This window comes from Lagopus muta, chromosome 14 (assembly GCF_023343835.1).
Source record: "Lagopus muta isolate bLagMut1 chromosome 14, bLagMut1 primary, whole genome shotgun sequence".
Classification (NCBI taxonomy): domain Eukaryota; kingdom Metazoa; phylum Chordata; class Aves; order Galliformes; family Phasianidae; genus Lagopus; species Lagopus muta.
The window spans coordinates 919,032-1,205,364 of NC_064446.1; the positions used below are offsets into that span (position 1 = coordinate 919,032).

A 286,333-nucleotide genomic window follows, 5' to 3' on the forward strand; every position below is an offset into this window, starting at 1 on the left:
TCCCAGTTCTTTCAGAGATCCAGAGGCAAATCCTGCTTTCAGGGACCTGCCAGCCAGCCTGAGATGTGTGTCTCCAACAGTGGGAAAGCTGCCATGTGGTGCCGTTGGCTGCAAAGTGCTGTGGGCTGTGTTAGGCAGCGCAGAGTGCTTCTGGGCACCATCTCAAATGGGGCTTTTTTGTGCTCTCACTCTTGCTGAATAGACTCTTTGGATGGAAACATTGCTATATCTCTGTAATGACTTAAAAGCGTATAGCAGAGAGACAAATTGAATCCAGAGGCAGAGAAAAAAGAGGCCAGAAAGGGCCCAGAGGGGCTGGTGCTCAGCTCTACCGCAGTCTGTAGTAGCATCCAAAGAGCCCCAGGAATCCTCCATGGGTTGTGGGTAGAGACATGGGCACGTGTGTGTGCACTACTCATCGGAGGGAGAGGGGTCAGCGGGACCTCACAGCCCCAGGGAGCGGAGGGGCTGCGCGTTGGGTGAGTTGGGTGAGTGCTGGATCAAGCCCAAAGTTGTGGACTTGTGGTTAATCCCAATCTCCAGGGAGGCTGGGCCTTCATTTTGTTCTGTTTTCCATCCTGAAGGTGCCACTGGAATTATTGTGCCTCAGTTTAGGTGGGAATGGATCCGGACCCGTCCTGATTTGGTTTCAGATTGCCTCAGTGTCTCTACCACCTCTCCAGGCTCACCCTGCTGAACAGGGGGCTGCTCCTGCTGCATCCCCCTCCGGCCTCCTTTTGTTCGGCAGAAACAAACATCCTCCAGCTTTTGTCACAATAATTTCGCCTCTGCAACACTGAGAAACAGTCCACACGACTGTCGTGTGTTGATTTTCTCTGCTTCTTTGCACCTTTTTTTTTTTAAACTGCTCATCAATTCCTGCTTGCTCCACAGGGCTCGCAGGAAGGAGTCGGCCAGGCTTTGCCTCCCGCTCCTCCTGCAGTGTGCTCTCAATCTACGCGGTGGAAATGTCACTGGCTCCGTTTGCAGCCTTCACTCAAGCGGAGTTAATGTTTCTTGTTAGTGATAATATGACTTAATCAGCTTAATTATTGTGAGAACAAAGTAGACACCTTTGTGTATTGAATAACTGATGGCACACTGGACCAAAAAGCACAGAATGAGGCTTTGAAAATGAATTAAATATGACCTCTAGTACAATCTGCACTTTGGCTAATGATTCATCTCCCATGGAGCTCACTGATTTACAAATCTTACATTTGAATAAATGATACATTCTTTGAATGTTTTAAACAATAGCAGCAATTTTTTACTTCTGCATTTGGAATTCAAAGCGTTCCTCCGATGCCAGGAAGAAGGGCAAACACGTTCGTGTTAAACGGATTGAAAAATAAAACATTTGTGCAGCCGACCGTCAGAAATACATCCAGAGGATCCGGAGCCATTTGTGATGAGATATTTATTTTAATTCATTACCAGGGATATCTGCAACAACAGGTGAAAAAAAATGCAATGGGAGGAATGAAGAAAGAGGGAAGATTCGCAGAAGGGTCACTGAGGTCTTCACATTGAACCCATTCATTTCAATAATGCCTACAACAGAAAATGTCATTAAATAGCTCCAGAAATGTCTTATCAGACATTTTTGCCTGCACAGAAAATAAATCCCACTTGTACAGAGGGAAGAGAAGCAGGGAAAGCAACCATCAATCAAGAAAATCATTACGAGTATTAGCAGGGTTTCAGATAGGCCGAGATGGAAAGAGTGTGTGACAGCATGCTGCATGTGAAATAGGAAAATGGGGGTGAAATTGCTGTGTGAACCCAGAGAGAAGATGAGCTGTCTAAATTTGTTCTGCTGCAGTGAGTCATTGGATGTCTAGATCCAAATTTTCCCCTAAAAAGCGTTGGAGTTCACTGCGGTGCAAACAATAACACAGATACCCATTGGGGAATTTGTTTCAGCTCAAGTCTGTCTGAAATTAGAGATTCATTTGGACTCTCACATCACAGGGACACTGATATTCCTTCCTGCAAGTTGCAGGGTATGGGGGCTACCTGAGCTAACAGCCAGGCTAGGCTGTTAGCGTGGGAGCAAAGTCTCTGACCCCACTTTTGGGTGGATCCAAGAGTGGAGATGTCTTTCCTTTTCATTTCACTTTTTGACTTGTTTTTTCTCTGACCTCGCTTTTGGCACATAAGGGTGGTATCTACTCTGCCCTGGTAAGGCCTCATCTGGAGCACTGCGTCCAGTTCTGGGCTCCCCAGTACAAAAAAGACAGGGATCTCTTGGAAAGAGTCCAGCGGAGGGCCACAAAGATGGTGAAGGGCCTGGAGCATCTCCCCTATGAGGAAAGGCTGAGTGAACTGGGTCTGTTCAGCCTTGAGAAAAAAAGACTGAGAGGGGACCTGATCCAGGTCTATAAATATCTGAGGTGTGGGGGGCAGAATGGCGAGGCCGGACTGTTTTCAGTGGTGAATGGAGACAGAACGAGGGGAAACGGCCAGAAACTGCAGCATAGGAAGTTCCGCACAAACATGCGCAAGAACTTCTTTACAGTGAGGTGACGGAGCACTGGAACAGGCTGCCCAGGGAGGTGGTGGAGTCTCCTTCTCTGGAGATGTTCAAGACCTGCCTGGATGCCGACCTGTGCGACCTGCTGTAGGGAACCTGCTTTGGCAGGGGGGTTGGACTCGATGATCTCTGGAGGTCCCTTCCAACCCCTACAATTCTGTGATTCTGTGATTCTGTATCGTTACAAGCTTTGAATCTTGTTACAGACTTTGCAAAGCTGTTGTCCACTGTAATTCCAGTGAGTTTATACAAAGGTAATATTACTGTGAGTTTTGCCAAGCAGCAATCCACTGCAAGTTTTAGGCAAACTTCAAATCATAAAATCATAAAGGTTGGAAAGGGCCTCGAGGACTCCCCAGTCCAACATCAGCCCAGCCCCACTGTGCCCCCTGACCACATCTCAGTGTCTCTGGATCACCTCCAGGTACAGTGACCCCACCAGCTGCATGGGCAGCTTCTGCCAATGCATCACCATTGCTAAATCTATGGTTAGTTTGAACCTCTCGTGTAACAGCCCTTACTCCTGTGCTGACTGAACCTCTCCTGAGAGCAGATGGAACACGTCCACCCAGCTCACCCAAAGGCACATCCCTGCAGGCATCTGTACGTGAGGATTTGGATGTGGAGCTGAATCCCATCTGTAAGATCCTACTTCCGCAGTCTCTTCCTTGCTTTTCACTAGAAGTGGAGATAAAGCCATGTGTGCCAGCACCTGTCTGTCCCTGGCATTTGATCAGAGACCAGAGGAGCAGACTTGTTGCTTGCTTTGAGTCTCCCCTGCATCCAGGGGATTCCAGGCTTCAGGAATACGATCCCATGATCAATTTCTTAAGCTTTTTTTTTTTTTCTGGTGTCAGGAAATATTTATTTGCAGCAATATTATATTGTTTGCTCTCCTCAGTCTCCTTTTCTTCCCTTTAACTTCTGTCTGCAAAGTGGTCTGATCACCGTCCCAGCATCTACAGAGTGCTCAGTCAGGGCAGAGTCTGTCCCTGTGTTCTCCAAGATCCCCTGTCCTGGTGATGTCACTTGAGATGAGCTTCTGTCTCCCTCAGTGCCTGAGGGATACCTTCCAGCTTTGCTTATGGGGAGGATCCGTGATAACCAACTGCCAAACCGTGCTCGCTTCTGTTGGTGTGGAGAAGTTTCTTTGCAAAGGGACCCTACGCAGTTAGGAAATGGAAACAGGGTGGGAAATGAGCAGAGCAAAACATTGCAGGAGTTCTGTGATGCCTGCAGGTGGAATTTGAGTTAAAAGGATTAAAAAAGATAATAAAATCCTCCTTTCCAATTGGATTGCATTGCTGGAGAAGCTCTGAGCCTTGCAACGCACAGCAGTTGCCTGCTCTGAGGTTCCTTCCCTGGGGACCTTGCCTGGGATAGCTCCATCCATTTATCCCTGACTCTTGGCATCTACATAACACACTCACAGAGAGAGTTATTAGTTTAATTTTCTTGTGAATTACAACAGGGGCCCAGAGAATTAGAAGAGACTTTTTTTTTTCTTTTTTTTTTTTTTTTATTATCATTACTTTTTGTTTTCCAGTTGAGAGATTGTAAATGAGGCTATTCATTCTGCTAGCAGCAGTGGGGACCCAAACCCAGGCCTTTCTGGAGTAATTGGTTTCTGATGAGCAATCACATGTAAAACCAATAGCAAAAGCAAGAAGCAAAATATAAATTCTCCCTTTACATGCCGAGATTTTCATCAGGACTGTATGCCTGGCTTCATCCTGGGATCCAATGGAAAAGCCAAGTAGTGGGTAAACAAGGCTGTGAACTAAGCCTGAGAAGGATCTTGTATGAGCAAAAGAACTGAGAGAACAGCACTGTCCATTGCCTCTGGGGACAGATAGAGCAACCACAGAAGCCAACAACCTCCAGCTTCTCAATGAGCCCTTTGGCACTCCTGGGGCTTTGGGCAGGGTGTGGGGAGAGCGGCTCCCTGCAGCGTGTTTCTGTATGGGGTGGACCTGAGTGCACTGCTGCCCGAAAGAGAGCAAGAGATTGAGGAAGGCAAAAAGCTAGAGACCAGAGACCTGTGCCCATGCTGTATGTCAAACCAGGGAGCGCCAGCTGGTGGCAATCTGCCTGGTGCCCTGATTTGCAAAATGTGGCAGACCTTGATGTTTGTATTTGATACAAGGGCTGAGACTGTGAGTCAGGCCCTGGTTATCTTTATTTTTTCCCAGTGCCAAGGAAGGAGGCTGCAAATCTGCCCTGACTTTTGTGTTCCTGATGAGTGCTATGGTGCTTAAGGCTTCATTTGTTTATTTATTTCAGAGGCAAATCGCATATCAATCCAGAAGCAGCTTTCAGCCTTTCCCAGGCTGGGGCTGTGGGACTCGTTCATTGGATTAACTGGATTGTTTGCTGCTTTATTGTTTTCCAGTAAAATCTGTTGGCACGCATGCACCTGGTTGGTGCCTTAATGATGAGTAGAGAACTGCAGGGATGACAAATGCTGAGAGCATTCTTAAACTCAAGTACACAAAAGGACCTCCAAAATAAGAACGATGTAGGCATATCTCTAACAAAATAAACCAAACAAATACACTTTTTTGAGCTTCCAAATGCTGAAAGCTGATCTCAAGGCAACATCAAGAGTAAAGGCTCTTCCAGGACAGACCTGGAAACCTGCTTCAAGCAAAGGGGAGCCCAGACATCACAGAATCATAGAACTGTTTGTGTTGGAAGGGACCCCCAAAGGCCATCCAGTCCAACCCTCTGCAGAGCACAGGGACACCCACAGCTCCATCAGAGCTCACAGCCCATCCAGCCAGACCCTGGGTGTCTGCAGGGACGGGGCGCCGCCACCTCTCTGTGCACCCCGTGCCAGTGCCTCACTGCCCTTATGGTAAGAAATATCCACCCTTTCCAGGCTCTGTTCTGGGACAGAACCCATCACCTTTTTGCTACTCTTCACTCAAAAGAAATGGATGCGTTGCTGCAGTTGCAGCAAGAACTCAGACTATTCAGATGTTGCTATTTTCACATCACTTTTCCTTACAACACACAGCCCAGTGCAACACTGCCAGATGATCTAACCTTCACTTTTCCCATTTGCATCTAAGTGTTCTGGGAGCCCTGGGTGTACCTCATCCTAAGCATGCTTGCTGCTGCCGTGTGCTGATGGGCTCTGATGCCTGCCCTGTCTTTTTGGCCTTTTCCCTGCTGCACCTTCTTAGAGATCACTATCAGTGCTGAAGATTTTTTCCCTACTTCGAACAGCTGGCCCAAGAGCCCTGCTTCCCCTTCCCTTTCTCACTTCCTCAAACATTTCCACTCCTGTCAGAGCTGAAGTTCCCAAATGACTCTTCTGCATATATGTACAGGCTGATCTGCAGAGCACATTTCAGTTTGTTTCTTATCAGGATATGTCTGTCCTGAAGGCTGATCCTTTCTCTTCCAAGGTGATTATGAAGAAAAGAAAAAGAAAGAAAAGGAAAAGAAAAAGGAAAAAAAAAAAAAAAAAGAGGAAGAAGAGGGAAGGAAAGGGAAAGGGAGAGGAAAGGGAAAGGAGAGGGGGAAGAGAGAAGAAGGTAAAAGGAAAGGGAAAAGGAAAAGAAGCAGGAAGTGAACCCTTTCTTTGTTTATAACTAAATTCTACTTTTTAACTTTCATTATTTTGGCTATGTCCCTTACTTCCCTCTTTCTGAGCTCAGCAATGAGGAGGTCAGGACTGAAAAAAATCACAAAACAACAGCTCACATCATTATACATTCCTTTTAAATGTGTGTGCTATTTACAAGGATTTACTTGCTGTGGTGACAGTTTGTCAGAGACACAAAGTGATGCATGATAGAAGAACTTCTTTTATCAACACAGGCAGCATCTTCATCACTGTGTTTGCTCATTTTGTGCTTCTGTTGTGACCTGGCCCAGGAAACCTGCAGAGGATGTAGGTATGTGGGAGATCCGTGAAAGAAAAAAGGAGACGGTGCTCAGGGCTATGAGAAATTCTGCCCTGGGAAAGTATTTGCAGCTGTTACAGATAGGAGGTGGAAAGGTGGGAAAAACACGGGGGAAAAGGATAAAATAACAGCTGGGAACACTTTACCCATAGCAAAATCTTTGCTTCATTCTGGGTGGGAACATGGGAACATGTAGTGCTTGGGATACTACAGATAGGAAATGGGATTGCTGGGTGCAAGGTCTTCCACCTTAGGTCCCAAAGAGCCCTCCTGTAGAGCAAAGAGGAAAGAATTCTTTTCTTCCTGCAATTGCTTAATGCTCGCTGTATTTGCAGAGAAGATACGAAGAAATATGAAGAAAATTCATCCCTGCACAAAATATTTTGGGCACCAAGAGTGTGGTGAAGTCAAGGAAGTGGAATTCTACTGCAAATGTCAGGAGCTATGAAAAATGTAACAGACTTTAATATTCTTCTGCTGTTATTGCCAAGAGTGTCTCTCACCTGCATTCACAGTAAGTGAAGTGCCTTTTATTGAGCCCAGATGTCACTGAGCAGGAAAGATTTCTCTGCATCCCATTTTTATTTTAAAACTACACCATGACATTCTGATAATAAATGCTCTCACCTTCCAAACTCTCACTTCAACTTTTAAGACTAATTTAAGACTTTAGGATTGACCCCTATTTCATGCTCCACTGAACTTTGGCCCCTCATACCCTGCTACTTGCAGCTTACCTCTGAATTCTGCATTCCAGGCTGTAACTACCTGTGGTACCTAATGCTGAGCCAGCTACTTGGATGCTGCACTGAAGATGTAAAACATTAACCATGCATCTCTTGTAGCTCACTTCCCCATGGGGTTATGTTTCAAGGTAAGTGGTTTGCGTAAGATCCCTCCGAGACCTGCATTTAGTTTTTATTCAGTAGTATAAACAACCTGCTGCTTTTGTGCTTCTCCCTGCAGAGCAAAGAAAAACCCATTTTACACATTAAAATTGAAAGTAGCGTTGCTGAAAGGGCTGTGATGGCTTTTCATGGAGCTCAGAGCATCACGCCTTGCTCCAGGAGGGATCTCGCAGGATGCAAACAGCCCCTCACTACACAACCCTCCCCCCTCTCTCTCCAGACCCTCTGCCGGGGAGGAATGGGGTCAGCATCCCCCAGCTTTGCCTCACTGCCCAGATCTTGGGTATAAAAGCAGCACTGCTTTCCTTGATGCGCTGCTTTCATTTCATCTTGATAAAGGCACCCCCATGAATTGGAAAAGAGCTCTGGGAGGGGGAAACCCGGCTTCCAGCAACTCTATGAGCAAATCCAGAGCCCCAAACCACGCTGTTTAATGGGAGAGGCTCCTGCCGGGCACCGGTGCTGATGTGGCACAAAGAGCGGTGGCGGCAGATGAGTGAGCAGCTCCCCCGCGCCGGGATTTGAGCAATCAGGAAATATAATCCGAGCTGGAAAGTGCCCGAGCATCTGCTGGGTTATTAATAAATTGTATGCAATCTGTCCGGGATGAACCTCGGGACGGAGGGAGCCATCTGCTCCCGAGCCGGAGCACTAATGGTATCTGGGGAATGAACTTAGCAGGGTCGGCCGGCCGCGCTCCCGGGCTGCTCTGATGGCACCGGCGCAGGAGGAACCCCGGGGGTGGTGTGGGTTGAGCACGGCGGGGTGCCCGCTCCACACGCTGCTTTCCGTGGGGGGACAACACGGCGGCTCTGCTCTGGTGCCGCCTGCCTGCCCTCCCGGCCGCCGCTGAGTGCCGTCCCTGCATATTCTTCTCCACGGTTTATTCTCTGCCAGCTGCTGCCGTTCGGCCCAAGGCCGGCTCCCGGTGCCTGCTGCTGCCGGGGTGGATGGGGGCTGCCGTGCCGGTGCCGGCGATGTGGTGTGGGAACGCCTGGCTCCGCAGGCCGAGGAGCCCAGATCTTAATTGCTGAGTGGCGTCTGTTGTCACAGTGACGGAGTGGGCTAGATCGAGCACAGGAGGACCCACCTTCCCCTAGAGCAAAAGCCACGGACTGCGGCATCCCTAAAATAACACGTGGGAAAGCTCCAACCGCACCACCGTGAGGATCGCTATCCTAAACAAAGGCTATCCTAAACAAAGACAAAACCTCCAGCAATGGGAGAGGGGCAGAAAAGAGCGAGTGCTGCCGCTGTCAGGATCATGACCGTGGAGCCAAACCCCCCGGATCGCCGCTGGGGCCGAGGCCCGGCCGCTGCCGCTCGCTGCTCACGGTGCCGCTGTCGGCCGGCACGGCGCTATTTCCTGCCCGGAGCGCCGCGGCGCTGTCGGGATATTTCCTGTGCTGGAGAGGAAGAAGGCAGCGTATTTTGTCCTACGCTGCGGATCTGAACCCCGCTGGGGGGAGGGTTTGTCAGAGCAGGCTGCGAAAGGCTTTCGCCCTGCGACGTGTCCGTGGCACCCTCAGCGACGGGCCAGCAGCGCTCACCCGGCAGCCGGGCGCGAAGTGGTGGACGTCGGCCGGTTGCTTTCCGAAACGCGCCGGGGGAGGAACGCTCCAGCTCCGCCACAGCTCCGCCCTGAAGGCCGAGGCGCCGAGGCTGGCGCTTTCCCGTTCCCCGCTCCGGGATCCTGCCCGCACCGCGGCCGCTGGAAGCACGGCGGCACGGGCCCGACTCCGCAGCGCTGATTGCGACTCGTGACCGCGTCCCTCTCTGCCGGCGGTGCTCATCGCACGGTGCCCCCCCGAGGGGGTTAAGGGTGGGATGGGATCTCCCAGTCCCTTTCCCCGTGATTAGAGCTCTTCTGGATGGCGCGAGAGGCCACTTCAAGCGTTTTCGCTTTAGGGGAGGCTTTGAAACCCGATCTACGCTTATCCGAGCAGTGCTGTAACGTCTGAGCTGTGCCTTAGAGCCGTGAGCGACCCGCCCCGCAGGATGCTCAGCGGCTCTTCGTGTGGCGACCGAGGCCCTGTCGATGGTGACGGTGTCCCAGGGCCGGCCGGTCCGTTTCCATCTCGGTGGTGGACAACGTCCTGGGTCATGGCACCGACTGTGCCGGAGCTGCGGCTTTTCCCCCTCCTCCCGATTCTCCCATCTCTTGCTTCAGAGCTTCCAAATATCCCTGGAAAAGTGTCTCCGTCTCCACTGCCTAAAGAGGGATTGAAAGAGGGAACGTCCCAGCTGGGCAGAGCTACTCCACCTCCGTGCTGCACGCTGGGCTGTGCGTTGCTTTTTTGAGGACCTGACATTCATTATGATGATGGATAAACTTAATCTGTGATGTTGAGAGTCCTGGTTATTTTTCATCGGTTTAGTGATGCAGTCACCCCTTCTGTCTCTTGCAGTGCCCAGGCGTTCGATGAGCCATCAGAGCCCCGGGAGGGGCAACCCTCACAGCTGCTCAGTCTGAGGCACTTTGAGAAGCCCCAGAATCGGAGGAGGTGATCTAAGCCACGTGTCAATAGTGGCTCCACCATCTTGGCTGCTTTTTCCAAAACCTCCTCAACCTCTCCCTATGAAACTGGCAGCTTTTCAGAACGGGTACGTGTAGTGTAAAAGCCCATCTGTGTTGATGGTGCAGTACTATGATGCATGAGGATCTGCCTTAACCTCCCTAGAAGCTGGATTTCATCAGAAAGTGAGTGTCATGTGCGTTGTATTTCAGTAGCATGAAGCAACTTTTCAGTGGTGGAGGTTATCTTGTGTTGCTTCTTTGCATACAAGAACATTTTTATCACAAGCTAAACTCAGATGTATGGCATCATTTTTCTGAATTGCTGATCAATGGATAAAGCAACTAACACAGGAGAAGAGACATTGCATCCAGTACCCTTGGCAGCGATGTTTAATTTTTAGTAGATGTTTTATTGATAAAAACTTTTTTTTTTTTTCTGAGCAAGTTTAATTTAGACCTGAGTACAGCGCTAACACACCTGAAAATAAAGCAGTGCTCTTTTTGCTGACTGCAACATTATATTCTCATCCCCGTGAATGTGGCATGAAACTTTTCATCCAAAGTAAATCTACTTATCTGAGGTAAGTGGATGAACTTAGCAAATGGGTAAGTAAGAAAAAAATACATATGTGCTCCGTGCTTAAAAACCTTTCATCCTGGGCTCCTGTAGAGTGAACTTGGTGACTTTGTCCCAGCATCTTCTTCTATGCACTTGTCATGACATTGATCTCTCCCCAAAATCTTCCTTTCTTTTGCTACATGAGCCAGAAAACAAAACAACCAAAACACGAACAATCAAACAAAACAAACAAACCCTACATATAGACCTTATTTTTGGAGAATTCAGAAGTCAGGATCATGTCTCTGGATTAATTTTAGAAGATCTTGTCCAACCTTATTTGTTACTTTCCACTATTTGATAATGGAGGACCCAGCTACCTGCACCTGGAAAAGTCAACTAAGTGCTTTTACATTGGATGGGATAGATCTATGCCTCCATCTGTCTGTGGTAATAATTGTGTGAGATCATAGAATCATAGAATCATAGAATCACTAAGGTTGGAAAAGACCTAAAAGATCACCCAGTCCAACCGTTCACCTATTCCCAATTGCTCCTACTAAATCATGTCTAAAAATATACTCATACTAAATCATGTAAAATTTGAAGACAAAAGAATGAAAAAGAGCAGAGCGCGTTCCGTTGCATTCTGAATTTTAGTAGGAATGTGTTAATGGAAGCTCCAGTGCCTGGTTGCTATTTCCCCTGAGATGCTCTACTCAGGATCATTGCAAGAGAGAAAAATCATGCTTCATCTTCAGAGTCTGAACTTCCACTGTGCTCCGCATGGAAGGCTTTGGGATAAGAAACGTGGTCTATCCGAATGCTTCTTTGGGAAGGTGAGCCTGCCATTGGCTAAAATGAAGGAACGCAGGTAAGGTGCAAAGAAGGAGTAAGAAGAGTTTGTGTTTTGAGTTTATACAAAATAAACAAAGATGGCACAAACCCAAACGGCATCAAGACTGGACATGGATCTGGACTCAAGGAATCATTCATAGAATCATAGAATCATTAATGTTGGAGAAGATTTCTAAGATCATGAGGTCCAAGCATCAACCCATCACCAATATGCTAAATTAACAGTGCCACATTTACATGTTTCTTGAACACCTCCAAGGACAGTGACTCCACTACCTCACTGGGCAGCCTGTTCCAATGCGTGACCACTCATTCTGAGAAGAAATGTATCCTAATATCTAACATGAACCTCCCCTGGCACAACTTGAGGCCGTTCCCTCTCATTCTATTGCTGTTACCTGGGAGAAAAAGCTTATCTCCACCACAACATTCTTTCAGACCTGGTCTCCCCTAAGACTTCTCCAGACTGAACAATTGCAGTTTCTTCAGCCACACATTGTAGGAATCATGCTTCAGACCCTTCACCAGCTTTGTTGCTCTTCACTGGACGTGTTCCAGTGCCTCAATATCTTTCTCTTAGTGAGGGGCTCAGAACTAGATACAGTATGCAAGCTGTACTCACCAGTGCTGAGTACGGAGAGACAATCACTCCCTGCTGACTGCACTATTGCTGATACAAGCCAGAATACTGTTGGCTTTCTTGGCCACCTGGGCACAATGCTGGCTCATGTTCGCAGGGCTGTCAGCTATCACCCCCAAGTCTTTTTCCCCCAAGCTTGTAGTGATGCATGGGGTTGTTGTGAGCAAAGTGCAAGACCCAACACTTGGTCTTGTTAAAAATCATTCCATTGGCCTCAGCCCAGTGATCCCTGCCTGGATGACTCTGTAGAAACTTCCTACCCTCAGGCAGATCAACACTTTCTCCCAACTCAGCGTCATCTTCTAACTTACTGTTGTCATTAATTTCTGTTCCCGGAAGGACTGACAGTCTTCAGCAATGCATTTCCACATGAACCAGTGGCAAGTAGAAGGGGAAGAGCAAAAAGATCAGTAAACAGAAGTGTGTTCATTGCTCCTGAATTTGGGAGACCAGGAATGGAGTTTGCTTTCACTTTGCATTTCCTTCCCTTTGACTGCTACACAGCAAAGTCCCTGTGGACTTTATTGTGAGAGAACCCATCAATCACAGGTGAAAGAAGGGGATCTGTTTCCTACTTTCCATCTTGACCTCCATTGTTGTAGAACTCACACAAACACCCTGTGAATCTCAGATCTCTAGTGATTTGGCTGCAGTTTTATTTTGTTGTTCAAAAATGTACAGAAGGACATGTAAATGAAGCGTATTTTTTGGAAGATTCCAATTAAAGCACAACATTCCTAAAAGAGGAACGTTGATGACGATCATCACGGGATCCGTCCCACCAATGGAACAAAATGTTCAGATTGAGAAGGAGGCACTGCCGAAAAGCTGTTGCCATGGAAGGAAACAGTGGGGAGAAACATTGGCCATGAATGGAAGGAAGGGACCTCTTTCCTAAATTGCTCCCTGTGTTCTGTGCTTGTAAGATTGACATGAACAACCTGTGAAGACCCTCTTCCCAATGTTATGTCTGCATGTAACATGTAGATTTGCTATAAGAAAAGAATAGAAGGGTATGAGAATACAGCATGCTTTTGGAAATAATTCAGTTAAATCCTCAAGGTTTCTCACAGAGGAACACTGATCACTGTCATAGTGGGAGCTGTCTCACCAACCAGTGACTGCATTCAGTACATTTCATGGCACACCCATTTGACTTGGAGAACAAGCATGAAAGATTAGTTGGTGCCTCATTTTAAGTAAATATAAAGACTTCCAGTCAGCTATTACATTGAAATGTGCTGTGGGTAAGTACTGGGTTAAAACAAACAAAAAAAGAAAACAAAAGCAAAAGCAACTGAAAGGGAAGCGTAAGGAATGGAAAATGTCAAAGATGAAGCAAACTCAATGTGATACGGAGAGAAGCACGAGAGACAATTCCCGCAGTGAGCCACATGATGCCACTCTGAGCTGAGAAACGGGATACAACCGAAGAAGGGGAGGGGAACACCTTCCGATGCCCATAGAAGATTTTTTTTTGTTTCTGAACAAGCAGCCGCTGATACTACAGGTGAGTCATTCGTACCCAAAAGATACGTGGTTAAGATACAGATGTAAGGTTTTTCACCGTTAAATTGTATTCTCTTTATGTTGGAAGGAATTAATGTTTCCTGGAGACTGTTTGTAGGTTTGGAGCCTTCTGGTGATTGTGTGCATACCAATGGGGAAAGCTGCTTCTCTCATTGCTGACAATCCCTTCCCAGGATGTCAGCCTGGTGTTGGAAAAAGAGGAAATCTCTCAGGAGGCATTATTTGGTGGATGTAATCATTTTGTAGTTGACTGCTCCCCAGTTCGTGCACTTGCCCAGTTGGCTTCAGTCTAGGTGGTGTGCTCTCTTGCAGCACGGCTCAATCTAAAATGTGAATATATGCTGAAGTTATATATCATTCTCAGTGGAAGGACAGGCACTTTGTTGTTGTTGTTGTTACTGTTTTGTTTTTGAGGACTCGCCACCACTGGAGGAACTAAACTAACTCATTTAAAAATAAAAACTCCACCAATTAGACTGCTTTTTGCAGATTTGTCTCAGCTTCTTCATGTGGACTTGATGACTTTTGAGCATAGGTACAAAGTGTGTAAAAGAGAAATTGTGCATCTGACTGCAGAGTTATAATGCTTGAGGATTTTCTTTACCCTCTGTAGAAGAAGAGAATCCCACGTGGGCTGGATTTGAGTAAGCACAAAGCAGCTTTTCCAACATGTAGGTTATTCTGGATTGTTCCGTTGTTTCCTTATGCACACAGTCACCTTTATCCTAGCAAAACTCAGATCACTGGCACTGTGGGATCACTTACTTGAGCCATTGGTCAGTGGATGTAGAGGTGATGCAGACAAGTATTTGGAAAACATGAGAAGGGAAGCATGTTTGTACACTCTTGGAAATAATGGTTGCTTTGTCTTTAGCAGATGTTTTGCTGATTAAAACTTTCTGCTTTTTTTTTTGGAGCAAGCTTAATGTAGATGTTAGCACAGCTCTAAGATACTTGAAAATAAAACAGTGCTCTTTTTTATAACTATGGCATTATATTACCATCCCCATGAATATGGCACGAAGAAGTACTAGATCTAGTCATTCCAGGTAAGTGGGTGAACTTAGTAGACAAGTAAGTAGAAAAAGAATATATATATACACCTTCATTAAACACCTTGTCATGGACTCACATGGAGTGAGCTTGGTTGCTTCGTTGACAGAAGGTGTATATAAAGATCACTTTTTGAGCACTGGTCAGGACACTGATCTCAATCCAAACCCTTACTTCCTTTTGCCACATGAACCTGCAAGACAGAACAAAACAAATATCCACATGTAGACCTAATTGTTGTGAAATTCAGAGATCAGTAACATATCTCCAGATTAATTTTGCAACACTGTGCCTTGTACAATACTGCTCACAGCATTCCTTCATTTGGTAACAGAAGACCCATCTGCTTGCATCTAGAAAAGTCAACGCTTTTATACTGAGCAGGATGAATTTTTGTCTCTGTCTGGGGCAATAAATGTGTTTGGTCACAGAAGATCTGAAGACACAAGAATAGAAATGAAGAATGAATACATTTGAATAGAAGTGAACGTTTTCTCTTATATTCTGAATTTAGAAGAAACGTGTTAATGAAAGTCCCAGTGCTCCTGCTTGGAAGCATTGTAGAAGGGGAGGACCATGATTCGTCTTTAGAGGCAAAACTTCCACTTCGCTTTGCATGGAAGGATTTGGGAAAGGAAATGTGGTCTGTCTGAGTACGTCCTTGGGGCAATGAGCCTTCGATTGGTTATGATAAGGGATTGCAGGTAAGGTACAAAGATGCAGGAAGAGTTCATTTAAATGTTTCAGGGTTTACATTGGGTAAAATCTACAACCAGCTGGCATCAAGGACTATATATGGATCTGAACTCAATGCATCAATGTTGTTCCACTGACAGCTTCAGAGGTGGATTTCTGTATGGACTGGTAAAAAGTCGGAGCAGAAAAACAAAGAGAGCAGAAAGGCAGATGCATGTTTGGTGCCACAGAAGTGTGTTTGGTGCTCCAGAGCTGAGTTCTATGTGTGCGAGCTGCAGAGATGAGGAAGTAACTTGCTCTCTGCCAATAGTCAGCTAATCCCTATCCAGTGTGGAGGTGAAGGTGAATGCAAGGGGGAGCAGAGAAGAGCTGCGTGGGCAGGCACTGTTTTTTTACTTGGAGGTATACACACTCATCTGCCATTGAAATGGCCAGAGAATGGTCCAGTTAGTCACAGACATGACTGCAAGAGATGACAAAAACAAATTAAACACACAAATATCCATAAAAGCAGACGTCAGCCCCGTCACCTGTGCAGGAACCATCAAGATGCCGTTAAGGAATCAGGGGGAAAAAAAAACAGGAAAAAAAACCCCAAAAATAAAGGCTAAAAATTAAGGAACGAGAAATACAAAGTGGCAAAGACGAAGCGAACCCAGCGCGATACACAAAGAAGCAGAGGAGCAATTTCCTCCGTGAGCCACATGATGGCGCTGTGAGCTAAGGAACGCGCGATGCGATGCGATGCGATGCGACGCGAGGAAGGGAGGGGAACACCTTCCGGTGCCCATGGCAAAGAAGGCAGAGCGAGAGCGAGCGGCGGGGAGGAGGAGGCGCGTCCCGTGAGGAAGGATTGTGTCGGCGAGCGCGGGCGGAGGGTTTGGAGCAGGCGGGTCGGGAGGTGCGCGGCGCGGAGAAGGAGCGGAGCGGCGGCGTAGAGGGCGATGGTCGGCGGTGGAGCGGCGCGGCGGAGCTGGGGGGCCGCGGTGCTGGTGCTGCAGGCGGCCTGGGCGCTGGGCGGCGGTCCGGTGCGCTACTCGGTGCCGGAGGAAGCCGAGGCCGGCACGGTGGTGGGGCGCCTGGCGCAGGACGTGGGCCTGGAGGCGGGCGAGACGGAGGCGCGGCGTCTGCGGCTGGTGTCGCGGGGCCTGGGGGTGGCCGTGGAGGTGAGCGGGGCGAGCGGGGCGCTGGTGGTGAGCTCGCGTCTGGACCGGGAGGAGCTGTGCGGGAAGAGCGCGCCGTGCGCCCTGCGGCTGGAGGTGCTGCTGGAGCGGCCGCTGCGCGTCTTCCACGTGGAGGTGGAGGTCACCGACATCAACGACAATGCCCCGCGCTTCCCCGCCGCCTCTAAAAACATCAGCATCGCGGAATCTTCTCTGCCCGGGTCGCGTTTCCCGCTGGAGGGCGCGTCGGATGCGGATATCGGATTGAACGCGCAGCTCTCATATACACTGAGTCCCTCCGAGCACTTTAAGATAGAGGAAGAAAACAGTGATTCTCGTAGTAAATCTCTGTTCCTGGTGCTCGCAAAACCTCTGGACCGCGAGTCGCAGTCGGAGCACCGCTTGGTGCTGACGGCGAGTGACGGGGGCAGGCCGGCGCTGACGGGCACGGTGCAGCTGCTGATCTCGGTGCTGGATGCGAACGACAACGCGCCGCAGTTCAACCAGTCGGTGTATAAAGTGCAGCTGCCGGAGGACGCGGCGGAGGGGACGCTGGTGGCGCGGGTGGCGGCCACGGACCCGGACGAGGGAATTAACAGCGAAATGATTTATGAAATTGATACTTTCAATCCTCCGTCAGCCTCTGACATTTTCACAATTGATGCAAGTACCGGGCAGATCAGACTCACGGGTCCCTTGGATTATGAGACAGTTTCTTTGTATGACCTGCACGTAAAGGCAAAAGACAAGGGTTGGCCCCCTCTGTCGGGTCACTGCAAGGTGTTGGTGGAGGTGTTGGACGTGAACGACAACGCGCCCGAGGTGTGGGTGACGTCGCTGTCGGTGCCGGTGCCCGAGGACGCGGCGGTGGGGACGGTGGTGGCGCTGCTGAGCGTGTGGGACCGGGACTCGGGTCCGAACGGGCGGGTGCGGTGCGCGGTGGTGCCGGCGTCGCCGTTCGGGCTGGTGGCGACGTTCGCGGGCTCGTACTCGCTGGTGCTGCGGGAGGCGCTGGACCGGGAGCGGGTGTCGGAGTACGAGGTGGAGGTGCGGGCGGAGGACGGCGGGGCGCCGCCGCTGCGCGCCAGGCGCGGGCTGCGGGTGCCGGTGTCGGACGTGAACGACAACGCGCCGGCGTTCGCGCAGGCCGTGTACACGGTGCTGGCGCGGGAGAACAACGCGGCGGGCGCGGAGCTGGCGCGGCTGTGGGCGCGGGACCCGGACGAGGCGGGCAACGGGCGCGTGAGCTACTCGGTGTGGGAGGGCGGCGCGGGGATGGGCGCGGGCTCGGGCTCGGGCTCGGGCTCGGGCTCGGGGTGGCGTCCGGCGTCGAGCTACGTGTCGGTGGAGGCGGAGAGCGGGCGGCTGCGGGCGCTGCGTCCGCTGGACTACGAGGAGCTGCAGGTGCTGCAGTTCGAGGTGCGGGCGGTGGACGCGGGGGAGCCGCCGCTGTGCGGCAACGCCACGGTGCAGCTGTTCGTGGTGGACGAGAACGACAACGCGCCGGCGCTGCTGCCGCTGCCGCTGGCGGGCGGCGGGCCGGGGCCGTGGTCTGCGGGCGAGGCGGCGGAGCCGGCGTGGCGGGCGGCGGGCTCGGCGGGCTCGGCGGGTTCTCCGGGCTCGGCGTCGTCGTCGTGGTCGCTGTGGGCGCGGGCGGCGCTGGGTGCTCCGGCGGGGCAGGTGGTGGCGAAGATCCGCGCGGTGGACGCGGACTCGGGCTACAACGCGTGGCTGCGCTACGAGCTGCGGGAGCCGCGGGGCGAGGGCCCGTTCCGCGTGGGGCTGTACAGCGGCGAGGTGAGCACGGCGCGGGCGCTGGAGGAGGCGGACGGCCCGCGGCAGAGGCTGCTGATCGTGGTGCGGGACCACGGGGAGCCGCCGCGCTCGGCCACGGCCACGCTGAGCGTGTCGCTGGTGGAGGGCGCCGAGGCGGCGGGGGCGGGGGCGGTGTCGGCGGGGGCGGGGCCGCGGGCGGCGGCGGGCGCGGAGGGCGGCTCTGCGGCGGCGGCGGCGGCGGCGGCGACGAACGTGTGGCTGGTGGCGGCCATCTGCGCGGTGTCGAGCGTGTTGGTGCTGGCGGCGGTGCTGTACGGGGCCGGGCGCTGTGCGCCGCGGGCGGCCGTGCCGGCGGGGCCCGGGCCGGCGACGCTGGTGTGCGCCAGCGAGGTGGGCAGCTGGTCGTACTCGCAGCGCCAGAGCCGGAGCCTGTGCGTGGCCGCGGCCGCGGACGGCGCGGGCAAGAGCGACCTGATGGTGTTCAGCCCCAACTGCCCGCCGCCGCCCGGCGCCGCGCCGAAGGACACGCCGCACGAGCCGCCCTCTCTGCTCGACACGGTCAGTGCTGCTCATCCCTTTCTTTCTTCTTGCTATGTGTCTGTTATTACAGCATAAATACTTTCGTTTAACTGTGTGTACTTTAATAACAATTTTTGGATTCGTTATAAATCATCTGGCATCTGGCATCGAGTTTGCCAGGTTCTCTGCCTATTGCACTGCTGGTCAGGTTTTGTCACGTTTAGTTCTGTCATCAGTGAGAGGTTCTGTGGACGTCAAAATCAACCTTATGGTGGGAAATGCATTTTTAACATGTGGTGGATGTGAATGTGGTAGTAGCACACGGTAGAGCTGGAGCTTTTTCTCTGCTGATTTTTGACTGTGTGTAAATCCCTGTTCTTGAGAGAACACGTCATCGTTGAGAAGACTCCAGAGCTTGTTCAAAAATCTCAAATGAGAGGCTTTTACTGCCTTCTGTATCCTTGTTGGCAGTGGGGAGTAAAGGAGGCTTTAAGAAACAGGAGCCTTCCTGATCTTGAGATGGTATTGGAATGCTCTTACTGTCTTTGAAGGCCATAGGATTTTACTCTCGGTTGTTCTTAGGTTGATGTTTTCTGAAAGAAATGGTGCTGCTAGGTAGAAGAGGGAGGGAGTCACTGAACAAGAGCTGGAAAATGCTAGCTGAGGTTCTAGAGATCCTTTTTGACAAGGGATGGTTTATGGGTTGCCAGTAGAAAAGCTGGACTTTTCCAGACCGAACACATAGGGCTGCTTGGCCCGGATTCCCTCAGGAGCTCCAGAAAGTCAGATGTCCTAACATCTTAACATACTAACATGAGAGGATGTGTGCTGTTCATACTTCCACACCACTCCCTCACTGTATCTGTTGGAAGCATTTTTGGCTGTCTTCCCTGGGCACCCCCTTGCCTTAGGGAGAGGAGCATCTAGTAAGCTTTGAGCACCACAGCAGATGCTGTCTTTGTTGGGACACAGGAAGCCTGTGAACCCAGTGACTGTTGACAGCAGGTCCATCTGTGCAGTGCGATGGGCTTCTCTAGACCCTCTACAGTCAAATTCTGTGTTTCCTCACTCCTTGTTGCTCCTGTGGCATTTCTGCTTCTGAAGACATCTGCCATATACACCTTTATTCTCTTGTGTTGGAATATGGCATCTTTTTGCCCAAGGAAAGAGTTTTTTCCAGTATTGGTGTTTCTGGCTGAATTGTTTGAACTTGACTGCAGTTTTCTCTGTGGTTGTTTTGTTGCTCGGGATGGGAACAAATGCCCTCTGTATTCCATATTTTGACAAGCCTTGTGTTTCAATGATATGGAATGGGGTCTTCTTCTCTCCTGTTAGAAAAATGTCCTACTCAGTTGTGTTTCTTCTCCGTCATTAGAAATAGGTGGGTGACAGTGGATGAGATGTAGTGCACTGAGTTCTGGCTGCTGTCATTCTGCAGACCTTTGAGTGGTTGGCCTTGAGTTTGGTGCCTGACTTTCCCACTCTAGTGTGCTGAGATAGTCATTGAGAGAAAGTCATTAGCCATCTGGTCTCCCTCTGACTTCCTTTCTGACAGACGTCTGCCAGGGTGTACTACACCCTACCTAGTGTTCTTTCTGTGAGTTGTCAGCAACTGAGGATACAGGTAAGTCATTTACTTCCACAGAATATGTGTTGGGGAGACAGCTACACAGTTTTTCTTACTTGTGCTTCCTTCCTCTTCCTCTTCCTCTTCCTCTTCCTCTTCCTCTTCCTCTTCCTCTTCCTCTTCCTCTTCCTCTTCCTCTTCCTCTTCCTCTTCCTCTTCCTCTTCCTCTTCCTCTTCCTCTTCCTCTTCCTCTTCCTCTTCCTCTCCCTCTCCCTCTGCCTCTGCCTCTGCCTCTTCCTCTTCCTCTTTCAAATCTTGGCTGTGGTATACATGCTATGGAAATTGCCTGTAGGTTTGGAGCTTTTTGGTGATCGTGTGTGTAATAATGGAGAGAGCAGTTCTGCACTGGTAAAGATCTCTTCCATGCATGTCAGCCTAGTACTGGACTTACAGGTAATTTCTTAGGAGACCTTGTTTGGTGAGTGTAATCCTTGTGGACTTCTCCCAGATCTGTGCATTTTCATACTTGGCTTTGGTGAAGATGGCATGGACTGTTGTAGCATAATTTGTTCTAGAATTTGAACATATATGCAAATTCTGAAATAGCTCAGCATTCTTTTTCCATGTGAGAAATCCTTTAGAGGCACCTGCATGTGTTTTGGAGAACTCACTGCTGTTGGATGGACTCAACTAAGTGGTTTGACAATAAAAGCTCTGCCGACTCACATGCATTTTATAGTATACTCTCATCTTCTCCATGTAAACTTGGCATCTTCTCAGAGTGTGCAACAGAGAAGTCTTTTGTTCATCTGTGTTTACTGTGCTGTGTGTTAATGATGCTTGAGAATTTGCTTTAATGTCTGTAGAAGAAGAGAATTCCACGTGTGCTGGACATGAGAAAGCCCAAAACAACTCTTCCGAAGTGTCGGTTATCTTGGGTCATTCAGTTGTTTCTTTGCATACTGAAATGCCTTTATCAATAGCAAAGGCCAGATCTCATGCATTGTGGGACCATTTATTTGAGCCACAGCTCAGTGAATGTGGAGGTGATGTGCAGACAGCTACACAACTACAGGAGAAGGGACATTGCCCCCTGTATCCTTGGCTTGTTTTCTCTTTGGCTGATGTTTTTCCAATTAAAATATCCTTCTACTTTTTTTTTTGGAGCAAGTTAATTTAGGCCTTATCACATTTCTATAATACCTGAAAATAAAGCTGTGATCTTTTTGCTGTCTGGTTCATTCTGTTCTCATGCCTGTGAATAGAGCGTGAAGGCTGGGTAGATCTAGATATTCCAGGTAAGAGGATGAACTTACCGAGTGGGTAAGGAGAAGAAATACATGTATACCCTCTTTGGACACCTTTTCTTCCTGGGCTTGTGTGGAGTGAGTTTTGTGGCTTTGTTGATAGAAGGTCTGTCGAGGAATCTATGTGCTGATCAAGATGTTGATCTCTACCCAGACCCTTCCTTCCATTTGTTAAATGAACCTTCAAAATATTGTGCCTTGTACAGTCGTAGCATCCCTGCCTTTAATAACAGCAAACCCATCTGCCTGTACCTGGAAAAGTCAACAAAATGTCTGTTAACTGGGCACGACATGTTTTTTCTCTGTTTGTGTGTTTGGGTAATCATGGTGTAAGATGGCAGAAAATCCCTAGATGAATTACTATTACCTAGAATAGTAATGCAGAACAAAACCTGTTCTGCTACATTTTGAACGTGATTGGAACATGTCAATGAAAGTTGCGGCGCCCAACTGGTGCAGTATCTGCCCGAAATCACTGCTGCTGTTTTGCTTGAGCTTCTCTATTCAGGAGCATCACAGGAGAGGAGGGCCACACTTCATCTTCTGAGTCTGAACTTCCACTGTGCTCTGCATGGAAGGATTTGGGATAGGAAATGTGATGTGTCTGAATGCTTCCTCAGGGAGATGAGCGTGCCGTTTGTTGGGATAGAGGAATGTAGTTCAGGTACAAACATGAAGGAGGATGAAGTGTTCAACATTATGGTTGTTTTTTTCTTTACATTGGCTGAACTGAACTTCAGTAAGGCCTTTGACACAGTATCCCATAATATCCTTCTGTTCAAATTGGAAAGGTGTGGATCAGATGAGTGCACCATTTGATGGATGAGGAACCGGTTGCAAGGTGGAACCAGAGAGTCGTGTCCAATGGCTCCTTGTCTGGATGGAGATCAGTGATGAGTGGTGTCCCTCAGGGGTCATTGCTGGGACCAGTGCTGTTTAATCTCTTCACTAATTAAATTGGCAGTCAGATTGTTTACATCCTCAGTAGACTGCAGATGGGAAGTTGACACACCAGAGGGATGGGATACCACCCAGGGAAACCCAGACAGTCCGAGTGGGCCCAGGAGAACCTCATGAAGTTCAGCAATGCCAAGAGTAAGGACTTGCACCTGGGTTGTGGTAACTGCCACTAACAGTATGAGCTGGATGATGACAGGATGGAGCACAGCCCTGCCAAAAAGGACTGGTATTACTCATGGATAGCAGCTGGATGTGAGCCAGCACTGTGCCCTACCAGCCCAGAAAGCCAACTGTAGCCTGGACTGCATCAAAAGCAGTGCAGCCAGCAGGGTGATGAAAGGGATCTGCCCCTCTGCTCTGTGCTGTGAGACCTCACCTGGAGTGCTGCATCCAGCTGGGGAGTGCTCAGCACAGGAGAGGCACAGAGGTGTTGGAGTGTGCCCAGAGGATGCTCATAAAAATGATCCCAAGAATGGAGCACCTCCCTACAAGGACGGAGCTGGGTTTGTGCAGCGTGAAGAAGAGGAGGCTCTGGGAGACCTGACAGTGGCTGTTCCTTATGTAAAGGGGAGATGTCTTAGCAGGATCTGTTGTGATAGGATAGGGGGAAATGATTTCAAACTAGATGAGAGGAGATTTAGATTGGATGTAAGGAAGTAATTATTTGCAGTGGTGTTGGTGAGGCACTGGCTCAAGGTGCCCAGAGAGGTGTTGGATGCCCCGTGCCTGGAGACGTTCAAGGTCAGGCTGGATTGAACTCTGAGCACTCTGATCTTGCTGTAGGTGTCCTTGTTCACCTCAGGGGGGTTGAACTGAATGATCTTTGTGTGTCCCTTCCAACTTCTATGCTTCTTCCATGATTGTAACTGCGGTAACCAAAAAAGAAGCAAGTGGTGGGAGAAGCGTTTACCATGAGTGAAAGAAGGGGACGTGTTTCCCACTTTTCTCCTCTCGCTAATTCTTTTTACGACATAGAGCAGTCACCTGTGAATCTCTGCTTCACTGTAGTTAGGCTAAAAGTGGTGTTTATTTTCCTGTAAAAATATAAAGGCGGCCGTGTGAGTAGGGAGTGTCATTAGAAAGAATTCTATTAGATCAGAAGGTTTCTAATAGTGGAACATCAATTACTGTTGCTGAGATAGCAAACAACAAATACATCCAATACCTTTCATGGCACACCAGTTTCACATGACAAACAAGTGCGAAAGATCAGTTGGCACCTCACTGTAAATAAGAAGATACGCTCTAAACTAGAACAGTGAAAGTGCTGCAGGTAAGTACTCAGTCAAAAATTATGTGTGTATATTTTAAAAGAGCTGAAGAGCAGAGGAGTAGAGAATGGTAACAACGAAACGAGTCCCAGAGGCCTGAGGGAACTGTGTGATGTAGTTGCCAGTCCACTCTCAACGATACTTGAAAAGTCATGGCAATGGGGTGAAGTCCCTGGTGGCTGGGAAAAAAGGCAACATCACACCCCTTTGTAAACAGGGTAAAAAGAACAACCCTGGGAACTACCGACCTGTCAGTGTCACCTCTGTGCCAGAGAATATCATGGAACAGATCCTCCTGGAAGCTATGCTAAGGCACATGGAAGACAGGGAGGCGATCTCGGAGAATCAGCATGGCTTCGGCATGGGCAAATCCTGCTTCACCAACCAAGTGGTCTTCTGAGATGGTGTCACTGCATCGATGGACAAGGGAAGAGCCACTGATGTCCTCTCCCTTGACTTCCGTAAGGCCTTTGACATGGTCCCACAACATCCCTCTGTCCAAATTGGAAAGATATGCATTTGATGGCTGGACTGTTCAGTGGATGAAGAACTGGCTGCAGGATCGAGTCCAGAAAGTGGTGGTCAATGGATCCACGCCTGGATGAAGATTGGTGACAAATAGAGCATCCCCCAGGAGTCAGTGCTGGGACTGATACTCTTTCATATCTTGAGCAGTGACATGGACAGTGGGGTCAGGTGCATCCTCAGTATGTTTGCTGGTGACGTAAAGCTGTGGCATGTGGTGATCACATCAAGGGGATGGGATGCCATCCAGAAGGACCTAGACAGGCTTGAACCTGGTGCCCAGGTGAATCCTATGAGTTTCAACAAATTTAAAGAGAAGATCTTGCACCTGGGTTGAGGCAAATCCTGTTACCAATACAAGGTGGGGGATGAAAGGATTGAGCACAATCCTGCCAAAAAAAGACCTTGGGGGTGGCAAGCTGGACATGAGGCAGCATTCATAGAATCATAGAATCACCAAGGTTGGAAAAGACCTAAGAGATCATCCAGTCCAACCGTTCACCTATTCCCAATAGCTCCCACTAAACCATGTCCCTCAACACGACATCCAGTGTTGCATTGTGACTGCATCCCAGAAAGCAACTGTATCTTGGTCTGCATCAAAAGCAGTGTGACCAGCAGGGTGAGGGAGGTGGTCCTGGCCCTCTACTCTGCACTGGTGAGGCCACACGTGGAGCTCCAGCTGTGGGGTCCTCAGTATAGGAGACACATAGACCTGTTGAAGTGTGTCTAGAGGGGAGCCACAAAAATGATCACAGGGATGGAACATCTTCTACAGTGAGGGTGGTGAGGCATGGGAAAAGGATGCCCAGTGATGTGGTGGATGCCACGTATCTAGAGACATTCAAGGAGAGGCTGAATCAGGCCCTGGACAACATCATCTATCTGTGGGTCTTTATGTTCACCTCGGAGGAGTTGGACTACACGGCGTTCAGAGGCCCCCTCCAACGTAAAGAGTTCTATGATTCACTGATTGTATGAATCCAGCACGATACACAAAGAAGCAGAGGAGCAATTCCTGCAGCGAGCCACATGATGCCGCTCTCATTTTAAGTCAATAGATAAACAGTTTCACTGAACTCATAGCTTGAAAGGTGCAGCGGGTAAGTAATTTCTTCCACATTTATATGGAAGATATAGATCCATATGTATAAGGAAGAGAAGGTGTGTACAAGGAATGCGAAACGGCGAAGAAAAGCGAACCGGGAGCGATACGCAGAGAATGACAGAAGCAATGCCCGCAGCGAGCCACATGATGGCGCTGTGAGCTAAGGAACGCGCGATGCGATGCGATGCGATGCGAGGAAGGGAGGGGAACACCTTCCGGTGCCCATGGCAAAGAAGGCAGAGCGAGAGCGAGCGGCGGGGAGGAGGAGGCGCGTCCCGTGAGGAAGGATTGTGTCGGCGAGCGCGGGCGGAGGGTTTGGAGCAGGCGGGTCGGGAGGTGCGCGGCGCGGAGAAGGAGCGGAGCGGCGGCGTAGAGGGCGATGGTCGGCGGTGGAGCGGCGCGGCGGAGCTGGGGGGCCGCGGTGCTGGTGCTGCAGGCGGCCTGGGCGCTGGGCGGCGGTCCGGTGCGCTACTCGGTGCCGGAGGAAGCCGAGGCCGGCACGGTGGTGGGGCGCCTGGCGCAGGACGTGGGCCTGGAGGCGGGCGAGGCGGAGGCGCGGCATCTGCGGCTGGTGTCGCGGGGCCTGGGGGCGAGCGTGGAGGTGAGCGGGGCGAGCGGGGCGCTGGTGGTGAGTTCGCGGCTGGACCGGGAGGAGCTGTGCGGGAAGAGCGCGCCGTGCGCCCTGCGGCTGGAGGTGCTGCTGGAGCGGCCGCTGCGCGTCTTCCACGTGGAGGTGGAGGTCACCGACATCAACGACAATGCCCCGCGCTTCCCCGCCGCCTCCAAAAACATCAGCGTGTGGGAAAATTCCCCTCTGAATTCCCGGTTTCCTCTGGAGGGCGCGTCGGATGCGGATATCGGCTCGAACGCGCAGCTCTCCTACATACTAAGCCCCTCCGAGCACTTCGCTTTGGATGTAAAGACGTCAGATGAAGACAGGAAATCCCTTTTTCTTGTGCTGACGCATCCTCTGGACCGCGAGTCGCAGTCGGAGCACATCTTGGTGATGACGGCGAGTGACGGGGGCAGGCCGGCGCTGACGGGCACGGTGCAGCTGCTGATCTCGGTGCTGGATGCGAACGACAACGCGCCGCAGTTCAACCAGTCGGTGTATAAAGTGCAGCTGCCGGAGGACGCGGCGGAGGGGACGCTGGTGGCGCGGGTGGCGGCCACGGACCCGGACGAGGGAATTAATCAGGAGTTTTCCTTCAGCATCGTCGGATCTGTTCCTGCATCTCAGAAAGATGCATTCAGCATTGATCCGCGAACGGGGGAGATCCGGCTCCGAGTCCCCCTGGACTTCGAAGAAGTCCGTTTACACGAGTTGCAAATCGAGGCGAGAGATCAAGGTTTTCCTCCGTTGTCGGGCCACTGCAGCGTGGAGCTGGAGGTGCTGGACGTGAACGACAACGCGCCCGAGGTGTGGGTGACGTCGCTGTCGGTGCCGGTGCCCGAGGACGCGGCGCTGGGGACGGTGGTGGCGCTGCTGAGCGTGTCGGACCGGGACTCGGGTCCGAACGGGCGGGTGCGGTGCGCGGTGGTGCCGGCGTCGCCGTTCGGGCTGGTGGCGACGTTCGCGGGCTCGTACTCGCTGGTGCTGCGGGAGGCGCTGGACCGGGAGCGGGTGTCGGAGTACGAGGTGGAGGTGCGGGCGGAGGACGGCGGGGCGCCGCCGCTGCGCGCCAGGCGCGGGCTGCGGGTGCCGGTGTCGGACGTGAACGACAACGCGCCGGCGTTCGCGCAGGCCGTGTACACGGTGCTGGCGCGGGAGAACAACGCGGCGGGCGCGGAGCTGGCGCGGCTGTGGGCGCGGGACCCGGACGAGGCGGGCAACGGGCGCGTGAGCTACTCGGTGTGGGAGGGCGGCGCGGGGATGGGCGCGGGCTCGGGCTCGGGCTCGGGCTCGGGCTCGGGGTGGCGTCCGGCGTCGAGCTACGTGTCGGTGGAGGCGGAGAGCGGGCGGCTGCGGGCGCTGCGTCCGCTGGACTACGAGGAGCTGCAGGTGCTGCAGTTCGAGGTGCGGGCGGTGGACGCGGGGGAGCCGCCGCTGTGCGGCAACGCCACGGTGCAGCTGTTCGTGGTGGACGAGAACGACAACGCGCCGGCGCTGCTGCCGCTGCCGCTGGCGGGCGGCGGGCCGGGGCCGTGGTCTGCGGGCGAGGCGGCGGAGCCGGCGTGGCGGGCGGCGGGCTCGGCGGGCTCGGCGGGTTCTGCGGGCTCGGCGTCGTCGTCGTGGTCGCTGTGGGCGCGGGCGGCGCTGGGTGCTCCGGCGGGGCAGGTGGTGGCGAAGATCCGCGCGGTGGACGCGGACTCGGGCTACAACGCGTGGCTGCGCTACGAGCTGCGGGAGCCGCGGGGCGAGGGCCCGTTCCGCGTGGGGCTGTACAGCGGCGAGGTGAGCACGGCGCGGGCGCTGGAGGAGGCGGACGGCCCGCGGCAGAGGCTGCTGATCGTGGTGCGGGACCACGGGGAGCCGCCGCGCTCGGCCACGGCCACGCTGAGCGTGTCGCTGGTGGAGGGCGCCGAGGCGGCGCTGGCGGCGGCGGGGGCGGGGGCGGTGTCGGCGGGGGCGGGGCCGCGGGCGGCGGCGGGCGCGGAGGGCGGCTCTGCGGCGGCGGCGGCGGCGGCGGCGACGAACGTGTGGCTGGTGGCGGCCATCTGCGCGGTGTCGAGCGTGTTGGTGCTGGCGGCGGTGCTGTACGGGGCCGGGCGCTGTGCGCCGCGGGCGGCCGTGCCGGCGGGGCCCGGGCCGGCGACGCTGGTGTGCGCCAGCGAGGTGGGCAGCTGGTCGTACTCGCAGCGCCAGAGCCGGAGCCTGTGCGTGGCCGCGGCCGCGGACGGCGCGGGCAAGAGCGACCTGATGGTGTTCAGCCCCAACTGCCCGCCGCCGCCCGGCCCCGCGCCGAAGGAGACGCCGCACGAGCCGCCCTCTCTGCTCGACACGGTCAGTATCTCTCGCTGGCTGCTCACCCTTTGTTACTGTCTTACTTCCGTTTGTTCTTTTTTCGTTTCTTCTTTTTATTTGATTCTCTTTCCTTTGCTCTGCTTCCTTTCCTTCTGTCACATTCTCTGTGCCTGAGGTTCGTGTTCTGACAGCGGTGTTGCCCTGTTGCACTGGTATTGAACTCAGTTTCAGAGTACTTTCTGCCGGAGGCTTGGACTGTGGGTTTTGAGATAGGTGTTGTGTTTCATTTCCAATTTTCTCTCCTCATGCGATTCTAGAATATTTTTGTTGAATCTTATTCTGTTGATACGATAACGTTGGTTTCTTGCTCAATCTCACACGTCGATTTTACTGTAGCATAAGTAAGGCTAGCACCAATTGGCTCTATTGCACTTCAACTTACAGGTGTTATTTGCTCTTCCGTTTATGGGTCTATTTGGTGAAATTCTGTGTGCAGGTGTTTTTAACATTCGCATCTATGGTTCTGTTCATCCCTAGGTTCCTTAGTTTTTGGTTTGGAGTTTCTGGGTTTAGCTATCCTGTATAGAAATTTTACTTTGATGATATTTAGTCACCCGCATAGAGCTGTTGTGACATGGGTTCTACCAGTGCTCTTTCTCGTAGTGCACGATATTGAAGGTCTGCTAGACCTGTAGGACCATTCTGGTGGTGGTTGTCCACCTGGCACTTTCCTCTGTTTTTAATAACGTGGAGTGTGATTGTGCTGGTAACAGGTCTCGTTGTTTCTTTGATTCTTCTCTGTAAGAGGCACAGTGCAGTGCACTGATTGTTATTTCTGCATTCCCTCTGTCTTTAGTGTACGTCCCTTTACATAGATTTGTTGAAGTAATGATTAAAGTAGGAAAGTGATCATGGACATTTTCTGTATGCTTTCCAAACCTGCAGGCTCTCTGTACCAGTTCTTGGCAATACCTCTGTTGTTCCCACTGAGAGAGGGGTGCAGTCCCAGTGCTGAGTCTGTTGGTGACCTCAGAGTGCTGACACTGATGTCTGTTTGGTGTGTTTCTTGTGCAGCAGGTTAAATGATGTGAAGCTATGAATTTTTGTTCTGAAGGTTGAGAGGGGGGCTGGCTCAGGATACTTCTGTAACACTCTTTTCTTCAGTTAACACTCTGAACCTTTTCAATAACAATCGTTTTATTTTTGTTGTGTCTGTTAATTTATGCAGTTATTGATTGGTTGAGCACTGAACATGTTTTGGAGTGTAACCTGTCATATGTTGTTTACATTTGTGGTTCTCAATGGTGATTGTAGGTTCTAACGCTGCTGGTGTGCAGGGCTTTGTTTATCAGAGCTGTTGCCCTGCTGCTGGGCATGGGACATCACTGCTTACAATGTTCTGTCCCAGAGGAAATCAGTGCCTCTTTTGATTTGCCATCTCATGATCTTGACTACATATCCTGCTAGCTGATGGTGTGCAGCATTTGCAGGTGGAATTGTTGAAGGCCTTGAAGTCACGAAGAATCAGTGTTGTGGCATCAGTCCAGCACATGTTATTGACTGTTGCTATCCATGATTTCGTTGTCATCAGTCATGGTTTCTTGCCAAAAATTCGGATCTCTTCTTCTTTCATTGTCCATTGAAGGAGATGTAGTGCAAGGTGACAGTTGTGCCTGGAGAGTTTTCCAATTGTAGACTTTGGTTTGGGCAGGATGTACTTAATCTCTTTTGGTGTTATTTCAGTATTTTCATCAGCAGCTGTAGCTTCTCCCAAAGTTCCTATGCCTTTTTTAAACCCAAAAATGAAAGAAGGGAACTGCCTTGGAAACTTCCTATACTGTCCATCTGAAGCATAAAGATGCATTACTGATTAATATTAGAAATTCCCTTCCTTAACTGTGTCTAATAACTCCGTCTGAATGTGCAGAAGCAATGCAAAATATTGAGGACCATCTGCAGAAAGTTGGTCTGGCACTGCATGTATGGCACTGTTCCTTTGGGGAGGTTGGACTTCTTGCTTTGATTGATGAAATGGGTCAGTGAAGGGCAGAGTCAATGCTGGAGTGGGAATGGGAGTAGAGACTGGAATGGAGGCTGGCTTTTTTATCATGTGTACAACCTTGGGTGGAAATCTCGATCCTTGAGGAGAAAGGCAATCATTGGAAGCCCTCAAGGCTTCCCAAAAGATAGGAGTGAGTGATGTCTGCTCACCTTCTGTATCCATTGTGGCATTTGGAGTTTAGGATAAGGCTCTGGGACTTGGATACCTGCCATATCTTGTAATTGCACATGATGTTGGTGTGACCACCCTGCCTTTAGGTGTTCTGAATATGTCTCTCTCAGTAGTCATGAATTCCTTCCTCTCCTATTGGGCTTCTTGAACTGCGTGTAGACAATTCTGACATTCCTGAGTAATGGAGCGGGGAGATTGCAGTAGAGTTCCATGATGGCATGAGCGTTTTCGCTTTTGTGCTGTGCTAAATCTTACAGTGAGTTGAGGCTGCTGAGAGCCTGATTCTTTCAATGTCTGATTATTTCCACAGAGGGCAATTTAACACCTTCCCTGTCTTGCTGTTCTGTAACTTACCCGCTTCCACATTGATATTTTGGTTTCTTTGGTCAAACTCTTGGTTTTCCTTCCTAGAAGGAAAAACTGCACTGTAGTCCTGTTTTGGAAGTGATGTGCAGTCTGGCCTTTCAATCCTCTCTTTCTGAGTATGAGCACTTGCTGCTCAGGTAGAAGGAGTCACAAAGATGGAGCACTGTGAAATGAAGTCCATTTTTTTCTTCCATATTTTAAGATGCTGTTTTCTTGTTGGCGGCCACAGCCGTGAAGCTGTGTTCACTCCCCACATCTCTGCTTTGGGCAAATCATGCTGGTGTCTACCGAGTTTGTGTCATCAGAAACAGAGTCCTCCTTTTCACTGATCCTTCATAGAAATAGTCCTGGTATGTCGATATCATTGGCATGTGGTTGATTCTTTTCACACTCTTTTCACTTCAATACCACAAGGCCTTGCCAGAGAGGATGGTGCAGCACAAGCCTTGTTCAGGGTTCCATTTGCAGGTATGATATTATTTGAATATCATTTGAAACGATTTAAATGATATATTTGAAATCGTTGAATTGAAATATATTTGAAATATATCATTTAAATGATATATTTGAAACAGAGAGCTATGGAAGATTAACCAGAGGTTGAACAAACAAGGAATAATTTTTCCATATTAGGCAATAATTTTTTAACATGGATGACTTGTGGGGATGTTGAAGTGCTGTTTCAGTATATGCTGTGGTGCCTGGCTTTCTTATCTCCCATGAGGGCTGATAAGAACAATGTGATTCTTTCTGTGTGCCTGAAAAGTTTGTCTTAGCAATGGGGTGAGCAGTTCCTCCCATCAGATCCAGTCTCTCACTCTGGCACCCGCCCAACAGAGGAAATGCCTTGGTAATGGGATGTGGGATGAAGAGTGCTGTCAACTTTCTGACGAATGTTTCTCTCACATATTGTGAAAGCTGCTCACAGCTGTGCCTGTACCAACATCAGAATCAGTAGGAAATCAGATGTATTTCTTTTTATCATTTCCATATGAGATTACTTAGAAGGTGCAGAGTGTTCAGGGTGCAGTTTGTACCACTGGGAAAGGCATGGCAGACTGTGAGTTTCTGCAGCTGCCCCGCAATTCATGCTGTCAGTGCTGAGGGCAGGTGAGGATCTGCACAGCCGTGGGTCATGGACGGAGTGGGACTTAGAGCTGTACCCTGAGCAATCAGCTTCTGCACATCCTCACTTGCTGTTGTACTTGTGGCATTCCTGCTTGTGAATTCATCTTCCATATGTCCCTTTGTTCACTTGTGGTTGAATGTGAAATGTTGCTTCTCATACAGAAGTTTTTTCCCAATATTGATGATTTTGACTGAGTTCTGTGAACTTCCTTGTGATCTTCCCTCTGCTGATGTTCCTCATCAGGATGGGAAGAAGTGCTCTTCTCTATTAAAGGTATTGGCAAACCTTGTGTTTTATTGAGGCGCAATGGGATCTTTCAGCTTTCTCTCTATTCTCTATGTTATGAGAATGTCCCACTCTGTTGTTTTTCTTCTCTCACACTGGAAATATGTTGGTGAGAGTGGATGAGATGCAGTATGCTGGCTTCTGGCTGCTGTCAGATTGCACACATTTGAGCAGCTGGCTGTGAGTCTGGGGTCTGGATGTTCCACTTTAGATGGAGAGAATGTCTTTAGCATTCAAGTCTCCCTGTTGCTTCCGTTGTGAGAGATGTGTGTGAATGAGAACTGCATATTAATCAGTGTAGTGTTCTTTTTCTTAACTTAAAATTCAGCCATACTACAGGTAGGTTGTTCATACTAAAATAATATGTGATCAGTCGACTACTGTTAGTTTTGGCACTGTTTAGTTTTGGTATTTTTATGTTGGATGGAGTGTTAATTTTTTGGGTTTTGTCCTGTTGACTGTAGCCTTCTGGGAGTCACGTGCATACCAATGCAGGTAAGATACAAAGACACAGGAGAAAGAAGAGTTCATCCTTGCGTTTTGAATTTAGATTCATACGGTCTAAACCAAACCTGCTGGCATCAAGAAGTACATACGGATCTGAACTCCAGGCATCTTTGCTGTTCCCTGGAAGACTGACAGTCTTCAATACTTCAGTGGCAGATTTCCACATGAAACTGAGATAAGTTGGAGCATGAAAGCAAGGAGAACTGTAGGCAGAAGTGTGTTGCTTGACCCATAAGTGTGTTCTCTTTTTATGTGCTGATTGTTGAAGACGTGAGCTGCTTTCCACCTCGGCCTGACTGCTGCTGTTGTGCAGTGCAGGTGCTGGTGAATATAATGGATGGCACAGAAGAACTGTGTGGGCAGGTGGTGAATTTTTCCCTGAGGGTTAAAATGCACAGTCGGGAACAGGGCAGAGGAGAATGGTAGCATTTAGCAGCAGAGTCCATTAATTCCTGTCCATCAGCATGTCTACAACAAATGCTAAAGACAAACGGTTTTGAAAAGGGTACTCATAAAAATGGAAAATCCAAAGACTCCGAACCCAAAATCTCAACTTTGTCTTGTTGGAAGGAAGCATCTTGCCAATAACTTGTTTGCTCTTCTACCCACCATGCTCAGGGCATCTAGTCTCTCCTCTGCTTCCAATGGTTTCCAAGAAGACCAATGATATCCAGGCAAATAGGTTGCATTGAAAGGAGAATGGCCAACAGGTTGAGGGAGGTGATCCTTCCTCTCTACTCTGCCTCAGTGAAGACACATCTGTCAAGTTCTGGGCTCAAAAATGTTCAAAAATGACGGGATATCCTAGAAAGAGTCCAGCAGAAGGTGACCAACTGAGGGCCATGAGCATCTCCCATACAAAGAAAGGCTGAGAGAGCTGGGTCTGTTCAGCATGGAGAGAAGGCTGAGGGGGCATCTCATCGCTGTTTATAACTAGCTGTAGTGCAGCAGTCGTGTCAGTAGGGCTGGACTGTTTTCACAGTCTGATGGAACAACCGTGGAACAAGTGCAATGGCAAGGAAGTGAAACATGAGGAAGTTCAATTCAAACAGAAGAACAAAATTACTGTCAGCGTGTCCAATCTCTGGAACAACCTTCCCAGAGAGGTTGTGGAGTCGGCTTCTTTGGATTCAATACCTGTCTGCCTACCTGTGCAGTCGCTGTAGGGCACATGCTTTGCCACAGGGGACAGACTCAGTGATCACTACAGGTCGCTTCCAAGCCTTACAGTGGTGTGATACTGTAATTCTGTGACCACGAGTGGAAGAAGAGAATCTGTTCCCACTTTCTTCCTTGTGCTCCGTCCTTGTAAGTATTATACCAAGAGCCTGAGAATCTCCGCTTCCCAGTGTGTTTGACACAAGTGATGGTTCAGTTTATCTTGCTGCAAGAAACGTCTGGAAAGACACCTGAATGGAGTGTGCTTTCGGAGAAATTTCACATATACCACAAAATTTTTAATAGGACAGCATAGCTCGCAGTAATAGTAAGATCTGTCCCACTACCAAGGAATACAATCAATACATTCAACAGCACAGCCATTTAAACTGGAAAACAAGAGTGAAAGATTATTTGGTGTCTCGTTGCATTTCAGCAGATATGTACTTCCACAAACGAGAAAACTTACAAAGCCGGAGTATACGTCTTCGGAAATAAATAGATAAATAAAAAAATAGGTGCATAAGGAACAGAAAATGGAAAAAAAAGCCAAATAGTGTCCAGTGCGATACGCAAAGAAGCACAGAGTCAATTTCCGCAGCGAGCCACATGATGGCGCTGTGAGCTAAGGAACGCGCGATGCGATGCGATGCGATGCGATGCGATGCGATGCGATGCGATGCGATGCGAGGAAGGGAGGGGAACACCTTCCGGTGCCCATGGCAAAGAAGGCAGAGCGAGAGCGAGCGGCGGGGAGGAGGAGGCGCGTCCCGTGAGGAAGGATTGTGTCGGCGAGCGCGGGCGGAGGGTTTCGAGCAGGCGGGTCGGGAGGTGCGCGGCGCGGAGAAGGAGCGGTGCGGCGGCGTAGAGGGCGATGGTCGGCGGTGGAGCGGCGCGGCGGAGCTGGGGGGCCGCGGTGCTGGTGCTGCAGGCGGCCTGGGCGCTGGGCGGCGGTCCGGTGCGCTACTCGGTGCCGGAGGAAGCCGAGGCCGGCACGGTGGTGGGGCGCCTGGCGCAGGACGTGGGCCTGGAGGCGGGCGAGGCGGAGGTGCGGCGTCTGCGGCTGGTGTCGCGGGGCCTGGGGGCGAGCGTGGAGGTGAGCGAGGCGAGCGGGGCGCTGGTGGTGAGCTCGCGGCTGGACCGGGAGGAGCTGTGCGGGAAGAGCGCGCTGTGCGTCCTGCGGCTGGAGGTGCTGCTGGAGCGGCCGCTGCGCGTCTTCCACGTGGAGGTGGAGGTCACCGACATCAACGACAATGCCCCGCGCTTCCTCGCCGCCTCAAAAAACATCAGCATTGTAGAATTCAATACCTTGCCTGGGACCCGTTTTCCTCTGGAGGGCGCGTCGGATGCGGATATCGGTTCGAACGCTCAGCTCTCGTATACACTGAGCCCCTCCGAGCACTTCGCTCTGGATGTGCAGCGGGGAGAGGAGAATCTGGAATCCTTATTCTTGGTGCTGACGAACCCCCTGGACCGCGAGTCGCAGTCGGAGCACCGCTTGGTGCTGACGGCGAGTGACGGGGGCAGGCCGGCGCTGACGGGCACGGTGCAGCTGCTGATCACGGTGCTGGATGCGAACGACAACGCGCCGCAGTTCAACCAGTCGGTGTATAAAGTGCAGCTGCCGGAGGACGCGGCGGAGGGGACGCTGGTGGCGCGGGTGGCAGCCACGGACCCGGACGAGGGAATTAATCAGGAGTTTTCCTTCAGCATCGTCGGTTCTGTTCCTGTGTCTCAGAAAGATGCATTCAGCATTGATCCGCGGACGGGGGAGATTCGGCTCCAGGAACTCCTTGATTATGAGGTCGTCCGTTTGTGCGAGTTGCAAATCCAGGCGAGAGACAAGGGGACACCTCCGCTGTCGGGCCACTGCAAGATTGTGGTGGAGGTGCTGGACGTGAACGACAACGCGCCCGAGGTGTGGGTGACGTCGCTGTCGGTGCCGGTGCCCGAGGACGCGGCGCTGGGGACGGTGGTGGCGCTGCTGAGCGTGTCGGACCGGGACTCGGGTCCGAACGGGCGGGTGCGGTGCGCGGTGGTGCCGGCGTCGCCGTTCGGGCTGGTGGCGACGTTCGCGGGCTCGTACTCGCTGGTGCTGCGGGAGGCGCTGGACCGGGAGCGGGTGTCGGAGTACGAGGTGGAGGTGCGGGCGGAGGACGGCGGGGCGCCGCCGCTGCGCGCCAGGCGCGGGCTGCGGGTGCCGGTGTCGGACGTGAACGACAACGCGCCGGCGTTCGCGCAGGCCGTGTACACGGTGCTGGCGCGGGAGAACAACGCGGCGGGCGCGGAGCTGGCGCGGCTGTGGGCGCGGGACCCGGACGAGGCGGGCAACGGGCGCGTGAGCTACTCGGTGTGGGAGGGCGGCGCGGGGATGGGCGCGGGCTCGGGCTCGGGCTCGGGCTCGGGCTCGGGGTGGCGTCCGGCGTCGAGCTACGTGTCGGTGGAGGCGGAGAGCGGGCGGCTGCGGGCGCTGCGTCCGCTGGACTACGAGGAGCTGCAGGTGCTGCAGTTCGAGGTGCGGGCGGTGGACGCGGGGGAGCCGCCGCTGTGCGGCAACGCCACGGTGCAGCTGTTCGTGGTGGACGAGAACGACAACGCGCCGGCGCTGCTGCCGCTGCCGCTGGCGGGCGGCGGGCCGGGGCCGTGGTCTGCGGGCGAGGCGGCGGAGCCGGCGTGGCGGGCGGCGGGCTCGGCGGGCTCGGCGGGTTCTGCGGGCTCGGCGTCGTCGTCGTGGTCGCTGTGGGCGCGGGCGGCGCTGGGTGCTCCGGCGGGGCAGGTGGTGGCGAAGATCCGCGCGGTGGACGCGGACTCGGGCTACAACGCGTGGCTGCGCTACGAGCTGCGGGAGCCGCGGGGCGAGGGCCCGTTCCGCGTGGGGCTGTACAGCGGCGAGGTGAGCACGGCGCGGGCGCTGGAGGAGGCGGACGGCCCGCGGCAGAGGCTGCTGATCGTGGTGCGGGACCACGGGGAGCCGCCGCGCTCGGCCACGGCCACGCTGAGCGTGTCGCTGGTGGAGGGCGCCGAGGCGGCGCTGGCGGCGGCGGGGGCGGGGGCGGTGTCGGCGGGGGCGGGGCCGCGGGCGGTGGCGGGCGCGGAGGGCGGCTCTGCGGCGGCGGCGGCGGCGGCGGCGACGAACGTGTGGCTGGTGGCGGCCATCTGCGCGGTGTCGAGCGTGTTGGTGCTGGCGGCGGTGCTGTACGGGGCCGGGCGCTGTGCGCCGCGGGCGGCCGTGCCGGCGGGGCCCGGGCCGGCGACGCTGGTGTGCGCCAGCGAGGTGGGCAGCTGGTCGTACTCGCAGCGCCAGAGCCGGAGCCTGTGCGTGGCCGCGGCCGCGGACGGCGCGGGCAAGAGCGACCTGATGGTGTTCAGCCCCAACTGCCCGCCGCCGCCCGGCCCCGCGCCGAAGGAGACGCCGCACGAGCCGCCCTCTCTGCTCGACATGGTCAGTGCCCCTTGAGAGACTCTCGCCCCTTCCTTCCTCCCTCCCCTTCTTTCCTGCTTTCCTTCGTTGTTCTTTCTTTTTTCTCTTTGCTCTCCTTTGCTCTCCTCCCTGTCCTTGCTTGTCTTCCTCTGTGCTGGTACTTCCAATTCTGACACATCACTGTCCCATGGAAGTTCGTTGCATAGCCTTACCTGCCACGGGCTTTGATGCTCGTTTTTGTGATATATATTCTGATAGTGTTCTATTTGCTGTTTTCATCTGTCATGCTGGGTTGTAGTTGTTTGATCTCTTGATAGGAGAATGTTGGTATCTTTCTTGTTACTGCACATTGTGTTTGCTGTAGTGTAGGTAAGGCAAGCACTACTGGACTTTATTCCACTTCAATCTATTTCTATTTTTTCTGTTGCATTTATGGTCCTACTCTGTACAATTCTGTGAAAATGTTTATTTTCCATTTGCCTCTTCCATTTCCCAGAGCTTGGTAGTTGTTGATCTGGAAGTTCATTGTGAGGTTAGATGCTTAGTATTGGTGTTTTCTTCGGATGGATTGAAGTCACCTGCACAGAGTTGCTGTGACTTGATGTCTGTCAGGACTGATTCTAACAGTGCCCAACACTGAAGGATTGCTGGATGTGAAGGATGTTTCTGGTGGCCAGGCATTTTCCTATGCTTTTAATAACATGGAATATGGTTGTGCTGGTAACCTGTCTGGTTTCTTCTTTGATTCTTCTTTGCAAATGGCGCAATGTAGTACATTGAGTGGTATTTTAACATTCTCTGTGTATGGTATATCTCCATTCACACTGGTTCATCAGGCAAAGTCATGATGAAAGTAGGAAAGTGAACATGGACTGTTCCTGTACCCTTTTGAAGCCTGCAGACCGTCCTTACCTGTTTTTGCCAATGCCTCTGTTGTTGCCTCTGAGTGTAGTCCTGATGCTGAACATGACAAGTGTTTGTCTGTTGGTGACCTCAGAGTGCTGGCAGCAATGTCCATTTATGTGTTTCAAGTGCAAGAGGTCAACTGATGTAAAGCAATGAATTTTCGCTCTTAGAACTGAGAGAGGGGATGGCGCAGTGTACTTCTGTCACGCTCTTCTCTAGAGTCAGCAATGAAAACCTTTCCAATGAAAATGGTTTGCTTTCTGCTTTATTTATTTATTTATATTGTTATGTAGAGGTGAGAACATGTTTTGGGGTGTAACCTGTCATATCTCACTGCCACGAGTTTTTCTCAAGGGTCATTTTGGATTCTAGAGCTGCAGTCAAACCTAGCTGCACAGGGCTGGGTTTATCAGAGCTCTCCTCCTGCTGCTGGATATGGAACATTCATTTCCTGTGATGTTCTGTCCCAGAAGGAAATCAGGGCCTCTTTTGATTTGTGGTGTCATGACCTGAGCTCCACAAACCCTGTTGTTGTGTATAGCATTTCCAGGTGGGACTGCTGAAGGTCTGGAAGTCGCAAAGCATGGGTCTTGTGGCAGCAGTCCAGCATAGAGTGTTTGCTGTCATTGGCCCCGACTGCACTGTTATCAGTCATGATTTCTTGGTAAAAATTCTGTCCTCGACTTCTTTCATGGTCCGTTGAAGGAGGTGTGATGCAAGATGACAGTTGTGCCTGGAGAGTCTTCTGACTGTAGACTTGTGTTCTGTCAGGATACACTTAAGCTCTTTAGATGTTCTTTCAGTATTTGCATCAGTAGCTGTAGCTTCACAGCGCGCCTGTGCCATGTTTGAAATCGAAAGTCAAAAGAGCTGCCTTGGAAACCCACCTGTACAGTTCAGATGAGGCATAGGGATGCCTTACTCAGAAATATTTGAAATCCCTTTTGTTAGCTGTGTGTAATAACTCAGTCTGAGTTAGCAGAAATATTGGGAAACACTGAGGACCATCTGCAGAAGGTCAGCAAGGCACTATGTTTGGTGTGAATGGATTTCTTGCTCTCATGGAAGGAATGGGTCAGTGAAGGGCAAAGTCAGTGCTGGGGTGTGAAAGGGAAGTGCGGTTTGTGGTGAAAATGAACGTGGCATCAGTACAGGATGGAGGCTGGCTGTTTTCTCCTGTGTACAACCTTGGGTAATAATCCTGATCTTTGAGGGAAAAGGTAATCATTGGAAGCCCACAGGGCACGCCAAGGGATAAGAATGAGTGGTGTCTGCTTTGTTCTGTATCCATTGCTTAGAGTGGGGTTTGCAGTTTACCAAGAGGCTGTAAGCGAGGAGACCTGGAGCCCTTCCAGACCTTGTGATTGCATGCGATGTGGACATGACCACCCTGTCTTCAGATATTTGAATATGTCTCTCACTGGGCACGAATCCCTTCTACTCCTCTTTTGTTTCGTGAACTGCACGTAAACACGTCTGATGTTCCCAAGTCCCAAAGCAGGGAGATCCCAGGAGAGTTCCACGATGGTGTGAGTGATTGGGCATGATTTGCCCCTGTGTGCCATGCTAAGTCTGTGTGAGGTGAGGCTGCTGAGGGCCTCATCCTTTCAAGGTCTGATTATTTCCAAGGGGAGCAATTCAGTACCAGGTTCTGCATTGGTATTTCAGTTTCTGTACACTCTTGGTTCTCCTTCCTAGAATAATTCTGAATTGTAGTCTTGTTTTGCTGTCTGGCCTTTATATCCTCTCTTTCTGAGCATGACCACTTGCTGCTCGAGTAGAAGGTGTTGTAAAGATCGATCATAGTGTTGGTCTTTTCTGCATCTGATGAGTTTTCTCCCTTCCATTTTTACCTTTGGTACAGGAGAACTGAACAGACTTCATAGTTGGGGTGAACATTGCATGCAGATAACATGAAATGAAGTCCCTTGTTTTCTTCTATGTTTTAAGATGCTATTTTCTAGCTGGTGGCCACAGGTCCCATTTTGTCACTCACCGGGGAATCTGTGTTTGCTCACCACATCTCTGCTTTTGGCAAATCACGCTGGTGTCTCCCAACTTTGTGTCCTCGGAAAAACTGTCCACTTTTTTACTGATCCTTTGTAGAAATAGTCATAATATGTTGATATCACTGTGATGTGGGTGTTACTTTTTAAACTCTTCTATCTTTAATAGCACAAGTAGTTTCCAGAAAGGATGGTGCAGCACAAACAATTTTATTTTCTCCCTTTCTAAAGCTTCTGTTAGTGGTTTGAAATGGAGTTACGGAGGAACACTATGAGGTAGTGCTAATAAAGATGAGATAATTTTCGTGTATTAGGCAAACATTTTTTTAATTGGATGACTTTAGAGAATGTTGTGGTGCTGTTTCAATATGTGCTGTGGTGGCAGGCTTTCTTGCCTTCTGTGAGTGTGTGCCTTAAAAGCATGTAGTAGCAATGGGGTGAGCAATTCCTCCCCCCAGATGCAGTCTCGTGCTCTGACAGCTGCCCAATGCTGGAAGTGTGTTTGGTAACGAGACGTGAGATGCAGAGCACTGCATTCTTGTTGAACGTTTCCCTCAGGTGCTGGGAAAGTTGCTTACAGCTGTGCCAGTACTAATGTCAGAATCTATAACAAATCAGATGTAGTTCTTTTCATCATTTCCCTCCGTGATTGCTTAGAAGTTGCCAAACATCCCGAGTGCAGTTCCTCTCCTTCCCCCTCCCGTGGGAAAAGCCTGGCAGACTGTGTCTCTGCAGCTACCCAGCTGTTTCTGCTGTCGGAGATGAGGGAAGGTGAGGATCTGCACAGTCATGGGTTGTGGTCAGAGGGGGTCTTAAAGCTGTGCCCTGGCAGCGGGGTGGATCAGTGAGCAGGTGTTGTGGTAATAATCATGTGAGTGGCACGAAGTACGTCCTGGGTATTTGGTCTTGATTACCCTTTGCAGTGAAGAGTCTCATGTGGTGGAAATGGTGCAGCTTGGTGGAAGGTGTAGTGAATCAGTCGCCAAGAGCTGAAAACGGCCATCTGGAGATCCGATTTGGCAAGAGCCGGGATAGAGTTTGCAAGATTTTATTGTGGAGAAGCCAAATACATTGTTCTGCCTGGCCTGCGTCCTCTGAAAACCTCCAGAAGTTCAGCTGTAAGACCTTAGCATGAGAGATTACGTGTCATTTCTTGTGGCAGAGCTTCTTCGTAGCAGTACGAAGAGTTTCCCTGCTGTTTTCCCAGTGCATCCCCTTCTCGTTATGTAGAGAAAGAACCAGCAAGGAGAGCAGCACAGCAAATACTGTCTTCAGTGGGACATGGGGAGGCCTTGCACCAAGCAATTGCTGAGAGCAAGGCCATCTGTGAGGTGTGATGAGCCTCTCTGGTGCCCTGAGCAGTCAGATTGTGAGAGTCCTCACTTGCTGTTGTACTTGCAGCATTCCTGTTTGTGAAGTCATCTTCCTTATGTGCCTTTCTTCACTTGTATTTGAATGTGAAATGTAGATTATCAGACTGTCATATTTCCGAGTGTTGATGATTCTGGCTGAGTTCTCTGAACCCTGCGATCTTCGCTCTGCTGATATTCCTCCTCTGGTTGGAAAGAAGTGCTCCTCTATATTAAAGATGTTGGCAAACTGTATGTGTAATTGCAGTGCAATGGGATCTCTCTATTTTATTTTTTTTCTCTCCTGCTTGATGAATCTCACTCTTTTTCTTTTCTCGCACTGGAAATACAGTGGTGAGAGTGGATGAGATGCAGTGTGCTGGCTTCTGGCTGCTGTCAGATTGCGCACCTTTGAGCAGCTGACCAGGAGCCTGGGGTCTGAAATTTCTCCTTTATTGTATTGAAAACTCAGGTTGTGATGGAGTGAATGTCGTTAGCTTTCAGGTCTCCCTGTTGCTTTTATTGTGATAGACGTGTGCCAGGGAGCACTGTGCACTGATCAGCAATAGTGTGCTTTTTCTTAATAGCAGCAACTACTGCAGCCATACTAAAGGTAAGTTGTTCACATTAAAAGAACATGCAATCAGTAGATGCCTGTACATTTTGTCACTGTTCTGTTGGCATATTTTTATGTTGGAGTGCTTATTTTTGGGCTTATGTCATATTGGTTTCAGCCTTCCAGTAGTCATGTGTATACCAATTAAGGTAAGATACAAAGTCATAGGAAAAAGCAAAATACATCCTTACATTTTGACTTTGAACTCATATGGTATAAATCAAACCCCACTGGCATCAAGGAGTACATATGGATCTGGACTCCAAGCATCATTACTGTTCCATGGTAGCCTGACAGTCTTTGGTTCTAAAGTGGCAGATTTATGCATGGATCAGTAGTAAGTTGGAGCACGAAGGCAAAGAGAACTGTAGGTAGAAGTGTGCTGCTTGACCCTTGGGCCATCTTTGATGTTATGAGCTGTAAGACACGAGGATGTGAGTTGCTCACCGCCTTGGCCTGACTGCTGCTGTTGGGTAGTGCAGGTGGTGCTGTAGGCAAAGGGTGTCAGAAGAGAGCTGTGGAGGTAGGTGGTGTTTCTTTTTTTCCTGTAGTTTCAGTGACAAGGCAGAGAAGAATGGTAACATGTAGCTTCTGGGTCCTGCATGCTTGTCCACCAACATGTGTGCAGCAAATCTGAGGACTAATTGGAATCTTAAATGCGCATAAAAATGGATAATCCATAGATGCCATACCCAAAAATCAACCTTATCTTGTCTGAAGGAAACATCTTGAAAATAAGACGTGTTTGCGTTTCTGCCCACATGTGCGCAGTGCATTTCATGGTACCTCTGCATCTGACAGGTTTTGTCTGCAGGGAAGTGGTGACTTACTGACAGTACTCTCAGTTTGTTCTTGGTCTGCAATCTGTTATCTTTGAGCACGTCATAGCAATGTCCCTGGAGCCCAATGGTGTGCATCCACAAGTGATGAGAGATCTGGCAGAAGTGACTACCAAACCACTCTCTGTCATGTGTGAAAGGTTTCTAGCTGCTGGATCCAGTTTCACTCAGCATCTTCTTTAGTTATCTGGATGAAGGCATTGACTCTACTCTCAGAAAGTTTGCTGATGATACAAAGCTGCTAACAGAGTCTGACTCAGCGGAAGGCTGTGGTGCCATTGAAGGAGACCTGGACAGACTGTCAAGTTGGGCATAGGGGAACCTGAGGAGGTTCGACACGAGCAAGTCTAGAGTCTTGCACGTGGGAGGAATGCTTCAAAATGCATTTGGAGGTGATCTGCTGGAGAGGAGCTGTGCAAAGCTGAGCAACCTCTGTGCTGGTGGCCACCAGTTTGGTCATGAGCACTAGGTTGCATTAAAAGGAACGTGGCCAGCAGGTTGAGGGAAGTGATCCTTTCCCTCTGCTCTGCCCCTGGAGCACTGTGTCCAGTTCTGGGCTCAGCAGTTCAAAAAAGGCATGGACCTCCTAGAAAGAGTCCTGCAGAGGATGACAAAGATGATCATGGAGCATGGAGCATCTTCAGTACATAGAAAGCCTGGAAGACCTGGCTCTGTTCAGCATGGAGAAGAGAAGGCTGAAGGGGAATCTCTTCACTGTTTATAAATATCTAGAGTGTGTCACACACGTTGATGGGGTGGGCAGTTTTTGTTGGTGAGCAATAATAAACAAATGGCAATGGCTAGAAACTGGAACAGAAGAAAGTTCCATTCAAACACAAGATAAACTTCTTTGTTGTCACAGTGTTGACACACTCTGGCATAGGCTGCCCAAAGAGATTGTGGACTCTCCTTCTCCGGATATGTTCAAGACACATCTGGATGCTTACCTGTGCAATCTGCAGTAGGGAACCTGCCAAAGCAAGGGGGATGGACTCTGATCTGAAGAGGTCACTTCCAAGCCCAGCAATTCTGTTTCCCTTATTCTATGACTACGACTGAAAGAGAAGAATCTCATTGCATGTGATTCCCTGTGCTGCATCCTTGTAAGACATACACCAACAGGCTGCGTATCACTGTTTCACGGTGTGAAGTGACTTGGAATAAGTCACAGTTCAAGTAAGGAATGTCTTGAAAGGCACTTGAATAGAATATGGTTTTGTTGTACAACAAGAGAACAATGATTTCAATATTCATATGATCAGCACCACTAACCAACGAATTAATTCAGTACATTTCACGGCACTCCAATTTTAACAGGAAGACCACTGTGAATGAACACGTTGTCTTGCTGCATTCCAGCAGATATGCACTTGTCCTGAACGAGAATAATGAAAAATGCGGAGGATCCGCCTTCGGGGGAAAAAAAATAAAAAAAAAGAAACAAAAAAAGAGGAAAAAGAAAAGTAGTATATAGATGTGTAATAAATGGATAATGAAAAAAAAAATGTAAGATTGAATCGCGACGTATCAGAGAAGCAGAAAAGCGAAGGAGCAATTCGTAGAGTAAACCACATGATGGCGCTGTGAGCTAAGGAACGCGCGATGCGATGCGATGCGATGCGAGGAAGGGAGGGGAACACCTTCCGGTGCCCATGGCAAAGAAGGCAGAGCGAGAGCGAGCGGCGGGGAGGAGGAGGCGCGTCCCGTGAGGAAGGATTGTGTCGGCGAGCGCGGGCGGAGGGTTTGGAGCAGGCGGGTCGGGAGGTGCGCGGCGCGGAGAAGGAGCGGAGCGGCGGCGTAGAGGGCGATGGTCGGCGGTGGAGCGGCGCGGCGGAGCTGGGGGGCCGCGGTGCTGGTGCTGCAGGCGGCCTGGGCGCTGGGCGGCGGTCCGGTGCGCTACTCGGTGCCGGAGGAAGCCGAGGCCGGCACGGTGGTGGGGCGCCTGGCGCAGGACGTGGGCCTGGAGGCGGGCGAGGCGGAGGTGCGGCGTCTGCGGCTGGTGTCGCGGGGCGGGCGGGCGAGCGTGGAGATGAGCGGGGCGAGCGGGGCGCTGGTGGTGAGCTCGCGGCTGGACCGGGAGGAGCTGTGCGGGAAGAGCGCGCCGTGCGTCCTGCGGCTGGAGGTGCTGCTGGAGCGGCCGCTGCGCGTCTTCCACGTGGAGGTGGAGGTCACCGACATCAACGACAATGCCCCGCGCTTCCCCGCCGCCTCAAAAAACATCAGCGTATGGGAGAACTCCCCTCTGAATTCCCGTTTTCCTCTGGAGGGCGCGTCGGATGCGGATATCGGATCGAACGCGCAGCTCTCGTATACACTGAGCCCCTCCGAGCACTTCGCTCTGGATGTGCAGCGAAGTGATGATCATTTGGAATCGTTATTCTTGGTGCTGACGAACCCCCTGGACCGCGAGTCGCAGTCGGAGCACCGCTTGGTGCTGACGGCGAGTGACGGGGGCAGGCCGGCGCTGACGGGCACGGTGCAGCTGCTGATCTCGGTGCTGGATGCGAACGACAACGCGCCGCAGTTCAACCAGTCGGTGTATAAAGTGCAGCTGCCGGAGGACGCGGCGGAGGGGACGCTGGTGGCGCGGGTGGCGGCCACGGACCCGGACGAGGGAATTAATCAGGAGTTTTCCTTCAGCATCGTCGGTTCTGTTCCTGTGTCTCAGAAAGATGCATTAAGCATTGATTCACGGACGGGGGAGATTCGGCTCCAAAAACTGCTTGATTATGAGATCGTCCGTTTGTGCGAGTTGCAAATTGAAGCGAAGGACAAGGGATTTCAGCCTTTGTCGGGTCACTGCAAGGTGGTGGTGGAGGTGCTGGACGTGAACGACAACGCGCCCGAGGTGTGGGTGACGTCGCTGTCGGTGCCGGTGCCCGAGGACGCGGCGCTGGGGACGGTGGTGGCGCTGCTGAGCGTGTCGGACCGGGACTCGGGTCCGAACGGGCGGGTGCGGTGCGCGGTGGTGCCGGCGTCGCCGTTCGGGCTGGTGGCGACGTTCGCGGGCTCGTACTCGCTGGTGCTGCGGGAGGCGCTGGACCGGGAGCGGGTGTCGGAGTACGAGGTGGAGGTGCGGGCGGAGGACGGCGGGGCGCCGCCGCTGCGCGCCAGGCGCGGGCTGCGGGTGCCGGTGTCGGACGTGAACGACAACGCGCCGGCGTTCGCGCAGGCCGTGTACACGGTGCTGGCGCGGGAGAACAACGCGGCGGGCGCGGAGCTGGCGCGGCTGTGGGCGCGGGACCCGGACGAGGCGGGCAACGGGCGCGTGAGCTACTCGGTGTGGGAGGGCGGCGCGGGGATGGGCGCGGGCTCGGGCTCGGGCTCGGGCTCGGGCTCGGGGTGGCGTCCGGCGTCGAGCTACGTGTCGGTGGAGGCGGAGAGCGGGCGGCTGCGGGCGCTGCGTCCGCTGGACTACGAGGAGCTGCAGGTGCTGCAGTTCGAGGTGCGGGCGGTGGACGCGGGGGAGCCGCCGCTGTGCGGCAACGCCACGGTGCAGCTGTTCGTGGTGGACGAGAACGACAACGCGCCGGCGCTGCTGCCGCTGCCGCTGGCGGGCGGCGGGCCGGGGCCGTGGGCTGCGGGCGAGGCGGCGGAGCCGGCGTGGCGGGCGGCGGGCTCGGCGGGCTCGGCGGGTTCTCCGGGCTCGGCGTCGTCGTCGTGGTCGCTGTGGGCGCGGGCGGCGCTGGGTGCTCCGGCGGGGCAGGTGGTGGCGAAGATCCGCGCGGTGGACGCGGACTCGGGCTACAACGCGTGGCTGCGCTACGAGCTGCGGGAGCCGCGGGGCGAGGGCCCGTTCCGCGTGGGGCTGTACAGCGGCGAGGTGAGCACGGCGCGGGCGCTGGAGGAGGCGGACGGCCCGCGGCAGAGGCTGCTGATCGTGGTGCGGGACCACGGGGAGCCGCCGCGCTCGGCCACGGCCACGCTGAGCGTGTCGCTGGTGGAGGGCGCCGAGGCGGCGCTGGCGGCGGCGGGGGCGGGGGCGGTGTCGGCGGGGGCGGGGCCGCGGGCGGCGGCGGGCGCGGAGGGCGGCTCTGCGGCGGCGGCGGCGGCGACGAACGTGTGGCTGGTGGCGGCCATCTGCGCGGTGTCGAGCGTGTTGGTGCTGGCGGCGGTGCTGTACGGGGCCGGGCGCTGTGCGCCGCGGGCGGCCGTGCCGGCGGGGCCCGGGCCGGCGACGCTGGTGTGCGCCAGCGAGGTGGGCAGCTGGTCGTACTCGCAGCGCCAGAGCCGGAGCCTGTGCGTGGCCGCGGCGGCGGACGGCGCGGGCAAGAGCGACCTGATGGTGTTCAGCCCCAACTGCCCGCCGCCGCCCGGCGCCGCGCCGAAGGAGACGCCGCACGAGCCGCCCTCTCTGCTCGACACGGTCAGTATCTCTCGCTCTTTCCGTTAGTGTTCTTCTTCTTTCTTGCTCTCCTTCGTTTACTTCCTTCTCCCTGCCGTAGCTTCGAGTTCTGGCAACCATTTTCTGTTGGGCTTTGTGGAAGAGCAGAATTTGCTTTGGTCTCGGGTGCTTGTTGAGAAATGCATTTGACAGTGCTATGTGTTGAATGATATTCCCATGTGAGATGCTGGAATATTGTTGTGGATCTGATGCTGATTTTATTAGGATATTGGTCTTGGTAATTCTCACATATCTTTTTACAATTATGTAGGTAAGGAAGTGCTTTTGAACTCTGTTCCATGTCTACTTATAGCCATTCTTTGCTGTTCTGTATATGGGTCTATTTTATGCAGTTCTGTGAAAATGTTAATTCAGCATTTGCCTGTATGCTTTTTTCCATCCCAGAGCTCCTTAGTTGTTGATTTGGAAATTCTCTGAGTTTAGCTGTTCTGTTTGGGAGTTTTCCTTTGCTGGAATAAATTCAATTATAGTGAGTTGCTGTGATATGAGTTTTACCATTTCTGTCTGTCGTTTTATAAACACTGAAGGGCTGCTTGGCATTCTGGAGGTTGTGATCCACCAGGCTTTTCCCCTGGGGCTGTGTTAGTAAGAGCTTTGTTGGAGGTAGAGCTGTCAATTCTTCTCCATGTGTGGCTATGGAAAATTGTTGTAGCATCTCACGCTAATAAAACAATGATGTTGGTTTCGTACTGATTGTGACATATTGCTTCTTCTTGTATGGAGAAGAGCTTTTGATGTCAGTTCTTCTTGCTGTTCCTTCCATGCACTGCTGTTGCATTTTTGGACTTTTTTTTTTTTTCAAAATTATCATTTGTTGTTAGTTTAACATTTACATTCATACACGAGCTCCTCAGTTGTTGATTTGGAACTTCTTGTTGTCACTATTCACTCAGTATCTGATTTTTTCCCTAATGGAAGGAAATCAGTGTGATAGAGCCATCAGTTCTACAAGTGCTGCTGCCTAGTAGAGCCTTGCAGTGATGAGCTGCGAGTCATTCTTATGGTGGAATGTCCAACAGGCACTGCTTCCTGTCTTCAGTGATGCTCAGTGTAGGCTGTGCTCATATCAGGTCCAGGTTCTTGTTAGGGTCTCATCTGCTGAAGACATGATGTGTAACAGTGGTATTTCAGGATTCCCTCTGCCCATGGTGCACTTTTGTCAACGTTGGTTGATATGACAGAGTTTCTGATGGAAGTGGGAAAGTTGACATGAACTATTGCTGTATCTTTTTTATTCGTGTTGATACTTGTTCTGCTCCTTTGACTGTTCTTACTGTTTCTTGCCTACCACTCTGTTGTTCCCTGTGACAGAGGGATGTAGTCCTGGGGCTGAGCATGGTTTGTGGTTGTCTGTTGGTCACGTCTGAGTGCTGACAGTGATGTCCCTTGTGTGCGCTCCTTGAACAGCAGTTGTCCTGTTGGAGAGCAATTAATTTTTGTTCTTATGGTGGATGGAAGAATTTGCTCTGGATACTTCTATAAAACTCTTCTCTGCTGTTTATACTTGAAGGCATTCTAATCATCATGTTTTGGTTTGTATTATATATTAATGTATTTAACGATCAATTTGTGGGAAACTGTGGTGGGATTGAATGTATCTCATCTTGCCATGTGTACTTCCAGAAGGAGAGTGGTTCCAGACACTAGATGTGCTGGAGCCTGGATCTGGTTTGCTTGGAGCCCCACTCCTGGTGCTGGAGAGGCTGCTCAGGATGTTCTGTCCTGTAATGCAGTCGGTGCTGGTTTTGATTGGCACTGCCGTGACCTGGACTCTACAGATGCTCTTGGTTGATGGTGTGCAGCCTTTCCAGCTGAGACTGCTAAAGGAGTACAAGTCACAAAGGGTCGGTCCTGTGGTGACAGCACAGCAGGCGTTGTTCACTGCCAGTCCTGGTAATCACTCCTGGTTTCTTGTCAAAAATTCTGTTCTCCTCTTCTTTTGTCCCGTGAAGGAATTGTGTGCAAGGTGACACGTGTGACTGGACGGTTTTCTGACTGTAAATTTGTGTTCCTGATGGGGAATTGGCAGGATGGCCTCTATTGATGTTCTTTCTGTATCAGTAGCTATACCTTCACAAAGACCAATACCATTACCTACTTTCAACAACTAATAGAAAAGAACCCTTGAAACACAACTATTGTGAGCATTTGATACGTAACAGTGCCTTGCTCATTCACATTAGAATTATCTTGTCTCACATCTGTGTAATATTTCCTTATCAATTTGTGGAATTATTGCAGAACATGAATCATTGTCTTCAGAGAATGTGCAAGGCACTGTCTGTGTTGTTGTACTTCAGTGGATTTGTCAGGTTTGGTGCTGTCACTGATGGGGAAGGTCTGTGAAAGTCAAAGCGGAATTTGGGGTGGGAAAGGCAAGAGTGGCATTTGGTGGAGATGAGTACAGCAGAGACACTGGGTGCAGCCTGTCTGTTTGCTCCTATGACCTTGGGTGGAATTCCTTCTTCTTGAGAGAGAAGGAAGTCATTGAGAAGACCATGGGTCGTACCATAAGGCAAGAATGGAGATGTCTGCTTGTCTTCTGTATGCATGTTTGGAATGGGGAATGGATGTTACCAGGAGGCTGTAGGAAATGGAGCTGGAGGTGTTGAGATACTACCTGATCTTGAGATATTACGTGGTGTAGAGTTACCTAAAATGTCTTACAAGGTTATGAATTCATCTGTTATATTAGTCCTGAATCTCTTGCTCTCATTTGGGAATTATTGAAACTGTATCAATGCTTCCCTGCAAAATGGAGTGGGAATATGATTGGTGAGTTCAGTGTTGATGTGAGCATTTTACCTTTGAATGCAAGGTCATATTTGTAGTAGATAAGGGTGTCGATGGTCTCAATCTTTCAAGGTCTAATTATCTACAAGGGGGGCAGTTCAACACCTTCCCTGTGCTGCTGTTCCATAGCATACCATCTAGAGTGTTGGGTTTTGTTATGGTTACTTGTTACTTGTATGTTACTTGGTTATCCTTCCTATAAACATTTTGTGTTGTAGGTGTGTTTCTGAAGTAATATAGATTCTGGACTTTCATTCTTCTCTGAGTTTTAAAGTAGAAGCAGTAGCAAAGTTTGATCACCCCTTTGGCCTTCTGTGAAGGTGATGCTTTTCTCCTTTCCTGCTTTTCTTTGCTCACCACATCTCTGCTGTCTTCCAACCATGCTGGTGTCCATCAAGTTTATCTGCTCAGAAGGTGTTGTGCTGTTTTAACAGATCCTTCTCAGTAACAAATGAAAAATGTGTTGACCACTGGCACTTGTTTTTTAATAACCTTTGAACAAGTAGCAATCTTACAACCTTTGCTTATGGTAGCAGTGGTAAGGGGAGGACTGGCAGACTAGGTGATCTTGTAGGTCCTTTCTAACCTTGTGATTGTATGATTCTAAGTACAGATTTCTTCAAAATATTTTCTTTGGTAGCACCAAGTTGTTTCTACAGAAGATGCAGTACGTATCGCGTTATATTTTCCCTTTCCATGTATGCTAATGGCGTGTTTTGAAATAGAGTTGTAGAACAATATCACGAGGAAGATGAAGAATGAGAGAACTGCTTTTCCATATTAGGTTTGGCATTGTGTTTGAGGATGACATCAGAAGATATGGCAATGTCAGTTCCATGTATCTTAGCCAGGTTTTCTTGTCTCCTCTGCACACTGATTAAAATGGAATGATTCTATTCTAGTGTCTTATGATGGGCTTTGGTTCCACCTGATCTAGCGGTTTCTCCCATAGAAGTGTTCCCTTCCTCTGGTACCTGCCTGGTGCAAGACATGTGTTGGTAATGGAATGTGGTATGCAGAGTGCTCCTTATTTGATGATATTTCTTCCTCCCATATATGGAAATCTGTCGAAGGAGAGTAACACTCCAATTTTGCCTCCTTGTGTCATGGGGGGAATCTTTGGGAGCTGCAATAGTTGTGGATATTTCCATGATGGTGCTCCTGCTCAGACAGTATTTCTGAAGAGACAAGGGGAGGTGGATGTAATCCTTAAGGGCTCAAAGAACAACATGTGCTGTCTGGGATCAGATCTTGATAACATCTCCCATTTGAGATTGTTGAGATGGCTCAAAGCTTTCAGAGTTTCTGAGGCAGGTAAGATCCTGGCAGCCAGTGTGTGCCTCGGCATAAGCTCAGCTGTTAATGGTGTCATTGAGCAAAGTGGAGGATCTGCAGTACCCTGGGTCATGTTGAGTTTGGGACTTAGAACTGGATCCATTTGGTGGGATGGATCAGAGTTCAGACTTGTGTTTTTGTTGGCAGTGCCAAGAAGGGCCTGGGTTTCCTTAGCAGGGAAGAAAGCGTCTTGTCTGAGGGACACAGAGATGTTCCGAAGAAGATGGAGCGTATCTCTGGAGAACAGCTGGGAAATGCTAACTGAGCTGGAGCTGATATTTGCAAGGCACAGGATAGAGTTTGCCAGTAGAAAACCTTTAGAGAAGGCCGTCCACACAGAGCTTCTTGGCCTGGATCCTGCGATAACCTGTGAAAATTCAGCTGTAAGACATTGCCATGAGAAATGATGTGTTACTGATGTGGCCACACTCTTACCTTCTGTATGGGTTTGAAGTGTCTGTCTGCTCTTTTCCCTGATCATCCACTTGACTTCAGAAGAGGATGATCTGGTAGTCTGGGAGCACCGCAGTAGATACGATGGCACTTGGAAACATCCTCAGCTGAGCAATTGTTGACAGCAAGGCCATCTGCGAGGTGTGATGATGATCTGCAGTTCCCTGAGCAGTTAGTTTTTGTGTGCCTTTACTCCCTGTTGTATGTGTGTGATTCCTGCTTGTGAAGACATCTGCCATAATGACTTTCATTCACATGTGTTTGAATATGGCATGTTGTTGCTCAAACAAGGAGCTTTTCCCAATATTGATAATTCTAGCTGACTTCATTAAACCTCCCCATGATCTTCCCTCTGCTGCTATTCTTTCCTGGGAGGGGAAAAAGTACCCTCAGTATTTAAGACATTTGCTAAACATGTGCTTCAATGACATGGAATGAGATCTTATTTTTTTTTCTCCCCTGTTATGTGAATGTCCCACTCTGTTGTTTTTATTCTCTCATAATGGAAACAAGTTGGTGAGAATGAATGAGATCTAGTGTGGTGAGTTCTGGCTGCTGTCAGATTGTACAACTTCGAGCAGCTGGCCATGCGTCTGAGGTCTGGATTTGCTACTTCAGTGAGCTGAGGTTGTCATTGATTGAGAGAAAGTCCTTAGTTTTCAGGTCTCCCTCTTTCTTCCCTTCTGAGAGGTGTGTGCCAGGAAGCACTGCACACTATGATTGTGTTTCTCTTGGGAACATGCATCCACTGATACTGCAAGGCAACTCCATCATACTTAAAAAGCCCTTGTGATTGATTAGCAGAGATATGTTTTTCTATTGTTCAGCAGTTGTCTCTTTTCATAGAATGGAGTTCATTTGGCCTGGATATTGCCTCTAGGTTTGCAGGATTCTGGTGATCATGTCTGTACCAATGCAGGTAAGATACAAAGACACATTTAAAGTTTACAAGGGTAAAACTCAGAAGACACAAACCAAACCCAGTGGACAGCAAGGAATTAGATTTGAATATGGATTGAAGGCATCAGTACAGTTCTTCAGAAGCAGGCTTGTCTTCAGCAGTGTTATTTCTGCGTGAACTAGCAATAGGTTGGAACAGGAAGGCTGGCAATGCCCCAATGCTTAGACACTTCATCCTGCAGAAGAATCCAGGCATGCTGAGTGCACCTCCTCTCATGTCCTCCTCCAACAGCTCCTGCCATAGAGAAGTGGTGACTAAGCAGCGTTTGGAGAACTCACTCTCACTTCGTATCCCTTCCCTTTGAGCACCGGAGAGCAAGGTTGTCGCAGCCTTCCATTGCCAGCAGCGTGGATTGTCAGCAGGAAATCCCCCCCGCTGGAGGAATTGCAGAATGGTCCTTTTCCCCTGGAAGGGCTCACTGAGGAGTACACATGAGCCAGAAGTGGAAAAGGGAATCTGTTTCCCACTCTTCTCACTGTGCTTCATCCTTGTGAGACTTGCAATGGCCTTTAAAACCCTGCTTCCCCATGTGTCTGCTACAAGGAATGTGTCCATGTAATACAAGAGAGGTAGGAAACAGGTATGTGAACAGAGCATGCTGTCCAAAACACTCTATTAGAAAAGATTTCTTAACAGAAAAACACCGATTATGGCCATTCTAAGAACAACTTTTTAACGACAGAAGCATTCAATACATTTCAAGGCACGGCAATTTCACTTGGAACACAAGTGTGAACAATGATTGGAGCCTCCAGTCAATAAAACAGGTGGAAATTGCTGTGAGTAAGGAGTCAGAACAGAAAAACCCCAATGATGTCTGAAAGAAGTGAATTGCAAGGAATGAGGAAAGGAACAGGGAAAAAAATAAGGTGAGGAGAACTTGGCTCGATACAGAGAAGCGCAGATGTAATTCCAGCAAAAAGCCACATGATGGCGCTGTGAGCTAAGGAACGCGCGATGCGATGCGGTGCGATGCGATGCGATGCGAGGAAGGGAGGGGAACACCTTCCGGTGCCCATGGCAAAGAAGGCAGAGCGAGAGCGAGCGGCGGGGAGGAGGAGGCGCGTCCCGTGAGGAAGGATTGTGTCGGCGAGCGCGGGCGGAGGGTTTGGAGCAGGCGGGTCGGGAGGTGCGCGGCGCGGAGAAGGAGCGGAGCGGCGGCGTAGAGGGCGATGGTCGGCGGTGGAGCGGCGCGGCGGAGCTGGGGGGCCGCGGTGCTGGTGCTGCAGGCGGCCTGGGCGCTGGGCGGCGGTCCGGTGCGCTACTCGGTGCCGGAGGAAGCCGAGGCCGGCACGGTGGTGGGGCGCCTGGCGCAGGACGTGGGCCTGGAGGCGGGCGAGGCGGAGGTGCGGCGTCTGCGGCTGGTGTCGCGGGGCCTGGGGGCGAGCGTGGAGATGAGCGGGGCGAGCGGGGCGCTGGTGGTGAGCTCGCGGCTGGATCGGGAGGAGCTGTGCGGGAAGAGCGCGCCGTGCGTCCTGCGGCTGGAGGTGCTGCTGGAGCGGCCGCTGCGCGTCTTCCACGTGGAGGTGGAGGTCACCGACATCAACGACAATGCCCCGCGCTTCCCCGCCGCCTCAAAAAACATCAGCATCGCGGAATCTTCACTGCCCGGGTCACGTTTCCCGCTGGAGGGCGCGTCGGATGCGGATATCGGATTGAACGCGCAGCTCTCGTATACACTGAGCCCCTCCGAGCACTTTAAGATAGAGGAAGAAAACAGTGATTCTCGTAGTAAATCTCTGTTCTTGGTGCTCGCAAAACTTCTGGACCGGGAGTCGCAGTCGGAGCACCGCTTGGTGCTGACGGCGAGTGACGGGGGCAGGCCGGCGCTGACGGGCACGGTGCAGCTGCTGATCTCGGTGCTGGATGCGAACGACAACGCGCCGCAGTTCAACCAGTCGGTGTATAAAGTGGATCTGTCCGAAGACGCCTTGGAAGGGACAGCGGTGGTGAGAGTGAATGCCACAGATCCGGACGATGGAAGTAACAGCGAAATGATTTATGAAATTGATACTTTCAATCCTCCGTCAGCCTCTGACATTTTCACTATTGATGCAAATACCGGGCAGATCAGACTCACGGGTCCCTTGGATTATGAGACAGTTTCTTCGTATGACCTGCACGTAAAGGCAAAAGACAAGGGGACACCCCCACTGTCGGGCCACTGCAAGGTGGTGGTTGAGGTGCTGGACGTGAACGACAACGCGCCCGAGGTGTGGGTGACGTCGCTGTCGGTGCCGGTGCCCGAGGACGCGGCGCTGGGGACGGTGGTGGCGCTGCTGAGCGTGTCGGACCGGGACTCGGGTCCGAACGGGCGGGTGCGGTGCGCAGTGGTGCCGGCGTCGCCGTTCGGGCTGGTGGCGACGTTCGCGGGCTCGTACTCGCTGGTGCTGCGGGAGGCGCTGGACCGGGAGCGGGTGTCGGAGTACGAGGTGGAGGTGCGGGCGGAGGACGGCGGGGCGCCGCCGCTGCGCGCCAGGCGCGGGCTGCGGGTGCCGGTGTCGGACGTGAACGACAACGCGCCGGCGTTCGCGCAGGCCGTGTACACGGTGCTGGCGCGGGAGAACAACGCGGCGGGCGCGGAGCTGGCGCGGCTGTGGGCGCGGGACCCGGACGAGGCGGGCAACGGGCGCGTGAGCTACTCGGTGTGGGAGGGCGGCGCGGGGATGGGCGCGGGCTCGGGCTCGGGCTCGGGGTGGCGTCCGGCGTCGAGCTACGTGTCGGTGGAGGCGGAGAGCGGGCGGCTGCGGGCGCTGCGTCCGCTGGACTACGAGGAGCTGCAGGTGCTGCAGTTCGAGGTGCGGGCGGTGGACGCGGGGGAGCCGCCGCTGTGCGGCAACGCCACGGTGCAGCTGTTCGTGGTGGACGAGAACGACAACGCGCCGGTGCTGCTGCCGCTGCCGCTGGCGGGCGGCGGGCCGGGGCCGTGGGCTGCGGGCGAGGCGGCGGAGCCGGCGTGGCGGGCGGCGGGCTCGGCGGGTTCTCCGGGCTCGGCGTCGTCGTCGTGGTCGCTGTGGGCGCGGGCGGCGCTGGGTGCTCCGGCGGGGCAGGTGGTGGCGAAGATCCGCGCGGTGGACGCGGACTCGGGCTACAACGCGTGGCTGCGCTACGAGCTGCGGGAGCCGCGGGGCGAGGGCCCGTTCCGCGTGGGGCTGTACAGCGGCGAGGTGAGCACGGCGCGGGCGCTGGAGGAGGCGGACGGCCCGCGGCAGAGGCTGCTGATCGTGGTGCGGGACCACGGGGAGCCGCCGCGCTCGGCCACGGCCACGCTGAGCGTGTCGCTGGTGGAGGGCGCCGAGGCGGCGCTGGCGGCGGCGGGGGCGGTGTCGGCGGGGGCGGGGCCGCGGGCGGCGGCGGGCGCGGAAGGCGGCTCTGCGGCGGCGGCGGCGGCGGCGGCGACGAACGTGTGGCTGGTGGCGGCCATCTGCGCGGTGTCGAGCGTGTTGGTGCTGGCGGCGGTGCTGTACGGGGCCGGGCGCTGTGCGCCGCGGGCGGCCGTGCCGGCGGGGCCCGGGCCGGCGACGCTGGTGTGCGCCAGCGAGGTGGGCAGCTGGTCGTACTCGCAGCGCCAGAGCCGGAGCCTGTGCGTGGCCGCGGCGGCGGACGGCGCGGGCAAGAGCGACCTGATGGTGTTCAGCCCCAACTGCCCGCCGCCGCCCGGCCCCGCGCCGAAGGACACGCCGCACGAGCCGCCCTCTCTGCTCGACACGGTCAGTATCTCTCGCTCTATCCGTTAGTGTTCTTTTCTCTTGCTTTCCTTCGTGTACTTCCTTCACCCTGCTGAGCTGTGTGTTCTGGCAGCCATTTTCTGTTGGGCTTTGTTTAAGAGCAGAATTTGCTTTGGTCTCAGGTGCTTGTTGTTGAGAAATGCATTTGAGAGTGCTTTGTGTTGGATTATGTTCCCATGTGTGATGCTGGAATATTGTTGTGGATCTGATGATGAGATCTGTTTCTGAAAGCTTCTGAAGACTTATTTGGACTGTCGTACTGTGGTCTGTTACCCACCATTCTCAGTTCTCCCTTCCTCCCTTCCTCCCTTCCTCCCTTCCTCCCTTCCTCCCTTCCTCCCTTCCTTTTTTCATGAAATAGAATAAATTCAACAGCTGCTCTTCAAATGTTGCTTTGCTCACAAACTGAGCGATGCAGGAAATCTCGTTGATGAGATTGGTGATTGCTTCACTAAGCTCTATTGCCTGCTTTTATTCTTGCTGAATGTAGGTGTCAATATCACATCTGCTTTCTTCTTTCAGTCTCATCTGCAAGAGATGTGGTGCTGATACTGTTATTTTTGCGTTCTCTCTGCTCATGGTATCTGTGTCTCGATTTGAGTCACCTGACAGCCTTGTCACAAAAGTAGGAAAGTCAATATTGACTTTTCCTATATTTAAAAGATATTTTATTTTTTCTCCTCTTCCCAAAAGACCGTCCTTATGCATGCCTGTCCACCTCTGTTTTTCAGTGATTCTCAGTGTAGGCTGTGGCGATATCAGATCTGGTTTTTCTTAGGGTCTCATTTGCTGGAAGCATGATGCATAACGAGTGTTTCACAGGTGTTTCAGGATTCCCTCTGCCCATGGTGAACGTTTCTTAACAACAACTCACCTGACCGAATTTATGATAGAAGCAGGAAAGTCAGTTTGTCCTTTTCCTATATCCTTTCTATTCATGTTGTTGGTCACCTGCTCTCAAGAGTGTTCTTACTCATTCCGCCTACTGCTCTGTTGTTCCCTGTGATGGAGTAGTGCTGCCCTGGGACTGAGCATGGTTGGCATTTGCCTGTTGGTCACCTCTGGGTGCTGACCAGGATGTGCTGGTGCAGTAGGTGATCTGATGCAAAACCTTGAATTTTCATTGTTAAAGTAAAAGGATTCCTCGGGGTATTTCGGTAACTTCTGTAAATTCTTCTCTAGAATCAGCATTTGAAACCTTACCAATGAAAGGATTTTGGTTTAGTTTCAGTGATTATTCTGTGTAGTTATTTATTTATGGGGATGTTTTGTGGGTTGTAACCTGTCAAATCTGAATGCCACCTATGGTTCCTGGGCATGATTCTAGATACTAGAGCAGCTGGTGCCAAGGGCTGAGGTGTTTGGAGCTCCCAGTCCTGCTGTGGGGCATGGGGCATTTGTTGCTAAGGATGTTGTGTCCCACAGTGAAGTCAGTGCGTGTTTTGATTGGCGTCGTCGTGACACTGATTCTACAAATTCTGATGGTTGCTAATGTGCAGCATTTGCTGCTGTAACACAAAGGGTAAGTCTTGTTGTGAGAGCCCAGCAGGCTGAATTCACTACCTGGTTCAGACCGTGCTGTTATCAGTGCTTCTTTCTTGTCCTCTTGTTTGACGGTCCTGTGAAGGCGATGTGATGTAAAGTGACACTTATGCCTTGAGGATTTTCTGTTTGTAGACTTGTGTTCATGTGCAGGGAGTTGGCATAATGAGCAGTTTTGGCCTCTTTTGAAGTTCTTCTAAGTTTTGCATCAGCAGCCACGTTTTTACAAAGATCCTATGGTTCTTGTCTTAAAAACAAGAAGAAGAATGAAGAAAGCAACCTTGGAAACGTGTCTGGACAGCCCGTAGGAAGCATAACAGTGCTTTGCTTCTGAACTTCTCTCCTGGCCGAGGCAGGGGGGTTTGGACCGTGATGATTGTTGAGGTTCCTTGTGACTCATGCCATTCTATGATTCCGTGATTAACAGTATGAATGCCTTTGCTTATCAGTGTGTATTTCAGTAAGAATTTGTGGAAGCATTACAAATCACAAAGTATGATCTGCATAGATTTCCCAGGTTCTGTGTGTAGCACTGCTTGTCTGATTTTGTTACTTTTGATGCTGTCATTGGTGGAAGGGGTCTGTGAAAGTCAAAGTGTGCCAACTCTCTTATTGTCTTCTGCCTTCTTGACAGTGGGGAGCGGAGGTTAGCAGGAGACTGTGTGAAACGGGAGCCCTCCTGATGTTGAGCTAGTACATGGCACTGAAATGCTCACACTGTCTTCTGAGGTGATGAATATTTCTCTGCCTGGTCATGAATTCCTCCCACTGCTTTGAGAGTTCTTGAAGCCCACATAAGCATTTCATTCATGCCCAGGCAATGAACGTGACAGATCACTGTTGAGTTCCATGGTGGTGTGAGTGTTTCGCTTTCTGTGCCAGGCTAAAGTTGAGTTAGATGAGGCTACTGTGTTTGTCTTCCTTTCAATGTCTGAATATCCAAGGGAGAATAATACAATACCCTCCCTGTCCTACAGTTCCATGGTGTAACAGCTTCCACGTGGAGTTTTGGTTTTGTATGTCAGCCTGGTTGTCCTGTCCATTGCTCTGCATTGTAGTCCTGTTTTTAAAGTGATGTGTGGTTTGGCCATTCCGTGCTCTCTTTCTGAGGATGGACACTTGCTGCTCAAGGACGTGCTGCTGTAAAATTGGATCATCCTTCTGTCCTTCTCTGAAGTTGATGGTTTTTCTAATTGCAACCAGTCACATGGTGTGACATACTGATGGAGCCATGTTTATTCACCACGTCTCTGCTGTGTGCAGACCATGCTGATGTCCCCCATGTGTTTTTCCTCAGAAAGCATGTCACCCTTTTCTCTGACCCTTCTCAGAAAGAGATATCACATCTGGTGACCTCTGGTAGTCGGGGGTTGTTTCTACACTGTGTAAACAAATAAAAAATGATTCACTTTCTTTTGGACCACGGAGACGTTTCCATAGAAGATGCTTTGAGCCTGCTATTGTGTTAAATCGAGTTGTAGAACAGTACCATAATGTAGATGTGAGAAAGAGAGAATTATTTTTCTCTACCAGGCAATGCATTTTCTTAGCTGATGACTTCAGAGAATCTGTCAATGCCAGTTCTGTGTATCCTCTGATAGCTGGACTTCCTTGTGTCTTGTGAGTGCTGATCAAAATAGCGTGATTCTTTCCTTGTGCTTTATAAGCATGTATGTACCTGTGAGGTGAGCAGTTTCCCCCTTCTACTGGCACCTGCCTCATGCAGGACTGGTGTTGGGATGTGAGATGCAGAGTGCTGATTGATTTCTGATGGATGTTTTCCCTTTCATTTTGGGAAAGTCGGTATTGGAGAGTACGAATCCAATCTCTCCATGTTGTGTAATGGTGGGAATCTGCAGCAACTGTAACAGCTATTGATGTTACCATGGCGATGCTCCTCCTCAGACTGGATTTCAAAAGAGATTGTAGGTTTGGTCTCTTCTTACTGGTGACAGGTGACAGGACGAGGGGAAATGGCCTCAAGTTGCTCCAGGGTAAATTTCGGTGGGATATCAGGAAGCACTTTACAGAAAGGGTTGTTAAGCACTGGAATAGGCTCCCCAGGGAGGCGGTTGAATCACCATCCCTGAATGTGTTTACAAATCGTTTGGATGTGATGCTCAGGGACATGATTTAGGGAGGGCTGTTTGGGTAGTATGGTTAGGTCATGGTTGGACTTGATGATCTTTAAGGTCTTTTCCAACCTGAGTGATTCTATGATTCTATGAAGTGAAGTGGGTGCAATCTTTCTGTACTCAAAAATGAACTGTGTCCTCTCTGGGATCAGAGCTCTGCGAGTTCTAATGGGAGAATCTGTGGGGGTTCTGTTGTAAATTGCAGTATCATTTCCATCTAAGGTTGTTGAGATGGTGCTAAGCATGCTGATCTTTTGCAGCTGGGAAGAGCCTGGCAGCCACTGTGTGGCTCTGCAGCTGCTGCAGTATTCCTGGTGTCAGTGGAAAGGAAAGATGAGGATCTGCACAGCCCAGGGTCACGGTGAGAGTGGAGCTTAGAACGGAGTCTGCTGATGTGGGTGGGTCAGTGCTGAGGTGTGGCAGTGACCCTGCACAGAGTAGGCACTGTAGGGTGTTCAGTCTTAGTTGTCCTTACCAGGGAGGAGTCTTGTCTGAAAGAAATGGGGTGCTGGGTAGCAAAGGGAGAGTCACTGAACAAGAGTTGGAAAATGCTGTCTGAGCTGCAGATCCTATTTGTGAAGAGATGGGATAGAGGTTGCCAGTAGAAAAGCTGAAGAAATCTAACACACAGTGCTGCTTGGTGTGATCCTCTCAGAAGCTCCAGAGTGTCAGATGTCAGATCTGAACATGAGAGAGTGTATGTGATTCAAGTTGCCACACTACTGCCTCACTGCATGTGTTGGAAGTGTCTTTTGGCTCTCTTCTCTGGGCATCCCCTTGCCCTAGGAAGAGGAGTGCTGAGCAAGCTTTGAGCACCACAGCAGATACTGTCTTCAGTGGGAGATGAGGAGCCAATCAGTACAGTGACTGTAGGCAGCAGGTCCATCCGTGTGGTGTGATGGGCTTCTCTAGGCCCTCTACAGTCAAATTCTGCATGTCCTCACTCCTTGTTGCTGTTGTGTCATTCCTGCTCATGAAGACATCTGCCACATTTGCCTTTATTCACTTATGTTAGAATATGGAATGTTGTTGTTCAAACAAGGAGCTTTTCCCAGTATTGATATTACTGGCTGAATTTTGTGAACCTTCCTACTGCCTTCGCTGTGGTCGTCATGTTGGTTGCTCTGTCTCATCCACATGTTGGTAAGTCTTGTGTTTCAATGATTTGCAGTAGGATTGTTTTGTTTTCTTCTCTCTTGCTAAAAAAAATGTTCTGCTGTGTTCTCTTTCTTCTTTTTCATTGGAAATAAGTTGGAGACAGTGGATGAGATGAAGCGTACTGAGTTCTGACTGCTGTCACACAGGAGACCTTTGAGCAGTTTGTCATGAGTATGAGTCCTGGCTTTTCCACTCTAGTGAGCTGAGGTTGTCACTGAGAGGCAGGTGTCAGCCTTATGTTGAGCATGCAGCTAATTTCTCGGGAGACCATTTGGTGGGTGAAATCTTTGTGTACGTAACTTCTTCCTAACTTGTGTACTTGCCCAGTTGGTTTTGTTCAGTAATGGTTTGCACTCTTATAGCTTGACTCATTCTGAAATTTGAACATACCTACAAAACTCCAAATAGCAGCCTAGCTCTCTTTCTCTGTGGAATAAATTATTTATAGCCACTCGTGTGTTTGTTTTTATTTTTATTTTATTTTATTTTACTCTCTAGCATTAGAGGAACAAAATAAAACCACTCAATGCAAGAAACTGCACTAACCTGGATCCTTACCGCATCATCTTCCCCATCTTCTCCATGTGAACTTTGCATCTTTTCAGTACAGATATAGGATGTGTAAAAAAGAAGTTGTTTATGTATCTGTCTGGACTGTGCAATGCTACGACGCTTGAGCGTTTTGTTTACTTTGGTTTACAAGATGAGAATTCCATGTGGGCTGGACTCGAGTAAGCTGGAAAGAATTCTTCCGAGGTGTAGGTTATCATGGATCATTCATTTATTTCATTGCTTATGGAAACTCCCTTATCCCTAGCAATGCTCTGATTTGTGGTATTGTGGAAGCATTTATTTGCACTGCTCCTTGCTCAGTGTCTACAGAAATGATGTGCATTCAACTACACAAATACAGGGAAAGGGACACTGTGTCCTGTATCCTTGGCAACAATGCTCGTTTTCTCTTTAACAGCCATTCTGCTAACTAGAACATCCTGATATGTTTGTTTTTTTTTTGAAGCAAACTTAATTTAGATGTTAGCACAGCTCTAAGATACCTGAAAATAAAGCTGTGCTCTTTTAGCTGTCTACAACACTATATTTTCATCTCTTTGAATATGGCATGAAGGCTGAGTAGAACCTGTAGGTACTCCAGGTAAGTGGATGAACTTAGGAAACAGGTACATAGAAGAAAAAAGCATGTACCGTCTTTAAACGCCTTCCTTCCTGGACTTGCCTGGAGTGAGCTTGGTGGCTTTGTTGATGGAAGGTCTGCCTAAGGATCTCTTTCTGTGCACTGGTAAAGACATCGGTCTCTGTCCACATCCTTACTTCCTTCTTCAACGGGAACCTGCAAAAAATCACGCCTTCTGGAATCTTCCTCATGGCATTGCTGTCTTTAGTAACAGTGGACACTTCTGCCTGCACATGGAAAAGACAAGAAAATGCCAACACACTGGACAGGATACATTTTTGTCTGTCTGCCTGTTTGGAGTAATCACAGCATGAGATCACTGAAAATCCATAGATGCAAAGAATGGAAATGCAGAACCAAATGTGTTCTGTTACATTCTGAATGTGATAGGAATATGTTAATGAAAGTTGTGGTGCCCAGCTGGTGCAGTATCTGCCAGAGGTCGCTGTTTCTATTTTGCTTGAGTTGCAAAGGAGCATCACAGGATTGAAGGACCACACTTCATCTTCAGGTTCTGAACTTCCACTGTGCTCTGCATGGAAGGAGTTGGAATGGCGAATGTGATGTGATGTGTCTGAGTGCTTCCTCAGGGAGATGATCACGCCATTTGTTGGGAAAGGGGAATACAGGTAAGATACTAAGATGCAGGAGGAAAAAGATTTTATCTTTCTGGGTTTTTCTTTATACATAGTGTACTGAACATCTGCAAGGCCTTTGCCATGGTCCCACTTACTATTCCTCTCTCCAAACTGGGAAGGCATGGATCTGATGGGTGCATCGCTTGATGGATGAGGAACTGGTTGCAAGATGGTAACCACGGATTCGAATTCAATGGCTCAGTGTCTGGGTAGAGATTAGTGATGAGTGGTATTCCTCAGGAGTTGGTACTGGGCTCAGTGCTCTTCAACATCTTCATTGATGACATCAGCAGCAGGATTGAATGCACCTTCAACAACTTTGTGGCAGATGTCAAACTGCGTGGTGTGGTAAACACACCCAAGAGACAGGATACCGCATGGAGAGACCTAGACTGACTGAGCAGTGGGCCCAGAAGAACCTCATGAGAGTTCAACAAAGCCAAGTGCAAGGTCTAGGACTTGGGTTGTGGCAAATGCCACTATCAATAAAAGCTGGCAGTTGACAGGATAGATCAGAGCCTTCCCAAGACGGACATGGAAGTACTGGTGAATGTTAAAGTGGGCATAAGCCAGCTATGTGCCCTTGTAGTCTGGAAAGCCAACTGTATCCTGGGCTGCATCCAAAGCAGCATGGCAGAAGTGCAAGGGAGGGGATCTGCCCCTCTGCTCTGTGCTGTGAGACCTCCCATGGAGTGCTGCATCCAGATGGGGAGTCCTCAGGGCAGGAGAGACATGGACCAGTTGGAGTGCATCCAGAGGAAGGCTTCAAAAATGATCCAAGGGATAGAACACCTCCCTATGAGGACATGCTGAGAGAGCTGGGGCCAAGCAGCCTGAGAAGAGGAGTCTCAGGGTGAGCTGAGAGCGGCCTGTCTGTATCTAAAGGGAAGCTGTAAAAATGAAGGGGACGGGCACTTCAGCAAGGTCTTTCATAACAGGAGAAGGGGAAACACTTTCAAACTAGATGAGAAGAAATTTAGATTAGATATAAAGAAGAAGTTTTTTGCAGTATGGGTGGTGCACTGAAACAGAGTGCCCAGAGAGGTTGTGGATGCCCTGTCACTGGAGACAGCTGAGGTCAGGCTGGACAAGGCAGTGAGCCACTTGATCCAGCTGTGGGAGTCCTTGTTTGCTGAAGGGGAACTGGATTAGATGATCCTTGGGAGACCCACTGAACTTCTTTGATCCTTTCATGATTGCAACTCGGCATAAACAAAAAGGAAGCAAGCAGACGTGAGAAGCATTGACCAAGAATGAAACAAGGGAATCTATTTCAAACTTTCCTCCCAGCACCCAGTCTTTTTAAGACTTACAGCAACTGCTTGTGAATACATTCTTCTCTGCGTTTAGGCAAAATGGAAGATTTACTTTCCTCTAAAAAATGTAAAGAACATATGAATAGAGCATGCTATTGGAAAGAATTCTATTAAAACACAAGGTTTCAGAGAGAGGGACACGAATGGCCATTACTGAGACAGCTGTACACCAGATCAAAGAACTCATCCAGTGCCTTTCAGAGCATGCCCATTTCACGTAGAAAAACAACTGTGAAAGTTGGCGGCTAACTGCAAATAAAAAGATGAACCATAAGGAGGAACAGTGAAAAGTTAAGAGAATAATCGAGGAAAAAATATATGTTGACATAAATATGTTTAAAGCAGAAGGAACGGGAAAAGACAAAGACGAAATGAATGCAGTGCAAAAGAGAAAGCGAAGGAGCAATTCGTAGAGTAAACCACATGATGGCGCTGTGAGCTAAGGAACGCGCGATGCGATGCGATGCGATGCGAGGAAGGGAGGGGAACACCTTCCGGTGCCCATGGCAAAGAAGGCAGAGCGAGAGCGAGCGGCGGGGAGGAGGAGGCGCGTCCCGTGAGGAAGGATTGTGTCGGCGAGCGCGGGCGGAGGGTTTGGAGCAGGCGGGTCGGGAGGTGCGCGGCGCGGAGAAGGAGCGGAGCGGCGGCGTAGAGGGCGATGGTCGGCGGTGGAGCGGCGCGGCGGAGCTGGGGGGCCGCGGTGCTGGTGCTGCAGGCGGCCTGGGCGCTGGGCGGCGGTCCGGTGCGCTACTCGGTGCCGGAGGAAGCCGAGGCCGGCACAGTGGTGGGGCGCGTGGCGCAGGACGTGGGCCTGGAGGCGGGCGAGGCGGAGGCGCGGCGTCTGCGGCTGGTGTCGCGGGGCGGGCGGGCGAGCGTGGAGGTGAGCGGGGCAAGCGGGGCGCTGGTGGTGAGCTCGCGGCTGGACCGGGAGGAGCTGTGCGGGAAGAGCGCGCCGTGCGTCCTGCGGCTGGAGGTGCTGCTGGAGCGGCCGCTGCGCGTCTTCCACGTGGAGGTGGAGGTCACCGACATCAACGACAATGCCCCGCGCTTCCCCGCCGCCTCCAAAAACATCAGCATCGCTGAATTAACCACTGTGCCCGGGTCGCGTTTCCCTCTGGAGGGCGCATCGGATGCGGATATCGGATCGAACGCGCAGCTCTCATATGCACTGAGCCCGTCTGAGTACTTCGCTTTGGATGTGAAATCTAAAGACAAAAACAAAGTTTCCATTGCCCTGGTGTTAACGCATCCTCTAGACCGCGAGTCGCAGTCGGAGCACCGCTTGGTGCTGACGGCGAGTGACGGGGGCAGGCCGGCGCTGACGGGCACGGTGCAGCTGCTGATCTCGGTGCTGGATGCGAACGACAACGCGCCGCAGTTCAACCAGTCGGTGTATAAAGTGCAGCTGCCGGAAGATGCCATTCCTGGAACAGTTTTCCTGCAGCTAACAGCAACGGACAAAGACGAGGGGATTAACAGGGAAATCTACTATGCATTTAGCGAAACAACTTCTGAGAACGTGAAGGAATTATTTGTAATCGATAGATTGTCAGGGGAAATGAGAACTGCGGGACAATTGGACTTCGAGGAGGTTCAGTCGTATGACCTGGAGATCGAGGCGAGAGATTTGGGGACGCCTCCATTATCGGGCCACTGCAGCGTGGAGCTGGAGGTGCTGGACGTGAACGACAACGCGCCCGAGGTGTGGGTGACGTCGCTGTCGGTGCCGGTGCCCGAGGACGCGGCGCTGGGGACGGTGGTGGCGCTGCTGAGCGTGTCGGACCGGGACTCGGGTCCGAACGGGCGGGTGCGGTGCGCGGTGGTGCCGGCGTCGCCGTTCGGGCTGGTGGCGACGTTCGCGGGCTCGTACTCGCTGGTGCTGCGGGAGGCGCTGGACCGGGAGCGGGTGTCGGAGTACGAGGTGGAGGTGCGGGCGGAGGACGGCGGGGCGCCGCCGCTGCGCGCCAGGCGCGGGCTGCGGGTGCCGGTGTCGGACGTGAACGACAACGCGCCGGCGTTCGCGCAGGCCGTGTACACGGTGCTGGCGCGGGAGAACAACGCGGCGGGCGCGGAGCTGGCGCGGCTGTGGGCGTGGGACCCGGACGAGGCGGGCAACGGGCGCGTGAGCTACTCGGTGTGGGAGGGCGGCGCGGGGATGGGCGCGGGCTCGGGCTCGGGCTCGGGCTCGGGCTCGGGCTCGGGGTGGCGTCCGGCGTCGAGCTACGTGTCGGTGGAGGCGGAGAGCGGGCGGCTGCGGGCGCTGCGTCCGCTGGACTACGAGGAGCTGCAGGTGCTGCAGTTCGAGGTGCGGGCGGTGGACGCGGGGGAGCCGCCGCTGTGCGGCAACGCCACGGTGCAGCTGTTCGTGGTGGACGAGAACGACAACGCGCCGGCGCTGCTGCCGATGCCGCTGGCGGGCGGCGGGCCGGGGCCGTGGTCTGCGGGCGAGGCGGCGGAGCCGGCGTGGCGGGCGGCGGGCTCGGCGGGTTCTGCGGGCTCGGCGTCGTCGTCGTGGTCGCTGTGGGCGCGGGCGGCGCTGGGTGCTCCGGCGGGGCAGGTGGTGGCGAAGATCCGCGCGGTGGACGCGGACTCGGGCTACAACGCGTGGCTGCGCTACGAGCTGCGGGAGCCGCGGGGCGAGGGCCCGTTCCGCGTGGGGCTGTACAGCGGCGAGGTGAGCACGGCGCGGGCGCTGGAGGAGGCGGACGGCCCGCGGCAGAGGCTGCTGATCGTGGTGCGGGACCACGGGGAGCCGCCGCGCTCGGCCACGGCCACGCTGAGCGTGTCGCTGGTGGAGGGCGCCGAGGCGGCGCTGGCGGCGGCGGGGGCGGGGGCGGTGTCGGCGGGGGCGGGGCCGCGGGCGGCGGCGGGCGCGGAGGGCGGCTCTGCGGCGGCGGCGGCGGCGACGAACGTGTGGCTGGTGGCGGCCATCTGCGCGGTGTCGAGCGTGTTGGTGCTGGCGGCGGTGCTGTACGGGGCCGGGCGCTGTGCGCCGCGGGCGGCCGTGCCGGCGGGGCCCGGGCCGGCGACGTTGGTGTGCGCCAGCGAGGTGGGCAGCTGGTCGTACTCGCAGCGCCAGAGCCGGAGCCTGTGCGTGGCCGCGGCGGCGGACGGCGCGGGCAAGAGCGACCTGATGGTGTTCAGCCCCAACTGCCCGCCGCCGCCCGGCCCCGCGCCGAAGGAGACGCCGCACGAGCCGCCCTCTCTGCTCGACACGGTCAGTGCCCCTTAAAGGACTCTCGCCCCTTCCTTACTTCCCTTCTTTTTTTCTTTCTTCTGCTGTTTCCTTTCATCTCCTTCTTCTTGCTCATTTGCTATATTCCATGTCTTTGCTTCACGTCCTTTTCCGTGTCACTGCTTTCCCTTCTCTCTCCCGCTCTCCCTTTCTTTACCCTGTATAGTTAGGTCAGTCTCCGGCCCACCCTGGTCATTTCTGTTTTGGTTCTGGAGCTGCCCATGCTCTCAGCCCTGTGCCCTGGGACCATGTCCCTTAATAGGTCCTGCCCGGAGCTGTGAAAGCTGTGGAAAGACGGAGAAGTTTTGGGAGAGTGGGCTGTGAAATTTTTTCTCATTTTTCTGTTACGAAAAATTGTGATAGCATTTTCGGCTTTATGTGATCCATGTGATTTTTGTCTTCTTCCTTCTCCCATCAGCCTTCTTGTTGGTAGATAAAGTTAGTGGATTTCTCTTCCAGTTCTTCTTGTTGCAACCTTGGATTAGGTTTCCTTCTTTGCTTTTATTTTATGTATTTTTCTTTTATTATCTTTATTATGGAATATAACAGAGACTTTGTGTTATCAGTTCAGTAGACAAGTGTGTGTCACTGAAGGCCTGCTAGACTGGTTCTTTCTCTTGATGGTTTTTCACTGGCTATGGTGATGCTGAGTGTAGTCTCTTTGAATATCTCTGTCTGATATTCTCACATACAAAAGATGCAGTGGTAAAGGACACTGGTATTTCAGGTTTCTCCCCTCAAACAGTGTATTTTTCTGTGCTTTGAGTCAGCTGACAGCGTTATCAGGGAGGTCAATACGTTTTCCCGCATCCTTTCCAACCACAGCATTACTTCTCTGCTGCACAGACTCTCCTTGCCAATTCCTGCCGACCTCTCTGTTGTTGTGTGTGGCAGATGGGCTCAGCCCTTGGGCTGAGGTTGGTCAATTCCAGGTTCTAGTAGCCATGTGCCATGTCTGTACCTATTTCTGCAACAGGTGACCTGGTGCAGAGCCATTACGCTTGAAAGCTTACTGATAAAAATGTGAATTATTTGTTTCTTTATTTCACTTGGGTGAACTTGCGGTGGGGTATGTGATGTCCTATTTGCCTGCCAGGTTCAGTTTGAGAAGGTGATTCTAGATTCTAGAGCTTCTGCTGATTTCTTATGATTCAAGCTCTACAAATGCTGTTGCTGGTGTGCAGCATTTCTTCCTGAGTTTGCTGGAGGTTGGAAGTCACGAAGGATCTTGGTTGTGCCAGAATAGCAGGTAGGATTCAGTGTCATTGGTGACACCGAATGCTGTCACTGGATATGGTTTCTTTTCAGAAACTTTGTCTTCCTTTGAGTTAGGTCTCCTTAAAAAGAATCGTGATACAAGGCAGAAATTTAGAGTTGAGGGTTATGTTTGTGATGTAAACTTTCGTATTTCGATTCTCATGGCAGAGTTATAATGAAAATCAATATGGACTTTTCCTATTTTTATTGGTATTCTTTAATTTTTTTGATTTTGTTTTTTGTCTTCCTTTGTAGTGAAATGAAATGTATTTAGAGTGAATAGTGTGATCATATTCATGGAAGTGGGAATGCATACTTCTTTTTTATTTTTATTTTTATTTTTTTTTTAATAGGAATGCTTTTACCATACTGAGCAATATAAATTGTTGAGACCTCCAAGATTGCTTTTAAAGATGTCATTTTGCTCCTTCTTCTCTCCTCTGCCTCCTTTGGGTCTGTAATCCTTTTCTGTCCATTTTGCACTTGAAACTTTCATGACTAATGCTTTTGCTTGCAAGAGTAGCCCATGTATATATATATTTTAAGGGCAAATATCAAGAGGATGGGGCCAGGCAATTTTCAGTGATGCTCAGCAATAGAACAAGGGAACAAACTGAACCATAGGAAGTTCCATCTGAATGTGAGAAATGACTTCTTTACTTGGAGGGTGACAGAGCTCTGGAACAGGCTGCTGAGAGAAGCTGTGGTGTTTCCTTCTCTGATGATATTGAAAACCCAGCAGGATGCTTTCCTTTGCAACTTACTCCAGGGAACCTGCTTTAGCAGGGGGTGGAGTAACTTGATCTCCAGAGGTCTCTTCCAAACCCAACAATTCTGTGATTCTGTTTAATTGTGTGAAATTTTCTTAGCATGTGCAGTTGCAGAAAGTGCTGTTAGCTTCTGTGTCTGCTGGTGTTGAGATGTTGATGCCTTTTCATGGAGGAAAATAATGATTGCGCTCTCAAATCAGTGTAGTTGTGGACTTGTTTCCTCTATGCTGGAAGAAATGGTTTGAGGTCTGCAGTCCGGTTTTGGTGTTCTTTTAACACTGTTATCAGCATCAGCCGCAGACTTAGAAAATCCCAGGAACTCTTTCATCCAAGAAAACGTCAAATGCTTCCATAACATTTACTTTATCAATAACAGTGCTGTGCTTGACATTGCCTGTGCTATTCCCTCATAGAATGAAATCAGTTCTTATTGCCTTTCGAGGTGTCATGACATCAGTGTTAGAAATAATGTTGCTTACAGACCTGTAACATTTCCATCTGAGATGACTGAAGCACTGCAAAAGAGGAGTGGTCAGCGGCAGAGATTCTGCTGCATTCTGCATGTATACAACAGTCTCCTTTTATTTCTGTTAATGGTGCTGTCATTGATAGGAAAGTTGTCCAAAATGCAATCAACCTCTGGATGAGAATTGCAAGTGTGGTTGGTACCTTTGAGGAGTGAGCCTAGCAATGGCAGCGAGTAAGGTCTGCTCTTTGCTGATGTGATGGGTGATCCTAATCGGTGGGAAAACTTGTGTGAGGGGGAGGACATCATTTGGAAGAGGATGGGACATGTCATAAGAATGAGAGATCTCTTTTTGTCTTGAGACAAGTGTCCCAGAATGTGTAGTTAACAATACCAGAGGTGGAATGGGCCCAGAGCATTCTGGCCAGGATCATTTCCCAGAGATGGCAGCTAGTGGTTTTCCTGCTCTTGAGCTTGTATGTAGTACTGATCTTTCTGAGCGTGAGAGGCTGTATGTTATTCATGGCGCCATGTGATGGATTTGGTTTGTTTGCTTGGAGGCTCTCTTTGTTTTTTTTCCCTGGAGGAATCATTGATGCACGTAGAGGAAGACCTGGTATGCTCAGACAAGCCAAATAATTGCTTATTTATAGCTGAGACTTGGAGAGGTCTTCAAAGAAGCCATTGTTGACAGTACAGCCGTTATATGAGGTGTGATGAGCTTTCCCACATCCACATGTAGTCAAATTCTGTGTGCCTTCACTTCCTGTTGCTGTTGTGCCATTCCTGGTTGTGAAGACATCTGCCATCTGTGCATTTATTCACTTGTGTTCAACTGTGAAATGTTGTTGTCCAAACAGTGGCTTTTCACAATGTATTTCTGCTTGGCTGTAGTGGACCTCCCCATGATTTTCCCTCTCCTCACATTATTGCTTGGGAGGGGAAAAAGTGTGCTCTGTACTCCAGATGTTGGCAAGCCTTGTGTTTTAGTGATGTGCAATTGGATCTTCTTGTTTCTTTCTCTCTGTCAGAAAAGTGTCCCACTTTGTTGTTTTCCTTCTCTCACACTGGAAATACATTGGTAACTGTGGATTGGATGTAGGGTGCTGAGTTATGGTTTCTATGACATTGCAGATCTTAGGGCAGTTGGCCATGAGTGTGCGATGCAGCTTTTCCACTCTGGTGGGCTCTGGTACTCATGGAGAGAAAGTCATTAGCTTTCAGGTCTCGCTCTTGCTTTGCTTCTGGTATATGTGTGCCAGGGAGCTCTGCACCCCTAACCAAGAACAGTGTTCTTTTTGTGAACAAGCATTTTCTGCTACTGTGGGTAAGTCGTTCATATTAAAGAATATGTGATCAATAGACTGCTGTTGTGCTTCCTTTGTGTTGGAGTGTCGAATATTGCCTGAGGGCTGGAGCTTTCTGTTGATGAAGTGCATTTGAATGGGTAGAGCAGTTTCTTCCGCAGTCAAAGGTCCCTCCCTGGGTTGTGTGTCAGCCTAGAGTTGGAAATAGAGGTGATTATTTTTCAGGAGACAATATTTGGTGGGTATAATCGTTGTGTACTGAGTTTTCCTCACTTTGTGCGCTTGCCGAATTGGCTTTGGTCTGATGGTGTGCCATCTTGTGTCAGGGCTCATTCTAAAATATGGATGTATACACAAAATCCTGAATAGCAGCCCAGGTCACTTTCTCTGCAGAAAAAAAAGAAAAAAAGTTCCTTACAGCCACAGGTACGTGTTTGTATTTTTCATTTTTTATTTCTTGGAGGACTCTCCAGTGTTGGAGGCAGTAAACTGAGGTGTTCGGCAATAGATAATCCAACAACTTGGTGCTTTTCACAGGATTTTCTCAGCTTCTCCCTTTGAACTTGGTGATTTCTCAGTATAGCTGTAGGTAAAAGACAAGTTCTTTGTGCATTTGTGATGAGTGTGCAGTGCTACGATTCTTGAGGATTTGCTTTACCCTCAGTAGAAGAATAAAATCCCACATTGGCTTGATATGAGTTAGAAGAGAACAACTCTCCCAAGATGTGGGTTGTCTTGAATCACACAAATGTTTATGCAATCTTAATTTTGATCTCAGCCCAACTCGAAGTTACCTGAAAATAAAACAGTACTCATTTTGCTGCCTATAGCGTATGTGTGTTCTCATCCCTCTGGGTATGGCATGAATGAGAAGGTGATCTGCTTATACTTTGTGGATGGATGATCTTAGCAAGTGGGTAAGTAGAAGGAAAATACCTTTACACTCTTTGAACACCTTTCATTCTGGATTCACATGGAATAAGTTTGGTGTAAAGTCTATCCCAGAAATTTCTTTCTACACAGTGGTCAAGACATTGGTCTCTATCCAGGCTGTTCTGTCTGTTGTCTACGCGGAGCTGCAACAAAATGTGTCTTGCAGAACACTAATCTCGCATTCCTCTATTTGCTGACAGTCTGCCTGCATCTGGACAAATCAACAAAATGCTTTTACACAGGGCAGGATTCATTTTTGTCTCCATCTGTCAGGGTGGGGTAGTACTGATGTGAGATCACAGGAGATACATAGGCACAAAAAATGGGAATGTGGAACAAAACCAGTTCTGTTATATTCTGAACGTGTTGGGAACGTGTTGAGTCTCCATCTCTGGATGATGCAGTGTCTGCTGGAAGTTGCTGCTTACCTTTCTCATGAGCTTGTCTGCTCAGGAGCATCACAGAAGGAAAGGACCACACTTCATCTTCGGAGGCTGAACCTCTACTCTACCCTGCATGCAGGAATCTGGGATAGGAAACATGCTCTGTCTGAATGCTTCCTCGGAGCAATGAGCATGCCATTGGTTGAGGTAAAGAAATGCAGATAAGATACAAAGCTGCACGATTAAGGAGAGTATGTCTTTTGGTAAGAATTTGTACAGTGTGAACTCATCAGAACTTTAACACAAATAACCTGTGAGGAAAAGTCACTGGTCATGAGTGTAAGAAGGGGAACTGTTTCTTTTCTCCTTCCACTCAACCCACGTAAGACTTACCTGAACAGCCAGTGAACCTCAGCTTTCCAGTGTTAAGGTTAAAAATAAAATTCATGTTAGATATCTTTTGCTCTAAGAAATGTATAGAAGGCCACAGGAATGGAGCATGTTTTCAGAAACACTTCAGATAAAGCACGTGGGTTCCAACACAGGAGAACTGTTCACAGTCATGGTGGAAGCTATATCACTAAGCAGAATCTCCTGCATGCCCATTTCGTTTTGAAAGGAAGGATGAAACGTTACTCGAAGTCTCATTGTAGCTAAAAAGACAAGTGCTTTTGGAAACTGGTACAGAGCAGTAGGTAAAGATTCAGAAAAACAAAGAAGAAAAACAGCAACTGAAAGAGCAATGAAGTGAAAGAAATGAAGAATAGTAAAGATGAAGCGAACACGGTACGAGAGGCAATTCCGTTCGCGAGCCACATGATGGCGCTGTGAGCTAAGGAACGCGCGATGCGATGCGATGCGATGCGAGGAAGGGAGGGGAACACCTTCCGGTGCCCATGGCAAAGAAGGCAGAGCGAGAGCGAGCGGCGGGGAGGAGGAGGCGCGTCCCGTGAGGAAGGATTGTGTCGGCGAGCGCGGGCGGAGGGTTTGGAGCAGGCGGGTCGGGAGGTGCGCGGCGCGGAGAAGGAGCGGTGCGGCGGCGTAGAGGGCGATGGTCGGCGGTGGAGCGGCGCGGCGGAGCTGGGGGGCCGCGGTGCTGGTGCTGCAGGCGGCCTGGGCGCTGGGCGGCGGTCCGGTGCGCTACTCGGTGCCGGAGGAAGCCGAGGCCGGCACGGTGGTGGGGCGCCTGGCGCAGGACGTGGGCCTGGAGGCGGGCGAGGCGGAGGCGCGGCGTCTGCGGCTGGTGTCGCGGGGCCTGGGGGCGAGCGTGGAGGTGAGCGGGGCGAGCGGGGCGCTGGTGGTGAGCTCGCGGCTGGACCGGGAGGAGCTGTGCGGGAAGAGCGCGCCGTGCGTCCTGCGGCTGGAGGTGCTGCTGGAGCGGCCGCTGCGCGTCTTCCACGTGGAGGTGGAGGTCACCGACATCAACGACAATGCCCCGCGCTTCCCCGCCGCCACCAAAAACATCAGCGTGTGGGAAAATTCCCCACTGAATTCCCGGTTTCCTCTGGAGGGCGCGTCAGATGCGGATATCGGATCGAACGCGCAGCTCTCGTATACACTGAGCCCGTCCGAGCACTTCGCTCTGGAATTACAAAGAGCAAATGATCGGAATATTATACCGGATCTTGTATTGAAGAGACCTCTGGACCGCGAGTCGCAGTCGGAGCACCGCTTGGTGCTGACGGCGAGTGACGGGGGCAGGCCGGCGCTGACGGGTACGGTGCAGCTGCTGATCTCGGTGCTGGATGCGAACGACAACGCGCCGCAGTTCAACCAGTCGGTGTATAAAGTGCAGCTGCCGGAGGACGCGGCGGAGGGGACGCTGGTGGCGCGGGTGGCAGCCACGGACCCGGACGAGGGAATTAATAGCGAAATGACCTACAGTGCCACCAACTTTAATCCACTCAGTGGAAAAGATTTGATTTTTGTCCATCCAGAGACGGGGGAAATCAGACTCGCAGGTGCCTTAGATTTTGAAGAAGTCAGCGTGTTTGACTTTCGCATTGAGGCGAGAGATAAGGGGATGCCTCCATTGTCGGGACACTGCAGCGTGGAGCTGGAGGTGCTGGACGTGAACGACAACGCGCCCGAGGTGTGGGTGACGTCGCTGTCGGTGCCGGTGCCCGAGGACGCGGCGGTGGGGACGGTGGTGGCGCTGCTGAGCGTGTCGGACCGGGACTCGGGTCCGAACGGGCGGGTGCGGTGCGCGGTGGTGCCGGCGTCGCCGTTCGGGCTGGTGGCGACGTTCGCGGGCTCGTACTCGCTGGTGCTGCGGGAGGCGCTGGACCGGGAGCGGGTGTCGGAGTACGAGGTGGAGGTGCGGGCGGAGGACGGCGGGGCGCCGCCGCTGCGCGCCAGGCGCGGGCTGCGGGTGCCGGTGTCGGACGTGAACGACAACGCGCCGGCGTTCGCGCAGGCCGTGTACACGGTGCTGGCGCGGGAGAACAACGCGGCGGGCGCGGAGCTGGCGCGGCTGTGGGCGCGGGACCCGGACGAGGCGGGCAACGGGCGCGTGAGCTACTCGGTGTGGGAGGGCGGCGCGGGGATGGGCGCGGGCTCGGGCTCGGGCTCGGGCTCGGGCTCGGGGTGGCGTCCGGCGTCGAGCTACGTGTCGGTGGAGGCGGAGAGCGGGCGGCTGCGGGCGCTGCGTCCGCTGGACTACGAGGAGCTGCAGGTGCTGCAGTTCGAGGTGCGGGCGGTGGACGCGGGGGAGCCGCCGCTGTGCGGCAACGCCACGGTGCAGCTGTTCGTGGTGGACGAGAACGACAACGCGCCGGCGCTGCTGCCGCTGCCGCTGGCGGGCGGCGGGCCGGGGCCGTGGTCTGCGGGCGAGGCGGCGGAGCCGGCGTGGCGGGCGGCGGGCTCGGCGGGCTCGGCGGGTTCTCCGGGCTCGGCGTCGTCGTCGTGGTCGCTGTGGGCGCGGGCGGCGCTGGGTGCTCCGGCGGGGCAGGTGGTGGCGAAGATCCGCGCGGTGGACGCGGACTCGGGCTACAACGCGTGGCTGCGCTACGAGCTGCGGGAGCCGCGGGGCGAGGGCCCGTTCCGCGTGGGGCTGTACAGCGGCGAGGTGAGCACGGCGCGGGCGCTGGAGGAGGCGGACGGCCCGCGGCAGAGGCTGCTGATCGTGGTGCGGGACCACGGGGAGCCGCCGCGCTCGGCCACGGCCACGCTGAGCGTGTCGCTGGTGGAGGGCGCCGAGGCGGCGCTGGCGGCGGCGGGGGCGGGGGCGGTGTCGGCGGGGGCGGGGCCGCGGGCGGCGGCGGGCGCGGAGGGCGGCTCTGCGGCGGCGGCGGCGGCGGCGGCGACGAACGTGTGGCTGGTGGCGGCCATCTGCGCGGTGTCGAGCGTGTTGGTGCTGGCGGCGGTGCTGTACGGGGCCGGGCGCTGTGCGCCGCGGGCGGCCGTGCCGGCGGGGCCCGGGCCGGCGACGCTGGTGTGCGCCAGCGAGGTGGGCAGCTGGTCGTACTCGCAGCGCCAGAGCCGGAGCCTGTGCGTGGCCGCGGCCGCGGACGGCGCGGGCAAGAGCGACCTGATGGTGTTCAGCCCCAACTGCCCGCCGCCGCCCGGCCCCGCGCCGAAGGAGACACCGCACGAGCCGCCCTCTCTGCTCGACACGGTCAGTGGCAATCCGGGGCCTTTCGCCTAGTCCTTTGTGCTTTCTTTCTATTCTTTTTTGCTTTCTTCTTGTTGTCCCCTCTTTCCTTTTCTCTGCTTCCTTTGTTCACTTCCGTTTTCCACGCGGGACCTTGGAGTTCTCACAGCTCTGTTCTACTGCTGTGGAACTCTGGCAGTGCCTGCTGGTGGCTTGCGTTCTCTGTTTTGATTTACTTCCTGCAAGTGTGTTGTATCTAGAATTTTCTCTCCATACGTGATTTTGTTAGAGCTTATTGTTTTCTTTCTGTAACGGTGGTGTCTTGCTCATTCTCACCGATTGTTTTTACTCTAACCTAGGTTAGACAAGCACTAGTGGACACTATTCCACTTGAACTTGCATCCTTTATTTGCTGTGCAATTTATGGATGTACTCTGGCAATTGTGTGAAGGTGTTTGTTTTAGTTTTGCATCTGCCATTTTATCCATCCCAGATGTCCTTAGTTGTTGATCTGGAACTTCTTTCTGCGGCTTGCTCTTTTGTTCTGGAGTTTTCCTTTGACGGAAGAAAGTCATTTGCATAGAGCTCCTGTGTCACAAGGCTTCTGCCAAGACTGATCCTAATAATGAACAGCATTGAAGGATCATTCAACATGAAGGGTCATTGTGGTATTGTTGATCCATGGGGCACTTTCCTCTTGTAATAATGTGGAGTGTGACTGTGCTGGTAACAGGTCTGTTTGTTTCCTTCATTCTCCTTTGCAAGAGACACATTTCAGTGTATCGATGGTTTGTTGAGCATTGTGCCTGAGTGTGGTGAGCCTCCATCTGCATCAGATCGTCAGTCAGAGTTGTGATAGTAGGGAAGTCCAAAAGTGATTGTGGATTTTTCCTGTATCCTTTCCAAAGCTGTAGTCTGTCCTTATAAAGTCTTGCAAGTGCCTCTGTTGTTTCGTTTGGGAGAGGAGTGCAGGGCTGTTGCTGAGTGTGCTGGTGACCTCAGAGTGCTGACAGTGATGTCCCTTTGGTGTGTCTCTCATGCATCAAGTGAATGATGCAAAGCAGTGAATTTTTGTTTGGAATGTTGGGAGCGGGGATGGCTCAGGGTACTTCTGTAACACTTTTCTGTAGAGTGAGCACTCAAGATGTTTTCAATGAAAATGGATTGCTTTTTGCTTAGTTTATTATTTTTGTCATTATTTATTGGAGGGACATGTTTTGGGATGTAACCTGTTTTGACTTCTGATTGCCATTTGTGGTTCTCAGAGGTGATTGTAGGTCCTGGAGCTGTTAGTGCACGGGGCTGTGTTTATTGGAGTTCTCCTGCAGCTGGACACGAGGCTTTCATTGCTTGTGACGTTCTGTCCCAGACAGACATCAGTGCCTCTTTTGAGTTGCCATGTCGCATTATTGACTCTACAGATCCTGTTAGTTGATGGTGTGCTGCATTTCCAGGTGGGCTGCTGAATGTCAGGAATTCGCAAAGGCTTGGTCTTGAGGCAGCAGTCCAGCATGTAGTATTCACCATCATTGGTCGTGATTGCTATATTATCAACTATGGTTTCTTTTCAGAAATTCTTTCCTCTTCTTCTTTCTTTATTCTTTGATGGAGATGTGATGCAAGGTGACAGTTGTGGCTGGAGATATTTCTGATTGTAGACTTGTGTTTTGGCAAGATGTATTGAACTTCTATTGATGTTCTTTTAGTATTTGCATCAGTAGTTGTACCTTCACAAAGCGCCCGCGCCATTTTTAAAACCAAAAGTTTAAAGGGCATCCTTGGAAACCCACCTATACAGTTCAGATGACACATAAAGATGTCTTACTCGTTAATATTAGAAATTCCTTTGCTTTGCTGTGTGTGGTGACTCCATCAGAATTTGCAGGAGCATTGCAAAATATTGAGGGTTGTCCACAGAAGGTCCGCCAGGCTCTGTGTGTGTGTGACGCTGTTTGTTTGGTGTGGTTGGACTTCTTTCTCTGATTGGTGGGATGGTTCAGGGAAGGGCAGTGTCAACGCTGGATCGGGAAGGGGAGTAGAAGCTGGAACAGAGGCTGCTTGTCTTCTGTATCCATTGTTCAGAGTGGAGTTTGGAGGTTACCAGGGGCCGTGAGAGATGGGAGGCCTTCCAGATGTGGCGGCTGTTCATTGTGTTGACGTGACTGCACGGCACTGTCTTTGGATGTTCTGAATGTGTGTCTCTCTCTGTAGTCATGAATCCCTTCGGCTCCTCTTGGCTTTCCTTAACTGACTGTAGTTAATTGTGTCATGTCTGAGTAATGGATGAGTGAGATCCCAGGAGAGTTCTATGATGTCCTGTGTGTTTTGGCGCTTGTGCGTGAGGCTGAATGTGAGTGAGGTGAGACTGCTGATAGCCTCATCCTTTCAAGGTGTGATGATGTCCAAAGAAGAGAATTCAACACCTTCCCTGTCCTGCGGCTCTGTAGCTTCCACGTTAATATTTCAATTTCTGTATCCTCTTGGTTTTCCTTCCTGGACTCATTCTGCACTGTAGTCCTGTTTTGGAAGCAATGTGCAGTCTGGCCTTTCAATTTTCTCTTTCCAAGCATGAGCACTTGCTGCTCAGGTCGAAGGAGTCACCAAGATGGAGTATTGTGAAATGAAGTCCATTTTTTTCTTCCATATTTTAAGATGCTGTATTCTTGTTGGTGGCCACAGTCGTGAAGCTGTGTTCACTCCCCACATCTCTGCTTTGGGCAAACCATGCTGGTGTCTACCGAGTTCGTGTCATCAGAAACAGAGTTCTCCTTTTTGCTGATCCATCATACAAATAGTCCTGATATGTGGATTTCATTGGCACGTGTGGGTGTTTCTTTTTTCACTCTTATCACTTTAATACCACAAGGAGTTTTCGGAGAGGATGGCGTAGCACAACCATACTGTGTGTTCTATTTCCATGCATGATATTAGCAATTTGAAATGGAGACTTATGGAATAATAAACAAAGGTAGAACAAGTACTGAAAGAACAGTTTTTCCACGCTAGGCAAATGCTTGTTAAAGCGGGAAACTGTAGAGGATGTTGCAGCGTTGTTTCAATGTATGCTGTGGTGCCAGGCTTTCTTGTCTCCCATGAGTGCAGATAAAAAGAATGTGATTATTTCTGTGTGCCTTAAAAGATGTTGTTGCAAAGGGTTAAGCAATTCCTCCCACCAAATGCTGTCTTCCGCTTTGGCATCTGCCTGATGTAGGAAATGTGTTTGGAAATGGGATGTGAGATGCAGAATGCTGCCTACTTCTAGATGGAGGTTTCCTCCAAGTTTTGGGAATGTTACTCACAGCCGTGCCAGTACTAATGCTACAAGCTGTAAGAAGTCAGATGTAATTCTGCTTATAGTTTCCACATGAAGTTGCTTAGTAGGTGCAGAACATTCAGAGAGCAGTTGCTGTTGTTGTGAAGAGGCTGGCAGACTGTGTGTGCTTCTGCAGCTACCCAGCTGTTGGTGCTGTCAGTGATGAGGGAAGGTGAAGGTGTGTGCATCCATGGGTCGTGATGAGGGTGGGGCGTAGAGCCGTGTGCAGGCAGTGGGGTGGATCAGTGTGCATGTGTTGTGATAGCCATCATGTGAGCAGCACCAAGTGTGGCCTGGCTGTTTGATCCTGGGAGTTTTTAGCAGTGAAGAGTCTTGTGTGAGGGAAGTGATGATGCTTGGTAGATTAAATGGTGAATCGATCACCAAGAACTGGAAATGCTTGACTGGAGTTTGTATTTGCCCTGGCCTGAGATGGAGGTTGCAAGAATTAATTGTGGAGAAGAGGCGAAGTACACTGTATTGCCTGGCCTGCTTTCTCTGAATACCTCCAGAATTTCATCTGTTAGACAGTATCATGAAAGGTCTTGAGTCATTCCTTCTGTCATTGTTCCTTGCACTATGTGTTTGAATTGACTCTCTGCTGTTTTCCTTGGGCATCTGCTTTTCATTATATAGAGAAAAAAACAGAAAGGTGAGCAGCACAGTGATATTGTCTTCACCGGGTCATGGGGAGGCCTTCCACCAAGTGACAGTTGACTGCAAGGCCATCTGTGAGGTGTGATGAGCCTCACTGTTGTCTTAGCCGTTGGATTCTGTGTGTCATCACTCGCTGTAGTTGCAGCATTCCTGCTTGAGAAGTCATCTTCCTAACGTGCCTTTATTCACCTGTGTTTGAATGAGGAATGATGTTTTTCATACATGAATTTTTCCCAATGTTGATGATTCTAGCTGAGTTCTTTGTACCCTGTGATCTTCTGTCTGCTGATATTTCTCCTCTGGTTGGGAAGAAGCTCTCATGTATGTTAAAGAGGCAAACAGTGTGTTTAGCTGTAGTGCATTGGGACCTTTCTGTTTTCTTGTCCTACTTTATGAATCTCACTCAGCATTTTTTCTTCTCTCACACTGGAAATACATTGCTGAGAGAGGATGAGATGTAGTGTGCTGGCTTCTGGCTGCTGTCAGATGGCGCCCCTTTGAGCAGCTGACCACGAGTCTGGGGTTGGATTTTCTACATTTGTGATCTCAGGTTGTGATGGAGTGAATGTCGTTAGCTTTCAGGTCTCCCTGTTGCGTCCATTGTGATAGATGTGTGCCAGGGAGCACTGTGCACTGATCAGTGATAGTGTTCTTTTTCTTAATAGGGAGCAACTATGGCAGCCATACTAAAGGTAAGTTGTTCATGTTAAAGAACATGCGGTCAGCAGACGACTGTGCATTTTCTCACTGTGTTGTTGGGGTATTTTTATGTTGGAGAGTTTATTCTTGTCTTGTGCCATGTATTGGTTTTAGCCTTCTGGTAATCACATCTATACCAGTTCAGGTAAAATGGAAATTCATAGAAGAAAAGCGATACATCCCTATATTTTGACTTTGAACTCATGTGGTACAAATCAAACCCCACTGGCATCAAGGAGTACATATGGATCTGGACTCCAGGCATCATTACTGTTCCACGGTAGCCTGACAGTCTTTGGATCTAAAGTGGCAGATTTACGCATGGACCAGTGGTAAGTTGGAGATGAAACCAAAGAGAAGCATGTTGCTTGAGCCTTGGGCCATCTTTGATGTTATGAGCTGTAAAACATGAGGATGTGAGTTGCTCACTGCCTTGGCCTGACTGCTGCTGTTGTGCAGTGCTGTAAGCAAGGGTTGTCAGAAGAGAGCTGTGTAGGTAGGTGGTGTTTCTTTTTTTCCTGTAGTTTCAGTGACAGGGCAGAGAAGAATGGTAAAGTTTAGCTTCTGGGTCCAGCATGCTTGTCCACCAACATGTGTGCAGCAAATCTGAGGACAAATTGAAATCTTACATGCACATAAAAAAGGATAATCCACAGAGACCAAACCCAAAATATCAACCTGATCTTGTCTGAAGGAAACATCTTGAAAATCAGAGTGTGTTTGCATTTCTGCCCACCCATGCCCAGTGAGCACTTCACAACAATGTCCCTTTAACTCGATGCTGTTCATCCATATGTAGTGAGAGATCTGGCAGAAGTGACCACCAAACCACTCTCTGTCATGTGTGAAAGGTTTCTAGCTGCTGGATTCACTTTCACTCAGCATCTTCTTTACTTATCTGGATGAAGGCATTGACTCTACTCTCAGAAAGTTTGCTGATGATACAAAGCTGCTAACAGAGTCTGACTCAGCGGAAGGCTGTGCTGTCACTGAAGGAGACCTGGACAGACTGTCAAGTTGGGCATAGGGGAACGTGAAGAGGTTCAACATGAGCAAGTCTAGAGTCTTGCATGTGGGAGGAATGCTTCAAAATGCATTTGGAGGTGATCTGCTGGAGAGAAGCTGTGCAAAGCTGAGCAATCTCTGTGCAGGTGGCCACCAGTTTGGTCATGAGCACTAGGTTGCATTAAAAGGAACGTGGCCAGCAGGTTGAGGGAAGTGATCCTTTCCCTCTGCTCTGCCCCTGGAGCACTGTGTCCAGTTCTGGGCTCAGCAGTTCAAAAAAGGCAGGGACCTCCTAGAAAGAGTCCTGCAGAGGATGACTAAGATGATCATTGGCATGGAGCATCTCCAGTACACAGAAAGCCTGGAAGACCTGGCTCTGCTCAGCATGGAGAAGAGAAGGCTGAAGGGGAATCTCATCACTGTTTTTAAACATCTAAAGCGTGACAGACAGGTCAATGGGGTGGACAGTTTTTGTTGGTGAGCAATAATAAACAAATGGCAAAGCTGACAAACTGGAACATAAGGAAGTTCCATTCAAACATAAGGATGAACTTATTTATTGTCAGAGTGACAGAACTCTGGAACAGGCTCCCCAGGGAGGTTATGGAGTCTCCTTCTCTGGAGATACGAAAGACACGTCTGGATGCTTACCTGCACAATCTGCTGTGGGGAACCTTTCAAAGCATGGGGGTGGACTCAGTGATCTCAAGAGGTTGCTTAGAAACCCATCAATTCTGTGATTCCCTGATTCTATGCCCGTGAGTGGAAGAATCTCTTTCCACGTGCCTCTTTGTGCTGCATCCTTGCAAGACAGACAGCAACAGGCTGCGGATCACTGCTTCACAGTGGGTATGGAACAAGTGATTGTTGAGGGTATTTTGCAGTGAGAAATGTCTTGAAAGACACTTGAATAGAGCATGGTTCTACAACAACAGAACAATGATCTCAATATTCGTATGATGAGCCCCACAAACCAACGAATTCATTCAATACATTTCATGTCTCAGCCATTTCAATTGGAAAACGGGTGTGAATGAAGAATTGGTGACTCGTTGCATTCCAAGGATATGTACTTGTGCTGAATGAGAACACTGAAGGTTATGGAGGATTCGTCTTCGGGGGGACAAAAAAAAATAAAAACAAAAAAAAGGAAGAAAGAAAAAAAAGTTAAAAGAAGTAAACTGATGTGTGTAAGGAATGGAACATAACGAAGTCGTATGCAATCCAGCGTGAGACGCAGAGAAGCACAGAGGCAATTCCGTTCGCGAGCCACATGATGGCGCTGTGAGCTAAGGAACGCGCGATGCGATGCGATGCGATGCGTTGCGATGCGAGGAAGGGAGGGGAACACCTTCCGGTGCCCATGGCAAAGAAGGCAGAGCGAGAGCGAGCGGCGGGGAGGAGGAGGCGCGTCCCGTGAGGAAGGATTGTGTCGGCGAGCGCGGGCGGAGGGTTTGGAGCAGGCGGGTCGGGAGGTGCGCGGCGCGGAGAAGGAGCGGTGCGGCGGCGTAGAGGGCGATGGTCGGCGGTGGAGCGGCGCGGCGGAGCTGGGGGGCCGCGGTGCTGGTGCTGCAGGCGGCCTGGGCGCTGGGCGGCGGTCCGGTGCGCTACTCGGTGCCGGAGGAAGCCGAGGCCGGCACGGTGGTGGGGCGCCTGGCGCAGGACGTGGGCCTGGAGGCGGGCGAGGCGGAGGCGCGGCGTCTGCGGCTGGTGTCGCGGGGCGGGAGGGCGAGCGTGGAGGTGAGCGGGGCGAGCGGGGCGCTGGTGGTGAGCTCGCGGCTGGACCGGGAGGAGCTGTGCGGGAAGAGCGCGCCGTGCGTCCTGCGGCTGGAGGTGCTGCTGGAGCGGCCGCTGCGCGTCTTCCACGTGGAGGTGGAGGTCACCGACATCAACGACAATGCCCCGCGCTTCCCCGCCGCCTCCAAAAACATCAGCATCGCGGAACTGTCGGTGCCCGGGTCGCGTTTCCCGCTGGAGGGCGCATCGGATGCGGATATCGGATCGAACGCGCAGCTCTCGTATACACTGAGCCCCTCCGAGCACTTCGCTTTGGATGTGCAACGAAACGATGATTATTTGGAATCCTTATTCTTGGTGCTGACGAACCCGTTGGACCGGGAGTCGCAGTCGGAGCACCGCTTGGTGCTGACGGCGAGTGACGGGGGCAGGCCGGCGCTGACGGGCACGGTGCAGCTGCTGATCTCGGTGCTGGATGCGAACGACAACGCGCCGCAGTTCAACCAGTCGGTGTATAAAGTGCAGCTGCCGGAGGACGCGGCGGAGGGGACGCTGGTGGCGCGGGTGGCAGCCACGGACCCGGACGAGGGAATTAATCAGGAGTTTTCCTTCAGCATCGTCGGATCTGTTCCTGCATCTCAGAAAGATGCATTCAGCATTGATCCGCGGACGGGGGAGATCCGGCTCCGAGGACTGCTTGATTATGAGGCAGTGCATTTACACGAGTTGCAAATCGAGGCGAGAGATAAGGGGACGCCTCCGTTGTCGGGCCACTGTAAGGTGGTGGTAGAGGTGCTGGACGTGAACGACAACGTGCCCGAGGTGTGGGTGACGTCGCTGTCGGTGCCGGTGCCCGAGGACGCGGCGCTGGGGACGGTGGTGGCGCTGCTGAGCGTGTCGGACCGGGACTCGGGTCCGAACGGGCGGGTGCGGTGCGCGGTGGTGCCGGCGTCGCCGTTCGGGCTGGTGGCGACGTTCGCGGGCTCGTACTCGCTGGTGCTGCGGGAGGCGCTGGACCGGGAGCGGGTGTCGGAGTACGAGGTGGAGGTGCGGGCGGAGGACGGCGGGGCGCCGCCGCTGCGCGCCAGGCGCGGGCTGCGGGTGCCGGTGTCGGACGTGAACGACAACGCGCCGGCGTTCGCGCAGGCCGTGTACACGGTGCTGGCGCGGGAGAACAACGCGGCGGGCGCGGAGCTGGCGCGGCTGTGGGCGCGGGACCCGGACGAGGCGGGCAACGGGCGCGTGAGCTACTCGGTGTGGGAGGGCGGCGCGGGGATGGGCGCGGGCTCGGGCTCGGGCTCGGGCTCGGGGTGGCGTCCGGCGTCGAGCTACGTGTCGGTGGAGGCGGAGAGCGGGCGGCTGCGGGCGCTGCGTCCGCTGGACTACGAGGAGCTGCAGGTGCTGCAGTTCGAGGTGCGGGCGGTGGACGCGGGGGAGCCGCCGCTGTGCGGCAACGCCACGGTGCAGCTGTTCGTGGTGGACGAGAACGACAACGCGCCGGCGCTGCTGCCGCTGCCGCTGGCGGGCGGCGGGCCGGGGCCGTGGTCTGCGGGCGAGGCGGCGGAGCCGGCGTGGCGGGCGGCGGGCTCGGCGGGCTCGGCGGGTTCTCCGGGCTCGGCGTCGTCGTCGTGGTCGCTGTGGGCGCGGGCGGCGCTGGGTGCTCCGGCGGGGCAGGTGGTGGCGAAGATCCGCGCGGTGGACGCGGACTCGGGCTACAACGCGTGGCTGCGCTACGAGCTGCGGGAGCCGCGGGGCGAGGGCCCGTTCCGCGTGGGGCTGTACAGCGGCGAGGTGAGCACGGCGCGGGCGCTGGAGGAGGCGGACGGCCCGCGGCAGAGGCTGCTGATCGTGGTGCGGGACCACGGGGAGCCGCCGCGCTCGGCCACGGCCACGCTGAGCGTGTCGCTGGTGGAGGGCGCCGAGGCGGCGCTGGCGGCGGCGGGGGCGGGGGCGGTGTCGGCGGGGGCGGGGCCGCGGGCGGCGGCGGGCGCGGAGGGCGGCTCTGCGGCGGCGGCGGCGGCGGCGGCGACGAACGTGTGGCTGGTGGCGGCCATCTGCGCGGTGTCGAGCGTGTTGGTGCTGGCGGCGGTGCTGTACGGGGCCGGGCGCTGTGCGCCGCGGGCGGCCGTGCCGGCGGGGCCCGGGCCGGCGACGCTGGTGTGCGCCAGCGAGGTGGGCAGCTGGTCGTACTCGCAGCGCCAGAGCCGGAGCCTGTGCGTGGCCGCGGCCGCGGACGGCGCGGGCAAGAGCGACCTGATGGTGTTCAGCCCCAACTGCCCGCCGCCGCCCGGCCCCGCGCCGAAGGAGACACCGCACGAGCCGCCCTCTCTGCTCGACACGGTCAGTGGCAATCCGGGGCCTTTCGCCTAGTCCTTTGTGCTTTCTTTCTATTCTTCTTTTTTGCTTTCTTCTTCTTGTCACCTCTTTCCTTTTCTCTGCTTCCTTTGTTCACTTCAGTTTTCCAGGCGGGACCTTGGAGTTCTCACAGCTCTGTTCTACTGCTGTGGAACTCTGGCAGTGCCTGCTGGTGGCTTGCGTTCTCTGTTTTGATTTACTTCCTGCAAGTGTGTTGTATCTAGAATTTTCTCTCCATACGTGATTTTGTTAGAGCTTATTGTTTTCTTTCTGTAACGGTGGTGTCTTGCTCATTCTCACCGATTGTTTTTACTCTAACCTAGGTTAGACAAGCACTAGTGGACACTATTCCACTTGAACTTGCATCCTTTATTTGCTGTGCAATTTATGGATGTACTCTGGCAATTGTGTGAAGGTGTTTGTTTTAGTTTTGCATCTGCCATTTTATCCATCCCAGATGTCCTTAGTTGTTGATCTGGAACTTCTTTCTGCGGCTTGCTCTTTTGTTCTGGAGTTTTCCTTTGACGGAAGAAAGTCATTTGCATAGAGCTCCTGTGTCACAAGGCTTCTGCCAAGACTGATCCTAATAATGAACAGCATTGAAGGATCATTCAACATGAAGGGTCATTGTGGTATTGTTGATCCATGGGGCACTTTCCTCTTCTTGTAATAATGTGGAGTGTGACTGTGCTGGTAACAGGTCTGTTTGTTTCCTTCATTCTCCTTTGCAAGAGACACATTTCAGTGTATCGATGGTTTGTTGAGCATTGTGCCTGAGTGTGGTGAGCCTCCATCTGCATCAGATCGTCAGTCAGAGTTGTGATAGTAGGGAAGTCCAAAAGTGATTGTGGATTTTTCCTGTATCCTTTCCAAAGCTGTAGTCTGTCCTTATAAAGTCTTGCAAGTGCCTCTGTTGTTTCGTTTGGGAGAGGAGTGCAGGGCTGTTGCTGAGTGTGCTGGTGACCTCAGAGTGCTGACAGTGATGTCCCTTTGGTGTGTCTCTCATGCATCAAGTGAATGATGCAAAGCAGTGAATTTTTGTTTGGAATGTTGGGAGCGGGGATGGCTCAGGGTACTTCTGTAACACTTTTCTCTAGAGTGAGCACTCAAGATGTTTTCAATGAAAATGGTTTGCTTTTTGCTTAGTTTATTATTTTTGTCATTATTTATTGGAGGGACATGTTTTGGGATGTAACCTGTTTTGACTTCTGATTGCCATTTGTGGTTCTCAGAGGTGATTGTAGGTCCTGGAGCTGTTAGTGCACGGGGCTGTGTTTATTGGAGTTCTCCTGCAGCTGGACACGAGGCTTTCATTGCTTGTGACGTTCTGTCCCAGACAGACATCAGTGCCTCTTTTGAGTTGCCGCGTCGCATTATTGACTCTACAGATCCTGTTAGTTGATGGTGTGCTGCATTTCCAGGTGGGCTGCTGAATGTCTGGAATTCGCACAGGCTTGGTCTTGAGGCAGCAGTCCAGCATGTAGTATTCACCATCATTGGCCCTGATAGTGTAAATATCAGTTATATTTTCTGTTCAAAAATTCTGTCCTCTTCTTCTTTCTTTGTTCTTTGAAGGAGATGTGATGCAAGGTGACAGTTGTGGCTGGAGATTCTTCTGATTGTAGACTTTTGTTTTGGCAGGATGTATTGAACCTCTGTTGATGTTCTTTTAGTATTTCCATCCGTAGCTGTACCTTCACAAAGCGCCCGTGCCATTTTTAAAACCAAAAGTTTAAAGGGCATCCTTGGAAACCCACCTATACAGTTCAGATGACGCATAAAGATGTCTTACTCGTTAATATTAGAAATTCCTTTGCTTTGCTGTGTGTGGTGACTCCATCAGAATTTGCAGGAGCATTGCAAAACATTGAGGGTTGTCCACAGAAGGTCCGCCAGGCTCTGTGTGTGTGACGCTGTTTGTTTGGTGTGGTTGGACTTCTTTCTCTGATTGGTGGGATGGTTCAGGGAAGGGCAGTGTCAACGCTGGATCGGGAAGGGGAGTAGAAGCTGGAACAGAGGCTGCTTGTCTTCTGTATCCATTGTTCAGAGTGGAGTTTGGAGGTTACCAGGGGCCGTGAGAGATGGGAGGCCTTCCAGATGTGGCGGCCGTTCATTGTGTTGATGTGACTGCATGGCTCTGTCTTTGGATGTTCTGAATGTGTGTCTCTCTCTGTAGTCATGAATCCCTTCGGCTCCTCTTGGCTTTCCTTAACTGAATGTAGTTAATTGTGTCATGTCTGAGTAATGGATGAGTGAGATCCCAGGAGAGTTCTATGATGTCCTGTGTGTTTTGGTGCTTGTGCGTGAGGCTGAATGTGAGTGAGGTGAGACTGCTGATAGCCTCATCCTTTCAAGGTGTGATGATGTCCAAAGAAGAGAATTCAACACCTTCCCTGTCCTGCGGTTCCATAGCTTCCACGTTAATATTTCAATTTCTGTATCCTCTTGGTTTTCCTTCCTGGACTCATTCTGCACTGTAGTCCTGTTTTGGAAGCAATGTGCAGTCTGGCCTTTCAATTTTCTCTTTCCAAGCATGAGCACTTGCTGCTCAGGTCGAAGGAGTCACCAAGATGGAGTATTGTGAAATGAAGTCCATTTTTTTCTTCCATATTTTAAGATGCTGTATTCTTGTTGGTGGCCACAGTCGTGAAGCTGTGTTCACTCCCCACATCTCTGCTTTGGGCAAACCATGCTGGTGTCTACTGAGTTCGTGTCATCAGAAACAGAGTTCTCCTTTTTGCTGATCCATCATACAAATAGTCCTGATATGTGGATTTCATTGGCACGTGTGGGTGTTTCTTTTTTCACTCTTATCACTTTAATACCACAAGGAGTTTTCGGAGAGGATGGCGTAGCACAACCATACTGTGTGTTCTATTTCCATGCATGATATTAGCAATTTGAAATGGAGACTTATGGAATAATAAACAAAGGTAGAACAAGTACTGAAAGAACAGTTTTTCCACGCTAGGCAAATGCTTGTTAAAGCGGGAAACTGTAGAGGATGTTGCAGCGTTGTTTCAATGTATGCTGTGGTGCCAGGCTTTCTTGTCTCCCATGAGTGCAGATAAAAAGAATGTGATTATTTCTGCGTGCCTTAAAAGATGTTGTTGCAAAGGGTTGAGCAATTCCTCCCACCAAATGCTGTCTTCCGCTTTGGCATCTGCCTGATGTAGGAAATGTGTTTGGAAATGGGATGTGAGATGCAGAATGCTGCCTACTTCTAGATGGAGGTTTCCTCCAAGTTTTGGGAATGTTACTCACAGCCGTGCCAGTACTAATGCTACAAGCTGTAAGAAGTCAGATGTAATTCTGCTTATAGTTTCCACATGAAGTTGCTTAGTAGGTGCAGAACATTCAGAGAGCAGTTGCTGTTGTTGTGAAGAGGCTGGCAGACTGTGTGTGCTTCTGCAGCTACCCAGCTGTTGGTGCTGTCAGTGATGAGGGAAGGTGAAGGTGTGTCCATCCATGGGTCCGTGATGAGGGTGGGGCGTAGAGCCGTGTGCAGGCAGTGGGGTGGATCAGTGTGCATGTGTTGTGATAGCCATCATGTGAGCAGCACCAAGCGTGGCCTGGCTGTTTGATCCTGGGAGTTTTTAGCAGTGAAGAGTCTTGTGTGAGGGAAGTGATGATGCTTGGTAGATTAAATGGTGAATCGATCACCAAGAACTGGAAATGCTTGACTGGAGTTTGTATTTGCCCTGGCCTGAGATGGAGGTTGCAAGAATTAATTGTGGAGAAGAGGCGAAGTACACTGTATTGCCTGGCCTGCTTTCTCTGAATACCTCCAGAATTTCATCTGTTAGACAGTATCATGAAAGGTTTTGAGTCATTCCTTCTGTCATTGTTCCTTGCACTATGTGTTTAAATTGACTCTCTGCTGTTTTCCTTGGGCATCTGCTTTTCATTATGTAGAGAAAAAAACAGAAATGTGAGCAGCACAGTGATATTGTCTTCACCGGGTCATGGGGAGGCCTTCCACCAAGTGACAGTTGACTGCAAGGCCATCTGTGAGGTGTGATGAGCCTCACTGTTGTCTTAGCCATTGGATTGATACGCTGATATTTCTCCTCTGGTTGGGAAGAAGCTCTCATGTATGTTAAAGAGGCAAACAGTGTGTTTAGCTGTAGTGCATTGGGACCTTTCTGTTTTCTTGTCTTACTTTATGAATCTCACTCAGCATTTTTTCTTCTCTCACACTGGAAATACATTGCTGAGAGAGGATGAGATGTAGTGTGCTGGCTTCTGGCTGCTGTCAGATGGCGCCCCTTTGAGCAGCTGACCACGAGTCTGGGGTTGGATTTTCTACATTTGTGATCTCAGGTTGTGATGGAGTGAATGTCGTTAGCTTTCAGGTCTCCCTGTTGCGTCCATTGTGATAGATGTGTGCCAAGGAGCACTGTGCACTGATCAGTGATAGAGTTCTTTTTTTTCTTAATAAGGAGCAACTATGGCAGCCATACGAAAGGTAAGTTGTTCATGTTAAAGAACATGCGGTCAGCAGACGACTGTGCATTTTCTCACTGTGTTGTTGGGGTATTTTTATGTTGGAGAGTTTATTCTTGTCTTGTGCCATGTATTGGTTTTAGCCTTCTGGTAATCACATCTATACCAATTCAGGTAAAATGGAAATTCGTAGAAGAAAAGCGATACATCCCTATATTTTGACTTTGAACTCATGTGGTACAAATCAAACCCCACTGGCATCAAGGAGTACATATGGATCTGGACTCCAGGCATCATTACTGTTCCACGGTAGCCTGACAGTCTTTGGATCTAAAGTGGCAGATTTACGCATGGACCAGTGGTAAGTTGGAGATGAAACCAAAGAGAAGCATGTTGCTTGAGCCTTGGGCCATCTTTGATGTTACGAGCTGTAAAACATGAGGATGTGAGTTGCTCACCGCCTTGGCCTGACTGCTGCTGTTGTGCAGTGCTGTAAGCAAGGGTTGTCAGAAGAGAGCTGTGTAGGTAGGTGGTGTTTCTTTTTTTCCTGTAGTTTCAGTGACAGGGCAGAGAAGAATGGTAAAGTTTAGCTTCTGGGTCCAGCATGCTTGTCCACCAACATGTGTGCAGCAAATCTGAGGACAAATTGAAATCCTACATGCACATAAAAAAGGATAATCCACAGAGACCAAACCCAAAATATCAACCTGATCTTGTCTGAAGGAAACATCTTGAAAATCAGAGTGTGTTTGCATTTCTGCCCACCCATGCCCAGTGCATTTCATGGTACCTCTGCATCTGACAGGTTTTGTCTGCAGGGAAGTGGTGACTTACTGACAGTACTCTCAGTTTGTTCTTGCTCTGCAATCTGTTATCTTTGAGCACCTCATAGCAATGTCCCTGGAGCCCAATGGTGTACATCCACAACTGATGAGAGATCTGGCAGAAGTGAGCACCAAACCACTCTCTGTCATGTGTGAAAGGTTTCTAGCTGCTGGATCCAGTTTCACTCAGCATCTTCTTTAGTTATCTGGATGAAGGCATTGACTCTACTCTCAGAAAGTTTGCTGATGATACAAAGCTGCTAACAGAGTCTGACTCAGCGGAAGGCTGTGGTGCCATTGAAGGAGACCTGGACAGACTGTCAAGTTGGGCATAGGGGAACGTGAAGAGGTTCAACATGAGCAAGTCTAGAGTCTTGCACGTGGGAGGAATGCTTCAAAATGCATTTGGAGGTGATCTGCTGGAGAGAAGCTGTGCAAAGCTGAGCAATCTCTGTGCAGGTGGCCACCAGTTTGGTCATGAGCACTAGGTTGCATTAAAAGGAACGTGGCCAGCAGGTTGAGGGAAGTGATCCTTTCCCTCTGCTCTGCCCCTGGAGCACTGTGTCCAGTTCTGGGCTCAGCAGTTCAAAAAAGGCAGGGACCTCCTAGAAAGAGTCCTGCAGAGGATGACAAAGATGATCATTGGCATGGAGCATCTCCAGTACATAGAAAGCCTGGAAGACCTGGCTCTGTTCAGCATGGAGAAGAGAAGGCTGAAGGGGAATCTCTTCACTGTTTTTAAACATCTAAAGTGTGACAGACAGGTCGATGGGGTGGACAGTTTTTGTTGGTGAGCAATAATAAACAAATGGCAAAGCTGACAAACTGGAACATAAGGAAGTTCCATTCAAACATAAGGATGAACTTATTTATTGTCAGAGTGACAGAACTCTGGAACAGGCTCCCCAGGGAGGTTATGGAGTCTCCTTCTCTGGAGATACGAAAGACACGTCTGGATGCTTACCTGCACAATCTGCTGTGGGGAACCTTTCAAAGCATGGGGGTGGACTCAGTGATCTCAAGAGGTTGCTTAGAAACCCATCAATTCTGTGATTCCCTGATTCTATGCCCGTGAGTGGAAGAATCTCTTTCCACGTGCCTCTTTGTGCTGCATCACAGTGGGTATGGAACAAGTGATTGTTGAGGGTATTTTGCAGTGAGAAATGTCTTGAAAGACACTTGAATAGAGCGTGGTTCTACAACAACAGAATAATGATCTCAATATTCGTATGATCAGCCCCACAAACCAACGAATTCATTGAATACATTTCATGTCTCAGCGATTTCAATTGGAAAACGAGTGTGAAGGAACAATTGGAGACTCGTTGCATTCCAAGGATATGTACTTGTGCTGAATGAGAACACTGAAGGTTATGGAGGATCCGTCTTCGGGGGGACAAAAAAAAATAAAAACAAAAAAAAGGAAGAAAGAAAAAAAAGTTAAAAGAAGTAAACTGATGTGTGTAAGGAATGGAACATAACGAAGTCGTATGCAATCCAGCGTGAGACGCAGAGAAGCACAGAGGCAATTCCGTTCGCGAGCCACATGATGGCGCTGTGAGCTAAGGAACGCGCGATGCGATGCGATGCGATGCGTTGCGATGCGAGGAAGGGAGGGGAACACCTTCCGGTGCCCATGGCAAAGAAGGCAGAGCGAGAGCGAGCGGCGGGGAGGAGGAGACGCGTCCCGTGAGGAAGGATTGTGTCGGCGAGCGCGGGCGGAGGGTTTGGAGCAGGCGGGTCGGGAGGTGCGCGGCGCGGAGAAGGAGCGTTGCGGCGGCGTAGAGGGCGATGGTCGGCGGTGGAGCGGCGCGGCGGAGCTGGGGGGCCGCGGTGCTGGTGCTGCAGGCGGCCTGGGCGCTGGGCGGCGGTCCGGTGCGCTACTCGGTGCCGGAGGAAGCCGAGGCCGGCACGGTGGTGGGGCGCCTGGCGCAGGACGTGGGCCTGGAGGCGGGCGAGGCGGAGGCGCGGCGTCTGCGGCTGGTGTCGCGGGGTCTGGGGACGAGCGTGGAGGTGAGCGGGGCGAGCGGGGCGCTGGTGGTGAGCTCGCGGCTGGACCGGGAGGAGCTGTGCGGGAAGAGCGCGCCGTGCGTCCTGCGGCTGGAGGTGCTGCTGGAGCGGCCGCTGCGCGTCTTCCACGTGGAGGTGGAGGTCACCGACATCAACGACAATGCCCCGCGCTTCCCCGCCGCCTCCAAAAACATCAGCATCGCGGAATCTTCGCTGCCCGGGTCGCGTTTTCCTCTGGAGGGCGCGTCGGATGCGGATATCGGATCGAACGCGCAGCTCTCGTATACACTAAGCCCCTCCGAGCACTTTACTGTCGATATTCCCAAAGTAGAGGAGGATGGTGAGCCTCTGTTCTTGGTGCTCACAAAATCTCTGGACAGGGAGTCTCAGTCGGAGCACCGCCTGGTTCTGACGGCGAGTGACGGAGGCAGGCCGGCGCTGACGGGCACGGTGCAGCTGCTGATCTCGGTGCTGGATGCGAACGACAACGCGCCGCAGTTCAACCAGTCAGTGTATAAAGTGCAGACCCCAGAAAATACGGAACGTGGAACTTTCGTGGTAAAGGTAAACGCTACAGATTTGGATGAGGGAACAAATTGTAACATTTCATATTCTCTTACGAACTTCTTTCCTCCTAATGCGAAAAACATTTTCGAGATAGATAAAAACAGCGGCGAGATCCACCTAAAAGGTTCCTTAGATTTTGAAGATGCTTCTGCATATCGCATGCAAGTAGACGCGCAGGATAAGGGAAATCCACCTCTGAGCGGCCACAGCAAGGTGGTGGTGGAGGTGCTGGACGTGAACGACAACGCGCCCGAGGTGTGGGTGACGTCGCTGTCGGTGCCGGTGCCCGAGGACGCGGCGGTGGGGACGGTGGTGGCGCTGCTGAGCGTGTCGGACCGGGACTCGGGTCCGAACGGGCGGGTGCGGTGCGCGGTGGTGCCGGCGTCGCCGTTCGGGCTGGTGGCGACGTTCGCGGGCTCGTACTCGCTGGTGCTGCGGGAGGCGCTGGACCGGGAGCGGGTGTCGGAGTACGAGGTGGAGGTGCGGGCGGAGGACGGCGGGGCGCCGCCGCTGCGCGCCAGGCGCGGGCTGCGGGTGCCGGTGTCGGACGTGAACGACAACGCGCCGGCGTTCGCGCAGGCCGTGTACACGGTGCTGGCGCGGGAGAACAACGCGGCGGGCGCGGAGCTGGCGCGGCTGTGGGCGCGGGACCCGGACGAGGCGGGCAACGGGCGCGTGAGCTACTCGGTGTGGGAGGGCGGCGCGGGGATGGGCGCGGGCTCGGGCTCGGGCGCGGGCTCGGGGTGGCGTCCGGCGTCGAGCTACGTGTCGGTGGAGGCGGAGAGCGGGCGGCTGCGGGCGCTGCGTCCGCTGGACTACGAGGAGCTGCAGGTGCTGCAGTTCGAGGTGCGGGCGGTGGACGCGGGGGAGCCGCCGCTGTGCGGCAACGCCACGGTGCAGCTGTTCGTGGTGGACGAGAACGACAACGCGCCGGCGCTGCTGCCGCTGCCGCTGGCGGGCGGCGGGCCGGGGCCGTGGTCTGCGGGCGAGGCGGCGGAGCCGGCGTGGCGGGCGGCGGGCTCGGCGGGCTCGGCGGGTTCTGCGGGCTCGGCGTCGTCGTCGTGGTCGCTGTGGGCGCGGGCGGCGCTGGGTGCTCCGGCGGGGCAGGTGGTGGCGAAGATCCGCGCGGTGGACGCGGACTCGGGCTACAACGCGTGGCTGCGCTACGAGCTGCGGGAGCCGCGGGGCGAGGGCCCGTTCCGCGTGGGGCTGTACAGCGGCGAGGTGAGCACGGCGCGGGCGCTGGAGGAGGCGGACGGCCCGCGGCAGAGGCTGCTGATCGTGGTGCGGGACCACGGGGAGCCGCCGCGCTCGGCCACGGCCACGCTGAGCGTGTCGCTGGTGGAGGGCGCCGAGGCGGCGCTGGCGGCGGCGGGGGCGGGGGCGGTGTCGGCGGGGGCGGGGCCGCGGACGGCGGCGGGCGCGGAGGGCGGCTCTGCGGCGGCGGCGGCGGCGGCGGCGTCGACGAACGTGTGGCTGGTGGCGGCCATCTGCGCGGTGTCGAGCGTGTTGGTGCTGGCGGCGGTGCTGTACGGGGCCGGGCGCTGTGCGCCGCGGGCGGCCGTGCCGGCGGGGCCCGGGCCGGCGACGCTGGTGTGCGCCAGCGAGGTGGGCAGCTGGTCGTACTCGCAGCGCCAGAGCCGGAGCCTGTGCGTGGCCGCGGCGGCGGACGGCGCGGGCAAGAGCGACCTGATGGTGTTCAGCCCCAACTGCCCGCCGCCGCCCGGCCCCGCGCCGAAGGAGACACCGCACGAGCCGCCCTCTCTGCTCGACACGGTCAGTGGCAATCCCCCGCCGCTCGTCCCTTCTTTTCCTCCTTCCTTCCAGCTTTCCTTCTTTCCTGCTTTTGTCTATTTTCTCTTTGCTCTCCTTTGCTGTCATGCATTACTTGGCTGCTTTTGCTCCATGCCGGAGCTGCCAGTTGTCATTGTTGAGGACGCTGTGTCCTTCAGGCACGTTCCACCTGGCATGGCCTGGTGTCCACACTGTCCCCTACAGCTGCTGGGCCTGGTGCTGTGCTGCGAACTTCTTGCCCCCCTCCCAGCAATCTTGGAGTGTTGTTGTGCTGCTGTCAGTGTTGTGTTTTTTACTTCATTCAGGAAAGTGTTGAGGGAGGGTGAGCTCTTAATTTTTCTTTGTATGGTGTGTGATTTTTCTGTAATCTCTGACACTGGTAGTACAATGGTATTGATGTCTTGTTCCCATGCAAGCTGTGGAGCAGTTGGTGTTTGTTCCAGTTCTTGTTGGAGCCATGCTTTTACTTCTAATGTCTTGTGGTTAATCTGATTATTACGTTTATTTAACATGCATACTTTTAGTGTCATCTATGCAAGAGCTTTTCAGGTGTTGATTTTGGACTTCTTACAGAAGTTATGTATCCGTTATCAGAGCTTCTCTCTTCCAGAGTGAAATCACTGCCATAGGGCTACTACAACATCAATTTTATATGTGATTTGCCTCTGATTGGTCTGCAGAGGCATGCTGGTATGAAGGGTCATTTTGGTGGTGATGTCCACCAGGCTGTATTAGTTGCTTGTAATGATATTGATATTAGGTCTGGTTTCTTCTTTGTTTCTCATCTACAACAGATGTAAACAGCGATGAGAATTTGGCATTCTCTCCGCCCATTCTTTTTGTCTCGACATTGCTTCACCTGACAGAGTTATTATGTCAGCAGCAAAACCAGTATGTCCTTTTTCTATATGCATTTCATCCATGTCATTACTCTCCAGTTCCATGGATGCCCTCAATCATTTTTGCCGACCACTCTTGTGTTTGCTGTGACAGAGCGATGCAGCCCTGGGGCTGACCACAGTCCTTGCTTCCCTGCGGGTCACCTCTGAGTGTTGACTGTGATATTCCTTGTTTGTGCCTCCTTTTGTTGTTCTGATACAAAGCCATGAATTTTGATTCTTGCTGAGGAGAGTGGGAATTGTGTTGGGTACTTCTGCAACATTCTTCTCTACAGTTATCACTTTAAACCATTCTGATGATAGTGTTTTGTTTTGGTTTATTTATTAATGTATTTATTATGGTATTTGTTGTATGTTGCTGTGAAGTGTAGTGGTTCTAGTTTCCTTGCCAGGTGTAGTTCCAGAAGGCCATTCTGGATGCTAGATGTGCAGGAGTCTGTAGCTGGGGTACTTGGAGCCCCAGTCATTGGGGTGGGCACGGAGCATTTGTTGCTTGATATTTTCTATCCTGTAATTATATTAGTGCCTGTTTTGACTGCCACTGTCGTGACATGGACTCTGCAAATGCTGTTGGTTGACGCTGTTCCGCACTTCCAGCTGAGACTGCTAAAGGAGTGCAAGTCTGGTAAGGGTGGTCTTGTGGTGACAGCCCAGCAGGCATTGTTCTCTGGTGGTTCTGGCTATCAGTACTTGTTTCTTGTCAGAAACTCTCTCCTCCTCTTCTTCGGTTGTGCTGTAAAGGAGATGTGATGCAAGGTGTCACTTGTGACTTGAGAATTTTCTATCTGTAATCCTGTGTTCCTGGTTAGGAACTGGCAGGATCTACTCTGGCTTCTTTTGATGTTCCTTCAGTGTTAGCATCAGCAGTTGTGCCTTTACAAAGAGTGTTGGATGCTTCTCTTCAAAAACAGAAACAGAAGGAGAGAAAAGAACCCAGGAAATACTTGTGTTCAGTTTGAATCATAACAACACCTTTTTTATTAACTTTAGAAATACATTTCATTACATCCATGTAATATTTCCTTATAATTTTGTGGAATCATCATAAAGAATGAATCACTGTCATCAGAGCGTCTTCCAAACACTGTGTATGTTACACTGTTCTCCTGGTTTTGTCAGGTTTGGTGCTGTCACTGATGGGAAAGGTCTGCAAAAGCCAACACCAAATGAGGGGTGGGAAAGACAAGTGTTGGCATTTGGTGGAGGTGAAAGTGGAAGTGGTACTGAGTGGGGTCTGTCTGTTTCCTCCTGTGAAGGGTTGGGGGAAATCCTTCTTCTTGAGGAAAAGGAAGTAATTGGGGAGACCAAGGGACATGCCATAAGACAAGAATGAGAGATGTCTGCTTGTCTTCTGTATTTATGTTCGGGGTGGGGAATGGAAATTACCATGAGGCTGTAAGAAATGGGAGCTGGAGGCCTTGATATAGTGCATGATCTTGAGATAATATATGCTGTGGAAATGGCTAATATGTCTTTCGCTGTTCTGAATTTATCTCCTGTACTAATCATGAATCCTTCTCACTCCTCTGGGAATTATTGAACCTACCTCAACACTTCTGCTGTTCCTGCGAAATGAAGTGGGAATAGCAATAGTGAGTGGTGGCACGGGCATTTGCCCTTGAATGCGAAGTCAAATTTGGGATGGGTGAGGGTGTTGGTGGCCTCAGCCTTTCAAGGACTGATTATCTCCAAAGAGGGCAGTTCAATACCCTCCCTGTCCTGTTGTTCCATTGTGTGCCAGCTGCTGTGGGGAGTTTTGGTTTTCTATATGCACTTGGTTTTCCTTCCTGGAATTATTCTGCATTATAGGCCTGTTTTCAAAGTGATGTGTAATCTCAACTTCCACTGCTGCTTTTCTGAGCTGTTCAAGTAGAAGCTATAGTGAAGTTTGATCATCCCATTGGCCTTCTCTGAAGGTGCTGCTTTTCTTCCTTCTCTTGCTGTTCCCTGCTCCCCACATCCCTGCTGTCTGCTAACTGTGCTGGTGTCCACCAAGTGTTTCTGCTCAGAAGCTGTGGTGTTCTTTCCATTGATTCTTCTCAGAAAGGGACATAAAATGAATTGACCAATGGCAGCTGTTTGTTTGTATGTTTGTTTGTTTTTGCACAACCTTTGAGCAAATATAGATATTTTTTCCGTTTCTTTCGTACCACCAAGTTGTTTGTAGAGAAGACACAGCACGCATTATGCTGTATTTTCTTCTTTCATTTATGATAATAATGTGCTTTGAAATACAGAGTTGTTGAACACTACCATGTGGAAGATGCACAAATGAGAGAAGTGTTTTTCTGTATTGGACAAGGGATTGAGATGACAGCCGAGGATCTGGCCATGTCAGTTCCATGTATCCCATGGTAGCTAATCCTTCTTGTCTCCTGTGAGTGCTGATTAAAATGGTGCAGTTTTTCTCTATGCCTTATGATGAGCTTTTGGTACCACCTGGGCTGACGGTTTCTCCCATCAGAGGTGTTCCCTTCCTCTGGTAGCTGCGTGGTGCAAGAAGTGTGCTGGTAATGGGATGTGAGATGCAGAGTGCTGATTATTTTCTGATGATCATTTTTCCTCCCATACATGGAAAGCATATATGATGTGGGAGAGTAGCATCCCAATTTCCCCTCCTTGTGTCATGGTGGGAACCTTCAGGAGATGCAGCAGCAGTGGATATTTCTGTGATGGTGCTCCTGCTCAGGCACTATTTCTGAAGAGACAAGGAGAGGTGGATGTAATCCTTAAGGGCTCAGAGAACAACGTGTGCTGTCTACGACCAGAGTGGTCCCAGTTCAAAAGAGAGAATATCTAATGACTGTGGTGTAGAGACTGGTAGCATTTCCACCTGAGATTGTTGAGATGATTCAAAGAACTCAATGTTTCTGAGGAGCCTGGCTGACATTGTGTAGCTCTGCTTCAGCTCCACTGTTATTGGTGTTGTTGAGGGAAAGTGAAGATCTGCTCAGCCCTGGATCACGCTGAGTGTGGGACTTAGAGTGGGATCCAGTTGGTAGAGAGGATCAAATTTCACATTTGTGATCCTGTGAGCAGCTCTGAGTAGGGTCTGGGCATTCATTCTTGGTTTCCTTAGCAGGGAAGAGGGACTCAGAGAGATTTAGAAGAAGATGGATTATGTCACTGGACAATAGTTGGAAAATGCTGACCGAGCTGGAGAAGGTGTTTGCAAGGTTAGGGGTTATCAGTAGAAAACCTTTAGAGATGGCCAGCCACATAGAGCTGCTTGACCTGGATCCTGTGATAAACTCCAGGAATTCAGCTGTAGGATGTCAGCGTGAGAAGTGATGTGAAATTGATATGGCCACAAAAATGCTTTGCCATATGGGTCTGAAGTGTCCATCTGCTGTCTTTGCTTGGTATAGCCTTGCCCTGTGAATATCTAGTCATCTGGGAGCAGTACAGAGTATATACCATCTTTGATGGGGAATTGAGAAGTCTTCAACAGTGTGACCATTGACAGCAAGGTCATCTGTGACGTGTGATGATGTTCCACAGTTCCCTATGCAGTTAAGTTTTGTATACCTTCACTCCCTGTTGTATTTGTGTCATTCCTGCTAGTGAAGTCATTTGCCATATCCACTTTTATTCCCACGTGTGTGAATACGGAATGCTGTTGCTCAAGCAAGGAGCTTTTCCCCATACTGGTTGTTCTGGATGACTTCATCAAACCTGCCCATGATCTTCCCTCTGCTGCTATTCTTTCCTGGGCGTGGAAGAAGTGCTGTCTGTATTCAAGATATTGCAAATCTTGTTCTTCAATGATGTGCACTGGGATCTTGTATTATTCTTTTCTCCAGTTACGAAAGCATCCTAATGCATTGCTTTGGAAATATATTTGTTGGCGGTGGATGAGATGTAGTGTGTTGAGTTCTGGCTGCTGTCAGATTTCAGATCTTTAGGCAGTTGCCCATGAGTGCGGGGCCTGACTTTTCCATTCTAGTGAGCTCAGGTAATCACTGAGTGAACGTTATCAGTTCTCAGGTCTCCCTCTTACTTCCCTTCTGATGGATGTGTGCCAGAGAGCACTATATCCAGTGATAGTCTGTTATTTGTTCTAAAGAAGTATCTACAAAGACTACAGGTAAGTCATTTGTGTTAAAAGATTATGAATGATAGATAGCTGCATTTTTTTTTTCTTTTTTGCTGTTCAGGTGTGGTCTCTTTTTATTGGATGGACTAAATATTGCCAGGGCATTACCTGTAGGTTTGGAGTCTTCCTGTAATCTTGTGTATGCAAATGCAGGTAAGATACAAGGATGCAGGAGGAAGAAGAGTTCATCTTTGTATTATGACTTTACACCAGGTAAGCAGATGGCGGAAACCAAACTGATCAATGACTTCTTATGCATCTGGACTGAAGACATTGCTGTCCTCAGGAGGTCTTGTTTTCTTCAGCAATGGGTTTCCACATGGACCAGCAATCGATTAGAGCAGGAAGGAAAGAGATCAGAAGGCACAAGATTGTTCAGTGCTGAAGGACCATGGTGTACATCATAAGAAAGATGTGAGTTGCTCCCACCCTTATGCTGGCAGATGCCAGAGTATGGGGCAGATGGTGTTGAATACAAAGGGTTCAGAGAAGACCTGATATACAGGCAGGTGACAGATTTTGTCCTGCATGTTTAGCCACACAGCCAACTTTTTTGATTTGAGGAAGAGGAGAATGATTCCAGTATCCAGCCCTGACGATGTGTCTGCTGCAGGTATTGGTCACAGATGGTGAGCACAGATACCCATCAAAGAAGAAAATCTCCTATTGCCTTTCTCATCTGAATCATCTTGCTAATATGGAGACTCCTGTGCACATCCTCCCACAGCTCCCACCTGCTGAGAAGTGCAGGCTGACAGGAATACCAGCAGGTAGCTCTCACTTGCATCCCCGTTTCCTCTCAGAAACCTCTCTGCCTTCAATCATCGTACGACTGACACACACCAACTGGAGCCACCATTACGTGAGTGTTGGCTCGAAGCAACGTTTAGATTTACTTTGCTGTAAGAAATATACAGAAGGCAGGTGATCAGAGCATGTTTCTGGAAGCACTTGTGTTAAACGACAAGGTTTCCGACAGAGGTCATAGTAGAAACTGTCCCACTAGCCAACCTATGGGTACAGAACATTTCACAGCACGGTCATTTCAAGTGGAAGACAACAGGAAGAGATTAATGGGTGTCTCACTGCAACTAAATAGCTATGAACGACTACTAAATGAGTACAGTGAAAACTGCTGAGAGTAAAAACGTGTAAAAAACACTATATCTCAAAGAGAACTGAAGCATAAGAAATGGAGAATTGCAAAGACGAATCGAATCGGGCACGATCTGCAGAAACTCAAGAGCAGTTCCCTCCGTGAGCCACATGATGGCGCTGTGAGCTAAGGAACGCGCGATGCGGTGCGATGCGATGCGATGCGATGCGAGGAAGGGAGGGGAACACCTTCCGGTGCCCATGGCAAAGAAGGCAGAGCGAGAGCGAGCGGCGGGGAGGAGGAGGCGCGTCCCGTGAGGAAGGATTGTGTCGGCGTGCGCGGGCGGAGGGTTTGGAGCAGGCGGGTCGGGAGGTGCGCGGCGCGGAGAAGGAGCGGAGCGGCGGCGTAGAGGGCGATGGTCGGCGGTGGAGCGGCGCGGCGGAGCTGGGGGGCCGCGGTGCTGGTGCTGCAGGCGGCCTGGGCGCTGGGCGGCGGTCCGGTGCGCTACTCGGTGCCGGAGGAAGCCGAGGCCGGCACGGTGGTGGGGCGCCTGGCGCAGGACGTGGGCCTGGAGGCGGGCGAGGCGGAGGCGCGGCGTCTGCGGCTGGTGTCGCGGGGCCTGGGGGCGAGCGTGGAGGTGAGCGGGACGAGCGGGGCGCTGGTGGTGAGCTCGCGGCTGGACCGGGAGGAGCTGTGCGGGAAGAGCGCGCCGTGCGTCCTGCGGCTGGAGGTGCTGCTGGAGCGGCCGCTGCGCGTCTTCCACGTGGAGGTGGAGGTCACCGACATCAACGACAATGCCCCGCGCTTCCCCGCTGCCTCCAAAAACATCAGCGTGTGGGAAAATGCCCCACTGAATTCCCGGTTTCCTCTGGAGGGCGCGTCGGATGCGGATATCGGTTCGAACGCGCAGCTCTCGTATACACTGAGCTCCTCTGAACTCTTTGCTTTGGATGTGAAATCTATAGACAAAAACAAAGTTTCCATTGCCCTGGTGTTAACGCATCCTCTGGACCGCGAGTCGCAGTCGGAGCACCGCTTGGTGCTGACGGCGAGTGACGGGGGCAGGCCGGCGCTGACGGGCACGGTGCAGCTGCTGATCTCGGTGCTGGATGCGAACGACAACGCGCCGCAGTTCAACCAGTCAGTGTATAAAGTGCAGCTGCCGGAAGATGCCATTCCTGGAATTGTTTTCCTACAGCTTTCAGCGACAGACAAAGACGAGGGGATTAATGGGGAAATCTACTATGCATTTAGCGAGACAATTCCTGAGAAAATGAAAGAATTGTTTGTAATCGATAGAATTTCAGGGGAAATGAGAACAGCGGGAAAACTGGATTTTGAAGATGTTCAGTCGTATGACCTGGAGGTCCAGGCTGGCGATAAAGGGATGCCCCCGCTGTCGGGGCACTGCAGCGTATTGTTGGAAGTGCTGGACGTGAACGACAACGCGCCCGAGGTGTGGGTGACGTCGCTGTCGGTGCCGGTGCCCGAGGACGCGGCGCTGGGGACGGTGGTGGCGCTGCTGAGCGTGTCGGACCGGGACTCGGGTCCGAACGGGCGAGTGCGGTGCGCGGTGGTGCCGGCGTCGCCGTTCGGGCTGGTGGCGACGTTCGCGGGCTCGTACTCGCTGGTGCTGCGGGAGGCGCTGGACCGGGAGCGGGTGTCGGAGTACGAGGTGGAGGTGCGGGCGGAGGACGGCGGGGCGCCGCCGCTGCGCGCCAGGCGCGGGCTGCGGGTGCCGGTGTCGGACGTGAACGACAACGCGCCGGCGTTCGCGCAGGCCGTGTACACGGTGCTGGCGCGGGAGAACAACGCGGCGGGCGCGGAGTTGGCGCGGCTGTGGGCGCGGGACCCGGACGAGGCGGGCAACGGGCGCGTGAGCTACTCGGTGTGGGAGGGCGGCGCGGGGATGGGCGCGGGCTCGGGCTCGGGCTCGGGCTCGGGGTGGCGTCCGGCGTCGAGCTACGTGTCGGTGGAGGCGGAGAGCGGGCGGCTGCGGGCGCTGCGTCCGCTGGACTACGAGGAGCTGCAGGTGCTGCAGTTCGAGGTGCGGGCGGTGGACGCGGGGGAGCCGCCGCTGTGCGGCAACGCCACGGTGCAGCTGTTCGTGGTGGACGAGAACGACAACGCGCCGGCGCTGCTGCCGCTGCCGCTGGCGGGCGGCGGGCCGGGGCCGTGGTCTGCGGGCGAGGCGGCGGAGCCGGCGTGGCGGGCGGCGGGCTCGGCGGGCTCGGCGGGTTCTCCGGGCTCGGCGTCGTCGTCGTGGTCGCTGTGGGCGCGGGCGGCGCTGGGTGCTCCGGCGGGGCAGGTGGTGGCGAAGATCCGCGCGGTGGACGCGGACTCGGGCTACAACGCGTGGCTGCGCTACGAGCTGCGGGAGCCGCGGGGCGAGGGCCCGTTCCGCGTGGGGCTGTACAGCGGCGAGGTGAGCACGGCGCGGGCGCTGGAGGAGGCGGACGGCCCGCGGCAGAGGCTGCTGATCGTGGTGCGGGACCACGGGGAGCCGCCGCGCTCGGCCACGGCCACGCTGAGCGTGTCGCTGGTGGAGGGCGCCGAGGCGGCGCTGGCGGCGGCGGGGGCGGGGGCGGTGTCGGCGGGGGCGGGGCCGCGGACGGCGGCGGGCGCGGAGGGCGGCTCTGCGGCGGCGGCGGCGGCGGCGGCGTCGACGAACGTGTGGCTGGTGGCGGCCATCTGCGCGGTGTCGAGCGTGTTGGTGCTGGCGGCGGTGCTGTACGGGGCCGGGCGCTGTGCGCCGCGGGCGGCCGTGCCGGCGGGGCCCGGGCCGGCGACGCTGGTGTGCGCCAGCGAGGTGGGCAGCTGGTCGTACTCGCAGCGCCAGAGCCGGAGCCTGTGCGTGGCCGCGGCGGCGGACGGCGCGGGCAAGAGCGACCTGATGGTGTTCAGCCCCAACTGCCCGCCGCCGCCCGGCCCCGCGCCGAAGGAGACACCGCACGAGCCGCCCTCTCTGCTCGACACGGTCAGTGGCAATCCCCCGCCGCTCGTCCCTTCTTTTCCTCCTTCCTTCCAGCTTTCCTTCTTTCCTGCTTTTGTCTATTTTCTCTTTGCTCTCCTTTGCTGTCATGCATTACTTGGCTGCTTTTGCTCCATGCCGGAGCTGCCAGTTGTCATTGTTGAGGACGCTGTGTCCTTCAGGCACGTTCCACCTGGCATGGCCTGGTGTCCACACTGTCCCCTACAGCTGCTGGGCCTGGTGCTGTGCTGCGAACTTCTTGCCCCCCTCCCAGCAATCTTGGAGTGTTGTTGTGCTGCTGTCAGTGTTGTGTTTTTTACTTCATTCAGGAAAGTGTTGAGGGAGGGTGAGCTCTTAATTTTTCTTTGTATGGTGTGTGATTTTTCTGTAATCTCTGACACTGGTAGTACAATGGTATTGATGTCTTGTTCCCATGCAAGCTGTGGAGCAGTTGGTGTTTGTTCCAGTTCTTGTTGGAGCCATGCTTTTACTTCTAATGTCTTGTGGTTAATCTGATTATTACGTTTATTTAACATGCATACTTTTAGTGTCATCTATGCAAGAGCTTTTCAGGTGTTGATTTTGGACTTCTTACAGAAGTTATGTATCCGTTATCAGAGCTTCTCTCTTCCAGAGTGAAATCACTGCCATAGGGCTACTACAACATCAATTTTATATGTGATTTGCCTCTGATTGGTCTGCAGAGGCATGCTGGTATGAAGGGTCATTTTGGTGGTGATGTCCACCAGGCTGTATTAGTTGCTTGTAATGATATTGATATTAGGTCTGGTTTCTTCTTTGTTTCTCATCTACAACAGATGTAAACAGCGATGAGAATTTGGCATTCTCTCCGCCCATTCTTTTTGTCTCGACATTGCTTCACCTGACAGAGTTATTATGTCAGCAGCAAAACCAGTATGTCCTTTTTCTATATGCATTTCATCCATGTCATTACTCTCCAGTTCCATGGATGCCCTCAATCATTTTTGCCGACCACTCTTGTGTTTGCTGTGACAGAGCGATGCAGCCCTGGGGCTGACCACAGTCCTTGCTTCCCTGCGGGTCACCTCTGAGTGTTGACTGTGATATTCCTTGTTTGTGCCTCCTTTTGTTGTTCTGATACAAAGCCATGAATTTTGATTCTTGCTGAGGAGAGTGGGAATTGTGTTGGGTACTTCTGCAACATTCTTCTCTACAGTTATCACTTTAAACCATTCTGATGATAGTGTTTTGTTTTGGTTTATTTATTAATGTATTTATTATGGTATTTGTTGTATGTTGCTGTGAAGTGTAGTGGTTCTAGTTTCCTTGCCAGGTGTAGTTCCAGAAGGCCATTCTGGATGCTAGATGTGCAGGAGTCTGTAGCTGGGGTACTTGGAGCCCCAGTCATTGGGGTGGGCACGGAGCATTTGTTGCTTGATATTTTCTATCCTGTAATTATATTAGTGCCTGTTTTGACTGCCACTGTCGTGACATGGACTCTGCAAATGCTGTTGGTTGACGCTGTTCCGCACTTCCAGCTGAGACTGCTAAAGGAGTGCAAGTCTGGTAAGGGTGGTCTTGTGGTGACAGCCCAGCAGGCATTGTTCTCTGGTGGTTCTGGCTATCAGTACTTGTTTCTTGTCAGAAACTCTCTCCTCCTCTTCTTCGGTTGTGCTGTAAAGGAGATGTGATGCAAGGTGTCACTTGTGACTTGAGAATTTTCTATCTGTAATCCTGTGTTCCTGGTTAGGAACTGGCAGGATCTACTCTGGCTTCTTTTGATGTTCCTTCAGTGTTAGCATCAGCAGTTGTGCCTTTACAAAGAGTGTTGGATGCTTCTCTTCAAAAACAGAAACAGAAGGAGAGAAAAGAACCCAGGAAATACTTGTGTTCAGTTTGAATCATAACAACACCTTTTTTATTAACTTTAGAAATACATTTCATTACATCCATGTAATATTTCCTTATAATTTTGTGGAATCATCATAAAGAATGAATCACTGTCATCAGAGCGTCTTCCAAACACTGTGTATGTTACACTGTTCTCCTGGTTTTGTCAGGTTTGGTGCTGTCACTGATGGGAAAGGTCTGCAAAAGCCAACAGCAAATGAGGGGTGGGAAAGACAAGTGTTGGCATTTGGTGGAGGTGAAAGTGGAAGTGGTACTGAGTGGGGTCTGTCTGTTTCCTCCTGTGAAGGGTTGGGGGAAATCCTTCTTCTTGAGGAAAAGGAAGTAATTGGGGAGACCAAGGGACATGCCATAAGACAAGAATGAGAGATGTCTGCTCGTCTTCTGTATTTATGTTCGGGGTGGGGAATGGAAATTACCATGAGGCTGTAAGAAATGGGAGCTGGAGGCCTTGATATAGTGCATGATCTTGAGATAATATATGCTGTGGAAATGGCTAATATGTCTTTCGCTGTTCTGAATTTATCTCCTGTACTAATCATGAATCCTTCTCACTCCTCTGGGAATTATTGAACCTACCTCAACACTTCTGCTGTTCCTGCAAAATGAAGTGGGAATAGCACTAGTGAGTGGTGGCATGGGCATTTGCCCTTGAATGCGAAGTCAAATTTGGGATGGGTGAGGGTGTTGGTGGCCTCAGCCTTTCAAGGACTGATTATCTCCAAAGAGGGCAGTTCAATACCCTCCCTGTCCTGTTGTTCCATTGTATGCCAGCTGCTGTGGGGAGTTTTGGTTTTCTATATGCACTTGGTTTTCCTTCCTGGAATTATTCTGCATTATAGGCCTGTTTTCAAAGTGATGTGTAATCTCAACTTCCACTGCTGCTTTTCTGAGCTGTTCAAGTAGAAGCTATAGTGAAGTTTGATCATCCCATTGGCCTTCTCTGAAGGTGCTGCTTTTCTTCCTTCTCTTGCTGTTCCCTGCTCCCCACATCCCTGCTGTCTGCTAACTGTGCTGGTGTCCACCAAGTGTTTCTGCTCAGAAGCTGTGGTGTTCTTTCCATTGATTCTTCTCAGAAAGGGACATAAAATGAATTGACCAATGGCAGCTGTTTGTTTGTATGTTTGTTTGTTTTTGCACAACCTTTGAGCAAATATAGATATTTTTTCCGTTTCTTTCGTACCACCAAGTTGTTTGTAGAGAAGACACAGCACGCATTATGCTGTATTTTCTTCTTTCATTTATGATAATAATGTGCTTTGAAATACAGAGTTGTTGAACACTACCATGTGGAAGATGCACAAATGAGAGAAGTGTTTTTCTGTATTGGACAAGGGATTGAGATGACAGCCGAGGATCTGGCCATGTCAGTTCCATGTATCCCATGGTAGCTAATCCTTCTTGTCTCCTGTGAGTGCTGATTAAAATGGTGCAGTTTTTCTCTATGCCTTATGATGAGCTTTTGGTACCACCTGGGCTGACGGTTTCTCCCATCAGAGGTGTTCCCTTCCTCTGGTAGCTGCGTGGTGCAAGAAGTGTGCTGGTAATGGGATGTGAGATGCAGAGTGCTGATTATTTTCTGATGATCATTTTTCCTCCCATACATGGAAAGCATATATGATGTGGGAGAGTAGCATCCCAATTTCCCCTCCTTGTGTCATGGTGGGAACCTTCAGGAGATGCAGCAGCAGTGGATATTTCTGTGATGGTGCTCCTGCTCAGGCACTATTTCTGAAGAGACAAGGAGAGGTGGATGTAATCCTTAAGGGCTCAGAGAACAACGTGTGCTGTCTACGACCAGAGTGGTCCCAGTTCAAAAGAGAGAATATCTAATGACTGTGGTGTAGAGACTGGTAGCATTTCCACCTGAGATTGTTGAGATGATTCAAAGAACTCAATGTTTCTGAGGAGCCTGGCTGACATTGTGTAGCTCTGCTTCAGCTCCACTGTTATTGGTGTTGTTGAGGGAAAGTGAAGATCTGCTCAGCCCTGGATCACGCTGAGTGTGGGACTTAGAGTGGGATCCAGTTGGTAGAGAGGATCAAATTTCACATTTGTGATCCTGTGAGCAGCTCTGAGTAGGGTCTGGGCATTCATTCTTGGTTTCCTTAGCAGGGAAGAGGGACTCAGAGAGATTTAGAAGAAGATGGATTATGTCACTGGACAATAGTTGGAAAATGCTGACCGAGCTGGAGAAGGTGTTTGCAAGGTTAGGGGTTATCAGTAGAAAACCTTTAGAGATGGCCAGCCACATAGAGCTGCTTGACCTGGATCCTGTGATAAACTCCAGGAATTCAGCTGTAGGATGTCAGCGTGAGAAGTGATGTGAAATTGATATGGCCACAAAAATGCTTTGCCATATGGGTCTGAAGTGTCCATCTGCTGTCTTTGCTTGGTATAGCCTTGCCCTGTGAATATCTAGTCATCTGGGAGCAGTACAGAGTATATACCATCTTTGATGGGGAATTGAGAAGTCTTCAACAGTGTGACCATTGACAGCAAGGTCATCTGTGACGTGTGATGATGTTCCACAGTTCCCTATGCAGTTAAGTTTTGTATACCTTCACTCCCTGTTGTATTTGTGTCATTCCTGCTAGTGAAGTCATTTGCCATATCCACTTTTATTCCCACGTGTGTGAATACGGAATGCTGTTGCTCAAGCAAGGAGCTTTTCCCCATACTGGTTGTTCTGGATGACTTCATCAAACCTGCCCATGATCTTCCCTCTGCTGCTATTCTTTCCTGGGCGTGGAAGAAGTGCTGTCTGTATTCAAGATATTGCAAATCTTGTTCTTCAATGATGTGCACTGGGATCTTGTATTATTCTTCTCTCCAGTTATGAAAGCATCCTAATGCATTGCTTTGGAAATATATTTGTTGGCGGTGGATGAGATGTAGTGTGTTGAGTTCTGGCTGCTGTCAGATTTCAGATCTTTAGGCAGTTGCCCATGAGTGCGGGGCCTGACTTTTCCATTCTAGTGAGCTCAGGTAATCACTGAGTGAACGTTATCAGTTCTCAGGTCTCCCTCTTACTTCCCTTCTGATGGATGTGTGCCAGAGAGCACTATATCCAGTGATAGTCTGTTATTTGTTCTAAAGAAGTATCTACAAAGACTACAGGTAAGTCATTTGTGTTAAAAGATTATGAATGATAGATAGCTGCATTTTTTTTTTTCTTTTTTGCTGTTCAGGTGTGGTCTCTTTTTATTGGATGGACTAAATATTGCCAGGGCATTACCTGTAGGTTTGGAGTCTTCCTGTAATCTTGTGTATGCAAATGCAGGTAAGATACAAGGATGCAGGAGGAAGAAGAGTTCATCTTTGTATTATGACTTCACACCAGGTAAGCAGATGGCGGAAACCAAACTGATCAATGACTTCTTATGCATCTGGACTGAAGACATTGCTGTCCTCAGGAGGTCTTGTTTTCTTCAGCAATGGGTTTCCACATGGACCAGCAATCGATTAGAGCAGGAAGGAAAGAGATCAGAAGGCACAAGATTGTTCAGTGCTGAAGGACCATGGTGTACATCATGAGAAAGATGTGAGTTGCTCCCACCCTTATGCTGGCAGATGCCAGAGTATGGGGCAGATGGTGTTGAATACAAAGGGTTCAGAGAAGACCTGATATACAGGCAGGTGACAGATTTTGTCCTGCATGTTTAGCCACACAGCCAACTTTTTTGATTTGAGGAAGAGGAGAATGATTCCAGTATCCAGCCCTGACGATGTGTCTGCTGCAGGTATTGGTCACAGATGGTGAGCACAGATACCCATCAAAGAGGAAAATCTCCTATTTTCTTTCTCATCTGAATCATCTTGCTAATATGGAGACTCCTGTGCACATCCTCCCACAGCTCCCACCTGCTGAGAAGTGCAGGCTGACAGGAATACCAGCAGGTAGCTCTCACTTGCATCCCCGTTTCCTCTCAGAAACCTCTCTGCCTTCAATCATCGTACGACTGACACACACCAACTGGAGCCACCATTACGCGAGTGTTGGCTCGAAGCAACGTTTAAATTTACTTTGCTGTAAGAAATATACAGAAGGCAGGTGATCAGAGCATGTTTCTGGAAGCACTTGTGTTAAACGATAAGGTTTCCAACAGAGGTCATAGTAGAAACTGTCCCACTAGCCAACCTATGGGTACAGAACATTTCACAGCACGGTCATTTCAAGTGGAAGACAACAGGAAGAGATTAATGGGTGTCTCACTGCAACTAAATAGCTATGAACGACTACTTAACGAATACAGTGAAAACTGCTGAGAGTAAAAACGTGTAAAAAACGCTATATCTCAAAGAGAACTGAAGCATAAGAAATGGAGAATTGCAAAGACGAATCGAATCGGGCACGATCTGCAGAAACTCAAGAGCAGTTCCCTCCGTGAGCCACATGATGGCGCTGTGAGCTAAGGAACGCGCGATGCGGTGCGGTGGGATGCGATGCGATGCGAGGAAGGGAGGGGAACACCTTCCGGTGCCCATGGCAAAGAAGGCAGAGCGAGAGCGAGCGGCGGGGAGGAGGAGGCGCGTCCCGTGAGGAAGGATTGTGTCGGCGAGCGCGGGCGGAGGGTTTGGAGCAGGCGGGTCGGGAGGTGCGCGGCGCGGAGAAGGAGCGTTGCGGCGGCGTAGAGGGCGATGGTCGGCGGTGGAGCGGCGCGGCGGAGCTGGGGGGCCGCGGTGCTGGTGCTGCAGGCGGCCTGGGCGCTGGGCGGCGGTCCGGTGCGCTACTCGGTGCCGGAGGAAGCCGAGGCCGGCACGGTGGTGGGGCGCCTGGCGCAGGACGTGGGCCTGGAGGCGGGCGAGGCGGAGGCGCGGCGTCTGCGGCTGGTGTCGCGGGGCCTGGGGGCGAGCGTGGAGGTGAGCGGGACGAGCGGGGCGCTGGTGGTGAGCTCGCGGCTGGACCGGGAGGAGCTGTGCGGGAAGAGCGCGCCGTGCGTCCTGCGGCTGGAGGTGCTGCTGGAGCGGCCGCTGCGCGTCTTCCACGTGGAGGTGGAGGTCACCGACATCAACGACAATGCCCCGCGCTTCCCCGCCGCCTCCAAAAACATCAGCATCGCGGAATCTTCTCTGCCCGGGTCGCGTTTCCCTCTGGAGGGCGCGTCGGATGCGGATATCGGATCGAACGCACAAATATCCTACACACTGAGTCCCTCCGAGCACTTCGCTTTGGATGTGAAATCTAAAGACAAAAACAAAGTTTCCATTGCCCTGGTGTTAACGCATCCTCTGGACCGCGAGTCGCAGTCGGAGCACCGCTTGGTGCTGACGGCGAGTGACGGGGGCAGGCCGGCGCTGACGGGCACGGTGCAGCTGCTGATCTCGGTGCTGGATGCGAACGACAACGCGCCGCAGTTCAACCAGTCGGTGTATAAAGTGCAGCTGCCGGAAGATGCCATGCCGGGAACTGTTTTTCTGCAGCTAACAGCAACGGACAAAGACGAGGGGATTAATGGGGAAATCTACTATGCATTTAGCGAGACAATTCCTGAGAAAATGAAAGAATTGTTTGTAATCGATAGAATTTCAGGGGAAATGAGAACTGCGGGACAACTGGATTTTGAAGATGTTCAGTCGTATGACCTGGAGATCGAGGCGAGAGATAAGGGGATGCCTCCATTGTCGGGCCATTGCAGCGTGGAGCTGGAGGTGCTGGACGTGAACGACAACGCGCCCGAGGTGTGGGTGACGTCGCTGTCGGTGCCGGTGCCCGAGGACGCGGCGGTGGGGACGGTGGTGGCGCTGCTGAGCGTGTCGGACCGGGACTCGGGTCCGAACGGGCGGGTGCGGTGCGCGGTGGTGCCGGCGTCGCCGTTCGGGCTGGTGGCGACGTTCGCGGGCTCGTACTCGCTGGTGCTGCGGGAGGCGCTGGACCGGGAGCGGGTGTCGGAGTACGAGGTGGAGGTGCGGGCGGAGGACGGCGGGGCGCCGCCGCTGCGCGCCAGGCGCGGGCTGCGGGTGCCGGTGTCGGACGTGAACGACAACGCGCCGGCGTTCGCGCAGGCCGTGTACACGGTGCTGGCGCGGGAGAACAACGCGGCGGGCGCGGAGCTGGCGCGGCTGTGGGCGCGGGACCCGGACGAGGCGGGCAACGGGCGCGTGAGCTACTCGGTGTGGGAGGGCGGCGCGGGGATGGGCGCGGGCTCGGGCTCGGGCTCGGGCTCGGGGTGGCGTCCGGCGTCGAGCTACGTGTCGGTGGAGGCGGAGAGCGGGCGGCTGCGGGCGCTGCGTCCGCTGGACTACGAGGAGCTGCAGGTGCTGCAGTTCGAGGTGCGGGCGGTGGACGCGGGGGAGCCGCCGCTGTGCGGCAACGCCACGGTGCAGCTGTTCGTGGTGGACGAGAACGACAACGCGCCGGCGCTGCTGCCGCTGCCGCTGGCGGGCGGCGGGCCGGGGCCGTGGTCTGCGGGCGAGGCGGCGGAGCCGGCGTGGCGGGCGGCGGGCTCGGCGGGCTCGGCGGGTTCTCCGGGCTCGGCGTCGTCGTCGTGGTCGCTGTGGGCGCGGGCGGCGCTGGGTGCTCCGGCGGGGCAGGTGGTGGCGAAGATCCGCGCGGTGGACGCGGACTCGGGCTACAACGCGTGGCTGCGCTACGAGCTGCGGGAGCCGCGGGGCGAGGGCCCGTTCCGCGTGGGGCTGTACAGCGGCGAGGTGAGCACGGCGCGGGCGCTGGAGGAGGCGGACGGCCCGCGGCAGAGGCTGCTGATCGTGGTGCGGGACCACGGGGAGCCGCCGCGCTCGGCCACGGCCACGCTGAGCGTGTCGCTGGTGGAGGGCGCCGAGGCGGCGCTGGCGGCGGTGTCGGCGGGGGCGGGGCCGCGGAGGGCGGCGGGCGCGGAGGGCGGCTCTGCGGCGGCGGCGGCGGCGGCGGCGTCGACGAACGTGTGGCTGGTGGCGGCCATCTGCGCGGTGTCGAGCGTGTTGGTGCTGGCGGCGGTGCTGTACGGGGCCGGGCGCTGTGCGCCGCGGGCGGCCGTGCCGGCGGGGCCCGGGCCGACGACGCTGGTGTGCGCCAGCGAGGTGGGCAGCTGGTCGTACTCGCAGCGCCAGAGCCGGAGCCTGTGCGTGGCCGCGGCGGCGGACGGCGCGGGCAAGAGCGACCTGATGGTGTTCAGCCCCAACTGCCCGCCGCCGCCCGGCCCCGCGCCGGAGAGCGGTTCTTTGGAGAAGGGTCGGTCTCTGTCCCCGTATTCTTCCTCCACGGTAAGTTGTCTTGCGTCTTTTTACTGGTCAGTTCCTGTTTTCGCTTCTTGTGTTTTTTTTTTTTTTGTTTTGTTTTTTTGTTCGTTTTTTCATTAGTCGTTGAAGCGTTTTATTCTGGTAAGAGTTCTGCAGGTCGTTTCGTTGTAGTTTTGCGCGGTCGTCATTTTTACCTTTTGTGTTTGTGTTACATATGAATATGGTGTTCATATGTGCCGTTGCTGATTATTGAATTTGGATTGAATATGGATTGCAGTGAGCTGTGGATTCCTTTTACGGTTGAAAGGTGTACTACAGGAACTGACCCATAAGGGGTGTGATTTGAGAGAGAAAAGTTCGTGGATGTAATGTATGTTGTTCTTCCTCTGGATATTCGCTGAATATTATGGAAGAATGAGGCAATGATAAAGATTGGTAAAGATAGTGGTGGGAACTGCTTGAGGGTGCGTGTTTCCTGCTGTGCTTCGAGTTCTACGCCGGGCTGGGCTCCCATATCCCTGTAGCTTTCTGTTCCATCCACCTCAGAAATACATTATGTAAAGTAAGGTCAAAAAGTGTTCTGTTGCTGTATATTAAGAGGAAAGAAGAAAAAATCGTTTCTGTATTCGTTGTTGAAGTCTGATGATTTTGTAATGAAAACAACTTGTTTTTTCTCCTGTGTAGCTGAATAAAGCTGCAAATACAGATTCACCTGGAGAGTAGGTCTTAATGCTGGTTTCTGCATTGATGTCCTTATTTGGAGAGTGATTATTTACGGGTTGTTTTGAAATTGTTGCAAACTCAGGTCATCTTGGCTGTGCACTGATGGTATTTGTAGATTTTTTTTCATTCAGGCCAGCTGCAAAACACTCTTTGGGATAAAGTGTTAAGGTCATGTTTAAAGTTTTGTGATTGATGCTAGAATCTGGATGTGTCCTTTGTGGAGAAACATGAAGATCTCTTTATACTGCTTTAGTTCTCGTTTTAGTGTAAAAACAGAGTATGTTGGGCTGCCAGGGTAGTAAGAACAAAGAGTACTCCTCTCATTATGCATTCAATTCACTGAAGGTGCGTGTATGGCTCATTATCATGGTATGATTTTTACATCATATTTTCTGACGACTTCTGTAAGCGATTTACACGAAAGTTGAGGTCTGAAAAAAAGAAATATCTGCGATTGTTGGTGATATGACAAGAATGCTGCTTTTGGGGGTAGCGAAATCCAGTCAAGAGAGTTGAAAACGTAGTGGCCAGTGGTTTTTTGTTTGTTTGCTTTTAATACAATAAGATTGAGATTTCCCTCTGAACTATTTAAAAGAATATTTCTGAGCACGTTCCATGAATTTGTTTCTTTCGTGCATCTCTTTTAGATCTCTTAGAAAAAGCTTTTTGTTCTCTTTCTGGAAATAAGATGGGTATTGTGTTTGTATGCCTTTAATCTCAACCCACAGCTGATATGTATCAATAGAACGGCTGATCACCTCTTGATTATGCACGAACTGCCTTCATTTGTCTGTGATCAAGGCTTCTTCCAGAGCTGCAGATCTGTCATTTTTCTTCTCTTAATTCACAAGAATGTGATACGAAGCTGGAAACGCAAACCACCATCTCCTAGAGAAGAATCCTCTGGATTAAGTTTATAAGATTGAATCAGCGCTGTAGAAAGGAATGTATAACCACATCAAGTAGCTCATTTGTCTGTGCTGTACGATGAAGGGAGATGAGCCTTTTCTTGCTAAATCGTTTGGGACAGGGTGGGCTTTGCCTTCCCTGCGATTTCACAGAATCGCAAGGTTTAGAAGGGACATCCTGAGATCATCGAGTCCAACCCCCTGCCAAAGCAGGTTCCCTACACCAGGTCGCACAGGTAGGTGTCCAGGCAGGTGTTGAATATCTCCAGAGAAGGAGACTCCACAACCTCCCTGGGCAGCCTGTTCCAGTGCTCTGTCACCTCACTGTACAGAAGTTCTTGAGCACATTTGTGCAGAACTTCCTATGCTGCAGTTTCTGGCCATTTTCCCTTGTTCTGTCTCCACTCACCACTGAAAAGAGTCTGGCCTCGCCGTTCTGCCCCCCACACCTTAGATATTTATAGACCTGGATCAGGTTTCCTCTGAGTTTTCTTTTCTCAAGGCTAAACAAACCCAGTTCACTTAGCCTTTCTTCATAGGGGAGATGCTCCAGACCCTTCACCATCTTTGTGGCTCCCCTTTCTCTTCAGTCATGAATTGAATTCGATTCAGTCATGAATTGAAAATCAGAATGTGATTTTGCTGTAGTCGTATAGCGGCAGGAAAGAATGCAGTAGTTTGTTTAGAAATACACAGCTGTCAGCTGCCAGAAACGAACCACGTGGAAGCTTTTATTTCGTAGGATATCCTGGGAAAGAGTCCTCGGCAGAACATGCGAGAATACCCAGTCGGTGCCTGGAATAAACCCTGACAGCATGGCGCGGGGTTATCAGCCGCTGCAAGCTCAGGCTGCCGCAAAGGGGCGCTGACGAATTAGCGGTGCTTTCAGGCACAGGAGGCAGCTAAAGCTGTGCTCGGAGCCGGGAACTTGGCAACCCAGCACTGCTCTGTGGGAGCTCGGGAGCCGCCGGGCTCGGAGCTGCTCGGTCGCACGCGGGACCGAACCCCGCTGCCCCTGCGTCCTCCTCCGAGCGCGGTGGTCGCTGTCTGCGGTAACCGAAGCAGCCTCTGCCCTCTAGTTTCAAACGCGAGTTCTTTCTTGCGATGTAGCGTCATGTTTCCGTGTTTCTGTAGCTTGATGGGGACGATGAGGACGTGGGAAATCAGGATTTTCGTGGCGTTCGTTGAAATCTCTACGGTCCCCCCGTAGGAGATAGTTCTCCCCGGTTTATTTTAGGACTTTCCACTCCCGTTGTGCCCACGGAGCAGTTGCGAGCTCCCTTGGCTTGCCGAAGGGCATTCCGACCTCGCTGTCTGCTCATGTAGCGGTCAGATTTCTCTCCGTAGAGGTCTGCCAGCTCTGCGGCGACAAAAGCGGATCAGCCCGGGGCTACCGGGCGGGGGGAGGCGGCAGTTCGGGCTCAGTGCTTCTGGCTCCAGTCTTTCTCATCCCGCGGGCAGACCCCATTCTCTGTCGGGCAGAGTAGGAGCTGTGCTCACGCTCCAGCGGGACCCTCGGTTATGGAGGGCACCCCTGGCATCTCCCTACGTATCGGGCAGGACAGGACGTGTTTGTCCTCGGCAGAAATCTCCCGAAGGCGTCGCTCTGCATCTGCACGACCCCGGGTGCATTGCTTGCGGGGAACGGAGTAGTAAAAATCGTCGTTCACATAGGTGATGCTGTTCCAGCACGCGTGGAACAACAGTTTCACATGGTGCAGTTATCCCCGAGATAACCCAGTGTAAGTACTCACCTTTATGTTTTGCCTTTCCTCGCTTAACGGTTTCTTCTGGCCGCTACCATTGTCCGTCGCCCAGTGCGCACGTCTGGACTAATGACGTCTTCTGGCCGGAAAAAAGGGATGATTGGCTGAAAATACAAGACGGGGCGGGACGAAGAGAGCAGAAGGCGTTCTGGGGGCTGCGGGGCGTGGTAAATGCAGCGCTGCGGCCGCCAACCGGGAGAGGGAGCGCGAAGGGGGCGGGAGGTGATGGGGGGGGAGGAATGGCTTCGGGGAAGGAAGAGGAATGGCAGAAAGTGGCATTTGGGGGAAGATTTAGATCGCTCAGCAGTCGAGGTACATAACAGAGATCTGTTTCGAGGTCATAGAATGTGGTGGATTATTGGAAGGGACCCACAAGGATCGCCGAGTCCAGCTCCTGACTGCACACAGAACTGCCCCAAAATCAAACCCTGTGTCTGTTACAGCTGTCTGAATATTTCTTGACCTCTTGCAGTTTGCATACTGTTACCACTGCCCTGGGGAGCCTGTTCCAGTGAAATATGTCTTTAAATAAGCCTTTCAAATGCATCAGTGAAAGAACTTGTCCGCTAAAGGAAAACCTATGTCAAAAAGTTTACATTTAATCTATTGATGATGTTTTATTCAGTCTTGATTGAACTGTTTTCATAATATTCATTATCTATGTTCATCTTTTATAGTAAGTGATTATGATCAGCTAGATTTTGCTGTTGGAGATATTTAGGATCCTGTTTCAAAGTTTTAATCTGGGCAGCCATCTGCTGTTTGTTATTCATGGTGCTCCAGTCTTCAGTTAAGTAATTAGGTCCTCTCTTGAGTCTCTTAATATTGAAGGCTTTTGAAGGGGAAATACAATAAATATTTGTTTCACCATAAGCTACCCAAAGCTATAGGGCACGTGTCAGCAACTCTTTACAGGGTGAATGCCTTTACACCGCTGTGTGACATCCTCAGTCTGGGTTTTTCCCTTAGTTGGAGGCAAAGATGAGATCAGAGATGAGAGATTTAAAGTAATAGTTGTGATCAGCTGTGACACTAAGGGATGGTTCTACATTTTTAGTATTTACAAAGAATGATGCACAAATACCATAATTAGGAGAAGACCAGGGCTTGAAAGGAGACTCTTGAGATAAGAGATCATGAAAATCATGTTAGGAGGGCACCACAGCTGTGTGTTGAGATGTTTGTTGTTGAGCAAGTCTGCCTGACTGTTGGGGACATCAATGTCCACAGCATAGGAGAATAGCCCAGGTGCAAGAATATTAAACAGAGCTGAAAGGTCTAAAAAAACTAGTAAGAAAGAAGGCAAATTTGAGGCAGGTCTCCTAAAAACCTTAAGGTCAAGCATGAGGTAACTCTGCAAAGGACAAGAGATGCAGCAGAAAACTAAAGAAATTATCTTCAATGGTAAATGTGTAATAAAGGAATGAATTAAAGCCAAAATCAACATAGGTTGCCAAATGCTTCCAACAGGTGACTGCATCTTGGAAAGAGGCAAATGTATAATTACTTGGACTGGTTTTAGCCCTTGTTCGTTAATCATTTTTTTTCTAATACTCCTGGTATTTCAGGCAGCAGTGTGCATAACCACAGCTATTATTAAAATATTAGTGTTTGGGCTTTTTTTTCCCCATGTTTCTTTGAGTGGGTTTACTTGTTGAATGAAGGCCCTCGAACTCAAAATTCTTGGGTTTCTTCATCACCAACTCAGTCACAGATCAGTGAGCACAGCCCATGTTTTACCTGTGTGTGCCCAGGGGCACCAAAAGCTGGCTGCCCCAATCCGCCCAGATGGATCAGTTTACCTTTGTCATTGGTCAACGTTAAGGGAAGTTTGGGTATTTCCTTTGATTTTATGAAGTGGTAACGCATTGGGTCGGGGTGTTTTTAACAATTTTGTATTGCTACAGAACAGTAAGAACACTTTTTTTTTTTTTTTTTTTTTTTTTTTTTTTTTTTTTTTCAATGTACTGTAGAGGATATCATACCTTTGCAGACAAAAGTGTAGTGCACCTTTGGGCTGGGGAAGCCTCAGTGACATTTCTGGGGTGACCAGGTGGAAATTACATTATTTCTTCTGTTATCAGTCAAGCAAACAATAAGCTCCAACGTTGATTGAGTATCGTATATATTTATATTATATATTGCATGCAGTGGTCCCCTGGCCATATTTACATGGTGTGTGAACTAAGGTGGGTGCATACTAATGTTGCAGTACCTGCAGTCAGCCCCCTGCAGCTGTCACAGGTACATCAATGAAGTAAAAGGAAAATGCAACGTTCAGACACTCCCAGGTGCTCCTGGAGTTAGAAAATTGTAATAATAGCAAATACATGTGCTGGGGCCGACCATGGGTTGCCCTGGTGCATACAGGATAGAAACCTTTCTGGGAGGTTTTGCTGATCTGTGAGGTTACAAAGAAATCTATCGATTTTTATTTATTTATTTTTTTTCTTATATCCAACTTCTGGCTGTGCTCCCGTTTTTTTAAAGGCCCAGATACTTCATATAATAGAAATGCTTTTTACTTGGCTGGCATTTCTCAACTGCATAAAGAAACAGTGAACACTGCTAGGGTTAAGTTCTCTTCTTGCTGTGGGTTTATAGCCTCTCGGTTTTGATTGATCGGATCTCGTGATGACAGTAAGCTCTCAGAGAAGGAAGCTGGAATCCGAGGAGTCCAGAGGGGATTGTCAGGGTCGAAACCAGGGGGTAAATTGCTGCGAAGGTCACTTGAGGAAAGGTTTTCCAGGAGGTGTTTTGCAGCGCATTCTGCCCTTTCTCAGCTGCTTAGAGGGCTGGGGGGGCAGACAGCTTTGATTTTCATACATGAGCTGTTATCTCTGCGTGGTATCAATTTGTCTCTCCACACAGTTCCTAAGCCGTCCTAAATGCAAGAGCTTTCTGGCGCCGGTCTTTACTTCTGTGCGAGCAATTCTCCCGTTGCAGCCTCCCGGTCCTCCCACCCAGCCGAGCCGTCCCATCCTGCTCTGGAGGTCGGATAGGAGCTCGCCTGTGGCTGCGAGTGATCAGACTGGGACTGTTACGGGAGAAACCCGCTTTCCCTCCTGTAATCCGAATTCGTTTACTCTGTATAAAAGAGAAAGCAAGAAATAGGCTTTTTTTTTTTTTCTTTTTTTTTTTTTTCCCCTTTTATTTTCCCGTCTCCCTTTTTAGTTTAACAAGGGTAGAGTCTACTGCCTCCCTTAATCGTGCTCTTAAAACCCCTCTGGGAGATGTTGTTCTCAGCCGGAGCGTGCTGGGACTGTGCTAACCCATGTTTAGCCGATGCCTGTCACTTCTTATACACGTTTCCCTTCCAGCCCGTACTCTGACAGCGGCGGGCGCATCGTCTGTCTGGAGCAGAAAGGGGGAGGGAGCGGGGGCTTCGCTGCGTCTCTCTCTCACGGAAACTCAGCCATGTCTTTAAGTCGGGGACCGCGAGCCTCTTCGCAGCAACGGGTCTCCGTAGGGAAGGGAAAAAAAAAAAAGAGAGAGAGAGAGAGCAAAGGCAAAAAGAAAGATGTGTGGGGGGAAGTAGGAAAAAGAAGAAAAAGGAAAAAAAAAGAGGGAAAAAAAAGAGAAAGAGGTGAGGGAAAAGAAAAAGGGAGAAAAAAGAGGGGAAAAAAGGGGGATAGTAATAAAAAGACAGGAGTGGCGGAGGGGCAGCGGCGGGGCTCTCGCAGCCTCCACCCCCGGCACGCAGGTGACTCCGCGGCCTCTGGGTGGCGCCGCCGCCGCGGGCCGCCGCCGCTTGCCCGGTAAGAGACGAGCGGGGCCGCGGCGCCCGGCACAGAGAGCGGCGGCGGAGCGGGGGCAGCGCGGCGGAGCTCAGCGCAGCGGCCGCCTCTCTCCGCGCACGGCGGCGGCGGAGCTGCGCGGGACCGGGGCGCCTCCCGCACCCGGAGCGAACTTCTCGCCTTGCCGCCGGTGCGCCCCGGTGCCCGCTCGCTGGGAACTTGGGCTGCTCGCTGAAATATTGGATTATGTTCCTGCCGAGCCGGGCTGCGGGGAGCTGAGTAGGGGAGGAAGAATGCGGGTCTATTGGATGGTCTTCTGCCTTATTTGCTGCACCGCGAAGGGACAAGTGGTGTACTCCATCGCCGAGGGAACAGAGCGAGGAGCGTTTGTCGGAAACGTAGCGAAGGATTTAGGAATAAACGCGGTTGCACTTTCAGCCCGGAAATTTCGCATGATCACCGGTTCAAGTAAGCAATATTTTAATATAAACGCAACCACGGGGGTTTTATCAGTTAACGAGCCAATAGACAGAGAGCAGCTTTGTGAACTAAAATCTGCGTGTCTTCTGAATTATGAACTTGTGCTAGAAAACCCTCTAGAGCTTTATAGGATGGAATTTAAAGTCCTGGATGTAAATGACAACTCTCCCAGCTTTCCTTTAAGTGAATATCGTGTAAGTATGCCTGAGTTCCTGTCACCTGGGGCAAGGTTTGCGCTCCCTACTGCCCAAGATCTCGATGAAGGTACTAACGGTGTCCAGAATTATATTCTGAACCCTGATGACCATTTCCATTTGGAAATGCAGACACGCGGGGACGGAAGTGTGTATCCTGAATTGGTGCTGAAGAAAGCCTTAGACAGGGAACAGCAAGCCACTCACAGACTTGTTCTTACAGCCAAAGATGGTGGCGATCCTCCAAGGTCTGGAGATGTCCCTGTCGTTGTGACTGTTCTGGATACCAACGACAACGCACCAGAATTTGAGCAGTCAATCTACAGGGCGAGTGTCCTGGAAAACTCCCCCAGTGGCACATTGGTGGTGCGAGTGCATGCCACGGACTTGGATGAAGGTCCCAATGGAGAGGTCGCGTATTCGTTTAGCAATGCTACAGCTGCTGACCTACAGCAAATGTTCTTAATTCACCCGCACACCGGGGAGGTGACAGTCAGTGGCGATTTAGCAGTTCAAAGACCTCTCCTCGAGATGCTTATTGAAGCAAGGGATAAAGGCGCATTTGCCTTGTCAAGCACAGCTAAGCTGCTGGTGGAGATCACTGATGTGAACAATCATGGCCCAGAGATAACGATTGCATCCCTTTCCAATCCCATCCCTGAGGATGCTGTTCCTGGCACGGTGATAGCACTGCTGAGTATTGTGGATAAGGACCCTGGGGAGAATGGGAAAGTAACCTGCCAGATCCCTGATGACCTTCCCTTCCAGTTAAAACCTTCCCTGGAAAACTACTACAGCCTGGTCACCAGCGGGCTCCTGGACCGAGAGCTAATCAGTGGGTACAACATCACCATCACTGCCACAGACTTGGGATCTCCTCCCATCACCACTCAGCAGACACTTTGGGTGCAGATTTCTGATGTGAATGACAACCCCCCTGTCTTTGCTGCTGACACATTTGATGTGTTTGTGGAGGAGAACAATCCACTTGGTGCTTTTCTCTACCAGGTCTCAGCCTCTGACCTTGATATAGGGGAGAATGGGCAGATCTCTTACATACTCAGGAATTCAACAGTTGCAGGCAGTGCCCTGACCAGCTTTTTGTCTGTGAGCTTGGTCAATGGGAGCATCTATGCAAAACGTGCCTTTGACTTTGAGCAACTTAGAAGCTTCCATTTCCAAGTGGAAGCCAAGGATAGTGGGTCGCCAGCCCTGAGTGCTGCCATGACTGTGAATGTTTACATCTCAGATCAGAATGACAACGCCCCAGCCATCTTGTATCCCATCAGCCAGAATGGCTCAGTGGCAGTAGAAGTTGTGCCCCGCCTGGCTGACGAGGACTATCTAGTGACCAAAGTGGTGGCAGATGATGAGGACAACGCAGAGAATGCCTGGCTCTCCTATCACCTTGCCCACTCTACTGATTCCACGCTGTTTCACTTGGCACCGCACTCGGGTGAGCTACGCACCGCTCGCTCCTTGCGCTCCACCGACCTCCTTAAGCACAAGGTGGTAGTGGTGGTGCGGGACCATGGGGAGCCTCCGCTCTCCTCCACGGTGACTGTGGGCATCCTGCTGGCTGACACTCTGCCCCAGGCTCTGCCTGACTTCGATGACAATGGGGAGCCACGGCCGCTGCTCAACGCTACAAACATCTACTTGATTGTTTCTCTTGCTTGTGTCTCCTTCATCTTTACAGTGTTCCTCCTCTTTCTAGCCATTGCACGGCTGTGCCATTGCTGGGCTTGTCACCGCCAGGGCTGCTGCTGCAGCATTTGTTGCTGCTCAGCTGACGAGTATGAAAAATATCGGTACAGTGTGCACATGCTTCCCAGCTCTCACCTCCCACCGGACATGCTGGAGGTCACTGGTGTGGGTAAACTGACTCATACTTACTTGTACAGGGCATCTGTAGGCCTTGGGCTTGAGAACAGCGGCATCCCAAATGGGGATGCTGGGAATGTTCCCAACGGCTCAAGGTTACAAGTGCCAGGACCCTGCATCCAGGTGCAGCAGATCCAAAGCGACCGTTTGAGTGCTGTCCTCATGGTAAGTACTTCCTCCTTTCACTTGTTTTCTCCCAGTCATGTGGCCACTAAGAAGCTCATCCAGGAGAGTAGGTGTAATTTTATGGTGCCCATAGGAAACTTCATATCTTTTTATGTATTTCCTAAAGCTAGAATCTGACTGGAAAGCTCTTTTTGGATTAGAGTATGGTCATAGTGTGGCAAAATGTGCGACACGCATTTAGGGTACGTAGATGTAACTGAAGATAAATGCCTTGTAAGTTGAGCCATTCTATTCACATAGCTAAGTAGAGTCATGATAAGAGTTCACACAAGTTTCTAATCTATGAGAGGTTTTTCTACATTTATACAACCAGTGATTTCTAATTCTGGAGACTTTTTTCATTCATCAATTTAATGAGCCAGGATGCTGGCTTACAGTGTCCAAGTTAGGAATATGTTGAAATAGCAGGAATTCCATATTGAGAACCTCTTGAGAAGATGTCAAGTACCCGTCTCTCTTTTCAAACCCTAACATGTGATGGGTGAGTGTGGAAGAAAATATGTTATTGTCATTACAGTGAAGGATTACAATGTGGGGTATGTTTATAGATCATATTTGTTGGGTGTTACCAGGTCACTTGTCCAAGATTCAGTTTTCGTCTATGCAAAGTAACATTAGTTGTGATTGTAATAGGTGTTTTGCATTTTAAGTATATTTTTGTGAAGTTTTGAGATGTTTTGTCTACACACTACCAACTTTCCCTACTATGCGTAGCAGATTACTAATGTGTGGATCCAGCAGTTATGGGACCTAAAAGCATCATCGTTATTGTGAGCCAGATGAATTGCCTAGAAAGGCTCAGTCATTTCATTTGTTTTTTACTGTAGTATTTAGTACTGTAATTAAAGAGTGATTTTTCTTAGTTATGTCAACTTTGGATGCCTCAGTTTAAGTAACTCAGCGAATCCTGGCCTTCAGAGTACTTTCTGAAACTCAACACACACCAGAATGTCTCAAGTTCCAACTCTCCAGTTAGAGACAGTCACATGGTTGGACTAGATGATCTTAGTGGTCTTTTCTGATCTTAATGATTCTGTTATTCTGAATGAGTCTACATCAGTGCTTTTTAGGACTAAGAACAGTGGCCAGCTCTGTCCAGGCCAACATTCTGTGCTAAGAGCTGTTCCAGATGTTCCCAAGGCAAAGGTAGGAACCCTTGGTAGACAGGTACGATAATAATCTGTTTCCCACAGTTTTTGTCCTTATAAACAATTACTGGAGATTGTAGTAAGTTTGTAGTTGTGATGCTTATTTCACTATTACGCTTTTTAATGCTTGGAAATGGCCAGTCCCCTTTTGAACCCGGGTGTATGGGTAGCTTCAGTAACTTCTTTGGCTAACAAATATACATTCATCTAGACAGTGTCTGAAAAATACTTCCTTTTATAACTCTTAAACTTTTGTGTAGGTTCATTGTTCACTCTTAACTATGCTATGTTTGTTGTGTCTTTTCGCCTTTTAGTGAGGTGAAATAGTTTTGTAGGTTGGTTTTTTGCTCTCTTTTCTGAACACCTTTCACACAGAAATCCTATTCTCAAGGAAGGATCTTTTCTCAAATATATGCTACTTGATTGACTCCTGATGATCTACCTAGTATTTAACTGAAAACCTGGACAGTTTTAAGCCACTGTAGTGGAATAGAGAACTGTGCCTCTCAATAAGAAAATAGCAGTTGACAGTATCAAAAGAAGAGTTTGTTCCTATGCTTTGGTGTATTTTGGAAATATCATTGATTATTTGGAGGATTTCAATAAAAGCCTCCCACAGTAAAAGCTTTCTAGCAAGGAATTGAAAAATTTTTGGCTATCGCTTAATTCAGGGTTTGTTTTCAGAAACACTGATTGTGTCTTAAAAGTGTATCCTTGGCTGTAGAGTAAGTCATAATTGCAAAACTTTTATAACAAAGGTGATACGAAAGAACATTTTTACAGTTAATGTCTGTGTTCCTATTGAGCAAAATCTTGAAAATCAGGTTGCTAAAATATTAATGGACTGAGTAATAACAGGAATGCATTTGCATTTTTTATTCTTTGTGATAGGAGCAACCAAAATGTGCCCAATTACTTCTGTCTACATGTCAGCCATTCAGTAAACTTTTAGCCTTGAGATGTAATAGACATTTTTAAGAGCTTTCCATAGTGGGGAAAATAAATCCTGGATGTTTTCTTTGGCAAATTTCTTTCCTTTGCTCTTATATTCAGGAATGGGTGACCATAGATGTGACAGGTGTGAGAAGTCCAAAGGCTGTGCATTAGTTGTATTGAGCAGAAGAGTAAGGAAGAAGGCTCAGAACTACAAAAATTTATCTATTCTTAGGAACAAAATGATGACAGTTATTATTAATTTGATGCTGATGATCATAGTGATTTGCATGTAGAACAATTAACAACATGTGTATAATATAGAGTATTCAGCTCTGGGGATCTCAGCGTATCACAGAATCACAGAATGGCCAGGGTTGGAAAGGACCTTGAGCATCATGAAGCTCCAGCCCCCCTACCACATGCAGGGCCACCAACCTCCACGTTTCATAGCAGCCCAGGCTGCCCAGGGCCCCATCCAACCTGGCCTTGAGCACCTCCAGGGATGGACAGGGCATCCACAGCCTCTCTGGGCAGCTGTTCCAGCACCTCACCACTCTCTCGGTAAAGAACTTCCCCCTGACATCCAACCTAAATCTTCCCTCCCTCAACTTCAAACCATTTCCCCTTGCCCTGCTGTTATCTACCCTTTCAAAGAGTTGATTCCTCTCCTGTTTGTAGGCTCCCTTTAGGTATTGAAAGACTGCAGTGAGGTCACCCCGCAGCCTTCTCTTTTCCAGGCTGAACAAGCCCAGCTCCCTCAGCCTGTCTTCAAAGGGGAGGTACTCCAGCCCCCTGCTCATCTTTGTGGCTCTCCTCTGGACCCCCTCCAACAGCTCTCTGTCAAAGATAAACATGAACTATTAGAGCAGGTCCAGAAAAGGCTACAAGGATGATCACCTCCCTGTGGAGGCTGGCTGAGGGAGATTAACCTAGGGGAGAGAAGGCTCTGGAAAGACCTCCAGTCCCTAAAGGGGAGCTACTGGAAAACTGTGGAGGGACTTTTTATCAGACATTGCAGTGACAGGATGAGGGGTAATGGTTTCAAACTAAGAAATTATAAATTTACATTAGATATAAAGAAGAAACTCTTCTTGATAAGGGCGGCAAGGCCCTGGGCACTGCTGCCCAGAGAGCTGTGGGTGCCTCATTCCTGGTTGTGCCCAAGGCCAGGTTGGATGGGGCTCAGTCTTGGAGCAACCTGGTCAGGTGGATGACAACCAGCTCACAGCAGAGCTCTTGAACTGTTTGGGCTTCAAGGTCCCTTCCCAATCATTCCATTATTCTATGACTCTACTTATTTCTAGCAGAAATCCGAAGTTACGAAAATCAGGAGTGGATAGAAGATACAGTTGCTGTACTTGGATTCCTTTGCCTCCTTTGGGATTGCCAAGTTACAGAATAAAGTGAAATAGAACAATTTGGAAGAGATTCTTGGAAAATAGTTTCCAGTTATCTTGGGTAGAAAAGAGAACTGTCACTCGTTCTTGAAAACTGTTCCTTTTACCAAATCCCTTTCGTTGCTCTATTATTGAATGGTTTACTCCTTTTATATTAAAATGAGAGGACAAGCATTTTTTCAGCATTTACCAATGGATATTTTGGTAAAAAATAGCATGTGAGTTTGCTCGTTGATTTTTGTGTTCACGTGCTTTCAGACCAACTCATTTGGATTTACAGATATGAGCATTACTTGACCCTCTGAACTAAAATGTAATAAAAAGTAAGCATCAAATATTTAAAAGGAAAAGGGAGCAAATCCTTTGTTACAAAGCAAGGCACTGGGAATGACTCCAAAATTATAATGTAATCAGAAGATAAATCCCCAATTTAAAGAAGTATTCTTAGGATTATAATTTTTAGTACCTGGAAGACAGAGAAATGTCTACGTATAGTACAAGGTTAGTGGAAGTTCCAGAAATTAAATGTGTTTTCAAAATTTAGGTTTATTTATTTATAGTTGGTCCTCTTTTGATACTGAATTGAATGACAGGATTGAATGCTTTTTGCATATCCAGAAGTGTGAGACCATTTTGTGCTTTAACATCTTCTATTTAGGTTAGTGCTAAAAATAGGACTTTGGCCACAACTGCAGTAAACTGTAACTGTACATCTTTCAGCATCTTACCATCTCTTTGTGCAGTGTAGCATGTGTGACAGTCAAGTGAAAAGCATTTTACGTGGCAATGCTGCATTGCTGTATTAGAGACAAAGGCATTAGTGGCTTTACTGACTAAAGGAAGCATTAGTTCACTGGGGTCATTAGTTTTCGGGGTCATGATGTGGCCATGGATTGTTGCAGTGTTTTTGTTTGCTTGTTTTGTCCATTAGGTGCACAAAAGGCCTGTAAGATATTAGCGCATTCGGAGCATAGTGAGCTCTCTGTGATTTTGCACTCAGTATTTAGGTTACATCGACATAAACAGACACCAGTGTGGCAGTGGAGAATATTTCCTGGTAAACTGTAGTGGCAGTGGGATCATTTTATGCTAAGTGGCATGAATTTCAAGCAATGAAAGTAGATGCACTTCTTGACAGTGGCATGCAATCTGGGCTGAGATGCTGCAGGCTAAGCATCAGTGGCTTGTCACAGAAGTAAGGACCAGCCATGTAATTTCCCTATGCATCTCATTCTGATAGGCCTCATAACTTAACCAAATAGAAAGGTAAAGCGCCATGCCATTTCCTTCTGTCTGTACAGATAACAACCTGCCCAGATACAGCAGTCTTGTGCCCACTTTTTAAGACATCAGATGTGGAGGCAGATTTCTTGGCTACAGAAGTTACTCCTGGAATCAGGCCAAGAAAATCCTTGAAACAGCAACAACCAAAGGAATTTCAGCAGTGGGGAATTCAGTAGATTTCCCTCCTTCTGACCACTTATCTTTCCCAAAGAAGGATGCAGCTTCAAAGTTCAACAAGAAGGACACTATGTCCAGGAAAGCCTGCAGATGTTGCCTGGGCTGAAACTTTGCATGTCTGATGTCTGCCTTGGAGTACTATTTATAGAAGTAGTGGAGGGGAGGGAGAGTGACAGACGGAGAAGCTTGAGACAAAGGCCTTGAGGGGATGTGAAGAGTAATGTGACTGTATTTGGAGATGTTTAAAGGCAAAGGCAGTGATGGGGAAGCCTGAATGAGCTGGGCTGAGGGAGAGTGGATGTGAGTAGTAGTACTTGTATGAAAGCATAAGACAAGAAAACACCATTTGGATCAAGGCCAGTCCTTTCCTATATGAGCCAGCATTTGATCTTAAAACTTTGTATTTAAAGATTTAAATTTTAATTGTGAAAATGCTCCTTTTATTTGCAAAATTCATTAGGTTGTGCCCAGTGTTCCAATTGGAAAGTCATTCCTCCAAGGCTTTGAAACCAGCTTGTAACATCCTGCCAACAGTTATTTGCTATCAACTTGTAGACATCTGTTCTCATGCCAGCAGTGTCATTTTTAGTATGAATAGTTCTTTTCCCTTTTAAGGGCTGGCTTTCTTCATAGTTTAGAAAGCAACCATATTTTTTTTCTTAGGCTTTATTTGACTACGCTAAGCAGATCAACCTCTTTTAGTCTTTTTTTCTAGGGTCGTCTCTGCATTTGTCTGGTCATGCTAACATCCCTTCTCTGCATCTTCTCTTCCTTTGTGGAAGCATATTTCTTGCAAATTTGTTCTCCCTATGCGTATTTCCATAGGGCCTTCTATACGATAGAAATATTTCCCTATCCAGGGGATAGAAAATACATTGCCTGATATTTCTTGAGACAGAAGTTACCTCCTCCATAGATGGAATATGTTGATTGATCTATCAGGTAAGTATTATCATAATACTTCTTTGATGGTAAAGTAGATGGGTAAATCTTCCAAAATGATGTTTCTTGTGCCTAACTTCATCAACCCAAATGTTTGATGATTGAATATTTGGAAGGCAAAGCCACCTGCTGACAGCGACTCATCCTCTTTGTCTCAGTCATCTTATCTCTTTTCATTTAGTTTAAACATGATCTGTAGACAGTGATTGTGCATCAGTGTTGTGCATCAGACTTGCTGCACAGCTTTCTAAAGACAAGTTATGTGGATGAGGAGTGGCTTGTGGGAGTCTGCACTTTGGGTTCTTAGGTGTAATTCATTTCTGTGATGGGTGTCAAGTTGTTACTGCAGTTAATAATGTTGTATGGTTGTCTTCAGCAAATATTAGATTTGCACAACATCCTGTAACATTAAACTTTTCAGTGGGGCCCTGGAAGCCATCCCTGGGTGTCAGCTGGTACCACCAGCCCTTGAGGACTCCCTCTCCACTGTCCTCTTTGTAGGCTAATTCTGCTAGTCTCTAAAGAGTTATGCTGCTGGAGTTGGATCCAGTTCTACCGTTCGGCGTGTTGCAGTGTCTCTAGTTCTGCCCTTGCTACAATTCTGTTGAATCTAGTTAATCAGTCAAGACCATATGTGGGGTTTCTGATATTGATCAAGCTCCCCAGTCCCTCATAGAACTTACTACATGATGGTAGCAACATTTCATCTCGAAAGCAGAGTAAGAACCCAGTTGTCTCATACTTTGTGTCTATATAATGTCTCATTGGTGTTTACCAAACGATAATAAGCTGTTAACATCCATGACAATTATACATTACCCTATTAAAAACATTTAAAGCCACTGCCACATAGTTTTCTTTGAATAATTGTATAGTCAGTTCTCCAGTGTCTGGAAGGTGGGACTTCCCAAATAACCAAATAACCTAAGTATTGTGGAGTCTCTTAGACCATTGAGATGGTCATGACTGCATGAAGCCAGCTCACAGCTATGGCAGCCTGTTGGCTGGGCTGCTGCAGAGCTTAAGCAGAGCTAAGACAGCTCTGCTCGATGCAGACTGGTGCTCCAGTTCTCAAAAGCTGTGTTAGCTGAGAGCTACTTGCATGTAGCTGGATCCATAAATCCTGCAGGACCAAACTTTCGCAAATTAAAGTTAGTTTTCCATATCAGCTTACTTCTAGATTATAATGGTTCTGCATTACATCTAAGGCTGTGTTGAAGGACTTGCTCTGCCTCTTGGTTGCTCCTTGTTAATATACATGCTTGTGCAGCATCCTTGCTTGTTACTGGGAAAATCCCTTGCAGAAGGCAGTTCTGTAAACTATCAGTGCATACACTGGAAATGTGCCCATATAGAGAGATCTCTGCTTGCAGAGGCTGAGTATTTAGTTTTGATATATAAGGGAATAGCGTTTGAAAGAATTATTATGAACACAGTAGACTTGTAGTCCTGCTGTGTAAGAGTACAGGGAAACAGTATCAAAATGTGTTATGACTGAGGTAGTTGAGTAGACTTCTAGAAAACACACCTCTCAGTCAATTATCTTTGTAGCAGAGTCATGATTTTCACAGCGCAGAAATTATTTCGGATTCATTGGGATTCATTCTGATACTTTTTAGACCGAGATGATGAAAGGAATTTTGATTAAGTGTGGCTTGATGTAGATTGTCTGAAGAACTGTAAGAACTGTTAAAAGAGGCAATCAGGCTTTTGGGAATTAAGAGATTGGCAAGCCAAAAACTCAAAGACTTTTTGCAATCAGAGACATTTGGAGAATAAATACAAATTTGACAAATACAGCAAGCAGAAATTATATGTCAGAGAAAGAAGGTACATTAAAAAAAAAATAAGGGGTTTTTACTTTCCAGTCTTTGAACAGTGTCTCTAATGAGCATTGATTTATTTTTATTCTTTGGATTCTTTCTTTCTGTAGGAATGGTCTGTTTGTTCTAATTGGTTATTTCTGCTGTCCCTCCATGGGTTCATCTCAGCCTGATGGATGTTTTCCCCCTGACACCCTGTTCAATGAAAGCCATCTTTTCTTTCTTGTTCTGAAAGAGCCGCCTCCTCAAAGTAAAACACCTTTGTATGATTGGTCTGCAAAATCAAAGTTTTGATGTTCATTTAAGAAACATGAGGCTCTTGGTTTCAAGAATCACTGTGCTGTTCCTCATCCCTTGCCAATTCTTGTGCAGCAAGCAGAAGCTGAGCAAGGTAGTTTTACAGCTGAATGGGCTTAGCTGTTATGTGTATTGGGAATGTATTTTAAATAGCTGTTAGGCCCTGCTTTGTAGCCAGCAGTTGTGTAGGGATTGGTGCAATATCCATACGTTTCAAACATTTTTCATTGCATGATGTTACATTCACAGGGATGTGATTAGACCTATAGTATTAGGGTGTATAGCCTCATTTTCAGATTTCTCCTTTTGTAAGATCCCATGAATCTCTGTGGAAGAGAGATTGGAGTGACTGGAGAGAGTACAGAAAAGAGCCACTAAAGTTGGGACTGGAACATCTCTTCTATGAGGAAAGGTTGAGAGAGTGAGGACTCTTGTGGCCTGGAGAAGAGAAGGCTCAGCAGAGAGATCTCATTTATGGAAAATGTCAGGAGAGAGGGTGTAAGAAAGATGGAGCCAGACTCTTCTCAGTGCTGCCTTGTGCCAAGACAAGAGACAGTGGTCACAAAGTGAAACACAGGGGGTTCCCTTTGAACATCAGGAAGCACTTTTGTGCTGTGAAAATGGCAGCACTGGCATGGGTTGGCCAGAGAGGTTGAGATTCTCCTACTTGGACATGGTCAAAACCTGCCTGGCTGCAGTCCTAAGAAGGATGCTCTGGATGGCCCTGCTTGAGCAGGGCTTGGACCAGATGGGCCCAGAAGTTCCTTCTAACCTCAACCAATCTGATTCTATGATGTTCTTAATGGAAGACTGTTCTGGGTGTGCTCTACTCTACAGAGCTGTGTGATGATGAGGGACAAATGCTGCAGCTTCTGTGTTAGAGTTCATCCTCAAGCACATTTCCTAATGGAAAAAAATAGCCTTGGACAATGCCTTGGAGAGAGTATGGTGCTGTACTGCATTGACTATGAGAGACAGTTTTCTTTTTTCTGAATGGATAGAGATTAAAAAACACATATTCAATATATATATATATATATATATATATATATTAGAAAATAATAAGCATGGCAAATAATACACGTTCAGTTATATGTTTGATCAGGGATACCTTTTCTGTTTCTCATTGTCATTCAGCATATCAAAGATAGCAAGAACTGAAGACATCTGCCATGTTGTTAAGACCAAATGAACTATGGAATTTAAGGAGCTTTGTTCAGTAGGAAATAGAAAATCTGTGACTGCTGATAAACCATAGGAAAAGTGCTTTTTAGGGCAATTGATGAGTTGAGTATTCAGTGACCCAATTTTATGAAGGGACACTGATTTTACAAAGAGCACCAGAATGCTAAAGGTGCTGAAACGGAACTGATGTAACATTTTGTGTTGTAAACACAGATGACCTTTGCAGTGTTGCAGACTGAGGTGTTTATTCTTTTAAAGGATTTCAGATTTGCAGCCACAATCCCATTGTATTACTCATTTTTCCACTATTCCTCACACCTCCAGCCCCCTGACAAGGGAGGTCTAGCCAAATTTGTGCAAATTATCAAATTCTGCTCTGTGCATCAACCAGCTATTTATCTCCTGTAGGTTTAAATCATAAGAAAATTTATGATATTTCAGGGGTCATTAAAATGTGATGTTTTAAATATATCTTCTTCAGTTTTCTTCTTTGTAGTGTCATGTACAGTGTCATGCAGGATGGCCTTTATCGATTCTATATATTTCTTCAAGAGGACCCTTCATGCAATTTTTAAAATCTTTTTGGCTTTTGTTTTGGGCAGTCATGAAAAATGAAGATAATTCAACTCTAAAAATATTGCTTGGAAGGAAATCAAGTGTAAAAGAAAATAATTTCCCCCCTTCCAAACAAAAAGGAGATTATTGCCATCTTCAAGATCTGATGAAGTAAAATCATCCTTGTAAATGACTTGTCTAATCTGAGTTGTCAGTTGGAATGGTTTCAAAGGATTTGGGGATGTTGGCTTTGAACTGCTACTTGCACTTTCATCTTTGTTTGTTTCAATTGTATTATATATTTGTCAAAGGATTAGAATTAGCAGGTTCTTGTCTCCTCTTTTACAACATCCTGCTTCTCTACAAGGCATTCAATCTCTTTAATGCATCTCACCTTATTTGAAAAACTACAAGAAAAATTAACTTGAGCTAATGCAGAACGTGGAAAGATGCCAACTTGATCAGAGTCAGAGTGTGGGTGCAGAACAGAGATGTGCACTGAGGAATACTATATGAGTTCTTCATCTGGTGAAGCTTTTTACTATTGCAATTATATATGTCAGGAAAGAGCTTTTCTTCATTCAGTCTGTTCAAAGGGGAACCAGATTATTTAGAATAAAATTGGAACTGAACATTGGGGCCCTGGAGCTGCAAGCTCCCATTGTACCAATGGATAGTTCAAATCCAAGGGTCTCTTCTGTTTTGTTTTTGTTGTTATCTAGGAAATGAGACCAGTGTTTTTTAATGTGGGTAATATAGGTTCTTGTAAAACTTAGGAAACAGTTGGAGTTCAACTTAAATAAAGAAAATAAAAGCAAGAGGAAATCTAACATTGTTCCTCTACTGTGTCATTGCAGTGACAGAAAGACAGGGAGTGATGGTTACAAGTTTCAGGAAAGGAAATTCTCGGTGGCCATGAAGAAGAAATGGCTTCTTGTGTGAAGTGCAACCCAGGGACAGTCAGGCAACTGAACTCCACCATGTCTCTCAGTCTTCCTCGTTAAAGGAAGTGGGGAGAAACTATGATAGAAAAAGGCTCAAGAGCTGAGACAAGGCCAGAGTTGTCACTCACCAATTACTGTTATGGGGAAAACAGACTCAGTGTGTGGACATTACTATAATTTTATTGCCTATTACTAACAGACAGCAGCAAACTAAAACAGAAAGCAAACTAAAATCACCTTTCCCCCCCATCCACCCTCTTCAGCCTCTTCTTGACACAGAGGAACAGGGAATGGGAGCTGTGCTCAGTCCAGAACTGAGCATCTTCTACTCTTTCATGGCCACTCCTTGCTCCATGTGAATCCCTCCCATGGATGCCATCTTCCCAGACTGATCCCTCCCACTGGCTGCAGCTCCTCAGGCTCCTCCTCTCCATCCAGCAGAGGTGGACTGCTCAAGAGCAAGGCAACAAGAAGCCTAGATCTTGCCTTTAGCTATGTATAATTGTGATAAAGTGAAAAAAATTTAATTTTCTTCTCCCTCTGTATAACGCAAGGAGTTCCTACAATAAATCAGCAGCATGTGAAAGATGAGCCAGTTTACACAGTTGAAGCAGCTGGTGGTGTTGTGTTCTCAGGGTTCTAGGATGACTGCAAACAGAGAAGAGATGCTTCATGCTATGGTGTCATTATTCAGTGAGGAGGTGTGGAAATGGCCTTCCTGCAGATACTTGTTTGTGCTATCTGTAGAACTGTGGCTTATGTTCTGCCTTTTGCAAGGAAATCCTGCTCTCCCTTCTAAATATTCTTTCTGCTTCAGAATTCAGGGGTTCTGTTACTCTGTCTTGAGCCTGCTGGTAACTCTAGCACCCAAGCAAAGTTGATGGAAAGAGATTACAAGCAATCAAAACCTGCTTCACTGAAAAACATAATAATGAATTTCATCAGAAAGCTGATAAATGCAAATGCCAGTTTTCATCTGTGATACGTACTGAATAATTTGATCTTGTATCTATGATTTTAAGGAGTGTTACTGATACTCTTCTCACATTAAGGAAAGGTGCTGCTCAGTTGATTAGTGAGACAGCATTTACTTTAGAACTTGGAGGACTTGAGTCGTGGCTCCTATCTCATAAAAATCCAAAGAACTGAAAAAGGCAAAGACATTAAATTTCAAAAAATGTTTACGTGTCCTTATTCCCTCTTAAGTGATACTGTGGAACAAATGTCAGGACAGAGCATAAGTAGTGGAAAAAGTAAGTTAAAATAACTTTATATTTATATATACTTCTTTTTTTCCTCTGAAAACACTGCCGCACTTCATCTAATGTGTATTAAATAGATTGAATGTAAATAAATCACAGTCTGGGAGTAAGGGATTTTGGAGTGCATTCTGGAAAATTTCCATGTCTTATAGCTATTTAAAATGCATTAAAATACCAAACAAGTGTGTGTTACAGTATCTCATGATACATTTTGTCTCTCTATACCAAGGGCTTCCAGCCATCTTTATAGAGGCAGCAGAAGTATGCTATTTATCAGCTGTGATGCTGTACAATTAGTCTGTTCCAAATGTATGTTTGGCTGCTGCTAATGCACAAGTCTGGTTTGCTGGGATGATTTTATATGTAGAAGTGTTCTGTCTGAAAGATACACTTACTTTTATAAATAGTCTTCTGTCTCTTAATGTAAAGCATTCGTAATGTAATATTAATTCTTCTAAAAGGAATGTTTTCTGAAATACTTTAACAGAGAGAGACTGGACAGTAGTAATTGTCATATATAACAGCACCTTGTGTTCAAGCTGAATTTTCTTCTAGTCCCACACTTATATTGTTTATATGGAGAATATTTTGCTCTAGGCAAAGTATCACTTGTCATCTATGACTTCTGCAACAGATGGAAGGAGATTCAGAAATGTGAGAATGTGAGCAAACGATTACTTTTTATTAATATTCATTAAATGGTTAACTTGGATTTATGAACTTCTGTATTTACATCTCTCTCCATTAGTGAATGAATGAAAACCTTTCAGGCTTTCAGTCTGTGTTCGTAGCACTGCTTACTATGAAAGTGGTTTGATATTCATTATAAAACCCTCTGGCCTCTTTGAGTGGTGATATGCCCAAACCAATGGTTGCCTGTTAAAAGTTTAACTGAGCAGTTTGGTCATTCCTCAGACTGAGGGTGGTGAAGAATATTCATTTTTGCCTGCAATAAAAATGTGGCTAGCCTTAAAAGGCTTGGCAAGGCATATCTGGGGGAAAAAAGACTCGGTATTTGTTGTGAAGTAATCTCTGTCATATTAAATAGCTGTTGAGGTCTACTCAAGTTGGCTGAGTTATAAGCTTTTGAGTAATTCTTGTCCTCTGAACTTGGTAGACTCTTGAAAGAGCTGGAAAGCTCTTTCCTTCAAGTCCTGCCAACACAGAAGACTGTTTAAGCCAAGAGCTGGCAGGACCTTCCTGTAATAGCAGTTGTATGATGGTGGCCCAGATGAGAATGAAAACTGAGAACAGGAGCATTGAGAGCAGGGAAAGGGAGAATCCCGAATTTCAGTGTGCAGAAAGTGTAGAAATGCATTGCATGGAAGCAGACCAAGTGATCCCATGGCCATACCCTGATGTCTTTTGAGTATCTTGAGATATGGAGACACCAGAGCCTCTCTGGGCAACCTTTGCTACTGTTTAGTTCCCTACAATGTTAAAAATAAATAAATAAATAAAATTTTCCTTATTCATAGGCAGAATTTATCTTAGAAAGACATTACTTCAAAACTTCAGAGGCTTGTAAGTCCTATAGGTCAGTTACTGCATAGCGGACATTCATCAATAGAAAGTGTGATAGGCCACATGAAGTTTCCTGTGGGGGACTGACTTTACAGTATCACTAGAAGCACGTGGAAGGTGTAAAAGGAACTATTAATAGAGAAACAAACATGTCAGAAATGTCAAAGTTCAGAGTTAAGAGCTTAACTAAGTGATTTGATGATGTAACGCTGTAGTAATTAAACAAGTAGCACAGTGGAATAAAATAGGCAAACCATTTGGTAGCTCAGAAATCCAATACCTTCTTCCTTTTGATATTTTTACCTTGAGAGGAGGTACTTTGTTTCCATCAAGACGGAAAACTATAAAGGTTTTTGTATTGCAACAGTACAAAACCCAGAAAATAACCCACCAGTACTCGGCTGAGTCCTTAGTGTGGGTGGTTTTATGTTCTTGAATGAAGGACTGAAAAGGAGCTGAAAGTCTTCTAATGAGAATGCAATGTCAAGATGACTCTGTGTTTATTCAGCAGGAGGATAACTATGGTGTCAAGTTTTCAGGACTAAGTATCTCAAGAATGGGAACATTGACAGGGCTGAGTCTCCTTGTTTTTTCAAACCTTTCTTTGGCTCTTTCTACTTCTGACACCACAATGACATTGTCTGCTGTTGTAGGAACAAGTAGACGCAATATGAGGCTTCCATCAGTAATATATATATATATATATATATATTTCCATTATTTTGCATAATTATACAAAATGCATAAGGCAGATCTGCATTAATATTCCAGAACTAGATAGTTCTAGACACCAGATATAGCCTAGCTTTTAAAAGAATACTTTATTATGTAAACCACTTCCAACTATTCACTATAGACACTTGTGCTCAAGGAAGGAAATACTGAACGCTTCCTAAAGCTGAAACGTAAGTAGTTTAGTGTCACTGATGTTATAAGAATCCTGAAAAGAAGATGGAAAACAGATATGCTTTGCGTACTTAAACAGTTTTCTCCATTCAGCACCCATTACAAATAATAAATTATACATATGTATATGTAACTTGTTTCTTGAGAATATCCACGTGTCCTCTGCAGTACTGCTGTAAGCCATTCAGTAGCCACTTGAGCCCAGATACTGCTGCCATTTTAAGAACCAGTTAACACACTTAGAAATCATGAAGCCCTTGATGTAACACTGAATAGAACCCAGTCCTCATGAATTTATGGTTGTATGGCACAATCAGATATTTCTGTTACTGTCTTAGAATCAGAGAATAGAATCATAGAATATTTTTATTTGGAAGGGGACACATAAAGGTCGTCTCGTCCAGCTCCCCAGCAACTAACAGGGCCACACACAAATAGATGAGGCTGCTCAGAGCCCATCCAGCCTGACCTTGAGTGTCTCCAGGGACAGGGTACCACTTCTCCAGGCACCCTGTGTTTGTGCTTCACCACCCTTATAGTGAAAAACTTTTTCCTTATTTCCACTCTAAATCTTTCCTCTTTTAGTTTGAAACCATTTCCCCTCGTCCTGTCACAACAGAACCTGCTAGGGTCTGTCCCCATCTTTCTTACAGCCTCCCTTTTTACACTGAAAGGCTTCAATTGGGTCTCCCTGAAGCTTCTTCTTCTCCGGGCTGCACAGCCTGTCCTCACAGGGAGGTGTTCCATCCCTTGGATCTTTCTTGTGGCCCTCCTCTGGACTCACTCCAGCAGCTTCATGTCTTTCATGTGCTGAGCACTCCCCATCTGGATGTAGCACTCCAGGTGAGGTCTCAGTGCAGAGCAAAGGGGCAGACCTCCTCCCTTGCCCTGCTGGCCACGCTGCTTTGGATGCAGACCAGGGTACAGTTTGCTCTCTGAATTACAGGGGCACAGTGCTGGCTCGTGTCCAGCTGCCATCCAGCAATACCCCCAGTCCTTTTTGACAGGGCTGCACTCTATCCTGTCATCCTCCAACTTCTACTGACAGTGGCGGTTGCCATGACCCAGGTGCTAGACCTCGCACTTGGACGTACTGAACCTCGTGGTGTTCTCCTGAGCCCACTGCTCAGCCTGCAGGCCCCTCTGAATGGCATCCTATCCATTGGGTGTGTTGACCACACCACATAGCTTGCTTTTGTCTTGCCTTGTTTTCTAAACCCCCAACTCAGTTCCAGGGAATTTCATCCTCTTTGTATTGCATGAGTGATACTGCTTTTCATTCCTTCCTTTGAGCTTCTGATCATCATCTGCCCTCCACTTACCTGCATCTTCTCTTTCCTTTGCATCTCCTTCTAAAGTCTCAATCTCAGATGCTCTTATTTGCTGCATCAGAGGTGATCTTGTTGCAGCAGTGAATCTGAACAGCGCTGCCTCAGCATTTCTGAAGCTTGCTACAGGCCCTGATGTGGGCAGCTGTGGTCAGCAACTTTCTGACATCTTCTTAATAACATGATTGCTATTTCTCCTCGACCTGTCAGCCCATACAATATCATGCTGTCAAGTTCTTAGCTAATTTTGTCTGTGACATTACAGGTCTTGTATTTTCTATGGTCCATTCACCACTGCCTCTTTCTCTTCTTTTTTGGATCTTCTTGTCTCAGTATTTTGTCTCACCACCCTGGAGTGTCTTTGGTGAAATTTTTGAATTTCACATTTATCTTGTTTTTCTCATCAATGTATTTTAAGGCTCCAGTTCTCCTCTCCATTTTCTTGACACCTAGCCTCAGGTCATTTTGTTGCTCTTCATTCATTTGAATGAAATCTCACATAGGGTGCTCTGCAGCAAGTAATGCCCATTCTTCCTGTTAGTCCTTTTGTGTTTTTTTTTTGAGTGCTTTCACTTGTGCACACACTTGTATTTATACCTCAGTCATACTAATCTTAGTCATTTCTTTCAGTCAAATTTCTCTATCCAGCATAAAATATAATAAATGGGGACAGGTAAAATCAGAAGGATTACAGAAAGGAAAAACTCAGATTAGTTACAGGTAATGAACTCAAACTATCAAGACAGTCTTTGTAAGAAATGATAAAGCATAATTGTTGCTGGGCTTATGTACAAGATTATTGGCAGATGATCTTTGGCATGTTATCAGATACTGCTTGTAAGTGCCCAGTTAGAATCGAATTGATGTTCTGTTTGGATAACCTCACTAAGGGAAAATATGATGGAGGTTGTAAAGGTGGAGTAGAGGGTACAAAATGGTTGGAACATAGAATACAAGTGAAAAGGAAAAAAAGAACCGACTTCTGCATGGCTATTCAGGGAGAAGGAAGACATGAGATCTCAGAGAGCTTCAGGACACCAAAGAGAAACAAAAATGTAGAACAAAGTCATTGGCCAAGGGTGTAAGCCAGGGTCAGAAGCTGTTCCTTGTTCTGCTGAATAAGAAAATCAATGGGTCTTGTCCTGAGGTGAGATAATATCAGCAGAATCTGCAGTAAAAACATTGTGCTCATTGTGGATGTGGTTATACATTAAAAATAGCTCAAGTACAACAAAGTTTAGGCAAATGTGCTGGGGTTTTTTTGTTGCTGTTGTTTGTTTTTTTTCCCTAATAGGATTTGAAATAAAATCTTCTAAGCTCAGAAATGCCTTCTGAGAATTTAGCAAACAAAAATGAAATATTTTCCTGCCCTACTTTCCCTGCTCAGCCATTCCTGGGCAGACATGAAATACAGAAAGCTGTGGAACAGCAGCCGTTGGATTACTGATCTCATAAAACTCCTCACAGAGTCAGTATGTTTTATGGGGCTGGTGCTGTAATGTCCTCCTGCTTCTTTTATGGCTCTCAGCTGCTGTGTAAAATAGCTAAGGGCTTTATATTTTCTGTCAATGTACTGAAGACCATAGCGTGTCTATCAGAACTGCAAGCCAAGACCTGCAGCTCAGCCACAAGGCTGATGGGATGAAGGGTTATTGGTTACTTAACTGTGTTGGTGGGCAAAGTCTTCCCCATTGGTGCTAAAAGTTGTGTAGACTTCTGTGATGGAGGCTTTCCCCCATCATTTTATCACAGGGTGAAGTTACTTCCTTCTCACCATAGGGAGAATTACCCTAAAAATGGCTAACGCTGAGGAAGCTGTGAAAGGCTGGAACCAGACATGCAGAACTGAAACATCCACGCCACATGTGGCTCTTATGTCCTAGCAAATATGCTAAATACTGCTTGTATACAGGCCATGTTTGTTGTAGGGAGCTCTAGAAGCCCTGAGCAATGCCTTGGTTTTCTTTTGGTTGTTCACCCATTCTGCAGCAAAGAAGTGACTGATACCTAGCTGGTTCTACCTGCTGCTGCTTGGAGGCAATACTGCAGTGGTGGCTGAGGCTCTGGCTGCAGAAAGTGTGGGGACTGTGTTTGAGTGCTATATCCAGGGCTAGAGGTGTTGACTTGCCCCACTTTTATGCTTTAGAAGGCATAACACTAATGATTTATTTTCCTGGTTGATACAAGTTGCAGCTTGATAGGACCCTTAATGGATAACCTTGTTGTTTGTTTAGCTAATGGGAAGGATCTGCATCTCTGTTGTAGAATAGATAAGAGATGTTCTGTGAGACTTTGTATTGAATAGATAAGGGAGATTCCTGAGACTTTGTATAGATGAGGAAGGTTCCATGAGTCTCTGTGTGGAATATGTTTGTACCTCAGAGAAGGTCTCTGGGGTAGGCAATCCGCACAGCCAAAGCTGATACTGAAGAATGCCTACTTTGTAACATCCAGCTTGAGTCTTAGAGAGTTTCTTGATTGACAGCTTTATGGTAAAATGGTAGGTTTGATACTGGCCTGTTTTGACATCAAGAGAACAGCTATTACGTGGATAATCCTAAAATGCAGCCCTGAAAAAGAAGGTCATTCCGACTCTTTTAGATTCTGCTGAAGTATAATTTCTTCTATTCATTTTAATTTAATCTACTAATTAAATTGCTGACATTTGGGGCAGCTCTGTAGCGCTCAGCATGGTAGGATATGGAGTCTGATTTGAAATGGAGAGAATATGTCCTTCATTGTTTCCGTGCTGCTTTACATGCTTAGCTTCAGGAGGAAGTTGTAGCTTGCTGCTGTGTAAGAACCTCATAGAAGTTTGGAGCAGACGCTTAGAGCTTGGTGCTAAGCTCCATGCAGCTTTGGAGGTGTGCCAGAGAGGGAGAAAGGACAGGTGTGTCACTCTCAGCTGCTCCAAGAAATTTGAGCAATATGAAAAATGCTTAATTGTAACCATTGGATGATCCATTTTCACACTGCGCACGTTACTTCTCAAGTCTTGGTCTGTTTGGAGTGGCTGCAGATGGCATGTTGAATGCATATTGGAATGCATTCCTGTACAGGGAATGAGCACAAACCATTTAAGCCACGTTTAAGTTGTCAGGTTGGGACTGAAGTGGCGCTTAGGTCTGTTTAGCTAAGAAAATACATTTGGTATTTGCAGCCTAGTGGAACAAGTTAATGTGTGCTTCAACTAGTGTTTGTGTATATATGCATATATAATTTGTTTATTTCTGTTTTTCTTATTCAACCAGGAGAAGGTATGTTATACTTTAGGTAACCCAAAGAAATATTTATGATCATTTAAGGAGGCAAATAGAAGATGGTTGCAGTGAAATACCTTTCAATATCAAAAGCACGAGTCAACTGTCAGATGCAAGTAGTGATCTTGCTACTCAGTAGTTAGCAGAGTAGCTCTGCTAAGGGAGGGAGGTCTTCATTTTGGTGTTTGTGTGTGTGCTGCTTTGAATTCAGTATGATTACCCAGATACGAGGCTCAATAAATAGAACATCAGAAGCAAAGCTTAGGATACACTTTTATCTCTTGAATTTATCATTTCTAATTTGATATATTTTTGCAGAGTAATGGAATTTATGGAGATGCTATTAGGAAATGCAACAAATCTGGAAAAGTCATTAGTAGGCCAAGAACTGAAAGTGCAATTGAAGGAGATGGAATTGACATTTGAAAAAGCAAAATCTGATCTAGCACAAGATGTACAGTTTATAGTTAGGGCATTGGCAGTCAATACTTCTGACATGCTCAAAGACAAACTTAGGTCATCATTAAAACAGCGTGAAAACCAGCCTACCTGATTGCCAGCTCCTTTTCAGATCCAAATGAGGACATTTCAGATTTTAGATGATCAACTACTGAGAGACACTTAAGCAGGGAGCAGAAATTAATTTAATAGATATATCTCACTCTGTGTCTTTAAAGGAGTGAACACACAGCATTTAGCTACTCATATAGTCTTCTATAATGCAAACTTGAACTCTTTTGCTAATAAATGAGAAGCAATGGCAGGCTGTGAAGAAAGTGCTGTCAGTCTTTTTCAGCAGTGAATAAGGTGACGGACTGTTCCTCATATTACTCCTTCCCTGTATTTTTGATTCTCACTTTCTATTTTTACACCTAGTTCTCAATTTCCATTGGGTCAGTGCTGCTGTTTGGTGCTTGGCTTCTCACTTTATCTGAAGTGTGTAGACAAAAATGAAGGGGGAAAAGGAGACATCAGCATCCCTTATCAGTATTGTTTTGGAACACTGTCAGTTTCTCATATATCCAGAAGGACAAACTTAAAAGTCTTAGGAAGCTGAGGAAGAAAAAAGAAGGGAAATCAACATAAAGAGAGGAGAATATTTTCTGGAAAGCGACAAGATTACTACTGACACTAATAATATGAAAAAGAAAACAAAACGTGTGGAACAAATATTCAAGAAGGAGAATAGATTGATAGGAAAACACAGAAGAGAAGGATGGGTTTAAGTATTGGTCTGTAGACATGAAGACAAGACTGAGAGCTTTAGAACTGCCAGTCCATCTTGGATGAGTTAGCAGAGTGAAGGAGGCAACAGTAGAGACTTGAACTCAATGGTCATGTATAAAAAAAAAAGGATTTAAAACACTTGAGTCCCACTCTTTAAATATTTAGAAATGTTAATAATGATAATAATCTGGAAGAAATTTGTTTGTGGAGTAGAGGATGTCTTACAACCAGGTGGCTTGAGATGAAAAATCATAGTATGTATGGAAGACTGACAAAGATGGAGGCAGAGATTGGAAAGAAACATAATATAGGTAAAGGAAAGCACAAACCAACTTTACAGTGGTGGAAATTATTCTGCCCACATCCAAGTTGTTAATGTTCTTTCATTTAGAATGGCACAGTATGTGACAGTTATTGTCAATAAGTTATTGGAAGGATTTGTAGTTATGAGAAGAAATATTGCAGGTGACAAACTGGATGAGTCAGAGAAAGAGCCATCCTTACATTTTAGACTACAAGTCAGAAATAATTAACTGAAGACCTTGAGAAGCAGAGAAATGCATTTTGTTTGTATACTTGTTATATGTATTTTGTCTGTGGCTTGTCTAAATTCAGGTTTACAACATAAATCCTTCTTTTCTATACCCCAACTCACTGCCACTTTTCCTTTACATGCAGTTTTCTGGAATACTATCAAGTATGCTACTGGAAAGAAATTGTGACCTAATTACAAGCAGGATTTTTTTTTTTTTTGGCTGTTTAGCAGCCTTGGTTCCCATAACAGCAATGTTTTAAATAGGCTGGCTTCAGATGTCTGTGATACAAAAAAAAAATAAAAAAATCTCACCAGTTATTCATACCAATGGTAAAAAATGAATTTATGGGAGGATATGAAAGAGCAGAGTAAATTGAGCTGAGCAATTTGGCACAGTACCTATTCCAAACAAAGGGGAGGCAAGCTGCATGTAGAACAGTCACTTAGCAGTCAGCAAAGAATTCAAGTGCAGAATATGACTGGAACGAAGGAGCAAAGAAGTTGGATGTAGAAACAAGAAGTTTACATTGCCTCAGGGAGGCACTTTGCAGTGTATTTCAGAAGAGGGAGAATCCCATGTCCTCAGAAAATCCAACACTGAGAATGAAGACTGGATGTGGTTCAACTGCGGGGCTTTGTTTGAAGGGTTGATTGGTGGCTCTGTTCTAATTGCAGAACCCACTTGCTCATATTTTGGGATCTCTGAGCTCAAGCAGCTGAATGGAGAGTGATGGAAGCTCATCAAACCCTTTTCACTCCTGCTTTTACATTGCCTAATCATCCTATGTGCCATTTTCCTGACCAGATAGTACTTGAAACATAAGGATTCTCCAGAAACAACGTAAGGCCCTCTACACTGTCCTTTTCAGAGAGGATGTATGTGAGGGTGGGGGACACAACTGAAGTAAGTGGGATGCAGAAGAGTTCTAGAATCCCAAGGGAACAAATTGAAACAGGGGGTTGGACTGAAGTATTAGTGTGTATCCCTTCAGATTAACAAGATCTTTCCATAGGCGTTCAGAGTACTCGTGGGCTAGAAGAAAGCACCTTTCTGGAAAACACTGTCTGTAGGACTCATTCCCTTTCTGTTTGTGAGCATTGTTTTCCCCTGTGGTTGATGTCATTGGCCTTGTGACTGATGGCTGTGTCTGTCCTCTTGATTTAATTCTAAGCAAAGCAGACAAACCATAAGCACTGCATGCAAGTGGGCACATGAAGAGAAAATCTGGGGTTTTTACAGAATGACATAACTCACCTTTTTGTTAATGGCCGAACTGTGTGGATCATCTAGACTTGTCTCTATACGTTTTGCACACTGCCTTATCTGAAGGCAGGAGTTGTGTATGCCAAGAGCATTGTGTAGTTACTTAATTAATCTCTTGTTGCTAAAGAGTACGTGCTGAAAAAATGGAGTGCGAAAATCTAGAGCCTGGTCCTCAGATCTGCATCTTCCCACAAGTTCAGAAAGGAGCTGCGTCACAGCACTGAGTCATTGGATGTCATGTTTTAGGGATTTGCTTTACTGAAGGTGAAGTCATTTGCAAAGAAGCAAAATGTCTCTTCAGGTGTCAAAATTCCTTACAGTTCTTCAGTTAACATGGCGCATGGTCACATGTTCCTATTTCCTGACATCTCTTTCCTTTTGCTTTGTGAGAGACTCAGAAATAGCAGAGGAAGGAAGTGAATTTTAATTCAGTGAATTAAAGAGAACAGATGTGTTGCAGCTCGAGCAAATTTAGGTGATTTTAGTTATGTTGCTGTATGAAGTTGTTTCTGGTACAGGTGTGATATGAAACAGGTGAACTTTTAAGGCCCTCAGTAAGTGCAGAACTGTATTTGTTTTTAATTGTATCGCTCCCAGGAGAAATATCTGCAGAAATATTTCTGTGGCATTGTGTTATGCTGCTACTAATTCTGGCATACCTATATATAGTAAGATTTCAAGAGAGGCTTGCATAGGAATTGTGGTGACTTTCTACATCGAAACAGTTGTATTGCTACAGATGCATATCAGTGTATTACTGCTTTATGATATAACTTACAGTTACTATCATATAACTTAATTGATTTCTGAGCATCTTGGTAAAACCAGTGTGTATTTCTCTGCTTCCATATGTTTGTACTCGCATCAGAGAACTGATAGAATTTAATTTAACCAAGCAAAACGTAGTGGTGCAATTTTTGTGTCAGTGAAGCCCAACAGGCGTGAGTGTGCAGATACTGCATGCAGGTTGTATCCGTCACTTCAGGAGCTGTCAGGATTGTCAGCAAATGGGTATTTGGCCCAGAGTGTTCTATCAGCTGTTTTTTGCTGCAGGGACAGACTCTGATGCTCTCTCTTCCGTGAACTGTTCTGAAGTCCTGGGAACACTCTTATGTAGTGATTTTTAAGGTATTCCAGAATTTGGAGTTTTATGAAATTTCAAGAAGTTTCTGGAAAGCAAAACTGCAGGTTTCGAAGTCCGAGTCCAACTGAAACTGAAATTTTGTGTCTGAGTTTCCCTTATTGTCGTTTGCTGTACAAATCAATATTACTACAGAACAAACCCTGAGGTGTTTTCTCTATGGGAGTGTTTTCCTGAATTAAAACCCAACATCTGCAGGACCGACTCAGCATTCCCACCAAAGCCAGTGGGAATACCTAAAATTGTTGTGGCCATTGATGAATTTTATGTAGATTCAGAATAACTCAGGGCACACTGAATCAGAATAGAGGTTTCAGTGTATCATTTAAAAACTGTATGGTCAGCCTGAATGCTGTAAAGCAAATATTTTCAGAAAGACTGTTACATTTGTGCAGTGCTAGTGAGTATCAGCCAAGCTACAGTATTAATCTGTTCTGATTTTATTCATTCTTTAAGGCTTACAAAAATTCCAGAGGCCAGACAATCGCTGGAATTAAACATCTGAAATTAGCAGAAAAATCTTGTAGGAACTTGACGTTGAGATTTCAAAACACATTTGAAGGAAATTTCTAGTTTTGTTATGTATGTGTTATCTGTGTTCAGTTTTACGTTCTGCAGTACTTTATAAAACCTAAGGTGTGCACAGTGCTAGCTGCTCACAAAGGGGTGGGATCTCTGGAGGTGTTTAAGGAAAGGGTAGGGGTGGTACTGAAGGACATGGTTCAGTGGGTGCTGTTAGTGGTTGGCAGACAGTTGGACTGGATGATCTTAGAGGTCTTTTCCAACCTTAATCGTCCTGCGGTTCTATGAGATGAGCCCCGGTAGCACATGAGTAGGGATGGGTAATATTTAAGCATTCACCAGCTGTCACTTGGTGAGGTACCCAGCTGGAATGCACTAGAGGGGAACCTCAGTATGTATCAGAAGTAAATCACTGGGGCCTAGCAGCAAAGAGAAAGGAAAACTTGCCCCCAGAGGTGGGCTTTGTCTTCCCACTGCCGCTTACCATGGGCATTGCTCATTTTTGAGAAAATCCCTACCATTATATTCCTTAAATCAGTGCCTAAGATGTTGCCTTTTATCCTGTCTGTTGGTGTGATGCGTGTTTGTTAAAGGACTTTGTACCTGTATGCCTGGGAGATTTGGGGAAGAGGTGCTCTGACTGGATGAGCCAATATTGAGCTGTCTAGAAAACTGAGTGTGTGTCTGTTCTGTTTCATATGCTGACAGTGAGCTGTTTTGACACACAGCCACATAATCCACATGTACTGCAGATTCAGAAATTTCAAAATGGAAAACAAAGAAACAAACAAACAAAAAACAACACCAAAAAAGAAAATTTGGGCTTCTAATCATTTAGTTAGTTTGTTCTATCAGGGCATTTTGTTCTCAATCTTTGAACTTTGTGATGTTGAAGGTGGATAGCTAGACAAAAAAAAAAAAAAAAAAAAAAATTGGTAGCTTTTTTTTTCTTAGAAGTATTTGGCTCCTGTTTAGACCACTGGATGAAAGGGGCAGATCTCCTGATATTGTAGGTGCTTGGTTTCTCCATCTGCCCTTCTTGCTCTGCACAGACCCACATTTGTCCTGCTTAAAAAGATAGGTAGGGTGCTCCCACCACGATACCTGCAGACCCTAGAGTGCTGGGCATATTAAATATGAAGGCAAATATTTGGAGTAGAGAAATGGCCTTGAAAAGTAAATCAGCACATGAGTATTGAACATAAGTAGAGTGATTCTACTCTTGATATTGTCTCTTCTAATTCCTCTAGTTCCTCTCCGATAATAGTGGCTACAGTTAAAAGCTGATAGACTGGTAATCTCAGCAGTGCTGAGTCAGAGTTAGGGCAGTTGTTCTTCAGGATTTGTTCATCAGGTACATTGTAGTAAAAACCTTTGGGATTCACAATGTAAGCTGGTGCTCTCAAAAATCACCCTGCATTGGGGCGGGTGCCCAGACCCTCAAAAGGTCAATGAGAAAGACTTTAGCTGAAAATTGAGGTCTGCTGTTGCATTTCATAGAACAGCCCCATCCAGAAAAGATTTCAGCCGTCATTCCGAAAGACCTGGTGAGGAACAAGAGGAACTTTGCGCTGGGTAATAGGTACAGCATGCACCCCTGGAGGATTATGCTCAGTGGTTTGTCTCCATAAATACATCAGTAGTGACTTATGTGCTGTATGAATGGGTACTTAAGTTTATTGCTTAGACTGTGATTTGTGGCACTGGGGTAAAAACTTACTGCAGCTGCAGCACCTTTTTGTCACTCCACTTTTTGTCAGTCCTCTAACACGTGAGCAGAGGAAGATACAACAGTAACTGGAAAACAGCTCGTATTGCGCTTCTCCATCTTTTCTCCAGTCACATTCAATCACCTTGAGCCTCTCTTGTGTTAACGGGAAGCTGAAGCCCACCTTAAATGCTCTGAACTCGTGGGTGTGACCTGCAGAATTCCTCCAGCCGGACAGCTGGTGGGCATGCAGCAGGGGCGAAAGGAGGGCGAGGGGCCCCGCAGGGGCTGGGCAGATGGACGGTGCTGCAGCGAAGATGAATCTCCGAGGGAGCAGAGGGGCAGGTCTTCGAGAAAGAGGTCGTCAAACCCACTGCAGCAGCACACAGACGGCACCAGGCTTGGCTGGAGGCCCGGTTTTTTTCGGCGCCCTGCGCTGATTTAACTCTCCCAGGCGGATGCATTTTAGCACTGCAGCAGCAGGTCCAGAAGTGCAGGCGGCTCGAGGCCCGCCCCGCGCCCCCGAAGCTTCAGCAGCGAAACCGGGGCGGAGGCGAGGGGCGGCGCGGCTGGGCACGGCCGGACCGCTCCCCTCCCTCCTCGGCGGCGGCTACCGGCAGCGACGAGCCCGGCGCTCCGAGGGGCGGCAACACGTGGGTGAGGCCGGGGCCGCGGGGGGGAGCGGGACTCGTTCGCACGCCTTCCCCCCCGGGACCGGGGCCCGGGCCGGCGCGGCGCAGCGGAGCGGAGCGCGGCGCTGGGAAAGGCGTGCGGCGGAGGGGCCGCTGTCCGCGGGCGCGGTGCTGAAGCGGAACCCGCCCCTCCCGCCGTGGAACCGCTGTTCCCGGCCGCGGTGCTGAACCGGAGCCAGCCGCGGCTTAGCGTCCTCCCCCGCCTCCGCCCGCGCGGCAGCTGGAGCAGGAGAAAGCGGATCCGGCGAGTCCCGGTCCCTCCTCCTTCCTCCTCCTCCGCCTTCTCCTCCTCTTCTTCCTCCCCGGAGCAGCCGGAGGGAGAGAGGTCGGAGCCGCCGCTTCGGTCAGCCTCCGAACATGGGCCGGGCAGCCGGCGGCGGCCGGCGGCTGCTGCTCGCCGCTCGCGTGAGGCGGCCGGGCGGTGGGGTGTGAAGCCGGGCCAGGGCCGGGCGAGGCGGCTCCGGCGGCTTCCCACCCCCGGCTATGGCGGCGGCGGCGGCGTCTCGGCGGAGCCGCGGCGGGGCGGTGGCGCTGGGCCTGCCGCTGCTACTGCTGCTGGGGATGAGCAGCGGGAGGACGGCGGGCGGGCCGCTCCGCTACTCCGTGCGGGAGGAGCTGCCGCACGGCGCCTTCGTGGGCAACGTGGCGAGCGACCTGGGCGTGGATCCGCGGCGGCTGGCGGAACGGGGAGCGCGGCTCACGTCGGGCAGCGGTCGGCAGTACCTGGAGCTGGAGCTGGGCCGCGGGGCGCTGCTGGTGCGGGAGCGTATGGACCGAGAGGTGCTCTGTGAGTTGAGCCCCACCTGCTTCCTCAGCCTGGAGCTGGTCATCGAGCAGCCCATCGAGGTGCACAACGTGGAGGTGGAGGTGCTGGACATCAATGACAACGCGCCCCGCTTCCCCCGCCAGGATTACCGGCTGGAGATCAGTGAGTCTGCCGTGCCCGGAGCCCGCTTCCACATCGAGAGTGCTCAGGACCCTGATGTGGGCACCAACTCTGTGCAGAGCTATCAGCTGAGCCCCAGCCACCACTTTGCCTTGGACCTTAAAGGCTTCCAGAGTGGCAGTAAGCTCCTGGAGCTTGTGCTGCAGCAGCCGCTGGATCGAGAGCAGAGTGCCCTGCTGCAGCTAGTGCTCACTGCCGTGGATGGTGGGGATCCCCCCAGGTCCGGCACAGCTCAGATCTCTGTGCGAGTTGTGGATACCAACGACAACCCACCTGCCTTTGATCGCTCTACATATACCGTGAACCTGCTGGAGAACTCGCCCCCTGGCACACTAGTTGTCAAACTCAATGCTTCAGACCCCGACGAGGGCTCCAATGGGGATGTGATCTATTCTTTTGGCAGCTATACCCCACAGAAGGTGAGGCAGCTCTTCCGTGTGGATCCACATTCAGGGGAGGTACGGGTTAATGGCACCTTGGATTATGAAGAAGCATCCTCTTATGAGATCTATGTGCAAGCCACTGATCAGGGCCCTGTCTCTATGGCCGGGCACTGCAAAGTGCTGGTCAATATTGTGGATGCCAACGATAATGTTCCTGAGGTGGTCCTGACCTCTCTGTACAGCCCAGTGCCAGAGGATGCAAAGCCAGGAACTGTGGTGGCCTTAATGAGTGTCACAGACCAGGACTCTGGGCTGAACAAGCAGGTAAGCCTGCGTATTCCTCCCGGCCTCCCCTTTATGCTCAACTCTTTCAAGAATTCCTACACCTTGATCACCCAAGGCAACTTGGACCGTGAGAAAGCAGCAGCCTACAACATCACAGTTACGGCTACTGACTCTGGAAGCCCCCCTCTCTCCTCCCAGAAGGTGATCCATGTGGTCATCTCTGACATCAATGACAATCCTCCGCTCTTTGAGGAACCTGTGTACTCAGTTTACGTCCCTGAGAACAACCCCCTTGGAGTTTTGCTTTGCACTATCAAAGCCACTGACCCGGATGTTGCCGAAAATGCCTACATATCCTATTCTCTGTTGGATGGGGAGATTGAAGGGCTACCTGCCGCCTCCTTTGTCACCATTAAATCCGACAGCGGTGACATGTATGCTGTCAAATCCTTTGACTATGAGACACTAAGGGAATTCCATGTGGTTGTCCAGGCTCAGGATGCTGGGATCCCATCACTGAGCAGCACTGTCACTGTCTACATCTATGTGGTAGATGTGAATGACCATGCTCCAGAGATTCTGTATCCTACCTCAACCAACACTTCAGCAGCCCTGGAGATGATCCCACGCTCAGCTCATGCTGGATATTTGGTAACCAAAATTATAGCCATTGATGGGGACTCAGGACAAAATGCCTGGTTGTTCTACTACATAGTGCAAACCTCAGACCCAGATTTGTTCAGGATAGAGCTCCATACTGGGGAGATTAGGACTACTCGGAAATTGAGGGAGGAGAGCACACCTACTTTCAACCTGACGGTGGAGGTGAGAGACAACGGAGAGCCACCGATGTCTTCATCAGTAGCCATCACTGTTGCCGTGGTGGACAGAGTTTCCAAAATCATCCCTGATACAAGAAGGCACGTTAGAAGTCCGAGCAATTATTCAGAAATCACTCTTTATCTCATTATTGCTTTGTGCTCCATCTCCTTCGTTTTCCTTTTCACAATCATTGGGCTTACTGTTATCAAGTGCTACAGATACAGTCTGTACGGGGACTCCTGCTGTACAGGTTTCTGTGGGGTCAGAGAACGGTGCCCTGCTGACTTGTACAAGCAGGCCAACAACAACATCGATGCGAGGTTGCCTCATGGTTTAAAAGTGCAGCCCCATTTCATTGAAGTGCGGGGCAATGGGTCTCTCACTAAGACCTACTGCTATAAGGCTTGCTTAACTGCAGGATCGGGAAGTGACACTTTTATGTTTTACAATACTTGTGGGCCAACAGGAACGGTTCCCTCTGCAGTGGTGACTGAGAGGCATCTGACAGGACAGAGTGGGCAGAGTGCACAAAACCTGATCATACTTAAAAATGACTCCATTACTCCTAATGAGGTGAGGCTACGTTGATAAATGGTCAGCACAGTGCTCTGAGCAAATTTGTACTTAAGAAGAGGTTCAAACTGGAAAACTCTGATTAAGTGTATTTCCTTTGGGGCTCACTGGCACATATTGAGAAACATGGTTCTAAAGTATTCTAATGTGTGCAATGCATTTTGTTTCTAGGTAAATACTGGGAGTTTCAGGGTCCATTTGGTAAGTTCAGTATCTGTCTGTGTGAGATTCACTTCATTTTTGCAGCATTTGCTATGCAGAGTATTGTGTCCTTCCCTTTTCTCTTACACATCTAAAATTGCCTGCTGTCATAGAGTGCTAAGAAACGACAGACACAAGTCTTGAATCGTTAATGCTAAAACTAATACTGCAGGAAAAAAAATAAATAGATTAGCTTGGAAATGAATAGGTGATTTCATGGCAATTGTAGATGTTTGGTACTTCATGGTTTTGATACCTAAGCAAAGTTGTTGGATTTAGATAGCTACAAAAATATGCTTTGCTTACTGATTTGGGCATATTTTAGTTGTCTGAATGCTGCAAACCCTCATTTGGTAGCATCTGTTCTACCCAGTGCTGCATCACTGACAATCCAGTGACATCTTTATAGAGAATTACAGCAAATTACCATTGTGGTGTTGCATTGTGACAACTTCTGACCTGCTGGGCTGATATTGAAAATTGTTTAACACCTGTGGTTTTGCCAGCAATGTATGAACCTTTTCAATATCATCCCACAGTGCAGCATTAATGGCTGCTTCATGTTAGCATGCAGCTAGCCTGCAGTTAGCACGTAGTTTGCATGCTCTGCAGTTTATTTCGTTCAGAGATAGGAACTAAATCTGGAAATACCGGAGAAAATCCTGGTTCACGATGGGAAAAAGTTGCAAGTGCTGTGTGTTTGTACTCTAGGATTGTGTCAGCTGTAGGATCCGTTTGTGCATTAATGTGTAGTGTGCGTCTGGATATGGGGAAGCTGGGGGGAGGAGTTGGGGGGGGGTTGAAAGCAGCCTGACTTGTATGCTTTTGCTAGAGAAGTGTAACTCATTTAGTTCTTTGCACTTAAACACATATGAAGATATTAGCATCTTTTGCAACTGGTTTTGCAAGAGAATGAAGATGCATGAATCCTGAGGACCAGCAAATCTTATATAAAATTGCTTTTAGAGAGCAATGATCAACCATTTAAAGCAAAACAGTTTATAATGTATGCAGTGTTTTTCTGTAATTCACAGTGATGTGGTGTGGGGGGTGTATTTTTTCCTTCATTTTCTCTGCAATTTTTGTACCTTAAGTTCTTTCTGAGCATAATAAAATCCTATAATCTGGTATTGGAGGGAACGTGAGAGTGAAATATTTCACACAGAGTGAAATTCACACTTTCAGTCCGGCTTTCTGGGGAAAATGAAAGAGAGTAATAATTGAAAATTATTTCATTTTGGATGCAAGAGCAGCAGGAAATCAGTTTAATAGACAGATTCTCGTCCTGTTTTAGGGAATCACTCCACTGAATGCAGTGAATTTGCAAATTTTGAAAAGCAGGGCTGATCAGACAAGGGCTGGACTTGGAGTACAGAAGTATGGGCATACATAGAACAAATGAGCAAAGGGCTGCTGGTGTTCATGTGTGACCCAGAAGAGGAGTCAATTAGTCCAGTAGTTCTGTGTGATGTAAATGGAGGTGAAATTTGACTAAAGCTACTTGTCCTAAATTATTTTCTTTGGTCTTTGCTTCTTAAACTGCCCTGTGGTAATACATACCATGGAGATGTGTCAGTGCCACATATAATGAGAAAATGGGTGAATGTGTGGGCATTCACTGCTTACTGATTCCTAGCTAATTACATGCTATAAAATGAGAAGTGTTTTCCTTGTTTCGACTTCGGCACGTGCACCAAGAATTGCCTCTATTGCTTAGTAACACCAAATCCTACTTTTGATGAACAATGACATTTGTATGATAGATCTTTGGAGGACTGTGGTCTTTTGTTAAGCTGAACTTAGAATTCAACTGTAAAGGCCCATGCCTCCAAATTGAAGCACAGCGATGAGTGTCATTGCCCTTGTGACAGTTTACACAGTTAATCTCTGATATGTGTGTCACTTCTAGAAAATATCAACAGGTCTTTTTTTCTCTCTTTCCTTCTCCTCTTCCTTCCCCTCCCCTCTCCTTTTTGGAAATGGATATTCTGGTAACTGTTGAATGATGGGAATGGGACCAGCTGAACAGGCTTTGTATGCACGCGTGCCATGTAGAGGGTTTCACAGCATTGAATTTTACAATGTTGTTTGTAGTGAGATGAAAAATATTTCAGATATGTTCAGAGTTAACCTCAGTAACTTAGCCTCAATAATGCTTGATGCAATAAGATCTCAGTCCTCTGCGTACTTGCTGATAAGTTCATTTGAACTTAGCAATTGCTCTTTGCTAAGTTGTGACTGAATCCACTGAGTCATTCCATGGATGCAGTGGAGGGGAAAGTGCAGCTTATTAAGGAGAAGTGAGTTTTTTCTATCTGTTGATGCACTGGTGTCTGTGCAGCTGTTCTGACTTTTATTGCCCATGTCATGAGATTGTAATGGGAGCTCATTTCTGCAAGGTAACCTCTGCTTCTGCATCCCCCTTGCTTATCTGTGTGGTCTTTTTAGCTTTAGAAGAATATCTCAGACTGGGTGGATTTAGTAAGAAACATACTGATATAGCAGCACTGAAAACCTTACAAACAGGTATTGCTGGAAGATCTAGTGATAAGATTCAGAGTCTGGGGTTAATGAGCATTGCTTTCTCATCAGCTAGATCGTTACCACAGGGTGAGCAGGCAATGTGGGCACGAAGATTAAGCTGGCAAGGTATTGCAGCTTCACTGCTGGCAGTATGTGAGTTTATGAGCAGCCTGGATTCCTGCCTTTCGGGAAGGAGTGCGTGAAGGGGAGATTTTGCTGCTGTGCACTACTGCAGTGATGATCCATCATTTTCAGGGAAGGTTTCAGCATTTCAGTCTGGAGTCCCTTTCTTCAAAAGCCTGTGGAGATGCTGAGTGATGTCTGAGCAGTGTCTGGTCCTGGTTTTTCTTTTCATTTCTTCTGTCTTCTTGTCGTCTTGTGTCTCATGACAACCTTTCCCTTTCAATGCAGGGATGAACAATCAGACCGACACAGGTTTTGGCTGAAGTTTTCATTCCCTGAGGCACATTCTTAAAGATGAGTGGGCAGCTTGGATCTTTGACAAAGCTAGATAGGAGCACTTCTGAATGTAGATTTCCTTTTACCTTTGGGTGTGCCTGTGTGTGTGGCACATGATGGCAACAAAGTACAATGATAATCATGGTGTCCTTAGGTAACTTTGCATTGTGCTCTGTGCACTGTTTTCAGAAAGCACAAAGGCTGCAAATGAGTGACTGTAAGACCCAGTGGTTCATTGGGCTTCTGCATTTGTTTGATCACACTGCTCTACTTCTGGCTTCCCCTCTGTGTTTTGTACTCCAAGGAAAGCCTGCCAAGCACAGGGTCAAAAAGCAAGCAACACTTGAACACATCTTGATACTGCTTTTAAGTGCCAGCATGTTTCAAAGTGTCTAAATCTAATAAAGCCACAGCATTGTCTGGAGCTGTCTTACCAAGAGATTTCTCACAGAGGCTTTAAAGGTATTAATGGTGGAATATCTTACAGTCTCAGTTCAAGAACTTAATCCTCTAAGAAATTCTCCAGCCCCACTGACATTGTAAAGGTTAACTATAAATGTTGGTCCTCTTATTCAGGGTCCATATCCGGACCTGTTCTGCTAAGCAGGGGCAGTGCTGTGTGCTTCAGGGAAGTCGGACTCTTAGTTTGATGTGTACTGCTGTGCCAGCAGAAATTTGCATCTAATATTAAACAGAGGAGTTTTCCTTCTCTTGGAACTCATTAAATGCACTTTACAGAAGCGCTTGCTTGTTCCTTTCACCTTAGTTTTCTCAGAGTTAGAAATGCATGTGAGCACTGACAGAAAGCAAATCTTTGGAAATTTTAGGCTCTTCTAGGTTCCTTTCTGATTCCTTGTGTGACAAATGCATGTTCAGACTATAAATAGGCTGTTCTGTGCGTCAAATTAATCTGAAGCATTTACAGAAGGGAATCAGTAACACAAGTATCTGTTTTTTCGCATCTGTCAGCACCGTCTCACAGGAAAATAAGTAGAGCTGTGTGTGGTCAGAGGTTGTGAAAGGCCTTTTATTATTGCTTCGAAGCACATACATCTGATAAATATAGCTTATGTCATGCTGTTGTGTGTTTGTGTGGAAATGGGAACGGAGTGGGATGCTTTTAGCAGTCTCATCAGCTGGTAGCTGTTTGTAAATGTTTCATTCACACTTCTCTACCTCAAGCAGGCCCTGTTCTAACACTCGCTGAAATCATTGGGAGGTTGGATTTTCATGAATATGGGATCAGAACATCATTTTCCAGCAGTTTCTTCTATCTATAGATATCAACTTTACTGGGGTAAATCATCAGGTGAAAAATAAAAAAGGATCAAGCCAAATTTTTGTAGCAATGTATTCTCAGTTCTTCTCTAAGTAGCAGTGAAATGCTTTAATTAACCCATGCTATGCAACTTAAGAATGAGTGTGTGAAATTTTACTTGAGCTTTTATGCTGTTAAGGTGACTTCACTTATAATATAAATTCACCTATTGAACTTTCCAGTATGGTTGGTTGATTGATCACATTGATGCTTGTGGTTATGCAGAATGTAACCTTGGCTCTTGGAAGAAGCAGGAGGAACAAACTGTTGGCATGAGGTGCTCACCTGGTGTGATGGCAAACGCTGCTGTAGGCATCTGGATGGGTCTTTGTTCACCTTACAACAGATGTTGAGTGTTTTTACTAAATGAGAAAAAGCAGGTGATGGGAGGAGCAGGAAATGGTGCTCGGTTGTGTGGTTTCCCTCAGCTCAACTGATGTATGGTAAAAGTAGGACCACCAGCTTTCAAAAACCTCTGAGGGCAGGCTGAAGTGACCTTACAGGTAGAAAAATGAGCTTGTATGTGACAAACAGTGTCTTGTGACAAGTTGGGAGCTAGAGACGTGAAAGGAAGTGTATTAATCTTCATTTGCATTGTGTAACTGCCAGGGGATTTACAGATGGGGAGAATTGGGACTACTTTAGATTCTGTGTTCCTCTTTGTGCTTCCTCTCTGTGCTCATGCTTTCTGGCTGTAACCCTGTTCTGGCAGTGCTGACCTGTGATGCAGCAAAGCCTGTGACAGGGTTTTTTTAGAGGAGCCTGCAGACAGCATTCAGCTTTCATCAATGTAGCAATACAGTCTTCTGTTCCATGGGACTGTGCTGAAGACATTGCTCCACTCTGAAAATGGTCATATCGTGCCATGATGCAGTGACTGCTAGCACCATATTTCAGTGAATCAGGTTTCAACTTGTGGTTTGGTAAAGGTAGGCTGTTCCTAACCAGAGTCATGGGCCAAACCAAGTGTGCAGACTGGGAATGCCTGGTGGGTGTATAAGGAAAGTGCTTGAAAGTCAGATGTATCATGCTGGCTTTTGGTTGGAATAGAGTCTTCCGAGGATGGTGTCGTCTTTTGGACTTGTGATGAAAATAGTGGGGCTTTTTCACCTCAGTCATGCTTTTTTTTTTTTTTTTTCTTTCTTCCCCAATGTATCAATCTATTTTTTGTTCAGCCAGTGAGTTTTCCAACTTGCCCTTCCAATTCTGCTTTGCCATTCCACTGGAGAAGTTAGTAAGTGGCTGTGTGTGCACTTAAACCAGAGCATGAGCCGATTGCTTTTTCCATCTCCAGAGGTATGTGCCTGAGATAATTCCTCCTTCGGACTCTGAGTATCACTGCAGCCCTGCTTGAAGAGTAATAGCACATAGAGAACATAGCGAACATAGAGAACAACAGGAATTGGCTGTAAGAGGCCACAGCATCTAGATAATAACCTTTGAAAATACCACAGTCTTCTAATTGCTGATATTTCTCTTATTCTGACATTGTGACTCTCAATCCCATGGAATGAGAATTTCTAACAGATGAGTTTCTCCTGCTACCATCACCTATTTACCACTTTGTATCTGAAAGTTTACAATTGACCATCGATTTTGTGAGGTTTTTGTTCTGTTTGGTTTTCAGCTGAGAGCTTCCCAGCTCTTGGTGAGAAAAAAAAATCGGTGTGCATTGAGCAAATCATGCTTTCCCCTTTCCTTGCTCTTGCCTAACTCATGACAGACTTTTCCAGCTCTTCAATGCTGCTTCGTCTGTGTTTTGCTTGGAGCAGTGGTAGCATTTCTTCTCCTCACATTGCCTACAAGCTTGTGCAAATTTGTGACTTTCACATCTCCTGTTGTATGAAAGGACAGGGACTTCTCTGCTCTCCCACCCCTGTCCAACAGTTCCCATTCTGCAAGCAAATCTCCAGCAGAGGAAAAGCCAAATCTTCTGGTGTTAGCACCCTTCATACATTTAGAAAAACAAACTTGGGGAAGGGTCTGATTAGTGTATCTTCTGTCTTTTCTTTCATTGAGTATTTCTGTATGGTTGACTTTACAGTTACCTTGACATCCTTGGGACTGGGGCCAAAATGGAATGAATCAGAAAATACTGGCAACATGCATAATGGGCTCCTTGTCAAGTCATTTTCTGCTGAACTCAGCAGAACCTGAGCATGCCAGACAACTGGGGTCTAAATGGGAAGGAAATTGCTAGTACAGATGTTTAATGTGTGGTTGCAGATAGAAGCCTCCTCCCTTTTGTGTAATTCAGACCATAAAGGATACTGAGGATGCACATCATCCAAGAGCATCTCACTCTTGAGTGAAGCTGGACTCAGGAAGTACAGTGATAGAATGATGGGGGAGGTTCTAATTGCACCATTTTTATTTGAATAAAGCCTATTGATCCAGGGAAAAGCATGCCCAAAACCTCAAGAGGAAAAGCAGAGCTGGCTGTAAATAATTGAGAGCATTCAACACTTTATTTTTTCTCTTCAAGTAATGGGGCCAAATTCATTTCTGATCTGACTCCAATGGCTTGAACAGAATTAAACCATTACTGTCATTTATTATTTGTGTGTTTGGCACTGTATGAGACACACCACGAATGAGTGCAGTCCATTATATTTGTGGACATAAGTTCTCTCTTTGGATTCAAGTGCCTGACGTTAATCACTGGCTGCAGTATCAGGTACAGACTAATGCTTTGAGAATCCTGGGAAATAACCTTGTCATGTTCTTAGGGCTGCATAGAAGTGCAGAATTTCAAAAGACCTCAGTTTGCTGTTGTCTACCATAATTGAAAATTCTTTCAATGGTCCTCTGACTCTGCAAAGGCATTTTTGGAGCAAGTTTTTGTTCAACAGAGGATATCTTAGCTATCTGTTCATTTAGCAAGCCACTCTGCAGCAAGTCAGCATACAGTGTTGGCCAAAGGGCATTGGTGTCTGCTTTCCCCTTCCTTCCCTTATGCCCCCTAATGAATAAAGAGAATGTAGAAGTTCTTGATATTGTGAAAGAGCATGTCTGCCTTTGATAAAAGACTTGCTGCAGTCTGCAAATCTGATACCATCTAGTGCAGTCCTCTGCAGTACATTAAATGCCAGCAGAAACTTCACAGCAGAGGAGCCCACGTGTCCCCTTTGCAGGGGGCTCCATTTTATATGTCCTTAGGCAGATGCTATTTGGCTCAGCAGCTGAGCTTCCTTGGCTCATCAAGTAAAGCAGCAGAACGTATATTATGAATTTATGATTCCTTTCTTCCTATGCCCAGAATGTTTATGAATATGGAAAATAACTGTCCTCCAGTTTCCAGCATTATATGTCTTTCCACAGAGATCATCTCTAGCCAAAGGCCTTGGCATCCAAACAAGTTGCTTTGTGACAGAGATCATCTCTGTGCGACCATTTGAAAGTTCAGATTCATAGAAAGATTGCAGAATTCTGAACGTTCACAAAAACCGAGGGTCACCATGCAGACTGTTTGACACCAACCCCAAAAGGAGGCAGGTCTACATGCTTTTCCACACATTTAGTGTACGCTAACCATGTTTTTCTGGGCTTTTGTTTCTACAGCCAAAACACCCCAATCCTGACTGGCGCTACTCTGCGTCCCTAAGGGCAGGAATGCAAAGGTAGGTTGTGTGCTGCCCCAGGCACAGGGCATTCTGTCCTTGGCCTCTCTGACAAAGACCAACCTGTCCCCCTTCTCTGATGCCTCCAACTGATCGTATCTGTAAGCTGAGATGGGAAGAAGATTCTGCTACTGTCACTTTGAATCTCTAAGTTTGACAAATTTGGGCTGACTGCATCTTTTGCTATTACTGTACCACCATCGATCTCTGCTTTTGTCGTATTTGCTCTCTGCCTTTTTTATGTTGCTGTCAAGGTATCAGATGTTCCAATTATTGAGTTATTTAACTGCAATTATACACTTTTTGTTTTCCTTCAAGCTCCCTCATATCTTCAATGCTGATAGGTTTTAGTAGATCATATGGCATTGGTGCATTTTCCATCTACCTGCCTCTTGTTGCCATAAGTATGCTACTCCTGCAGCCAGTCTGAAAGCCATGCAGTACAAACAAGGTGCTGAACACAGTTTAAAGCATGTTCTAAAGATATATATGGTAGTTGTTGAGTCATGGCTGAACCACTGATTGAGCACCTGAGGAAAGGACCCAGTCAGCCCTAGGAGCACAGGTGAAGGCAATTCAGCTGTGTGACCAGAAGGGGTGGAGCCTGGCTGCACCTCTCTTAGACCTCATTGAAGGGCTGACTGCCCCTGGGGAAGGATCTCTTCTGGCGATCTCTTCTTAGTGAAGTTTTTCCCCTATGGACCTGGACTCTTTTGATATGGGTGAGCAATCTTCCATTCCTTTATAGCACTTCTATTTTGTGCCAGTCCTTTTGTTGTCCGGCCTTTGTTGTAACACCTTTTTTTATTGATGTGCTCAATTGCTATAAGGTATGAGGCTGTTTTCATATAAGGCAATGCAAGACTGCTTCCAAATCTCTTTCAACTGAAGATTCCCTGCATAAAACCATGAGCAGATTCTGCTATAATTTACTACTCAGTGCATCTGGAAAGGATTATAATAAAGCTTTTTTTATGGAGCCTAGGTGAAATGATATCTTTGCTTCCCTTTTCTGAGCAGAGTAGCAAACTGGTGCAACGTGATTAATGACACTACCATGCAGGTTTAGATGGAACTGTAATGTTGTGGTAATTTTTAAGGTAATACAAGTGCAGGAATTTATACTTTTTTTTTTCCAAAAGCTGCTCATGCAGTGTGGCCATGGCCATCATTTTTTATCTATTATCCATGGTGTTGCGGTCTTTTTAAGGTAAAAGTCAAAAATTCAAATTCAGAATGTCCATTTCTGGGACTTCCACGCTATCATGTTATTCAGGACACAGTTGAATCTGAATTCCTTTCTATTTGGAGTTGAAGATTTTGTCTGAAGTTACTTAAAGAACAAATGAGGAGTCAGAGCTCGTTTAAAGCAATTTGTCCCACACGCAGAAGAGTTAATGAAGCCTTTCTCGGAAATGGTGCATTCCTCTGTTCTCTCCCATCAGCAGCCTTAGTCCTTCCCTGAAATCTCTGGACAGGTTTATGTGACCTCTCCAGCAGAGGATTTTCATAAAATGCTGTTTTATTTATAAGACATGTAGAAATGTGATGTTTGTACGACCTTTGGCATTTGTTGCATTTAGTGGAAAATGCCCATTAAGTTGGTAGTGTGGAAAGGAGCTGAGGGCAGATGAGCAGAGACAGCGGCACGGTCACAGCATCCTGTTTTTCTAATGAATGGCACACAAATAAAGGAGCATAGATTTGCATTCAGTGCAGCAGATTTTTTTTTTCACTTTCTTCCATGTTGGTTGATATACAGCAGTGGTGCTTTCTCAGCCAAGTGCTCACCATGTAACATCATGTTTGATGTGATGCAGTTTCTGTGTTTTCAGGTGTATTTCTGAATTGTTCACTGGAGTAGCATATTTACAGAGGCTCAGTGGTAACTCAGCCAACCTTTCATTATTTGCTTTAATGTTAATACATCGTAACAGCAAGAATCTTTGCAAGCTTCCCTGTCAGCGGCTTCCAGTCGATGAAAGCAAAGTGTTCTGGAGTTATGTTTGTTTTATAAATTCTATCACAACTATGTTTTACTAAATAATCAAAGCTTGTTTGTAGCAAATGAGAATAGCTGATTCTACAGTGTTCCAGCAGGAATTTGTTAGCTTGAAACAGTACAACAGCAGTGTTTGCATGGTGACCAGTTCAGATCTTTGAAGAGTAGCAAGGGGAATATTATGAAGCCAGAGGATAACTGTATAATCTAATCATGCTGTGTGCTTGTTCAGTGCTGTGCATCTGGAGGAGGCAGGAATCTTACGTGGAGGACCAGGAGGGCCTGACCAGCAGTGGCCAACAGTCTCCAGTGCTACTCCAGGTAAGGGTGTGAAGTATATGTGAATTATATGTAAGGAACAGTTAGAATGTACCCTTCATCTCCTGCCTGTTTTCATTGACTAGTGAGTGGTGATGGAAACTAAATTATAATTTTATTGTCAAAATAAATGACCAAAAATGCTTATTAGGTTATAATTCCTTTTATTCAGCCATTGAGCGATGACTTCACAGCAGTCAATAAGAACTGGTAAAAAGTGTACAGTGAGTTAAGGAAAAAAAAAGTCCAAATCACTTGCAGGCAATGAACTATCCTTATTTTTTTGTGTTAGAACAGCAATAATGTAGAGATGTGCTTGACTAGAGCAGCCAGTCACTGGTGTGATCAGTGCATTCAGTCACATTCAAAATGAGCCTTTTAGGGGGTGCCCTGTGTAGGGTCATGAGCCTTTTAGGACAGCTCTGTGAATCCTCCAGGTGTTCCAGTGAGGAATGATGCTTTCCATCACGGAGCTAGATCAAGTGACCAGATGTGGGGTCTCCAGCAGAAAAGATATCAGAGATGTTTTTTCTTGCTAGTACTTTTCAATTCAAAACTTTCCATTAGCTTATATGTGAATTTTACCTGGCTGAAGGACCAAGGAGCAGCTTTGGGATTTGCATTCACAGCTAAAACATACCCATGGATTAATGTTGTGCAGCAAAACCTGTGTGGCTATTACAGAAGGCAATCTGCAAAAACAGATTTAGAAACAAGATACAATGGGCTCCTTGGCTGTAATTACCTGGTTGTCCTGTGCTCTTCCTTCTGTTGCAGGCTTTGCAGGAAGATGCAGTTTGTGCATGTTGTGCAGAGTGTGAAACTATCGTCAGTGTATTTGAAAATGCCACCACAAGTACACTGTAACCTTTGCAGAGGGTTTCCTAAGGCATTCAGCTGCGCTGCTCATCCTTCACTGTGCACTTAACATGTTACCTTATTCCAAGCTCAGTATGGATGCAAAAATCCACTCAGATGTTTGCTTGCTGGTAATGCAGATTTCTAACTCGGATTTTTCTGAACATAAATGCAGAATTAGGGTGATCCCCAGACATCTGGGGATGCCTGTTGGCATTTGGGTTGCAGAGTGCAGTTCCACTGACTGGACGCCCCGCTGGGGTCGTATAATTTTAGACTCATTTGGGGAATCTGAATGTCTCTTGGTCTCAGGAGCAGCACCAACCTTTGTCTCCTAGTGCTCTTTGCCTTCATCACCACGTGTCTGCTGCAAAAGCATCTGGTTACGTGTGGGTTGCTCACTGCTCTGTATGAGTTGGCAGCTGTGAAGAATGGACCAAGCTGTAAGACAAGGGGAGAAACTGGCAGGTGGCTCTGTGGGACTGGGTCACTGGAGAAATGCCAGTCCAGGAGCCAAGGCTGTTTGGCCTTTGGACTGGCATCATCCATCATTGTTTCTGTGTATTTTATTTCTAAGTAATATGTCCAAACAAGTTGTAAGGAATATCCTCTGCCTGGGAAAATACTGCTGCCATGCAGAGAAGACATGACTAATTAAAATGGTAGTATGGAATATCCATGCAAGTTACAGCTACTTTTAAATCCAGTTTTTGTGAATAAGGTTCCTTGTAAAATACTTTATTTTCCTGCACAACAAAGACTTCTTTTGTCTTTTCCCAAGGGTATGTTGACCCTGACATAACATTATTAGCCCTCTTATAGCAGATTTTGGGTAGTATTATTCTCCGCTCTTTGCATGCAAAACTACAGGTGACTGCAAACAGCTGATAGGAAAACCTCAGGATTAGTGAAAATTAAGTTATTCATACTCTGAGTACAATATCAAGCATCACATTTTTGGTAGGTTAAGTTTGAGACTTTCAGTATTTTTTAGCAAGTTAACATTCACAACTGATGCAGATAAGCAACTCATTATGGTACATTACAGTTGATTGAGCCAACAAGGGCATTTGCTCCTGAAACATCATCTGCATATGAATGGAGTGCACCTGTGTCTGGATAGGCTGCTAGATGAGCTGTTGGTTGTCTCCGTGATCATTGGCGTATTATGGCAGCTTCAAGTTTTTGACTTCTGATTTAATAAACCACTTCCTAGCCTGTTCTGTGCATACATGCTCCATGTAGCGTTTTTAGTCGATTAATCCCAATCAGTTTGTCACTAAACTGTTCATTCAATTAAACAATCCACAGTAGTAATGGATAAGATGCATTATGGAGACAGATTCAGAAAGGTAATCAATGAGAGCATTTGAAGGTGATGTCATAGCAATGCTTTAAGAAGAATGAACACGACAAGTGCTAAATCACTAAAGCTTTAATTCCTAATGCATTGCTGTGCTCAAACATCATGTGATCTTTAATCAAATCTCCATTGTCCAAGCAAGGCCTGGTCTTCATTTGACAGCACTTTTACTGGCTTTATGGCATATTTCACCCATATAAGGAAGATCAAATCCTGATTTGGTACATTTTAATTGCCTACATTTTCTTATGCACCAATCCAATAGTTTGTAGTCTTGTCAGGATCCTTCCAAATGAAGTAGGATGAGAAGGTTCCAATTCCCCCTGGGTAGAGGATAATGTTGGGCTTAGCTCCCTGCAGCATCTCATTTGTCCCCCATATGCCACACAGCAAGACTGGGAGCTACAGACAGGTTTCAGGTTCCTGCTCTGTGCTCCGAGTCCTTTGAATTAGCAGTTGGATCGCTCTTCCTTCAGGCAGTCACTGATGAGAGTTGATTTCATTTTCTGGGTGTCTAATTCAGAATAACTGGAGCCTGGTTTCTGAAAATGGAGGAAGCTTGTAATCAAAAAGGTGAACGGGAGCTTTGTTCTCAAGATATAATACTGCAGACATCTAAGAAAGTCAGACCTATCCATAATCAGAGCTCAAACTCGGTGGGCATTGAACATGTCTGTGTGTATTTCTACATGTTCCAGATTCTATTGTATGAACTAGAGCTGGTAATGTGAGTTGCTTCACAAACAACATTCTAAAGATGCATTCTCAGCACACACAGGGCCCAGGAGAATTATAAGTTTTTGCAATGCAAAACAACCGTGAGGAATTTAAAATTCTCTGTTCTAACAGGGCTTTATGTATGTGCAGTAAATAAGGTGCAGGGCCACACACTGCACGTGCAGGGTGGAAAAAAAAAAATGAATTTAGAGAACGGTGTGAGCAAAATGAAAAGCCTTCATGGGAGAAAGGAAAGGAGAAAATCTGAAATTTGTAGAATGGAGCTGAATGAAAGCTGTAACCAATCTGAATCTTACTGGAATTTCTGAAGTCCATGGCAAACTGCCCACTGACTTCAAGGAAGCTAGGATTTTAGTGTCTGTCCTTAGGAGCATGTGCAAAAGGCTGAATTAAGTGACATACGCAAGAGTATGCTTAAAGGTGTATTAATTTGTGTGCTTCTGATTTGGCAGTGGCAACATTCTAATGGCTGTCATTCTTACTTTGTTTCCCCATGTAATCTAAGTGGTAGCCTCGTTTCTTAAAGCACTCTTACAAAAAGAAAAAGACATTATTGTGTGAGATTCTATGACCTCAACGTGGGCAGTCTTCCATGCTTGGCACTCATAGTGCATACATTTGTCCCTTGAAACTTCCAGTAGTACTCACTGCTGTTCCCTCAGAGAAGTGATGAGGAAGGTGGGACAGGTTGGCAGTGTGTTTCAAGGCAACTTAGTAAGTACTGTAACCAAGAAAACCAAAGTTCAGGTCTGGCTCTGGAGAGTACTGTGTACTACATACATATGTATGCATATATATGTGTATAATGTATCTACATATTGCTCCTTGTGTGCCATCAGTGCAAGCCTCACTCTTTCAACGTTTGTCCTCTGCAGTTTCTCTCTCAGTTTTCCTCTCTCTGTTTGTTGGATCATCTCCTCATGTTCCTTACCTCCTGCCTGGCTCTATTTCCACTTCTTCCATGCTGTGCCCGTGTACCAAGGGACTCTGTGTGCTCTTAGGTTTTGTGCTGGGAGCTGCAGTTGCTCTGGAATAGATTTCTGTTTCTCTCAAAGGGTTGTTCCAGCTGGAATGCAGCCGAAATCTGTGGATGGAGTATGTGCTGTAGAGTAAGTGATGAATACTTGCAATTGAATGAGAAGCAATTACAAATATGGCAGAAAAGAAAATAATCTGAAAGGTAAAGTTAGACTTCCTAGTTAGTTTTGTACTGCTGGTTTAGGGTGGAGAATAGTGCTGTAGAGGAGAGGCTGCAGAAAAGGTGTTAGAGGAAAACAGATGCTGAGATCTTATTCCTAGAAATAATGGCCAAGAGCAGAGTGAATACCTTGATGGGAGGAGGAAATACTACAGCTCTTTAGTGTAAGCTGTGGCATACATGATTCTGTGTTTTGCAGTTTAACTGGCATGCCAAGGGAATGACTTGTAGTTGAAGGAGAACATTCTTTCAGAAGGAACGCTATGGGAAGGGCTAGCATGAATGTAGGGGCAGTGTTTGTAGGCAGGGGAGGTTTGAGAAGGGTAAGGGGATGGACTAGGAAAAAATAACGGGAGAAGTGAGAGTAGGAAGGCAAGTGCAGAGAATCGAGGGAAGGGAAAAAATGGAAAAGGATGCTAGAGATTCTGCAGGAGCAGATAGCATTAAGGATTGGACAAGGCAGACTCTTTAGAGAGTACTGAGAATAGGTGACTGGAAAGAAGATTGGTGCACTCAGATTGGGTAATAGGTTCTGGTGAAGGGGGCAGAAAGCTATGCTTTCTGAACAGAGGTTCATTCTTCTTTTCATGGAATAATTACTTATCTCTCTGCATCTTAACATCACTGCTGTAACACTGCTTTTGAAATTCAGCAGGCATAACACTCCAGTAAAGGCTCACAGGGGGCCATGATGCTGTTGCAACACTCTTGGCTTCTGAAGTATTTTACTGAAAATTTCAGTTTAAGGAAAAAGAGCCTAATAACAACTCTGACTCCTCTGAGAACTGAGCTGTAACATATTTCATATAATAGAGCTTTACAGTGTGGTTTCAAGTGGAGAGCAATTTCTTCCTAAATGTCAATGAGTTTTTGTTCATTTTCTTCGAATGACCTTCCTTACCTACAGAAAAAGGAACTCATCAACCTCTTCAACCAGTTAAACCACTGCAAAGAAAGTACAGGGGCTGATAGTGTTACTTAGAAACTGCTGTAGGGTAATTGATGAGTAACAGCTCAGGATATTGGTCTGGCTTATCTTTGGTAGCTCATCGATTAAAGCTGTAAAAAGTAATAACTGATGTGCAACTCAGAATACATAACAGGGATCTGGATTCATTACAAAATGTCGTAGCTCTTTAAAATAGAGGAAGCTGGAAGATGCAGCTGTGCACAGCTCTACCCTGTACAATAACCAGTTTTCCTTGGAATTTTGTAATTGCAAGTTTGAAATCTAGAAATACCTGCTTATCAAAATACAATCTCTAAGAAACTTACCTTTGTTGTCTAAGGAACTCTACACTGCATGTACTATTTTTAAAGAGGAAAATGGACAGATCTTTGAGTTTGCCTTCAAATCAGTGATTTAATAAACTTCCAAAATGAAGGTTATGGGAAGTTGAAGTAGTTCCTAAGCCTACATTGTGAAGAGTGAAAGAGATTTGATTCACAGCTTATTATAATCAAGGAAAAATCATCCACATAAATCATACTAAAATCATTCTTAAGCAACTGCAATATCCCCACCAGCTCTGTAGAGTCCAGAGGAGGAAACTGTGCCAGCTCTTTTATGTAGATGTGGAGCAGTGAGGCTATACTGAAATAGAAATAATCTGCTGGGACTGCGTAAGGCTAAATCCCTTTCTCTTATCCCATGCCAATGACCTTGCTTGTTGGATTCTCAAATCAATTCCACCCATTTGCTGAGACCTTCAAGGTGATGCATACTCGTCAGTTTTGTCCCAGCTCCCAGGACAGTTTATTCCCATGGCAGATCCCATGTGCTCTGTTTTCTCCATTTTCCTTAATTATCTATTCTGCCAAAGGTGCATCCTGTTCCCTATTCAACATTTTCACCTACTAACTCTGGTCTATTCCCACTCATCTCCCCATTGGGTGTTGTTATTTTAGCCACCTGCAATTCAGCAAATGTGGCTTGGCCACCCATGACCTTTACAACATTTTGCAGTGAACTAAGAATTTCCTATGGTAAATGCTTATCCTTTCTGGCAGCCTGATGGGAGCTGAGGATTGCAGAAGCTGCTTGGTCTGACGAAAACGTTTTGGAGTCAGACATTTGGTAAAAGAATACATCAGAAAAATGTCAGTTTATGTGTGATAGATGCTGCTTGACATTTGGCTTATTTTTAAAAAGCTGAAGACTATCCAGATGAGGAACATGTCTGCTTCACCAGATGCGAGCACACTTGAAGCAGCACTTTAGGCTTTCACTGTTTGCAGGCAGGAGTAGGTAGGTGGATGTGTTGGTTCAGATATCTGTTCAGCTGAGTGGGCAAAAGGGAAAAACGTTGTGTTACACAAAAATTGCAGTAAGTTTAACATGGCTAATGTGAGACTTACCTTCTGTGGCTTTATTCTTCTTCTCTTAGCTCAAAAAAAAAAAAAAAAAAAAAAAGCCACGACTGACCTGAAATTGCGTATGTGATCTTTATCATAGGGTCCATTACTCTTCAGTGTAGAGTAAATTGGTTGATCGGGTGAGAGATTTTTCTAGTGTCCTTGAAGACATAGCATAAGAAAAAAGACTTTGAAAACAGCTGATGTTGGAGACTTCAAAGTTGTGTGACAAAAATTACATATTTGACAAAGAACTGACATGAAAAGTAATGGCTTTGGAAGAGTTTGTGCCTTCATGAAGTGAATTATTCTTGATTTCACCTGCTGCAAAGATTTATGAGAGTAATTAACTCAGTAGCCCCAGGTTATGAAGAATGGATTTGTGCATCTTGTCATTTAGTGAAGTCCCTGCACAAGCACGGCCTTTCCATTTAGGTGTGGTTCCAGGCTGACACCAATTGTTGTGTTTCCCAAACTGGAGATGACTGTTTCCAATGTTTGATCTCTGCATGAGATGGTTGTTCCAGACCACATTTCTTAAAGATTCACATAAGACTTACAGCTCCAGCTGAGAAACTAATAATGCAGGATTTCTACAAACTTTCTGGAGCCTAAATAAAATAGAGTAACAGAGGCAAGTAGCTAATAGTTGTTTCTGTTTGTAAATGGTGGAGAAAAGCAGCTGTAACTCAAGTCTGCCGTATGAAGGAGTGATGAAGTAAGAGATTTTACCTGAGATGCTGTAGGAAGTGACAGCTTGAAGCTTGCCGTGTGTCAGTGTCTGTAAGTAGGTAGCCAGCCTGGGAGCTGCATTTAGGCTTGGGATGTTGAATACCAGAAAGCAGGGAGCTGGTGCTGAGGGCTGCGGGGCCAGGGAGATGGTGAGTCCCTAAACTCACAGGGTGGAGATACAGAGCTAGGTTCAAAGTCTGTAGCTTTCGTAGGCTGAAGTATCAGCATGGGAGTTAGTATGTACAATGAGCCCAGAACTTCTGGGAACCATCACACTTAATGCAAACAGCCTGCCTGGTGTCTACAAGAGGCATCAGGCACACAATCAAGCAGATTCAGAAACTGGCATTCAATACAGGCTCACTCTGCTAATGCTAGAGGGATTGGCTGCACTGGCATTGCCAAATAGAGTCCAGCTGATCGTAATTTTTAAGTGCTAGGGGGAAGTTTAATGGCTAACTCCTTGTCTACCCAATTTATCCTTTCCTACATTATTCATTTGTTTCCTCAGAATGGAAGTTCCAGTTGCACTTGTACATTTCTCATTTGGTAGCTGTTGCTAACTCTGCTTTTTGATTTCAGAACATAGGATCATCTTTTGTAGTGTTTGATTATAGTTAATTTTCTTTTATCTGTATCGGCCAGTTGTTGAGCTCCTTTAAATCAAACACCAACACCTCCAGCCAGTTTGGTGGCTTTCTCATCCTGATTAATCAAAGAGAGGAAACCACAGTTCCAACTAAAATTAGATTTGCCAGATTGATTCCTATACATCTGGTTGGAAATTCTTTTGTAATTAAAATTATGTCTGATTTTCAACCCTGAGCAGCTTCTTCAGTTGTCTGACTGTCCATTGCTTCAGGCGCCTGTTTCTCTCTGATCCTGGTAACAATATCAATGATTTTCCTCTTGCGTGCCTACTGGTAATATTCTGTAGCTACGCAGAAGACATGGGTTTTGATTTCCATCACTATTATTTTCCCAGAGGTTTCAATAAATGAAAAGAAAAATCACTCTCTTGCAGCTGCACTACCTTGGGTTGTGCTCTTGTCAGAACTTATAAGCTGAACAAGTGTTTATCTGGTCAGTACTTGAGGGAATTGGTGGTAATCAAATTTGTTTCCACATGAGCTTATGGGCTTACAGCTGCTTTGTTTTGTCCCTGTTGTGCCTCTTTTTCTTTTTTTCCCCCCTCTACCGATGTTTGTTTATCACAGTGGTCTTAATTTCTTTCTTTTTAGTCTTTTTCTTTAAAGGGAAATATACTGAAATAAATGTTAAGCTGACCTGTAATACTTGTGATCTCAGAGGAACATCCACTGTGTTATCCCTTGCTTGTGTAGGCAATTTACTATCTGTTAGAAAGTAAGTGGGTAAAATAAGCAAAGCTCTAAGCAATAGGAAGAAATTTCAATCTGGAATGTATTACTATTGCAAGTGGGAGAAGAAAACTGGAGAGTAAGAGAGTGCAGCCCACTCTATGCTATTACTTCTTCCCCTAATGGATGTCTGCCTGTGTGCAGCACTTTGCTGTGCACAGAGGTCACAAATGCATTTTTCATGTGTTTATTTTTGTAACCTGCACATCCTAAGAGATAAAACCAGGCACTGCTTCAGCGCCTGGTATTAATATTGTAGTGTGGCAGTGCCTCTCAGGTCAGATGGCGCTGCACAAAGCCCATGGAAACAGCAAAAGACAAGTCTTGCCTTAAGGAACTTCCATGAGCTCAATGAAGTCTGGGAAAACCAGGGAGAGGAGATGATTATTATCCTGTTTTAAAAGAGCCAAGGTGCAGAAGAGTTTAAGTTACTCTTATCAGAGTGCAAAGGTGAGGATCGGCATCCAGCCTGCCCCCAAATGCTCCATACAGCCAAGGGAGCAGAGAATAAGAGCTGCCTGGATCAGGGCTGTCCTGCCTGCTCCTCTTGGCTGCAGAGTTCAGGGCTCCCTGAGCACCCTATGGTTGCTGCTTCAGCCTTTCTGTGCTGTGCTTGCAGGCCTTTTGACTGCAAAATCAGACATCCAGCAGCTCACCAGCCTTGCTTGTAAGGAGGCAGACAGAGGCTGCTTCGCTTTCCCCTTGGCTCTTGCATTTTTCTCTTTTGTACCTCCCTGGTCTCTTTGCCATATCCTTGCCTGGGCTGCACAAATACAGAGCAAGCAGTACCATAATTCTGCATATTTTCTCAGCACACCCTCTGACTGTTTACAGAACGCTGGCCTAGAAATGTTGAATTTACTCTGAGAGCTAAACTCATACAGTCATTACTTGTGTGCACTCAGAGGGTGTAATGAGAGATGTAGAACAGCAACAGCAGCATGCAGAGGCACCCCCTTCATTATGAGGATTTAATTCTTATAAAATCAAGGCTCTGGCTGTGGAGGAAATGAATCTGTGTGCAGCTTCTCTGCTCTTGTCTTGTATAATTACCATCACCCATCCCTAAAAGCATTCTCTCTTAGCGTGCATATGCAGCTAGCAAAATAAGTGATTAGGAAGAGAACAACAACAACAAAAAATCTCCCCAACTTTATGATCTTGTATCATCCAAAATTTGAGAGTAAACTCACTAATATCACTGTGGTGTCTGTAAACAGACATTCTTAATTATGTTATCAGACGTGCGAGGGGTTATCTTTGCCCTAACTGCATATACATTGAGCTAAAGCCCTTGGGCTCATATACATTACTTGTGTTACATGTGCAAAAGGTTTTGTATCCTCCTCGGATGATGCTCGTGTAAATTGTTTAATGTCTTAATGCTGTGAAAGGACTGTGCTTGCTCTGCATACCCAAGTAGGTGGGACAGGTTCTGAAGAGGCAGGGGAGCCATGGGATCTGGTGCAGTGCCAGGCTTAGATGCCAAGAGGCCACCAAAGAGACACTGCACAGCAGCACCATCAAAGAGGCTGGAGCTAGGATGGGGTTCACTGGTAGTGGTTTGAACATGATAAATTAGATTGCTTATATCTGGATTGAGTTTGTCACTAGGAACAGAGTAAGTAAGTGCTTCATTTGCTGTTAGTAGCCTAGTTGTCTTGTATCTGCTTCCATGACTTGCTTGAGAAAAGGAGATGTTGATAAGGCAAGATATGCTGACCAGCAAGTCCTGTGCTGATGGATTCACAGGCTCTCCTGGGGTGTAAGTTCATTCCTGTTGCATAAAGCAGGATGGGGATTTGAGGGCCTGCAAAGGGAGTTCAGTTTTGATGTAAAGGTTTCATTTCAGGCATGTAATACTGAAGCACACACAAGACAGACTGCTACTTGGGCTGGGAGTGGCACTGATTAAATACCTAATTGTGTGGTTAATCTCCTTAGTCTCACTTAGACAATTAAGGGCAAGAGAGATGCCCCCCTTCCTTATGCCTTCCTCCATGCAGTGAGAAGAGCTGATCTCAGGTTATACCTTATACTCTCTGGCTTGGTGCCTGATCAGCTAGGTTGCTCAAATGTTGAACAAGAAATACCTGGTTATTTCTAGCTTGCAAGCTCTGGTCTTCAACTCATTTCAGCAGGTTTCTCCCACTCAGATTTTAACATGATGGGAGACCTTACAACACCACATTTAAGATTCAACATCCAAACTGGATTTTTCATTGCTATGGGACATTACATATCAACCACATCTCATGATTTGCAGTTGGAAATTGCTTTCTCCTCCCTTCTGCCCTCAATTTTCACTGTCCCGTGGCATATTACTTTCATCATGATCCAGTGTGCTCCCAGCAGCAGGAGGCCCTCATGTTATTGGTAGATAAGGATGTATGACTATGGTGATCTTTAATTTTAATTGATAAAAACAAGTTGATTATTTCACCTTCACTTTTTGCTGCCCTGTTTCTAACTCTCCCATTGTCATCTCACATGGTATAAACACATAGATTGTACTGTAAGCAGTGTCCTTTCCAAATGTCTGAAGTCAAATATGTTCTGTCTCGTATAGAGGATAAGCCAACCCAGAAACTTAGCCTGCAGCTGTGGTGTGCAGAAACCATTGGTAGAAGTGTGGGCAGAGGGGGAGTATACTTGCACTATGATATTCAGTAGGCTTCCAGGGGATTTGTTTCTCTCCAATTATTGTGTGCATCATCTCTTCATGGCAAAAATTACCTGTTCTTGCAGATTATTATCTTGCTGCAAATGTATGCTACATAGATAGCATCTCCCATGGAGCAGGGAATGAAAGAATTACAATAAATGAATAACATTCATCTCAGCTTATCTGCCTCAGTTGTTTCCGTAGATCTGTCTACCTATCACAGTGTACAGACTTTCAAACTGCAGCTTGATCTATCTGGGAGAAGCATTAGTGGGAAAGAGAAGCACTCACTTCTGGGCTGACAGACAAAATCATTTGGTGCCCCTAATCCAGTTCCTCACTGGCAATTTGCCCCATAAAAGAAAACCCCATCTCAGCTGAAGCTGATTGGCAGCCTTAGCAGGGAGGCTAGTGGGTCACATGGACTAAATCCATGTCAAGCATCTGATCTTGTCTGAGGCCACAGTGGGTTGGCAACCTGGGAGCAGTTCTGCTAATCTTGTAACTGTTTTCAGTGTGGAATACCTATCCATCCACGAATGTCAGTGCTACAACTGTGTCTTCCTTGATGCTTTTTTTTTTTTTCCTGAGCTTGCAGATTATATAACACATCTAATTTTAAAAGCTTCATCCTCATTAAGTTCCACAATTAACAGTTTTCTTGCCTGGTAATTCTCTATGTGATATTCTGTGATGATAAGGTTTTGAAACTGAGGTTGTAGAAACTACATCTGAATCCTTCATGGCTGTGATGTGAGATCAGCTCTGGCTGGAGATCTTTGATAAATCCACTCAGAGAAACAGATTTTCCTTTCCATTTATTCATTTCTCCTGATGAATTTGAATTATGCTTTAGCTTAAGAAGTCACCACAGTTCCTTCATGTGGAGGGATAATCATCAGAGGATGAGGTGCAGGTAAGGATGAAATGGAACACTGATTGCTTTCACAAATTTTCCAGAGAGGCCTTTGAGAATGTTCTACCTGTGCAATATAGAGAAGGAGGCAGTTAGAGAGTATAAAGTGTCTATTTGAGAAGAGCAGCAACAACCTTATGCTAGCAGGTGCTCAGTGCAAAATTGCTGCTAAGTTGGGCTACAGAGTTGCTAGGAAACAAAAATATAACCCCAGCTTTGTGAAGCACAGGAATATCTCGAACACAATGGATTTTTGCTGCTATTCCTGTTATGCTTGTCTTAGGTGTAGCACAGGGAAAAGAAGAGGGAAAATGCATGAAGGAGAATTTGGGGGGGAACACAGGGAAGTTGATCTGCTCCCATGTCTGTGATCCTACCTGTGGTGCAGGCTTACTGCATGTGATTCTTATCAGAGTCAATTTTCAGGTTTTGGACAAATAAATGGTTCCCCATTATTACCTAGTTTGTATGCAATGATGCATGAAGGCGGCTGGCAGGGAAACGGGGGGAGTTGTAATCACTAAGAGTTCACTTTCACGTTGACCAGATGGATGGACTTTGTGTTGTCCTGTAGCAGCTTATACTATTGATGTGTGGGATATTGAGTTCTGCTTCTTCTTTCCATTTGTGCCATATATTCTGGTCCTGTCCCCACATCAGCATCATTTCACTGACTGTGAAGCCAGCTGGATTGGGGGCTTGTTTTGCCTAAAAGGATTGTGTAGGTTAGAGTCAACTCAGTGAACTGCAGCTGAAGACAAATGTTGGCACACAGAGGGGTAGGGGCACAGCATACCTGCCTTGGTTCAGCTGAGAGGAACTGCATCCTTGGAACAATGGGCTGCTGTGCTTGCTGATAAACAGGCAGGATGGGGAAATGAGCTGATTTTGTTGTGGAGCTGATCATAAAAGATAACAAAGAGAAAAGGGAAGATAAGGACTTTCATTTGTCTGAGTATGAGGAACAGAACAGTTCAAAATGAAGCTTTTCATAAGGTGTTTGAAAAGTACAGTGATCCTCTGGCTGAATTAGTTCTTTTAAAACATGTTATTTTCTTGAAGTATACAAATGAGAACGTTGAATAGATAGCTGCATGAAGAACATTGAACTCCAGCACTGGAGACAGTGATGTCTGAAATTAGAGATGAGATACAGGTGGGTTACATCTGCAGTGTATTTAGGCGTACATGCATGGCTCCTGCATATTGCAGTGAACTTGGAAAAATCCTCAACATTTTTCCCATTTGTGCTCCCTGTTTGCTTCAGCACAGCCTCAGGTGTAGATTAGCATTGTAGCAGTCAGCAAGTCTGGCTTTCCATTTCAGTTATGGGACTACTCCAAAAAAAAAATCACAAAAACCAACCCCAAAACCCAACCAACCACTTTCACTCCCAAAACAACACAACACAAAACAACACAAAACAAAACAAAAAAAAAAAAAAAAAAAAGGAAGAAAGGAACACATCAAATGCTAGAGACTTTCATGCAGACAGTGAAGACCAGGTTATTGAAAAAGTGAAAAGAACCAACAGTTACTGCCTGCAACCACTCTCCTTCCTGTACCATTAAGCCTTTTAGCTGTGGGTTTTCTGATCGTTGCTCAGTATAGAGAAGATGCCAGTGTGTTAGTCCTTCAGTTCTCGTGAACTCTCCATCTGCATGACCACAAAATTTCCTCTGGAATCCACATACATGTAAGACATTTTTCTTTCCTCACTCCTGGTTTACTTTCTGTGAGAGGTCAGGTTCTGTACTGCTTAGGTGAGCTCTCCCTCTCCCTCTCCCCATAATGAGTTCAGATGCCAGATTATTACTCCTGAATCTGGTGAAGATGTATTCCTGTAGCACAGATCTTGCTGTCTGATTTGCCAGACAGAGTTTGTGGCTTTGGGGGCTCTGTACTTCATTTTCATAGGGAAACTGAGATGAGTAAGGATTTATTTGTACTTTGAATGGCCTTCTTTCATGCTGTGCAAATGAAATGTAAATGTGCATAACAGGAATGTTGTGCAAAATAAGGGAGTGTCTGCTTGCTGAGATAACTGCAGTGTTTTTGAGAAGTGACACGTTGCACCTGGCAGTGAGGTCTCCTGTTCACTGCAGTGAGAGGCAGTGGGTGGAAATCTCTCCCTCCTGTATGTACTTGCTTGTGTTTCATCTGTGACCTGGAAGAATCACGTCTAGCCAGCCCTCTGGCTGCTTCCTATTCATGTGTTAATCACTGTCTTTTTTCCTCTGCCAAGGTTGTCAGTTAAGAGAAAAATATCCCTGTTCTTTGTAGTGGGAAGGCTTGTCCACCCACTACTTGACAGGAACCCATTATTTCATGTCACATCAGCTGGGTGAGTGGCAGCGGAGTCTGGAGGTGAAAGCTCCCAAATTGTACTAATTACTGATGTTTTTGAGATGCAGACAGGACATCTTAGCAACTGCTCAGCTGGGATTTCAGTATAACTCGGGTACACCTTTATGCTGAGATAACAGTTTGGATGTACAAACAGAGCTTCCAGATGAGAATGTCACTGCCTAATCGGGAGAAACATATTCAGGTCAAGTGCCAGATACGGTTATGCAGAATAACAGTATTGCTCCACACAGCCTTTAGGGAAGGAGCATAATACTGGAATGCCAAAAAAAGGATCCAGAAAGCAGCACACAGATTAGAAGGAAGACATCAGAAGGTATTTTTCTGTCTTGCAGACCGTGATTATTGATTACTCAGCTCTGTGATTCCGAGACATGAGCTCTTCATTGACAGGAATGAGATTTATGAAAGCAGTTGATTTCTCTGCAGCAGTCACGCATGCCTGGCACGTTCTGTTTGTCACAGATGCCTGGGTATGGGAGAACACCTGTTATTGAAAGCACGACATAGGAGAGAGTAGGATAGATAAACAGACCATGAAATTGCAGTGGGTCAGTGCTGTGCTGCCCATCTCAAACACTCAAAGCTTAAACCTCTAATGAAAATGGTTTTAGAAATCATGAATTTTTTGGAAGCAAAAAGCAAGTTCCTCTTGTAACTTTTTCCCTGTGAGATTTCTGTACAATTGCAGAACTGCTGATGTTTACATAAAGTGAGAAACAGTCAGAGAATGGGTGTGACGTGGACCCACTACTCAATGGTTAGAGACACAAAAACCCCAGATGGGCAGCAGAAGCTACATGAGAGAGCTCAGGCTGCATTGCAGTTTATGAACTTAACATTATTGAATTACGGTTACAACAGTCTCAAGAAGACAAGCTTGCCTCTATTCTGTGTATGCAGATGACAGCAGTGGCACCTGCTCAGAGCTTTGCTTTAGTAATAGAAATCCAGTGCTGAGCCCAGAGCAGAAAACCTGCACCTTTCTGAGGGTGAGCTGGAAGGAAATGGGTGATTCAGTTCAGCTGCTGCAAACAGACACTGGAACAAAGCTGCTTCTCGGGAGGGAGCAGTGGAAAGAGTCTTGGGGAGGTGTTTAACACTATTTCCCCTCACTATAAATAATAATTACCTCAAGAAAATTCTGCAGATTTGGTGCAGGGCACAGGCACATTTGTCCAAATAGATGCATTTGGGTCCCAGCATGGCCTTGGATCAATTATCTCAGTAAATACCACCCAGTTTCAGACAGGGTCATGGCAGTGTTTGCTCCTCAGCCTCAATATTTGTACTCACTGTATTGTGCCCTCCTGAAGGCAGATGCATCAGCTGTTCAACTGGCAATTTTGTTCATCCACACAGAGAGACAAATCTTTCTGCCTGTTCATTGAGTTGTTTCACTTGAGGTACAAATCGGATGATTGCTGATGCAAAAATTGTCAATAGCTGCTTGCCTAAGATCTGCATGCATGATTATATGGCAGTATTCCATGGAAGGATATTAAGCATTAGTAAGTATGCACACGCATTCCTGCATATAAATTCATATCAATTCTGAACGGTGTGCCTCTCTGATGGGTAGGATGGTTTAGATCAAACCCAGCATTTTTAAGCATCATTTTGCTGTCCTCTCTCCTTGGTGCATGATATATGTGCTCTGACTGCACTTCTCCTGGTCTGTAAGCCACTGCAGAAATTCCAGCTGCTGAGCAGCTGTGGGTTATGCTTGAATGAAGTGTTTGCTATTCCGTGTGTCAGCAGGATGAGATATAAATAGAGCCTTTTCCTCCTTGTTGTCATGAACTGTGCTTCTGTTGGCCACCCCAAGCCATTTCTTCTTGAAATGTGGTTCATTTAGCTTCAGTCATGGAGAATATGAAGAAATGCAGGGATTGCAGACATTTACACCTAGTGCTTAGTGAGACAAAGCATAGTAGATTAATGAACAGCTTTGCTGCTGTCCTTTATTTATTTATTTTTTAACCTTTCCAGTGAGGGAATATATTGACAGAACTGACAAAAAGCCCTATTTCACAGAACTGCAAGGTTTCAATCTGAGCATGAAGCTCTCTTTTGGCTTTGTGCTCCCATGCCCACACATGCTGCTCTCACACCTTTGCCATGAAGAATTGCTGCTGCTGCCAGCTCCTACAACAAATGCGGTCAGCTGACGTGGAGATCTGCTTGTTGAGCTGGTTTGCTTGGCATCTGGAATACCTGAGTGGGAGAACAGCTTTCCCTGGCATAGGAGAAACATGTGTTTGTCATCATGCAATTTGACATGCGTGAGCTGCATCATGCATCAGGACCCTGTAGACTCGAGTGGTCTGTGTGGATTGAAATGGACTGGAACACGTTACTCATTAAATTACTGTTCCAGATACACAGCCTATAATAAAATGAGTCCACATTCCAGCATGATTTGACCTAGAAGGGGTGGGACTGAGGGTGGATGCTGGGAAAATTGAACCTGGAATGAGAGGTCTTGGCCCATTCCAGGAAATTCAAAGACTGGTGCAGGAGGCCCTGATTACAGATGGTTTTTCTGCAATTGGAAACAATCCGGTCTCACTTCTACTTTTCTGCCTTTCATCGGTCCTGGGAGTGTTGCTGAGGTATAGGGATCTGATTTGGACTCAAGCTCCTGAGTGAAACAGTCTATTTGCATTAGATATGTTTACCTTATGCAAGGATTACAATGATAAGCAGCAAATCAGAATTTATGCAGGGAATTGGTCAAAGGATGCACTGCCATCGTTGCTTTGCTCTCTGACAGAGAAGTGCCTCGCACAGCCCCAGTTTGCTGCTCAGGGAACCAGCTGTACATCCACATGTGTGTACATACACACAATTTCAATAGGAAATGTTTAAAAGCATTTTTAAAAGATTCTCCATGTAGATTCTACCAGATGTTAATTTGAAATTCCTTTCCATGGGAGGGATTCAGAAATGCCACCTTTTAACCTCCATAACTATTAAGAGCTTTTAAATGTCTTTTTTTTTTTGTTAGCCTGTCCCTGTTATGTGAACATGTGACACATTGCCTGGAATGAGAGTCACTGTGCTATCAATCTAGGTACAGTTTGTGTTCAGTTTCCTCCCTGCCATCAGTTTTAAAAGAATCACAGCTCTAAGAAATATGAATTTTCTGAAATGTGATCAGGACAAGGCTTTTTTCGAAGCCAGCTTTCATTAAGCAATAATATAGAAATCAAATTCATTTTCCTCACTTTGCTCTCAGACATCCACTGCACAGCCATTGCACTTAATTGGTAATTATTCATTTCCCAGATTTCATTCCCAGGTTCATTTCGAGCCACTTCTTCCATTTTTAACATTTCCTTCAGACAAGTGAAATGCCAGGTGTGTTACACAAAAAACCTTTCTGATAACAACTGCTAACACTGTTTTCTAGAGAGTTCATTAGCAAATGAACAATTCATTAGTACAATGTGAGGAGATAAAAATAGAGCTGATTCATCCTTGTTTTCACGTACTACATTTCTATTGGCTTTTCTGTAGGAGCAGAAGCCTGATCCATATCTCCAGTTGTTCCATTGAGGGAACAATTCTTGGCTTAAAGCACGAGTGGGGCTGTACAATTAAAATCTGAACAATTAAAGTACAAAGTGGACCATTTGTTAACTGGGATTGCTAGGGCTCTATTATGAAAAGGTTGCAGGAGTGAAACATTGGGTGATGGTTCCACTCATTATATATTCTATGTTCTTATATTCTATGTTCTTACTTAGTTTTGGCACATACTTAATAATTATTTACAGTGTGTGAGGCATCCAAGATGTTATTTACCATCTGATGAATATTTGAGCAAGTGTTATGCTGGAGACAGTGACAGAAGGGATCAGCAACTTTCCTTAAAATCACTGCTGCAATGCATTGCTTTCCAGTTCAAGCAACTGCCAACTTTGATCTCATCTTTACTTTAAAAACCATATCTTAATGTTCTATAATTGGGCATTATTTCCCCCTCAAGTAATCTTCATTAAATTTGTTTTGTTCCTGCATTATATGGCCTTTACAGCACATTACCTAGCAGTCTGTGATTTCAGTGGAGACCAAGTAGAATAAAGCACTGGACAAATCAGGAGCTTTGTAAATGTATTTACATTGGCTGTCAACAGACAGCTAGAGCAGGACTGCAGTCTGATCTGCAAAATTCAGCAGTATGTATTTATTGATGAAAAATGTTCATCACGTGGCTCAAGCAGTTACTGTCTTCTCAATGAAGAGAGGACACCTTCAGCTGCAGGGCAGTGCAAACAGGTAGGAGGCTTAAAGCCATGCTGTGGCAGATCCAGTTCCCAGGCAGTCAGTTTGGTTCATTTCATCAGTACCAAAAGAATCTTCTCGAAAGGCTCAAAGGCACAGAAAGGCCATAAATGATCATAATATCTGCATTTTCTTACAGCCCAAGAAAAAGTCCTCAAACTTTGAGCCTTGCTTCTCCTTGAAAGAGCCAGGCAGAAGGAGAATGAATGTGTGGAGTCTGCACAGGGTCACCTCCATCTTCTCCGTGGAGAATGTTTAAAGGGTTTTGAAAAATAGAGAAATTATATAGCATGCATATCCGGGAGGCTTATCATATTGTATTAGCAGTTAACCATCACATTTAATTAAGGCTTCTTTGTAGCTGATGTGAAATAATATTAGCTCTATTCACCCCGTATCAGGAAAAAAGAATAATAATGAGATGTGATCCTAACAGAGATGTTAGGAAGCTATTAATGTGAGATACATATTGGGGACAGGGAAGGATTGCTACAGCTGTCTGAGTTTGCTTTGAGGCCTGCAGCATCTTCGACTTCACGGACAGGATGGGAGCTGTGAGAGTAGCACACTTCTGCAAGAGCAGGTTGCTGACTGCTTCATTAACTGGCTTTCAGAGAGGATAAAGTTTGCAGATGCTCAGTGATACTCAATAGGAGTAGGTCAGCTAAAGGTTTTCTTAGGCCTAGATGGATTTTATGCACTTGTGTGGTGTGGTTTGCTTTTGAAATGATGAAATCCCTTGAGAATAAAACAAATAGCAATAGCACCCTTTCTTCCCTTTGTGATCCAGATAGAGAAATGGGCAATTTTAATCCAGAAAATACTGGTACAATTATTCTTTTATTTATGATGAGAGCTGCAGGGAGTGCAGAGTGCCAAGCCACCTCCAGCCTCCGAGGGACAAGGCACTGCACTGCCTATGCTCTGAAGCTTTGTGTGGTTTCTGAAAGGCATTTCCAAGGAGAAAGCTTCCCACTGCAGTGCTCCATCCCTGGCATTACAGTGGTTTGGGCTGTTGGGGTGGGGACCAGATCCAAGAGGAATGGTTGAGGTCTATAGGCTGAACACAGGTGCTGAGAAAAAAATTATCTTCTAAGAGCATTTTTTAGGTGTCTGACTCATTACTATGCAATCCTTTCCAAGTGGTGAATCTCACACATTCATTCGTGTTTAAAATAGATTCCTCTAAAAGCACTGAAATAAACGTGTCCCTTTTCCCTCTCACTATTGCTTCAATCATCCAATTACTTGGTTAAAATTGGGTTCTGCTTCAAAAGGCTAAAGCTGATGTTGCAGGTTTCCATAGTAACTGCCTTTCTGTAAATTGTGCTCTGTTAAAAAATGGGGATTCTCTTTTCTCTACCAGCACTGGGCTTTGGCAGCCCTGCTGCTCTCTGTCCTCCTCCTGTACCAATGGTGACGTGGACAGCTGAAGTCAGTCTGTGATTTTTATGGCTCTAAAGACTGATAAATGTGGGGAGGAATTGGAATGGGCTGAATGGGCTGAATGACGAGGTGACTCCTCGTCACCGTGCTGCAGGTACAGCGTTGCACTTGGGGGCACAGCTTAGTGGTATGGTGGTATTGGGTTGATGATTGGACTAGGTGATGTCAGTGGTCTTTCCAGCCCTAACGATTCTATGATTTTGTGGTTCTGTTTGAGGAGACTGAATTTAGTGGGTAGTGTTCACTCCCTAAGGTAAACATGAATAAAAACATACCAGTCCTGTCTCCACAAGATCAAGTGCTAGCAGAATATTAAATCCTACCTTCAGCTAATCTGGAATCCCCTGATTTGAAATTTTCCTTCTTTGGGGAATTGGTCACAAGGAGCCAGCAAGGCAGGGCGAAGGCAGAAGGTGGCTGTGGATCCATGCAGCTGATGCTGCCATCACCCCATAGAAGCAGAGTGGCCTCCAGTGGCAGGAGGTGACTGTATAGACAGTGCATCTGTGCTCTTGGCTGCAGTTCAAGAGCTCATTGAGCAGGCAGAGGGAAAGAGAGGGTGTCTGCAGAATGCTGTTATGTGCTGCAGCACCAGCCAGCAAATGCTTCCTCCTTTTCACCTTCACAGCAGGATTTATGGTGCTCTGTGAGCCTGTTGTCTTGCACATTAAATTGCTTGTGTGTAAGAGTGAATTTATTTAAATCTGACAGAAAGCAGTAACCATTCTGGCTTCCCGTAATGCAGAATAGCCAGTGCACAGATCTCTTCCTGCTGTTCAGAGCTTTTTCTTCCTAAATGACTTTTGCTGTCTTCGCAATATTTAATGTCTCTAAATAACAGAGCCACTATGCCTCTACTGCTGCAAGATGCTACCTCCATCCTGGTCACATCCAGGTTGAGATTTGAGCCACAGGTCAGACATCCCAGTCTGTAAACATCTGTCTCAAAATCCAAATTTTTTTTTGCATCTGTTGCCCAGAAGTCCTAAAAGCAGCCCTCAGCAGAGGCCTGAGGAATGGTTTGCTGCTCCGGTAGCTGAGTGCAGGCTGTATAAGGAGGCTGTAGAGTGCTACATTTTGCCTGACAGCAAAGAAAAGCTGTGAATCCATGTGGATGGGATCTCATGGGGTGTCCCACATTTCTGTAGACCATCTGGAACTCCACCAATGAGCTTCACCATCTTTTCATTTGTGTTCACCTAAGGTGACATCTTCCACAGTAGAGGTTCAGTCTTCCTTTGCCAAACTCGCCCTATGCTGGTTCTCCATTGATTTATAATGTAGGACAGAGAGGGGAAGGTCTTTTAAAGAATGTTGCACTTCCTTCTGCAGAGCACTTCTCTTGTGAAGAAAGACTGAGGGAGCTGGGGTAGGTAATAGGAAGAAATTCTTTGCTGTGAAGCCCTGGCACTGCTGCCCAGAGTGCTCTGGGTGCTCCATCCCTCAAAGTGCCCAAGGCCATGGATGGGCCCTGGGCAGCCTGAGCTGGGGAAGGGAGTTGGAACTGGATGATCTATAAGGTCTCTTCCAACCCAAACCCACTGTATGATTCTATGAAAAATGAGCACTATGACCCATAAACACAGTGAAATGCCAAAACAAAAATTCATCTACTGTAGATTGCAGGTGTCATCTGCCCCTAAAATCCTATCCATGCTTCACAGACATTCGTACAGCATTAGAAGGATATTACCCAAAAAGGGTGATGTTTTCATGAGAGGAAAAGCCTCTTTTACTGATAAGAGAGCAAGCGGAGCTTGGGGCTGCTCTGTGTGTTATGCCATGGCTGTAAGCAAATCAATGTTTGCTTGCATGCTTCCTGGAACATACAGGCAGGGCTATTTGGTATCAGGGACAATTGCTGTAATGTACAGTGATGTAAGGTTGCTGTCTTATAATGAGATGTGTAACCTTTATTTAAATGGTCAGCATGGATAGCAACCTGAGATGGAGCTGGGAGTGACCTTGTGCCCACCCCGTGCAGCTGGATGTCAGAGCAGCAGGGGGTTACAGATCTCCCACAGCATATGTGCTATAATTACCCCGCTTCACGTTACTGCCTTGAAATCCCAGCAATGGATTAAATCTACAGGCCCCTCCCTGGGGAAAATATCTCCTTTTGTTCATTCCTCCTGTGTGAGTCATTAGTGCAAGACAGGTCACACGGATGGAGGGGCAGAGCTCAAGAGTTATTTGCTTTTCCTTTAAGATTCCAAACTGGCACAGTCCTTAGGGATGGCTGGGACTTTTTGTCAAAATTGTAGTTAAAATGGTTCACCTTTGTTCTGGATGAATCATGTCTCTACTTTTCAGCTCGCTATATATCACTTTATCATGAATTCTTGCTTGCTCTGCGTTGATGGCATTTTTTGTTGTTTTTGTTATTTCTCCCCTAAAAAAAAAAAAAAAAGATTAAATGGGCATTTTAATCCCAAAAAGGCTTAGGGATGATCAGTGAAGACAGAATGTCTGCAGAGATCCTGCGAATGACACAGGGAGGGTTTTTTCAGTGCACAGTGTTTGCATTTGGTGTGCTGTTCCAGAATCAGTGCGGGATGTCAGGCTCTTTAGAGCAGTGAATATTCATTAAGCCTGCCAGAGGCAGAAGCTGCAGTCGGTGCAGCCTCCGCAGAGGAGGCAGGGAGGGGAGAAATCAGGTTAATGACTAGCTTTCTCTGCAATTTGCTTCCTGCTTATTGCCTGATCTCCATTTTAAATAAATTCATTTAATTAATGTTGGTTGCCACTTTGACCCGGGGACAGAAGGGTCTGTGATTAATGATGGGCGATTCCTTGACTCACAGCGGCTTTAGTTGGTGTGTTCTGGTGGTTAGGAAAAGAAAAATTCAAGAAGATTTCTTTTTAATTTAAGAACGATTGATGATTTGACTGAAAGCTTTTATCTAAAGCATATCCTGGGTCTGTGAACTACTAAAATTTTAAAGGCAGGGACAAAGCAGTGAACAGAAAGCAAGCTGCTGTCTTGGCTGAGGATGTCACACAGAAATGTCTCTGCAGAGAGGCAGAGCTGCATAGAAATGCTTTCCTCTCCTCCCCCCGAGCAGAGCACATCTGTTCTAGCATGGATTCTCCTTCTGACAAAGGTTCTTAAAGAAAGCAGCAGAGGCAGAGGAGGTAGTGCTGATCTACATGATGCTCAGGATATACGGGCAGCTCGCGATATGGGGAGCGAGCACCACCTGTTCCTAGTAAACAGCAGATTGGAGCTGTGGGGCTATGCAGGGGCAGAAAGAAAACATGTGCACCAAAAAGGAGAGAAAAATATCAGTGAGATAAAAATTGCAGTCTCTATCCAGGCTTGATGGGTTACTAATGGGAGGACTGAGAGATTCCATGTCCTGTAAGCAGGCACCTGCCCCTACAGTTAGAGTATGTCTTCATGTCAGGCTGACTGTACCCATCTTTCAGTATTTTGACTTTGTTCCACTTATGTATCAGCTCAGCTGGTTTTACAAACTGATGAACAGCAACCCTTCAATTGAGTGAATTTGCAAAAACTGCATTTGGAAGGACAGCACCATAACATTTCAGTGACAGATCCGTACTTTGGAATTTTGCATCACAGGATCACCTAAATTATACCTGTGTTATTGCTGTCATACCTAAGAGGCTCTTTCAAGGGTGGAAATGGGGCCACCATCACAACATGGCTGCACTTTCTCAGGCATTTCTCTACAGAAGATACCAATGCCTGCAGAAGTGAAAATCCCATGGAGGGATTAGGGCTCAGAAAGAGGTTTCATTTTGCAAATAGTTGCTCAGGATTTTTGTGGCTGTCCTTGTTAAACAGATTAGATTTCAACTTTTTTTTTTTTTTTTTTAAGTACTTTGGCACGGCTATTAGTACAGCATCCTCTGAGTCATACTGCTGCTTAGCTTGGCTTCTGAGCATGGATTTCATCTCATTTCTTAGTGGCCATCCAGAAGCCAGCTTTCTAGTTTGTACTGGCTCACCAGGGTTTATCCATAGTTAAGGAAGCAAAGGTAAGACGGCTCTAGTAGAGAGAAGAGAGGAGTGAGGAGAATCCACTTCATCTAAAATACTTGTTAAAGTTGGGTTGAATTGCCTTCCTAGGATGCTTGTCTCCTTGGTGAAAAATAGATTGGGTACCTGCTATTTTGGTGGGTATTTTGGTTAGGAAGGAGAAACCTCACTCAGTGATCACATCTAAGAGAAAAATAAAAGGAGGGGGAAAAAGGGCAAATAATAATGAAAAAATAGAGGCTTAGAGTTTAGGTCCTGTCCTTTGCAAATCTTGTGCCCAGTACAAGATGGGCCAACATTTTGGGACTATGGAGTCTGTATCATCAGCATGATGCTCTGTCTAGTGCTTTCAGAGCTATTAGGTTTTGATGAACAAGTGCTTATTGACTGTGATTAGTATGGTTGTAAAGTCCTGTAAGAGGTGGAGGGCTACAGCATGTGATGTGTAGTGCCTCTGGAAGAGAAAAAGGTAGCTAAACACCATAGCAAATGGTTCAAACTTTCAGCCGTGTGATTTTAGGATCTAGGTTTTCTTTTGCACCCAAATCTGCCCAGTGCATTTCAGGTAAAAGTTACTGGCCTGAAAAATAGGTATTCAGAAAGGCAACGTAAAAGTCCTTTCTTCCCAACTAAATACACGAACTACTCGACTGCAAAGCCTCAGTGGTTGTGTGTTCCATTTAAAGTCCACTGAGACAGTTGTATTTTGAGACCACGAAGAAATGGAAGGGGTGAAAAGTTCATTTTCCCTTTTAGCATGCAGACACACGGGCGAGAGAGCATCAAGAGCTGCAGGTGCAACCTAGATTCTGACTTCTGCTGCGTGCGCACATTTTAAAAATGATTTGATCTTTCTGTATGAAGGCTGCCATATTCCTGGAGAATAAGTCAAAGAGGAGAGGGAACAGTCTCCAAAGTTATACCAGGAAATGGGCAGGGTGTGCACTCCTATGTATGCACTATGCCTAAAGAAAACCGGCCAGCCACCTATGTAGCTCTTGGAAGAGAAGTTTGATGTTTCAGTTGAACTGGTATAAACGTAGCTGAGGGATTTGCTTTATTTAGATGTTCCTCTAAGTTTACCAAACAACTTGAAGGCATTTAACAAGACCCAGCAAGCATGAAAGAGAAGCGCAACTAATCCCATTAAACGTAAAATAGCACATAAGTGGAAAATGTTTGTTGTTAAATTCCTGCTGATAAGAAACAGAAGAGATGTTTGAGGGAGCTTTGAAAACTCAGTGGTACGTGACATTTATCCTTGATCTGAAATGGCTAAACATGCAATGCTCCTAGGATGGCTGAACTGTGACCTTCCAGCCTGCCAGTCCAAATGCAAACACATTACCTGGTAAATCAGGCAGAAGTGAAATTTCCCGAGGAGGCTGTGGAAGCCCCTCTCCTAGGAAACGAAGGCTATTAACTCATTACATTCTGCCCATCTCAGTCTTTTTGCATGTAAGCTCTCCACACAGCTGCAGGGATAATTGGTTTCCTTTGGCTTAGCGAGAATTAAGGAATATAATTAATATGCTTAGTTTGTATGGCAACAAACATTGAAGGTCTGGGGGGGGGGGGGGGGGGGGAGGATGGAAATCACATAGAAATGCAGGCAAGCACCATAGTCTTTAGGTGAATAGAGATTGCAAGGTTGAAATGGTGGGCTCATTGTGTTTGGCTGCATGATGTCAGTTGGATTTGTGATATGTTTTACTGACTTCATCTGGTGAGTGGATTTGTCTGGGCAGAACCAGATTAAAGGGTCAGTATCCTGTTCTCAATCAGATTTCAGTAATGCAGGCGTGTACGTGCAGCCTGTTAGCCTGGAAAGAGCTTTCATTCAAGGAAAAAAAAGGTACTGCACTGCAAGGGTACCCTCTGTTCTTAAAGGCTCTTGCAAGTTTTCTTTATTACAAAAATGGGTAATACAGAGTCATTGCCTCGTTCCCTGTCTTCAGCCTAATACGGCCACATTGAAATGCCATGGCCAAATGTTAAAACAGTGAATGGCCACATGTTAAAAATAAGATGTGTTTTGGCTGTGCAGTAATGGCAGTGAGATCCGTTGAGTGGTGTTGTAACCTTACATGTCTCAAACCCATTTTTAGGCTGTTCACTGCTGCAGGGCCATCCCCAGCCAGAGCAAGAATGGTTCAGAAGTGGTTGGAGGTCACCTTCAGCTGTTTGTGGGTTGTTTTGTTTTATTTTGTTTTGTTTCTGCCAAGAACAGGAAAATAGCATTGGGTCTAGGCCAGAATTGTTTGGATTGAAGGCTGCACAGCCTTGTTGGGAAGGAGGACTTTATTTGTCAAACAGGGCTTAATTTATTGTGTACTCTGTGGAAGTTCACATTTTATATTGCTGAAAAGAGACAAATGATAAATAATTTGGAAATAGGCCAGAACACATTTCACATTTTCAATGCTCACATGTGTAATTTATTGCCTCAAAGAAACAAAAGCAATATGAAATGTACCTGACCAAAATATTCCATTAAGCAGAAATGAAAGCTGGTTCGTATTAATGTATTTAGTATGAAAGGGCTTCTTAGGACATTTCCATTACCAACAACAAGCATTAAAAATAAATCTGAAGCTGAGAGTTAAGGTCATAGGAAACATACAGAACAGCTTCAGCTCACCAAAACGGAATAGAAGAACTTCTGCATTAATAATATCTTAAAAAAAATAAATATATTTGAGACTCAAGAGATTAAATTAAGGTCACTGAAAGTACTTCAGCAGTTCCTGGAAAGAACATAAACTCAAAGTTAAAGCTGCTTCATCATCAGAGGCAGTCTGAGGGCAAAATGAAGAAGCTCTTCTAAATCTTGATCCAACATCATGTTGTAAAAGCAGCCGTATAAACTCTTTTAAAAAGATTCCCTGTGGTAAAACTGTTACACAGGTAAAGTCAGAGGCAATGCTGATGTGTACAGATTTCTCTGGCTCTGTAACGTGGACACACTGTGTAAGTATGAAAAAGGTGAAGAGGAATAATCTTGCCAAAAGTGTTTGTTTTGCTGCCAGGCAGGAAAGAAGCTGTCAGGCAGCAAAATGTGTCCCTTAGCTTTTGAATCAGGAAAGCCCTATGTATGCACACAACACATGTTCTACCTCACAACATAGAAAACTGTGTGAACACCATTACCATCCTTTCTTCCCCACTGGAGATCTTGGCCTGTTTAGCTGGGCAAATCCAATCCAGGATGCAGTGGAGAGACTTCGTGAGAACCACAAGATTAGCAGTGTTTGTGTGTTATTGCAAGAATTTGTGTGTGGCTATGAGTGTTACAAGCATAGCAGGTTAATATTGTGCTTTTAGGGTATAGATAAGAACATTTTTTCATCAGATCTGATGGCTTTAGGATCAATGCATAAGCACTGAGCTTTCACCTGACCAGAATCCCTCAAGTACTTAAAGGGATACACTGAAGTGAATATGTTGTCCCAACCCAATTTGGGAACTGTATAAACCACAAATACTCTTCAGAGTGTGAGAAGACACAAAACAGCAAGGTTTTAAGATTTTCCATCATGTGAGAGTATCTCATTACACTGGAAAATTGTCTTTGCTGAGGCAACGTGCATGAAGGTTCCCATCTTACTGGCTCACTCATGGCAAAACCATGGAAGGAAAATGAAGAACTTACATAGTGTGAGGCTAAATCTGGGGACAGAAGTTATATTTGCCTGTATAAAGTGTTGCAATCTACCATGTAGCAATGTTGATTCAAGAAAACTAGAGATGGTCACCAGGCTGATTTTTTTTCCCAGCCTTTATGTTGTGACATTGCAATAGGAAAAAAGGAACTTAGTAGTGAGGAGTTTCTCAATTTGAGGACTCACTGCAGTATTATTTCCTTCCAGACCATTTTTTGACAGCTCACCGCAAATTTGGCACTAGCCCTTTCTGATTTCCCCCTTCACATATAAATGAATAGGTTAGAAGAGCTTTCCATCTCTCAAGAGTCACCACATTTCCTGGCAGAAGAGCAGATGGGTAGAACCTCAGCTTGAGTAACTCAGTGAATATTTCTGAGGTCAGGTTCTACATCCTGATTGTAGGAGTCCTGTGTCACACCTGTCCAGGCAATCACTACACCCGTGTATTTTGCTCCAGGGCCCTGTCTGCTGATCATACTGCAATACATACATACCAACTCAATCCCTCTATTGAGAATTCTTAACACAACTGATAGGATGGTTTTCTGTGGTACTCAGCATGGGTGATGTGCATAAGTTTGACTCCCCCTGCCCTGGACACTCCTCTAACACTATCCCAAAAGATTTAGCACCTTCAAACAAACCCCTGTGCTGTGCAGCACTGATGCTTGGGTATCATGCTATACAAAACACCAGTGGGCTGTTTCACAACAATCTCTTATACTGAACACTTCAAATTCAGAAATAAAGAATACAGAGAGCAATGCTCTGGCACGACGGGGAATCCAAAGCACATGGAGCCAAGCGGTATGGGGGTCAATCTAGCACTGAACAGCTGGGACGTGGACTAGTCAGTAACACCCAGATAAGCAGCTAGACCACCAAGACTCAGCACAGGCATAGGCTAAAGCCACGAACTTCATTTATGAGGCTAAATACTCACTGAATCCTTGTATATCATGACGTTTTGAGCTCTTTTTGCTGTTTTTTTACTTTTTCAGAACCTGAGGCAGGAGAGGTGTCCCCCCCAGTGGGAGCTGGTGTGAACAGCAACAGCTGGACCTTTAAATTTGGACCCGGCAATTCGAAGCAAGGTGGTCCTGGTGAGTTGCCAGACAAATTCATTATCCCAGGATCTCCTGCAATCATCTCCATCCGGCAGGAGCCACCAAACAGCCAAATTGACAAAAGTGACTTCATAACCTTTGGCAAGAAGGAAGAGACCAAGAAAAAGAAGAAAAAGAAGAAGGGAAACAAGACTCAGGAGAAAAAAGAAAAGGGCAACAGCACCACTGAGAACAGTGACCAGTGAGGGGTTTATAATGAAAGAACCCCCTTAGCCAGTTTTTGTAATAATGGCAGATTTCTCCTATGTAGCAACTCCCAATTTCTTCCTCCTGTTAACAAATTTCCTGTACGTACAGACTTCAGAAAATCCGCAGGAAATTCATGGTGTCTGTCTAAATTGCTTAACAGGTTTTGTCTTGAAAAGCTTTATTAAGTCTGGTGTTAACTCTTTTTCTCCACTCTGGCTTGTTTTCAGAATCTAAAAAGCAGACACAAGTTTCCTTTCTCCTACGCCGAAAAGGAGAATCTTCACAGTACAGCCAGTGAGAGGTTGGACTCTCTGCACTGTGGTTCCTGTGCTCCTGTCTTGATGACACTTACAGGGCAGGTTTAAAAGTTTTAATATTGTGCACCCTCTATCTGATTGGAAATCTTTGTGTGCAGATGTCAGCTAGGTGATAAGAAACCAGGTTGTAAGATGCAAGAAGAGCTGGTAAATACGCAACAGAGGAAATACCTAACAAACTTACATGTTCAGAGATGTTCAGGCTGGGGAGGAAATGTCTGAAAGGTGACCAGACTTTTCAAACTTTGAGAAGTCACTGTGTGGGAATACTGAGTCATACACATGACGTATTGTACACACTCCTACAAAGAAAACCTCACATTTACAGCTCTTTAAGATACCATAAATGTTATCTTTTTACCAAGCAAGCCATTGGGAACTTGTCCCTGGGAGCCCTGCATTACCCCAGCAAGGCCCTAATGCTGTAGGGAGGGCTGGGCTGACATCCCGGTATGTGACTGACTGTGATGCTCTGTGTCCCTGTTGCCACTCTTTGATTATTTTGCACATTTTGTCTCTGAAAAGGTCAGAGTTTTTCCACGACACTTATGCAAAAAGAGAGAAAAAAGAAATGTTAACTATGCTGTTTGTTATCTGAGATATTTATTTATAAAGAAATATAGCTGTAAATGTTATAGAAATATGATGCCCTTTAACCCAAACAGAAGTCAATCTAGAGCCATTATAAATTAAAATTGCTGCTACTAAAGTGCTTTAGAAAAATTGCCTGAGACATCTGTATTATATCGGCCACTTGCCAATAACAGCTTTATTCTGTCGGGTCACTTGGGGGCTGCCTCTTGCATGTTATTAATGAATACATGAATTTAATTTTTTTGCATTAATCTGCACTTTGAATACACCTTTGCAAACAAACTGTCCTAATATGAAGAAGCAGAAGCGAACTCCTCACGCAAATGGATTTACTAACCTGCTAGTTCTGTGCAGTACCTTGGTGTTACCTCCTACACACCCCTTTTCTGACTTTAATTTTACTTTTTCTATGAGATTATGAATTTCTGACCCTATTAACACTTATTATGTAAAATTCAAGTACTGTATGTATGCTGTATGCTCTTATAAGAATCCTGAAATATTTATTCTGTGCTTGTGTATGTGAATGTCAATGCAACTATTATTAGAGTGGACTTTAAGCTTTACCGTTGAATGTAAATTCATGATTTCTTTTTTTGTACACTTGTGAAAAAGTGGAGTAGTGTTAATTTTTTAAGCCACTGTTGATTATCAGTTGTTCTTTTTTTTGTGTATGAAACACAAGTAAAATATCTTTCTTAAATCAAGCCATGCATGCATTCTGAGATTCATTGAAGCTAAAGCCCTGTGAATTACTAAACCTATAATTGGAGTGCTAAGTGTGATTGAAGATGCTGGTATAAAACCAATACATGTATTTTTAAAAAGAATAGAGCTGATGAGGGAATTCCATGGAGTTTTCTACATTACTGTACCTTCACAGAATAAAGCTCAAGTGTTGTACTAATTGGAACTGCGTAAGAAACTACAGAGCTCTCACATTGCTGCCAGTCGCTCTAATCTAGGATCAAAGAGAACAACTGGATTTCTTGAGACATGGCCTGGATGGTTGATGTTTCCAAACTGCTGACAGTTCAGAGCAGGTCAATTAGTATTCATTTGAGAAACCTGATGCAAGTCTTAAATCATCACAGAAGATAAAGCTCTAATAAAAGAATGAATCTCTCAAAGTGCAAACTGCCGAGAGCCTCATGTGGTCTATTCAGTTTTCCTTTGCTACCAGTCTTGTTTTACTGGCAATAAAAGCAATGCCACTTGATTCAATTTCAAAGTCTAGCCTAGAGGAACAAGCTTATGGTTTGGGGAGGGAATTGTTCTTTTCTTTGGCATCTGGACAAACTATTGCTTGCAGGTCACAATTAGGGTAATGCATTCAGCTGGGAGTTAGGGGTTACTGTTTGAATATCACACAAGAGAGGATCAGATGTGGCCAAGACCAACAAGAATCAAGAAATTAAAATCTGTTTTATCCTCCTACTGACAATAAAGTCAGGACACCAAAACTCATTAGCAAAGAACTTGCAATTCAGGAATATATTTTTTTTTACCACTTGATCAATTTACTTCTCTTAGAATTCATGTATTGCCTGTGAGCTTATTGTCACTGAGAAATTTGTTTGTATGAATACTAGATTGGTGGACAAAACCACGGGGCTTTTAAAATAATTAAAGCTGAGTTATGTTGCTTCCTAATTACATCTCATTGTTGAGGAGATGTTTTACACTGGCCTTCTGAAATACAATCTTGTGCCATTTCTTTCTACTCAGGATTTGGGTCATAGAACATCAGAGGCTGCGGTTCCAATTAAAATTTTCCAGTGATCTTACTAAGGGGAAGAACATAGAACTCAAAATACATTTCCCAAAATTCATACCTAAAAATCCACTCTGGAATTAATTGCAGTCAGCTTTGACATCCTTTAGGGTCATCTTTAATTTCTCCTTCCCCTCCATTCACTTGATTTGCTTCAAGGACTGCTTCCATTTTTGGAAAACGTCACTGTGTTGTTAATTGACTTTCTCCCCAAGAGAAATGTGAGTAAGCTACCTTTATAGACCAGTGCTTATTAGTACATGACGCAGTGACCACAATTGATACAATTCATGTTGGATAATCAAAACTTAGATACACCTATTCTGGGTCTTGGAGACCTCAAGGCTCCAATAAATACCATTTCCACCAGGAAACCTCATCTTATTATCTCCCTAATCAATGTGCAACATATTTAGGTACAATGAAGCTGGATTCTTCCAGTTTCTTTCCACCAAACACTTCATTTATAGCTTTCTGTTTGTCTAAAAATCACCTGTTCTCAAATTGTAATTGCATTCTTAAAATGTAAAGTCAATCACTGCCTTTCTTTTACACACTTGGCCCTGTTATCTTAGTGCAGGTTCTCACTAAGATTAACACCTTTGTGCAGTCTTTCTTCCTTTGTCCCATTCTCCCCTACCTGTAGTTTATGGATCCCATAAACTACAGGCATTCATGAAGATGTTCAATTATTAACCTCATTAGAGTCCCAAAGAAGGAATGGGTTCCTCACATTTGCTGCTGCTTAGTAATTTGAGAATTACTATTTGTTCCTTGACACAGATATCCTTTATAAGATGGTGCCATGAGTCCCACACTCTTAAAGCTCTTGTAAGTTTACAGAGTTAGGACTTAAATTTTGGCTACACTGAAGTCCTTTGGTTTCCTCCTCCAAATGTCTCTGAAGGAGAAATGAATAAACAGCATTTTGATATCATCACATAAAAGTTAATCTACACAAAGCAATTGGAAAGAACATGCAATGCAGTAACAAGTTGTGAGTATGAAGGGCATGATAAGGTATGTATTAGGCTCCTTGTGGTGCTTGAGCAAACGAGTGGCTGACAGTGCTCACACAACTGAACATGTTAAGAATATAAAGAACAGCTGTAACAAAAAAAAAAAAAAAACGTGCTGGGATAACGACCGTGTGTTGCTTAAGCACACATTAGAAAATCAATATCACTAACATATGAGTTGTTTCTTACATTAGCTTTTAGTATGAGGTTGCTGTGTTCTCTAGAGATTTTTCTCTATCACCTCCATTCCTCTCTAGTGAGTCCACAACACTCTCCTGCACTTGCAGATAGATATATATGCATATGCACACACATATGTACACACACATATATAACACATATAAAAATCCAAGTTCTGCTTATGTTGCTCTACAGGATATTGCCACACTGACTCTCAGCAGTAATGCTACTTAGGAAATCTCTGATTGAATCTAATTTTTCACAGTAATGTACTAGGGTGACATTACATACTTACTTCTGTCTCGTTCACATGCTTTTGCATGGCTTACAGAAATAATGAGAGGAGTCCTTCTGCATGCAGTAGCACATCATTGCTTCTGCCACACTGGAAGGAGGCGACTTTACCCTGCACCTTGGGTTTTCTTTTATATCCCAGCAGCATTTAATGCAATCACTCTGACACTGAGGTTTTAACATCAAAAGATAACAGAGATGTAGCAAAGTAGGTCTCTCATAACTTGTACAGCTTTTCAACTGTTAAAAATGTTTGCCTGTTAGTAGTGCCAACAATTACGACTACTGCATGAAGAAAGACAACGAGTCTTTCATCCACGTTTTAGAACTGAAGTCAAGGGCATATTATAAACCAAACATGGTAGACTTGAAAAGCATATTTCAAAACCAAGATCCTGATAAAGAGCTGGAAGCAGTAAACTGGTCTTCATACCAGGGACAGCAGCCATAAACCTGCTGTCACTTCCACCATTCAAGTCATTTGTCTGACAACATGAGCTGCATGGAAGAGGGAGGGTGGGGGTGAATGGGATATGGTGAAAAGACATCCCCACGCTGGGAAATATTACCCTACCATGATACCATTGCATTAAGACACATAAATCTTTGGATCACCTATTGAGCTTCTTGTTATATGAAGGGAAAAAGCCCCTGCTACCAGTGTGCTGTTCCAGCAGGACTGCCATCTGAATCGCCTACTTGGTAGGAGATGTGAGACCTTCAAGGGCTGTCCTGTGAGCTCATCAATGGTACTGCAGTGAAGCACTGGGATAGGTAACAGTACAGCCAGCCCTAGCAGCCTTCTTCCATTTTCTGGTGGTATTGATGGAAGCTTCAGATGTTTTGGGCAAGATTTGGCACCAAAGATGTTCTTGCTCATTAATTACTGAAAGCCTGACAAGAAATACCAGTTATTACAACACATTGGCCTCAGCCACCCTAGACCTGCATTAGTTTTGTGGTAAATACTTCTTTTCTGGGACTCAAATTCCACTCAGTGCAGCTTCAGTGTAAAAAAAATGTGTGTGTTGATGGGGGGAGAACCAGATTGAAAGCTTACATAGATGTGACACCGTGCCCAATTAAAATCCTGTTGTATCAGAAACCTATGTTAAGAGGATACGTATCACTCTCTCCCTTGTAGAAGTTTCATCAGAGTTTAAAGAACAGGAAGTTACTGATATGACTGAATTAAAGCTGTCTCCAAGCATCACAAAATCTACCTTGATCTTTCCAAAATGACATCAAGCAGATGCAATATAAACATAATCCTGAAGATAAGCTGTGTCTTCCTCTGAAGGATGGCTGTACTGAGCACTGGAAGGAGCAGCATCCCCCTCTCTTAGTGACAAAGAGGCACGAAAGTGCAAAACTCATTTGGTTTTATCCTCAGACTCACAAGGGGAGGCTTTGGATGGTCATGTAGAGTCAGATTCTGGCCAGCAGCACAAGCAGAGAGTGGGAAGTATCAGACATTTATCAGCAAGGAGATGCAGGGGAGTTGTTCAGATGAAATCTTCCACATTAGAAGATAGCAGGGACAGGTCAACCCAGGGCACTAAATGCACTTGCTGTCACAGAGAGGCTGCTCTGCCTATAGATCTTGCTAATGGCCCCCTGGGTCAAGCAACCTTTCACAAATGGACAGCCTATGCCATCTGCAAAGCTGTCCAATACACTGGCTGATGGCAGAACTGCTGGCCTGTGAGCTACATTGCTACAGTTTTCTGTAGTCAAGAAAAATAATAATAATAATTGAAACTCCCATCAAGGATCTTTACTTAATTCCTTATGTGACTGCTGGGCTCCTCCTGTGAATCTGCAAAGCCAAACTGTATAGGTGCTGGCATTCCTTAATGTGCACACAGCTAATGCAAAACAGCCTGGAAGTAACAGGTTATTGCAGTTGCCAAAGCCTTCATGATCCAATCAATATTGATGGTGCAGTTATTTTTGCATCGATTAACTTATGAAGTGAAACCCCTACAGCAATAGAGCTCATGGTGAAACATTTGGTGCTACAGTGTCTGCCAGAATTATACAGCTGTAAAAAATAATAAATAGGTTACCAGATAAAAAGAAAGTTCAAGCATGTGCAGCCCAGTTGTACTCTGTGCTGTGCACACTGACAGGTCTGCTGCACAGCCCTTAGACTCTGGAGAAGAGTTGTACTAACTCTTGTCCCACTCCAGCAGGGAGATACATGCTAACATTCCCTGCACAGAGAGGCTTCTGCCTATGCTCCCATATGTGCATGCCACCATACATCTCTGTATTGTTGACTATAGATACCAATGGGCTTTGGGTTGCTGGTACCAGCTCTGAGCAAAGACATTTGACTGGCTGCAAAAATCCATACGTGCTGCCTGCCAATCAATGGTGGGTTTACGGTGGGGAGCAGCCCAGATGCCCTGATGCTCACTTACCCACAGGACAAGTGCTGGAGCCTGCCCTGGGAGCTTTCTGCTCCCCTCTCCATCCCTTCCAAGCTCTCACTGCTCCTATGCAGGCTTCCAGATCTAGTAGTGAAAACTGTTTTGAAAAGTGTACCTTATTTTCTGGGAAAAAGTTTTCAGCCATTTTTATAGGTGTGAGGAGCAAGGAACAGTATAGAGTGAGAAAACAAGCGTACCTCATCTCTATCAACCATGTGTCTCCATCCTTTCCTGGTATGCATTGCCAGAACTTAGACACCCAAAGACAAACCTAGATGACATTTGAAGCACAAGCACCCAATGAAACTGGCTCATTTACAAGCCCAAATCTTTTTTGTACATGGCAGTTACACACATGATACCTGTAGTCAGAGGGAAAAAATTCATGCAAGATCAGGTTTTGGAAGTATCAAAATAAATGTGTTGTTCTCCACACCTTACAAAAGCAGCTTGGGTTAGTTTGTATAGCTGACCTCTATGCCTTATTTTCCATCCCAGTAGTATGTACCACCTGTATGTTTTTCCTTAAATAATGTAATATTTTCTTCAGTGTTTACATTTTGACAGCACTTAGGGAAGAAGAAACCACATAAAGTCTCATAAAGATCGTTTTGGGATTTAAGATTCTTGTGCTTATATTTCCTTGCTGCATTTTGTCTGTTGTAAAGGATTTAATACTTTATGGCTTTATTAGATATGATTGGTGTTGTGTAAGACTAAGGCACACAAATCAACAATTTTCAGCACATTTTCTTTATAAATGAAGTTGATGATCCATTAAAAAAAAAAATCTACTCTGCTCATCTGACAAGATCTAATTTCCATAAAACCACAGCTGTATTCTTTCCTATTTACACGCAATACCAGTCTTCCCCTAATGTTTCATGGCACTAATTTCCGGCCCCCTACCCCTGAACTTGGCTCATTCCATTCGGCCTCTTTCTCTGGTCTCTCTCCAGGGTTCTGGGAGGTTTGAAAATTGTCTTGGAAGGGCTCTGAGCCCATTCTTGTATTGCTCTCCAATAAAAATGTCTGTCTTACCTGCCAACAACTCCAGTTCGATTAACAAGCAGATATATATAGACATGTTAACTCATTCCCAGCTGTTGCTCTTTATATGTTTGACTATAACCTTTATCACAGAGGGAATTTATTTTGTAATTAATATAGCAGAACAACCAGGTAAAGCTTCTAGGCAAACAGTTCAATAAAACAGCAGCAGTTAGTGAAAATCCAAAATCCAAACATGTTAAAATCCCATCTAGAAATGTTCCCATTTCTTAGAATCATTTTTGACAGACATTTATTAGTAACTTCTCATCTCCCTTCAAGGCTCTGCAGAATGAGGCTTTCTCAGGCTCTCAGAGCTCATTTCTTATCTCATAAACGATTGCCTTTATACTGACAGTGAGATGTTCTGAAGCTCTGATTCTAATGAAACATCTCAGTCAGGCCGCAAGGAAGTGTGACAGCCAATATAATGCCTCTGCCTTGTGCTGTTTGGTGGCTATAGGGAAATAGCACCGATCTCATAGTTAGGGCAATGGATGTACTGTTGTGAACTGAATCCTAAATCTCTCATTGAAGTATCTCAAGTCTCTTGTGGAGAATGCTAAGAAATTTGCATTAGTTTCCTTTTCAACTACTTGCATAATCAGGACAGCGCTTCTGAACTGTTTGCTGTAATATTAAATTACATACATGACATACTTTTTTCTTTTTCTGCTTTTTTTTTCTTTTTTCCTCAAGAGCTCTGATTGTCCCATTCACAGAAGATAGCCTTGTAGAAAATGATTAGAGAAGAACTGAAGCATTTGACACAGAAAAAGAAGTAGGAGTGAGTTGCAGATTAAATATCAAACTTCTCTGTAAACGTGAATAGAAATTAAAGACTTGAAAATATTTTGAACTGTGAATATTACATTTCATAATTTTCAGTTCTTCAAAAAGTGGCTCGGACAGGAAGCTTTGTACAGCCCCTTCTACATACAGACAAGCTGTCAAGAGTATCTTCTGTAGCACAGAACCAAGGGGAATAACAGAAATAAAATAGGAATGTTGATCACACAACAGATAAGTGGCATAAGCTCTTCCATCAGCCTCCAGTGTTTAAGAGAACAACGTAACATATGAAAGAAGCTGTACACTGTTTGCCTTTGGTGATATGTTTGGAAAATAATGCATTTTTTACATTACTATTCTCAGTGAATACTGAACACCTGCCACAGTCATAAAGAAGGGCATCTTCCTCAAATACACCCAGTCAGGTCTCTGTGGCCTATCAGTGCCTTGGTTTCTGTTAGTCATGATGGCTTGTTGTGAAAGCAGCTCAGAAAAGACATGTGCATGAACCTGAGACATTAATAGGCACCATTTCTCCTCCACAGAAGCAACGTTAATACCAAAGTGTCTGCGCAAGAACTTCTTTACAGTGAGGGTGACGGAGCACTGGAACAGGCTGCCCAGGGAGGTGGTGGACTCTCCTTCTTTGGAGATGTTCAAGACCTGCCTGGATGCCTACCTGTGCGACCTGCTGTAGGGAACTGCTTTGGCAGGGGGGTTGGACTCGATGAGCTCTGGAGGTCCCTTCCAACCCCTACAGTTCTGTGATTCTGTGATTCTGTGATTCTGTCTCTGCTGTGGTAGAGCCCACACCAAGTCCTACATAGAAGTAAGTGCAAGAGCAGCTGTAAAGGCATGCTGCTGTCAGAGAAACGGTACACAGGTGGAAATTCTCAGTAGCTGTTTGCTTAAGAAGTACAGGAATTTTGGAAAATACTTGGTAGACTCCCTGAATCATAGAATCACCAAGGTTGGAAAAGACCTACAAAACCATCCAAGCCCAGCCATCCACCTATCACCAGTAGTTCCCACTAAGCCATGTCCCTCAACACAGCATTGAAACATTCCTTAAACATCTCCAGGGTCAGTGACTCCACCACCTCCCTGGGCAGCCGTAACAATTATAAAGGTCAATGCAGTAGAATGGTGATACAAGAAGTGCAGTGACAAAGGGACCAGCGCAATAGGAAGGTGTTTAAAAAGATAATAATGAAGTACTCACCCTTCTCTGAAGATCTAGACTCTCAATAGAAACTACACAAGGGAGGGATCTCCACCCAGAGCCCCCTCCCCAGTGGCAGTCAGCCCTTAAATGAGGTTTAAGAGAGTTGTACTTACACTCTATTCCTTCCTGTTACACAGCTGAATTGTCTTCGCCTGCTCTCAGGGCTGACCAGGTCTTTTCCCCAGGCACTCAATCAGTGGTTCAGACTGTGATTCAACAGTTCATACAGCAGCCTGTTCCAGCACCTGATCACTCTTCATATACACCTTCGTGGCACATTGTGTGGGAGATCCCATCTTGAACAATGAACCCCATGTTTTATTCACAATTAATGATTTTGTTGTTCAGAAGAGCTGATCTGGAAATTGAAAGCCACAGGAAGCAAAAGCATTGTTCAGTTATGCTGATTCCTTTGTTCCAGGTTACCAAGTTTGTTTCTTATTAACCCGGTTTCTGTATTTTGAAACTTTAAATTTTGAGCCTTTAATGCTTTATGTAATGAGCTTCTCACTCACGCCATTTCTTAAAAGATAATACATTGTTTTGCAGATGATTTTATCGTTTAAAAGGCAGCTGAGCTTCTTCTAATGCGCAGCTTAGTGTATTTCAGACCAGAAAAGGTTATTCCACATCAAACCTCAAGAATAGAGGAAGTGAAGAAAATGCTTTTAAAAAACGTGAAAGTAATTCGGCCACAAGAAGACGAAAGTTTTGGGACTTGAGAAACTAACAGCTCCACAAAAATACTTAATTATGATTCTGCTAGTGGAACTTATGATTCTGCAGCTCAAACATCGGTATGCATCCAAATCCACGAGAACAGCAAAGATTTGCTGACCACGCTTTCACTTCTCTAATGGGAACGTTCTGATATTTGCAATTCTGACCCTTTTATCCCAGCTTTCACTTTCAGCCCTGAACCCCCATCCCCAGGCTCTGGGACAAAGCTTTACCTCTGAAGCCAGAATGTCCCTGACCTCAGGGCACACCGAGTACCCGGTAGTTCTATCGGATTTGCAGCGGGATACCAAGTGGGTTAATTGGCTTTGCTTTTCCACCTCTCACCTCTTTGTAGCTTGAATCTAAAACTACCAAAGACCACATTGTAGGAGATAACAGCCATTTAAACACCTCATTGACATTACCCAATAATGGGCAGCACAAAGCCTAACAGGCAATCAGTGCTGCAGCATCACCGTCTAATCTCACTGCCTGATCAAAGCCTTCTCTTATCAACACGATCAGCTTAACGAGTCTCAATGCAAGCACACATTTACAGCTGGAGAAAGTAGTTGGGGAGATCTATGTTGTGTTAGAGAACTTGCTTGTTTGGTCTGGGACAGTGCTTTATTTTTCTTTTCTATTTGCTTTAGTGCTTTTAAAAGGACTTCTGCCCAGTAACAACAGCTGTTAGCTGCAGACCCATGGAGTAAATCTGTATGCATGTAAGCCTCTATTCTCGTTTACTGTACAACAAGGATAAACTCCTAATTTGATTTTGAATATTGGGGTTGCTGTGGTATTAAATATTAGTAAGATGCTTAAATATTTTCGTTCTCTTCCCCTCCCTTTTTCCAGTAAATAAATGCATCACGTTGATTTCTTCAATTCTTATAAGAAACAAGTGCTTGCAAGTGTTTAAACTCTGAAATCACTATTTTTAAGTAGTTAGGTATGCTGCAGGCTGTTAGGTTTGTTAGGTTTGCTTGGGGGCTGGGGGAAGAAAGAGAAGGAAGAAAGTAAGAATTGTTCTATAACATTAAACTCACTGGACACCATTCTAGACTGGCAACATCAGAGCAAGGTATGATTTCAGGTTCTAACTGAATCAATCCCTGGAGCACCAGCTACTTGCAGGCCTCACTTTACAGTTCCAGTCCTAAACAGGCTGCGCTTTCATGCTGTGAGGAAATGAATGAGCTGAAGATCTATCTCCAGCTTTGCTCTTGTTCTTTGGGCAAGTGGCAGCTCTAGACAACAACAAGGGAGAAGTATTTTTCCATCTGAAATCTATGTTTTGTCTATGGAAGAAAATGCCATATAAAAAAGAAAGATCTGTTACTGAGGCTTAAAGAACCTCAGGTTCAAAGAAAAAAATCTAATAATTTAGCTTGGCCTATCCTTCTTAAGTCTGGTGGAAATATTGTAGAGAAGACCCACTAAATCAAAAATCACACAGCCTGTGAATACCCCCTCTCTGGAGACACTCAAGGCCAGGCTGGATGAGGCTGTGAGCAACCTGGTCTAGTGGGAGGTGTCCCTGCCTATAGCAGTGGGGTTGGAACAAGTGCATCTTAAGGATCCCTTCCAACCCAATCTGTTCTATGATTCTATCAGACTATCTGTGGTACTGTTTAATTATCTCAAAGAAGATAAAGAAAAAAAAATTGTTTCTGTGTAGATCTCAAACAGATTGTTGCTTGAGACTCTGGTAGCATCTCTGAGACAAGATATCTTAAAATAAGCCAGTAGTTAAAAACAAGCCAGTAGTTAGCACAGTGAAAAATACTTAAAGAAGTTTCACTTTGTGGAAGCTGGGATTTCTTGTTTGGAATTGTAGCCATCCAAAAGCAAAATAGTTATTCAGAGTTGCATATTCAGTATCACTTGGCCAGGCTGTGTCTACAATCAATGAAAAAGAACAGTATTTCTGAGCAGTTCATCTGAACGCCCTTTGAAGAGGTGGATTATCATCTGAAGGTGCCCATTCTCTTTTGGATAATCGAAGCCCTATTTATTTTTCTTCATATGGGATTTTGTGTTGGTGTGGTTGATTTGTATCACTACGAATGCTTTCAGAAGGGCCTGTATAGTATGGGATCTAACACAGCTGGACAGTTGTTTGGAGACTCAGCACTGTGTTTTGAGCTCTTTTCTCTAACCAGCACCAGGTAAGAAATCTCAGCCATTTCTGAATGCTTGTCCTAAAAGAAAATCCATTCAGATATATGAAATATTTAGCTTGCCTGCATAATCCCCATTGTTGCAACTTGTTATGAACAATTTTACTGTAAATTATAGATGTGCAGCTATGCTACTGAAACCTACAATATTCCCAGTTAGTTGTTCTCAGTTGATTTTTTTTTCCACACAATGCTTCCTTTTATCACAGAATAAGTTTCTATGGTTATGAAGAAGCAAACTCACTGAAAAATACAATAAGCAGAGCAGTATGAAAGATGAGGTCCTGTAAGTTGTGGGTTACACAGCTGTTTCTCCTTTAGTGTAATAGGTACTTACATCTTTGGACAGGGCAGAGGAAACTGCTGTTTCTAGAGAAGATGAAGCTCCTGTAAAGTGGCATAAATGACTCCAAGGCCAACTGCACTTGTGGCAGTAGCTCAATAAGTAAGGTATAGTTAACATAACTATATTAATATAATTAATACTAAATTGTCTTAAATTCAAACAGAAGCATTACTATATTGCATAATTGGTAAAAAAATATAGCTGAATAGAAATACAGCCATTTTTGTACCCAGTGTCCTAGGAAAAGAAGCTTCCCCATTGCTAGGAAGAGGCTTTGTGCTACCTGCCAGATTGCAGTCCTACCTGTAAGGCTTGCTGGCAGCTTTTTATAAGAACACCTTGTGTAAACTTAAGCCTGATCCATCATCTTTTGTCATGCACAATTTAAACACAGGAAAGTTGTGAAGGCCTTGAAAATATGGGTGCATATTGAAACAAAGCCCTCAGACCTAAGTCAAGCAATGGGTTGGCTGCTCACTTGTGGAGAGATACTGATCACAAAAAAGGCACTTATTGAAGAGCTGTTTATGCTCCAAGGGGATGACAGGGAAAAAGCTGTATTTTTTTCAGGGGAATTTAAAGAAAAACAAATATCGGAACATTTTAAAAAGAAATGACTAAGCTACGTAGCAGCCTGGGAAAGTTACACCCCACAGCATTCTGCAGTGCAGAAATCAATGGCTAAGGACTGTCTAGAGACAGTCTTATGAAAGTAGACATGGAACAAGGAATTTTCTGCCTTTGATTCCCATTCTCCCTCTTGAAGAGTTCTCAAAATTAGCCCTCCAGATTCTCCAAGATTCTCAAGGCCTCAACTACATGGCACCCTCTCCATAATTATGGATGTTCAAAGACATTTGACGATATGATTGATAAAATAACTCCTCTTCTGTGGTGATTATTAATAAGTACTAATAATGTGTACCACTGACATCAGAAAAGTCACGTGGGGTTCATTTTAGAGGTTAAAGCTGCCCTTGTTTATCTGTGTTCTAAAACATCCCATCACAGCAGTCTGTTCCCTGATAAGCACAGGTGTGCCCACCTGCAAGTAATGAGTCTTGGTGTTTTACCATAGTACCGAGAGAATCAAGTGTAATTTAATATTGCACCTCGTATTTTTGTGTTTCAAGTTGCAAAAGAAAACTGAGAACTACATGAGAAGGATTTAGAGAATATACTGGCACACATCTGACCTAATCTGAGAAGTCTGCAGCACAGATATCTGCATTTGATCTAATTTCTGAGTCTCCTTTCATATTCAGTGGAGTGAAATAAACTCTTCTGAAATCCCAGTCAGTTGTTCTATCTTTGTGCGAGATGAGGTGACCCCTGAAAGCCCTATTTCTGTCTCTGTGTAAAGAGAGCCCAGACAGCTAGCTCAAAGATGACAGTCGGCACTGCAAACATCCCCAGTTTGATGGGGAATCTCACCCTTCATCTATTAGAGATCTCTGCTCCCAAAAGCTTGTTTTGCCAGATGTTCCTCTTCTGTCCCTTCGCAGGGGAAGAAATTAGAATCTAGTTCTAAACAATACAAGAAATCCCATCAAGATGACTCATGTTTGCTATTCTTCATCTTCTCTGAGCAACTCAGTTTCTGGGGCCAGGTATGTATGCTTAGTCATCAACAAATCCACAGTAAAAGTGGTATGCAAAGGCAGGGGATTTTTTTGTGTGTACTCTTTCTTTTCTGTTTGTTTGTTTTCTTAACTGGGGGTTCCCAGCCTCCCTCTTATGCCTTTTTTTCTCCCCATTTGGATAACTATGGAATCCAGTGAGAAGGCTACGAGGTACTTGTTCTGGGGAGCAAGGTATGATGGCAATGCACAAAAATTACTAACTAGTTGAGGTCTACTAGGACTCATAAACTCATAGTATAGGACAAATTGACACTGATAAAGTACTGGAGAAGTTGTTGCATGTTTAGTGGTCTGCATCCTATAGAAAGGCAGGAGATCACAACGCATTCAGGAAGAAATGGGGCAAAGTTACTCCAGGATGTTCTGGCTACAGTAAGTTCAATGCCATCTCAAACTTGGTTAAGCTGCAGTGACCAGCAGTTTCATCCCCAGGGGATGATTTGGAAAACAGTGGGGAAAAGGATAACTGCAGCAGGCCATGAATTAACAAAACACAATAAAGGGAAAATATTTGCCACTGGTTTCTAGTCTGCTGAAAGAAGATAATACACATATGTAGGAGTGTACCTGCCATCCCTGCTGCTCTTTGGAGTCTTGCTCAGAGCACATGTGCTTGCATTTGCACTAAAATAGCTTCCAGACAAGAGGAGAAATAAATTTAAAGTGACAGGTACAGGAATTCAAGGACTGGGAAAGACTCTAGGGATGTATTCTTCTACAGATCACAGACAGGTTAAAGGCATGGTGTAAATGTAAGTTGTTTCTGCCAGTAGTGTAGTGCTGACTCAATGGAAAAACGTTATGCTCCATTTGTGTATATATTCCTGCCTCCTGACTTGGGAACATAATGCAACACCCAATTTTTGGCTTAAAATCTAAATGATGGCAAACATCACATGAAGGTACAACTAAAGGAAGATTACAAATGCTATTAGAACACTTTTTGTCCCCTTCTCTCTCCTCTGCTCTCAGCAGGCCAGTAGTGTGTCTTTGGATTTTCTAATCAGTTCCAGCTCCTGAAGCATAACACACCTGCCTCCCCTTGCTGGGACTCTTAAGGTGGATTCCACATGGCATGGGCTATTGCGTGCTTATAAAATTCAGCTTTCCCACAATGGTAAAGCATAAGAGAGCACACATCCCAGCCTGCCCCAACTTCTGCATCAAATGCTAAGCCAAACCTTTTAGACTCGAACAATGAGGTTGTTCCTTGGTGTAATGAGGAGATGAACTAGTTCAGAAATAACAAAGAATCATGTCATATCTGGACCCTGAAGAAGGCACTGATATTCCCAACACCTTTTATAAGCATCTCATGCTTGCTGGTGGTCCTCATGCTATCACATTTTTTATGTTAAAGCAACATAGAAAAAGCACTTATATTGCACTTATTAGTTATGTGAGGTCTTTGGGAGCACCTCTGAGGATGAACTATCCTTCTTACAAGCCTGAAGTAATTGAGCTTCCCAGCAAAACTCCTGAGTTGTCAGCAATTATCGTTGTAGCACTGGGGCTGGTTTGTGTTTGACCCAAATTGTTGTTCTGTGCTGACCTATCATGGACCTTCTGTTTAGATTGCTTTGCTGAATAGTCCTTCCATTTTTATTTGTTGTTTTTACAAATTTTAATAAGTAGCCATCTGATTAACTCTGCATGGACAATCTTTTCTTACATCTCTATGGTGCCATGGTGGAATTTGACAGCTGTTATTTCTCGTGTATCATTGCCCAATGTTTGCCCACAATAGTAAGTCTATGTATTAGCTGGAAGTGCAGTTCTCTCATCTTGCTTGCTGGGTGCTTGTTATACAGATATACAATAAAAAGGGGCTGTAAAGAACAGGAAGAAAATTGCTTGCCCACATCAGAAGAGTCTAGATTTACAGGGGATAGCTCCACCAAGGAAGGATGTCCAGAAAGAGATCCTTCCCCTGTTGCAGTCAGCCCTTAAATGGGGTCTAAGAGAGGTGGAGCCAGGCTGCACCCCCTCCTGCCTCACAGCTGAATTACCTTCACCTGTGCTCCCAGGGCTGACCAGGTCTTTTCCCCAGGTGCTCAATTAGTGGTTCAGGCCCTGACTCAACAGTTACCATACAAGTTATTAAATAAATGGTTAATCCCTGAACAAGAAAACCCATAATATATGTTTTTCAGTTCTGCCTCTGCTCACTTCTGGAACTTACACAACCAAAGACTCACAAATGGGGAAGTGAAAAATGACAAAAAGTAAGGTTGCCTCAAAACAAGCTGATTTTTTATCTGTTTAATTAACTATAGTGAAGTCAGAGCACTTGCCTGGATGGTTAGATACCTCCATAAAGTGTTTGAAACAAAAATACAGCAAACTTAGTATCCTTAAACATCTACAAGCCCAGTTATTCCTCCACAAAATCAAAAGCTTTTGAACTCAGTGTAACAAAACCCACTAGCCATGCTGCGTGTCGGAACACCAGCGCTGCCTTTTGTCACATCTAACAGTGTTCTCCAGTTGGAAAATACTGTGTGTCACAGATCTCACCAAGTAAGAATTCCCAGTGTCACGTGACAGGAAAGAAGTCTTACTGATAAAATCATCAGCTTGAAAGTCACAAATGCAAAAACATTTGGCTTCAAAGTAGTGATAGGATGTTTGCCCTCTCTGTGGATGTTTCCCCCAGGAATTTGAGAGGTCAGAGCAGTCCAATGTCAAGGATACTTTGCAGCCTGTTCTTCCACCTGGCTTGCAACATAACACATAGGTAACTCCCATCACTGATACATCAGCCCAAATTGTTCTTAGAACTTCGTACTGAAGGGATCCTGCTACCACCCCTGCCAGCCTGCTCCAGATCTTAATTGTCCTCAGAGCAGTATGTTTTTCCTAGCGTGTAACCCAAATCCTCTTTGCTGCAAGTTAAGCTGATTGCCTCTTGCTCTCCTTCAGAGGACACGAAGAGCAATTGATCACTGTAATAAGCTTTGATAAACTGGAAGGCTTTTCTGCCTTTCCCTCAACTTCCTAATTTATCATCTAAACAATTCCAGCTCTTTCAGCCCTTCTTTGAAGATCCCAGCTTTCTGAAAAATCTTTTTTCTTGTTCTCTGGATATTCTCTATTATTCCCAGGCTTCTTTAAATGCTGTGCCCAAAGCAGGAATCAAGCTCTTACTGGTAATAAGTAGAGCAGAATAATTACCTCCCTTGTCTTACAGACAACGCTTCTGATAATATATCCTGGAATGAAATTTTCCTCTTTTTTTTTTTTTTTGGACGTGGTATTTCATAGCCTGTGACCCACTGCAACCCTGGATATTTTCTGCAGCACTGCCTACCCATTTATTTCCCACTTTACACTACTCCATGTACTCCCATTTTCCTGTCTGTACAATTTTCAGCATCTTGTCATGAAATTTTCACTTACTTTAGATTCCCTCCCAGGTCTGGCTTCATTTGAATTCCAAAAAGCTTTTCTTTTCCCCTTTTCCTGTTTGGCATCAGCTAAGATTTATTGTGCATTCCCATAGCAGACATGCTGCTGGTGAACCAGTTTTATAAAGCTGGATCTATGACAGACTTCTGTAGGAATATGTATATGAAATGTCATCATGATTTGTTTAAACGGTGATTTTTTCCTCCATCAATCACTTTTGACTGTTATTGCAATTCATTCTTACCCATCACTAGTGTACAATCAGGTTCCTACATGAAGCTTATCTGCAAACTCAGAGTCTCAAAAATGTGTCAGCTTGAATGGTGAAGGTGTTTGGGATGGCAATCACAGAATCACAGACTATCAGAGATTAGAAGGGACCTTGAAAGGTCATCTAGTCCAAGAAGAGAACGAAGCGAAGTCAAGGAAGAGGACGGAGTTGGCCAATAAAAATTAACTGTTGTCTACATGTCACTGGGATAATAAAGCTTAGTGGGGAAAAAAGTAATATACAAGATGAATCCAAATGCAAATCACAGAATCACAGAATCACAGAATTGTAGGGGTTGGAAGGGACCTCTACAGATCATCGAGACCAACCCCCCTGTTCTCAAAACTTTTTCTGGAGGAAAAGGAATGGAATGTTACGATAGACCTACTGGAGGTTGGGAAGTGTAAGTGAAGAAATACATTTTTCTTTCCTCAGAAATGGATCAGATTTCAAGTAGAAAATCAATGTGGGAAGTAGAAAAAATATTTTAATGAGACTTCTTTCAGAATTCTTACACATCACAGCCAAAAGCAGCAGGAGTGTATTTTGGAAATAGGCTCCAGCTCTTGCTTATGAAGAAACAATTTCTTTTTGGAAGAATGGGCCAAACATATCAGGGCAGCAGAAAAAGAGGCCAGAAACTTCAATGTTACTGCAGAGGGAAGGCACGCTGTCATAGAAGATGGAAGGTGTAGGTGACAGATGGGCAGGTGGGTAAAGAGTAGTAAGACACAGTTGTCCCCTATTCAATATTAGGAGTTTTACAGTAAAGAAAATTTACCAGATAGCCACTTTTTCCACCACAAGTCCCTCCTTTACAGTCTTCCTTCTTAGCCAGAGCAGTCTGGGATTTCCCTATACATTCGCTGTCACTTCAGTTCCTTGTAATCACAGGTGACAGCACAGTGGGGTAAACCAAGCATGCTGGTGTCCATGTAATTGGATGCTCCTGTGCACAATAAGCACCTTTCACTGCACAGTTCACAGTGTCTGTCATGTGTGAATCATTCTGTTCTGCTGATGCCTCCTTCACTTTGCATCGTTTTGTTGCTCAAGGGCATTTTGTTCTTACTTAAAGAAGCCTACATCTTCCTTCCTTTTGATGTTTTTATTTTGTTTAAGAACTGGAATCTTAGAGTTGAATCTTAGTTTCAATTCTCTGAAGCATACCTTTAGGTTGAAGTGATCTGCCTTCTGGGGAACCAGCCATCACAAACTGAATCTCCATGTATGTTATTGAGAGCAGCCCCATGGAGAAGGTCTTGGGGGGTTCTGGTGAATGAAAACTTGTCATGAGCCAGCAGCCAGAAGGCCAACTATATCCTGGGCTGTATTAGAAGAGGAGTGATCAACAGAGAGAGGGATGTGATTGTTTCTCCTCTACTCTGCTCTCATGGGGACCCATCTAGAGTATTACATCCAGCTCTGAGGTCCCCAACATGAGGAAGATGTGGAGCTGTTGAAGCAGATCCAGAGGAGGCCATGAAGATGCTCGGAGGACAGGGGCACCAAAAGGCTGAGGGAGATGAGGGTGCTCAGCCTGCAGAAGAGTAGGCTCTCAAAAGACCTCATTCTAGTACTTGAAGGGACCTTATAAATAGGAGGGGAAGTAACTTGTTAATACAGGAATTTAGAGATAGGACAAAGGAAGAATAGTTTAAAAGAGAGAAGATTTATGTTAGATGCTAAGAGGAAATTATTTACTCAGAGAGCAGCGAGGCCTTGGCACAGGCTGTCGAGATCTGCTGGTGTCCCATCCTTGGAGGTGCACAAAGCCACACTGGATGAGCCCTGGGCAGCCTGAGCTGATGGGTTGCAACCAGTGTCAGGCAGCTGAGTTGGAACTGTGTGGGCCTTTAGTTTCCTTCCAACCCAAACCATTCTGTGATTCTGTGATAACCTGTGACTTTCAGTCCTATATGCCAGAATGTTGAACTCCCACACATTACAATATCCAAGTGCAAGATGAAGTATTTTTTAGGCACTAAGCCTGGGGGAGGGGGGAGAAGGGGGAAATGTTACTGCCTTATAAGCACAGCCTATGTCCAATGTACCCCTCTCCAAATCTGCAGTTGTTTTCAGAGGCCAGGAATCAGGTTTGGTGCACTAAAGAACTGTCTCTGATTTATTTCCCAGATCAGATAGGTAATATAGTCCATGATAACCACAAATTAAAAAAATGTCCATTTGGTGCTCAGCACCAAACAATTGTGGGATTTGCTTTTCAGCCTCTTCTCAGTAATGCAGAATCCCCTCTTCAGGTCTGTTGAGCAATAGCTATGCTTCCATACACATAAATAATCAAAGACTAATCATCAGCTGGAGGCCTTCAGAAAGGGGATTGCTGCATCTTCTTCCCTGAGGCAAAACACTGGGACAGGATTACACAATGTAGTTACATGATGTCACGCAGCTTTCACACATATGAACCCCACAAAGCATGTAACACCATGCTAAGATTTGTTTTTAAGAGCATGTTACAGTATATGTGGAGCTAAACTTTCTAAGCATTACTTTACTCATGTAAAGTGTTTTTACATTATCTTAGGAAGAAACCTGTTGTCTTGCTTTCTGTCTAAGAAATGAGAACAATACCAGCAGCCAGAGATGAACGTTGCTTTCTTGCTGTCAAACAAAGCTTTAAGTCTACAGACTGCACTCAGAATGTTATTACAGAGAATCAGTGTGGCCCCAACCCTGATCTTCAGAACAGATATCCATCAAAGTCTGAATTTAATTTCCTTCAAAATATTAGGCTGTTTTCAGATGATCTCTGTAACCGATTATGTTGCTGTAAACATTACTGTTGGTAGAACAAATGATGTTCTTTCACATCCTTTGTTATTTAGTTGATGTTATCTAGACTGGCTGACTGACTGACTGTGTTCCCTCAACTTTAACAAACTTTATAAACACATTTTGAACTTCCATAAGTAATGCTGATGTGGGCTAAAGTATAGCTTTGGGGCCAAACTTCAGTATGGGATGGGATGGGGTAGGGTAGGATATAGGATAGGATAGGATAGGATAGGATAGGATAGGATAGGATAGGATAGGATAGGATAGGATAGGATAGGATAGGATAGGATAGGATAGGATAGGATAGGGCAGGGAGGGTAGGGTAGGGTAGGGTAGGGTAGGATCTACAAAGATCATTTATTCTAACTGCCTGATCACTTGAGAGCTAACCAAAAGTTAAAGAATATTATGGAGGGCATTGTCCAAATGACTATTCAATGCTGGTGGGCATGGAGTGCCAACACTCTCACAAGGATGTTTGTTTCAGTGTTTGACCACACTGAAGTCTCCACTCCTGAAGATATTCAAAACCCACTGGCTGAGAATGGGAGTAACCTGCTTTAGCTGACCCTGATTTGAGGTGTGAGGACATTGAATACGATGGTCTACAGAAGGCATCTCCTAACCTCCTACTTTCTGTGGTTCTGGGAATGATGAGAAAACTGGTTTCTGATAAAGCAGCTCAACTGTGAGTTCCAGGAGAGAAAGACAAGACTGGAATTGAATAAGGGGATGTGGTTTAGTAGGAAATACTGGTAACAGGTGGACGATATTAGAGGTCTTTTCCAACCTTGGTGACTCACTGATTCTAAAGCATTACTCATATACAGGTAGTGTGCCATTTATGTCCTTTAAAGCAGCAGATGAGGCAGCAAAACATGAAATTGGTAAAACTAATTAAAAGTGGTGTATTATGCCTCTATGATTAGTAGGGCAAAAGATATTGGGGGTAGACATGCTACATTTAATTTGATGAAGCTGAACCAATTAGAATTTGATCTACATTTTATCTTTCAATTTCATGTATTTCGTTTCAAAGACAGCTTTTTCCTTTTGCAAGCTTTTCATGCAGTATATTCCTTAATCATTATATTTTCTAATTTAACAGTATGCAGTACTGTGTCAAATCAGTTTTATGTCCACAGTTTCCTTCTGTGATATTTGTTACCACTGTGAAAAATTTTGTCAGATTTGATAGGAATAACCTCCCATGTGTAAATCCCACAGAGTCAAACTCTCCTTAATTAAATCATAACAGTCCAGCTGGCCTGCTCCATCTAGCTTAATGGTGTCCTCTGTTACCCTTCCAGTCTTAAACCTGCATTTTTTTATTCTTGTATTTTCCTTAGTGTACAAGACAGGTGTTGTATTAAAATTGTTCCAAACATCTCCTTGCTTCCAGGACTGTACTGAGTACATATGCTAATATTGGCCCAGTTTTTCTAGCAGTTGCCTCGGGATTCTGGGATGGAGTCATTCTCATTTTGCACACTTGCTTAATTTTTGAATACTCTCCTTCCTCCCTCCCTCCCTCCCTCCCTTTCTCCCTCCTTTCCTCCCTCCCTGCCTTCCTGCCTTCCTGCCTTCCTTCTTCCTGCCTTCCTTCTTCCTGCCTTCCTCCCTTCCTCCCTTCCTTCCTCCCTCCCTCCCTCCCTTCTTCTCTTCCTCCCTTCCTTCCTCCCTCCCTCCCTTCTTCTCTTCCTCCCTTCCTCCCTTCCTTCTTTCTTTTTTCTTTCTTTTTCCTTCTCTTTCTTTCATTTTTATTTTGACCTTGCAGTATCCCAGTTTCCTTCAGCAGGTTTTATTTTTTAAAATGATAATAATTTCTATTTTGGGGGAAAATTGCTTGCTTTAATGATCAGACTTCCTCAGAGTTTCCCACGTATGTTCTTGTTTGTCATGTCACTGAAATGCTGTTATTAAGCGATGGCTGATATCATGGCTACTGCAGAACAGTTGATGGAGATAGTATAAACTTCTTCTGCACTATCATGAGCATTTAATAAATGACACAAGTAACACAAGGTGTAATTATGAGGTGTAACTCAGTATCTCATTCATGTGTTTCCTTATCTTTGTTGGGCAGAGGCTAAACCTGGTATTTTAATAGTAGCAATGCTAATTTCTTTTAGTTACTACAGCAATTTCTCTTAAATTTTAAGAACATCTCTGTAAACTTGGATTTTTCTCACTTCAAAGACAGTTATTAGAAGGCAAATGATCAAGTAGGTCAAGAATGTTGATCATTATCTTCCCCTGTCCGTTTCTCAGTTTTAATCCAGAATATTAAGAACAAAATTCTACCATAATCGACTTCAGAATGTGATTTTATATGAACATTATGTTTGGACTTACAGGGATCTATATGTAAATAAACCCCAACTGTTCCTCCATGTACAGCCTACATCTTCCCCTAAGCCATTTTGTACGCATGGCTGGGTTGGTAGCCCCGTGTCTCTGCTAGTTCATGCTTCATTGTTGACACGTTTGTTTTTTGCAGACTTTTATCACACCTCCTCATCTCCTTCTTCCTAAGCGAAACATTTTTAGCTCTCTTTCCTCATGTTTAATTTCCTTCAAGACTTTTATCAGTTGATAATATTTCTTTGGACTGGCTGAGCTTATGAACACATAATGCTTTAGCTATCCTGTGTGATGTAGGCATCCATTTGTTTTAAAACGGATATTACAGAAACATAAAAAGTATAGATCAGCCAGAATTACAGATGGACCTGGAACTGTAGTTAATTAAAAATATTAGAAAACCTTCATGTCTGTTGTTTAGAAAACAGGAAACTTGCTAGCAGTTCACTGCATTAAACAAAGCACAGAGATGCAAGAGTGTATTTGAACCTGCTGTCTTCTTAGATTTACAGTGGATGCCAGAAAGAAATATATGAGAAAAAGCAGTAAGCACCAATCTAGGAAACTGCCAAGCTGCACAGCTGTCTTGCTGTAACAGATAGGCTCAGTTCCTGCATTTGACACAAGCCTTGCTCAGGCTTAGGAACCACAGTAGGCTTCAGTGTGACTTTTCTCTGGACCAGACAGCTCATTAATATTAAACCACCAGGTGGGTGCTGATGGTCATAACCACGTACAGGTGATGTATTGAGATCTCTCATAGAGGAACAACAAATTACATGAAGTGGCTGAAAGAAATGTGGTAAGATTGTAAGCTTGAATATGAGCCAATCACTTTATCTTATAAATAAAGTGGTCAGAGAAGGCCTAATTGGAGTTCTCCTTGCTGAAGCAGCAGGCTGCACAGCAGCGATCTTGCCTTGGGCAGGAGCATCTCCCAGGGTTTCTCCTTCATGTCAAGAGATATTAACTCCATTTACCGGTGAGTAAAACTTTAATTTTCAAAGGCATCTAATTTATGTTAAGATTTAGTAACTAAATTATGCAATAGACTGATCACTGTGACTGCTGTCATCATAACAAATTAAAAATATCAGCATACATCCTCTAATAACCCAAACTGTAATTACATCATTAAAACTGTGTGAGTATTGGGTATCTTTAAGTACATCTTCTTCCAGAGTGCCAAGTGTCACTCACGACCCCTGAAAGGCATGGTATTATTACACCTCTTTGAGTAAGAATGTTATGGATGATGTCTTGAGGTGGGAGGTGTTCCTAAACATCAGAAGGAAGTAAACTAAGAGACTGGATTTGGGAAAAAGTGTTATTTTCTTACAGATCCTGCCTACTATATTTATTAGTACCTTGTGAGCTTCTAATGTTTCTAAAAAAATAATGCACAAGATACATTATGAAAAAATTGCTATGGTATTTATTTTATGTCTGAAGGCCCACCTTTATGCAAGCTGAGCTCCCTGCTACCCTCTCTTTTAATACAGCACATAGTTTACTAGACTGCTGATTCAAATGCATGTTTTTTAATACATAGAAGGCATGGAAAGGTGCACAGCCAAGTGACTGGGAAAGGTTTTATGCATCAGAACATGTTGTAGGATGTCATGAAGAAACCAAAGGATTCAAAGCATTCTCACTTGGGTCAATCCAAACGAAGAGCAGCTTCCTCCAGTGTCTATCTCCTGATCTCAATGAAGATGTAACGGTATCATTAAGCAGCAATAACTACTTCAGATTTCTGTCTGGGATGAACCTCTTTTATTTTGCATGAGGGTTTTTGAACTCTGATGATGTGGAGAAGTTTTTTGCCTTTGGACTGCTCTCCTTCACCTGCTCCCCCAGGTCTGTCTGTGTGTTATCAGCTCTACTGAACCACCTTGAAATAAAGGCCATTGCTGCTAGCTGGGGTACCTGCTCTGTCAGGAGATGAGAGAGCAGGTGAGGGAGCAAATGAGAAAGCCAAAAGATGGTGTTTCATATTTCTGTGGGCAACATAGATGCTCAACATGTAAATAACTGGGTAATAACAAATGTAGATTAGTGACTCGTTGGTATCAGTAGAAACAGTTCAGTTTTGAGGGTTTTGTGTTGATTTTCTTTTTAATATATAGAGGTTACCTACTCTCTCCCACATCTCCCTTGCATCCTAGTACGTGGCTATGAAATATCTTTCAGAACTTTCCTCAAACTTCACTATCATTAATACAAAAGAGCTGAGAATCAAAGATACAAGACACTGGAAACAACAGTGTCAGATCCAAACAATGCTATGATTTTCTTGGGAGATAAGTTAATGCTGTCCCTAGCAAAAGGCACAAGAAGTGAGTGAAGATGTCCTGCACCAGAACCCTTTTTTTTGGTTAGTCTGTGGGAACTACAGCTGTAAGGCCTGTCCTTGAGGAAATTCTGTGCATAAAATATTCCTGTTTGGACAGTTAATACATTAAATCATCCCTCCCAGTTCCTATTATTATGTGTTATTATGTATTATGTGTTATAGCCCTGCAAAGGAGTAAACATTAACGTTCCACTACCACTCCATTTTACTCACATCCTGGTCATGTTCCTTAGAAACTTTCCCAATACTTTTGCGATACCACAGCATCCTGCCCCCAGGGTTTACTTACAAGGAGATTATTTGTCTTTCTCTTTAAAATGCTTCATTATAAATTGAATCACATGTAGTTAAAGAGGATTCCTGGGCTTATTAGGAGAATGACAGCAGACTGTTAAATACTGAATTCCAGCTTTATGCTTCTGAGTGAATTAAGGTCATTGTTAAACAGGCACCCCCAGTATTACTGATGACAAGTGGAAAGAAAGTCCACTGAGGGCAGCAAAATAAACTCCAAAATAAGCATTAAGCTGTTTTGCAACATCTCATAGGAGATCAGGCCTTGCAAATGGCAGAGAATCAATATTCTGTAGTGCTGTGGTTCTTACTAAAGGAAAAAGAACAAAGGAAGAAACATCCCTGAAATGTTTGTTCAGACAAATGGAAGGAGAGCAGAAGCAGAGGGACGTGGTTCTAAAATTGCTGTGGTGGCTGCAGGTTCAGCCAAGTTTTAAGCACTCTGTAGAATTGTAGTGTACTGCTTTTGTTATCGTTGCCTTGTGGAAAATGAAATTGAGGCTCTCTGAGAAGTACAGACATTTGTACCACTGACGAGGCGTGTGTGTTCTTCTAAATCCACTGGCAATCATCTTTACAATTAATGAAGAGAAAACACAGAACAGACTTTTGGAACCAGGAAAATGCTTTTCTTGTTAAAAAAATGTGTATCCTTACAGACTTTCAGGATATATGGGAACTGAAAATTGAGCCAAGCAGGGGAATGGGATCCAAAGACATTCTGGTGGCATGAGTTCCTGCATTTGTGTGAGCTTCTATGTCCTGAAGCTAAAGCCCAGAGGTTTGGCTTTCTACATAAAAGGGAAATGATTTTAAAGTCCATGACTGTTTCCTGGCAATAAATGATGCTTTGTTTAAGACAGGAAATATAGTGTGATCAAAGAGCTCAAGGACATGAGTCAAGAGTTACGAGGAAATCAGAAACAAAATGTGAGAAAACAGAAATATGGTGCACACTTTCACCCCCGCCCCTCCTCCCCCCCCCCTCCACACACACACAGGGAGGGAAGCAAGCAGACATCCCACATAAAAGGAGTCATAGGTGAGCAGCAAAGTTCTGGCTGTGCTCAAAGACAAGATGGAATTACACATAGAGTGAGAGTGAAGAAAGGCAACAGGAGCATCAGCAGGCCTTGATTGTGCAGAGGTGAAGTTAGGGTAGCTGAAGAAGTCCTGGAGTGAGACATGGCGAAGGACTTCAGGTCTACAAGAAGTGTCCTAAAAGTAGAGAGATATTAAAAAGAAAATGGTAACACACTGCTCCATGGGACACAGGTGAAGTGGTGACAAAGGTGGTGTCAAAGGCTGTCCTGCTCCAGTTAAGACAGATTTAGCTCACGTTTCACTTTAGAAGCAATGGTACAAATGTAGGATTTGTAAGAATCCCTAGTTCGCAGTTTCACTGAACATAGATCAAATATATTCCTAATATAAGTAAGAGGACTTACAATTTTATTGCTAGAAAACACTATTTCCAATGAGATTCAGGGGGATTTCACTGCCTGGTAGATAGGTGCAATAGGAAATGTAAAGTACAAGACATCAGATTGGTATTTACCCTCTGAAAGCTTGCCATCTCAGAATATGAAATGGCAGATAGGGAAGTAGCTGGACACAGGCATTACTAAGACCAGCATAGCTATCAGATGATCTTGCAAATGAACATTCATCAACACTGCGGCCAAGCAGACAGAGCAGAGCTGGTCCTACATTGGAGAAAAGCAAAACCAAAGATAAGCTAGAGGACCAGGAGGACATCTGGTCTTCAGAAAACAATTGGAATTGAAAAGTGATGTTTCCAACATGTCAGAACAATCTGTATATGTGTGTCTGTATTCTTAATACATGTGTATGCATTCCCCGAGGGATAACATGGAGGTGAGACTCACTGGAGAGAGTCCTGTGGGAAATGAGTTCCCAGAAAGCAACATCTGATGCTCACATATGTCTCAATCTGAAATAAAAAGACTTCTGTTCAGACCAAAGGTCTGAAGTTTGATCTTAATCCTTGTTATTTTATTAACTTCTATGAAGATCTCTAGTTTTATTTAATACTATGCTGTGTTTTAAACCCAGCAGGCAGCTCAGAGCCACATGGTCACTTACTCATTCTCCCCATATGGGGTGAGGAAGCCAATCAGAGAGGTAAAATTTCAAGAAGTCATGGGTTGAGATGAAGACTGTGACTGATCATAGGTAAAGCAAAAGCTGTGCACACAAGGCAAAGCACAGCAAAGAATTCATTCACTCCTTCCCATTGACAGGCAGATGTTCAGCTGCCGCCAGGAAAGAAGGGCTCACTACACATAATGGTGTCTTGGGAAGACAAATGCCATCTCTCCAAATGTCCCCCTAAGCTTTCTTACCCCAGCTTTTATTGCTGAGCATGATGTCATATGATGTGCAATATTCCTTTAGTCAGTCTGGGTCAGCTGTACTGGTTGTCTCCTCCCAACTTCCTGTGCAACCCCAGCCTGCTTGCTGGCAGGGCAGCATGAGAAGCAGAAAAGCCCTTGGCTCTGTGCAAGCACTGCCCTGAAGCAATTAAAACATCAGTGTATTATCACCTCTATTTGCACCAAAAATTTCAAATGCAGGATTGTATGGCATCATGAAGAAAATTAACTCTATCCCAACCAAAACCACAACACTCTGCTAGCAACACAAAGGTGAACAAAAGCTGAATTCAGTTCCTTGTGTTGTTTAAAATGTAATTCCAAGGGAACCTTTGTGTTGAATAAATAAAGAAAGCATAGCCTTGATAACTAATAGATGCATAGTTGTAATGTCCCACTTTTCGTTTGTCTTTTACAATGATATCTGGGAATGCAATGTGGATACACTAAGTAGATAAGACATAATACATGACCTGGAGTATGTTGGATACTGATGGATACATTTCACAGGTGCAGGAGGAATTTTGTGAAGATGAATTTTGTGTATTCGATATATTTGTACCCACTGATCCCTGTAACAGGATCTTTACCTTGCGATAAAATTACAATCCAACTCTACAAAGACACCTACTATTGACCTCAAGGGAAAAAAAAAAGAGAGAGAAAATGTAGGACAACTCAGTCCTCAAGAGGTTGCCTACAGACATTTCTAATCTATCCAGAGCTGATAGTTCCTGGACCACTGTCCAGAGACAGTCTGTGTGTGATTCTTTGTTCCTGCAGGCATGATACTGTGTTTTATTATATTAAAAAATGCCTTATTTGATTATTATTTTTTCTGCCATACCAAGCATTTCACAACTCCCTGAAACACTCCTTGGCCTTTTTGTTCATCACTATCCCAAATTTTTATGATCTGAAAACTTCCCAGGAACAAACGTGTAACATTAATTCTCCATACCGTTAAATAAGAATATTACATAGGCAAGGCACAAGAAATGAGTCTTTACAGGGCGCTACTCATCTCGCTGCATTCATTTGTTACATCACCACTGATCACACTGAGGCTACCAAATAGGCAGATTAAATTCGATTCTGGGCATGCGCTTCTGATTTTCCATGGTGCTGTTATTTTCACTTATTTATCTGAATGCTGGAAGCAGAAAATCAGGCCTCATAAGAATTTAATTATATTATATCAACAGAGCAGTTTCCATTATCTTACATATTTGTAATCTTGTCAGAAAAAGATATCAAATCTCCCTGACATGCCATTAAGCCACACTCTCCTCATGGGAGCCTGGAAGGTGCCACACAATGAGAGGACTATCCGTGAGAAGTTAGTAAAACAAAGATGAGACAGTGGGAAACTGAAGGGTTAATTTGTTCATTTTTTTCTGCTTCCTGGTAGCTGAGAGTATTTCCTTTCCCTTGTTTGGGATTTCTGCTCTTTGCCTTTGGGCCCAAGCCCAAGAAACCTGTCAGCCTCCTTCATCTGCTGGTTGGCAGCCACTGCTGCGTGGAGAAGTAATCAGAATATCTATAAATTGGACAATGTAACTCTGGGTGTAACACAGGAATTACTGGAGATCTACGTCCTCCTGGCACTGAAGAACTAGCCCAGACATCCTACATACTGTGTGTATATATATATACCAGGTACATCATGCTGTATGCTATCTTAAACAGCACTGAGCACCTCTATTTAAGCATTGAATAGACAAAGGATCCTCTAGGAAGGGTGGCAGAGGTCACTCCAGCAGAACCTCCTGACGTGCCTTGTACACAGCATCCCTTATAGAAATCAGATTCTGATGTTGCATTCCCATAATACTTCCAATGGAAAACTTCCCAGTGCTGGAGGAAAGGCAGGAGCAGAGCAATGGTAAATTTGGGGGTCTCTGGGTTGGGGTTAACAGGATCCACGACAATAGCCAGGATGTCTCTAAAGCACTGGCAGGATGAGAGCAGTAAAGGCAAGGCCAGAGTGCTCTTCAGCACTGGCACATCCACCAGCTAAATATTTCATAATCACATGTAAGTGTTCCATGGAGCAGCAAGTGAAGGGACCCACAGGATGAGAAATGGAAAAACTTCACTACCATGGCTATCTCATCACTACTGTGCATGTTCCTCATAAAGAATGATGATCATTTTTGTTGTAACTACTGTGACTTCAAGTTTAAACTCCTATAAACATCTTGTAAAGAATGGATAAGAAATTTACACTTGCTGAATAGCTGCAAATTTTGGCCTCCAGTGATGTTCAGCTGATTAATTGCAAGGAAAGAGCCAAACTGAAGTCTACTGTCTGATTTGGTTGAATGTTTGCTTAAATATCTTGCTCTTCAACAGCAGCCAATGTAACTGTGGTGAGGAGATGGGACTCGCAGTGGGATCACCTGTCCTTGCAGGACAGTTCAGAATATCACCTACTTGAACAAAATTGGTGAATTTCTACCTTTATTTTCTGCAGAAAAGTTGTATCTGTTCACAAAGTTAATTAAGGCAGTTCCAGAGCACTGGTAAGATTTTGTTTCCATGGGCTAAGGAAGTTGGTGTCTGCACTGCCCTGATCTACCCTCAGTGTCTTTCACTATTTAACTAACTCACAACAAAATCAGTTTTCAAGCTTGACCTTATTTGCATGTAATACCACACGTTTTGATTTCAAAAGTGAGGGCAAATGTCTATTTAATGGGAAGGGGTTTCGTTCTTTTTCACAATTTGATGTGAAATCACAAATGATGCAGGGAGAACTTCTGTGTGACCACCATTTCAGCCTTCCTAAGAAATCCACCTGACCACTCGTATCAGTTTGAATAGCCTACTGGTTTATTTGTTGCACCAGTTTGCTGGTTGCTGCTGTTGCTTTGATGTGACGAAAAGATTTTTCTGATTTGACCATGTTCCTTCAGCTCACACAAGTGTATTCCAGTTCTGACACTCTCTTCTCTTTCCTTCCCAACTTTGTGATAGTTGACTGTCATTTGTGTGTTCTCTTTGCTAGATAACACTAAGTTATTCCTCTTAATAGCAACCTTAGTACAAAGCAAAGCTGCCTTCAAAGCTTCCCACAACACACAGCACAGCAGCACATTACATAACACATCTCCCTCTCAGGGATTCTTCCAGCAGACTGCATTTCCTGGTGCTCACCTCTGCAATGGAACCATGACAGTTCATGCCCCTCTGCCTGAGATTTCTGCTTCTTGTCTCACTGCTGCTCCTGGATCCTGTACTCAGCGCGTGCGCTGTGCTGATGCTGCCCCTCGATTTCAATCCACAGACAGCAAATGGCCGGCTTCTAGGTAACAGCAGAAAGCAGTAGCACATATCACAATCTGCTATGGTTTTTTTCTATGTTATATTCTTTGCAACACACTGGAGAATATCAAATATTTCCTAATGGAAGCTGAGTTTTCAGCCAGCTGTGGCTCACTGTTCCAAAGACAGCATTTGAGCCATTAATGTTGTGTGAGAGAGAACAACTTAAAAACCTCAGATTTTGAGAGACAACATCATCAGACATGTTTGAACGTTATGTAGATTAAAAGCCCTGTTTTTGTTGTTTCTGTATGCTTGTATGCTAATCTTGAGGAAAATTTTTGCTGTGTTCCCATGTTTCTGTATCTCAGTGATGCCACAGCATCCAGCTTGATCTTTTCCATGCTTTTCTCCAGAGGCATGCACACGAAGAAATGGAGATTGTGTAGAAAGAAAGAAAGAAACACTGCATGGGTTTGCTCTGTTCAGCCTAAAGAGTTTGGCAAATAGTTTTCTCTGATGCCTTTTTGATGTGTGTATTTGGTGGGAGGTGTTCATGAGCAAAGCGACTGCGCAGGAAGGATTCTAGTGCTTCATGTAAAAGTAGCTCATACTCCATCTACTGAGTAACAGGGTAAAGAACATCTATGTGTTACTGTACTCCAAACACTAGTGCTACCCTCTGAATGGCAGATGATGGTGCATCCACACACAGCTGTTCTCTTTAGGGGGATTGTTTTTCTTTCTTCCATATATTCAGAAGTATACAAATCTAGATTTGGACTCTCACATGACATATTCCTTATTCAGACAGGCAGCCTGCATTCATTCTTAAAGCTGTCCCAGAGTCACCCATGGCTCACTGCAACCATGGTTCACTGGAACAAGCTGCCCAAGGAGGCTGTGGATGCCCCATCCCTGCAGGCATTCAAGGCCAGACTGGATGTGGCTCTGGGCAGCCTGGGCTGCTGGTTGGTGACCTGCACATAGCAAGGGTTGGAACTGGATGAGCACTGTGCTCCTTTGCAGGCCATTCTACGATTATTCTATGATTGTATGGCTGCTGTGCAGGCATTTATGCAGAGCATTTCTTTCTTTAGCTACCTTGATTCATGTCTCCATCAATAGAATGACATAAATGAAAGAAATCAATAAGGAAGCAAAGATACTGATGAAGTTGTGGATTACCACAACTGTGGTATTGAATACAGTGCATGATTATATGCAATTGAATAAATAAATAAATAATGTTTAAATAATAATTATGTTAAATAAATAAATAAATGTTTATATGCATTTATAAAAATGGGAAAAAGGAAAAAGGAAAAAAAATGGGAAAAAAAAAATGGGAAAAAAAAAGAATGGGAAACGGAAAAAGAGAAAAAGAGGAAGAAAAAGAGAAAAAGAAAGAAAAGAAAAAAGGAAAAGGGGAGGGATAATGCAATATTCTTCTCCCTTGTGGAGTTTTAAACAGAAAGCACTGACCTTTGCACAGCAGCACTGCAGCGCTGCATTCTGCATAGGCTCTGCACAGCCTGCCCTTTAGATGTCAGTTGATCCAAACCCCTTCTAGAAGGCAGAGATGGGATCACAACCTTCTGGACTCCATCTGAGCACATAAAGGAAGAAAGAAGTTACCTCAACATGGCAGGAACAGAATGCTGTGATCTTAAAGAAATCTGCAGTCAAAAAGCTAATGCTTTTCACCAGGCTCAGGAGATGCAATTTAATTTTCCTCCAACACAATACAAAACACACTTCACATTCAAGTTTAAATTATATCTGCTTAACTAGACTTACTTTTGTTGAACAAGAGGTCTAAAGCAGCCCAAGCCATACCAAACATGCATTGGGCATACTCTGGTTTGGCAGGAAAGGAAATCAAGGGATTATTCAGCTCTGGTGTCTCCTGTGACAATCCCTGATTCCCAGCCTTTAAGCTGACTGCTGTCCCCACTTGCCCTGCAGTCCCAGTGCTGGAGAGAACCAGTACACTGCTCAATACTGCTTTAATTTCATTTTTGATCCACAGCAAGGGCAGGAAGCCAGAGTTAAGGCCCCTGAGGGTTAAAATGATCTCCATGACTGCTCCATGACCTACATCCCCTCCAAAAACCAGCTCATTTTGGAGTGCCAGGTTCCCCCTCGAAGCCTCACTAATGACCCCATCATTGACGTTTCTCTCCGGCCTCCTGCTCTGAGTTTCAAACTCTCAGTGTGTGCTTTTTTCCCTAGATCTGAGTGCACTCTCTGCTCTTCCAGGCACTGAGCAGCACAGCAGGCAGCTCCTGCAAGGAAGAGGCCAATGGACGGGTGGATGGATGGATGAACGCAGAGATGAAAAGACCCGCCTCTCTCCGGAGGAGCCTCCCCTAGCAGAAGCCAGAATGCCGAGAAGCCCGGTAGTTTCCGAGCCTCTTTCCGCCCCTCCTTTCCGTGACTTGCAGATTCGCGGCTCACTTTCTTTCCTTGGTGGCTGCTGCCCTCCGCTGGAGCACAGCGGCTGTTGCAGCAGGACGCCTCCTGCCCAGCCAGGGACGGGGCAGCAGCTCCAACCCCGCTGCCTCTGCTCCATCCTGGGAAGCTCAGGGCAGGGATCGACTTTCTGATCGATCCGAAGCTGCGTTTTCTTGATTCCCAGAGTTGGTTGTGCCCAAGTCTCATCACTTTCTTGCCAGATTTCTTTTTCTTTTTCTTTTTTCTTTGACAATCAACAAGTTGTTTTCTACTGATGGAATGCAGAAACTTCAATATAAAAAGAAATCATTATTTTTTTTCTCCAGAACTGGCAAGCCAGCAGCTGAAGAATTTTGAGCTATGAGGTGTGTTGCACTTGTCCAGGTACAAATCCTTGAAAGGGTAGATAATAGGACAAGGGGGAAAATGGTTTGAAGTTAAAGGAGGGAAGTTTTAGGTTGGATATCAGGAGGGAGGCTCTTTAATATGAGAGTGGTGAGGTGCTGGAACAGCTGCACAGAGAGGCTGTGGATGCCCCATCGCCAGAGGTGTTCAAAGCCAGGTTGGATGGGGCCCCGGGCAGCCTGGGCTGGTATTGAATGTGCAGGTTGGTGGCCCTGCATGTGGCAGGGGGTTGGAGCTTTGATCCTTGAGGTCCCTTCCAAGCCAAGCCATTCTATGAAACTCTTTGGAAAGTAAATTAACTATGATGCTCCTTCAGCAATACCTGTTAAACACACTCCTTTCCTATCTGTATGTTTTGTAGTGATTAATTCTCTGTGTGTGTGTGTGTGTATGTGCATGCATTAAGCTGCATTCAGTTTTTCACTGCCAGTGTGCCAATTCCAATAGTAAATGTGATACTGATACAAGTACATCTGTCACCTAAAAGGCAAATGAACTCTGGATTTCTCCCCCTAGGGTGGATGACCTCTGTTCTTGGAGGCTCCTTTCTTTCAGAGTATCCATGTGTCATTAGTCAGCAGAGCAAAGCAAGTCAAAACATCCTCCTAAAGAAAGATGGCTTTGCCCAGTTCAGTTTTGCCAGTGTACAAAGCAAAGATACCAGGCTATCTTAGCATACTCAGAGCCTAAACCTCACTTGCTTTGTGTCAGAGATGTACTACTAAGTTCATTGGTCACTCCGCATTTCTAGGAATGGTTTAGTTTTGTTGGAGACACAGGGGTGCTGCTGTGATCCTGGAGGGTGCCTGGGCTGCAGTTGCTGCTGGATGCATTATATGAGAGGAAAACACAACTGAGGGCAGAGAAATAGAAGGTATATAAAGTCTCCCAAGTCTTCCTAACACAAATCTCTATTGCTTCTGCAAAGAAAAAGGCCAGATTTCCCTTAATCTAGGGTTAAACTGCCCTTACCATTTTAGCTGGATTCGGCTTACAAAAAGCACTGACCCCTTCCCAACAGCAAACCACTGCACTAGTCACTGTAGGTTCAGAAACAGTACGTGTAAGTGGGTTGGAGTAAGTTGGGTCATGCTGAACTAAGTCTGTGTTCATTTACGACATGAGAAAACAGCAGCTCCCTTCTATATGTGTCTCTTTTGAAAGCCTTTGCTCAGAAGTTCTGCTTCCTTTCCAGGCAGTGACTTCCCTGCCCATGAAGTTGCACTGTACTACTGAGTTCCTTTTAAGGTGGGTCAACACCAAGTATTTCCACTTCCTCAATATTTCTCATGCTATGGGTTTAATACTGAGAATTAAATCCAAGGGTCTGGAGAACTTGCTTTGAAGATGACCCAAGCTTGTCCTAAGGACATTTAGGAAACCAAACACTGCTGCTTGCTCTGTCTGGGCAATTCATCCTGTTAAACTGGCTACAGTAGCAGGATTCCTTTTGTTTTGCTGCTACTTTTGCTAATTTTCTTGCTCTTCAGTGGAAAGAGAGAATAGATCCTGAGCCAAACACTGAGAATGGGGCAAGGATAGGCACAAATCAGGACTGTACCTCAGCTTTGTTTCTTCCTATCTCTCTCTTCTAACAGTTTTGTTCCTTCCTTCATTATGTGCACTTTGTCACTTTTCTGATCCATTGTATAATCAATGAACATACAGATGTTATAATTAAGAAAAATACAAGAAAGCTAAGCTAAACAGGTAATCACACGAAAGAAAGCTAACCCTTGTCCTGGGCATGCTGAAAAGACTCCAACAGGAGCAATCTCCAAAAGAGATCCTTCCCTACTGGTAGTCAGCTCTTAAAGTCAGCCAGGCTCCACACCTTCTGGTAGCACAAGAGAATTGTCTTCACCTGTGCTCCCAGGGTTGACTCATTGCTCACCTCAGGTGGTCAATCAGAGGTTCAGGCCGTGATTCAGCAGTTCTCATACATCCATGCACCTGCTTTGACTTCAAACTTTATCTGCTGCCCTTCCCACCTTTCTCTAAATTCTTCCATGTCTTTTTAACTGATTGAACCCCGCTTTCCTTCAGGTAATGTCCACCTTTTCTTACAGATGTTTGTTGCAATGTAACCCAGCAGGCAGCTCAGCACCACCCAGCGCTTTGCTTACGCCTTCCCAGGTTGGATGAGAGAGAGAACTGGAATCAAAATAGAACGTGAATTGAGAGAAAAACTATTTACTAAGAAAAGGAAGACTGAAATAAAAATGCAACGATAATTATATAGGTAGGTCACTCTGAAAGTAATGTCTCCTGTTTGTTTCCACGGAAATTGCAGATACAAAGAGCGCTGTAACACTATTTGATAGAACAACTTCTCAGCTACAACAATTATTTTTCAGTGTAGGCACCACCGTTAGCCTTGCATTTTTGCCAGCAATGGACAAGAGCCTGCATGCTGCACTCAGAAAAATCTGCACCAGTAGAGATGACAGCTCTGTGCATGGCCATCCAAAATATGAATTGTCTTTCACAACAATGTCACCACTGCTGAAACACACCACCAACCACCTCACTGTGCTCACATTCACTGTCTGGTCTCTCTGGTCTCCATCAGTGTTCAGCAAGCACTGATGAATGTTAATGAGTGCAATTTTTTTCTGCATGGAGGAAGTCAGTTCCATACTTTTGCTTCATAGGCAATGACAGGGCTTCCATGTCAGATGGTATTTTGTCAGAGTGTCATTCTGCTGCCATTTGTCAAACAGCAACAAAATGTAGTGGAATACTGGTGGGAAGGTTCAACCTCTACTGCCACACCACCACCATCAGCCTCTGATGTCATGGGCCAACATAATAACACAGGCAGCATTACTTTCAGAGCAGACCTCATAACCACAACGCAATTCCTTGCCACCCACCAACCAACACCCTGCTAACAGCACAATGGCTCTTCCTCTCTAATCAGTGCCCAGCATCCCCTTCCTCAGGCAGCTCCCTACAACTTCATTGCATGATGTCACATGGTATAGAATAATCCTCTTATGATATTATTCAGCCCAGATGTTCCAGCTCCATCCCACCCCAACCACCACACCATCATGGTGGTGACTCTTTGCTGTTGAGTGGCCTGATCCAGCCCCAGATGTGCTCCCATTGCTCAGCAACAACACTGCCTCAGCTGAAACAAGGACCATCTTACACTGACAAGCTCCTTCTAAGCTCCCTTCAAGGTGGATCCTAAATACATACCCTTTTTGATCAATCTTGGCATCCAAGCAGATTTATGCTTAACTTCTTTAGGGTTCTCTTTCATGTCATCTTTCTCTCCTCTAATCATCGCTCCTCCTTCCTGTCCTTCACTTCCAAGTCAGTGTCTCATTTCAAGTCCTGCTTCTCTCCTCAGTTGCAAAGTTAGCCTTCTTCAGGCCAACCTCTCCTCAAGTCTTTTCCTCCCTTCTCTGTGAATTGAAAATAATATCTGTTATTTCCATGTCCATAACTGCATACAATCTGGATACTTCTCTGCTTCTTACTCTCACTTAACTGTTCTCCTTCAATTACTCATACTCACAGTCTTCAGGTAATCAATTAGAAAAGCATTTGTCCACAAGCTGGAATTTTCTTGCCTTTGTTCCTGTGATGCCTTTGTGGCCCTTCTGTCCCTGAATTCTTTTTCAAGGCTATTCCAGTATTACAATCATCTTATTCTCCTCTATTGCTTTGAGAAAATATAGAAAGCTGGGACTACTGATACAGTGGGTTTGAACTGCTTGGCAATTTTGTGCTGCTTGTCTGTTCATCATGCTATTTTTCCATGCACTTTCTCCTCCTTGTCAATTGGAAACCTCACTCCAGAAAACTCTGGAAGTAGACATGAAAAAAATGGATGCAAAACCATTAAAAATATGTCCATAGATTTGATTTCTCCACAAATGACATTAACTTAGAGATCACAGAACAGTTGAATGGTCTGGACTGGATCCCACTAGACCAGTCTGCCAAAAGCCCCATCCAGTCTGGCCTTGAACACTGCCAAAAATGGGACATTCAGCTTCTCTCGGCAGCCTGTGCCAAGTGTCTCCCCACCCTCACAGTAGAGAATGTATTCCTGATATCTAATCTAGACCAACTCTGTTTTAAATCCATTACTTCTTGTTCTGCCACTACATTTGCCGTTAATGCGTCCCACCAGAGGTTATTTTCTAGGCCCCCACTATGTGCTGGAATGCAGCTCTAAGGTCCCCACTGAGTCTTCTCTTCCCCAGGCTGAACAACCCCAGCTCCCCACTTCTCTTCATATGAGAGATGATTCAGCCCTCTGTGCATTCTTTTGGCCCCCTTCTGCCCTATTCCAGATGCAGTCCAGGATACAGTTGGCCTTCTGGGCTGCAAACACACTCTGCTGGCTCATGCTGAGCTTTTTAGCCATTAATACCCTCAATTCCTTCTCTACAGAGCTGCTCTCAATCCTCTTACCATCCAGCCTGAGTTTATGTTTGGGATTGCCCAAAGTGTAGTTGGGCACTACACTTTTCCTTGTTGAACTTCATGAGGTTCACATATGCCCACCTCTCCAGTCTGTCCAAATCCCTCGGGATGACATCCCTTCCCTTGAGTGTGCTGACAGCACCACACAGCTTGGCATTATCCACAAACTTGCTGAGGGTGCACTCAATCCCACTGTCAAGGGGATTGACAAGAGAGCATCTAAAACAAAGACTAAGATAATATTTGTGGGCCACTTGAGATCTCAGGATATGTGAAAACTTGCTGTCTGAAGGATTTATGAAGAGAATTTTCTGCGTGTTTAAACTGAGGATGAGGATGAAGATGGAAGACCCGGATCTCACTGATCACAAAACCCACAGTGATGAGAGTAATTACTTAGCTGGCTTCAAAAGGCATCAGTACAAATAAAGTGCTGAAGCTGAGGAAGACTCATTTTTAAATGGGAAGTATTGAGATTGCTGGGACCACAGAGATGAGAATCAGAATTTCTTGCCTCCAAAAGATGTAGAAAGCAAAGGAAATGGGCAAATGTCTGACAGGTGTCTTCTGTTCATTATTATCTTTGGAAACCGGAGAATGCACCTATCAGAATGTCTCTGGGAATGCATACAAATATAAGCCATTTGAAGCAGGGAATTTCCCTTCATTCTCCAAAGCTGCAATATACAAAAGAGAGATTTTAGAGCAGATATCCTCATGAGCTGGCATTAGTAGAAAGGAAGTACTACTACCTAGAAGGAAATGTGCTGATATTAATACTGAATTGGTTCTTCGTGTCACTTTAGGAGAAACACACACAACAGAGATCCTCTTGTGAAAAACAAAATATGCAAAGTTCTGAGCCTCCTTATCACAGAATTATAGAATAGCCTGGGTTGAAAAGGACCACAATGATCATCTGGTTTCAATCCCCTGCTGTGTGCAGGTCGCCAAGCACCAGACCAGGCTGCCCAGAGCCACATCCAGACTGGTCTTAAATGCCTCCAGGGATGGGACATCCACAGCCTCCTTGGGCAACCTGTTCCAGTGCCTCACCACCCTCTGTGTGAAAAACTTCCTGCTCATATCCAACCTAAACCTCCCCTGTCTCAGTTTAAGACCATTCCCCCTTGTCCTATCACCATCCACCTCCTGCAGCCTGTGTGTGTACTTGAAAACTCCCAGATGATCTCCCTGACTTCCAGAAGATGTTCTGCACAATCAGTTCTCCCTATGTGTGCCCAGAATATCTCTTTCTCAAATCATTTCACATCTGGTTTGTACAGAATGTTCCATACTGGCTTGGATTATTAGTGTCAAACCAGATGACTATTAAGAGTAGTAGCAGAGCACTAAGAAAGAGTGTCTATTTGCCAAGTGCCTCAGGTGGGAAGAGTATTTCTTAATTTGCTCTATTAGCAGATGAGACCTGACTGAGGATTGGAACAGGCTGCCCAGAGATGTGGGGTAGTCACTCTCCCTGCAGGCGTTCAAGAAACGTGTAGAGGTGGTACCGTGTGACATGGCTGAATGGCCAATACTGACGGTAGGTGGAAAGTTGGATCTGAGTGATACTGCGAGGAGGCGCTGAGGTTGGCGACAGGCGGCCAAATGTAGTTCCTGTGCTGGACGCCCAGTGCCGCTGTTGGCCGCTGCCGAGCGCGGATAGAACCGAGAACCAGCCGGATGCTGCCGGGCTGCCGTTCGCTGCGAGATCTTTAGCCGAAATAGCTCGGCTGCACTGGAATAACGTCCCAGCTCAAAGCCCTTCCAAAGGATCTGCCGCACGGAGAACCATCAGGAAAAACGCCAAGAGAGAAAAGCAGGATTGAGAATGGGAAGGAAGGGGAAAATCAGCCGAGCTTTCCGCTGCCTGCTGATGCCATACGCCGTTCCTGAGGAATCTGGAGCCAGGCAGAGCCCATTGGTTGGTAAGCACCGCGAGAAAGACGTTTACTTTTAGCAGAGAGACGGAGGAGCTTGGGACTGAACGCAGAGAGGAGGCTTGTTTGGGTCTCGGAAAGCCTCAAACAGGATTATAGGCCGGTAAGTGCAGTATAACGGAGAGCCAGAAGGTGAGGAACGATTCTCCTGGCTTTTCTCACGCTTCTATCCAGAGGGCAGCTCAGGGCTGCAGCTCTGCGAGAGCGCTGGGAATTCAGAGAGGAGACAGAGAAGAGAGTAGAGGGTAGAGGGAAGAGAGAAGAGAGGAGAAACCCGACCTGGGGAGCGGCTGGAAAATGCAGAAGGGGAGCGAACCTTCATCTCTGCAAGCGGCCATGGAAATGGAAATCACGGTGGTTCGGGAAAGAATCGGTGCTGCTGATGTGAGCCGGAGAGGACGGTTCTCAGAGCTGCGAGGCAGTGATGGAGAAGAAGCTTAAGCTTTCGTCTGAGAGGAGCTGTACACGACGTGGCAGCTCTGAGATTTCACTCGGCTGACGTGAATTTCAGATGGAAGAGCAACATTTTGGAAACGGGAATTGTTCAGGCTGCAGAAATGCGGGATGAATATTCTTTCAGGAATGCTGTGTTCTGAAATATGGAGACACAACAGGAACTGACTGGAACAAGTTGCTGTGGCTCTTTCCTAAGAATAAAATACAAATCTTCAAGAGGAGAACTGTTTCTGAGTTACCTTCTTTGGATAAAGAAGTCATCACTAAATAAAAAGTAGAGGAAGCCTGCTACATCACTATGTGATATCTGAAAGATATAAGAGAAGTCTCTGACACATTCTTATAGACTATACATCTTATTGTGGCTTTTGTTCCTTACTCTGTCCTACACACAATGCGCCTTCAGCTGCGTTTTGTTTTTCCTATCATAAGAACCCATTTCATTGCAGTGACTCAAAGGGAAAGAGAAGCGTTAGCTCTCAAATGATGCAGAGTAAGTTCCCTACTGTATTTCACATTCCTCTAAAATCTGAAAGCCTCATTCTAAGGGCACTATCTTCTGATGTGCAAAGATATTCTACCTAAGAATCTGTAAAGGATCACTGTTCATCTTATACCTCTTCTGCACCTGATGCTGAAGGAGAACACCTCCCTGTGAATGGAGGAGAGCTGGAGTGAGAAGTGCCCATGGAAGCACTTCTCAGCCTGGATCTGTTCACTACCATGATGGTACCTCATAGCACCTCATCACTCATAAAGCACCTTACAGTAAAGCAAGATTCCAGATCCACCTTCTTCTCTCTAAGAGAGTCAATCAGAAGAGAGAAGAGGGTCAATCAGAAGCACTGCTGAGGGAACAAACAAGTGGAACCCAGGTGTCACTGTTATTTCTGCATGGAGTGAGTTAAGAGTCATATTCCAAACTCCATCTGTTGATGTAGTTGGGCAATGGCTGGTTTTACAAGTTTCGGTGGTGCTGAAAAAATAGAAACTTCAGAGATGGACACATCCCCAACTGAGGGATGGATGGATGGATGGATGGATGGATGGATGGATGGATGGATGGATGGATGGAGAAGGAAGGAAGGAAGGAAGGAAGGAAGGAAGGAAGGAAGGAAGGAAGGAAGGAAGGAAGGAAGGAAGGAAGGAAGGAAGGAAGGAAGGAAGGAAGGAAGGAAGGAAGGAAGGAAGGAAGGAAGGAAGGAAGGAAGGAAGGAAGGAAGGAAGGAAGGAAGGAAGGAAGGAAGGAAGGAAGGAAGGAAGGAAATATAATTTAATCTTCTAAATCCTATCACGATTCCAAGCCAAAAAAATGCATCCTCGTGAAGTTGTCAACCAGCTATAAATCTAACTAGTCATGAGACCAACGCGTTTGCAACTTTCTGCTATTAACACAGTTACGAATTTTTTAAAAAAGAAGTTATGAAGTCATCAGCGAATGACTCAGAACAAAACAAGAGAATATTGCTTAATGGCAAACGAAGCTGCAATCGAAGCATTTGCTTCCAAGACTTTTCCTTGTTAGCGTTCTCGCACTGTCTCTCATACTCACATGTGTGATTCTCCAGTCCGTTCAAGATTCTAAAGGTCCTGCGCGGATAAACAAGACAGAAAAAAAATGGAAAACAGCACTACGAAACCAATAGAAAAATGCTCGGGATTACAACAGGGAGCACGAGCCAAGCAGAAAAGACGCGGGAGCAATTCGGCGTCGCGCCGCTGGGTGGGGATGTTGTCCACGGAGCGGCAGCTCCCTGTGGCCGCAGCGCGCTTTCGGGCGCAGGCGCGCAGAAGAGCCGTGCGAGCCGCTCGGGAAGGGCGGCGGGGCACGGAGCCGGGCGCTCGGGGGCTTGGGGGCCGAGGCGCTGTGAAAGTGCGGCGGCTTGGGGTCGGCGAGCGGCAGCGCGGCGCGTCGGGGCCGGCGAGCAAGGCGGCGAGGCATGGAGGGCGCCGGGAAAGGCCGGCCGTGGCGGAGAGGGACGGCGAGCGGGAGCCGGAGCGGCGGCGGCCAGAGGCGAGTGGTGCTGTGGCTCGTGTGCGTTTGCGTGTGGGAGAGCGGGGCCGAAACGCTGCGCTATTCCGTGTGGGAGGAAATGGCGAGGGACTCGTGGGTGGGCAACGTCGCCCGGGACCTGGGGCTTTCTCCGAGCCAGCTGGCGGCTCGCAAGGCGCGCGTGGTGTCCGAGGGGAGCGAGCAGCATTTCCGCCTCGATCCGCACAGCGGCGTCCTGACGGTCACGGAGACGCTGGACCGAGAGCGGATCTGTCCGCACAGCGAGAGCTGCGCGCTCTTCTTTAAGCTTTTCTTTGAGAACCCGGTGCAGCTGATCCGCGGGGAGGTGGAGCTTCGCGACGTGAACGACAACTCCCCCGTGTTCCCGCAGAAGGAGGTGGTGTTAAAGATTGTCGAAACGACATCTCCAGGCTCCCGCTTCCCCCTAGAAGCAGCGCGAGATAAGGACGTGGGACTGAACGGTTTGCAGAATTACAGTCTATCCCCGAACTCGCATTTCTCTCTCGCTCTCGAAAAAGGAGAAGGTGGAGAGAGATACGCGGAACTTGTCCTTGAGAAGCCTTTGGACCGCGAGGAGCAGCGGGAGCTGCATTTGGTGCTCACGGCCACGGACGGGGGCTCGCCGCCCAGGTCGGGCACGGCTGAGGTGCGGGTGGTGGTGCTGGATGCCAACGACAACATGCCGGTGTTCTCGCGGGAGGTGTACGAGGTGCGCGTGGCCGAGAACAGCCCCCCGGGGCAGCTGGTGGTGCGGGTGTCGGCCGCGGATCCCGACGAAGGCTCCTATAGCAAAGTGCGGTACGAGTTCACACAGACAACGCAGGGGTCGCGCCAGCTTTTTAATCTCAACGCTGAGACTGGAGAAATTTGCGTCTCGGGCAATCTGGATTTTGAAGAAGCAAAAGCGCATAAGATGGTAGTGAGCGCCACGGACGGCGGCGGTCTGTCTGCGCACTGCAAAGTGCACGTGGAGGTGCTGGACGTGAACGACAACGCGCCGGAGATCGAGCTGAGCTCGGTGAGCGCGTCCATCCCCGAGGACGCCCCGCCGCGCACCGTGGTGGCCCTGCTGAGCGTGCGGGACCGCGACTCCGGCGACAACGGGCGGACGGAGTGCGCCGTCGAGGGCGACGTGCCGTTCAGCCTGACGGCCGCGTTCGCCGACCACTACGAGCTGCGCACCAGCGCGGCCCTGGACAGGGAGACGGCGGCCGAGTACAACGTGAGCATCGTGGCGACGGACCGGGGCCGGGCGCGGCTGAGCGCTCGCGAGAGCGTGCGGGTGCGGGTCGGCGACGTGAACGACAACGCGCCTCGCTTCACGCAGGCGGCGTACAGCATGTGGGTGAGCGAGAACGAGGCGGGCGCGGTGCGGATCGGCAGCGTGAAGGCGACGGACGCGGACGCGGGCGCGAACGGGCGCGTGAGGTACGCGCTGGTGCGGGAGGAGGGCGAGGAGCGGCCCGCCGTGTCGGTGGACGGCGAGAGCGGGGCCGTGTCCGTGGTGCGGCCGCTGGACTACGAGCAGGTGCGCGCCGTGGAGGTGACGGTGGTCGCCGCCGACGGGGGCTCGCCGCCGCGGAGCGCCACGGCGCTGGTGCGGGTGCTGGTGCGGGACGAGAACGACAACGCGCCCGTGGTGCTGCACCCGCCGGCCGACGGCGGCGCGGCGCTGGGCGAGCTGGTGCCGCGGCGGGCGCGGGCGGGCTACCTGGTGGCCAAGGTGGTGGCGGTGGACGCGGACGCGGGGCAGAACGCGTGGCTGTGCTACGAGCTGGCCAAGGCGACGGAGCCGGGGCTGTTCCGCGTGGGGCTGCACAGCGGCGAGGTGCGCACGGCGCGGGCCGTGGGCGAGCGCGACGCGGCCCGGCACAGGCTGGTGGTGCTGGTGCGGGACCGCGGGCGGCCGCCGCGCTCCGCCAGCGCCACGCTGGCCGTCGCCCTGGCCGACGGCTTCTCCGAAGGCCGCCTGCGGGCGAGCGAAGAGGCGCCGGCCGCCGAGCCCGACGGCCGCCTCACCCTGTACCTCAGCGTCTGCTTGGCCTGCGTGTCCGCGCTCTTCGTGGCCGGCGCGGCGGCCGCCGTGGCCGCCCATGTGCGGCGGGCCCGGCGGGGCGAGCCGGGGACCTTGCCCGCCTTCCCGCGCTCCGCCGCCGACAGCGGCGCCGGCTCCCTGCCCCGCAGCTACGTCTACGACGTCCGCCTCGCCGCCGGCACCGTCGACAGCGAGTTCCGCTTCCTCGGGCCGCTCTTGCCCTGCTTCCCCGCCGGGCTGCCGCACGGCGCGGCCGAGCGGCGGAGCTCGCTGTGCTCGGCCGGCCTCGGCCAAGAAGAAGGCGACTGGGCCGTGCAGGTGAGGGAGCGGAGCCCCGCGCGGGGGCCGAGGGGGAGCGCGGGGGCAGCGCGGTGCGGGGCGCGGAGGGAGGCGGGGACGGAGGCTGCGAGGGAGGGTTCGGCCCCGAGTGCGGCTGTGCGACGGCGGGGAGCTGCGGCGAGGCCGTGGCGGTGATGGGTGGCGTCGCGTTTCTCCTGCACGGCATCGGCGACGGCATAACTGCTGTCACCTGGGAGTCAGTTTCCCCTCCGTTGCTGTCTGACTTCCCCCATCCCTTATCCTCTTTTTACCTTTGGCTTTAAAGCACGGTATTTGTTATTTGTTCATGAGGGAATCGATAGTGGGTTCTCCTCTCTTCCTGACCCAAAAAGAGATTTCCAGTTATGCTTTTTTGAGGTCGATATACAGGGCTAAAGTGTTCTTTATGTTGTCTTGTTCGGGTCAGAGAGCTGTGTCCCCGCCCTCCTCTTTCTTTGCCTCTGGGCAGGGAAGAGTGGTCTCCCATTCACATCGGTTCAGATGAGCCTTCCCAGCTTCTCGCTGATACCTGCTTGCCGTTAACGGCCCCATGTCAGCCCTGCACTGTGTTCTTTGCAGAGCCGAGCTCCCGTCTCTGAAGGCACGGGTGCCAGGGCAGCAGAAGAGAATGCCAGTTTGGATCAAAGCCCCTGGCTCAGCCATCAGTAAGGGAGGAGAAGGAGAAGCATCTCGGTCCTCGCGGGCTGATCTCTTCCAATTGAAATGAAGGAGGCACCAGCATTGTACCAAAAATCACCAGGGAAGCAGAGATGTGCTGTGTGAGAAGTCAAGGACAATCTCCTCTGATGCAGTACTTTATTCATGTGTTCATTTTGAAATTTTGTAACTTTTGAAGGTGGATGCATGCTGCAAACCCAGAGTTGTGATATCTAATTATGATAATGCTATTGCTGCTAAGTGTTAAGTGGAAAACGGGATGAAAAGATTATGGTATTGAAGCTATTATTTTCATACATCTGGTTTCATGCTTTCTTTTTTGCCAGCGGAGGTATTAATAGCCCTGAGAAGCTGGCTGCCTTAGAGGTGCCCAACACTCACAGTGCTCTTTCAACCAGGAGTTCCTTTGTTCCACATGCTTTACCAAGTTCTCCTTGAGCACTGTATTCCTTCTTGATTTGATTTTGCTTTCTTTCCTAATCTCAAGTGTAAATGAGTTGTAATAGAGTATTTCTGGAACGTCATGTATAATGTAGCAGAGAATTCAAAGCAGTGTGGTATTTCTGGTCCTTAATTTCACTCATGTATTTCCCTGGTTTGAATAGCATGTGACAAAACCAATAAAATCTACTGGGAAATCTGAAAGAATCTGAGCTTTAATGTAATGGCTGCATCTTGTGATGTGCAGATAGCATTCTAGCTCCGAGCTCCATTAAGGATCACTGATTTGTTTGTACTCTTCTGATGTTGATGGACAGCATTTCCCATGAACTGAGGGGAGTCAGGGCAGGAAAGGTCTGTGGAAGCTTTTCTCATCCTGGGTCTTTTCCTAACTGTAGTGGTACTGTATGTGAGGTTTCAGTAAGATATGGTTACAGGTCCACCTTGGGACATTCGGAAGCTGAGGTCAAAGCCCTGATTAAGGCATAGCAAGTGTCCCTGCTATTCCTGCATGGAATGAATGAGGACCACATTCCCAAATGTTTCTACTGATTTTCTTTCTGGTGCCTCGTGTGGTGCTGTGTTTTTGCCTGTAGGAGGAAAACAATGTTGAGAACACAGCAGTGTTTTAGTTGTTGCTGAGCAGTGCTGCACAGAGCCGAGGACTTTCAGCTTTTTGTGCTGTCCTGTCAGTGAGGGCTGTGGGTGTACTTGAAGCTGAGGGGCACAGACCCAGCACATCTGTCCTAATCTGACCAAAGGGACATGTGACACATGCACATCATGTGACAAGATGCACAGTGATGCAGCTGGGGCAGGTGGCTGGAAGTGGGAGCAGCTGCTCCTAGGGGACTGTTTGGGTATCGCTGAATGAGTGGTGAGCAATTGTGTTGTGCATCTCTTGTATTCAGTGTTTTTATTTTTCTGTCAATATTATGGCTTTTATTTCCTTCATTCCTTCTTTCCTTCTTGCCTTTTATAGTGGATATCTTTTATCTATGTTTGTTGTTTGTTTTTTTTTCTTCTCAATTCTGTCTCCCATCGCACAAGGAATGGCAGTGATGGAATGGCCGTGTTGTGCTGAGCTGCTGCCAGGTTATACCACAGAAGTCCTTCTTGATGCCCTGCAGGGGCCCAAAGGGTTCATCTGACCAGAGTATTTCCAAACAGAATTGATATAAGGGTTAACGTAGTTTAATGCACATTCTGCATTTTCTTAAGTCAAAACTTTTAAGTCTTTTATTGCCATTTCTCAGAACTACTTATTATGAACCCATCCTTTCTATATCTGTTCTCTGTTGTGCTGTTTCCCATCTCGGAGAGATGGAATAAGATGGTAGTTCTGGTGGTATGGGTAACATTGGCTATGACATGTTAAAGGTACTGCTCAGGAGTGTTTGTACTCCACATTGCCATCATCTTAATACTTAGGGAACCATCTCTTCATAACTACCAAGATTTGCACATTTTCCTTGGTGTCCTCATGGAGCCAGACTATGGCAGCGTGAACAGGCCATGTTTTACTTCAATTCCTCACCCTTCTTTCTCCTTCAACTAGCCGTTATCTTTCAGCCTAGTTACAATGGCTCTTGAGAATGTTAAATGTCCTCAAGATGTTCAATCCAGCACGATCCTACTGCTGTGTCTCCTGAATCTGTTTCTGGTTTTGTCTATGTTTAACCAACTCTTTATTAATACAACACAGAGATGTGCCCTGTTGCAGTGCAGGCTGTGTGGGAGGATACTAGCAGTCCCCCAGAAGATTGGGCATGGTCTGTGCTTTGGAACTGCAGTCCAGAACAAGTGCAGGATCCAGAAGAACTGGGAAACTGTTTGCAGCAGATACACCATCACTCTGGCCACTGTAGAGAGACAGCAATCAGTGCTGGGGCTTGGCCTATGCCTCCTGCCCCCTGATCAGTGCTATTCAGCACACTCAAGAGAAGGGAAGAGCAGGTCTCTACCTCTGATGACAATGTGACAGGCCCTGTGGCTGCTGCAACTGCTGTGATAGGCCCTGCAGTTTCTTCAGCCCTCTCTGCAGTGCCTGTGGTTGCTTTGAGGCCTGTGCCAGTTGCTGTGGTGGCTCCAAGCCCTGCTCTGTGCTCTGTGGCTGCTCCAACTGCTGCCACAGGCCTGTAGTTACTGCAACCCTGCTATCTGCCCTGCAGTTGCTCCAGCTCCTCCATCACAGCCTGTGGTTGCCTCAAATCCTGCTGCAGGCCCTGTCGTTTCACCAGTCCTCAAAACAGGTCATGGAGTCTCTGCATTCCTAGCAACAAACGCTGCTGCTTCTTCAACACCCGTCAGAGGCCTTGTGGTTGCTCCAGTACACGACACACGCCCTGCAATTGCAGCACTTCTCAATGCTCTCTGCAGTTGCTCCAGCTCTCATTATCTGCCACGTGATTTCAGCAACCCTGGTAAAATGTGCTTTAGTTGCTCCAACTCATGTGACAGCCCTGAGGTTTTTCCTTCCGTGGGATAAATCCCGTGGCTGCTCCAACCCACTCAACACACTCTGTGGCTGCTCCAAGTCCCTTGACAAGCCCTACAGTTGCTGCAAGTCCTGCAGGAGGCCTTGAAGTGATTCCCACTTCAAATCACGCCCTGTATTTTCTTCAGTCCCTGTGACAAGTCTTCTGGCTGAACCCGGGAACCATCTGTGTCAGTATCACTTGCCCCTGTATGAGGCAGCACATCTTAAAGCCCATCTGAAGTTCCTGTACCCCAATGCATGCATCATGGGAAATAAGCAAGAGATGGAAAACACAACATAGAAAAGTAGAAAAATATTGTGCATATGTTCTCATGGAAATGTGGTGAGAAGCTTCACACAACTGGAATTCTGCGATGAAGAGATACATGCTGTTTACAAGAGTTATGCAGGGAAGGATGGGCGAGGGTGTTGCCTTCTCAGAAGGCTCGGGAAACAACGAGCCTCATGTCTGTGCTGGGGAAGATTGAGCCACAGATTCTTCTGGAAGCCATGTTAAGACACATGCAAGAAAAGCAGGTGATCCAACACAGCCAGTGTTTCTTCAGTGAGGACAGATCCTGTCTGATCCACCTGGTGTACTTCTATGGTGCAGGAACAGCATCACTAGACAAATGAAACGTAAGTGGTGTCATTGACATACACATGTGCAAGGCCTTTGACATGGTCCTCTACCACATCCTTCTCTCTAAATTGGAGAGTACTTGTGTTTTGGAGAATATGGTGGATAATGAATTGGTTGGAAAACTGTAGACAGAGGGTTGTGTTGTACAGCACTGTGTCCAGGTGGAAGCCAGTGATGAGTGGCCAGTGCTTATCATCTTCATCAGTGAAGTCATGCAGTTGGACTTGCGCAGGGCTTTTGACATGGTCCCACACAACCTCCTTACGGGTGAGTTGGAGAGGTATGGATCTGAAGGCTGGGCTGTTCAGTGGATACGGAATTGGTTGGATGCTCACAGCGATAGAATCGTGGTCAAGAGCGTGATGTCCGGGTGGAAAGCAGTGATGAGTGGTGTCCCCCTAGAGGTCTGTGTGGGGACCGGCGCTTTTCAACATCTCGATCAATGGATTGAGAGAGCGGGATCAAGTGCACCCTCAGCAGTTTTGCAGATGACACTTGTGTGCGTAGTGCAGTTGATGCAAGAGATGGTGGGGATGCTCTCCAGAGGACCTGGAAAAGCTTGAGATGTGAGTCCATGGGAATTGAATGAGGTTCCACACGTCCACGAGGTGGCCTTGGACTTGGGTCAGGTCCTTTCCGAGTGTGATTACAGTCTGGGAGAAAACTGACTGAGAGCAGCCCTGTGGAGAAGGACTTGAAGTTTCAGGTGCACAGAGACGAGCCAGACATGCATGCTTGCAGCAGAGATGAGCAACTGTACTGTGGTCTCCATGAAAAGAGAGGTGGCTAGCAGGGTGAGGGAGGTGATTGTCCTCCTCTGCTTTGCTCTTATGAGGACCCACCTGGAATATTTTGTCCCGGTTGGTGCCCACCAACACTGGCATGGAACGAATGGAACAAAAGCAGAGAAGGTATGAAGATGATCAGAAAATCAGAGCACCTCCGCTATGAAGGAAAACTGAGGCAGACTGATTGTTCAGCCTAGAGGAAGATCACATTGTGGTTTCCAGTACATGAATGAGCTTACAAACAGGAGGGAGATTGTCTTTTTAATCCCTTCCCTTCTGCTGATACCTGTGAGACCAGGGGTCCCAACTGCTGTTAAAAGGACCACAGTGGGATTCACAAATGATCAACGTGAACACAGCTGAGCGCTAACTCTGAGTGCTCAGGTACTTCCCATGTGGGCGCTGTTTGCCTGGTTGCAGAGGGATGCTCCCCTTGGCACCACTCTTCTGGGAGCTCACAGCAGAGGCTTCACAAAGAAGCAGTGTTATGGTAGAAGCAATGGAACTCTGACCCAATGCTATAGAGAGAGCCCCAGAAACCAGGAGCATCTCTGCTTGTCTCAAGCCACCTGACACCTGACAGAGGACCAGATGCTGCTGCTGCCTGAATCTCCCAGGGCTCTGAGGCACATCTGAGTACCAAGACAAGAGCCAGCCTAAGCATAAGGCAGAAGGCATGTGAACGTGGTCAAAGCTCAGTAGATCAGATGGAGGAGAGCATGTAAGCACTTCAGGTTGGATGTTAGGGACAATTTTTTCTCATAAAGAGTAGTGATGCACTGCCACATTGGTTAGTGGGCACAGTGGGGTGGGTTGATGGTTGGACTTGATGATCCTTTCCAAACTTAATTTCTCTATGATAAGAGATCTACTAATAAGTCTCCCCCTACTCAGGACGCCTTGACGAGGAGATCCTTGCTTCTTGACATGGCTTAGGCAAGGGAATCACTGATGCCAGGGTTGCAGCAAAGTGTACAGCCCCTTCAGTGTCCTAGGAGATCTGAGAGCATTGTTGTGTGATGCCACACTTCAGAATAGGCGCAAGGTAGGACATGTTTGTCGTGTCAGGGAAGAAAGCTGACTTTCAAACAGGAAAGCATTAGAAGCCTGGAACCATAAGGCGTGCTGATATACACAGTGTGAAGAAAACAGGATCAGAGTTCTGTCCTGGAAGAGTATTATGACTTGAGCATGACAGCATGGTGGAGTAATGGTGAATCATTTGCCTACAGCACAATTCTGTGTATGCTCTCTGGCAGCAATTGTCCCATTCAGTACCACTCTGTGTCAGGACTGCTCTTCTTTTTAATTACTATAAGGGATTAAAAGAAAAAGAAAACAAAGGAAAAAGAAAATGAGGAAAGTACGACAATGAACTGAATGTCAGTGACAAAATACTTTGCAAAGACGAAACAGAACGGAGGAAATGAATTCGCCGTGGAGACCTGAGAAGTGATACCCAGAGCAGCAGTGCGTGTGAGGGCAACAAGCCTGCTGCCAAACGCGGCGAGTATTTCCATTGAGATTTGGGATCGTGTGCGCGAGGGGAAAGGAGATTCGAACCGGGAACTGGTGGGAAGGCGGAGAAGGAGCAATTCGGCGTCGCGCCGCTGGGTGGGGATGTTGTCCACGAAGCGGCAGCTCCCTGTGGCCGCAGCGCGCTTTCAGGCGCAGGCGCGCAGAAGAGCCGTGCGAGCCGCTCGGGAAGGGCGGCGGGGCACGGAGCCGTGCGCTCGGGGGCTTGGGGGCCGAGGCGCTGTGAAAGTGCGGCGGCTTGGGGTCGGCGAGTGGCAGCGCGGCGCGTCGGGGCCGGCGAGCAAGGCGGCGAGGCATGGAGGGCGCCGGGAAAGGCCGGCCGTGGCGGAGAGGGACGGCGAGCGGGAGCCGGAGCGGCGGCGGCCAGAGGCGAGTGGTGCTGTGGCTCGTGTGCGTTTGCGTGTGGGAGAGCGGGGCCGAAACGCTGCGCTATTCCGTGTGGGAGGAAATGGCGAGGGACTCGCGGGTGGGCAACGTCGCCCGGGACCTGGGGCTTTCTCCGAGCCAGCTGGCGGCTCGCAAGGCGCGCGTGGTGTCCGAGGGGAGCGAGCAGCATTTCCGCCTCGATCCGCACAGCGGCGTCCTGACGGTCACGGAAACGCTGGACCGAGAGCGGATCTGTCCGCACAGCGAAAGCTGCGCGCTCCTCTTTAAGCTTTTCTTTGAGAACCCGGTGCAGCTGATCCGCGGGGAGGTGGAGCTTCGCGACGTGAACGACAACTCCCCCGTGTTCCCGCAGAAGGAGGTGGTTCTGGAGATACCTGAAACGGCATCGCTTGGGTCAAGTTTTCCCCTAGAAAAAGCTCGTGATGAGGACGCGGGGATCAACGGTTTGCAGAATTACAGCCTCACCCCAATCTCGCATTTCTCCTTAGAATTAAGAAGTGCAAAAAGTGGAGACAGATTCCCGGAGCTCATCCTTGAAAGGCCTTTGGACCGCGAGGAGCAGAGGGAGCTGCATTTGGTGCTCACGGCCACGGACGGGGGCTCGCCGCCCAGGTCGGGCACGGCTGAGGTGCGGGTGGTGGTGCTGGATGCCAACGACAACATGCCGGTGTTCTCGCGGGAGGTGTACGAGGTGCGCGTGGCCGAGAACAGCCCCCCGGGGCAGCTGGTGGTGCGGGTGTCGGCTGCGGATCCCGACGAAGGAACCAACGGCAAAGTGCGGTACGAATTCACACAGACCTCTGAACTTAGTCGCAGGCTCTTTGATCTGAACTCTGAGACGGGAGACATCCGGATCTCGGGAAACATAGATTTCGAGGAAGCAGGAACCCACGAACTGGTGGTTAGAGCCACAGACGGAGGTGGTCTCTCTGCACGCAGCAGCGTGCACGTGGAGGTGCTGGACGTGAACGACAACGCGCCGGAGATCGAGCTGAGCTCGGTGAGCGCGTCCATCCCCGAGGACGCCCCGCCGCGCACCGTGGTGGCCCTGCTGAGCGTGCGGGACCGCGACTCCGGCGACAACGGGCGGACGGAGTGCGCCGTCGAGGGCGACGTGCCGTTCAGCCTGACGGCCGCGTTCGCCGACCACTACGAGCTGCGCACCAGCGCGGCCCTGGACAGGGAGACGGCGGCCGAGTACAACGTGAGCATCGTGGCGACGGACCGGGGCCGGGCGCGGCTGAGCGCTCGCGAGAGCGTGCGGGTGCGGGTCGGCGACGTGAACGACAACGCGCCTCGCTTCACGCAGGCGGCGTACAGCATGTGGGTGAGCGAGAACGAGGCGGGCGCGGTGCGGATCGGCAGCGTGAAGGCGACGGACGCGGACGCGGGCGCGAACGGGCGCGTGAGGTACGCGCTGGTGCGGGAGGAGGGCGAGGAGCGGCCCGCCGTGTCGGTGGACGGCGAGAGCGGGGCCGTGTCCGTGGTGCGGCCGCTGGACTACGAGCAGGTGCGCGCCGTGGAGGTGACGGTGGTCGCCGCCGACGGGGGCTCGCCGCCGCGGAGCGCCACGGCGCTGGTGCGGGTGCTGGTGCGGGACGAGAACGACAACGCGCCCGTGGTGCTGCACCCGCCGGCCGACGGCGGCGCGGCGCTGGGCGAGCTGGTGCCGCGGCGGGCGCGGGCGGGCTACCTGGTGGCCAAGGTGGTGGCGGTGGACGCGGACGCGGGGCAGAACGCGTGGCTGTGCTACGAGCTGGCCAAGGCGACGGAGCCGGGGCTGTTCCGCGTGGGGCTGCACAGCGGCGAGGTGCGCACGGCGCGGGCCGTGGGCGAGCGCGACGCGGCCCGGCACAGGCTGGTGGTGCTGGTGCGGGACCGCGGGCGGCCGCCGCGCTCCGCCAGCGCCACGCTGGCCGTCGCCCTGGCCGACGGCTTCTCCGAAGGCCGCCTGCGGGCGAGCGAAGAGGCGCCGGCCGCCGAGCCCGACGGCCGCCTCACCCTGTACCTCAGCGTCTGCTTGGCCTGCGTGTCCGCGCTCTTCGTGGCCGGCGCGGCGGCCGCCGTGGCCGCCCATGTGCGGCGGGCCCGGCGGGGCGAGCCGGGGACCTTGCCCGCCTTCCCGCGCTCCGCCGCCGACAGCGGCGCCGGCTCCCTGCCCCGCAGCTACGTCTACGACGTCCGCCTCGCCGCCGGCACCGTCGACAGCGAGTTCCGCTTCCTCGGGCCGCTCTTGCCCTGCTTCCCCGCCGGGCTGCCGCACGGCGCGGCCGAGCGGCGGAGCTCGCTGTGCTCGGCCGGCCTCGGCCAAGAAGAAGGCGACTGGGCCGTGCAGGTGAGGGAGCGGAGCCCCGCGCGGGGGCCGAGGGGGAGCGCGGGGGCAGCGCGGTGCGGGGCGCGGAGGGAGGCGGGGACGGAGGCTGCGAGGGAGGGTTCGGCCCCGAGTGCGGCTGTGCGACGGCGGGGAGCTGCGGCGAGGCCGTGGCGGTGATGGGTGGCGTCGCGTTTCTCCTGCACGGCATCGGCGACGGCATAACTGCTGTCACCTGGGAGTCAGTTTCCCCTCCGTTGCTGTCTGAGTTCCCCCATCCCTTATCCCCTTTTTACCGATGGCTTTAAAGCACGGTATTTGTTAATTGTTCCTGAGGGAATCATTAATGTCTGCTCCCCTCTTCTGACCCAAAAAACGATTTCCAATTATGATTTTCTGAGATCGTTATGCATGGCCTGCGTAGGGGTATAGGGCTTTAAGTGTAGGGTTACAGGGCTTTAATGTTGTCTTTTCCGGGTCAGAGAGCTGTGTCCCCACCCTCCTGTTTCTTTGCCTCTGGGCAGGGAAGAGTGGTCTCCCATTCACATCGGTTCAGATGAGCCTTCCCAGCTTCTCACTGACACCTGCTTGCCGTTAACGGCCCCATGTCAGCCCTGCACTGTGTTCTTTGCAGGGCCGAGCTCCCGTCTCTGAAGGCACGGGTGCCAGGGCAGCAGAGGAGAATGCCAGTTTGGATCAAAGCCCCTGGCTCGGCCATCAGTAAGGGAGGAGAAGGAGAAGCATCTCGGTCCTCGTGGGCTGATCTCTTCCAATTGAAATGAAGGAGTCAGCAACATTGTACCAAAAATCACCAGGAAAGCAGAGATGTGCTGTGTGAGAAGTCAAGGACAATCTCCTCTGATGCAGTACTTTATTCACGTGTTCATAATTAAATTCTTTGTTTTTTTGCAAGTGGATGCATGCTGGGATCACTGAGACGTGATATCTAATTGTGATAGTGCTATTGCTTCTAAGCATTAAGTGAAAAATGGGAAGAAAATTTTCTACTATTGAAGCTTTCATGTTCATACATCTGCTTTTATGCACTCTTCCTCTGTATTTTTCTGTTTTGTTTCGTTTTGTTTGGTTGGTTTTGTTTGGTTCTTTTCACAACATAAAGTGTAAATGAATGGATCTGGAACATTTTGGGATTATGGAATATTAGATAATAGAAGATTCAAAGCAATGTGGAATTTCCCTTTGCTCATGTATTTCCTGGAGTTGAATGCCTGGTGACAGAAACCAATAAAGTCTGCTGAGAAGTCTGAAAGAGTCTGAGCTTCACTCTTATGTGCAAAGTTATTACTCTGTTGTAGAGATGCATTGAGGATCAGTGTTGCTCTTCAAGCCTTCTACACCGGAAGCTGAAGGACAGCTTCAGGTCCCTGTGTCTGTGTGAAATGAGGGCAGTCATGGTGAGCAGTGTCTGGGGAAGCTCTTCTCATGCGGATCTGTTCCCTGCCACAGCGGTGCCAGCCATCAGGGTACAGGAAAAGAAGGGGACGGGTCCCCCTTCCTCTCTCTGAGGTCCTAGGGGCGAATCAGCAGCATTGGTAGGAGCATAAGGGCACAAATAGCAGGTGGTGCTGTAACTGCTGTGTGCCATGAATGAGGAGCTGCATTCCAAGTGGATGTGCTGATGCTGGCTTACAGCTGGTTTTTGTAAGACGTTTCTGTGTTGCTGATTGTCCTGTTTGTTGTGTGAATGGAGCTGACTTGCTTTGTAGTGGCTGATATGATGGTTTGTTTGGCCTTTAGGAGGAAAAGCACGTTTAGAACAGTGACAAGTGAGTTGTTGCTGAGCAGTGCTGCACAGAGCCAGGGCCATTTCTGCTTCTGATTGTGCCCTGAGAGTGAGCGTGCTGGTGGTGCACAAGAAGCTGGTAGGGGGCAGAAGGAGGCCTGCTGGCCTGAACTGGCCAGAGAGATGTTCTCTGCCATGTGACATCACACAGAAGTCTAAAAGTGGGGAGATGTCAGGGTTGGGGGCCAGCAAGTGCTTGTGAACGGGGTGGGCATTGGTCAGCAGGTGGTGGCATGCAATCAGTATTTGCCTGTGTTGCTGTGGTGGCAGGGAAGGACACTGAGAGGAGCAGGAAAACCAACCTTACAAACACATGGCTGAGAGGCTGGTGCAAATTAAAAATTTGGGGTTGTTTGGTCATGGGTCGGTCTGCTTGGCACCTGGTATGAGGGCTGCCAATGGGTGTCACCGATCCCAAAGGGGGACACGGGTTCTTGAACAGGAGTTGGTTGGACTTGTTCAGAAGGTTCAGATAGGCCCTGCAGTTTCTTCAGCCCTCCCTGCAGTGCCTCTGGTTGCTTTGAGGCCTGTGCCAGTTGCTGTGGTGGCTCCAAGCCCTGCTCCGTGCTCTGAGGCCTTGTGGTTGCTCCAGCACACGACACAGGCCCTGCAATTGCAGCACCTCTCAACGCTCTCTGCAGTTGCTCCAGCTCTCATTATTTGCCATGTGCTTTCACTAGCCCTGGCAAAAGCTGCTTTAGTTGCTCCAACTCATGTGACAGCCCTGAGGCTTTCCCTTCCCTGGGATAAGTCCTGTGGTTGCTCCAACCCACTCAACACACTCTGTGGCTGCTCCAATTCCCTCAACAAGCCCTACAGTTGCTGCAGGTCCTGCAGGAGGCCTTGAAGTGATTCCCACTTCAAATCACGCCCTGTATTTTCTTCAGTCCCTGTGACAAGTCTTCTGTCTAAACCAGGGAACCATCTGTGTCAGTATCAGTTGCCCCTGTACGAGGCAGCACATCTGAAAGCCCATCTGAAGTTCCTGTATCCCAATGGAATACATCATCATGGGAAATAAGCCAGAGCTGGAAAACACAACATAGAAAGTTAGAAAAATATTGTGCGTATGTTCTCATGGAAATGTGGTGAGAAGCTTCACACAACTGGAATACTGTGATGAAGAGATACATGCTGTTTACAAGAGTTATGCAGGGAAGGATGGGCGAGGGTGTTGCCTTCTCAGAAGGCTTGGGAAATGACAGACCCACGAGCCTCATCTCTGTGCTGGGGAAGATTGAGCCACAGATTCTTCTCCAAGCCATGTTAAGACACATGCAAGAAAAGGAGGGGATCCAACACAGCCAGTGTTGATTCAATGAGGGCAGATCCTGTCTGATCCACCTGGTGTACTTCTATGGTGCAGGAACAGCATCACTAGACCAACGAAACGTAACGTAAGTGGAGTCATCGACATGGACCTGTGCAAGGCCTTTGACATGGTCCCACACAACATATTCATCTGTAAGTTAAAGAGAGATGTGTATGAGTGGTGGACTGTTCAGTGGAGAAGGTTGAATGCTTACAGACATAGGATTGTTGTCAAGAGCTCCATGTCAGGTGGAGGCCAGTGACAAGTGGTGTCCCCTGGGGTCTGTGTTGGAACCAGTGCTCCTCAAAATCCTTGTCAGTGGATCTAGACAGTGGGATGAAATGCACCCTCAGCAAGATAGCTGGTAACATTTATTTCAGTGGTGCAGTTGATACAATAGAAGGAAGGGTTGCCTCCAAAGGGACCTGGACAAGCTTGAACAGCGAGCCCTTGTGAGTTGAATGTACTTCTGTGGTGCAGGAACAGCATCATGAGACAAAGGAAGCGTAAGTGCTGTCATCCATGTGGAGTTGTGCAAGGCCTTTGACATGGTCCTCTACCACATCCTTCTCTCCAAACTGGAGAGGTATGGATTTGTGTGGCGGACAATATAGTGGATGACGAATTGGTTGGAAAGCCATAGACAGAGGGTTGTGCTGAACAGCCCTGTGTCCAGGTGGAAGCCAGTGATGAGCAGTCGGTGTTGAGACCAGAACTCTTCAGCATCTTCATCAGTGACATCAATGATGAGCACCCTGAGCAAGTTTGCCGATGGCCCCAAGCTGAGCGGTGAGGTTGACACATTAGAAGGAAGTGACACCATCCAGAGGGACCTCAACAAACTTGAAGGGTGAGCCTGTGTGAACCTAATGAGGTTCAAGATTGCAAATTGCAAGGTTTGACACCTGCACTGGAGTAACCCTCAGATACGTATGCAGACTGGGAGAAGTGCAGCTGGTATGGATTGCCCCAGGGCTGGATACACGTCCCTACTGTTTCCAAAGGAATGATTTAAACTGCACTGGAACAGAAAGAAGCTCCTGAACACCTGCACTACATTGATGGCATCATTGAGAGGGACAAAAGAGCAGAGGAAGGTTTTCAGAAACATAGGAAAAGAATCCAAATTCTTCTGTAAGCCATTTGTTCCCTGCGTAGGAGATCCATTTCTTGAGGAATAAAAAGGCAAGATGGACATCATCTGATCAACAAAACAAAAGCTGTGTTTCCACCAACCGGCAAAAAAGAAACGCAAGCTTTCTTAAAAGTTTCCATTTTCTCAAGAGTGCACATTCTGCATTTCAGTCTGATTGCAAGTCCTCTCTGTCAGCTGACCCAGAAGAAGGATGACTTCAAATCGGGGTCTGAGCAATGACAAACCTCTGAGCAAATGAAACAGGGAGGTGGTTCATGGGCCAGGACAAGACACAAAAACAAGTACACTGTACTGCAGATAAGGAAAAAAGCCCAGCCTGAAGAATCTGGCAGAAAGCTCTGTGGGAGGCTCGAGGTCATCCTTTTTCTTTTTGTATACCCTTAGGTTCTGGGATACTGAGGATCACAGGCCTGCTACACTCCAGCTGAAAAAGAGATATTGGCAGCACATGGAGGAGTTCATGTTCCATTATAGGAAGAGAGCAACAGAGGTAAAGAAGAGCAACAGCAGGTAAAAAAGAAGGGAAACTGGCTCACCCCTTCTAGTGACTGGTGATGACTCAAAGGGGCTCAATCTGTGTCTAAAGAGATGCTACTCCCCTGTCTGCAACCCCTTACATGAGGGGGAGGAGTGTGAGGAGGGGGCAAGGAGAGGCTCCACTCCTTCCAGTCCCTCAGGTACATTGCTTGCCCCTAGGATCCAGAGTTAGCGATGCCTTCTCACCTGGTGCTCAGCCACTGGGTCAGGCTGTGACCTGGTAATTCCACTGCAAGCTGTATTCCCAGTTATGTCTGCTTGGCCTATGACAGTTTTCACTGGACCTTTTTGTGTTGCTGATGTCAGTAGCAACATGAGAGATGGTAACAATCCCAAATGGATGGATGGACAGATGCATGCAGTGCATGAGAGGAAGTAAAAGACAGAAACTGGCTTAATCTGTGATACTGTTTTTGGATTATAATGCATCCAGACAAAACTGATTTAAGAGGAAAGCGCAACAGTGGCTGCATCTGAGTGAGTCTGGGGACCTGCCTTTGCAATAACAAGAAGAAGCTCCCACGCCTGGTAAAGCTGGAGAAGTACTCCATCCTGCATTTCATGTGGTGTCAATAAGGATGCACCGAGAGGACTACAAAACATCAAGAGAACTCAAATTCCTTGGGAGCACGATGAAGGGATTGGGAGCACTGGTAGCATTCTTCTCCCTCAGAGCTGTTTGACAGGAAGTAGGGAGAGTCCTCCAAAAGCTAATGCAGCTTGAAGCCCATCTGAAGTTGCTTTATCCCAGTGTGTCCATCATGGGAAATAAGCAGGAGCTGTAAATCCCAGCTGAGAAGGCTATAAAGCTAGTGACTAATTGTTATCATAGAAACGTGCTGGGAAGGATCACACACCCTTTCCATGCAAGCTCTCTGGCACCAATTATCACACTCAGAAATGCTATGTGTCTATTCACCTCTCTTGTTAATTACTGTGCTAATTAAAAATAAGAGAAAAAGAAGAAAATAGGACAACAGCACCAATGGAAATGACAAAATATTTTGCAAATGCCACACAGCACGGAGGAAAAAAGTTTGCCGGGGAGACCTGAGAAGTGATACCCAGAGCAGAACTCTGTGAGCAGGCAGTAAGCCTGCTGCCAAATGCAGCGAGTATTTCCATTTCACTTTCAGGCTTGTGTGTGCAAGAGGAAAGGAGATTCGAACCGGGAACTGAATATCCTGTATCCCAGTGCATGCATCATGGGAAATAAGCCAGAGCTGGAAACCACAGCATTGAAAATTACAACAAATCAACCTATTTGTTCTCATGGAAATGGGGTGAGAAGATTCACACAACTGGAACACTACAATTAAGAGCCACAAACTGTTTACAAGAGTTAGACAGAAAAGGATGGTCAAGGGTCTTAGCCATTAGGAAGAGCTGGGAAACTCCAGACCCAGGAGCCTCATGTCTGTGCCGGGGAAGATGAGGGAACACATCCTCTCAGAAGCCATGTTAAGACAAGAAAAGAAGGTGATCTGACACAGCCAGCGTTGCTTCAACAAGGGCAGATCCTGTCTGAGCAATCTGGTGTCCTTCTATGGTGGAGTAACAGCAACATTGGACAAATGAAGAGTGAGTGCTGTCATGCAGTTGGACTTGCGCAGGGCTTTTGACATGGTCCCACACAACCTCCTTACGGGTGAGTTGGAGAGGTATGGATCTGAAGGCTGGGCTGTTCAGTGCATACGGAATTGGTTGGATGCTCACAGCGATAGAATCGTGGTCAAGAGCGTGATGTCCGGGTGGAAAGCAGTGATGAGTGGTGTCCCCCTAGAGGTCTGTGTGGGGACCGGCGCTCTTCAACATCTCGATCAATGGATTGAGAGAGCGGGATCAAGTGCACCCTCAGCCGTTTTGCAGATGACACTGGTGTGCGTAGTGCAGTTGATGCAAGAGATGGTGGGGATGCTCTCCAGAGGACCTGGAAAAGCTTGAGATGTGAGTCCATGGGAATTGAATGAGGTTCCACACGTCCACGAGGTGGCCTTGGACTTGGGTCAGGTCCTTTCCGAGTGTGATTACAGTCTGGGAGAAAACTGACTGAGAGCAGCCCTGTGGAGAAGGACTTGAAGTTTCAGGTGCACAGAGACGAGCCAGACATGCATGCTTGCAGCAGAGATGAGCAACTGTACTGTGGTCTCCATGAAAAGAGAGGTGGCTAGCAGGGTGAGGGAGGTGATTGTCCTCCTCTGCTTTGCTCTTATGAGGACCCACCTGGAATATTTTGTCCCGGTTGGTGCCCACCAACACTGGCATGGAAAGAATGGAACAAAAGCAGTGAAGGTATGAAGATGATCAGAAAATCAGAGCACCTCCGCTATGAAGGAAAACTGAGGCAGACTGATTGTTCAGCCTAGAGGAAGATCACATTGTGGTTTCCAGTACATGAATGAGCTTACAAACAGGAGGGAGATTGTCTTTTTAATCCCTTCCCTTCTGCTGATACCTGTGAGACCGGGGGTCCCAACTGCTGTTAAAAGGACCACAGTGGGATTCACAAATGATCAACATGAACACAGCTGAGCGCTAACTCTGAGTGCTCAAGTACTTCCCATGTGGGCGCTGTTTGCCTGGTTGCAGAGGGATGCTCCCCTTGGCACCACTCTTCTGGGAGCTCACAGCAGAGGCTTCATCAAGAAGCAGTGTAATGGTAGAAGCAATGGAACTCTGACCCAATGCTGTGGAGAGAGCCCCAGAAAACAGGAGCATCTCTGCTTGTCTCAAGCCACCTGACACCTGACAGAGGACCAGATGCTGCTGCTGCCAGAATCTCCCAGGGCTCTGAGGCACATCTGCATACCAAGACAAAAGCCAGCCTAAGCATAAGGCAGAAGGCATGTGAACGTGGTCAAAGCTCAATAGATCAGATGGAGGAGAGCATGTAAGCACTTCAGGTTGGATGTTAGTGACAATTTTTTCTCATAAAGAGTAGTGATGCACTGCCACATTGGTTAGTGGGCACAGTGGGGTGGGTTGATGGTTGGACTTGATGATCCTTTCCAACCTTAATTTCTCTATGATAAGAGATCTACTAATAAGTCTCCCCCTACTCAGGACGCCTTGACGAGGAGATCCTTGCTTCTTGACATGGCTTAGGCAAGGGAATCACTGATGCCAGGGTTGCAGCAAAGTGTACAGCCCCTTCAGTGTCCTAGGAGATCTGAGAGCATTGTTGTGTGATGCCACACTTCAGAATAGGCGCAAGGTAGGACATGTTTGTCGTGTCAGGGAAGAAAGCTGACTTTCAAACAGGAAAGCATTAGAAGCCTGGAACCATAAGGCGTGCTGATATACACACTGTGAAGAAAACAGTATCAGCATTCTGTCCTGGAAGAGTATTATGACTTGAGCATGACAGCGTGGTGGAGTGATGGTGAATCATTTGCCTACAGCACAGTTCTGTGTAAGCTCTCTGGCAGCAATTCTCCCATTCAGTACCACTCTGTGTCAGGACTGCTCTACTTGTTAATTACTGTAACGGATTAAAAGAAAAAGAAAAGAAAGAAAAAAGAAAATGAGGAAAGTACGGTGATGAAGTCAATAGCAAAGGTTTTTGCAAAGACCAAACAGAACGGAGGAAATGAATTCGCCGTGGAGACCTGAGAAGTGATACCCAGAGCAGCAGTGCGTGTGAGGGCAACAAGCCTGCTGCCAAACGCGGCGAGTATTTCCATTGAGATTTGGGATCGCGTGTGCGAGGGGAAAGGAGATTCGAACCGGGAACTGGTGGGAAGGCGGAGAAGGAGCAATTCGGCGTCGCGCCGCTGGGTGGGGATGTTGTCCACGGAGCGGCAGCTCCCTGTGGCCGCAGCGCGCTTTCAGGCGCAGGCGCGCAGAAGAGCCGTGCGAGCCGCTCGGGAAGGGCGGCGGGGCACGGAGCCGGGCGCTCGGGGGCTTGGGGGCCGAGGCGCTGTGAAAGTGCGGCGGCTTGGGGTCGGCGAGCGGCAGCGCGGCGCGTCGGGGCCGGCGAGCAAGGCGGCGAGGCATGGAGGGCGCCGGGAAAGGCCGGCCGTGGCGGAGAGGGACGGCGAGCGGGAGCCGGAGCGGCGGCGGCCAGAGGCGAGTGGTGCTGTGGCTCGTGTGCGTTTGCGTGTGGGAGAGCGGGGCCGAAACGCTGCGCTATTCCGTGTGGGAGGAAATGGCGAGGGACTCGTGGGTGGGCAACGTCGCCCGGGACCTGGGGCTTTCTCCGAGCCAGCTGGCGGCTCGCAAGGCGCGCGTGGTGTCCGAGGGGAGCGAGCAGCATTTCCGCCTCGATCCGCACAGCGGCGTCCTGACGGTCACGGAGACGCTGGACCGAGAGCGGATCTGTCCGCACAGCGAGAGCTGCGCGCTCTTCTTTAAGCTGTTTTTTGAGAACCCGGTGCAGCTGATCCGCGGGGAGGTGGAGCTTCGCGACGTGAACGACAACTCCCCCGTGTTCCCGCAGAAGGAGGTCGTGTTAAAGATTGTCGAAACGGCGTCTCCTGGCTCTCGGTTTGCCTTAGAAGCACCGCGGGATAAGGACGTGGGCATTAACGGTTTGCAGAATTACAGCCTTTCCCCAAACTCACATTTCTCTCTCGCTTTCGAAAAAGGAGAAGGCGGAGAGAGATTCGCGGAGCTCGTCCTTGAGAGGCCTTTGGACCGCGAGGAGCAGCGGGAGCTGCATTTGGTGCTCACGGCCACGGACGGGGGCTCGCCGCCCAGGTCGGGCACGGCTGAGGTGCGGGTGGTGGTGCTGGATGCCAACGACAACATGCCGGTGTTCTCGCGGGAGGTGTACGAGGTGCGCGTGGCCGAGAACAGCCCCCCGGGGCAGCTGGTGGTGCGGGTGTCGGCCGTGGACCCCGACGAAGGAACCAACGGCAAGGTGCGGTACGAGTTCACACAGACAACGCAGGGGTCGCGCCAGCTCTTTAATCTGAACGCTGAGACTGGACAAATTTGCATCTCGGGCAATCTGGATTTTGAAGAAGCAAAAGCGCATAAGATGGTGGTGAGCGCCACGGACGGCGGCGGTCTGTCTGCGCACTGCAAAGTGCACGTGGAGGTGCTGGACGAGAACGACAACGCGCCGGAGATCGAGCTGAGCTCGGTGAGCGCGTCCATCCCCGAGGACGCCCCGCCGCGCACCGTGGTGGCCCTGCTGAGCGTGCGGGACCGCGACTCCGGCGACAACGGGCGGACGGAGTGCGCCGTCGAGGGCGACGTGCCGTTCAGCCTGACGGCCGCGTTCGCCGACCACTACGAGCTGCGCACCAGCGCGGCCCTGGACAGGGAGACGGCGGCCGAGTACAACGTGAGCATCGTGGCGACGGACCGGGGCCGGGCGCGGCTGAGCGCTCGCGAGAGCGTGCGGGTGCGGGTCGGCGACGTGAACGACAACGCGCCTCGCTTCACGCAGGCGGCGTACAGCATGTGGGTGAGCGAGAACGAGGCGGGCGCGGTGCGGATCGGCAGCGTGAAGGCGACGGACGCGGACGCGGGCGCGAACGGGCGCGTGAGGTACGCGCTGGTGCGGGAGGAGGGCGAGGAGCGGCCCGCCGTGTCGGTGGACGGCGAGAGCGGGGCCGTGTCCGTGGTGCGGCCGCTGGACTACGAGCAGGTGCGCGCCGTGGAGGTGACGGTGGTCGCCGCCGACGGGGGCTCGCCGCCGCGGAGCGCCACGGCGCTGGTGCGGGTGCTGGTGCGGGACGAGAACGACAACGCGCCCGTGGTGCTGCACCCGCCGGCCGACGGCGGCGCGGCGCTGGGCGAGCTGGTGCCGCGGCGGGCGCGGGCGGGCTACCTGGTGGCCAAGGTGGTGGCGGTGGACGCGGACGCGGGGCAGAACGCGTGGCTGTGCTACGAGCTGGCCAAGGCGACGGAGCCGGGGCTGTTCCGCGTGGGGCTGCACAGCGGCGAGGTGCGCACGGCGCGGGCCGTGGGCGAGCGCGACGCGGCCCGGCACAGGCTGGTGGTGCTGGTGCGGGACCGCGGGCGGCCGCCGCGCTCCGCCAGCGCCACGCTGGCCGTCGCCCTGGCCGACGGCTTCTCCGAAGGCCGCCTGCGGGCGAGCGAAGAGGCGCCGGCCGCCGAGCCCGACGGCCGCCTCACCCTGTACCTCAGCGTCTGCTTGGCCTGCGTGTCCGCGCTCTTCGTGGCCGGCGCGGCGGCCGCCGTGGCCGCCCATGTGCGGCGGGCCCGGCGGGGCGAGCCGGGGACCTTGCCCGCCTTCCCGCGCTCCGCCGCCGACAGCGGCGCCGGCTCCCTGCCCCGCAGCTACGTCTACGACGTCCGCCTCGCCGCCGGCACCGTCGACAGCGAGTTCCGCTTCCTCGGGCCGCTCTTGCCCTGCTTCCCCGCCGGGCTGCCGCACGGCGCGGCCGAGCGGCGGAGCTCGCTGTGCTCGGCCGGCCTCGGCCAAGAAGAAGGCGACTGGGCCGTGCAGGTGAGGGAGCGGAGCCCCGCGCGGGGGCCGAGGGGGAGCGCGGGGGCAGCGCGGTGCGGGGCGCGGAGGGAGGCGGGGACGGAGGCTGCGAGGGAGGGTTCGGCCCCGAGTGCGGCTGTGCGACGGCGGGGAGCTGCGGCGAGGCCGTGGCGGTGATGGGTGGCGTCGCGTTTCTCCTGCACGTTTCTCCTGCACTGTTCTCGGCATCGGCGACGGCATAACTGCTATCACCTCGGTGTCTGTTTCCCCTCCGTTGCTGTCTGAGTTCTCACGTCCCTTATCCTCTTTTTACCTTTGGCTTTAAAGCACGGTATTTGTTATTTGTTCATGCGGGAATCGTTAGTGTCTGCTCCCCTCTTCTGACCCAAAAAACGATTTCCAATTATGATTTACTGAGATCGTTGTGCAGGGCCTGAGTAGGGGTATAGGGCTTTAATATTAGGGTTACAGGGTTTTAATGTTGTCTTTTCCGTGTCAGAGAGCTGTGTCCCCGCCCTCCTGTTTCTTTGCCTCTGGGCAGGGAAGAGTGGTCTCCCATTCACATCGGTTCAGATGAGCCTTCCCAGCTTCTCGCTGACACCTGCTTGTCGTTAACGGCCCCATGTCAGCCCTGCACTGTGTTCTTTGCAGGGCCGAGCTCCCGTCTCTGAAGGCACGGGTGCCAGGGCAGCAGAGGAGAATGCCAGTTTGGATCAAAGCCCCTGGCTCAGCCATCAGTAAGGGAGGAGAAGGAGAAGCATCTCGTTCCTCGTGGGCTGATCTCTTCCAGTTGAAATGAAGGAGGCACCAACATTGTACCAAAAATCACCAGGGAAGCAGAGATGTGCTGTGTGAGAAGTCAAGGACAATCTCCTCTGATGCAGTACTTTATTCACGTGTTCATTTTGAAATTTTGTTTTGTTTGGAGGTGAATGCATGCTGGGATCACTGAGACGTGATATCTAATTGTGATAGTGCTATTGCTCTTAAGCATTAAGTGAAAAAGGAGAAGGAAATTTTCTAATACTGAAGCTTTCATGTTCATACATCTGCTTTTATGCACTGTTTCTCTGTTGGTTTTTTTGTTTGGTTGGTTGGTTGGTTGGTTTCGTTCTTTTCACAGAGTTAAGTGTAAATGAATGATTTTGGAACATTTTGGGAATATGGAATATTAGATAATAGAAGATTCAAAGCAATGTGGAATTTCCCTTTGCTCATGTATTTCCTGGAGTTGAATGCCTGGTGACAGAAACCAATAAAGTCTGCTGAGAAGTCTGAAAGAGTCTGAGCTTCACTCTTATGTGCAAAGTTATTACTCTGTTGTAGAGATGCATTGAGGATCAGTGTTGCTCTTCAAGCCTTCTACACCGGAAGCTGAAGGACAGCTTGAGGTCCCTGTGTTGGTGTGAAATGAGGGCAGTCATGGTGAGCAGTGTTGGGGAAGCTCTTCTCATGCGGATCTGTTCCCTGCCACAGCGGTGCCAGCCATCAGGGTACAGGAAAAGAAGGGGACGGGTCCCCCTTCCTCTCTCTGAGGTCGTAGGGGCGAATCAGCAGCATTGGTAGGAGCATAAGGGCACAAATAGCAGGTGGTGCTGTAACTGCTGTGTGCCATGAATGAGGAGCTGCATTCCAAGTGGATGTGCTGATGCTGGCTTACAGCTGGTTTTTGTAAGACGTTTCTGTGTTGCTGATTGTCCTGTTTGTTGTGTGAATGGAGCTGACTTGCTTTGTAGTGGCTGATATGATGGTTTGTTTGGCCTTTAGGAGGAAAAGCACGTTTAGAACAGTGACTAGTGAGTTGTTGCTGAGCAGTGCTGCACAGAGCCAGGGCCATTTCTGCTTCTGATTGTGCCCAGAGAGTGAGCGTGCTGGTGGTGCACAAGAAGCTGGTAGGGGGCAGAAGGAGGCCTGCTGGCCTGAACTGGCCAGAGAGATGTTCTCTGCCATGTGACATCACACAGAACTCTAAAAGTGGGGAGAGACCTGTCCCAAAGGGGGCATGGATCCTTCCCAAGGGGTTGGTTGGACTTGTTCAGAATGTTCACACTCAAGAGAGGGGAAGAGAAGGTCTCTACCTCTGATGACAATGTGACGGGCCCTGTGGCTGCTGCAACTGCTGTGATAGGCCCTGCAGTTTCTTCAACCCTCCTTGAAGTGCCTGTGGTTGCTTTGAGGCCTGTGCCAGTTGCTGTGGTGGCTCCAAGCCCTGCTCCGTGCTCTGTGGCTGCTCCAACTGCTGCCACAGGCCTGTAGTTACTGCAACCCTGCTATCTGCCCTGCACTTGCTCCAGCTCCTCCATCACAGCCTGTGGTTGCCTCAAATCCTGCGACAGGCCCTGTAGTTTCATCAGTCCTCCAAACAGGCCATGGAGTCACCCCAGTCCTCTAAGAGTGACAATCCGCACTGTTTCTTCAACTCCCATGAGAGCCCCTGTAGTCGCCCCATCTCTCACAGCAGGCCCTGTGGTTGGTCCAACTCACAGGCCCGGCCTTGAAGTTTCTCCTTCCTCTGCAATATGTCCTGTGGTTGCTCCAACCCATTCAACACATTCTGTGGTTGCTCCCAGATGCGTGACATGCCCTATAATCGTTCCAGTTCCTGCAGGAGGCCTTGGAGTTGTTCCCACCCTCAGAACAGGCCCTGCAGTTTCTCCAGTCCCTGTGCAAGGCCTTCTGGCTGAACTGGTGAACCATCTGTGTCAGTATCAGCTGCCTCTATACGTAGGATGAGAGAATGACTGCAAATATCAACTTATTGTCATGACCCATAATGGAGGCTAAGATTGTCTTTCTCCTGACTATGCAGGAGCATTTACTGGAGTATGGAGTCCTTCATGACAAGTTGCAGAAACCACTGAATAAGAGGGGGAATGGAACCAAAGTGCAGAAGCACAGGCCATGCTGCTGGCTTTGGATATTGCCGAATGAGAAAAGTGATCAGTGCTCTCTGTGCTTAATCATGAATGGTGGAAAATACTCCTTGGGAGTGGTTAAGACCATACAAGGAGAGTTACTGGTAGCACAGAGGCAAACCCCTCATGCCTGCTGCATTGTGTAAAGGTATTGCTGCCCATGTGGAGAATGTGATTACCATAATAGGATCTCTGTGGTGCTCACGAACCTAAGACATGGAATATCATCAAAATAACCAGCAGGTGCATAAATCTGCTAGGGCTGAAGTGGTTCAGGTAGCTCTGGACTGGCAACATAGGGGTGTATTATTTATGGCTCAGTGAGCTTGTTTTTCCTTTCATGCACTTCTGCACCTGAAGGTGAACAGCAACATGTCTGTTGTGCACTGAGCGCAGTCAGAGTGGGAAGTATCATTGGAAGCTCTTCTGTGCCTGGATCTGTTCCCTCCATATCGAAACCAAAGATGAGGTTACAATAAGCAAGGTCATGGGTCAACCCTCCTCTCCCTGAGGTGCCAAGGGCCAATCAAGTGTACAAGGTGTACAAGGAGATGGATCCCAGGTGTCACTGTTATTTTGCATGGCACCAATTAAGGGCTGTATTCACAATTATCTCTGCTTATATACTTGGCCCATGGTTGTTTCACTAGTAGTTCATGTGTTGCAGTATCAATAGTAACTTGAGAGATGGCAACTATCCCAAAGGGCTGGATGGACAGACGGATTCATTGCACGCATGGGAGGAAAGAAGGAAAGGAAGGAAAAGATGGAAAACTGTCTTGATTTCTGATGCTGTTTCGATTTTCAGTTACTCTCATGCTTCCAAGCAAAAGGAATGGAAGAGGAAAGCACAACAATGTCTCTATCTCATTGAAGATGAGAGTCTGACTTTGCAGTAACAAGAAGAGGCTCCCATAGCTTGTGAAACTGGAGAACTACTCTATCCTAATTATTCAAATAGAGTTAATGAGGTTGCAATGAGCAGACTGCAAAAAATCAAGAGAATTCATATCTCTTGGAGGGATACTGAAGGGATTGGAAGCACAGGCAGTGTTCTCTTCCCTCAAGGCTGTTCTAAATGAGAGAGGAAGAGAACATTGAGGAAGGCAGCACATCTTAAACCCCATCTGAAGTTCCTGTATCCCAATGCATGCATCATGGGAAATAAGCCAGAGCTGGAAACCACAACATGGAAAAGTAGAAAAATATTGTGCATATGTTCTCATGGAAATGTGGTGAGAAGCTTCACACAACTGGAATTCTGCGATGAAGAGATACATGCTGTTTACAAGAGTTATGCAGGGAAGGATGGGCGAGGGTGTTGCCTTCTCAGAAGGCTCGGGAAACAACGAGCCTCATGTCTGTGCTGGGGAAGATTGAGCCACAGATTCTTCTGGAAGCCATGTTAAGACACATGCAAGAAAAGGAGGGGATCCAACACAGCCAGTGTTTCTTCAGTGAGGGCAGATCCTGTCTGATCCACCTGGTGTGCTTCTATGGTGCAGGAACAGAATCACTTGACAAAACAAAACGTAATGTAAGTGGTGTCATCAACATGGACCTGTGCAAGGCCTTTGACATGGTCCCACACAACATCTTTATCTGTGTGCTGAAGAGATGCGCATTTGAGTGGTGGACTATCCAGTGGAGAAGGTTGAATGCTTACATGCATAGGATTGTGGTCCAGAGCTCCATGTCAGTTGGAGGCCAGTGACAAGTGGTGTCCCCTGGGGTCTGTGCTGGAACCAGTGCTCCTCAAAATCCTTGTCAGTGGATCTAGACAGTGGGATGAAATGCACCCTCAGCAAGATAGCTGGTAACATTTATTTCAGTGGTGCAGTTGATACAATAGAAGGAAGGGTTGCCTTCCAAAGGGACCTGGACAAGCTTGAAAAGTGAGCCCATGTGAGTTGAATGAGGTTCCACAAAGGGAAGTGGCTTGAAGTTGGGCTCAGGTCATTCCATGAGCTGACAGAGTACTGCCACGTGGAGAAGGATTTGGAGTTTCAGGTGGACAAAAAGTTTGACGTGAGCCATAAGCCCAGATGGCAACCTGTATCCTGGGCTCCATCAGAAGAGCAGTGGCCTGCAGGGTGAGAGAAATGATTATCCCACTCCCTTCTGCCTTCTTCAGGAACCACCTGCAGTGCTGTGGAACAATTGAAGCAGAATTGAGGGGAGGTTGTGAAGGTGATTACAAGGCTGAAGCACCTCCTGTATGAAGAAAGCCTGAGGCGGACTGGCTTGTTCAGCCTGGAGGAGGACTGGGGGGAGACCTCACGGTGGCCTTCCCATACTCGAAGGGAGCTTATCAACAGAGATAGACTGAGTTTTTCCCTTCCCTGTCCTGCCCTGCTATCTCCTTCTCTTCTTCGCTATACCTTTCTAGTCATCCTTTCAGGTATTCCTAAACCTCTCTATCTCCAAATTGTGGAAGTAGTTTACAGCTGTTTGAGTTCTTTGTGCACAACTGGGGAGAATTTTCTGTTTCGTGTGTTAGCTTGCTTCTGAGGTGACACACTTGAGCGGAGGTGCAAGAGAGGAAATCCTTGTCAACGCAGAAAAGAGAAATGAATTTCACACAGGAAAGCACTGCAGACATTGGTGTTTTAGGTGAGGTGTGATACACAATGTGATGAAAACAATATCAGGATTCTGTCCTAGAGAATCATCTTCCTAGCGTGATAGCAAGATAGAGTGATGGTGAGTCATTTGCTTACAACACCTTTCCCTGTAAGCTGTGTGGCACCAGTTCAGTCATTCAATGCTGGTATGTGTCTGGTGCGGTCAACAAGTTATTCACCATCTGGCAATTAAAAAGTAGAGAAAATGAGGAAAATGTGATTGTGCACTGAATGGAAACAACACATTTAAACATATTCCACAGTGCACGGAGGAAAAGAGTTCACCAGCACCAACATGGAGTGAATGCAGCAAGACAAGAGGAGGACATGAAGATAATCAGAAATGGATGAAGGAAGAGTAAGTGATGTCATCCAGTTGGACTTGTGCAAGGCTTTTGATATGGTCCCACACAACCTCCTTATCTCAAAGTTGGAGAGGTGTGGATCTGAAGGATGAGCTGTTCAGTGGATAAGGAATTGAATTGGTTGGACGGTCACAGCCAGGTGGAAACTGGTGAAGAGTGGTGTCCCCCTGGGGTCTGTCCTGGGACTAATGCTCTCCAACATTTCAATCAATGAATTGAGACAGTGGGATCAGATGCACCATCAGCAAGTCTGCAGATGACACTTAGCTGAGAGGTACACTTCATGCAAGAGATGGTAGGGATGGATTCAAAGGACCTGGACAAACTTGGGAAGTGAGTCCACATGAATCAAATGAGGTTCAACATGTCCATGAGGTGGACTTGGACTTTGGTCAGGTTCTTCCGAGTATGATTACAGTCTGGGAGAACAAACTGAGAGCAGCCCTGTGGAGACTCCGAGTTTCAGGTGCACCAAGATCATGACATGAGCCATAACTGTGTGTTTGCCACCCATATGACCAACTATATTGTGGGCTCCATCAGAAGAGACATGGCAAGCAGGGTGAGGGAGGTGCTTCTCCCCTTCTGCTTTGCGCTCACGAGGATCCACCAGAATACTGTGTCCTGGTTTGTGCCCACCAGCAGTGACATGGAGTGAATGGAGCAAGACAAGAGGACATAAGGAGGTTGAAGCAGCTCTGCTATGAAGAAATGCTGAGGCAGACTGTCTTGTTCAGCCTAGAGAAGAGTCACATTGTGGCTTTCCAATACTTACATGAACTTACAAACAAGAGCGTGATTGACTCTTCACATTCCTTCCCTTCTGCACATATCTGTGAGACTGGGGGTCCCATCTGCTGTTGAAAGGACCACAGTGGAGTTCACAATGCATAAACATGAACACAGCTGAGTGCTAACTCTGAGTGCTGAGGCACTTCCCATGTGGGCACTATTTCTGATGTTGCAGAGGGATTCTCCCCTTGGCATCAGCCACACTCTATCAAAAAGGAAAGCATTAGAGCCCTAGCAGCTTTGGGTGAGTTGTGATACACAGTGTGAAGAAAACAATATCAGCATTCTGTGCTACAGCAGAAATATCATTCTAGTGTGATGGCAAGATGGGGTGATGGTGAATCACTTGCCTGGAATATCTTTCCCTGTAAGTACTCTTGCCCCAGTCCAATCATTCAATAATCCTATGTGTCCAAACTGTTTCCCTTCCCAATAAGCTGGTAAAAAGAAGAGAAAATAAAGAAAATGTGACAGTACACCAAAAAGACATAATATAACATTCTGTAAATTCCACACAACAGGGAGTAAAAGATTTTGCAGTGGAGACCTGAGAAGTGATACCAAGATGCCAAAACCGGTGGTTATTTAACACAGCCCCTATCGGATCGAATTAGGAGAAAGGAGATTCGAACCTCCAACTCCTTCACCATCGGCAGCGCCAGTGGGAAACAATTCGGCGTCGCGCCGCTGGGTGGGGATGTTGTCCACGGAGCGGCAGGTCCCTGTGGCCGCAGCGCGCTTTCGGGCGCAGGCGCGCAGAAGAGCCGTGCGAGCCGCTCGGGAAGGGCGGCGGGGCACGGAGCCGGGCGCTCGGGGGCTTGGGGGCCGAGGCGCTGTGAAAGTGCGGCGGCTTGGGGTCGGCGAGCGGCAGCGCGGCGCGTCGGGGCCGGCGAGCAAGGCGGCGAGGCATGGAGGGCGCCGGGAAAGGCCGGCCGTGGCGGAGAGGGACGGCGAGCGGGAGCCGGAGCGGCGGCGGCCAGAGGCGAGTGGTGCTGTGGCTCGTGTGCGTTTGCGTGTGGGAGAGCGGGGCCGAAACGCTGCGCTATTCCGTGTGGGAGGAAATGGCGAGGGACTCGTGGGTGGGCAACGTCGCCCGGGACCTGGGGCTTTCTCCGAGCCAGCTGGCGGCTCGCAAGGCGCGCGTGGTGTCCGAGGGGAGCGAGCAGCATTTCCGCCTCGATCCGCACAGCGGCGTCCTGACGGTCACGGAGACGCTGGACCGAGAGCGGATCTGTCCGCACAGCGAGAGCTGCGCGCTCTTCTTTAAGCTGTTTTTTGAGAACCCGGTGCAGCTGATCCGCGGGGAGGTGGAGCTTCGCGACGTGAACGACAACTCCCCCGTGTTCCCGCAGAAGGAGGTATTGTTAAAGATTGTCGAAACGGCGTCTCCGGGCTCTGCCTTCCCCCTCGAAGCAGCTCGGGATAAGGACGTTGGGATTAACGGTTTGCAGAATTACAGCCTCTCCTCGAACTCGCATTTCTCCCTAGTTCATGAAACAGGGAAAAGCGGTGCCAAGTATGTAAAGCTCATCCTTGAGAGGCCTTTGGACCGCGAGGAGCAGCGGGAGCTGCATTTGGTGCTCACGGCCACAGACGGGGGCTCGCCGCCAAGGTCGGGCACGGCTGAGGTGCGGGTGGTGGTGCTGGATGCCAACGACAACATGCCGGTGTTCTCGCGGGAGGTGTACGAGGTGCGCGTGGCCGAGAACAGCCCCCCGGGGCAGCTGGTGGTGCGGGTGTCGGCCGCCGATCCCGACGAAGGAACCAACGGCAAGGTGCGGTATGAGTTTACCCAAGTTTCGGAAGGATCCTTGGAACTCTTTGATTTGGACGCTGAGAGTGGGGAGATTCGGGTTTCAGACAATCTGGACTTCGAGGTGGCTAAGACCCATGAAATGTTACTGACTGGAACAGACGGCGGCGGTCTGTCTGCGCACTGCAAAGTGCACGTGGAGGTGCTGGACGAGAACGACAACGCGCCGGAGATCGAGCTGAGCTCGGTGAGCGCGTCCATCCCCGAGGACGCCCCGCCGCGCACCGTGGTGGCCCTGCTGAGCGTGCGGGACCGCGACTCCGGCGACAACGGGCGGACGGAGTGCGCCGTCGAGGGCGACGTGCCGTTCAGCCTGACGGCCGCGTTCGCCGACCACTACGAGCTGCGCACCAGCGCGGCCCTGGACAGGGAGACGGCGGCCGAGTACAACGTGAGCATCGTGGCGACGGACCGGGGCCGGGCGCGGCTGAGCGCTCGCGAGAGCGTGCGGGTGCGGGTCGGCGACGTGAACGACAACGCGCCTCGCTTCACGCAGGCGGCGTACAGCATGTGGGTGAGCGAGAACGAGGCGGGCGCGGTGCGGATCGGCAGCGTGAAGGCGACGGACGCGGACGCGGGCGCGAACGGGCGCGTGAGGTACGCGCTGGTGCGGGAGGAGGGCGAGGAGCGGCCCGCCGTGTCGGTGGACGGCGAGAGCGGGGCCGTGTCCGTGGTGCGGCCGCTGGACTACGAGCAGGTGCGCGCCGTGGAGGTGACGGTGGTCGCCGCCGACGGGGGCTCGCCGCCGCGGAGCGCCACGGCGCTGGTGCGGGTGCTGGTGCGGGACGAGAACGACAACGCGCCCGTGGTGCTGCACCCGCCGGCCGACGGCGGCGCGGCGCTGGGCGAGCTGGTGCCGCGGCGGGCGCGGGCGGGCTACCTGGTGGCCAAGGTGGTGGCGGTGGACGCGGACGCGGGGCAGAACGCGTGGCTGTGCTACGAGCTGGCCAAGGCGACGGAGCCGGGGCTGTTCCGCGTGGGGCTGCACAGCGGCGAGGTGCGCACGGCGCGGGCCGTGGGCGAGCGCGACGCGGCCCGGCACAGGCTGGTGGTGCTGGTGCGGGACCGCGGGCGGCCGCCGCGCTCCGCCAGCGCCACGCTGGCCGTCGCCCTGGCCGACGGCTTCTCCGAAGGCCGCCTGCGGGCGAGCGAAGAGGCGCCGGCCGCCGAGCCCGACGGCCGCCTCACCCTGTACCTCAGCGTCTGCTTGGCCTGCGTGTCCGCGCTCTTCGTGGCCGGCGCGGCGGCCGCCGTGGCCGCCCATGTGCGGCGGGCCCGGCGGGGCGAGCCGGGGACCTTGCCCGCCTTCCCGCGCTCCGCCGCCGACAGCGGCGCCGGCTCCCTGCCCCGCAGCTACGTCTACGACGTCCGCCTCGCCGCCGGCACCGTCGACAGCGAGTTCCGCTTCCTCGGGCCGCTCTTGCCCTGCTTCCCCGCCGGGCTGCCGCACGGCGCGGCCGAGCGGCGGAGCTCGCTGTGCTCGGCCGGCCTCGGCCAAGAAGAAGGCGACTGGGCCGTGCAGGTGAGGGAGCGGAGCCCCGCGCGGGGGCCGAGGGGGAGCGCGGGGGCAGCGCGGTGCGGGGCGCGGAGGGAGGCGGGGACGGAGGCTGCGAGGGAGGGTTCGGCCCCGAGTGCGGCTGTGCGACGGCGGGGAGCTGCGGCGAGGCCGTGGCGGTGATGGGTGGCGTCGCGTTTCTCCTGCACGGCATCGGCGACGGCATAACTGCTGTCACCTGGGAGTCAGTTTCCCCTCCGTTGCTGTCTGAGTTCCCCCATCCCTTATCCCCTTTTTACCGATGGCTTTAAAGCACGGTATTTGTTAATTGTTCCTGAGGGAATCATTAATGTCTGCTCTCCTCTTCTGACCCAAAAAACGATTTCCAATTATGATTTTCTGAGATCGTTATGCATGGCCTGCGTAGGGGTATAGGGCTTTAAGTGTAGGGTTACAGGGCTTTAATGTTGTCTTTTCCGGGTCAGAGAGCTGTGTCCCCACCCTCCTGTTTCTTTGCCTCTGGGCAGGGAAGAGTGGTCTCCCATTCACATCGGTTCAGATGAGCCTTCCCAGCTTCTCACTGACACCTGCTTGCCGTTAACGGCCCCATGTCAGCCCTGCACTGTGCTCTTTGCAGGGCCGAGCTCCCGTCTCTGAAGGCACGGGTGCCAGGGCAGCAGAGGAGAATGCCAGTTTGGATCAAAGCCCCTGGCTCGGCCATCAGTAAGGGAGGAGAAGGAGAAGCATCTCGGTCCTCGTGGGCTGATCTCTTCCAATTGAAATGAAGGAGTCAGCAACATTGTACCAAAAATCACCAGGAAAGCAGAGATGTGCTGTGTGAGAAGTCAAGGACAATCTCCTCTGATGCAGTACTTTATTCATGTGTTCATTTTGAAATTTTGTTTTGTTTGGAGGTGAATGCATGCTGGGATCACTGAGACGTGATATCTAATTATGATAGTGCTATTGCTCCTAAGCATTAAGTGAAAAATGGGAAGAAGCGATTCCGATATTGAAGCTATTGTTTTCATACATCTGCTTTCATGCTTTCTTTTTGCCAGTGGAGGTTTTCTTTAATAGCCCTGAGAAGTGCTGCCTTAGAGGTGGCTAACACTCACAGTGCACACTCAACCAGGAGTTCCTTGGTTCTGCATGCTGTACAGAGTGCTCTTTGAGCAATGTATTCCTTCTTGGTTTGATTTTGTTTTCTCTCCTAATCTCAAATGTAAATGAGTTGTTTTAGAGCGTTTCTGGAACATCACGTATAAGATAGCAGAGAATTCAAAGCAGTGAGATATTTCTGGTCCTTCATTTCACTCATGTATTTCCTTGGTATGAATGGCTGGTGACAAAACCAATAAAATCTACTGGTAAGTCTGAAGGAATCTGAGTTTTAATATAAGGGCTGCATCTTCTGATGTGCAGAAACCATTCTAGCTCTGAGCTCCAGTAAGGATCACTGGTTTGTTTGTACGCTTCTGTTTCTGATGTTGACGGACAGCATCTGCCATGAACAGAGGGGAGTCAGGGCAGGAAAGGTCTGTGGAAGCTCTTCTCTGCCTGGGTCTTTTCCTAACTGTAGTGGTACTGTATGTGAGATTCCAATAAGCTATGGTCCAAAGGTATGGCATCCAAAGGCATATTGCACATCATGTGACAGCATGGAAAATGATGCAGCTGGGGCAGTTGGCTGGAAGTGGGAGCAGCTGCTCCTAGGGGACTGTTTGGGTATCGCTGAACGGGTGGTGAGCAATTGTGTCGTGCATCTCTTGTATTCAGTGCATCCATTTCTCTGTCATTATAATCATGGCTTTTATTTCCTTCATTCCTTCTTTCCTTCTTTCCTTTTGTGCTTTAGTGGATATCTTTTATCTTGTCCCAAAGATTCCACTTTGTTTTAGTTTGTTTCATTTCTATCTCCCATCACATTGGGAAAGGCATTGATGGAACAACGATGTTGTGCTGAGCTGCTGCCGGGTTATACCACCCAATGGTTGAGGTAACCACAGATCTGACCAGAGCGTTTCCAAACAGAACTGATATTGGAGTTAATGTAGTTTAATGCACAGTCTGCATTTTTTGGTCAGTCTTTTGGTGCCATTTCTCAGAACTACTTATTATGAACCCGTCCTTTCTATATCTGTTCTCTGTTGTGCTGTTTCCCATCTCGGAGGGATGGAATAAGATGGTAGTTCTGGTGTTACGGGTAACATTGGTTATGACATGTTAAAGGTACTGCTCAGGAGTGTTTGTACTCCACATTGCCATCATCTTAATACTTAGGGAACCATCTCTTCATAACTACCAAGATTTGCACATTTTCCTTGGTGTCGTCATGGAGCCAGACTATGGCAGCGTGAACAGGCCATGTTTTACTTCGTTTCCTCACCCTTCTCTCTCCTTCAACTAGCCGTTATCTTTCAGCCTAGTTACAATGACTCTTGAGGTGTTCAAACCGGTACAATCCTACTGCTGTGTCTCCTGAATCTGTTTCTGGTTTTGTCTGTGTTTAACCAGCTCTTTATTAATACAACACAGAGATGTGCCCCGACACAGTGCTTTGTGAGTGTCAGGCTGTGTGGGAGGATACCAGCTGGTCCCCAGAAGATTGGGCACTGTCGGTGCTCTGGAGCTCCTCACCAAACAAGTGCAGGCTTCAGAAAAATTGGCAGCAGAACTGTTTGCAGCAGATACGCCATCACTCTGGCCACTGTAGAGAGACAGCAATCACTGCTACGTGCTGGGGCTTGGCCTATGCCTCCTGCCCCCTGATCAGTGCTATTCAGCACACTCAAGAGAAGGGAAGAGCAGGTCTCTACCTCTGATGACAATGTGACAGGCCCTGCGGCTGCTGCAACTTCTGTGATAGGCCCTGCAGTTTCTTCAGCCCTCCCTGCAGTGCCTCTGGTTGCTTTGAGGCCTGTGCCAGTTGCTGTGGTGGCTCCAAGCCCTGCTCCGTGCTCTGTGGCTGCTCCAACTGCTGCCACAGGCCTGTAGTTACTGCAACCCTGCTATCTGCCCTGCACTTGCTCCAGCTCCTCCATCACAGCCTGTGGTTGCCTCAAATCCTGCGACAGGCCCTGTAGTTTCATCAGTCCTCAAAACAGGCCATGGAGTCACTGCATTCCCAGTGACAATCACTGTTGTTTCTTCAGCACCCATGAGAAGCCTTGTGGTTACTCCAGTGCATGACACAGACCCTGCAGTTACCCAGTGTCTCAAAACGTCTCTAGTTGCTCCAGTTCTCATTACACGCCGTGTCGTTTCTCCAGCGCTCACAAGAGGCCCTGTGGTTGCTCCAACCCACTTAACACACGTTGTGGTTGCTCCAAGTCCCATGACAAGCCCTACTGTTGTTCCAGTTCCTGCAGCAGGCCCTGCAGGTGCTCCAACCCTCAAAACAGGCCCTGCAGTTTCTCCAGGCCCTGTGCCTGGCCCTTCTGTCTGAAGGAGGGACCGTCTCTGTTACTATCAGTTGCCCCTGAGGACACAATGACTGCAAATGTCAACTTATGGTCATAACCCATACAGGAGGCAATAACCTTCTGATTCCTGACCACACAGCAGCACGTAGCAGAGTACTGCATCATACACGAGAAGTTAAAGAAACCACTGAAGGAGGGGTGAATTGGGTGCTGTAGATATTGCAGATGAGAGAAGTGATGAGTGCTTTGTCACTAATCTCACTCATGAATGGTGAAAAACACTCCCTGGAAGTGGCTACAACCATGGAAGCAGAGTGTGTGGCAACAAGCAGGTCGGCATTTAAGCAGCTCTTCTTCCAAGCTCAGGATTGGTGCGTCCCTGTGAGGAAGAAATTGGGAAAGGGTGGCAGGAGACCAGTGTGGATGAGCAAGGAGCTCGTGTGTAAACTCAAAGGAAAGAAGAAGGCCCATGAAATGTGGAAAAGGGGTCTGACTACTTGGGAAGAACACAATAATGTTGTCAGGGCCTGCAGGAATGTGAAGAGGAAGGCTAAAGCCCGCCTGGAATTGAATCTGGTGAAGGAGATAAAGGATAATAAAAAAGGTTTTTTTAAGTATGTTAACGGTAAAAGGAAGACTAGGGAGAATGTGGCTCCCCTGCTAAGTGACGGGGGTGTTCTGGTAACGGGGGATGCTGAGAAGACAGAGATACTGAATGCCTTCTTTGCTTCTGTCTTCAGTGAAAAAGCTCCGCCTTGGGAATCCGAGACCCTGGAGGTTAGTGAGAGGATCTGGGGAATGGAAGTCCTCCCTTCAGTCAGGGAAGAGGTGGTCTGAGAACGCCTAGGCAACACCAGTGTTCACAAATCCATGGGACCCAATGGGATGCATCCACGGGAGCTGAGGGAGCTGGCAGAGGTGATTGCTGAACCGCTTTCTGTCATCTTTGAGAGGTCTTGGAGGACGGGGGAGGTGCCTGAAGACTGGAGGATAGCCAATGTCACTGCGGTCTTCAAAAAGGGCAAGAAGGAAGACCCAGGCAATTATAGGCCAATCAGTCTCACCTCTGACCCTGGAAAGGTGATGGAACAGCTTGTGCTGAATGTCATCTCCAGACAACTGGAAGAAAAGGAGGTTATCAGGAGTAGTCAGCACGGGTTCACCAGGGGGAGGTCGTGCTTGACCAACCTGGTAGCCTTCTATGATGTTGTCTCTGGCTGGGTGGATGGGGGCAGAGCAGTGGATGTAGTCTACCTTGATTTCAGCAAGGCATTTGATACTGTCCCCCATGACATCCTTATAACAAAGCTGAGGAAGCGTGGGATAGACGAGTGGACAGTGAGGTGGGTTGAAAACTGGCTGACTGGCAGAGCGCAGAGGGTCATCGTTGGTGGTGCAGAGTCCAGTTGGAGGGCTGTAATCCGTGGTGTTCCTCAGGGGTCTGTGCTGGGTCCGGTCTTGTTCAACATCTTCATCAATGACCTTGATGAGGGGATGGTGGCCACCCTCAGCAAGTTTGCTGATGATACGAAGTTGGGAGGATTGGCTGACACGCCTGAAGGCCGTGCTGCCATTCAGCAAGACCTGGACAGGCTGGAGAGCTGGGCAGAAAAAAAACGGATGAGGTTTAACAAAAGCAAGTGTAGAGTCTTGCATCTGGGGAGGAATAATTGCATGCACCAGTACAGGTTGGGGGATGAGCTGCTGGAGGGGAGCTCTGCGGAGAGGGACCTGGGTGTCCTGGTGGACGACAGGTCAGCCATGAGCCAGCAGTGTGCCCTTGTGGCCAAGAGGGCCAATGGCATCCTGGGGTGCATTAAAAAGAGCGTGGCCAGCAGGTCGAGGGAGGTGATCCTCCCCCTCTGCTCTGCCCTGGTAAGGCCTCATCTGGAGCACTGCGTCCAGTTCTGGGCTCCCCAGTACAAAAAAGACAGGGATCTCTTGGAAAGAGTCCAGCGGAGGGCCACAAAGATGGTGAAGGGCCTGGAGCATCTCTCCTATGAGGAAAGGCTGAGTGAACTGGGTCTGTTCAGCCTTGAGAAAAGAAGACTGAGAGGGGACCTGATCCAGGTCTATAAATATCTAAAGTGTGGGGGCAGAATGGCGAGGCCAGACTTTATTCAGTGGTGAGTGGAGACAGGACAAGGGGAAATGGCTGGAAACTGCAGCATAGGAAGTTCTGCACAAATGTGCGCAAGAACTTCTTTACAGTGAGGGTGACGGAGCGCTGGAACAGGCTGCCCAGGGAGGTGGTGGAGTCTCCTTCTCTGGAGATGTTCCAGACCTGCCTGGATGCCTACCTGTGCTACCTGGTGTAGGGAACCTGCTTTGGCAGGGGGTTGGACTCAATGATCCCTTCCAACCCCTACAATTCTGTGATTCTGTGATTCTGTGAAGGAGGCAAACCCATCAAGTCTTCTGCACTTAGGAAGGAAATTCCTGCCCATGTAGAGAACAAGATTAGGAAAGTGTATCACATAAGATGCACTCGCACCCAAGAGTTACACAACATGTTAAACGACATGAAAGCAACCAGCAGGTGGATAAAGCTTCTAGGACTGAAGTGGTTCAGGTAGGTTTGGACAGGCAAACTAGTGCTATGTTATATACAGACCCTATGTGTCTGTATTTCCTTTCACACACTTCTACATCTGAGGATGAAGAACAACGTGCCATTTGTGAGTTGAGGTCTGTCAGAGTGGGAAGTGTCTTGGGAGGCTCTCCTCTTCCTGGGTCTGTCCCCAGCCATAGTGGAATCAATATGAAGACTACAATAAGCAAGGTTTTGGATCCACTCTCCTCTCCTTGAGGTGCCAAGGTCCTGTCAGGAGCATTAGCAGATGGATCCCAGGTGTCACTGTCATTTTTGCAAGACATGAATGAAGAGCTGTGTATGCAGACAGGCTCACCCCTTGTAACAACTGCTCAAGAGATGTGCAATCTCTATTCAGAGAGATGCTACTCCCTTTTCTGCTAACCCTGAAATGGGGGTGAGAAGGGATGGAGCCTGGATCCACCCCTTCCAGTCACTCAGGTACATTGCTTGCACCTGAGTTCCCTGGCTTAGCCATCCCTTCTCACCTGGGGCTCAACCACTGGTTCAGGCTGTGATCTAGGAATCCCTCTGCAAGCCATGTTCCCAATTTTCTCTACTCAACCACTTGGCCTACAGTTGATTTTACTAGAAATTCTTCTGTGGCTAGTAACAATTGTAATTTGTGAGTTGGTAACAATTCCAAATGGATGGGAGGATGGGTGCATTGCATGCATGGAAAGAGGGAAGGGAAAGATAAAAAACTGTCTTGGTCTCAGATGCTGTTTAGCCTGTCGTGCTTCCAAAGCCAAGCCAAAGGAATGGAAGAGGAAAGCACAACAATGGCTGCATCTGAGTGAAGCTGATGGCCTGCCTTTGCATTAACAAGAAGAGGCTCCCATACCTGACAAAGCTGGAGAGCTACTCTATCCTGCTTTGTCAAGAAGATTCAGGGAGTTTGCAAAGAGTGGACAAGAAAACATCAATGGAATTCATATCCTTTGGAATGATGCTGAAAGGATTGGGAGCACAGGTAATGTTCTCCTCCCTCAGAGTTGTTTGAAAGGAATTAGGGAGGGAACCTCTAAGAAGGTAATGCATCTTGAAGTCCACCTGAAGTTCCTCTATCGCAATGTGTGCATCTTGGGAAATAAGAAAGAGCTATAAACCACAATTTAGGACATTAGAAAAGTACTACTTACTTGTTATCGTGGAAATGTGGTGAGAAGCTTCACACAACTGGAACACTGCAGTGAAGAAATACACCCTGTTTACTGGAGTTAGGCAAGGAAGGGTGGGCAAGGATGTTGCCTACTGAGAAGAGCTGGGAAACTGCAGACCCATGAACCTCATGTCTGTGCCAGAGAAGATCAGGGAACAGATTCTCCCAGAAGCCATGTTAAGACTTATGCAATTAAGGGAGATGATCTGACACAGCCAACATAGCTTCACCAAGGGCAGATCCTGTCTGATCCACCCGCTGTACTTCTGTGGTGCAGTAACAGCTTCATTAGGCAATGGAAGAGTAAGTGATGTCCTCCATGCAAACATTTGGATTTGAATGGTGGACTATTCAGTGGATAAGGAACTGGTTGGATGGTCACAGCCATGGGATTCTGGTCAAGAGCTCCACGTCCAGGTGGAGACCGGAGATGTGTGGTGTCTCCTAGAGAGAGGTCCCACTACTTTTGGGACCAGTGCTCTTCAACATCCTTGTCAGTGAATCTCGTCAGTGGGATCAAAGGCAACCTCAACAGGTTTGCTGCTTGCACTAATGTGAGTGGTGCTGCTGATATAACAGAAGGAAAGGACGCTATCCCAAGGGACTTGAATAGGGAGCCTATGTGAAATGAATGAGGTTCAACAAGTTGGAGAGTAAGGTGTTGCATTTGGATCAGATCTATCACAGTTTTGAGTACAGTCTGGGGGAAGAACTGAGAGCAGCCCTGTGGAGAAGGACTTGGAGTTTCTGGTGGACATGAGCCATAATTGCATGCATGCAGCCCAGATGTCCATCTGTATTCTGGGTTCCATCCAAAAAGAGAGATAGCTAGCAGAGTGAGGGAGGTGATTGTCCCTCTCTGCTTTTCTCTCTTTAGGATCTGCTTGGAGAACCGTGTCCAGGTCTGTGGCCACCAGCAGTGATGTGGAGCAATTGGAGCAGAATGAAGGGAGGCCATGAAGATCATCAGAAGAGTGAAGAATCTGGGCTGTGGAGAAAGCCTGAAGTCGACTGGCTTGTTTGGCCTGAAAGAGGATCTGGGGAGACCTCATTGTGGCCTCCCAATACTTAAAGGAAGACTATAATACAAGGGTGACCGAATCTATGCCTTCCTTTTCCTTCCCTTCCTCTGCCCTCTTTATTGCATCATTTTTGGAGTTCCCAAACATCTGTATCTACAAATTGTGAAAGTAGTTTGCATCTTTTTGATTTGTTTGTGTACAACTGGGGACAACTTTCAGTTAGGTGTGGGAGCTTTGTTGTGTTGTGATAAAATCAAGCACACGTGCAATATGTTTGTCATGTCAAGGAAGAGTAATGCCTTTCACACAGGAAAACATGAGAGCCCTGGGTCGTGCAGGTGAGCTGCAGTGCCTCACCCAATGTGAAGAAACATTATCAGCATACAGTCATAGAGGAGAATTATCTTTCTAATGTGACAGCAATTCAGAGTACTGCAAAATCATGTCAATTTCCTATACACACCTTTCCCAGTTAGCTCTCTGGCATCAATTATCACATTCAGTAATGCTACGTGTGTCCTCTCCTGTCGAATTAATTACTGTCTGCTGATTAAAAAGAAAAGAAAAAGAAGAAAATAGAACAACAGCACCAATGGAAAAGACAAAACATTTTGCAAAAATCGCAGAGCACGGAGGAAAGAATTTGCCATGGAGACCTGAGAAGTGATACCCAGAGCAGAAACCTGCTGCCAAACGCGGCGAGTTTCCATTCCACTTTCAGGCTCGTGAGTGCAAGGGGAAAGGAGATTCGAACCGGGAACTGGTGGGAAGGCGGAAAAGGAGCAATTCGGCGTCGCGCCGCTGGGTGGGGATGTTGTCCACGGAGCGGCAGCTCCCTGTGGCCGCAGCGCGCTTTCAGGCGCAGGCGCGCAGAAGAGCCGTGCGAGCCGCTCGGGAAGGGCGGCGGGGCACGGAGCCGGGCGCTCGGGGGCTTGGGGGCCGAGGCGCTGTGAAAGTGCGGCGGCTTGGGATCGGCGAGCGGCAGCGCGGCGCGTCGGGGCCGGCGAGCAAGGCGGCGAGGCATGGAGGGCGCCGGGAAAAGCCGGCCGTGGCGGAGAGGGACGGCGAGCGGGAGCCGGAGCGGCGGCGGCCAGAGGCGAGTGGTGCTGTGGCTCGTGTGCGTTTGCGTGTGGGAGAGCGGGGCCGAAACGCTGCGCTATTCCGTGTGGGAGGAAATGGCGAGGGACTCGTGGGTGGGCAACGTCGCCCGGGACCTGGGGCTTTCTCCGAGCCAGCTGGCGGCTCGCAAGGCGCGCGTGGTGTCCGAGGGGAGCGAGCAGCATTTCCGCCTCGATCCGCACAGCGGCGTCCTGACGGTCACGGAGACGCTGGACCGAGAGCGGATCTGTCAGCACAGCGAGAGCTGCGCGCTCTTCTTTAAGCTGTTCTTTGAGAACCCGGTGCAGCTGATCCGCGGGGAGGTGGAGCTTCGCGACGTGAACGACAACTCCCCCGTGTTCCCGCAGAAGGAGGTAGTTCTGCAGATACCCGAAACGACAGCTGCCGGGTCCCGATTTCCCCTAGAAGAAGCGCGGGATAAGGACGTTGGGATGAACGATTTACAGAATTACAGCCTCTCCTCGAACTCGCATTTCTCCCTTGCTCTCGAGAAAGCAGAAGATGGAGGCAAATACGCTGAGCTCGTTCTTGAGAGACCTTTGGACCGCGAGGAGCAGCGGGAGCTGCATTTGGTGCTCACGGCCACGGACGGGGGCTCGCCGCCCAGGTCGGGCACGGCTGAGGTGCGGGTGGTGGTGCTGGATGCCAACGACAACATGCCGGTGTTCTCGCGGGAGGTGTACGAGGTGCGCGTGGCCGAGAACAGCCCCCCGGGGCAGCTGGTGGTGCGGGTGTCGGCCGCGGATCCCGACGAAGGAACCAACGGCAGAGTGCAGTACGCCTTTACAAAAACATCGGAAGGATCCCGTGAAATCTTTGACTTGAACGCAGAGACCGGGGAGATTCGGGTTTCGAGCAACCTGGATTATGAAAAAGCAAAGGCTCACAAGCTGGTGGTGAGAGCCACGGACGGCGGCGGTCTGTCTGCGCACTGCAAAGTGCACGTGGAGGTGCTGGACGAGAACGACAACGCGCCGGAGATCGAGCTGAGCTCGGTGAGCGCGTCCATCCCCGAGGACGCCCCGCCGCGCACCGTGGTGGCCCTGCTGAGCGTGCGGGACCGCGACTCCGGCGACAACGGGCGGACGGAGTGCGCCGTCGAGGGCGACGTGCCGTTCAGCCTGACGGCTGCGTTCGCCGACCACTACGAGCTGCGCACCAGCGCGGCCCTGGACAGGGAGACGGCGGCCGAGTACAACGTGAGCATCGTGGCGACGGACCGGGGCCGGGCGCGGCTGAGCGCTCGCGAGAGCGTGCGGGTGCGGGTCGGCGACGTGAACGACAACGCGCCTCGCTTCACGCAGGCGGCGTACAGCATGTGGGTGAGCGAGAACGAGGCGGGCGCGGTGCGGATCGGCAGCGTGAAGGCGACGGACGCGGACGCGGGCGCGAACGGGCGCGTGAGGTACGCGCTGGTGCGGGAGGAGGGCGAGGAGCGGCCCGCCGTGTCGGTGGACGGCGAGAGCGGGGCCGTGTCCGTGGTGCGGCCGCTGGACTACGAGCAGGTGCGCGCCGTGGAGGTGACGGTGGTCGCCGCCGACGGGGGCTCGCCGCCGCGGAGCGCCACGGCGCTGGTGCGGGTGCTGGTGCGGGACGAGAACGACAACGCGCCCGTGGTGCTGCACCCGCCGGCCGACGGCGGCGCGGCGCTGGGCGAGCTGGTGCCGCGGCGGGCGCGGGCGGGCTACCTGGTGGCCAAGGTGGTGGCGGTGGACGCGGACGCGGGGCAGAACGCGTGGCTGTGCTACGAGCTGGCCAAGGCGACGGAGCCGGGGCTGTTCCGCGTGGGGCTGCACAGCGGCGAGGTGCGCACGGCGCGGGCCGTGGGCGAGCGCGACGCGGCCCGGCACAGGCTGGTGGTGCTGGTGCGGGACCGCGGGCGGCCGCCGCGCTCCGCCAGCGCCACGCTGGCCGTCGCCCTGGCCGACGGCTTCTCCGAAGGCCGCCTGCGGGCGAGCGAAGAGGCGCCGGCCGCCGAGCCCGACGGCCGCCTCACCCTGTACCTCAGCGTCTGCTTGGCCTGCGTGTCCGCGCTCTTCGTGGCCGGCGCGGCGGCCGCCGTGGCCGCCCATGTGCGGCGGGCCCGGCGGGGCGAGCCGGGGACCTTGCCCGCCTTCCCGCGCTCCGCCGCCGACAGCGGCGCCGGCTCCCTGCCCCGCAGCTACGTCTACGACGTCCGCCTCGCCGCCGGCACCGTCGACAGCGAGTTCCGCTTCCTCGGGCCGCTCTTGCCCTGCTTCCCCGCCGGGCTGCCGCACGGCGCGGCCGAGCGGCGGAGCTCGCTGTGCTCGGCCGGCCTCGGCCAAGAAGAAGGCGACTGGGCCGTGCAGGTGAGGGAGCGGAGCCCCGCGCGGGGGCCGAGGGGGAGCGCGGGGGCAGCGCGGTGCGGGGCGCGGAGGGAGGCGGGGACGGAGGCTGCGAGGGAGGGTTCGGCCCCGAGTGCGGCTGTGCGACGGCGGGGAGCTGCGGCGAGGCCGTGGCGGTGATGGGTGGCGTCGCGTTTCTCCTGCACGGCATCGGCGACGGCATAACTGCTGTCACCTGGGAGTCAGTTTCCCCTCCGTTGCTGTCTGAGTTCCCCCATCCCTTATCCCCTTTTTACCGATGGCTTTAAAGCACGCTATTTGTTATTTGTTCCTGCGGGAATCCATAGTGGCTGCTCCTCTCTTCCTGATCCCAAAATAGATTTCCCATTGTCTTTTCTCAAGTCCATATGCAAGAGCTTAATAGGGCTATGGGGTTCGTTACAGGGTTTTAATGTTGTCTTGTCCGGGTCAGAGAGCTGTGTCCCCGCCCACCTGTTTCTTTGCCTCTGGGCAGGGAAGAGTGGTCTCCCATTCACATCGGTTCAGATGAGCCTTCCCAGCTTCTCACTGACACCTGCTTGCCGTTAACGGCCCCATGTCAGCCCTGCACTGTGTTCTTTGCAGGGCCGAGCTCCCGTCTCTGAAGGCACGGGTGCCAGGGCAGCAGAGGAGAATGCCAGTTTGGATCAAAGCCCCTGGCTCAGCCATCAGTAAGGGAGGAGAAGGAGAAGCATCTCGGTCCTCGTGGGCTGATCTCTTCCAATTGAAATGAAGGAGGCACCAACATTGTACCAAAAATCACCGGGAAGCAGAGATGTGCTGTGTGAGAAGTCAAGGACAATCTCCTCTGATGCAGTACTTTATTCATGATTTCATGTTCAAATTTTTGTTACGTTTGGAGGTGCTGGGAACACTGGGATGTGATATCAGATTGTGATAGTGCTATTGCTCCTAAGCATTAAGTGAAAAATTTGAAGTAGAAATCTGGTCTTCATGGAACCATTTTCATTCAGCAGGTTTTATGCATTCTTTTTTTGTTGTCACATTGGCTCAACAGTTCTGTAATCTTTTAATTACCACTCTGTGTAGCTGTTAATCCAATCTGAATGTTGTCAGCAAAGATATTCCTTAATAGCCCGGAAAAGCTGGCTGCCATAGAGGTGGCTGCCATTCGCACACTGCACATTCAACCAGGAGTTCCCTGGTTCTGTATGCTATACAGGGTGCTCTTTGAGCAGTGTAATTGTTTTTGGTTTGTTTTGGTTCTTTTCCCAACTTGAAGTCTAATGAATGGTTTTCGAGCATTTCAGGATCATGGAATATTAGATAATAGATCTTTCAAACCAATGTGCTATTTCCCTTTGCTCATGTATTTCCTGGAGTTTAATTTTTGGTGACAGAAACCAATAAAGTCCGCTGAGAAGTCTGAAAGAGTCTGAGCTTCACTCTTATGTGCAAAGTTATTATGCTGTTGTAGAGATGCATTGAGGATCAGTGTTGCTCTTCAAGCCTTCTACACCGGAAGCTGAAGGACAGCTTGAGGTCCCTGTGTTGGTGTGAAATGAGGGCAGTCATGGTGAGCAGTGTCTGGGGAAGCTCTTCTCATGCGGATCTGTTCCCTGCCACAGCGGTGCCAGCCATCAGGGTACAGGAAAAGAAGGGGACGGGTCCCCCTTCCTCTCTCTGAGGTCCTAGGGGCGAATCAGCAGCATTGGTAGGAGCATAAGGGCACAAATAGCAGGTGGTGCTGTAACTGCTGTGTGCCATGAATGAGGAGCTGCATTCCAAGTGGATGTGCTGATGCTGGCTTACAGCTGGTTTTTGTAAGACGTTTCTGTGTTGCTGATTGTCCTGTTTGTTGTGTGAATGGAGCTGACTTGCTTTGTAGTGGCTGATATGATGGTTTGTTTGGCCTTTAGGAGGAAAAGCACGTTTAGAACAGTGACTAGTGAGTTGTTGCTGAGCAGTGCTGCACAGAGCCAGGGCCATTTCTGCTTCTGATTGTGCCCAGAGAGTGAGCGTGCTGGTGGTGCACAAGAAGCTGGTAGGGGGCAGAAGGAGGCCTGCTGGCCTGAACTGGCCAGAGAGATGTTCTCTGCCATGTGACATCACACAGAAGTCTAAAAGTGAGGAGATGTCAGGGTTGGGGGCCAGCAAGTGCTTGTGAACCGGGTGGGCATTGGTCAGCAGGTGGTGGTGCATTGATTCTTTATTCTTTGTATCTCCAGGTGGTTCTGCATCTCTTCTTTTGCCTGCCTCTGTGTCTCTTTATTTCAGTATATGTATGACTACATCTACGTTGTTCTCAGTATCTCTACCTCTGTCTGTACTTCTATCTCCATTCCTCCTGCTCTACATCTTTTTGTTTTTTTTTCCAGTGTTCTATTTTGATTTTTGTATTCTGACTCTCTCCCCCATCCTGCTGGAAGAGGGTGGTGAATAATGAACTTGTGGTTCTGAAATGCGGTCAGGTTATACTACAACACTGTTTTTGGTGTCCAAAACGTGGCTTGAAAGGCTGAGATAGCACAGGTCTTGTCTGAGTGTACTGAAAACAGAATTGCAGAATTCTTATATGTGTGTTCTTAGTTTATTAGCTTGTGGGCACCATGTTAGCTTTTCAGTTATTTTTGGAAGTCTTTTGGAGTGTTTTCTAGAAGTGATTACATTTCACACCTTGGTTGCTATTCCTGTTCCCTGTTGTGCTGTTTACCATCTTAGGGGGCTGGAAGAAGATGATGATCATTTTGCTGTTACATGTAACATCAAGTTCTGATGTGTTGAAGTTACTGCTCAGGAGACTCAGCTGGTGTTTGTACTGCACACTGTCATCATCTTCATACTTAGGGAACCATCTCTCAGACACTATGAAGAATTGCACATTTTCCTTTGTGTCTTTAGAGAGCCAGAGTGCGGGAGCGTGAACAGGCCATGTTTTCCTCCATGTCCTCTCTCTTTTTTCTCCTTCACCTACCTGTTATCTTTTGGCCTAGTTACAATGGCTCTTGAGAGTGTTAAATGTCCTTGGGATGTTCAAACCAGCCTGATCCTACTGCAGCATCTCCTGAATCTGTTTCTGGTTTTGTCTATGTTTAACCAGCTCCTTATTAATACAACACAGAGGTCTGCCCTGTTGCAGAGTCAGGCTGTGTGGGAGGATATTAGCAGTCCCCCAGAAGATTGGGCATGGTCTGTGCTTTGGAACTGCAGCTCCTCCATCACAGCCTGTGGTTGCCTCAAATCCTGCGGCAGGACCTGTAGTTTCCCAGCCCTCAAAACAGGCCATGGCATCAATCCATTCCTAGTGACAGTCCGTGCTGTTTCTTCAACTCCCATGAGAGGCCTGTGGTTGTTCCAACCCTTGCAGCTGGCCCTGTGGATGCTCCAACTCATGTGAGGCCTTGAAGTTTCTCCTTGCTCTGCAATAGGCCCTGTGGTTGCTCTTAGATGCATCACAAGCCCTGTAGTCACTCCAGTTCCTGCAGGAGGCCTTGATGTTTTTCCAACCATCAAAACAGGCCCTGCTGTTTCTCCTGTCCCTGTGCCAGGCCTTCTATTGAACCAGGGAACCGTCTGTGTCACCATCAGTTGCCCCTGTACGTAAGACTCAGCAATGACTGCAAGTGTCAACTTGTCATCTTAATCCACAGTGGGAGAAATAACTGTGTGACTCCAATCCATGCAGGAGCATTTATTGAAGTATGGAGTTCTTCTTGGCCAGTTGCAGAAACCACGGAAGGAGGGATGAATAGAGCCAACGTGCAGAATTGCAGGCCATCCAGCTGGCTTTAGATACTGCTGAATGAGAAAGGTGATCAGTGATCAGATCTCTGACCTTCATCATGCACTGTGGAAAATACTCCCTGGGAGTATTGCACAACCATACAAGCTGTGCAACAGGCAGTGCAGAAGCAAATCCCTCAAGTCTGCTGCATTGTGAAACGTTATTGCTACCCACGTGGAGAACGTGATTACAGAAGTACATTCTGTAAGATGCTCACATTTCCAAGAGTCAAACCACTGAAAGACATCTAAACAACCAGCAGGTGGATAAAGCTGCTAGGATTAAAGTGGTTCTTATAGCTCTGGACAGGTGACATACAGGTGTGTTATTTACAGCCCAAAGTGCCGGATTTTCCTTTCACACCCTTTTACAACCAAAGGTGAACAGCAAAGTGTCATTTGTGAACAGAGGGCAGTGAGAGTGGGAAGTGTCTTAAGAAGCTCTTCTTTGCCTGGATGTGTTCCTGGCTATACAGGCACCACAGGTGAGGTTACCATAAGGAAGGTTATGGGTCCTCTCCTCTGCCTGGGATGCTAAAGGCAATCCCAAGTATAAACAAATGGATCCCAGGTGTCACTGTCAGTGTTACATGACAGGAATGAGGATGCGTCAATGGAAAAATAAGGTGATGACAGTGCCTTCATCGAGGATAGAAACACAATGGAGCAATAGCAGCTTAAAAAAAAAAAAAAAAAAAAAAAAAGGAAAAAAGAAAAAGAAAAAGAAAAAGAAAAAGAAAAAAATTTTCTCATTCTTCCAGTGACTGGTGATGAATCAAAAGGAGTGCAATCTGTATTCCAAGAGATGTCACTCCCTCATCTGTGAACCCTGAAATGAGGGTGGGGACGTTTGGATCCAGCCAGGCTCCAGTGCTTCCAGGTGCATTGCTTGTAGCTGAGCTCCCTGAATTGGCCACACCTTCTCTCCTGGTGCTCAACCATTGGTTCAGGATGTGACCTGGCTGATCCTCTTCAAGCTCTATTCCCCATTTTGTCTACTGAAGCATTTGGCCCATGGTAGTTATTAGTAGAAGTTCCTGGGTTGCTAGTAAGAATGGTAACTTGAGAGTTGCTAACAATGCCTTATGGATGGCTGGATGGTTGGAAGGAAGGGAAAGATAAAATACTGAGTTGGACTCTGATGCTATCTAGCCTGTCAAGCTTTCAATCCAAAGGAATGGAAGAGGAAAGCACAACAATGGCAGAATGTGAGTGAAGCTGGAGGCCTGCCTTTGCAATAACAAGAAGCTCCCATACCTGGTAAAGCTGGGGATCTACTCTATTCTGCTCTTTCAAATAGGATTAATGAGGTTTCAGTGAGCTGACTACAAATAATCAAGAGAACTCATATCCCTTGGGAGGATGCTGAAGGGATTGGGAACACAGGCAGTGTTCTCTTCCCTCAAGGCTGTTCTAAAAGAGAGATGGAGGAACATTGAGGAAGGCAGCACATCTGAAAGCCAATGCATGCATCATGGGAAATAAGCCAGAGCTGGAAACCACAGCATTGAAAATTACAACAAATCAACCTATTTGTTCTCATGGAAATGGGGTGAGAAGATTCACACAACTGGAACACTACAATTAAGAGCCACAAGCTGTTTACAAGAGTTAGACAGAAAAGAATGGTCAAGGGTCTTAGCCATTAGGAAGAGCTGGGGAACTCCAGACCCAGGAGCCTCATGTCTGTGCCGGGGAAGAT

The 286,333-nt window shown here is 48.4% G+C and overlaps 2 protein-coding genes and 5 pseudogenes across 12 annotated transcripts; all 7 read left to right on the top strand.

The window, feature by feature from the left end:
- The first annotated feature begins 25,571 nt into the window (after positions 1-25,571).
- LOC125700310 (protocadherin alpha-C2-like) lies at positions 25,572-194,410 on the top strand. Of its 11 annotated transcripts, none has more exons than XM_048960817.1 (6): positions 25,572-25,744; positions 34,823-35,087; positions 45,158-47,494; positions 161,272-161,330; positions 163,565-163,653; positions 192,630-194,410. In XM_048960817.1, exons 2-6 carry the CDS (start codon positions 34,866-34,868, stop codon positions 192,938-192,940), a joined length of 3,018 nt encoding a protein of 1,005 aa, XP_048816774.1. In that variant the 5' UTR covers positions 25,572-25,744; positions 34,823-34,865; the 3' UTR covers positions 192,941-194,410. The 11 variants fall into 11 exon arrangements, with proteins under 11 accessions (XP_048816774.1, XP_048816775.1, XP_048816776.1 ...); XM_048960822.1 differs by lacking the exons at positions 25,572-25,744; positions 34,823-35,087; positions 45,158-47,494 and adding exons at positions 150,669-153,209; positions 153,381-153,410 and having other exon boundaries at positions 192,630-192,731; positions 193,172-194,410; XM_048960818.1 differs by lacking the exon at positions 34,823-35,087 and having other exon boundaries at positions 25,572-26,009.
- On the top strand, positions 26,167-28,859 carry LOC125700176 (protocadherin alpha-3-like). The gene is made up of 3 exons (XM_048960553.1): positions 26,167-26,202; positions 26,247-28,352; positions 28,851-28,859. Exons 1-3 carry the CDS (start codon positions 26,167-26,169, stop codon positions 28,857-28,859), a joined length of 2,151 nt encoding a protein of 716 aa, XP_048816510.1.
- A 41,697-nt stretch (positions 194,411-236,107) lies between the features above and the next one.
- LOC125700231 (protocadherin beta-15-like) lies at positions 236,108-239,957 on the top strand (annotated as a pseudogene).
- Positions 239,958-245,394: 5,437 nt separating this feature from the next.
- Positions 245,395-248,882, top strand: LOC125700233 (protocadherin beta-15-like; annotated as a pseudogene).
- A 7,667-nt stretch (positions 248,883-256,549) lies between these two features.
- On the top strand, positions 256,550-260,315 carry LOC125700230 (protocadherin beta-15-like; annotated as a pseudogene).
- Positions 260,316-266,610: 6,295 nt separating this feature from the next.
- LOC125700235 (protocadherin beta-15-like) lies at positions 266,611-270,299 on the top strand (annotated as a pseudogene).
- Positions 270,300-278,234: 7,935 nt separating this feature from the next.
- Positions 278,235-283,661, top strand: LOC125700232 (protocadherin beta-15-like; annotated as a pseudogene).
- The last annotated feature ends 2,672 nt before the right edge of the window (positions 283,662-286,333 follow it).

Excerpts from the sequence above, each read along its gene's own strand:
- LOC125700176 (XM_048960553.1), top strand. The coding sequence starts at position 26,167 with ATGCCCCGCGCTTCCCCGCCGCCTCCAAAAACATCA. Across the intron at positions 26,203-26,246 it reads CGCCGCCTCCAAAAACATCA|GGCGCGTCGGATGCGGATAT; the intron begins GCGTGTGGGAAA and ends TTTCCTCTGGAG.
- LOC125700310 (XM_048960809.1), top strand. The coding sequence starts at position 74,187 with ATGGTCGGCGGTGGAGCGGCGCGGCGGAGCTGGGGGGCCGCGGTGCTG. Across the intron at positions 161,331-163,564 it reads CTAAGGGCAGGAATGCAAAG|TGCTGTGCATCTGGAGGAGG; the intron begins GTAGGTTGTGTG and ends GTGCTTGTTCAG. Across the intron at positions 163,654-192,629 it reads AGTCTCCAGTGCTACTCCAG|AACCTGAGGCAGGAGAGGTG; the intron begins GTAAGGGTGTGA and ends TTACTTTTTCAG.